Here is a 261,453-nt window from a genome sequence, read left to right as displayed (position 1 = left end):
AACCGGAAAAGCATGACATGTCACCTTTAATATAAATACCTTGTGTGTGTGTGTGTGTGTGTGTGTGTGTGTGTGTGTGTGTGTGTGTGTGTGTGTGTGTGTGTGTGTGTGTGTGTGTGTGTGTGTGTGTGTGTGTGTGTGTGTGTGTGTGTGTGTGTGTGTGTGTGTGTGTGTGTGTGTGTGTGTGTGTGTGTGTGTGTGTGTGTGTGTGTGTGTGTGTGTGTGTGTGTGTGTGTGTGTGTGTGTGTGTGTGTGTGTGTGTGTGTGTGTGTGTGTGTGTGTGTGTGTGTGTGTGTGTGTGTATAGCTATTGCTTTATCTGATTAATGTTATTTTCATATGAAAGTCCATGATTATAAGTATGCAGTATGAGTATCATAACTACATCTTTGATGTTTATAAAAAACCAAACCGTTTGAAAATTGGTTGAAAATTGAGCAAGCTATGGTTATTTAAATAGTAAACCATAATGTTATGAATGAGAGAACTGCCTGTGGCAAGATGGCGGCCAAGTGGCAACGTCGGTCTCCATTGGCCAGCAGCGCGGGTGAGTCATCTAGTGTTTATATATATCTATGGTTCAACCGATCTGAATCGCTTCGTGAAGCAGTCACGTGGTATCGACAGGCAGCGAGGCTTCGTTTGTCATCGATGACGTCACTGGCCCAAAACGATACAAGCCTCGATACATGCTTCACAAAAAGCTTCGGGGATTACTCGACACACGCTTCGAAGCCTTGGCGCAATACGTAACATCCTTATACAGTCTATGGTAACATCACTACTTTACCTCTGTCTCCTGGGTCGTGCAATTGGGTCCTATACCTTGAGTTTCTGAGTTCGTAACAGGTACTTGTCAATGTCTCTAGGTATGTAAATGTAGCCCTGTAAATACTTTGTCCTTTTGTGTTATCTGTTTTATGTTCATGTTGTAACCTGCTGCCATGTTGGACAGGTTTCCCTTGAAAAAGAGATCGATGATCTTAATGGGATCACCTGGTTAAATAAAGGTTTAAAAGAAAAAATGTTGTCAGTCTCACGACGGTATCGAGACATTTATTTATCGCGATATTCGATATATCGTTACATCCCTAGTAAATGTGGTACAATATACTGTAGACCAATAGTCTGCTGCTGTTTATTACAGTCTCTGAGATAAGAAATACTAAGTTATAGGAGTAATTGTCACTGAAAATAACATTTATTCACACAGGGAGTAATAATACATCCAGCACTGAGAACTTCTATGTATCTTACCCAATGAAGTATTCATTTGTGTATATATTAATATTTTATTTAATTGAACAGGCCAAAATAATAACAAATCTGCAGTCAGTCGACAAAGGCAAGTTGTATGAGGAAAATGGCAGGCAACTTTCACTAGATTGATGGCTTTAAAACTTTTCTCAAGTTTAAGAGCTAACAGTCACACACTCTATGTCTGAGTAATTCTGAGGCAATATCTTAATATTTTTCTTCAGGGATAAGTATCGGCTGCTCCCTAGCTCCCTACTTCTGTTCATTACGTGATACAGTAGAGATAGTGTATTGTGAACTTGATTCACTGTGGGACCTGAACATACACTTAGAATATACTTTCTTAAGACAAAAATAGCATCTAAATAAAAGTTAAGTTGTTTAACCTGACACACATATGCTGCAAATTAGATTTGGTGATGAGGAAACATTTATACTGTGACATCTAAAAAGATTATAACAAAAAAAGTTTGAGACCATATCATTAACCATATCACATGCTGGTTTTTATTATCTTTATTTTTCAGTGGCCTTCAAAGTCATATAGATACAAAAAAGTTGTACAAGCAATAATTTACTGTACGTTTTCTACACTATCAATAGCCAATAGTCTGATATGTTGACGTGTAAAAACAAAAATAAAGGGCAAGTGTCATTTTTAACATTAATGATACCTGCATGTGGGGGCTGTGGATCAGTGGAGTGTGTTAATCTTTGGATAAGGGGAGCTCTGGTTCCAACCCAATTGCATTCAGCACGTCGTTGTGTCCCTGGGCAAGACACTTCACCCCAAATTGCTCCTGTGGGGACTGCCCACACAGGGCCGCCTTAATGCACGGGCTGACCTGGGCTGAAGCCCAGGGGCCTACGGAGATCGGGGGCCTATCATGAGCCAATAAAAAAAGAAAAAGAAAAAAAAAAGTTTTATTTCAGATGTTTTTTTTTTTTTTTTTAAATAAACAAAGTCTTGGCTTTCAGAATATGAAACTTTTATTTCCAAAATCCATCCATCCATCTTCTCCCGCTTATCCGTGGTCGGGTCGCGGGGGTAGCAGTTCCAGCAGAGAGCCCCAAACTTTCTTTTCCCTGGCGACATCAACCAGCTCTGACTGGGGGATCCCAAGGCGCTCCCAGGCCAGCGAAGAGATATAATCCCTCCACCTGGTCCTAGGTCTACCCCTTGGTCTCTTCCCAGCTGGACGTGCCTGGAACACCTCCCTAGGGAGGCGCCCAGGTGGCATCCTAACTAGGTGCCCGAACCACCTCAACTGGCTTCTTTCGACGCGAAGGAGGAGCGGCTCAACTCCGAGTCCCTCCCTGATGACCGAACTTCTCACCTTATCTCTAAGGGAGACACCAGCCACCCGGCGGAGGAAACCCATCTCGGCCGCTTGTATCCGCGATCTCGTTCTTTCGGTCATGACCCATCCTTCATGACCATAGGTGAGGGTAGGAACGAAAATGGCCCGGTAGACAGAGAGCTTTGCCTTCCGGCTCAGCTCCCTTTTCGTCACAACGGTGCGGTAAAGCGACTGCAATACCGCTCCCGCTGCTCCGATTCTCCGGCCCATCTCACGCTCCATTGATCCCTCACTCGAGAACAGGACCCCGAGATACTTGAACTCCTTCACTTGGGGTAAGGACTCATTCCCTACTTGGAGTGGACAGTCCATCGGTTTCCTGCTGAGAACCATGGCCTCAGATTTGGAGGTGCTGATCCTCATCCCAGCCGCTTCACACTCGGTTGCGAACCGATCCAGTGAGTGCTGAAGGTCGCAGACCGATGAAGCCATCAGAACCACATCATCTGCAAAAAGCAGTGGTGCAATCCTTAGTCCACCGAACTGCAGACCCCCCCCCCCCACGACTACGCCTCGAAATCCGATCCATGTATATTACAAACAGGATTGGTGACAAAGCGCAGCCCTGGCGGAGGCCAACCCTCACCGGAAATGGGTCCGACTTACTGCCGAGGACCCGGACACAGCTCTCGCTTTGGGAGTACAGAGATTGGATGGACCTGAGTAGAGACCCCCTCACCCCATACTCCCGCAGCACCTCCCACAGTAACTCCCTGGGAACCCGGTCATACGCCTTCTCCAAGTCTACAAAACACATGTAGACCGGATAAGCGTACTCCCAGGCCCCCTCCAGGATCCTTGCGAGAGTAAAAAGCTGATCCGTCGTTCCACGACCAGGACGGAATCCGCATTGTTCCTCCTCAATCTGAGGTTCGACAATCGGCCTGACCCTCCTTTCGAGTACCTTGGAGTAAACTTTCCCGGGGAGGCTGAGTAGTGTGATGCCTCTGTAATTGGCACACACCCTCTGATCCCCCTTTTTGAAAAGGGGAACCACCACCCCGGTCTGCCACTCCTTCGGTACTGTTTCCGACTTCCACGCAACGTTGATGAGACGTGTCAACCATGACAGTCCCTCAACACCCAGAGCCTTCAGCATTTCCGGGCGGATCTCATCCACCCCCGGGGCTTTGCCACTGTGGAGTTGTTTGACGACCTCAGTGACCTCCCCCCGGGAGATTGGCGTTGATCCCCCATCATACTCCAGCTCTGCCTCTAACATAGAGGGCGGAGTTGTCGGGTTCAGGAGTTCCTCAAAGTGTTCCTTCCAACGTCCCAACACTCCATCAGTTGAGGTCAACAACGTCCCATCCTTACTGTACACAGCTTGGATGGTTCCCTGCTTCCCCCTCCTGAGGTGTCGGACAGTTTTCCAGAACAACTTTGGTGCCGCCCGAAAGTCCTTCTCCATGTCTTCTCCGAACTTCTCCCACACCCGCTGCTTTGCCTCGGCCACGGATGAGGCTGCTGCCCTTCGGGCCTGTCGGTACCTTGCAACTGCCTCGGGAGTCCCCCGGGATAACAAATCCCTGAAGGCCTCCTTCTTCAGTCGGACGGCTTCCCTGACCACCGGTGTCCACCAGGAGGTTCGAGGGTTACCGCCCCTTGAGGCACCTAGGACCTTGAGACCACAGCTCCCCGCCGCGGCTTTGGCAATAGAGGCTTTGAACACCGACCACTCTGGTTCAATGTCCCCAACCTCCACAGGAATGCCCGAAAAGCTCCGCCGGAGGTGTGAGTTGAAGGCCTCCTGAACTTGGGCCTCCTCCAGACGTTCCCAGTTCACCCGAACTACACGTTTGGGCTTACCAGGTCTATCCAGAGGCTTCCCCCGCCACTCGACCCAACTCACCACCAGATGGTGATCAGTTGACAACTCCGCCCCTCTCTTTACCCGAGTGTCCAAAACATACGGCCTCAGGTCCGATGATACGATAACGAAATCGATCATGGACCTTCTGCCTAGGGTGCTCTGGTACCACGTACACTTATGAGCATCCTTATGTTCGAACATGGTGTTTGTTATGGCCAATCCATGACTAGCACAGAAGTCCAGTAACAAACCACCACTCCGGTTCAGATCAGGGGGGCCGTTCCTCCCAATCACGCCCCTCCAAGTGTCTCCATCATTGCCCACATGTGCGTTGAAGTCTCCCAGCAAGACTAAGGAGTCCCCTTCAGGAGCCCCATACAGGACTCTTTCCAGGGTCTCCAAGAAGGCCGAATACTCTGAACTGCTGTTGGGTGCATAAGCACACACAACAGTCAGAGTTTTCCCCCCCATAACCCGCAGGCGTAGGGAGGCGACCCTCTCGTCCACTGGGGTAAACTCCAACAACTATTTCCAAAATCACACGATAAATACATTTTTGAAGCTTGTAAAGGGAAGAAGACAGCTCTCCCTCGCCACTCTCCTATTCTGCTGTGCCCCTCCCTCCGCTGAAATTATGAATGTAAGGCGTATAGTAATCATAGATAACACGGCAGGGTCCGTTACTGTTTCTTTTCATCTGATTTCAAATAAACAAAGTCTTGGCTTTCAGAATATTAACCTTGTTTTCGGCAAATTCAGATGATAATACAACTTTGAAGCTTGTATTAGCTTGTATAATTACAAGCGGAGAACGGAGTAACTTGACGTCACAGCAGGCATAACAACAGCCGGTGTTTCTCGTGAGTGTTTTCCCCGGGAAACAAACACAATACACACAAACGCAAAAATACACAAAGACACACACGTATACACACACACTCGTGAGCTTCCCCCAGACCAGTGATCCAAACAAAAATATCTTCCCTATTTTGATCATTTGCTCCGCTAATCAATCAGATCGATGGATTCCAGAGATTTTTCTCAAAAATGATCACTCCGAAACAGTCAGTGGGCACCACTTCACAGCCAATCAGAATGAGAATATGTTTCACATGTGACTTATTCAAATTGCAAGTGATTGAGTGACAGATGAAGGTTGTTTAGGAGAAAAAGTTTGAGAGTGGCGCTCGGAAAAGGAAATTGTTGAGGGAAAAGTAGTTTCGAGACAAGCAGCTATTACAAAAAATGCCAAAGCTTACAGGTTATTTTAAACCTGTAGGCCAGGATGAGGAGGAAGGACGGATGAGGAGGAAGGATGAGTTCTGTACCGAGCGGCAGCGGTGCCGGCCACAGGGCCTCGGAGCCAAGTAGGCCGCCTGGTTCTGATAGCGATGTAGTAGCGGGAGAGGAAAAACAGACAGGAGGGACATTATCTGTTGGAGGAGATGGAGAGGACGACGAGGACTTGCTACGTGGAGGGGAGCCAACGGCAACCGGACAAATACATGAGGGAGGCCCGATACGTCACTCATATGGAGGAGAGGACCAGGCGTGCGTAGAGCAGAGTGGAGAAGTGCGATCACAGAGCCTGCCGAGGCTATACATGACTTTGATTTGTTGTTTAAATAGGGGGCCTACAAAATCTATCAGCCCCAGGGCCTGATGGCAGGTTAAGGCGGGCTTGCCCACACTCCACAGTACCAAATGTATGTAAGTCGGATAAAAGCGTCTAACAAGTGACATGTAGTGTAATGTTATATTGTCAGTCACAGAATCTTGATATGATAAATGCTGGTTTACCTAAATGGTTCCAGGGACACATAAGCTTATCCGTCAGAAAGGAGTGTGTTTCATGCTAATCTCTCTGCGGTGAAAAACATCCATGGTGTTGTTAGTATAGTTTTGCAGCTGCCTGTCACCAAATTATTTTGGGAGTTTGCATGACTGACAAGGGTGCCGTTTTTATTATTTTGTTCACAATTAAATCTGTGCAACGAGTATATGTTAAACTGCTTTAAAATCAATTCCCCATTATTTGATTTACTTAAGCATTATAAATAGCTTTTTTGAACTTGCCTTTTCAGTTAAAAGTTGTTTTATTCACAGATGTAGATTTTTGTCTCATGTGTAATATTCCTAATTCTCGTTTTCAATAATATTTTGTCATACTTTTCTGCATTCATGTTGCCTGCAGGAAAACACATGTTAAATGCATTTAAATCTTTGTGTACCTGTATCTAAATCTTTGTTTACCTGTATCTAAATCTTTGTGTACCTGTATCTAAAGGTAACATTTTTATTCTGTGCAGTTTATTTTGTTATTTTCAAAAGAGAGATGTTTTTGTGCCGCTTTATCCACGTGTGTCATTTGTTTGCACTGAACGCACTTCCTTAGCAACGTGTATCTGAACCAGGAAGTACTTTCTAATGCTCTAGCTAACTAGCTGCGGTTAGCTACAGCACAGAGGAGTTAAAGTTTGTTTTACTTAGATGTATGAGTCCATTTACCGTTAATGTGTATTAAACACATGCTTGGTACCATCGTGGTTAGCATGCAGTTCTGTCCCTGGTAGGAAAGAAGTGAAAACTGTAAGTTAAGCTTGTTTTGTTGGAGTGTTAGCGAGCTGTTAGCTAATAAGCTAAAGAAAACGCAGGACTTGAGATAACTCATCTTTTAATTCAGTGTCGTTTGTTTAATAAGTAAAATGCACGTAGCACAAACGAAATAACATGTGTTTTAATGCGCAAACTTTAAGCCGATATTCGTAACGATACAATAACAGGAACTGTTAGGAAAGTTGATAGCGTCAATTTAGTGTAACGAGATGAGGTGACAGCGTCTAATAATATGCAAACGTTTGATTTGTAGCCTTGTCGATCTCTAATATGAATAGCATATGTTTAGATAACGCTAGCTACAAGTTACATGTATTATATAATATTTGTGGTCGTGTTTGTACATTGGACACACAATCCATTCACTGTCGGTATAATCAGATTCTGCTGTAGTGTTGGTCCAAGTTATAACCTGTCTCATGCCCTCATGTGTCAATGTGTTTGTGGTCCAGAGCTGGGGACAACCATACTGCTTAGCAAGATTGTCCTAACATCTGTACATCTGCATCAAAAACACGAAATAATCGTATCCTTTATTACTCCTCAATGTTTCATTTTCTTTTGTTATTCATTTTTCACAGGTGTACAATGGGAATGGATTTCTTACCACTCTGTGATAGGCCACGATAGGCTTGTCAAGTAATGCAGGCGTTATGGAAAGTCTAATGAATTCTGCTGAAGAGCAGCAGCATTCCTCTCCACCGGGCAACTCATGGTCCAAACAAGAAGAAATAAACAAGAATGAAACGCCAAAATGTGTTGGTGGATTTGTTCTAGTGCATGCAGGTGAGTTTGCAACCCATAACTAACAAGAAGAAATAAGAGCCTATTAGAAATACATAAAAGCAGCATTACGTCTCCAAATATAGTTTCCTGCTTATTGGAAGTCACTATCACCTTTTATCAATGATGAAATGCTTTTTCCCATTGTGTAATTTTAGGAGCAGGATACCATTCTGAATCTAAGGCCAAAGAGTACAAGCATGTGTGCAAAAGAGCCTGCCAGCGGGTACGTTTATTTTATTGATATCACTATATTAAACGTTGTGTGTGTGCTAACAAACACCATAACATTGTACTGTTTTACACACAATCTGCATTATTCTTGATGAAAAAAAGTTATTATATGTATTACTTCAATCAAGGTTTAGGAAGTTCACAGTATGTGATCTGTTAAATACTTACTGTGTGCAACAGCATATATCAAACATTGCATAGCTTTCCTTTAAATAAAATGAAAGAATGCTGCTGTTACACTATTATATTTAATTTAGCTGAAATTATTCCAGATATGTTGTTGTTGATAACATCTTAGTAAAAAATAATTATACTGTCACTCCGTTATCTTCCAGGTTCGCATATACAAACCTACCACATTTCTTGATGTGATATATAAATATAAACAGAGATATTTGTTCATGCTTTGATGAGGCCAACTTTTTTATCTAATAGTCAACAGTTGCTCTGATGAGAAATTATATATATATATATATATATATATATATATAATTATGCTATAACAGCACATTAGTCAACTAAAAGTTGCAAAAATACTAAGGTATGTGTAAACTTCCCTCTACTACAGTTTGGTACACACTTGTTTTTTCTTTTTCTATCATTTGATCTGATGTTTTCAGTAAATATGTAAGTAACCTTGTTTTATCAGTTCAATCAACAAGATATTGGCATCTGTGAACAGCTGTCATTACATATATTTTCAGTCTGTGTTTTGGCAGTGGCACTCAAGCACTTTCCTGATCTTGTTTTGAAGTCATTCCCGTTTTCATTTGGCTGTATTAAGATCATTTTGCTGTTGGAAGGAAATTCTTTGTTCTTTGGCACTCTGAACCAGGTTCTTCTTATGGTTATTAAACAACCTTATGGGCCTTCAATCACCCTATATGTACAATAGGAATGTTCTTGATGGGTGATGAGCTGTGCCCAGTTTCCACTGGATTAACTACTTTGAATTATGGCCAAATAGTTACATTTTACAAGGGGTCTTATCCTTTCATGCTGCCCGTGTCCCTTTTTACATATACACATACAAGGTAAACCTAATTAAATCCAGGATCCTTATAGGTTTTACGCGTGTCTTTACCTTAGTTTTATCTCCAAGTTGGAGTTTTTAATGAGGCTTAAAATCCCAGTTTGCTCTGTCAAGGAGTTTATATTGTGAGTTACATTTGTGTTATGTTTGTTAGTTGGCAGGATATTAGTATTTACAGTAAATGCAAAGCAGTTTGATTATGTAGGGGCTAGAAAACAAATCAGGCGCTTTGAAGAAATTATTTATTTCTGTCCATATCCCATCCTTATGTAACTGACTTTGATGAAATTAGGTAATGAAAGTACAAAAGGCTGAAATGAGCAATGGGTGCATTCGGTTTTTACTGGAAAGCTGTTGCACATTCAACAAGGCTGTCTCTCTTTTCCAGGCTGTGGACAGACTCAAAGCCGGGGCCCTCGCAGCGGAAGCAGTGGCCGCAGCACTGGTTGAACTTGAGGTTAGTTATTATGGTTCCAGGTTTTATTATAAAAAGTTAACTGTTATGAACTCAGTATTTAGTAACAACATGATTTGCATAGATTGAATTACCTAAATTGGACATAACAACCGACCAACTTTTCAGTGAAAGTAAGAAACCTAATTTGACATGTGTATGTGTTTATCCAAAACAGCTTTATTCAGCTCCAGCCTCCAATGCATGTACGCATATCCTGTTGGATGATGTAAGAGATGATTTTACTCAAGGCAGGCTTGGAATAAAGAACAATGACCTCAATGAACTCTCTGCAGCTGTAAAGCTGTGCAGAAAAATGTAGTGCAGCTAGCACTCGTGTTTTTTAAGATTACAATAGAAAGTTTCAGATATATTTGCATCAACGTTTTAAAAGCAAAGCTATTTTTAATACTGCCTTAAGCCCACAACTTTATCAGCCAAAGTTCTAAGGTGATTTAGCACAAAAACCCAGATTGCGGCTTGAAAGAAAATGTTGTTTTGTTATTAAATTAAAGAGCAAATGATTGCATTGTTTGGCACGTTTCACAGAGAGTAGATCACCATCGGTAATTTGTGACGATTTTGTAAAATGTTTTAAATCATCTTGATTTAAATCTCTTCCAGTATTTTATTTGTAGTTGGTGATAAGCTGTTTCAAAGTATTGTTTTGAAATAATCTACCAAATGTAGTACATTCAGCAGAGCCGTTATATAAGCTGCTGATTTCAAAGGTCAAATATTTCCATTACACTACGAATTTGGCAAACAAACTATGGGAAGAAAATGACTTTACTTCAACATATTAAGATTGACAATATGGTTTATTGCAGATATAGTTTTATTCTAGGCTCTCCTGGTCCTTAATTGTTCTCAGGACTCTCCTTTTACAAATGCCGGCATGGGTTCCAACCTTAATTTGTCCGGGGAAATTGAATGTGATGCAAGTATCATGGATGGGAAGTCGCTGCATTACGGGGCGGTTGGAGCTATAAGTGGTGAGTTGTTACACATGCACTGATCTGTATGTAATATTGCTGTGTTGCTGTGGCAAGTTCAGTCAGCTGGAAGTAATGTTCACTCATTTAATTTTTTGCATGTCAGATTTTCTGTAGAGGTTTATAAACAATGGGGGACCACCCACTTTTTACTTGGAGAACAACCAGAAATGCTGTTAATATGTACGCACACACATACTCAGAACGTTTTTAATAAAGAAAGTGTTCAATAAAAGCATGTTTCCCTACACAACAACAGCCCAGGGGTGAAAGCTGCACTTTACATTTCGTCCATTTGTCTTCATCTAGTAACATTTAACATATTGTTTGGGCATGATGAGTGAAACTTTGTTAGCTTAGATATAAAAATATCTGCCAACCAGTGTTTTTCATAAGATTGAAATAGATTAAAAGCAATCCTGCATTCATTGGCGTTCTTGTGTTACTGAGAAATAAGGAAAATGTGCAACTACTAAGTAAACTTAACAAATATGTACAAAACAAATCCAGTTGACCTATACTACCAGACTTAATGATATGACTAAAGGATTACTGTGTGTGTTTACCAAGTATCTTGCTAGAAGAAACTGTTAGCCCTCTGATGATTCTGACTTTCCCTTCAGGTATTAAGAACCCGGTCTTAGTTGCAAACCGTCTTCTGAGTGAAGCACAGAAAGGGAAACTATCAGCTGGCAGAATACCACCCTGGTGATTATAATGGTTTTTAATTAAAGGTGGGGTATGTCATTTATTTCAGAAACACTTTTTGTTATATTCCATGGAATGCTCTTAACATCCCGATAGCAATGAATATATGAAATGCTTTGATAATAAATACATAAAATAAATTCATCTGTGGAAGCCGTAGTTCTGTAAAAAGCACGACCAATCATTTTAGCCGGCCCGGCTAAAGTAACTGGATGGCCTACCTGCCTGTCAGCCTTCCATCTGTGCACAAACTTATCTCGTCGTGCCCTCATTGGTCATGTGCACGTTCATGTGTGTTGGAGGAGGGGCTCTGTAAGGAAGTGGCAGATTTTATCCGGTTGTGTATTTTCAAATTCTAGCGCACTCGAGCTGGTTTCTCCAAAATTACCTACCCCACCTTTAATGTTGTTTTAAAGTGATTATATCCATTTGTTAATTTGCTTTGCTTTGTCAGCTTTTTAGTTGGGCGAGGAGCACATGATTGGGCCGTCGGACATGGAATACCACCGTGCCCTTCAGAGAAAATGGCCACCAGTGAGTTTGGTTGCACTGATTCAGTAATATGCTCCTTTTGCAAAACTGAAACAAAACACAGTGCTCTCTTAACCTTTGGCAGAGGTGCTTTTATTGATGTGGATGTGTTTAATAAATTATATAATTTTGTTTAAATCACAGAGTTCAGTTTATCTGCGTATAAGAGGAACAAGCGAAAGATGGCGCTGGCAGAAAAAATGGACACTGGTCATAATCATGCAAAGAAAAGACGACAATCAAGTGAAACTGTGAGTACCATGTTATTATTATCAGTTAAGATACAAATATTTGTAATATTACTTATCAATTGTATTCTTTCTCTACTGCATTTCTTGAGTGAGAAAGCACCAACCCCTAGTGGACAGCAAATAGCATGACTGTACCACCTAATAATCAATACCTCCTTGTGGGGATTGAAGTGATATAATGCCTGTATGCGAAACTGAAATCACACATTTTATTTGCTAGAAGTATTAAAAAAATAAAATGTTTTAAAACCCCTCATAGCCTTAGGTGTTGTCAAATAAGCTAATAGAGACAGTATCTAGCCACTGTTTACACCTACATGAAAGAACTATACAGAATGCAGTAAAACACCTCACTAATAAATAAATATAACAAATCACATCAGCATCAGACCCAGGATCCCTAACCAGCAGTTAAGCATGGGGACATATGGCATCAAACTGCATTTAAAAAAAGGCAGGAAACATCAAGTAGAATATGTTCTTTTATACAGGAAAGGAATTTAATGACTCTCCACAACTAAGACTTCTAGATATATTCTGCCTTTTATGATCTCACATTGACAAAGGGTCATTAAAGGAAGTGGCATTACAAGGGTGCACACAGAGGATTCCAAGAAATGATTCAAGTTTTGACAAGAGTTACGGCCCTACACACGGCGGCGTGCGTTAACGCTTCTGCCCATTAACTTTGAATGGGGTGACGTCACGCCTCACCGAACTGTAGGGCTGTCCCGAATACCATTTTTCGGGCTCCGGATATTCGGTAGTAATCAGCAGCGAATATTCGAATATTCGGTGCGGAGAGATTTGTATTTTTTCTTTAATACATTTTTTTTTCCCCAAAAGGTTTCATAACACGCTCCGAATCCGAGACACCTGACAACACGCTGTTAAGCAGAAGCGCAGATAGAGCATACTATTACGATTTATATGTATTTATTGTATCAGTACTCGCAAACATTAAAACTAAATGTGTCCTCTGCATTTAACCCAGCGCAGCACCCGGGGACCAAATCTGGTTCCACATTCCGTCTATAACATTTTACAACCTGAACAGTCAAACAAAGATACAAAACACATATTTCAGCTGCCAGCTTCATGTTGCTGGCATTGTCGTGGACAACGGCTACTCGCTTATAATTCGGAATGGCAAAGGCGTCCGCCACTTCTCCAAGCTGTTCTGCAATATTTACTCCCGTATGGTTTACTTCCATTACTTTGGTTTCCAAAACAAAGTTACAGAGTTTCCACTCGCGAGTTATGAAATGACAGGTGACAGCCATATACGCCTCCATACGCACCGAGGTGGTCCAAATGTCCGTTGTAAAATTTACGGCAGTTGAGTTTTCAATCTGAGTTACAATTTGGTCTCGGTGATCGCTGTACTTCAGAGACATGGCATCTAAAATACTGGAGCGTTTGGGGACAGTGTAGCCGGGCTCCATCTTCTTCATTAATTTTCTGAAGCCTTCGCCTTCGACTATGTAAATGGGTCTCATATCCATAGCGATGAAATGTACTATGGCATCTGTTATCTCTATCTTTCTTTTCTCCGTTATCGTTTTTTTTAACTGTAGGGTCTGCTGTATTGTTGAGGATGTTGATGCGTGGGGATGCACCTATGGCCACAATGTATTATTAGGCTGAGCTACTCAACTTTATGCCAATAATTGCCTTAGCCCCAGATGTTCCCACATTACTCCTATTATTTTCACTATGCTGATAAAATTAAAAAACTAATATAAAAAAATAATTCGGTTGCTTGCTTGCAACTATTTTCCAAGCAAAGTAAGTGCACGTTTTTATCATGTTTAACGTTACTGTTTAAACGGCGGATAAAGCAGCTTCATCATGGCAACTTCACAACAGCTAAGCTAAGCTAGGTTACAGCATCCAGGTGACTTTTCAGAGTTGTTGTGCCACCGTGGTAGGCCAGTTTCTTATCACATATTTGGCACACTGCCTTCTTTTTACCGTCGTCCAATTTAAAATGGTCCCACACAGCTGAAGTCTTCGGCATTTTATGGGTGAAACGAGGTGAAGCGAGGTGAAGCGTGCCATTTGCGTTCGTGACTGTGAACAGTGAACGCAATGTCAGGAGCACAGGCTGAGATTGTATATATTTCCGCATTTTAACAGTGCAATTCAAAAGTATAAATATAGTATAAGAATATGGCAATTCGCCTTTATTAATAGCATACATTTAGAAAAATATATTAATTTGTTTGAAAAATATTTTATTTTTAAAAATATTTTTTTGTTTGAAAAAAAAAAAAAAAACGAATATCCGAATAATGAAATTGAAACCCGAATAGTTGGCCAACGAACGAATAGTCGAATATTCGGGTACAGCCCTACCGAACTGCATTGTGGGAGAAAAGCATAGCTTTTCTCGCGGTGCTCGCTGCAAAAGTAGAGCAATGTTCTACTTTTGACGCTTCGACGGAGGCGTCAGCCAATCGAATCATATGCCAGTACAAGCTCTAGCCAATCAAACTGCGTGCTTGTGTGTCTGGGGCGGGAGATTCATGTGATTGGTTGTTGGTCGAGTGTCAGCCCCCCCCGCCGGCAAGCGACAACACACGCCGCCGTGTGTAGGGGCCGTTACGGCCCGTCTACACAGCAGCGTTAAAAAAATCTTCCAACGCTTCTCTGCCCATTCACTTTGAATGGGGTGACATGACTTTGCCTCGCTTTTTGCCGAACTGCATGGTGGGGAAGCAAAGCGAAGATTTCCAGGATTTTCAGGATTCAAAAGTTGAGCAATGTTCAACTTTTGAAGCTGAGGTGGAAGCGTCAGCCAATCAAATCCCGTTTATGCAAATCTGACAGTACAAGCGCTAGCCAATCAAACCACATGTATGCTGGAAGAGACATACCGCAGTTAATTTCCTCATATTCCAAACGAGAAATTACAGTAGCAAATCACCCGGTTCTTTAAGACCAGTAACTATTTACCGGGATACAAACCGGAGGAACCAGGCATGGAGGGAGGTGGCAGAGACAGTGGGTGAAACTGTAGGTTTTCGCCTGTTTGGGAGTTTATATATATATATATTAGTGCTGTCAAAATTATCGCGTTAACGGCGGTAATACATTTTTTGAATTAATTGCGTTAAAATATTTAACGCATTTAACGCATGTGCAGAATGGCCCGCCCCATACATGCCACCAGTGGCAGCGCCAGGGTATGGCTGGGGTAGGCTACACCCATACCAAGAAATGGCTTAGCCCCACCATGAACAATGATGTTAAAGTAAGCAAAATAAAGTCTGCCAACTCGCGCGGAGTAAATTGCACAGACAGCAGTTAGTAAGACTGATTTCAGTAGCCACGGTTTTGAAAACTTTTGTCACGTAGTGATCGTCTTCTCAATAGAACATCTTTGATAACGGCGTGGTGTTGTTGCAGGAAGTCCCGACGCAGAATACTTTTGCTGGAGTACAGGGCAGAGCCATATAATAGTAATAATATGGCTCTGGTACAGGGGTGCACATAACTGGTACGCAGGTTATGTGCGTAATCTGAAATGCGTACCGTCACTTGTGTCACAAAGCGTATTTGCGTACCGACGTACTTGTGAAGCTTTTCCAGAAGGCGGTTAGATCACCGGACGACAGAGTCGGTCTCCGTGTGCACAGACAGGGCTGCTGTTAACGTCGGTCTGTACAACGGAACTGTGTGGTCACGTCACTCTGTGGTCACGTCACTCTGTGGTCACGAAGTACTCCACTATCGCGCCCCCCCCCCCCTCTGTCGACTTTCCTGAAGTACTCCCCCGTTGATAGAAATCCACACGTAATGAATTAAGACCCCACGGTTTGATGATTGATAGGTGTGTGGGTTGTCTTTCATTTTGACATGCAGAAAAATGTTATAATAAACATAGATACTGTATGTTAAATTGATATATCCGCCTTCTTTCATTTATCTTTCCATTCCCACAACAATATACATAAATAAATGGCATATTTTGGACATAGTTCGAATGGTGATTAATCATGATTAATTAATTTTTAAGCTGTGATTAATCTGATTAAATTTTTTAATCGTTTGACAGCACGATATTGGGTTTTTGATACCGATACCGATAACTTTCTGCTTCTCAAGACCGATACCAATAACCGATAATAAAAAAAAAATTACGCCACTAATTATTTTAACGCATGTGTATTTTTTTTCCTTGGCCGCCCCGTAGCTTCAGAGCGCATCGAGTTTAAAATACCATCTACAAGCTGATGCTGACAGCCCCGCTCCTGCCGCCCGCTTGTGGCAGACCACACTTCCACGCTCACCGGCAGGCACCGACTGGCCATCTGGAGGGCCGGGAGGGTGTGTGTATGTGTGGCCCGAGCGAGCGAGAGAGAACTTACGTGCGTTGTTGTTGTTAGCATCTGGTGCTAGCTAGCTGCGCTAACGGATATAAGGAGCTGTTTAAATGAAAACAGAGGAGCGACATTTCGCCACAACTGCGCCGAGCACTTGACTTTATGCAGGAAGCAGACAGCGGGACATTGTACGAAAAGTCAGCACACTCAGCACGGATACATGAACATGATTGCAGCTTCCAGGCAGCTCCGGTTCGAGCATATGCCTTGAGTTGCACATAGCTCCAACGCGCGCGCACACGCACACACACACACACACACACACACACTTTGTATTGTATTATTGTCTTCGTACGCTTTTAACACACCATCGTAGCGATGGCGATGTTTCAGGTGACTGATCAGGTTCGAAGTAACGGCCCCTACACACGGCCAACAACCAACCACATGAATGTCCCGCCCCGGACATACAAAGCAAAGCATTCATGCTACATCCATGCTCACTAAATATACTGTCTATGCTTGCTAGCTGTCCATTCAAACGAAATACACTGGATATAAATTCCCCAAACAAGCGAAAACCTACCAGTTTCCCCCACTGTCTTTGCCACCTCCCCCCATGCCTGGCTCTTCCGGTTTGTGTCCCTGTATGTTCCCTGCCGCCACGATCATGTTCTCCTCCTTTTGTTGACATATGGGAAATAACTGCGGTCTAGCTCTCCCAACATACACCCGGTTTGATTGGCTACTGCTTGTACTGTCAGATTTACATACGAGGGATTTGATTGGCTGACGCCTCCGTCGAGGCGGCAAAAGTAGAACATTGCTCTACTTTTGCAGCGAGCACCTCGAGAGAAGCTACGCTTTGCTCCCACAATGCAGTTCGGCGAATCGTGACGTCACCCCATTCAAAGTGAATGGGCAGAAGCGTTGAAGTGGCGGCGTGCGTTGCCGCTTGGCGGTGGGCGTGTCTTGAGCTTGGGGAGTCAACGCGAGCAGCCCGACCAACAACCAACCACATGAATGTCCCGCCCCGGACATACAAAGCAAAGCATTCATGCTACATCCATGCTGGCTAAATATACTGTCTATGCTTGCTAGCTGTCCATTCAAACAAAATACACTGGATATAAACTCCCCAAACAAGATAAAAAAAAACAGTTTCCCCCACTGTCTTTGCCACCACCCCCCATGGCTAGGCTAGCTCCTCCGGTTTGTATCCCTGTATGTTCCCTACCGCCACGATCATTTTCTCCTCCTTTTGTTGACATATGGGAAATAACTGCGGTCTGGCTCTCCCAAGATACACCCGGTTTGATTGGCTACTGCTTGGACTGTCAGATTTACATACGAGGGATTTGATTGGCTGACGCCTCCGTCGAGGCGGCAAAAGTAGAACATTGCTCTACTTTTGCAGCGAGCACCTCGAGAGAAGCTACGCTTTGCTCCCACAATGCAGTTCGGCGAATCATGACGTCACCCCATTCAAAGTGAATGGGCAGAAGCGTTGAAGCGGCGGCGTGCGTTGCCGCTTGGCGGTGGGCGTGTCTTGAGCTTGGGGAGTCAACGCGAGCAGCCCGACCAACAACCAACCACATGAATGTCCCGCCCCGGACATACAAAGCAAAGCATTCATGCTACATCCATGCTGGCTAAATATACTGTCTATGCTTGCTAGCTGTCCATTCAAACAAAATACACTGGATATAAACTCCCCAAACAAGATAAAAAAAAACAGTTTCCCCCACTGTCTTTGCCACCACCCCCCATGGCTAGGCTAGCTCCTCCGGTTTGTATCCCTGTATGTTCCCTACCGCCACGATCATTTTCTCCTCCTTTTGTTGACATATGGGAAATAACTGCGGTCTGGCTCTCCCAAGATACACCCGGTTTGATTGGCTACTGCTTGGACTGTCAGATTTACATACGAGGGATTTGATTGGCTGACGCCTCCGTCGAGGCGGCAAAAGTAGAACATTGCTCTACTTTTGCAGCGAGCACCTCGAGAGAAGCTACGCTTTGCTCCCACAATGCAGTTCGGCGAATCGTGACGTCACCCCATTCAAAGTGAATGGGCAGAAGCGTTGAAGCGGCAACGCACGCCGCCGTGTGTAGGGGCCGTTAGGGAGTGCTGGATTTGTGAAGAACTCCCCTCTTCCTAAACCACTAATACCACAGTACTGGCAAAACGGGAGGAGCCGAGTGAAAAACAAGCGCCCCTCATCCCAATCCACCCACACCGCAGTATTATTTTCTTTTTTTTTACCCAAAAAATATATTGTATATTATCGGGGCTATTAATACTGGTATCGGGTTTATCGGGATGACGTCATAATTCCTAATATCGGACCGATAATTATCGGGCCGATAATTATCGGGCATCAAACGATTACAATTTTTAATCAGATTAATCACAGCTTAAAAATTAATTAATCATGATTAATCACCATTCGAACTATGTCCAAAATATGCCATTTATTTATGTATATTGTTGTGGGAATGGAAAGATAAATGAAAGCAGGCGGATATATCCATTTAACATACAGTATGTATGTTTATTATAAAAAAATTCTGCGTGTCAAAATGAAAGACAACCCACACACCTATCAATCATCAAACCGTGGGGTCTTAATTCATTACGTGTTGATTTCTATCAACGGGGGAGTACTTCAGGAAAGTCGACAGAGGGGGGGGGGGCTAGTGGAGTACTTGACCACAGAGTGTGAACGTTGTGATCAGCTGTTTTAGCGCAGTTCTCCAGTGATGGGGGGAGTCTCCCTCCGCAGCCGGTTGGCGTAGTTTTGGCACAGTTCCGTTGTACAGACCGACGTTAACAGCAGCCCTGTCTGTGCACACGGAGACCGACTCTGTCGTCCGGTGATCTAACCGCCTTCTGGAAAAGCTTCACAAGTACGTCGGTACGCAAATGCGCTTTGTGACACAAGTGACGGTACGCATTTCAGATTACGCACATAACCTGCGTACCAGTTATGTGCACCCCTGTACCAGAGCCATATTATTACTATTATATGGCTCTGCCCTGTACTACAGCAAGAGTATTCTCCGTCGGGACTTCCTGCAACAACACCACGCCGTTATCAAAGATGTTCTATTGAGAAGACGATCACTACGTGACAAAAGTTTTCAAAACCGTGGCTACTAGGGATGTGCATCTCCATCACTGAGGCCGATGCGATGCGCATCTCGATACGTTGCCACGATACGATACATTTGAAACACCAGGCGATGCGATACGATACGATTCACCCCTGTTGCGATACAGTTCGATACGATTTGATTCAACATTATGCGATTCGGTGCGATACGATGCGATTCAACACGATGCAAAAATAATGATACTTCAATATGGTACGACAGAGGATTTTTGTTTTATTCCTTATATGCAGCAAATCATACATTAACAAAAAAGTGCTTTACATATTTGGTACTGCACATCCCATCATGCCGTTTATCTTTTTACCTTTAAAAGCTCTCCAGAGTAGGCTACAGTACAATTGTATAACACCTCACAGTTAAACAATGTAAGGATGCATTGCCCATGATTAACAATGTGCAAATAACAGCTACCAGCCTGATGTGCTTAACACTCATAGGCTGACTCACCAGTGAGCAGAAAGCAGTGGTTTCTATATGAACAATAAAGAATACAAATAACCTCTTTCACAAACAGGTATTTCATAACTGCTTACAGTAAGGAAGACATTTAAATTATTATTGGCCGTCACAGGCTGCTGTAAACTAAACACCTCTCTCTGATAGAACATCTCACTGAGTGATTGAACTTGTCTAACTTTCAGGTTTCTCTTTTCAGCCGCAGACCCCACGTCGCCGCTTTATGTGCGTCGCTAAGTTCCTCGTACTACTTGTGTACTTTAAAGTGGCTCGGCATCGTTAACAATTTGCGAGCGATTGTTCAAGTTGACCGTCTGTAGTATATAGTGCCGTGCACATATACCATCAGGACGTTACTGATGGGGTGCAGGCCGGCTGCGGAGTGATACTGTGTGTATGCAAGCCCGCATCTGGACGGATCTATGTATCATGGCTGTAGACCTGTTGAGTAATAAAGATACCTCATACAAAGGTCTACGGATACCTTATCACTCTCCATGACCTGCGGTCAACTATATAGCATAAAGGACTATGACACCATCTTCCTTGAACAATCCAAAATGTTGCCAAACGTTTAATTTGTAGGTATTTTTCGGTGCGCTGTGTTTCTCTTTCTCCTCAACTTCTGTGTGTGTTAATAACTGAGACTCTCGGCCTCCGTAGTGGCGAAGCAAATATCAAAGATCGTCTCTGCTGAGTGTTGACAAGATGAGGGGATTTTATATGAATGAATCGGTTTTTTACCGATTCAAAGACGCTACGCAATCGATGCATCGCGAGTTCAACCCGGTTCAACCCAAACTGTAGCCGATGTGCACTCTTTCAACCGGTGCACACGCATCTTGAACGTTTATGCCGGTGCACCGATGCGAATCGGTGAATCTTAACATCTCTAGTGGCTACTGAAATCAATCTTACTAACTGCTGTCTGTGCAATTTACTCCGCGAGTTGGCAGACTTTATTTTGCTTGCTTTAACATCATTTTTCATGGTGGGGCTAAGCCATTTCTTGGTATGGGTGTAGCCTACCCCAGCCATACCCTGGCGCTGCCACTGGTGGCACGTATGGGGCGGGCCATTCTGCACATGCGTTAAATGCGTTAAATATTTTAACACAATTAATTCAAAAAATTAATTACCGCCGTTAACGCGATAATTTTGACAGCACTAATATATATATATATATGTAGCTCGCATAAAATCCCCGTTTTTTTTTTTGCTTTGTATGTCCGGGGCGGGGGAGATTCATGTGATTGGTTGTTCGTCGCGTTGCTCGCAAAAAAACCCGAAGCTTTCAGACACACCCACCACCAAGATTTTCAAGATTTTTTTCAAAGCTGCTGTGTGGACAAAGTTGCAGTTAGTGCAAAGTTGCAGTACTCTGAGCAGCACAGCTGGAGTTGATGATCAACTGAGTAGAAATTAGCTGAAAAAACACTCATTCTGCTTTAAAGTCACTGGTGGCAGCAGCACAGAACAGGGTGGGAGAGTTTCTCTTGGGTCGAACATGCTTTGTGTTAAATTAATTAAGCTACACCCCCAGGCTATTTGTACATCCAGAAGCCCCACTCCCTGGGTCGTGGCGGTGGATTGGCTGTTATCCACCGAGCTGGCATCCTGGTTAAAGAACTCCCAGTACCTACTACCACCTCATTTGAGTGTGTTGTCTTCAAACTGGCTGGGTCTGCTCCGCTCCAGGTTGCCCTCATTTACCGCCCACCTAAAGCTTCCCCTACCTTCCTGTCTGAGCTGTCTGAGTTACTCACCTCTTTCTGCTCCATGTCTCCATCAACTCTCCTGCTCGGTGATTTTAACATCCACGTGGACTCCAGTAACTGCACATTTGCTGCTGAATTCCTCTCACTTTTGGACTGCTTCAGCATCAAGCAACATGTCCAGGGCCCCACCCACATCAAAGGCCACACGCTGGATCTGGTGTGCTCTACCGGTTCTCCGCCCCCCGACCTACAGCGCCTCGACCTGGCTGTATCTGACCATCACGCCATCCTCTTCACTGTTCCGGTCTCCCTGCCCAGGCAGCATCCTAAACGCACCATTATGTTTAGGAACATTAAGACTGTGAGTGCACCGGCCCTATCCGACCTGATAGCTACCCACATGGCCTCGGGTCCCTCCGACACCACCGTGGACGGCCTGGTAGCCCACTACAACACTGCCTTATCCCTCAGTCTCAACTCTCTCGCCCCCATTAAAACCCGGACTGTTTCCTTCACCCGCCCTGCCCCCTGGTTCACCACCGAACTCTGCCGTTTGAAGGCCTCTGGTCGCCAGCTGGAGAGGTTCTCCAAAAAAATTGGCCTCACAGTCCACCTCCTGGCCTTTCGTGACCATATCAAAACGTATAAGGAAGCTCTCTCCCATGCCAAGACTCACTACTACTCCCGTCTGATTGGTGCTCAGCAAAGCAACCCCAGAAGACTGTTCTCCACCATCAACCGCCTACTACGGCCCCCTGACGCCCCCCAGTCCTCAGGGGCTCCCGATCTGTGCTCCAAATTCCTCGACTTCTTCCAGGCGAAAGTCGAGGCCATCCATCAGCAGCTCCTGGTGACTGGCCCTTCCCCCCTACCTGCACCTCAGCCACCTGGTAACGCACCCCAAGCGCCGCGCCTCTCCCACTCCAACCTCTCCTCCTTCTCCCCTGTGGATGCTCTCCAAGTGGCCAAACTGGTCAGCTCGGCCAAGACCTCCACCTGCTCCCTGGACCCCATGCCCACAGCCCTGGTCAAGGACTGCCTACCCACCCTCTGTCCCTACATGGTGGTCATCATCAACGCTTCTCTGGCTCCTGGTATAGTCCCCACCAGCTTCAAAATGGCCTCAGTCACCCCCATACTCAAAAAACCTGGCCTGGACCCCGACGACCTCCAGAACCACCGGCCGATCTCCAACCTTCCCTTCCTCAGCAAAACTCTGGAAAGAGTGGTCGCTGGCCAACTCCATCTGTACATGTCCAACCATGAGCTCTATGAGCCCTTCCAATCCGGCTTCAGACAACAACACAGCACTGAGACCGCCCTCATCAAGATCACCAACGATCTCCTCATTGCTGCTGACTCTGGCCGCCTCAGCATCCTCATCCTCCTGGACCTCTCTGCAGCATTTGACACCATCTCTCACAACATCCTCCTCACCCGCCTCTCAGACCTCCTAGGTGTCACTGGTTTGTCACCATCCGCTTGGACTACTGCAATGGTGTCCTGTTCGGGGTTCCCAACAAAACCCTGGACAGGCTCCAGTATGTCCAAAACTGTGTTGTTAGGGTACTCACGCACACAAAGCCGTGGCAGCACATCACTCCCACCCTCATCCACCTACACTGGTTGCCGGTCAAGTCCCGCATATCCTACAAAGTCCTCCTCCTGACCTACAAGTCCCTCCATGCCCTTGCCCCCCAGTACCTATCGGACATCCTTCACCCACATGCCCCACCCTGGAACCTGCGGTCCTCAGACTCTGGCCTGCTTACCACCCCCCGCACCAAACTGCGAACCTTCGGGGACAGAGCCTTCAGTGTGGCAGCCCCCACCCTCTGGAACGCTCTCCCTGCGGAGATTCGCAACATCCCCACACTTGACGCCTTCAAAAGAGCCCTCATGTCCCATCTGTTTGCCAAGGCTTTCGGCCCCTAAATCGATCTGTTGTTTTGTCTGTCTGACCTTTGTTTTGTTATGTTTGTTTTTGCCCTATTACTTGTAAAGCGACCTTGGGTCCCTTGAAAGGCGCTATATAAATCCAAGCTATTATTATTATTAAAAGCCAGAGAGACAGTGTTGATTTAGGAGAGCTTAAGACAGATGGGGACCGCTGTAGCGTTTAAGTCCAAGGTTCAATAGAGATGTTCAGTTTCTTCTTGGAGTGGAGCTCTGATCGTGTATCCTGCTTTCTACCCTCTAGGACTATTTATCACGGAGTCGTGATGGTTCACAAACAAGTTCCTTCCAAGGCAAACTGCAATCAGGGAAGGCGAACAGCTGATTAAAATCACAACAGCACATGTTTGATGAAAAGTGAAGGGCAAGGATTAGGGATAAAAAAAAATGCATGCATAACATCGTTCACTTTGGAAAAGTCTTATTTAAAGATGATGCCTCTGTTTTTAGAATGTGAACATTTCCGATTTTATCTCCTTTTAAGTTGCCTGAAATGTATTTGAATTAGTGTATTTTGGGTTGTTTCACTGTGATGTGATTCCTCTCTTTACTGTGATGTAGGAAAATGGTTCAGGGTGCCTGGACACGGTGGGAGCTGTGGTGGTCGACTCGGAGGGGAACGTAGCTGCGGCGGTGTCCAGTGGGGGTCTGGCCATGAAACATCCGGGCAGGGTGGGCCAGGTACGCTCCATCTCCTCCTTTTCTTTCATGTCTTTACACAGAACAAATAATATAATATAATTTACAAGCCTAAAACAAGCCTTTATTGGAGAGGCATGTCATTATTTCAATGTGTCTTATTTAAGATGAATATTATAGTACAATATTGTAGAAATACTTTTTAATAAATATACCATTATGAAGAGTGTGGCAAATTATAATGATATGCTGCATGCAATAATAGGTTTTTCCCTGCTTTCATTACGTCACGTCATTAATCAATATTTAACTTAACTGATATATGTGATAAGGTTAACCAGAAACCCAGTGGGAAAAATTACTCTTTCTACAGGTATTTTAACCTTTTAGCTCATTAAATACCCAGACAATGTATTAAAGATGCAGTCTTACTGTTCTTAAAACCTGTTTTGTGCAAGCAGTCATTTTTACACAAACAGCCTGCCTGCCTGTCTGTCTGTCTGTCTGTCTGTCTGTCTGTCTGTCTGTCTGTCTGTCTCTCTGTCTGTCTGTCTCTCTGTCTCTCTGTCTGTCTGTCTCTCTGTCTGTCTTTAAATCTTCTTCTACACCATTTAATCAAATGCATCAATCTGTTCCATGAGGCGAAAGAGTGACACAAGTCAAGAATGCTTTCAAGTGTTCAAAAGCACATGCCAATGAAAAGATGGTTCCTGCCAGATGTGTGAACGGGGAATAACAACTCCATTAAACAACAATGAGCCAGGACTGTGTGTTTTTGCCTTTTTAATACAGATAGTGAAAATTAGGATTTGACCCACATCAGAGAAATGTCACTCTGATTGTCCTCATCAACATGTCTTAATTCAAACTCAACAATTACCATTAAATATATTTCTGTGTTGCGACTCATTTACTTTGAGGCAGCTACAGCAAGGTTTGAGTTAGCATGAACAACAACTTAACAATGGAGACACAAGTGTGAATGAATCATATGTACTGCCTTCACCTCATTGACACTATTACTGTTGAAAAAACCTGAAGCTCAGAGCAATAGAGTCATGAGTATGGCATGTTGGAAATGATGTGGAAATGTAAATTAGGCTGAATTAACCACCCCAGCCTGTATTTTACAAGGTTTACATTTATACATTCGGCTATGAGCTTGCCTTACTCATAGTTCTAATTTGAGAATAAATAATTTTTCAGCACTTCAAAGAGAAAGACAATTGTTATAACTTTTACAACTCCCCTTCATCTAAAATGTATTTATTTCCTCTCTTTTCTCTCTCAGGCCGCTCATTATGGATGTGGCTGCTGGGCTGAAAATGCCTTTAATAACCCTTACTCTACAGCAGTGAGTACCTCAGGTATACCACAGCACATTCTCTACAACCTACTTTGCAGTCGTGTGTGTAACTTTTCCTCTCACCGTTATTGTTTACCACATGCCTGCCTTTTGTTTTGGAGATAATATGAATCAGAAACACATATTTATTGGACGTGAGCCCCGTATTTAGCCTCGGTGAGTCAAACTTCAAAAAGCCTTATAATACTTTCCGATGACCTCCAGCCATTCCTGCTGAGTGACTCTCATCAGTCACTTCCTCAGCTGATTGAGTCATCATTCTCCACTCTCCATTCGTCAGCTGCGTGCCAGGTGCATTGCACAGCTCTTGGGATTTGCAATGACATTTGACATGGGACACCTGCTGTAGATATGATAGGCAGAACCTCTGGGAGTGCAGCAGAAACACGATACGTTTGCAAACTTCAAGCGTAATTATCTAGCCTTGGATCATAACTTGGCTGGTCTAAATGAGTGGTATCATCCTTGGAAATTAAATCAGTTACAAGTTGCTTATGAGAAGCATATGCAGTATGTGCTGTGTCTCAAGTCAATCTTTTAATGTGTTTGTTCTTAACCTTTGCAAAAAAAGCCCCCCAAAGTAAATATTGCCATGTGTTTAATATTTAGGACAAAAAGGGCTTTTTATTTTGTTTCTATTTGTGTTATGGTATCTTTATAACATCACATGCAAAAGGGATTCATCCTTAATTCTACCAATCTATGGAGCTTTAACTAGGAGATCAGAATCTAATTTAAACACCACCATTTTTAAAACTCCTGCAAGAGGAGAAAAAGGAAGATGAAGGTGGTTGTTTTTGTTAACAGAGTTAAAATCCGAATGATATGGTTCCGAAAGCAGTAATCCAAGTTTAACCGATAAGAATTATGTAAGAAAAGTTATGTTAACGTTTCAAAATAACTATCTGTTGAGAGAGCTATGACTATATAGCACTCGGGACTAAGTGAGAAAATGTGTTTCTGTGGGATTCCACTTGACAACCTCTCTAGTGAAAATGTGTTTTGCTACTGTTGGCAGCAAGGGCCTAGTGAATTTTGGAATTTAAAAGGATTCAGCCTTTACAAGTCAGCATGTTAAACTTATAAAGAAACGTTTCATTTCTAGACCAATATTCCATTTCAAAACAAGTTGCAATATTTTTGAACCTATTAACAACCGTGCCTTAGTGTTTCTCAAAAATGAGAGTGCATGCATTCGCTAAAAAGCAACATTTCTGGTTGTAAGCTCTATGGTTTTGAAGGTGAGGTACAGAAGCCATAATAGCCCGCTTCCTGAAGATGTGTAGACGTCTGTGACATACTGTAGCTTCTGGGGAACATTTAGACCTTTTTGATGTGGATATGTAGCCTAATGCATTTCAGTGCAGACGAGCTGATTTGATCAGACAGGCTGAAGCTTGACTCATATGCACTTGGAGCGCTGAGATGCCCAGCGTTTTGCACCGCTAAAGCTTGTCTGAATATATTATAACCGGCAATCAGCGAGAAATGTGGGATAGAGTAACAACAATAGTGAGCCACAAAAACAAATATTTGCACTCTATTCTGTAATCATAGCTACAGCCCTGAGACCAAACGTATTATCTGCTATCTTGGCCCAGAAAACATTCTCTCTGTTAGTTCTGAAAATGTCTGGCACATTAAATAGGGCCCTATAATGCTAACTTTCAGGTTTCATAATTGTATTCTGTGGCTCTACTGCGACATGTTTAAATGCTTTAATGTTCAGAAAGGTCTGCTGCAGCACCTCTTTTCACCCTCTGTCTGAAACCAGTCTGCTCTGTTAGCTGGGCAGCTGTGTTGTAGTTGGTCAAACATCCGCCCCTTTACCAATTGCATACAATGCGTTGGAGTACTAGCAAATGGAAGCGCAAGTGATGTCACTATGTCGCGTTAGTAAACATAGGACTACAATCCTGGCGTTTTAGGCAGGGGGGGAATGTGAGTGAGATAAACTTGTGTGATGTGATTCTAGCCTTTGCAGACCTTTTACATGCACAAAAACCTATATAAAACACTACAGGAAAGAGAATACCCCAAAAAGCATAATAGGGCCTCTTTAACTGAGACCTAACATTAAAACAAAACACACTTTATAAATGCATTAGAATCCCGATCATTTTTTACTATCTTAATAGTGATTTTCAATATTTTCTGTGCATTTACAATGATGACAGTTTTGTACCAAAGGTCTCTCAATTGTAATCTTCTACTTAATTTGAGAAATCCCATTAATCCTGTAATCACATTGAACAAGCCGTTAAAGCCGGCCACTAATAGTCTACTGTACATCAATTATCCCAGCAGATGAAGTGTAGATGTTTGCTCTCTGTGTGTAATTCTACCTCCATCCTGTCCTCCTATATTGTGGCTTTCCTTTGATGTTACTTACACACAAAAAAGCTTCCCTTATGGGTATGGAGAACATAATGTGTGTTCCAGTACAACACCTGTTTTTAATTTCCTAACATGAAAGGCATTTCCATCAAAAGAAACAGAAAAACAATCCTTTTTCATTCTGACTGGAGGAGCCCGGTCCTCACCCTGTACTGTATGTCAGTCTCTCTTTCCTTCACCTCAACACCACTTCGCCTTGCCACCTCCTCCATTTTAGTGTGTTCTGTAGTATGCGCCTCATGTGGGTCATTGTTTTATATGTGTTGACTGCTTGGCCCGGGCTTAGCTTTGCTGCGGGCCATGAGAGAACCGCTCAAGCACTTCACTATTTACTCTTGCTGCTGTTGGCTGTCACACAGTGTGTCTCCGACTGTTGGCCTCTTTTCTTTTGACATTTCTCTTCAGTTGAGGTGCTGCTTCAGTCTTGGCATTTTGCTGCATTTCCATAATGTCCTGTTCTCCTGGGACAGAGCAGTTTATGGTAAACACAGCACAGAAAAACAGTACCTGGCCAATCCGACGTTCTGCTCTCGTATAAACTGAACTTCAAATTGCTCCAGGCATCTGGTCTCCACAGTTACCAACCTGCATTGAGTTTTGTTGTAGTTACCTGATATTTATGAGGCCTTCATTTGTCTTTACAGAAACAACAATATTATATTCCTCCGTCTTTATGGGTTTTTGCGGGAGCTTTTGCCAGATGTGTTTTGTTTGCACTTTTAGATTTCTGAAGTGCGGGCAGACAGACAAGATTATATTGTAGGTATAGAACGTTTATCTGTTTTTGTCTAAACAAAGTATTAAGTAGCAAATATCCAACATGTAAAAAAGAACACCTGCCATGTTTTAATGTAAGGTAAGGAGGGGGATTCATTTGTACAGGCTGACCATGTTTTGATATTTCCAAGTTTGCTTTAATACTCAAACAAAGCTTTCTTAGTTTCCCTGGACTATTTGTATACCGCATGCAGCATAACTACAGAGCATACAGATTCATGTCCTAGTACATCCTCCTGTCACCTCTTTTTTTTATTATGCAGCTTTGTCTGCTTGGACTGTAAGAAAAAATGTGTTGCAACCTTAAGAGATAGAATTCTTACTTTTGTATTTTGCATGCAGGCAGTCCCTTATATCTACCTACACATGGTTAATGTCTTAGTCTCTCGGGGCTCTAATACAAGTCTTGTCTAGCCTCAACCTTTAAAAAATATATATTTTTCAAGTTTGGCCATTTAAGCCTTAGTAATCATCTTACAAAGTTACATTTAATGGTAAGATGTACATTTAAAAAACAAAAAATATAAAATTGATGACTACATATAGAAAGGTTATGTATGTTTCATGTGTGCCTTGACGTACTGCAGTTATACAGTGAGTTTACAGAAGTGGAATTAATACTGGGTGGCTGCTGTTTCAAATTCCCACACCAGCTGGGAATCCTGGAAGAGAAACTTGATGGGAAACACAAACCCTCCTTCAGCAATTACTGTCAGTCTGCCCTTGAGCAAGGCAGTTTTACTTGGCAGCCCCTGTGTGCTGTCATCTTTACCTGAAATATGAAAGCCAATAAAGATGTCATGCTGCTGAGAAGATAATAAATGGACTGCAGTAGTACTACATTATTTGGGAATCTTTTTAAATGTGTAGTATCTTCCATTATATGTTGGAAACATTTTCCATATCTCTGAAAGTAAACGTGTGCATTTCTTATTGAAGGCATGCATGCTAGCAACAAAGAAATTAGTTAATGATAAGGGATTTAACTGTGTCTGTGTCTTTTGCCAGGCTGTGGAGAGCATCTGATTCGCACCATGCTGGCACGGGAATGCTCTGCTGCCTTGCAGTCTGAAGATGCCCACAAAGCACTGCTGGAGACTATGCAAAACAAATTCATCAGTGAGTCACACATATGTATACACTACTTTCCATACACATATTTGTAAGCTAAGAATGTGTTTGCAAAAAAACATAATTATGCACAGAGGGAGATCTGCATCTAACAGATATTTCACAACACCAAGAATGGAAATAATGACATTAGACGAGACGGTTTTTGATTTATGGATATTTTACACTGTCTAAACAGGGCCACGAAGGACAGATGACATCCAAAGATGGTTTGGAAAACATAAATTGTTTTGTTGAAAGTTCATGTGAAGTTTTCTCAGAAGTGGTCAGTTTTAAGAAATTCTTGTTAACTGTGTTAGGCTCGCCTGTGAATGACCACCGTTAGAGCTCAGAGAAAACAGAGCAGAGGAAGAAAGAACATGTGGAAACATGTGGTGGTTTCTGCCTTGTTTTGGCCCCCTTTAGAAGTCCGTCTCTGTTTGGCTTTGTCATGGACATCTGTAACACCCAGACGTTTGGACGGGCTGGATCAAGTCAATTTGAAGTTAATTCTCCTGCTGTTTCCTTTCAAGATGCACATTAAGTCAAACAAAGCTCCATAATTCCTGCCTGCACTGATGGCAGTGTCTGTGGTGTGGAGGCCTCTCACTCAACTTCCAGGATAAATTTGTCTTCATTTCAAAATAGAATATCTTCAACGGCAACACTTTCAGTTTTTTTTAGATATTTTTGTCTTTACAATACCTCTCATTCTGTACATACACAAGCTAACAAGTATCCACACTCAAGAATAGCTAAATCAAGCTGGGTTCTTTTCTTTTTGTAAAATAATTCAAATGCTCTCATGTTTACAGCATGCAAAGATGTCCGAGTTATGTGTAACAAAACTCATTTAAGAGCCTTTTTGTGAATGTCGTCCAAGCTACACTCAAAAGTTTTATAGAGTGAAAGAAACATTACGACATGGAACCAAAATTAGCGTGAAATGCAAAAAAGAAACAACAGGCAGGCACAACATTTTTTCCATCCAATGCACACATTGTTCCTTTTACTGTGTGGAGACGATTCAATTCATGCTGTAGCTGCTTTCTCTTTGTTCTTTTATAAAACTAAGCACTTTTTGTTTTATATTACCCCTCAATTATCAGCTAATCCAAGTTTTTTTTATATATACAAAACACCTCATTCAAGTTTTCCTCTTCTTAAATGTAATTGGGAAGAAAGAGAGGTTCTTATTCTACATTCATACATTTGTCTTTTCTCCAAGGTCTTCATGTAGCTGGGTGATTTCTTTAAATGAATTATGGTACAGTGTATGCAGTGTGGGAAAACATACACTACTTGTCATTATCTGCTTAAACAAATGGAGTGGCATATTTGATATTGTTAAATAAAATAAATACAGCCGAATAATTGCTTTCAGTTGTTTAACTTGGCCAGTAAGACAAACAACACTAAAATGGAAGGAATTTGTTCTCATAGATCACCTTAATTGGATTAAAATGGCTGTGTTTTGTCTAGTTTTTTTCACGTGTTATCCTTGCTTGGTTGTGTTAGGGTGGAGAGTTAAAGTATACAAGAGAAACTGTTGATTGAGGAGTAAGTTGTCATTTTTAACATTAATGTTTATGTGGTTTCTTTGTGTCCAGGCTCACCCTTCCTGGCCGGTGAGGATCGTGTGTTGGGTGGAGTAATTGTCCTGCGCTGCTGCAGATGTGTGGAATCTCCGCCATCTCAAAATATTCAGGGTATATTGGGTGAGACATAACTCATTTCAACAATGATCGAGCTCAAACCTCCACCCTGCAGCTTGTGGTATGCAGATATTTGGCTGTTAATATTTAAAAATCCATCATCAGATTTGACGTGAGGAGGGGGGGGGGGATTAGGCACTGTGGCTTTCCTGGCGGGTGGTCTGTGTTTTAACTCACACAATCAGGCTCTGGTTTCACACCCTTCATCTCAGATTCAAACAGACCTCCCACTATGGAATCAACAGCTAATCTTCTTCAAGTGAAGGCCTTTTGAACGCTGCCCAGTTTGGCTGATTGTATTTCAGGATCTAATTTCTCTACCTGGAGCTTCTGAACCTTTCAACAATCATTGAATCTGACTTAATCAGAAGGTCGTCCAGAGTTACGGCCACATCATTAACTACTGGGTTGTAATGTTGCCCTTTTTGTGGTCATTTCAACATGTGTAGCAAACCGTCAGCTCCAAAGAAACCAGTGGATGAGTTCAAGTTCACCGACAAAAGTAAAGCAGATGTTTCTCCAATGTAGAAAGGGAAATCTTAATGACAAATCAATCATGATGGTAAATAACTAGAGAAGCGCTATACTGATTAAACTTGATGTCGGACAGAATAATAAAATGCTCCAAAGTACAACTTACTTAGTGTGGATACCCTCAGATTACTGTGGAAAGTGAAGGGCTCCGTGTTGATTTACAAGCATAAACAGTATGTCAACCACATCGTTGGGTGCTGTAATTTCTTCTCACAACTCAGAAGTTTTACCTTCCTCTGCAGTTATGTCACAACTGCAAGTCATATATTTTCACGATGATGAACCGACTTTATCGCAGTTTCGCACACAGTCTCCTTCCAAACCTTTTACTGGCAGAAGAAAATGCTCTTGATTTTAGTATATTTTGTGAAATTGAACTTGTGTTTTGTAAGAGTTTGTCCTCTCCCCTAGCCTCACTCTTTCCCTTGCTTTTCTTATTTATATATTTGTTCATTTTTAAAATGTTTGTTTTCCTGTTCTAATCATCCTTTGCTTTGTGTTTTCACAGTGGAGTTCCTATGGAGTCACACCACAGAGAGCATGTGTGTTGGCTACATGTCTGCCCAAGATAGCAAGGCGAAGGTGAGCGTCACAATTAGCTTGACAAGCTAAATTAATTGGAATGTTTGAGTTCATGGGGACAGCTTGGTTGGAAACAAGTATGTTATAAACTTGGTTCCTGACACAAAGTAGGGTGTTGCAGCTTATATGATGGGCCTGGTATTCTTTTGACTTACAACTAAGCTGTCTCTGTTCCTTCAATTCACCTGCATGAGCCAGTCGTCCTACTTTTTGCTAACACAAATCTGCATTTTTCCTCACCATTTATATCAAAGTCTTGAGAAACTGCAGGTTTTGAACATGTTGACATCACTGTTGACTTGGGGGAGAGTCAAAGTGAGAAGATACACGATAGACAGGTTAATGCTTTCTTCACCAGACACCACTGCCCATTCCTAAGCAGTAGCTAGTATAGCAACAGGTACATACTCCCTCATCAGCTTCCCTTCATACACTGAAGCTTTTTAGTCACTGGATGGCACAACCAATCCAAGGCCACCCCAAGTCACTGTGGCGTGGGTAGGGACTTTGCCTCTGCTCCACCTGTGCCTACTGTCATGTTGGTATGCTGTAGGTTTTGGATTATGGTACTAAATATTTGCAGAACTCTTTCAATTATACGTAACATTTATAGTCTTGTAGAAAAAAGATAAATAGTTCTAGAATATATTAGGCTACCTATGTGTTGGCTGGTCCCTTACTTTCTAAAAATAATTAGCATAGCCACTTGGCACATAGAAGTGTTATTTGAATCAGTCAATGTGGCTTCTTTAGCAACACGGCTTGATGCTCTGGCCCTTTGGCTGTAAATGGAGCCTCGGCCCTGACTGATTTGTTTGGCAGTATCTCTGTCACTCTGCATAAAGAGAGGGCACTGTTGTTCCTGCTGGGTTCAGATTTCAAAGTGTTTGCCCTCTGTGCCGCCTCCCCCGCCCCCTCACCAGCCCTTTCCTCCGTCCCCCTCTCTGCCCCTACCTGGTCCTAAAGTACTTTAATGTTTACTGAAAGTCATGCACCACGGGGAATATCAGTATCAATCTGCATATTTGTCAGATGTGCCCTGTGTATTGGGATTTGAGGTGGAATGTGAGCAAGCTCCCCTTTCACGCCTGTGCCAACATCAAGAGGTGAGCAGAACAGTTTACTGTGCACTGTGCAGGGGCGCTTCAACCACCAAACCAATTTTATTTACGTTGCTAGAAAATTAGTATTTCATTGGAAGTTAAGCAGGCATGAGCAGGGGTGTGGTATTTCTGGTGGCACTACTGTCATGAGACATGCAACAAATCAATGATTGACAGTGAAATGTGCAGAAGTGCAGTTGTATCTATGTGCTGTTTATAAAAATGAATTCCAATTGAATGTGCAAGGGATTACATTTACTGTCCTTGGACTCGTGATATAGTGAAATTAACTAGGTGATAGGAGAAGTTGGTCACCTATATACTAGAAATTGTGGACTTTAAATAGTCAAGTAAAGAAAGAATACATTATTTATTCTCCCAATGTTCCACGAAACTTTCTTTTTACTACAGTGGTTCAAGCTGCACCTCCATATATTAGAAAACAGTGTGAAGAACTACAGAGGAGCAGAAAAGCACACTTAAGCACTTGCATTCAAACTGCAGAAACATCCTCAGTCTGGCACCCCACATGCATTAATGTAAGCACTTTCTGCATGAAAAACTGTGTTCAGTGGATGAAGATCCAGGAGTATCCTCTTGTCAGCAGTGGTTTCTGGATCTCCTGGAACAAGGTATCCACTTCCTCTCAGCGGGGCACTGGTGACACGGTGATATTGGAGAGTGAAGTCGAGATACACAGCTGCTCCACCAAACCTCACACTGCTCTACCAAGCTCCCATGAGCCTCCGTGGCTCTCGTCATCAGCATACCAGAGAAGCTGGCTGTTCTGTCCTTCACGCCTCCTCACTGGGTGCAAACAAGCTTTTTACCCGTTTGTCCCCCAGCTGAGCCCAGAGTTGGCCCCCGCTCCCTGCCAAAATATCTTCCATTGAGGGGATTCAATAAGAGAGCATCTGTTTTCTCTCCAATCTGGTGAGCCAGAGATGGAAACCCATAATGCGACTAGGCTCCAGTCATGATATCTGTTGTTTGTTAACTCACTCTAGGAATTGATCTGAATACTATGGAGGAGGCCCAGGAGGTGGCACCTGCATGTCCATGGCATTGATGACAGATTCATAGACAGTCTTCCTCAGTGTATAAGGGATGCCAAACCAGCAGTGTAAAACTAATTCTTCCAACAGGGACTTCCTTGACTGTGTTTGGCCAAAAATATGTGCCGATGAAAACGATCCAAAGAGGACAGTTCCCCTTGAACTCTTAATGCGTTGCTTGACAATTATTCTTGGTTATACACATGACATTTTCTGTGCTCAGTGTTGCAGAGATTGAATTTAGAGCTGGAGCCATCCACTGCCTCATTTGCTATTCCTCAGACATTCCTCCCATTCCTGTGAGCATCCCACTGGGCGTTTCTAACCAGCCAGAGTCCATCTTCCACTGCCTCACCGTGATAAGAACATGAAAGGGCTGATGCACAGTAGCAGGACAGAAGTCAGGCTGGTTTAATATTGTACATCCACCTTTGCTTGACAGCGTTTCAATTCTCAGATTTGTACATGTATAATTCTTTGGACAAAAAAACGTTCCATAAACCCAGGAAACAGTAAACTTGAGTCCAAAATGTGTTGGATGTCAGACCAGTTCTTTCAGACACTTTACTGGCAGTTCTTCTGAGCCTTTTATTACTTCTCAATCAGATACCGTTTAGGGAAAGTTGAGTATGTATTATAATCTTTTTGACGTTACATTGTAAAATCGCCATGAAGCACAAGTGCTGCAGAGAGCGAGAGAGAGAGAGCATCTGGTTTCATTCAAACGCTCACCTGTGTTTGCACTGGACGGCACATCAGAACACCGAGCCACGTTTTATAAAACTACACAAAGCTGCGCGAGTGGGCTAGTGGCGGTGCTTCTGAAACAGTTAGACTTTTGTTTTATTGTTTTTCATGATTGGACAGATGAAAGAGAAGTGTAGGATCCACAGCCCCGCCGCCATGGCTCAGATCCCTCGACCAGGACATTATTACCACTATAAAGATAGCTGAAACTGAAAGGCCAAAGAAAATCAAAGGGCATGCGACGCAGCCTCCTGGTTATTGTCTGCTTTGTGTAATACGTGACAAATGTGTTTTACTATGGTGCATTTTCTTTTTACTATCATTCGCGTTGAGAATAAATAGAATATGATTGTTTTTTTCTTTTAAAAAGAGAAGAATGTGAAAACCACAACACTAGAATAGCGGCATAGTGAAAGAGACACATTTATCCTCTGCTGTGGTGTTAATGTGTGGCTCCGCCAGCTCCTAAACACATATCACCAAAGAATGTTGTTTTTCCTCTAACGGATACAATGGAGCTGTGTTTTCCACGTTATATTTTGACTCAGTCGTCGGCCTGTCATGTGGTAACATCAGTCAATGAGTTTGCAGTTGACATCTGACTCACTAGGTTTGCGTGTCTTCATATGGAGGTCATCTATCATATTATACATTTATTTTCTATTATTTTCTCCTGGCTTTCTTTTTACATTACAATATTTCAGTTCAATAGTAAATTGGAGTTAAGATTCGGTAAATTGCAGTGGCGAACCGTGTCTATCACAACTGGACCTTCTGTAGACACACACACACCCCCCCCTCCGCGGCATTATAATGGCCGTCTCTTCACTGAATTGTCGTCTTGAAAAGGGTACTCACAACAATTCCGCAACAACTTCATCTTCACCTGTGGCACTTGTCATTTCAACGTTAAAAACAATAAAACGGCATGAATTGCTTCGTCGCATTCAACTAGATCCTCTGTCTCGAGCCAGTTAACTAGCGGGCCTTCTAGAATACCCTGGAACCGAGGGGAACTCTGAAAGAATACGCCCATTGGCTACAAATCAATATATGATTGGTTGATCAAACTGTCAGTCCAAACATACGCTCTCATTCAGTGCAACGGCCAGGGCATTCGATCAAGGATGTAGAACACCTTGGTTGAAGGATATTCTACCCAGAGACCCAGAACAAGATCTGATTGGTTGCTTTCTTTTCTAACACAAAACCACTGAAATGCGTAGAGCATGGTCCGAGAAGGACAAACAAATCAACGTAACACTGTAATATTACAGACCAACAACACTTGTTGTGTTATTCTCATTTATTCCTTTTTATATACATTTTATTTATATAATTAATTTGTTTGTTTTATCTGAGTGTTCCAGGGTATTCTCTGAATACCTTGAAGGCCCTGACGGTTCGCCACTGGTAAATTGTAAAGGAGATGTTTAGATGTTAATCCGACCCACCAACAGACGACGTTAAAATCTGTAAAAATCTGAATTTTATAAGTTCGATTGAATTTGAGATTTCTTTTTTAATTTTGTATTGGTCAATTTATTGAACATGTCAGAAATAAAACAAACAACAATAATAATAATTATTATTATTATAACAAAGAGAAGCAAAAAAAACTAAAACTTTCAAGGTACAAAAAAACAATATCTCTTTGGCTACCATCACTCATTGAAATAAGCAAAAACATGTCTTTCAGGTAATGACCAGCCAAAGTTCTAATTAGTAGTCTTCTGTGTTGTTTTGCAAATGGTTAAAGAATCACCAAGAATATAATGAAAAGTGTTACTATTGCGTGTCCCCTGCAGACTAATGAACAAGTATAAAGAGTAAAGGTGCAAGATTATTACTCCTATGTGTTTACACGTAAGGCCTCAGCATTATTTGTGTGATGTTGGCCCACTTGATGTCACAGAAGTGTTGGGACATCTGTTGTGTGTTGCCGGAGCACTGCTCATCCTCACCTCTGTGTGTCTCGCAACCTGTAAACTTCTGAAATAGCGTGGCGGCTTGTGAATGGCACGCGATGCTCTTAGCACTGCGGTGGTGTAATTACTCTCTTGTTTGGTTTAGTAAGCCGTCTTTCTCTTACTGCTAGTCACTCAAGTTGAACGGTTTTTCCCAGACGGAAATAAAAAATGAAGGTCTTAACATATGCTGCAGGGTTACGCGCAGGGGTGAGGGTTAGGGCACATTTGGTGTCAAGTTTTCCTGCAAAATAAATGAAGTCATACAGCTAAGCGCTAATTGTGCCCAGTAGTGTATTTTCAGCTGTGTATTCAATGTGGTTGGAATTTAAAAGAACGTTGCAAAGCTCCGTCCCTCTGACATGCAAACATCGTAAGGAAAACATTTGACATGTCACCATCAGTTGATGAAGTCTCAGCTATGGACCTTCAGTCAAGACCGTTTAAACAAGGCCTCCTTTAACCTCATTTTTAGAAGATGAAGGGGAGAGGATGAACCCAGAAATGGGTTCTGGAGGCGTAATAGCCCCTGAGAGTGGTGCCATGTGTGCTTGGCCTTGTCTGGCTGATGTCCCATTGTAGTGACAGTTGCCCTCGGGGTGCCAGGGGGCCATAGTCCAAGCCTACACAAAAAGAAGCCCTGTGGAGATGAAGGCTCCTGCCACTGGAAGAGTAATGTCAGGCCAATTCAGAGGCCTGGTAAATGAGTGGCTGGACTCTTCTTCTCCCAAAGCTGGAGCCAGCGTTGCCCTCTGTGGAGAGAGGAAGGAGGATGATGGCCATTATTGGCTCAAAGAGAGTTGGCCACCTTTGATCCCCCTGTTGAAGCATCACTCCCGTCTTCACAGCTGTGTTTGCCCCTTTCCTACTCCTCTCTGCTCGAGCAAAGAAACACTAGCAGTCTGTTCCATTCATCCACTTGCTCTGTCTCTCTATAAATACTCACTCGGCATCTTCAGACTTTAGGGGTATATGCCCATTATGCAAGAGTACTAGTCCTATGTGTGTTCAATACACCAAATATATTAGCTGTGTTGAATGTATCACCCTTTTAAATGGAACGGGGCTGAAACAGAGGGGTTTATGGGATGCTACAATGCATGAACTGTTTGGTATTTAGAGCCAAACACTTCAGAGACATGTTTTGTATATCTGAGACATATAATATATTGATGACAAAGAGTATAGTAGGGGACCTTTCAGTTGCTATTATTGTCCTATTTACTGGAATCCAAGAGTTCAACAGCCTGTTAGCGTTTCCTTACCCTATGAAGTCTTTCCCTGTATGTAAATCTTTCCTTTGGTAATCTTCTCATTGTGTTTGTTTTTGATGCCTGCAGACACACATATCCAGACTGCCACCTGGGACCGTTCCTGGACAGTGCTTGGCCATCGAAGGTGGTGTGTGTCGACTGAGCGTGGCGGAGTGAGACGCATTTGCCCTCCTTCTGGGCTTTGTGAGCAATACTCCAACACAAAACCCTTCCACCCAACACACACACACACACACACACACACACACACACACACACACACACACACACACACACACACACACACACACACACACACACACACACACACACACACACACCGCCCTCACCTCCCCACCACCTTTGTGATGCCAGAAGTAATATGCTTTAGTGTTTTAACAGGTGCCGAGGGAGGAGGGAGGGTGTTAGCTTCTACTTAGTGCACTTACAGGACTTCCTTTTGCCACTGTCTGCCTCCAGCATGTTCTCTATACAACTTCCCCACACACTCCACAGTGTCTCCTGGATTAGACTTGATGCACCATTGCCTTGATGCATTTTTTCTTACTGTTACTCTTACCTACTCCTTTTTTCCTTTTGTACATAAGTTATGGTTTAGGAAAACAGGGTGGATGTTCATGTTGTTTTGTAACGCTGAACAGATGTGACTTTTTCAAGCATTTAGGAATTTAAAAAGCAAGACCTTATTTTATTCCAATGCCCCTTGTGGAATATCTTCCACTCGAGGTTATTGTTGAGTGAAGCGTTTATAGCTGTGAGTTTAAAGCAATTTACAATGTTAACACATACACATGTACTTCCATGTACACATATCATTATTAATCCTCCAACATACTGTCAAATGTAGCATAATGTGCATCTTAGTCAATGATGAATTGTATAACTATTTCAGCCATAGAATACTTTTATTGTTTTACAATGTGAATACTTAGCTAATGCATGATGCAAAATGTACAGAAGGCCTCTCTGACATGTGTAAAGTTAGAAAGAAGGGGGAAGCTATGCACTTCCAGAATGATGTTGACACATACAAAGTGCTCAGGTAGCTGCATTTGATCCCACCTCGAAACATGACTGTTAGACATCATTTAAAAAAAATGGCAATTTGTAGTCACATCGACAGAGACGTATTTTCTTGCTAAAAAATATCCTTAAAAAGTCATTTATGTATAAAAACCCATGAGTTGAGAATAGTACTTGACAGAAGTAAGGGTCTAGATTTCTGATAACCAGTGCCTCTGGTTTTGCTCAACAAAAAACATAATCAAGCTTGTTTATTCTTTACTTGAAAATGCAACTAATATAAAATGGTATAAGCTATGCTAACATGTGCACAGCTCTCTACAGTGCTCAACAAGTAAATAAAATCTATGTTGCTACAATTTCTGTGTCTATCTTTGTCTTTGAAAATCCACAATACGAGACAGAGTCCGTCAACCTTTCCAGAAAAAGAAAGCAGTTTGCGTAAACAGACAGAATAAACGTCATGATCAGATTTGTGGACTGCTAAAACATTTATAGTCTGGGATTAAATTACATGTTTGACAGGAACTGGAGTGGGAAAGAATTCTGCAGAAGGACGTGTGAGCATGCAGGAACATTTCAACATGAGTCTGTATTTGTTAAATATGTGTGTTGTGATTCCCTCCCACACAGACAAACTACATGTTCCGTTTCTGAGCCTCAGTTTTTTTCTGGATTACATAAACAACATTTCCATCCTCCACTGTTTCTCTCAAAAATACTTTTTTTCTTCTGATTTGATTGATTCCTCAAAGAGGCTCTTATTGGAAAGGGCAGTTATTTATATCAATTGTATCAGTCTTTCTAGAGCAAGAGTATATCCAGCTGCCGGCTCTGGACCGTGGCCACTAGTGTCTGCGAGGAATGTGCAATAGAGATGTTCAAGAAGATAAATATATGCACCGTTTGAAGAGGGAGAGATGCCTCCCTGTCAGTGCTCCATGCCTGGTTTTGGGAAAGGACCACGTGATGATGCCGCTTTGCCTCTCAGGTGTAAGATGTCACAGTCGGTTGACATCACTGACCTGCAAAATGTATCTGACCGGTCAGGAGCAGCAGCAGAGGGATGATAGGGTTGCTGCTGCACATGTTTGTTTTTGTTCCACAGCCCCCTGACCCCTGGGTTGCTCCTGATCTAAAAAAAAAAAAAAAAGGGTAGGTTACCTTGCCCCTCACCCACACTCACGCCATCCTCCATTAGCTTGATCATGTGTTATTACAGAGCCCTCTCTTTTCATCAGGGCTAATCTGCGTTGCTGGGAGACCCTCTGCCCCATTCAGTGCAGAACCTTCTCCTTCAAACATCATCCCTCTCTGTCCCCGATCCCCTCAGCTTTGAAAAAGGATCCTGGGTCTTTGAAAAAGGGACGGGGTCCTGAACCATTCAAGGTGTATCCAATGCCTCGCGCTCAGCAAGGCTCTTAAATGCAAAACAGACGGTGGAGCTAATAAAGATCAAAGGCAGCAGCCTCGCCCGCCAGGCCTGCTGTCGCACTGAATCACGACTATGCAGCTTCCATGTTGTTCTGATCCCCTCTACCCCCCTCCCTCACCACAGAAGCGCAAACAATCCCTCTCTACACGTTACAGTGTCAGTGTCAACAACACACTAAGGGTAAATAAGCAAAACAGTGTATGGGTGGGGCTGACTTTGCCAAACCGAGCAAGAAGATTCAGAACTCAGAAATCTCTCACCTTGAGACAATGCATTTGAGTGAAACTGATTTACTTCTGGGGACACATGAGCATATACAATGTGGTGGTACATATTAGTCATAGCTCAATTTAAATCATGACTGAATATAATAACTCTTTTATGAGGGGGCCAAGCAGATTTGAATTCCCCCCCTCCGTTTGTCCTCATTTGTTTGTCCACACCACAGCTTTGCGTGTGGATATATTAGCGGATGTGTGTTATTTTAGCTTTTATTTCAACTGGTGTAGAAGAAACGAGCCATGGACAGGTGATAATTAAGGGGAAGTTAATTGCATGGTCAAAGTGGATTAGAGTTATGCGCTTTGTGAGAGTATCTCAGCGATTTAAGACACCCTGCCTTCTCAGATGCTTCACAGCTACTTGACCCGTTTGTTCAGCTGTGCACCCCTCTGCTGCAAAAATCCACTCCTCCCCTGTCTCAATGTGCAAAGGTGCGTGCCTATGGCAGGCAGATCGCCAGCAGCCCCATCCCAGTTTTACCAATATGACGTTGGGGGTGAACGTGGAGAGGGAGCATAGATGTATAATAAGAACTGAAAATAAGAGGGAGGGACAGAGTGGTTAGATAAGCAACCTCCAGGTCCAGGTCAGCTATTCCAGATTAGAAGAGCAAAGAAAAACCTTTTAATTAGGTTTGCCGTGCAGTAAGAGCCCTGCGGTATTGCGGCCCAGACACTTCCTGCATTGTGCTACACCACCCAAAAAGGAGTCAGCACGAGGGAGCGGGTGAAAGAAAGTGAGAGAGAGAGAGAGGCTAAAAATGGCACCGCCACATCTGCACCACACCACAAAACAAAAGTCAAGACATGCCTGATTGCCACCATGCACCGCGGTTTCTTACCTAGAAGCCCTACAGTGAGCTCCAGTGTGGACAATAATACCACCTGGACTTGTTTTATTTGAATGTTTTCAGCTGAGCTTTCCTTTCATTCATTCCCACTTTAACACCTCCACTGCTTTTTTTTTAACTTCCTGCAGCCAGGCCCGTCAAACTCTATCTCAAACTGCGCAAGTACATTGGACATCATTTCCTTCTCATAACAAAAATAGAGGCAAAATACCAACAATCATATCTTGGTGATGCTTAATGAGCCCTTTGGGATCCTTGACAAAATACCACTAATATGGTGCTTTGCATCCTTTGAAACATGCCAGAGTAGAGTCCCGGAAATAGTAACACAAAAGCGAGGCCTCACTGACGCACCACAACCAACAAGTTTTCTCTGCACTCGCTTGTCTGACTCTACAGTCTCTCATACACGTTCCCACCAAATTACACTGTAATGAATCTATATCCCTACCTTCGCAATGGCACAGTAGGGAGATGACAAGTGAGGACGGTGTATGAGTAATTGCCTGCTCTCGAGACACGTGGAACCTGTCTGGAGAAGAGATACCATGGGCGGAGGGAAAGGGGGGGGGAGTGGTGGAGGTATGTCATCAATTTTAGCTTGGCCCTAATGCTTTAGAATATAGACGAACACCTCGCTTTGATCTTCATGGCCTGTGCTGCAGACGGTCCGCAAAGATAACCATCCACGTCAGTTACTGTAATCTTAGCCTTGAACTATGCTTTTACTGGAGAGAGGGACTTAAAAAGAGAGCTTTACACACTGAGTGATATCACAGAGTTTATCTACGTTTTAAAAGAACATATCTGTGTGATTTACAGTGAGGGTTTGAGTGCAGGTTGTTGCTAAAAGGCTGATTTTTAGATAAATGGAACGAAAGACGCGCATGGAGGAGTTTTGTATGAATAGGGAAGCGACTAGGCGGTTGCAAGCAGTGCTTCTGGGGTGTGGAACGTGCTGGGGCCTGCTGCGTTATAAAGACAAGCCCTGCACCCGGCCAGCTGTGCCGTACACAAGACTGCAGGAATGAGGGCACCATGAATGGCTTTCTCTGTGTGACAATGACTGCAGCACTCAGCGGAGAGGGAATGGTCAGAGGTCCTTGCTACCGACAGGCAGCAGTGTGTGTGTGTGTGTGTGTGTGTGTGTGTGTGTGTGTGTGTGTGTGTGTGTGTGTGTGTGTGTGTGTGTGTGTGTGTGTGTGTGTGTGTGTGTGTGTGTGTGTGTGTGTGTGTGTGTGTGTGTGTGTGTGTGTGTGTGTGTGTGTGTGTGTGTGTGTGGATACACTGAAAAAAATTACCCAGGAATGTGAGGATACATGCCAAAGACAAAGAATTTGAGTCGCATTCAAGGGAACATTACCCTCCTCACCCTCTTAAGAAATATCACAATCCCATCAAAAGACCTGGCCTCAGAGCCACACTGGATGGAACTAATGGAAGTCTTGTGCACTGGCTTAAGCCCGTGGAGGAGTTTGATCGATGAGATTTTTCATGCAGATGAATTTTCCTTCGACAGTAGGAGAGAAACCCAATAGCAGCTGATTAAACCTTGAATCGTGTTAATGTACAAGCTACAAGTGATATTTTCCATGAAGATCATACACGCAGAGATTTGTTTTTCTAGCAACACATTCATTGGGTTTTTCAAATTTATTTAAAGATTTATATCTCAAAAAATCCTTCCATACAGTTGAATTTACACATTCTTTACGCTCAATTACGGTTTAATCCTTACTTGAGGCATGAATACTCACATTGATGCCACAGTTTGAGCAAGAGAGGAGTCTCAAGTAAGCATTCAGACATATGTGAATCGGAAACCACAGTCATATACACCCAACTCAGACACAGCTACAACTTAATAAATACTTTACAAAAATAATGCAGGCTTTTTACAATAAGGATCTGCCTCAGAGACACAAGGGACATGGTGGTAAATGTATGGTTTGAAAAGAATGTGCATGCTAAATAGACTCACAAGTTTACAATGGGAACCTGGATATTGTGGTTGCCAAACCGGGAGAAAATTAGATAACCCTGTTCTCTGCTACCCCCCCCCCCCCCCCCCAACACATTCCTGAAGGATCTCATTATTCTATTACCACAGGCCTCTCTCAGATTCACCAAACATAAACAATCTATGGAGACGAAGATGGACACAATCTAAGCGAACATTCCTGGAATAATAATTTTCCCTTTTTAAGAATACAAGCTTGGTTCTCCCTTTATTAACCAGATCTGTGAGAGTTATTATTGGTGACGCAAATACTTTTTTTCAGAGGCATATTTTGTATAAAAAAAACTAAAACTAGCAACGTCGTCTGACTGGTTTTGATGGAGTCAAGAAAAGTTCTTTGTGAGCGAATAAGTGTTCTGACTGTATGATTTTCCTTCCTCTTTGTTCAAAAAAGTCTTGTTCCTCAGAGCCTAAAAGTTCTTGTGTTATTGGATCTAAAATGGTACCATTGTTGAGGTTTAGTTGAACATTTTCGCAGCCGGCTAGAATTCCGTTGCTTCTTCAAACTGTTTGTAGTAGTCGTCATCTTGAGGGTTGTCGGGACAGTTATGCCCATTGTTTGGCGGCCTGGCTTGGTTGTAGCGGCTCCAGTCTCCTTTGCAGATGATCCAGGGCAGGATGTCCACCTTGTAGTGCAGGTCAGCTGAGAACTCTGTGCTGATGAGGTTGGGACTGCCGGCTCCTTTGCCGCGAGTGATGAGCTTCATGTTGTCGTCGTAGCAACAGTGCTGAGCGGCCAGCGTGGTGGACTCCAGTGTTAGCATGGAGCGGATGCAGTAACGGGCCGTGGGCTTGTAGATCTCCAGCTTCTCTTTTGGCCCGCTGGCATCTTTCCAGCGGAAATCTCGCTGCGTGGGAACATCGTGTACGGCGGCGGTGCTGTACGCCACCTCAGTGGGGTAAGAGCAAGGGCAGCTGGGAAGGTCGTTTGCCACCTTGGTCATGTATTTCTTCAAGAAGTCGCTCTTGCAGTTCATCCATCGGTCGCAACTGTCTGTGTCTGCAAGAAATGAAGACACTATAAATACTCCTTCATAGCCTAAGAAAATGAAACTGTGAGAAGGTGATATATTTAAAGGTGTGTTTTCACTGGGTTGGTTACGAGAAAGAAGAAAAAGAGGGCATGGGCATACTTTGCTCTTCCTGCCCTACTGCTCATTAGGCGCTTTCACACCGCAGTACTTTTCCCACAAAGGTTCATCAGAACTTAGTTCATGAGAACTCTTTAGTTTACTAATGGCACATTTCCACTGCAGCGGGGTAGCCCCGTTTAAGCGTCTCTAAGCATCCTCGCTCAGGCCTCGGGCTGCCTCGCTGGCCGCCCGAGGCCGTGGCGCATTTCCATTACAGTTTAGGACCTGGGGTAGCAACGCAGTGTAGGTGACATTGGCGGGCTTTTTGGGCGGAGCGACGCTGGGTAAAACTGCAGTGGCGTCATCTTCAATGCGACACAACTCACAAAACACACACAACAATGGAGGATGTGGAAGCGATCATTAAAAATGCTGCAAGCTTGCTTCTAGATATATATGCAACGCTAGGGATGATCTCGCATGCGATCTTGTGACGATTCTCTCTGACCAATCAGCAATCAAGAGTGTTGACGTCACTAGTTCAGCCCTGGCCCTGGCCTGATAGAACCACGATTTTATGGGGCCGGAAAAAGAGGGAAAAAGTACCCGCTAGCCGGTGCTACGCTATATGGAAAGGCCACCAAAAACTGGCCTGGCCGCTTGAGGACGATTAAGGACGCTTAAACGGGGCTACCCGCTGCAGTGGAAATACGCCATAAGTACAGATCGCGTTCACACCGGAATAAGTCCCTGGGGGAGGATTAGGCAAATGAAGCCGCTGACGTCACTTCTTCTTCTTCTGCTTTGGGTTTACTGGCAGGCCGCAAACAAATTCACGGCGTATACTGCCACCCGAAGTCCCCGGCCGGAAGTCCCCGGAGTTGGGGACTGGCTTCAGTAGAAGCTGCTGGGACTCCCAGCAGCTTCTACTAAAGCCTTTAGAGCATACTTGCCAACCTTGAGACCTCAGAAATCGGGAGCATTTCAAAACCAGAAAAGGAGTGAGCAGAGGGTAGAGTTGTCGCTTCTTGTTCTGTTTTCTGTGACTAAAGAGAGGCGCTACCATGGAAACCAAACAATGGTGTAGCTGTATTAAAGTCCGAGTGGAAACAGTCCTGAGTAAATCTGATTTTGTCAGAAATCGGGAGAAATATGACCCCGGGAGGAAACCGGGAGAGGGCTATGAAATCGGGAGGGTTGGCAAGTATGCTTCAGAGACACCTCCTCATCTCCACCGCTCCCATGTTTTCTTTTGTGTTGCCATAAGTTAGTCTCTCTGCGTTTGTGCACTGGGCTAATGCTAATGCTAATAATGCTAATGCGAGGATAATAAAATGGCGGCTTCACAACACTTTTTTGGGAGTTTTACGGGGCGTGGTTTGTATTTCGCCCAGCCAATCAGACATAGGAACCTTTTTCTCCCACGAAAGTACCTGCTCTCTAGCAGGGACGGAAAAGAGGGTAAAAAGGTTCTCATGAACTAATTTTAGTTCCGGCTCTTTTTGGAGTGAACGTGATATTTTCGGAACTATATCGGAACTAAAGTGGGAAAAGTACTGCGGTGTGAACGCGCCTATTTTCATCTCCGCCCAGTAAGTGTGTGCAGGAGCGCTGCTGCCAGATGGATGAATCAACTTTGATAATGTAAGAACATTTAAGTTACGGAAAGTCTGCTAGGACAAGAGTAGGCAGAATCTTACCAACGCCAAAGAGCTCCGTGGCATTGAACTCATCGGTTCCAGCTAACAGGCTCACTTCAGTAGCTGCTGTCTTGAAGGCATCTTCAATACCTTTTAGAGAGATGAAAACACCATCAAAATGGATCCATAGAAGAAATCAACTTGAGCACTTACAAAATATACTCCAATATCCAATAATGTGTTCTTTACCTGGCAACCCTGTCTCCTAAAAATTACGTTCCCACAGAACTAAACTGCATTCTCAATTACGTTTAGCTAGAAACGTATTTTCTCCCACGTTACGTTAGTTATGAACGTATCTCAAATACGTTTATTTTCTACATATCTTCTAGAAACGTATTTTCTCCCACGTTACGTTTGTTATGAACGTATTTCAAATACGTTTATTTTCTACATATCTTCTAGAAGCATATTTTCTTCCACGTTACGTTAGTTATGAATGTAACTTAAATACGTTTATTTTCTACATATCTTTGCCATTTATTGTCTTGCTTATAATAATGATAATTCGTTATTTATAAATATCATTTTAGAGCACACCTTTGAAATCGACAATCGGGCTCGATATATAGTTAAATTAAAAATCAGTAGGCGAGGCTGTCATTTCGCTAGCTGTTACTCTCATGAGCGAGGCAGAACATAATAGTTTTAACATGCCAAAAAGCTGCTGTGTCGTTTATTGCACCTCAAACATTAAAACAAATCCAGAGTTACGTGTTTCTGTACTTCCTCTAAGAAGAAAGGACAGTATCAGAACAGAAGAGCTCTGTGACTTCAGGCTTGATCGCCGTTCAAATGACAGCGCTGGTTTCCCCAAAAGTGGGCGGGGCTGTAAAGTGAAGTAGATTTACTCTCATCTATTATTCAAAACCATTCTATTTATTCTAACGTAAATTACATGCCAGTGTTTTATCTTTTATTTATTTGTTTTTATTTTAAATCGTATAATGTCTGACTTTTTTTCCGTCTGTGAGGAAAAGAAATGGGGCTCAGAGCCTCAAAATACTGAAATCTGTATTTTTTCAAATCTTTTCCTTCTAATTTATTATTCTTTTCTAAATAACACACTGTTATTTACTCAACAATAACACACAATTATCCTTGTTTTTATTTATTCATTTAATTCTATAATCTTGGGCTTTTTAGCCGTAAATAAAGTCACCGGAAACAGACGGGACATTTTGAGCGATACACACCACAAACCCACTAAACTGATTACCCAAGATCCTCAGCTTGAAGCTTGTTGATTGGATGTTTTAGCCGCAATGCACGCTGGGATATGGTGTTGATATTATATGGAGATATGATATCCGACAACGAAAAATAAAATAATACCTAATTCAGAGTGTGCTTGCTTTTCTCTTTGGAAGTCATCACATAACGGCATTGTAATACACGGTTCGGCTGCATTAAATATTACACATCTGCCGTAATTCTTTATTTATAGAGAGAGACAAACAGGAGAACTGGTGCCAAAACTGAATACTTGACGTGGATCATAAATATATCAACAATTAAACAACATCTTCAATTTCTTTTCACAAAATACGTCTCCTTGCAGTATCAATAGTAATTCGGCTGACTTTTATATTTGATCCAATTGGTATATTGGTTATATTTACACCATAACGGTGCACAGCTGATAAAAAAGGACTTGTAGTTTTTAAAGATATTACTGATTTTCTTTGAATATAAGAATCTAAATACTGAGTTGAGAGAATAGTCAGGGGATTTGGGTGATGGGAGACACATCTATGGAATCACAATTTCAATAGCTTACTATTAAATGAAGGATAGCCTATGCCTTTCTGTCTGTGATGTTTTACAAATCAGATATTAATGTGAAGAAGTAAAACAAGAGAAATAGTATAGCAATATCCTGTAAAATTATGTAAAAACATGAATAAAATTACACATCTTCAGATGTTATACATAAGTGTCTACACTAATAATACAAAGTTATTATTAGTATGCTGTGTGTACCTTGTGTGCACCGCCTAGTGGTTAAAGCATGTTATTGAATTATTTTTGTTGAATAATCTTATTTGATCAAAACAATATTAAGAGTACATACTTTCATAGGGGGAAAGTAGAAGGTCAATGATAGAAATATAGAATATAAAAAGTCAAGAAGATACTAAGTGATCTCTACAATAAAACAGTTTAGTGCTGGATGTTCAAAGATATTAATAGGAGGATGTGCAAAACAGAAAAACGAATTAACCTTTATTAACACATTAAAAAATACTTTAGGTTAAGGTCTTCTTTTAAACAAGAAAAAAGCTCTGGGGGTATCTATCTACAGATGAATATTAAGCCTGACAAAGTACTTAACGTCTAAAATATTGCTTTCCTGCAATGTTAACTATGTTGAAACACTTATTTTAAATGATATTATACACATTAATTATACTCTTATGTGTGTAGATAGAATAAGAAATGTGCAGAATATGACAGTTTAATGGTGGAGGTATACAGTACACACATATTGATAGATGTCTGTTGAGGAACCTGCGACCCAAGTTGTGTATAAGATCAATACACCTTAGAAAACCTTGAAATCTTGAAAGGGATATGCAAAATAGCCATTATACAGTTTTTAATTAACTATTAGTAGAGAATAACGAGTAATGAATATACTTTATAAAGATCTGCAGATAAATGTTTAGTCTTCTCAAGCACCAACTATCAAATATCTCTCCTGATTGTTGGCACTTGACAATCACCTTACCTGAATTGTACTCAGGTGTAACTAAAGTCTGCTTTAAGGGTTGTTTATATTCCACATCATTAATCAGAATCTGCAAAGTAACTAAACTAAATGTAGTGGAGTAAAAATACCAGGTTAACCTCTGAATTGTAGTGGAGTAGAATAACAAAGTAACAATGAGCTGTCGTGTGGGTATATATTAATGCTGCCCATTATGGATACAAGCGATTTTCACCCATTTAGTAATTACATGTTTAAATGTGTACACACCAATGTGTTTCCTATCGCCTAAACCTCCAGGGCTGTACACAGTTTAATACTGTCAACTTCTACATTTGGGAAAAAACGTCTTTTAAAACTACAATTCCCAGTAGAGACGTGCCATAGAGAACATGTTGCGAAACACAATAGCCAGCATGTGTAGTTCTGGTGGGGCGTTCGAGTCCAGTTTTGAATAGGTTTCGTTCCATTTCAAAGAGCTTGACGCTCGGCGTAACCTTGGCGCAACATCACGGGGTTTGTCAACGGGACTGTAGTCCCAAACGATAGCTGGGGATTATGGGTAGTGTAGTGTCTTGGGCCATCCTAAATCTAGAAATGTCCCGTCTGTTTCTGGTGACTTTATTTACGGCTAAAAAGCATGCTAAAATGCCCAAGATTATAGAATTAAACGAATAAATAAAAACAAGGATAATTGTGTGCTATTGTTGAGTAAATAACAGTGTGTTATTTAGAAAAGAATAACAAATTAGAAGGAAGAGATTTTAAAAAATACAGATTTCAGTATTTTGAATCTCTAAACCCCATTTCTTTTCCTCAAAGACGACAAAAAAAGTCCGACATTATACGATTTAAAATAAAAACAAATAAATAAAAAGATAAAACACTGGCATGTAATACGTTAGAATAAATAGAATGGTTTTGAATAATAGATGACAGTAAAATCTACTTCACTTTACAGCCCCGCCCACTTTTGGGGAAACCAACGCTGTCATTTGAACGGCGATCAAGCCTGAAGCCACAGAGATCTTCTGTTACTGTCCTTTCTTCTTAGAGGAAGTACAGAAACACGTAACTCTGGATTTGTTTTAATGTTTGAGGTGCAATAAACGACACAGCAGCTTTTTGTCATGTTAAAACTATTATGTTCTGCCTCGCACATGAGAGTAACAGCTGGCGAAATTACAGCCTCGCCTACTGATTTTAATTTAACCATATATCGAGCCCGATTGTCGATTTCAAAGGTGTGCTCTAAAATGATATTTATAAATGACTATTATCATTATTATAAGCAAGACAATAAATGGCAAAGATATGTAGAAAATAAACGTATTTCAGATACGTTCATAAGGAACGTAACCTGGGAGAAAACATGTTTCTAGAAGATATGTAGAAAATAAACGTATTTGAGATACGTTCATAACAAACGTAACGTGGGAGTAAATACGTTTCTAGCTAAACGTAATTGAGAATGCAGTTTAGTTCTGTGGGAACGTAATTTTTAGGAGACAGGGTTGTACCTGGGCAGTTGGGCATATCACAAGTTCTTGACTCAGTGGCTGTGCAGGCATAACCACATGACCTGGTTCTCTTCTGGTTGCCGTTCCCACAGGTGACGCTGCAGGCAGTCCAGTCACTCCAGTCCCCCTCTCCGTCCATATAGTCTGGATTCAAGAGAAAGAAAGAGAGAGATATTTAGCTCTGATGCAGGCCACATGCTGAACTTACTCAGGCCTGTTAGCATGCCTCACTAATAATAAGTGGGGGGAGGACATGAAAGGGGAAGTGGGGGAGCTCAAAGTTCTCTTTGACTTCAGCCCTCAAAGCAGATACTACGCAAGCCTACACACACACAGCAGCACACATGCGCTATGCTGTACATGGCATAGGGCACACTATGTGTCTTCAGTCAGTGAAGTAACAGTCAGGAATTCCAACAAAGCTACAGGGGATCCAGCAGGGAGTCCACAAATAGACTTTTTCTAAGTATCCTTGACACATTGGCAGCATCATACACCATTCAGTTGCTCTGTGATTCATTGGTTGGAAAATGGGAAGTGAAATGGCAAGAAATCCTCTTTAACTCCAATTATCATTGAGCAGATCACTGTAATGGGTATACATGGAAACAGTTACACGAGACTCTACGGTCACTACCACACGCAAACACACACAACACACACATCTTGAAAGCAGCACTTTATCAATGAGGAGAATTAATGTGGGCATGCTGGGATGGAAGTATTTCTGGCCGGGGTCCAAACCTTCCTATACACCCCCCGCTGCCATCTGCCCCTCATTATGAGCATTTTGTATGAATAAAGGCCAGATAGTCATCTAGCGCTGAGCCCCTCCCACTTACATAGTCTATCCGTCCAATGAGCATGAGGCAGCTAGGACAAAAGTCACAATTTAGAAAAGGCAAGGCAAGGCAAGGCAAGTTTATTTATATAGCACCTTTCAGCACCAGGCAATTCAAGGTGCTTTACAAAAATGAAAGACATTCAGATAAAGGCATTTAAAAACAGTAAAAGATAATAAAAGAAACATTAAAACAAAAACAAAAAATGAAAAACATTAAGAAAATGGCATTTAAAATCAGTCATTAAAAAGAAAAGCTAATAAAATAAACATTAAAAGATAAAAGTTACAGTGCAGTCTAAGATATGAATAGTTCAATTAATTCGGTTCTTGATTTTTTATTTATTCACAGAACCTCCCTTTGGAAATCCGAACATTTCCGTCCCGCAATTAAAAGCAGCGACAAAAAGAAAAGTCTTCAGCCTGGATTTAAAAGTAGTCAGAGTTGCAGCGGACCTGCAGGTTTCTGGGAGTTTGTTCCAGATATTTGGAGCATAATAACTGAACGCTGCTTTACCATGTTTAGTTCTGACTCTGGGGACAGAAAGCTGACCAGTCCCTGAAGACCTGAGAGATCTGGATGGTTCATAATTTAGGTAAATAAAAAGGTAATAATAATAGTCCCCCAGCCTGGAGATAGGACTGAATTGAATACCAATGGCTTGTGATGGATGACCCTTGCTTGCAGAGTAATGATTATTAGGGTTAAAACCAGGACCAACATCATGATAAAAATGTCCTGTCCATTGTGTGGTATGATATAAATGATGAATGAGATCTTACCACAGCAATAAGACAGAAACATTAAACATGGGCTATGGTTAGAAAGGAAAAGATTATAAAATCGCCTCCCTAACCGCTGTAGTGCAAGTGCAAGTTGATAAAATGACATTTTCCAAAGCATACGCATTCCTGTTCGACCATGTTGGTTTGGGCATGCTTCGACACGGGCCTGACGCATACAGTACGACGGTGAGTGTAAATTCTTCCCCAGCATATTTATCAGTGGGGTTACTTTTGGAGAGTGTTGTGAGGATGGTGTGGCAGCCCTAACGGATCTTCTGGCCCCATTCCTCCTGCTGAACTTTGATGTAGCAAAGGCGTTTAAACTGTGTCATGTAGCTAACTCTGCACCACATCTCATAAAAAAGTGTTAAAGGCTTCAATCAGGGGCTCCCAAAGGCTCGTCTGGGATGACTGCACTTATTATGGGGACAGCATAAATCAGCTAATCTGCAAATTACAGATTCCACATCAGACCAGGGCCATCTGCTCAAATAAGAGCCTATGGACCCGCTAAATATTCTGCCACGTGCATTGCGCACTCATTTCCTTGCACCTTCAAATCATTCTCACCATATTCAGTTTGAGCTTTGCTTCCACCCCCGGCTCCTCCTCTCCTGTCCCAGTCTGCAGGTGGCCTGAGGAAGTTGCTGTCCTCACGGTCGCTCCCGTAGGTGAGATCTTTCTCCTCCGTCTGATGGGTGGTGGAAGAGGAGGAGGGTGAAGAAGAGCGAGGCCACCAGTTTCTCCAGTTTGGAGAAGCCCAGTTTGGTTTGCTCTCCTTACGGAGGCCTTTCTCTGGCTCATGGCCCTCCAGTGCATCCACCACTTCAATGGTCACCTGTGTTAAAGAACAGAAGTAGATTTCAAGTGGATATTAAACACAAAGTCATCAAATAAGTTACTTGTTTTGTTAAAAAAATAAATCAGGAAAAGACCTTTGAATTATTGTGAATTGTGTCCAAAGAGTACCTCAAACTAAATATTTTTGAGAAGAAAATGTTGATACATTTTGGGTCGATCCATTGCCGTGGGGGGACACTTTCAGATACCCCCATGCACAATATTACCCCCTCCCCCTTTCTGTCCTCACACATGTGCCTCCCAGATGAGGGGGGACCACCACCCCTGCCCCACAGTCACCCTCCCACCTCATGGGCTCTCTCCACCTAAACACAAAGTTCAAAGGGCTACTCAGCCTCCTCCAGACCATGAAAGCCAGATGAATCCCAGGATCAAAGACACCCACCTCCTCCTCCCCCCCATCTCCAACAGCCTCACGCCCTTGCTCAATTGGTTGCTGCGCTCTCTTCCCACATCTTGAGATGTTAATACACTTTGTTCGTGCTCGGATTTAGCAGTGATGCTCTCAGAAATGGAAAGACCCCTCGCTGGATTAGACAGGAGAATGATTTAAACATGGCAGCGGTTAATCGGCCATCTGCACCTCTGAGGGACTTTATGGGTAAGGGGGCTTGCCACATATTAACATAAGCTGCCGTCTGTCTTCCTGCACATGGGTTAGTAGTAGTGAGGCATTGCTGGTTAGTGTCTGCTTTTCAGCTGTCATTATGATGGACGTGAGACCTCAGTGTAAGCTTCACTACGAGCCAGGAAGTGTGAAAGGGGGAGAAGGAAGGGAGAGAAAAAGGGGGTAGTGATGTGCACCAACTGATCCCCCTCCTTCCTGTTTGCTCTTCCTGTCCTGTGTGGTTGAGTAGCCATGTCTTACGATTAAGTGAAAGCATCAAAGCAGGTGCACAGACACACATGGTCACCTGTATGTTGGGATTCTGGCCATTGATATCTGCTTTGGAGAGGTCGGGGAAGTTGTGCAGGTCTAGGAGGAAGGCTCCAGGGCTGTCCCGGTGCACGTTGGTGCCCTGTGCCCAGGGGAGGGTGGCAGGCCGGTGGGCCAACCGGTGTTCTGTTCCAGACTTCCGGTCTTCAGGAGCCAGTTTGGCCGAAGAGCTGCTTTTTGCATTTATATTGTTCTGCTAAGGAGAGAAAGGGAGACTGTATTAATACATTAAAGGTCACCTATTATGCAAAATCCACTTTTTCATGTCTTTTATACATCAACATGTTTAAAGAGATTCTGAAAGTTTCAGGAAAAAAGATTAGCTCTTATGTTGTCCTGATCCATTCATATAAAAACCTGTATGAAAAAGAGCTGATCAGGTTTTGGCCACTTTATGATGTCATAACGATGTTTTGGCTTGTGTAACCATTAGCCAATCACCAACCAAGGTAACACCCCCCCCCCCCCACCTTATCACCTGCATCTCCTCCTTGAGCAGCATTGTGTTTTTTTAACCAAATATCTCGCAGAGGGGCAGACAGAGAATCAGCACTTATGAAACAGGGCTGAAACAGAAGGGTATATGGGATGTACAATGCATGATCTGTTTAGTATTTCGAGGCCAAGCACTTCAGAGACAAGTTTTGTATATATCTGAGACCTATAATAAAGTAATGAAAAACATTATAATAGGGGACCTTTAATGTTTGTGCAATCAAAATATATAAGTATTTATAGAAAATGCTTGTGTGGGAATGTTTAGAGTAGGGAACCTGTCACTTGGCATCTCCAGAGGCATCACCCTCAGCTACTTTAGAGGGATGTTGACAGAGGTTCATGTAGCCATGACCTCTGTCATATATCCTGTGGGCAGTGGACTCTGGAGCCCAGAAATAAGGAGCCACTGAAACAGTGGAACAAGCATCACTGAGTCTGTCTGCTTCCATCAAAATACAAAGTGTCTAGAGCCTGCATTCAGAGCCAACGTCACAATTAGACTGTATATTTTTCCTTTTTTAACTGAGAGAGATTTCTCCAGCTTTACGGTAGTTATATGATGTGGACATTTATATCATGTCCTGGTGCTGCCTGGGAGAAACAAGCATGAAAGACTGATGGGTTTCCTGCACTGTGGCCAAACAGGGAAACCTAAGCAAACATTACAAAATAATTACATCTGCCAGAAAAACATTTGGTCTTGTGACAAGGGGGTTGTAAATTCATCCCCAAAGGACAGTTGAGGACATATGGCCCCTGTCAGGTATGCACAGAAGGAACAATTATTCCTCAATTGGACAGACGGCCATAAGTAGTCGGCAATCACCCGTTCTCGGGTGGCAGAAAAAAAGATCAAAGAAAGCCATCAATCATGTTTCCTTGTTTTCTTTTTTTTCACACTTTTTTCTTAGTGTTTTTGTGGCTGGGCTGAGGCCTAAGAATACGGCAGCAGTGCTGTAGTGTTGCGGTGGCCAGTCACAGACAAAGTGTCAGCTCAGCCACATTGTGGTGGGCATAAAAGCCCCCAGTGGAGCTGTTTTGTGTCCAGCCAAGGTGCACTCTGGGACAATATAGATGCTGTAAATGGAGCCACACAGCAAGGGAGGAAGGATTATAAATGTACAACTAACTTTTATTCAACCGCCGAGGGATCAGCGTCTGTACAGAAAGTCTTGTGGCATTGTGACTTTTTAGTGATTCTAGACTCACAGATGCTTTTCTACAAATGTAAAGACGTTCACATCATATATCTTAATGTGCGCTACTGTCATAATTACAATGATTATACCATTGCTCATAACTCTCAGGAAGATATGCACTTTGTATGTAGCCACCAAATAGACCAGAGAGAGTTTTAGATAAGATGATGAGTTTTTATGAGAACTTAGGTTTTAAATCATAACATTTAAAGATAATGATTCTGAAATGGCATATCCCAATACAAACCACAAGTGTCTTTTCCATAACCAAACGATTATGGCTGAATGCTCGGTATAGAAAGACATTCGTACTAAATCGTTTTTGCATCTGATATTGACCATTTATGTGAACATCACAGGACCCTCTCTGGTTCTATCACAAGTACTCAGGCTTTGAGATGCCCACGTGATAACCCCGTCTTTTAAGTTCCCAGCCTTCAGAAGTCACTCAGTCACTGTAACAGAGCTCCACTGAGATCAGACTGTGAGTGTCAGACAACACTCACAGGTTCAATCACAATGTAAATACATCCGCACAATTGAAAAGACACCAAACAGGTGTGGTTGATTTCCTTTTGGTGGATCATATTTTGGATATCAGCTGCAGACCACACAAGTTGCTCTTCATGTTTAATGATGCTGATAATAGAACAGGGATTTCACAGCCACTGACGAAGGACAATTTCCTTTGTTTTCCCAAAAGTTGTTGTTGAGTGAAGATTTGCTACGTTCTGCACGAGTTGGTTTATGAAAAGAAAGCAGATGCCACCACAAATGTGTCAGAATACACAAAGTGTTGTGACTTGAAACCCAGTCGCAGTGTTTGCAGGTATATTAATCCCTCATAATCCGGTTGAATCCTGTCTGGATTTTCTGTTGTCATATTATGCTGTTTTACACATTAGGCGGATTTTAAATCCTGACACAAATTTGGTTTGTTTAAAGTCATATTTGTAAGCATTCTGATAAATCCCAGAGCAACACTTAAGGTGATGCTTCGCTGAGTGCTTGTAAACACATTGTTTATCAGTTTATTGGCAAATATTAGTAGTTTAACACTAATACGGTTTTATTTCTGATTCTTCTTGCAGAAGGGAGTGTAAGAATTGTTAATATGAGAGGATTGCTATTGTTTTATACAAAAATAGGGAATAAGAAGTGCTACAAGTTCTAAATATAGTCCTTAAGTAAAATCCTGTTGATAAAAGCCTTGAGTGAAATTCCTAATAGGAACATTGGTAGATTGAATAGCTGAAAACGGTGATAATTAAGACAGAAAGGGGGAAAATCGAAGCACAAAAATGACATTTTTATTGTCCTAATAACTGATTTTTGTTCTGTCTCAATCAGTTTTTCAGAAATAAGATTCAGGAGAATTAGCATATTTGGAAATGATGGAAAGACTGAACAACATAGGAATTAGTCATCGGACAGAAATGGCCGTTGTGTATCAGTTGTGTAAATTCCTGATAATCTTTTCCAAGTGAATCTCAGCAGAGCCTTTTAACACAACGTAATGATACGGCCCGGACTCAAACAGTGCACAGGAGTTACCCATATGAATGTGAAAAAATTAGTTGCCCTTTGATGGCGGGCTGCTCTGCAGTCCCTATCACTCAACTGAGATCTCCCTCAACGAGGAACGTGCTTTAATTTGGAGATCAAAAGTGACACACCATTCCTCAGTTCATCTGGGGCCTCCCAGGATGTCACCCCCCACTCTCAAAAGCCATGAATGAACACTTGCACACACAAGCCACCCCCTCTCCCTTCCTCACAGTATCTCCTCTTCTTTTCCCGCTTCCCCTTTTTTCACTTTGTGAGGGCTGCTTAAAGAGGCATGACTCCATTTTCAATTGGGAGCAACTCAGGGGTCCTTCCCCCTGGGAGGCTGGCAGGAAATGAAGGCAGTGCACATTGTGCCAGATGCTTTTCAACACTACACTCATCTAGGTGGAAGAGAAAACTATCCTTCCTCTGTCACACGACTCACTCTGGGATTACGTTCGTGTTTATGTACTGAATCAAACTGAGATGGTACATGCCAGAGAGGAGCTCAGATTTAAACTGTTTCAATACGTATACAAAAGAAGAAAATATGCTCAAAAGCAGATACAAAAATACTGTTTTGTTAAATATATAATGATACCCCCACTGTGGATGAAACTGCCTTCTTGGGTCAGTGATGATGATGATGTGCCGTGGACCAAATCATTTCCTGTCCCCACTACAGGTGCATGGAGCCGCATCCTGTCATTTGTGTTTTTGTGAATGGCATTTTAAATATGACACCTTGGAATGACAATACACCCCCTGGCCCGTGACAAGCCCGGCTGAAAGATGACATCATCGTCTTCAGTGGCAGACCAGTGAAGCATATCTGCACAAAGTGGGAGCATTAATTTGCAAAATAAAATAAAAACACATTCAGCTTTCCTCAACATGGGGCATGTGTTGCAGTGTTGGGCCCTTTTATCACAAGCCAGAATGTCTTTGTAAATGTAAACGAGTGACAAATGGGAAAGTATTTGTTGCACCAATTCCCCAGGAGAAACTTTCCTCATCCTGTGACAAATATTCCACAAATTCCTGGGACATTTCTTCAGCTTTGCATGCCCTAATATCCAACAGAACACAGGCTTGCTCTTGCATATAGGCAGGCAGGTCTACAGTGATAGTGAAGATAAGAGAAATTACCCTCATCATCCTCTGTTAAAGTCAAAATTCTTTCCATTCATTTCCACCAGCCCTAAAATATAGAATGTATGAAGGGCATAAATACCCATTTATCACCGGGACTTGACGAAAGTATTTCAGTAGCATGCTAAATATACATCAAAGGCAGCTGAGGGATGCTAAACACTCTCTAAAAAATCCTGTTGATCCCAGACCTGACTTAACCCTCGAGTCAGGATTTGAGGCTCTGCTGGAGTCTGTGCTTTAAGCTGATGTTTAAAATGGCAGTTAAACTGTTAAACCTGTCTTAAGTGGTGTCATGCTGACAAATGTGTCCCTTGTGAAATGTTGTTGTGGCACGTTCTAAACTGGACCACAACTAAATCAAGTAAAAAATATGTTACTTTATTTATATATATCATTCTATTTCATAGCTTTTCCTTTACATTGGGCATTAATATCTGATCTGCATATTTGGCTGTGTCAATATATGTTAGTATTGCAGGCTCAAAGGAAACAAACAGGACTCAAGGCTTGATCTGGATCAGGGCAGAAGTCAGTCTGATGGCAGACTCTCCTCCAGTGGGGCATATTGGATGGGCACCCTGAGGGGTTCAGCTCTGACCTCATCAACTGAAAGCGTGGATGACAGTGATGAGCCCATGATGACAGAGAAGGGCCTGCAGCTAGCATTTAACCCACAACTAAAGGGAGGTGCGTCTGGAGCAGGGGGCTGATCTCTGACCCTGCCTCATCTCCCATCCCTCTGCTGGCTCCCTGCCATTCCCGGGGGACACCCCAGGGAGACCACAATCGTATGTAGGCTATGTCAACAAGAGACTCACGTATAGTTCCCGGGGAATGGAGGCTATAGTTTACCTGGGCTCCAATGCGCCTTTATCAAACCCATCTGTGACCCAATGAGCCCCCTTGGATATCCTCTTTTTTTATCAAAATCCCCTAAAGAAATCTTCCATCTAAGCACTAGGCCTACACTATCAGTTTTCCTCACCTCTGTAAGTGCTGTGTCCTGATCCAGGCTCAGAGTCTCGTTTCCCTGTGGCAGCGGGCTGCTCCGCAGTACCGTGATGTGCAAGGTGAGGAGAAGTAGTCCCAGGAGGAGCAGCAGTTCCGCCGCCAGACGCACCATCCTTTTGACGCGGCCGCTCTTAGGAGCCTGCGGTGTGGCCGGAGCTCCCACTCCGCCTCCTCCCGGTGCAGAGACCCCAATCTCCGGATCCGCCGGGGACGAGGAGCCGCAACACCACTTCGGAGCCACTTCGGGAATCAGAATTGCAAAATTGAAGGGAAAAGGTTCGGAGGAGGGGGCAGTCGAATACTTCTGGAAGTAGTATATTGAAGACTAATTTTGATCCAGTTGGATTTTAAACTTGTCTTGAATCAAGATTGATCTGCTTTTACTGATTGTTCCTATACTTTCATCTAAATATAGTATAAGGTATTGCACTTATATGCCAGGAGTAGGCTACTGCAGGGCTGGTCCTGCGCGCAGCACTAACACGTTCCCCTCTTGTTGCTCCCTCGTCAGATCTCCAAAGCTCAGGAAACTTGCAGCCCAGTTGCCCCGTGGTGTCCCCGCCACATTCTCAGCCTCACACTTCACTTTTCCTCACTTCCTCTCCAGCCACTTTGCGCATTTCTTGATGTGTCCTCATTGTGCGCTTTCCTATGTTATTCGACGACACTACCTTTAGAGAAAACAGTGCAGGTAGTTAAATATATCTTCCCAGTTAGGTGGAGTTCTGTCCTCTTCAGAAACAGCATTCATTCATTATGCTGCGGATGGAGCCAACCTAAATGAAGACACGGGCTGGCGTGCGTCTCTAACGAGTCCTGTTGGAGGAAAAAAGTCAAACCATAGCAAACTACGGCTTACTAAAACACACGCTGTTGTTGATGTGCGCTCTTGAGGTGGTTTTATACTATACGCCCCTGTACAGGCGCCCTCCCCCTGGTTAACTCTTTCGCCCCTCTCCTCCCCAAACGGTTGTCCGGCCTGGTTTAACACCATATTCTTGTTTGGAAACAACCAAAAATCACATAAAGCTTATTTTCCAGCATACAGATGTGATTACTATAAATCATTCATAGTCATAGGACCAAGCTGATATGTTTAACATCTACAAAATATATTGGCAGAGTGTACAGAATAAGAACTAGAATTATAATTAGTCCCACAATGGGGAAATGAACATTGTTACCGCAAAAGTGCAGAGCAAAGAGGAAACATTAATAAATAGGCATGCATGACATATTCATGATAGCAATTACACAAATTACAATTTACAAAAAGTACATATCCAGATGGACAAAACGTCCTCGTGTTATTGGGGGACATTTCAATACGCATTCAATCACGTATATTTATAGTGATTACGTTATCCAAACACCCTTTTTTTCATAACAAAAAAGCCTCTACACAGGCACATGAAACATCCTAAAGTATCCTTGGTGGTCCCCGGAGGCGCACTGGACACACAGGCGCGTCACAGCGCGGGGAAAGAGACCCGGAGGTGCGTGACAGGAGGTCTGCCTCTCCTGTGGACATGTGTGCTGCAGCAGCCTCGTCCCAGGCTTTGATTAAAACGCTCATACGGAAGGTGCTGAAACACTTCGCTTAAGCGAGACAAATGGTGCGTAATGTGATTAGCCCTTGTGATACTTTTTATTGTCCGCTTCAAAGGACAGGTCGCTGTGTCAAATTATGCACCAAGCGGGGATGCTGCTGCTCCAGCATGGGTGACAGTTCACTGAGCCCCGGAGGCACAGGGGAGACCGCGGTGCATCTATGTCGTTTGTCACCTTTGAAGTCGACACATTCAGTTTGGGCACAAGTGGAACAATAATGTTACTGACGATGACGAACACGATCTCATTACTGTTGTGGATTGTTTGACAGTGTGGTAACAGCTTTCATAAAACCATTTAAACGTATATTGTTTTGTTTCCTTTCTATGCAGACATTATCCTTGATGGTGGTGCCAAATGGCGCGTAACGCATGCACAGCTCAAGGCAGTGGAACAGCAGAGCCAAAACGTCCCCCAAATTACACTACTGTTACATATTAACATGAAAAAAACAAGTACACTTAAACATGATTGAACTTATTCTTAAATAATACTGTTTTAAATGTATTGAATACAAGCATAAATCTTGACAAAGGGTCATATATTTGTTTTACAGCTCTGGTTGTCATGAGTCTTAAGGGGTGATTCTGAGACTTTTGGTAAACTCATGCCCAGAACTGACTTCAGTTTGTTATACCTCCAATGTACATCTGATGCCCATGTGTGCACAGTGAGTACATCTGGTCTGAGTGGCAGATAACTTATTATCCTTAAGAATGCCAGCGGAGTAACTGGCAGCAGATAATGATGTGCAGAAATGAGCAACGCAACATCTTTGATCACTGATATCACCCAAATATCATATTTCATCAGTACCATATTCCCATACATCACAAATAAACTGAACTATGTCACAAATATCTGATAATTGAAACATCTGAATAAATCTAAAGAAAATGCACTTAATTGTCATCTGCATTAATGAAACACACCACCCCGGCCCACTTCATTATGCTCAAGTGGTTCCCAGTATACAGCTTTCCTGCAGTCTTACTCATAGTCCAGCATAGCTGTCTAAACTATGTAAATCTGCTCTTTGTCTGCTTCACTTAAAAAATCCCTTTCCAGAATAGAAAAATCTCTTGTCGAAATGGAAAACAGAGAGCTGAGAGAATGGCTTGCCTGCTTTGGACACAGTGGTGGACATCAAAGGCATAGCAGAGGATCCCCCTTCAGAATAGCAGCTACATGCCATTCCAATAAGTGCAGTGTATTTGGATCTGCAGTTCAAAAGGGGCTGGTGCAGGCAGGTCTCTGGGGCCCTGCCTTCAGTAGTCAGGCTGCACAGATGTTTCGAATGCCAGCGCAGACCATTTGCCACTTCTGTTGAAGCTGAGGGCAGTTAGAAGTGACTGGAGGGAAGTTTGGCAACACACGAGCTTCCCACCTTTCCTGAAAGTCAAACTGAGTTACCATACTCTGTCACTTTGCTTCAAAGGCTAGATTGACACCTGTGGAGTTTGTCCATTCAAGGTGTCATTAGTATCTTTAATCATGCAGCAGATAATTGTAATGAGAGGAACATTTTAAATTGTGTTTGCCAGTCTTTCTAATAAATTCTTATTTCTAATATATAGAACTTGTTGTCTCTGTAACTTCTATATTTTTCTATTGTTTTTTTGTCAAGTCGTTTTAAAAATAATAAGTCAAAAATATAAATACAAATGAAACAGTTTAACTGAGAGCGTGTAATGGATGAAGAGTCTGTTACAGATATATATGACCAAATATGTCAGTTCTGTCTGCTTTTCTCTCGAAAGGTAACAATGATACACACATGTTAAGAGTTATTACATTATTCTTATTTATATAAGATTATATAAAGCTTTCATTAGCTGAATCATACAAAAGTACTAAAAAACATGTTAAATACTGACTGAAGCAAATACTATATACTATATATATTTTTTTTAAAGCGACCCATATGATAATTTCCTCTGGCATAATTTCATTCTAAAATATTGCAATTCCAGAACAAGCATACTTTCTGCTCTGCGTTTGAACAAAAATGTTGCTGCTAAATCTCAACAAGTTAAAGTTTGCCTTCCTGCATAATCCCAGTGTAGCTTAGTATTTGAGCACTGCATGTCTGTGACGCACTGACTTTTGTCCGAGTATGAATTCAAGCTTTTAAGTTTCTCTTTACACACATCTGTCTTCTGCTGTAAACCCGCAATGAATTTCAGAATGTCCGCATTTAGACTAAAGGTGAAAGTAAACACAAATTAATACCAGACATCCCGAGGACTTCAATGCAACATTGGAGGCCACCTTTTCCCATCTCCTCCAGATCTTTATGGAACGTACGGGATGACATCACAGATTAGAGGATTAATAAAACTGTTTTCTATTGTTTCTGGCTATCGAAGCCAGATGTGAATATTCACTTACAGCACGGAGTGGTCTAGCGTGGAACGTCACGGTTGTATCCTTTAAAAGGAAACTATCTGTTCTATGTCCATGTTTGTCATCGAGTTTGTTTTCCCCCAAGGATTGCATATTGCATTATAATTCCACATTGTGTCATCACTATGTTGTTTATGGGAAAAAAATAAAATCACAAACATGGTAATGTCCCGAGGGCAAACAAGTGTCGACTAGACCCAATCCGACACATTGTGAAAACACATTTATCATGCATCTATAAGCCTTCCTGTGATAATCAAATTATTACCCCATACCACGAGAATTTAGAGTTCAGGGCTAATTGCTAGGTTAGGTTTATGTTGGCTCAGGTGCGGCATACTCTGCATGCTTACCTTCACAACTGTTACTCAGTCTGTATGAAAGAGCACAGCGGTCTTTAAAACAACAATTAGGCTGTTAAGACTCTGTGAATATGTGCAGTAACATAACACCTTTGTTTTTAAGATTTAACTCAGTAGTTAAGTAATTACTGCATGATCTATTATTTACAGGAAGGTTATCATTTACTGTGGAGATGAAAGTGGTGTAAAAGTTTTTATATTCCTCATATTTTTCTAAATCAGTTCAGCCTTGTTTAGTGTAAACACAAACAGTCATATGTCTGGCATTTAAAACAGTATAAAGGGGAAGGTTCCGGAATGTACGTAGCCTGTCATCCGCATAATGAATCAACCTTTCCGTTTCCAAAACACATTCAGGAAGTTTTTATGTGCAGTATTTGTGTTTTATTAGGACAAATAGAAATCAGCAGAAGTAGACCACATGGGAAATTTCATGTCACAAATGGCTTTTCCAATTTCAATACCTACTACTTCATGTTAGGTAAGAAAATGACTCCTTATATCATCTTTTAAATAATAACCACCATGATGTTCAGTTATGAGAAGCAAAAAATGCTTCCATAAAAAGTTTAACGTCTTAATATAAACGGGAGAAAATGTTGAAATATATTGAACTTACCATATGTTTTTTGTCTCAGTATAAAAAGCTAATAACTCTAAATATTTTACACCATACCTGAGACCAATCCAGCAATGGATGTGCAAACATTTGTTTTCAAATATACATATATTAGTAAATAAGGTATTTCAATAGTTCATATAGGGTACCATGTTAAGAAGCACAAATAAATGTTCTGTTAGATCACAATGTTTAACCAACATAAGCAGATGCTTAACATTTGGCCCTTGTTCTGCCGTGAGACATGGGTGTTACTCTGCTGTTGCGTGGTCACTTAGACTTCGTCTTGACACTGTGAAATGAAGGTGTCAAAGGTCATATCAGCTGCTCAGCTCCAGCCCTGTTTCGTCATGGAGGTCAGGACGGGACGAATGCTTCCGTCGTGAGAACTTCAGGCAGAAGAGGTCTCCCACCTCGTTCATGTGGTGCAGCACCTGAGGACAGAGGAAGAGTCTCAGAACATGTGTGTATGTTTGATTCAGGTAAAACAACGCCTAAGCCTCAGACATGTTAGTGCACCTGGTTCAGCATTTCTCTGGTGTGCGCTGCAGACAGACAGAAGCGAGCTCGGGCCTCTGTGATCGGCGTGGCTGGAAATCCAACGACAACTACACCAATTTTCCTCTCCAGCATTTCTCGAGCAAAAGCCCTGGTCAAAAAGCAAACAAAAAAAACATACATTTTAATATATTTTTATACAAAGGTGAGTTCGCAAAATGATTGTTGATGACAAGGTTTTGACTAAGTATTTATCTAACTTAGGTAAACGCTGTTAACTGTTTTGATTAAAATGACTGAATTATACTTTTCTTAATTTCCCATTACACATATAGCATGATGATTGTTTCTTTTGTGATTTATATACTGCTTTGCTTATAGAGAGCATTTGACCAAAGAATGGAGTCAGGTCAAAATGGACATTTATCATCTACCAAATACTTACTAACTTATCACATTCCTAACATTTTAAAGGTTTGAAGTCCTCAAAATATGCCGTCGGCCAACAAGCCACCTCAGAATGAATGAGTAATTGCCGCTTTGACTTATGATATTGAAAACTATGAGGAATGTCGCTTCTTCTAGCCGCTCATAGTCCTCAGTTATGCAGTTGGGATGTGTGGTATCTATCATTTTAAAGGAACACATAAATAACAAAGTTTAAGGGCCAGGATCAGCATATTTCTGATGACTTTTATTTTAATGAGTCCAAGAAGCAATACCACTTCATTTTGTGGCAGTGGACAGTTTGGAGAATTCAAACCGTGAAATGTGCTCTAAAAAGGATGAACTGAAACTGACACCGCACACATGTGAATGCAGTGCTTTGTACAGATGCTTGTGCAGAACCTCATCTCACATCAGCATATTTATATCTACTACATATCAATAAGACAATCTAAATGACAGGAAGTAGATTCCCTTATATAGTAGAGTAGCTAGAGCAGGGGAGTCAAACTCAAGGCCCGGGGGCCAAATCCGGCCCGCGACTTCATTTTATGTGGCCCCATAAGAGCTTGCAAAGAATATAATATGTTTATTATAAGGTTACATGCTACTTTATAGAAGCACATTGCTCATAAACTACATGTCCCACAATGCATCTCAAATTTGATTTTTTTTTTCTCAGAATTTGACTTTTTTTATTCAAAATATGCCGTTTTTCTTAGAATTTGTCTTTTTCTCAGAAGTAGATTTTCTTTTAAATGTTATTTTTTTTCAAAATGTTATTTTTTTCCTCCAAAATTTTACTTTTTGTTTTTCCAGAATTTGGCTTTTCTTTTTAAATCATTTTGTGACATTCTCACTGAAGAGACGTGCAATTATTTGCCCTAGACTTCTGCTTTCAGACGTAGTTAATTATGAAGTTATTACCCTATTCGATAATAATCCAATGCAGAGGCAATCATGTAATATAAAACATTATTTTATATTAAATATTTGTATATGTATTTTTATATAGTCTTAAAGTTACAACCGGCCCTTTGAGTGCAACCATAATGCTGATGTGGCCCGTGATGAGGTTGAGTTTGACACCCCTGAGCTAGAGACTGAAATGTCTCATAAACCCATGTCAGTGCTTTTACAATACGAAAGTTGTTGATGTTTTATACAATTCTAAAATCCCCCAAATCAACAGTGTAATTGTTTAAGAAATGTCTGTTTCCCAAAATAATATTTAAGGGTAATACTGGTGAAAATAAACTATTTTTTCCCAATCAACATTAATGCCAATAAAAACGTTGCAATTTAAATCCAGAAGCTACTCATTATAGCAATTATTGGCCTTCTCGTGATTATTAAATGGTGACTGGCATTGAAAGACACTTTATACCCAATTTATTATACCTGAGTGGCTCAAACCACCCTGCGTTTTATACCTAATCAATACCCGATGTGGCCTCTTAAGTGGTTACAGAACCCTACACTGATTCATGGAAACTCTGCAGTGTACGGCTGCCATCCACATCCCTCAGAGATGATACACGGTGAGCTAATGTTTACTGGTTCAAATTAGCTCCTGCAAAATGGAACGGACATCCCGATAATCTTACTCTCTAAGTGTTTTTGGTGAATGCACTTACACCACTTTGCCGGGCATGTAGAGCAGGATTGGGACCACAGGTGAGTCTTCATGGCCGTAGATGATGAAGCCCATCTCCTTCAGCCTGGCCCTGAAGTATTTGGTGTTCTCTGCCAGTTGGCGGATCCTTCTAATGCCTGATTAAAACAAAGAAACCACCAGATGTATGTGAATATGTGATTTTCTTCCACTTTCCCCTGCAGTAAGGGACATCACCTGTCAGTAGGAGCTAACGTAGTCTCCACGGTGCCTTCTCATCCTGAGTCATGCACCTCCGTCTGGGCCATTCCAGCCTCCACTATGAACTCATAATTAGAACTCAGTCGCGGCAGCAGATGGTTCAGTTTTGTCTATCTGACGGCATGGTATGCGGCAAAATGAGGGTTTGCAAATTGGATACGATGAATTTCACACAAAACGAGTCACTGTGGACTGCCACTGGAATATAGCCATGATTGAAAGAAAATACAAATGATCCTGAGGTATCACATGTATTTCAGGTCAATGTATTGTAAAACACATCAAAGGCAGGCGAGGCGAGCTGCGCTGATAACCCCCTGTGTTTCCAAATGATGTGAAGCACGGGGGGGACTGAAGCATAGTTTAGCATGGCTCAGACTTGGAACACAGCTCTGTTTCCCGCTGATTACCTGGGAACAGATTGGCAGTATTTTATGGGGTTGTAAGAGAGCACTTTAAATCCCCTTATCTCAGCAGAGAGAGCGAGAGGAAGGGAAAAAACACAACATTCAGGCATCTGCCAAGAAAGCATGGGCCCCATTTTGTAAATTGTTCCTCTCTGCTTGAATAGAGGGCATGGAGGTCAAAAACCTACTGCCAGACTCAGAAATGGTATGAGTAGGTGAGAATGTGTGGATGTTGCTGTCAGTCAGGGTTTTTTCTTGTTTCAGAGCTGTTTGCTTCAAAGTGTGAAATTCAACATCAGCGAGAAAGACGAGGGGGGGGCAGACAGGACGGAGAGAAAGAGGAATAAAAACGTCTCAAGCGTAGTGATGTGACGGATGTTTGAGTTGCACTGTTTGCTGTGTTCCCTGTCCTCTAGAAGACAGGTCAAGACTTCTTTTTCAACAACAGCTTTTTTGCTGGGCTACGTCAGAGGTAAAGCATGTCTGGTTCAGAGCCAGATGAGAAAGTTACTCACCTCTGCATGAAGCTGCCATGCACCTCAACTGTAGAACAACAGGCTATATATAGTCTTATAGTGATTAACCCATTACAGCAGCATAAAACAGACATGTTGTATCATTTCTAATCATGGTTCTTCGCTACTTTAATATAAAAAGTTATACAAAGAGAGAGGTACTGCCTCAGAAACTTGCCAATCTAAAAAGTGTAATTGTAAAAGAAAATAACTCTATAACTGGTGTTTTTTGCGGTTTAAAAAAAAATTTGATTGACACAACTGACTGAGTTTTAACGATTACTGGCCATTAGCAGCAATATCTATATTTAAAAAAAGGTTTTTGGATGGACATGATACGCGATTTTCTCTTTGCTTAGCCCAAAACTGAGCTCAGACCCTTGAAGTAAAACAGCTAGTTATAATTGTTTCTATGGTTGCCTCCAATGCTAGCTTGCGCTGCTACATACAGCTGTGATCTGATTGGTTGCCCGTCAAAAGGTCAGTAGTAGTGAGGTCAAAGTTGAAATAATTTAAACTTTGTGCGCAGCACTCGGCGAAGATTTCTCGCTAGAAACACAAGGGGAACGTAAAGCAATTTTTCCGCTATTCATGTGAATGCAGCATTAGAAGAGAAGACTCTCGATTCCTACATGAACTACAATAACTTCAGAAGAGTTGCTGTGGCAGTAATGTGACTGCTCTGGTAATAACTTCCCTGCCCAGTGTCAGATACCATTACAGCAGAAACTTCTCAGAGGTACAGTGTTTCTCACAACACACAGATGAAAATGATTTCCTCCACGGTAGGGTCACGTGCGCTCAGTGACTGCACGTCCCCCCCTCTTCCTACCACAGCAGACCCCTGTAATTGCTTCCACGTTTTTTGACCAAGCAGCTGTTTGTATTTTCCTGCAGGTCTGGCCCTATTCGTAATGTGTCCATTGGTACCGTCCTCTGGATTTGGTTTGCTTTTGTTTCCATAAAAAAAAAGATATTAAGGTGTAAAGAATGTTATAAGCCAGACATAATATTTGTCTGTGTGAAGAACATTAGTTTTGACGAGCATGTGGATAATGAGGGAATGAGAAATTGAGGGTGACGTTCACAGGAGAGAGCCGCAATGAACTCAGACACTCACCCTCTGTGCTCCCGTTATTTCCCATGATGCACTTCATGGCACGTATGATTTGCTCTGTGACAGGAGGGGACAAGGAAGTGGCGTATACTGCACTGTGGGACTGACAGCGCAGGTAGTCCACCAGCTCCTGCAACATAGGACACACAATATAGAAAACATTAGAAAAAAACATTTATATGTCTTTACAGAAATACACTGCTCATTTCAGATGCTATATAAGTGTGGCCCTGCACTTAGCACTACTAGAGCGAGCTCATGTATAGTCAACACCTGAAAATCAATTAAAATACTTCGAGTCAGTTCTCTGTGTTTATGACTGTCTTGGCGTTGGCTGTAAAGAAGCTCTGGAGCCTTTCCCGCTCTCCCCTCTGTGGTAGTCAGAACACTCATTTGAGAAAGAACCGATGCTGAGATGAGCCAGAATGAGGACTGCCGTGCTCATTATTCCTAAATGTCAGCAGGAGATTAATTCTGCTAGTGGTTGTCAAGAGAGGAGCAGGATTCAGGAAGCTGATTGGGCCTTGGGTCTCCAGAGCACGTGTGTGTAAGTGGTCTGAGGCTGGGAGGGGAGCCTGAGCTGTGATCGGCTGCTGCTCAGTGGCTGTCGATGGCCAGCGGGTGCGGGGTGATGACACGTAGCCGGAGATGCTGTCTGGCCACCATTTCCACTCACAGCCATCTGTCCCCACTGGGCGGCGGCTGCGGCTTCCTCACACACATGAGGGGAGGGGATTTTAGGGGAAATGCTCAAATGTAGGATAAGAACCCCGACACAACCTGACATCTGTTTTTGTTTAAGGCAGAGGATTTTCGCTGCTTTAGGGCCCCCGCAGGATTTTGGTGCGACCAAGATAAACCAGTTAAGAGAACATGTCCGAAATCCATCTCACGTCTGCGGCGTGGAGTGACAGCTCAAAGTGTTTCCGAAGCCACAAGGTGGCCGCAGTACTGATGTGGTGGTATGTGTCCACAGAGTAGAAGACGTAGTAGTGCCAGAACATCGCACACACTTACATGATTCCTAAACGGATGTATTTAATAACCTAATTTCTAGTGATGGGAATTCCGGCTCTTTTTAGTGAGCCGGATCATTTGGCTCGGCTCACCAAGAAGAGCCAGCTCTTTCAGCTCCCAAACGGCTCTTCATTTGACCATATACCTTTTATAATTCAATCAAATGTAGCCCTGTTTTGACTAATGATTTATATGTGTACACATATATCACTTAAATGATTCAATACATCCTTTGTACTGAAGTATTCAAAAATGACATTAATATAAATGATTTGCTGTGGCCAATTGTTTTCATTGCATTTACAGACCCTTAACTCTCTGATACCACCCAATGAATGCACTGACTTGCTTGTAGAACCACGCTACACAAAGCAGATAGCAACACCTATAAAAACTTAAGCATAGACATTTAAAAAAAGGGGCTACTGTATCGATATTATAAATTGTATAAAACAGCAGGGCTCTATTTGAGTATTAACTACAGAAAAAAAAGACAGCAACAGCTGACATCAAATCTTTCCTAAGCCTAAAGATAATCATAAATAAATAACATAGTGAAAATAAATATATTGCAATGCTCAAAACAGCAGCATCCAACAGTCTCTAATCCTTTGATATTACATGTCACTGCATGCATGCAGTGACATGTAATATCAGGGTAATGCAGGGTCGTTCGCGGACGCGAGCCGGCTCCCGGCGTTCTCTTCCGGCTCGTTCGCGACCGACACATCACTACTAATGACTCATAACTCAATAATGCCATCCAGGTTTTGAGTAAAGGGTTAATGAATATCCTCCTTCACGCAAGGTTGAAGTGAATTAGAAGGAGCTTAAAGTGTATTTATTTTTGGTTCTCTCATAAAATAGCTCTAACATGACTGTTTTCCAGAAAACATCTGCGGAGTCTTTTGTCGGTCAACCCGAATCCACTTAATGTAGGATTCGGGTGATTTCACCGCAACAACAAATACGTCAAATCTAAAGGCTCTCTTTTCCTGCCTGCCTCTTTCAGGAGTTTACTACTGCCAGCTGTCAAAGCAGGCAGTGTGTTCTTACTTCAAACATTATCATGCTTGTTAAAAGTCATCCTGTTAAATCTGGAGCGCAGTTCCGACGCTTGCCACAAGAAGGGGCTGGCCCTCTGCCAGCTTTACCTTCTTATTATGGCAGAGCAGGGCTGAGCCAACATAAGGCAGGAAGGGTCCCTCTCTGAATACCTAATTCAAGCAACATGGCCGTTTCCTCTGTTGCTTTCTAATCAACTGCCACAAAACTAGTGCGGTTATGTACTAAAGTGTAGTTTTTAATGGAGTCAAAAGGAATTAAAAAGGCCTGGAGTCACAGCCTGGGGAACATTTGTTGGACACATGAGAGCTACGAGAGAGGTGGGGTGTGATGGAGTCCCACACATCCTTAAAATCAGACCTGGGTAAAATATTATTTCACAACACATAGCAATAAATGATGTGTTTGAAACTGATTCCGAACCAAATGTTGTTCATTTACACAGACAGAGGTTGAAACAATGTAATCAGAACAGTTATTTAACTTTCTAAGATAAGCATTTTATTAAAAGCCGTTGGAATCATTTCAGTGCGATTAATCCCACCTACACACTGTATTTTTTTTTTAATGTATCTTACCAAGGAGGAATGTTTTTGCAAAGCAACCAGGCTCTTTTCTGCCTGAGTGGAGAGCCAACAGGTGCATGAATATGGATGTCACTGAAAACTGTGATGATGAATATTTATTTTATGTATCTCAATCTAAATGAGTCTTTTGAAATGTTGCCTTGTGTTTCTGTTTTTATCTTGTTTTATGTAAAGCACAAACATGCCTTTCCCTTCCCTTGCTTCCCTCTCCTCATGTTTTGATTCAGCCAGCATTCTGTGGGAAAACTAAAAAGAACATTTGGTGACAAATGTACCTTTATAATAAGATAAGATAACACTTTTCATCGCAGTTGGGAAATTCAGCAATAAAGGAAAAGACAGTATAGAAGAAAAATTGGTGAACAAAAAAAAGACAAGAAAAAAAATCCATAGCAACCTTCTTCCCTGCGATGTAGCCTCCAGCCGCCCCAAAGCTCTTGGTGAAGGTGCCCATCATCACGTCCACATCGGCTGGGTTCACATTGAACAGCTCGGTCACGCCCCTCCCTGTTGGCCCCACCGCCCCGATACTGTGGGCCTCGTCCACGAACAGATATGCTTTATACTTCTTCTTCAGAGCGATGATCTCAGGAAGTCGCACCAATGAGCCCTCCATGCTGATAACACGAGAATCACACAAGGAACACACTAACACACACATTTCATCAATTATAAACATCACTCTTAAAGTGATTGGATTTGAAAGGGGAGAGAATCTGACCCGACCCCTTTTTATCTGTAAATGCATGTTACATAACTTGACATGTTCCAATCTTTTAAGAATCTTTCGGCTGGCCTCTTTCACTTTACTCCCACCTCTCTTCCTCCCCTCTGATGCAATCCTTTTAAGGCTACAAACAGAGAGCATGAGCGAGTGTACGGCAGGAGAAAATAGAGCAATCCCAGACCTGCTATCCTCGCCATGGCTCAGGACGTCTGCGGCCCAAATGACACAAGACAGGGTTTCACCGGGGCCCATGTGGACATCAAAGGCAGGGCTAGGATATAGCTAAGCATGCTTAGCTTTTGATGTTAAAGGGAGGCGATAGATGGAGCATTAGTTCTTTCAGGCACCATTTCTTTAAGCCTGACAAAAGACATTATTGCCAGATAAAGCCGGTCTGATTACATTATTCAGCGTCTCTCAAATGACCAGGTGTGTTGTGAAACTAATAGTTATATTAGCGCAGACTGGTGGCCATGTTCAAGAATAAAAGCACAAATAATAGGTTGTGTTTTTAGGTAATGGGGCTGAAATGTGGAACCTGATTCAGAGTTAAAAGAGGGGGGGAGAAGAAGAAGAAAATAAAAATGGCAGTGATAAACAGTCGGAGCTGGGGGTGTAGCCAAGTCAATCTCTCTGGCTCCTTTTGGACTTGATTGTGAGCTAATGAGCAGATGGAGAGGGTCACCATGACTCAGGGTAGCGCACTGCCGGGAGAGACACAGGATACCTTTCTCTTCTCTCTAGTAATGAAACGGTACCCAACCATAGACACACACACATACACAAACACACTCTCTATTATTCAAGGGTAGAGAGGGAAGCAATTTGAAAAAGAGAACATTACAAGGACTGCTAAACACAATACAACTTAAGATTTCTACCTGTGCAAAACTCTGCATAAGACCACCTGGAAATCAATACTAAAGAAGATGGATACAACAGTTCTACTGATGTAAGATATGCGTCTGTTAGAGAGCGATTACACTAATGTGCGTGTGTGTGGTTTAGATGACCGACCTATAGATGCCCTCCACCATGATGAGGATCTTTTTCCAGGGCCTGTGCGTCCGAGGCTGCCCCGAACAAACCGCCTCTCTGAGCAGCTTCTCCAGACTCTGCATGTCTGACACACACACACACACACACACACACACACACACACACACACACACACACACACACACACACACACACACACACACACACACACACACACACACACACACACACACACACACACACACACACACACACACACACACACACACACACACACACACACACACACACACACACACACACACACACACACACACACACACACACACACACACACACACAGAGACAGAGAGAGAGAGAGAGAAACAGAGTGAGAATGCCGGCACGACCCAGCATCTAAATTCAAACCTCATTAAGGGAAAAAACATATTTTCTGTGTAGTATGGCTTGTATAATACAATTACATATATGTACAAGAAATATACATCATAGAGTGTAACAATTTGCAAGTCATAGTTTGCAAGGAACTCGAAATAAAAGCAAACAATGGCAAGGCAGTTCACACAGAGCAGGAAAGGCCATACTTTATCAGTGAGAAACACCTTCCACAAACTACTCAAAGCAAATATACCTCTGCAGTGTGATGTAAATAAACACCTGCATTATATGCGACAGGGAGGATACTAACTGAGTTGAGTATGGGTGTGTTAAGGGCAGTCTGCACGGCTGATTAAAATAAGGATTGGCTTAAGCAAAATAACTTCCCAGTGGCCTTACGACTAGGGTTGGGTATCGTTTGAATTTCCACGATTCCGATTCTACTTTTCGATTCCGGTTCTTAACGGTTCTCAATTCCGATTCTTTGAGGGGCAGGGTAAAAAAAAAGGATTAAGTTCTTGTTGAGAAAAACAAGCATATCTGCCTTCTCAGGCATACCAGGAAGAAATGTTTGAACATTTTAAAGCAAAATGCTTCAATCTGGTGTACTTTAAGCAGAATTACTAGAGACTAGATCTAGGGGGTACATAAACACCCATATGAAAAAGATCGGTTTATATTTGAATAATTAAATAAGTATGTGAGCATTACAATAACCTACCATAGCCAATAACAAATACATGTAACGTATTTTATGTTTGTTGTTCATTCATATCTTATTTTACTATTTTATTTATGCATATTTTTTATCTCCAGTTTAAAACGATATGTCTGGTTTACTGTCCTATAGTTTACATTGGAATGATTTCAAACCTGTTTTATCCCAATAATTATAAAGGAGTGCCTTGGAAATATGTGTTTACATAAATTGTGATCAAAACGTTTGAGACCCACTGAGATAACTTAGACTAAAGTGAACTATCTAAACACTCAGAGTCCTTTACCTCACTGAGCTGTAGTTATCAGCCTCAGTCTGACTGGAGAGGACTCTCCTCCACATCATTGTAGAAACATCTTCTTCTTCCGTTAGAGCAGCTAGGATCATATGCTAATAACAACAGCGCCGGTTCCAGTGCACCCTCCCTTTCTCCCTCGTTCACTCGCATTTTGGCTGTGAGCTGCGTTTGCCAGATAAGCCAACATCCCCCATTTTCATCACTTGCAGCGCCCATCGTACATGGCGAATTAACCGTGTAACCGGGGTGAAAAGGGTGTTACATTTACTTAATTATGAATGTTGTTACATCAAGGCCGAAAATTAGGATGAGCCCCAACGGTCAAAACATTTGTTTTCCCTCCCAGAGCTGTCAGCGCAGCGCCTCCACAGATCTGGCGCCCTAGCCGAACATCTATAATGCCAGTGCAACGGGCCGGCCCTGGTCTCAGGTTACACCGTAGAAAGTGTAGGTACAACGCTACATTTCCCGCCCCGCCGCAGTCATACAGTAGGCTACGGAGAGCGGCGAGAAACATTTCCTCAGGCATCGAAAAGTGGAACCGAAATTCACATTTCTAAATGATGCCGTAGGAATCGAAATGTTGGAACCGGTTCCGACCGGAACCGGTTCTCGGTACCCAACCCTACTTATGACAGGTCATTGTTACATTATTAATGATGTTTTGATGCAAACCAGCAGATGGCAGTATTGAATAGCTGTGGTTTACAAAGCAGCATTATTCAAAGCATGACCACAATCCAACATTTCCAGTTTAGCAGCATGTTAACCGGTCATGATTAATTATCTGTCATGGATGATCGATAAATCTCCCGTCAGCACAAAAAAAGGTTTGCTGGAGAGGCGACAGATGCTCCTTCTGATAAAAAAATCACTTCAACATAGCAGAGGGCATCTAATATTACCAATATCAACATTCAGCCCACCAGACAGTAAAATAGTCATCCACATAGCAGCTCGTGTGCACAGACAGAAATGAGGAAAATATGATTTCACAGTTAAGCGCTGATTTGAGATAAGCAACAGCCTGATACCAGCTACTGTGATGTGATGAGGGGGATGGTAAATATTTGCCTACACATGGAACGGGCATACAGTTGTGGATATATCTATGATGTGTTAATATCTTATTCCTTATGGACCCTCGAGTGCACACATTTTACAAGCTTGATAGACAAACTCATCCATGTTTTGAAGACTAACAATTCAAACCTTTACAATGTATGTCCCTCAACTTTATCTTGAATTATGCGTAGCATTTACAACACACAAGCCTCTCAATGCTAGACTGAACAAACCGGTTTATCTACTCTCTGGAATACTATCCTTTTAAATGTGAAACATACACCACTGGTACTTACATACAGCACTGGCACATTTCAAAAGCTTGAGCAAGGGGTGTCAGACATTTTAGACAGGAACTGCATCAATACATGTATATTTTTAAAGTTATCTGTTGCTGGGTTTAACCCTCTAGGTAAATAGTGGCCTTGTACTAATAAAAGAGTGCTGCTGGAGCTATAAAGGCAGGGAGGGTTAGCTGCTCAGGTGCCTGAGGGCTCTCTGCCTCCGGGATTTACTTGGGAGAACCATAACTGGCTCTGCTTGTACCTGTCAGGACACATTTGCCGTCAGAGGACTGGCTCATTTGTCCTGTCTCCTGGAGAAGCAGGTGATGTTCCCAATGAAATCACAATGGATGTAATATATCATCCATTGACAATATGTCATTTGACAATATAATAGAGAGCATTTAGTTTAAAGTTAGATGACATTCATACAAGCTAAACTTTGGGATTGCTGCTCTGCTGCTCATGGATGAAATGCAGTCGTGACTGTAAACTGAAGCCATTTCATTAAAGCTTTTACATTTGCTGCTATAAACACAGAATGTTAAGTAGGTCTTTCCTAAGGCAAATCCTGTACCGCACAAAAAGTAATGTGTTTCTCACAGCAGCAACAGTTTAGGATGAATAGAGGAACAAATAGATAATATGAGCAGTGGTGGCTGCACGAACAGAGAATCAAACTGAAATTAACAGATAATATAGGGCTGGCAAAATTCATAGTGCTATCAACAATGTTTGTTTGGCAGGAGATTTATCAAGCTTGTTGGCAAACTGAAAAAACATGGATCTCATTTTCTATAGCTTAAATAATGCTGTGTATGATGTTGTTGTAAGGCAGAAGCTCTATGACCTATGTGTTACTGGACTTACTGTTGTGTTTGAACACCCGGATCGTAGCTCCAGATAGTCTGGCCCCCAAGATGAGAGAAGTATGATTGACCTCATCGCTCAGTATCAAGCAACCCTAGAAATCAGCATAAAAAAAGGTTTTCAATTATATAAATAAATTAGCAAAATCACAGGTTCTTGTATTATTGAAATCAAAAAATGTCTTACTAACTTCACAACCTTCCTGTATTCACATTACCCTAACAATTTACTAGTAATCCTTGATTATTTATAAGAGGATGAAATTAGCATGGAGTGTATCCAATACAATTCTCTCTTGGGTACAGAAGACATTAAATATCTTGTAAACACACAATCGTTAGTATAACCATATCAGGATGAAAATCATTGCAGTATGAGCGACCCATCTTACAATTGTTTTTCGTGTAATTCTACATTTGTTGTACTGTTTCCTTGCAAAACGTGCCGGACAATGGTTATTGGTCTTCAAGGATGCATCTAGCCAATTACCTTTCAGCCTTGTCCTCACTTCCCATCCGTGCCTCAATCATAATCCTCCATATCTATGTCCTCTGTGTGAGATAATACTTGTATGTCCTGCACATGTGGGAAATGTAATTCATGTCTGACAAAGTTTCGACCCGAAGACACATCACAATATTCATAATTGAGAGTGTAGAACTTCATATCACACAGAAATCAGCATGCAAATGAATTCAGCTGTTCTACGAAACTCTCTCCAGAACATTAGCATATCTAAGACTGAAGCTCTAAGCATTTGACCACATTAGTTTGAATGAACTCTTGTAGAGGGTGTGTTGACACCGGCTCAGTGACAGATACCCTCGGTTTGGCCCGGGGTCCAGCTGGCCCGGTCCCCGGTCTGCCAGCAGCTGTCACTCTAATGTAGCTCTGCCCGTATAGCGCGCCCTGGCCTGTCCCTGCAGGACAGACTTGGCCGTGTGGGTTGACCCCCAGCTCCCGCCGGGTTACAGTGGGGGGGCGGCAGCCTTGGGCGCTGCTACACTTATTGAGCTGCTTAAAGGCCCCGGTCTCATCACTAAAACAGTCAACATCCCCTTCACTCCTGTCCAGTCCAATCACAGATATCCATGCTGTGTGTTGCCCCTGGTTACCCGTGGCTGTCTGTGTGAGCCAGGCTGGTGTGCTTGCAGGCCAGAGAACGGGTGATAATCATACCCTCGAGTTGTGCTCTTAACAAACGCTTCCCTTTCCATGTCTATGTGACTGAAAGCAGTTATGTATGCCCAGAGCCTCGTCCTCCTAGCTACTGTAATGTAATTTAATTATGATTTTAATTCATGGGGGTGGGTCAGGAGTTGTTAGCAGCACAGTTTAGTTGACTGTTATTCATTAATTTAGCCTGGATGGGCGAAAGGAACAAAGCTAGGCTAATTCGATTAATTTCTGCTGCGCTCTACAAATGACACACATACAATAGGATTTCCTGCATGTGGCGTTTAGTGTGTACAATCACAAACCTTGCCAACAAGTGCTGGGATGTTCATTGAGTTGGTGGCGAAACCCATCCCAAAAGTCATGGAGGACTCCACTCCGAGGAAAGTGGCCACAAGTTGCTCCAGCTCTTCATGAATGTCCAGGTTACCTACAAGACAAAATAACAAAAGGATAACTCCCACTGGAAAATGAACCTGTTTGTTTATCTGGGAGTAAAATTCAAATTCCAGTATCGGAATGTTCTGCTTTATGGCATCCAATCATAAGCTTTGACAGAGATAAAGGCCTCCTGTTATAAAATAAAAATAACCATATCCAATACTACCAGAACACACTCAGCCAGCACCTCTCCAGACATGTCAAGAGATTTATAATGAGTCAAGATGTGGTAAATTTGTAATTTAGTTCAAGAACTCTCTTTTTTTACTCTTGCAAAGTCTATAATGGTTCTTCAGCCCATTTTGGAATGTGGCAGTTGGTTATTACCCACTTTGACAGGTAGGGACCAGAATACATATAGAAAATGTATCATGTTGTAAACTGTCACCTGACGTGGTGTTTTTCTATTTTGTGCAATACAAGTCGGTGTCTCTCTGAGGGACTTTCATTACTGCCCTTGTGGTCAGCGTATAAAAAAAAGAATTACTGTTATAATTGTGAGCTACAGGGAGAGAGGAAGGCAGTGAAAGGTTCATATACCACATTTTATTCCTGCTGACTCTGGTTAATGTTATTTATATGGTAGGTACTATATCACAAAGATTCACTTATTGTGACACACACAATACTTACTATTGTAGTTACACGTTCTTATAGTATAGAGCTAAAGTTATAAATCCAAGCTATTATTATTATTATTAAAGTCTCCCTTGAATTACTTCCAACCTTTAATGAATGAGTTTTATTGATGTAGCGTATAACTACTATAAAGATAAGATTGCCAACATAACAAAAACACACTTAAAAAGCTGAGGGTTAGGCTAGGTTTCTTCTACAAGTCCTGTTTCTCATTTGAAGCCAGGAAAAGGCTAGTCACTGTGACCTGTTTACCTGTGCTGGACTATGGTGATCTGGTCTATATGAATGCACCTGCCCACTGCCTGGAAAAGTTAGATGCTGCGTATCACAGTGCTGAGATTTGTTACTAACTGTAAAGCACTTACTCATCACTGTACCCTGTATGCCAAGGCAGGTCTGCCATCACTAACTGTACGGAGGCTCAGTCATTGGTACATGTTCATTTATAAAGCCATGTTGGGTAAACTACCTTTTTATATCTGCTCTCTGATCTCTCGACGAATTGAAAGTACGTATTGCCTGAGATCTCATGATGTTGTTTTATTAAATGTGCCAAGTGCTAGGACTGTCTTAGGGAAGAAAGCTTTTAGATGTGCAGCTCCACTAACTTGGAACAGTCTGCAAACCTGTTTAAAATTGAGCACTTTGGTTCCCCTGCATCATTTTAAAACTCGGCTGGGTGACATGCTGCTTGATACTCATGGTACCTGTCACTGTAAATAGAGTTTGTAAACTGTACCCTGTACATTATGTTGTATGTCATCCTTATTGTTGTTCTGTTGTTTTTATGTTACATGTGTAACTAATGTCCTGCAGGTCACCCTTGAAAAAGAGATCTTTTGATCTCAAGGGGCTTTCACCTGGTTACATAAAGGCTACAAACAAACAAACAAACAAACAAACAAACAGTAAAACTGTCAGTAAAGGATCTCCATAAAACAATTATATCTGCTTCTATGAAAAAGACAACATGAAAACAATTGCCAACAACACAAATAAAGCCTGTCTTTGAGATATCGTGATGACATTGAGGTAAAGAACATTTTATTTTGGGATACTTATCCTTGTAGTCATAATCAATTACAATCAGTAACTACAGTGAAGCAGCTCTGTTTTTATCCAAGTCAAATCGATTCGTACATTTCCTCAACCACTCAGGCTCACAGCCCCTGCTGGCATGTGCAGCACATTTGATCAGACTGTATCGGCATTTGCTCTCAATATAGAACATTTTACTCTGGGTCTGGAACTAATGGCGCATTTCCACTGCAGCAGGTAGCCCCATTTAAGAGTCCTCAAGCGGCCAGGCCAGTTTTTGGTGGCCTTTCCATATAGAGAGCAGAGTCCCTGTTAGATCTCACTCACTTTGCAGACTTGAGTTAGCTCTTCTTAAGTCAAATGCATGTACATAAGCTTGAACCTCTGTATTACCAAGGTCACCTTTCTGCCATCAACGTCTTCAAATGTGTGCTGAGAAAAAAAAAAGCTGTATAATAATTGCCGAGGTTAGAAAGCCTTATTGTGGAGAGACAATAAAGATTGTGCCGACAAATCTTCAAACTCAATCCGTCTTTATTTAATTGTTAACCTGTTACTGAGCTTTTTCTTCAAAGGCTTGACACAAGGCCAGGGAAAAAAACAAGTCTTGAAGAGTTAATCATTTCTACCTCCAACATAGACTTGAGTCTCAGCAGACAAGAAAACCATAGCTTAGTGGAAACATACTATGACATCATTATATTAGCGTACAAACTAAGGTGAAATACTTACTACTATGTGCTCAGAAGCTATAAGTCTTGGTAATTTGTCCTTCATTATCTAATCATGTACTTTGTGTTAATGATTGCAGGCAAAATGGGAGCAGTGAGCTATCCATTAAAACAGATCCATGAATGTTTTACATGTTAGTTTAATCAAAGGGTGTGCTTTCAGTGCACTTTTGATCTGATTTCACATGCCTTTTCAATACAAACATACTGTATTTCTGTGCACTTACAGTCACTTTTGAACTGACTATGTCATTGTTTTCAAATAATTTATATCAGTTGACCAATACACCTTAACAATAATTTATTATAAGATAATGTAGAAGATATGAGATTAAACTTGAAAAAATAACCTAGTGTCAAAAACATTTAGACTTTTAAGATGTGAGAGGCACAGTCACAGTGAGTCCATCCATCTTCTCCCGCTTATCCGTGGTCGGGTCGCGGGGGTAGCAGTTCCAGCAGAGAGCCCCAAACTTTCTTTTCCCTGGCGACATCAACCAGCTCTGACTGGGGGATCCCAAGGCGCTCCCAGGCCAGCGAAGAGATATAATCCCTCCACCTGGTCCTAGGTCTACCCCTTGGTCTCTTCCCAGCTGGACGTGCCTGGAACACCTCCCTAGGGAGGTGCCCAGGTGGCATCCTTACTAGGTGCCCAAACCACCTCAACTGGCTCCTTTCGACGTGAAGGAGGAGCGGCTCAACTCCGAGTCCCTCCCTGATGACCGAACTTCTCACCTTATCCCTAAGGGAGACACCAGCCACCCTGCGGAGAAAAACCCATCTCGGCCGCTTGTATCCGCAATCTCGTTCTTTCGGTCATGACCCATCCTTCATGACCATAGGTGAGGGTAGGAACGAAAATGGCCCGGGAGACAGAGAGCTTTGCCTTCTGGCTCAGCTCCCTTTTCGTCACAACGGTGCGGTAAAGCGACTGCAGTACCGCTCCCGCTGCTCCGATTCTCCGGCCCATCTCACGCTCCATTGTTCCCTCACTCGAGAACAAGACCCTGAGATACTTGAACTCCTTCACTTGGGGTAAGGACTCATTCCCTACTTGGAGTGGACAGTCCATCGGTTTCCTGCTGAGAACCATGGCCTCAGATTTGGAGGTGTTGATCCTCATCCCAGCCGCTTCACACTCGGCTGCGAACCGATCCAGTGAGTGCTGAAGGTCGCAGACCGATGAAGCCATTTGAACCACATCATCTGCAAAAACCAGTGGTGCAATCCTTAGTCCACCGAACTGCAGACCCCCTCCCCCACGACTCGAAATCCGATCCATGTATATTACAAACAGGATTGGTGACAAAGCGCAGCCCTGGCGGAGGCCAACCCTCACCGGAAATGGGTCCGACTTACTGCCGAGGACCCGGACACAGCTCTCGCTTTGGGAGTACAGAGATTGGATGGCCCCGAGTAGAGCCCCCTCACCCCATACTCCCGCAGCACCTCCCACAGTAACTCCCTGGGAACTCGGTCATACGCCTACTCCAAGTCTACAAAACACATGTAGACCGGATAAGCGTACTCCCAGGCCCCCTCCAGGATCCTTGCGAGAGTAAAAAGCTGATCCGTCGTTCCACGACCAGGACGGAATCCGCATTGTTCCTCCTCAATCTGAGGTTCGACAATCGGCCTGACCCTCCTTTCGAGTACCTTAGATTAAACTTTCCCGGGGAGGCTGAGTAGTGTGATGCCTCTGTAATTGTCACACACCCTCTGATCCCCCTTTTTGAAAAGGGGAACCACCACCCCGGTCTGCCACTCCTTCGATACTCTTACAGTGAGTAAAGTGTTAAATATTCCCATCATTTTTATTTTGCAGGTAAATTCAATAGAAAAACCAATACAAATCGCTCCATGTGAACTAAAACACTGGTGATGGCGTCACTACTACAACAGAGATCCTCAGGTCTTTAATAATTGATGCCTGATAAGGCCTCATGGGAGAAATGCTTTTTATTCCTTAACTCTTTCAGTGAGCCATCTGAAACATGGATTACAAATTCAGGGGAAAACAGTCCCATTTAAAAAAAGAAATAAACATATAAAAAAATCACATAAATGAATAATGGATGGTGCGACTGCGAAGGAATGTGTGCGAGTGTGTGCATGTATATGTGGGCATGTGTGTGTAGGGGTGTTTCTGCACTCTGACAAACAGTCGTATAACTAACAATCACATGCCCTTTTAATTCTTCAGCTTTTCTCTGTTCTTGTCAAACTGCTGATATCATAAAACACTGCACAGCCACTCAGCTCTGAGCGTGCATGTCAGCTCACTGCTAGCCTGCTCTCAGTAGATATAAAGCATGCAGGTGTCAGAAGTGCCACAATTAATCATTGATACAGAGAAAAGGAACTACTTTCCTCAAGTAAACTTTGCTAAGAGTGGCCTTTTCAGGGAGCTTCATAATGTTTACCCAGTGGCAGGTTTTGACCAATAAAAACATAGCTGATCACATGATTTCAACACCAAAACATTATTATGGGCAACACAAGAGATCCTGTCGCACACAGGCACTTAAACACCATCAGAGCCCGGGTAAAAGGTCTGATGATAAAACAACATTCAAAATTCCTCTGAAGCCAGAGATCCCACTTTCTGTTCTAACACTTCAATCACATATTTTTTTTTATTTAACCTTTATTTAACCAGATAAAAGCATTGAGATAGAATCTCATTTGCAATGCTGACCTGGTCAAGAAGGCAGCAACGTTACACATAACACATAACACAAACGTATAAAATACAGAGAACATAACTAAGAAAACAAAAGACAAAAAAGCAGTCACTACATTGTGCACATTAGGACAGTAAGAAAGGTGCACTACTTATTACTGCAAGAGCAGCTGGTGGTAAGGACTTCAGACAACTTCAATCTAAAACATGCTATTGAGACAAGTGCCCTCAGTTTGAGGCGTGATTGAAGGTCATTCCAAGACCAAGGACCATAATAAAAAAGACTCCTTTTCCCAGCCTCAGTCCGCACAGCAGGTACCTGGAACCGTATCCAGGCACTGGATCTGAGGTTGTAAGAGTCACAAACTGGAGCAAATCTGGCACATATGTACAGTGGAAGCTTTCCTAAAATGGCTTTATACATTAATAAAAACCAATGCTGCATCCTACGCATAGTAAGTGAGGACCATCCAGTTAGGCTATACAGTTTGCAATGATGAGTCCTATAGGGTGCATTTGATATATAACGCATAATAATGCTCCAATGCCCAGGGGTTTCATAATGTTCCATAGCAATATGATATAATTTCCCCCACTCCTCAGTGTCGACCAGTATGTAATGATCTCAGCTAATGCCCAAACGGTACATAATTCAACAAAGGTTGAATAATTCATATTACATTGCTTCCACTGAAAGATAATTAAACACGCGGGCAGTATAACTCACAAGCAAGATAATAAATGATGGCATATGCGATGAGCAGTTTAATACTCAGCCCATTCAGTGTCAACAGGCTCTGCCAGAGACTTTAAAAAAAGATGCACATGTAAAACATGTGAAGCACTGTCATATGTAGTAAAAAAAAGACACCTTATAATCCTGACTTGAATTATAGAAGGACATTTTTGCTCAAGATAAAATGAATCCCCATGTTTAAGAGGACAAGCCCTTTTTTCTAGCACAAGCTCACGTAGACCAAACTCACCTATTTCCTGTCTTGTGCTGCAAACCCCAACCCCGTACTGGCTAGTTTTTTCTGCCACAGTTTTCATGAAATCAGTGTTGTTCTCAGCGAAACCGAGGTAGTTGTAGGAGCCCATGTTGATGACATTGTGTAGCGTCTTCCCAGTAAACCTGCAAGTATGGAAACACATGGAATGAGATAGCCTTCTCCTTTTTTTCTTAACATATACACCCCACATCATTATTTATTTCATCTTATAAAAAGGTAATCAAAATGGAATTCAATATAATTGCCAATCATAAAATGTGTTCTGTCATTGGAGAAAAGTTAATGAACAATTACACTCTAACACTGTTTATATAAAGTAAAAAGCAAGTGACAGTCTGTGTAAGCAGCATTTGTTATTCTCATTTCCTTAAAGGTGGGGTAGGTAAGTTTCAGAAACTGGCTCGAGTGCACTAAAATTTGAAAGTACACAGCCGAAAAGAATCCGCCCCTTACTTCAGACTTCCTTACAGAGCACCTCTTCCAACACACATGAACGCACACATGACGTCAGCAGACTGGTAAAAGTGGCCGCTTGTTGCTGGCGAGTCATTGAAATACTGCTGCAATGCATGCCCAATGACGGCACGCCCAATGACGGCACGCCCAATGACGGCACGCCCAATGAGTGCACGAGATACATTTGTGCGTGATCGAGATGGAAGGCTGACCGACAGGGCGGCAATCCAATACAACCAATACCAATACTTTTTACAGTACTACGGCTTGACATTTTTTTATGGACTTTTTGTCAAAGCACTTAAGATTTTCATTGCCATCTGGATGTTAAGAGCATTCCATGGAATATAACAAAAAGTTTATCTCGAGCCGGTTACTGAAACTTACCTACCCTACCTTTAACATAATATAATCAAATATTCACAACACATTATACTACCCTATAACTCTAGAGTTCAATCATGGATATACGGCCTCCCTGTTCTTTAGGGACATTTAGGGATCATCATAGTTTTGAAAGTATTTTAGGTGAACTCAACTGACCTACTTCTTCTCACTGTGCATGGAAACTGGCACACGGCTATTAAACCCTTCCTCACATATCTCTTACCTTTCAACAACCTTTACCAGAAGACAAGCTGACTGGTCAATTTTTTCGTATTTCCAGTCACATTAAACCTCTTAAAACATGTTATCCACGCCTTCTTTCCCAATTCATAATGTCATATCCCCTCCCCGTGGCTCTGTTCATATCCCTATTCATAATATATCCCCTGTACCCGCTGTGCACCACAGAAGCATATCAACTGAATCCAAAAATGTAAGGCTGATTATTCTTGCTCATGACATTTGGCCATTGTCTTTAGTTTCTCTCCTCATTAGCTCTTGGAGCAGAAGTTTGACAATTAAATCTACGTTGTATAGTTTCTATCCCCGGAAGAGAGATGCTTGTGTTAAAAAATACTAACTTTCCTGTCATAAGATGTGAAAACATTTGTAAATTCTTAATATGAGCAACATGTGTGATTATAGCACTACAGTATGTCTAATCTGCAGTATGTGTACAATATAAACCTGAATGTCCAGTTATAGTCATCAGACACCCTCTCCATCACGTCAAAGACTGGTCCTGGCAGGCTGCATATGGGACGGTTCCAGTTGTCACGCACCCTCATGTACAGGTTTCGAGTGTAGAAGTTCTCGAAATCTTGATAAAGCGGCACGAAGTCCTGAAGGCAAAGAGAAGAGAAAAAAGTACGAGTTCAGAGTGGAGGAACAATAAGAGCAGGAACTTCAAACACTGAACACACTCTAGAACTTATCCAAGCTCTTTAACAAACAATCCATATCAAAACTAACATTACATAACACAAATAATCCTTAATGATAGGATTCTGCACATTCAATTATAGTAAGACGTGGCTTTTTTCGCTCAGTGGTTTCGGCTAAGAGGAAATCAGATGTACTGCCATGTTGAACTTGAAGTTATAGAAATGTAATTAAAATGCCGCCATTACGACAGAGCCAACATTCAGTAAAGCTCATCTTCATTTAAACTGTAAATGATTGTTATCAAACACCAATGTCATTCCTCACAGACAATGCTTTTGTGTTTCTGCCTGTGGATGATATGTGTTATCTTATAATAGCAAATTATGGTCACAGCTTTTGTTTTTATAAGGTTATAGCTTTTTTACAATGAGCCAAAATGAACAAATCAGAAACAACTACCAAAATGATCTTACAACTGCAAATGTTTGGGTAAAAAATAAATAAAATGGTAACATACTGTAGTGGCTTTTATGTGGCAGTTCTCAAGCCCTATCTTGGTTCGAAAGCACTGTTACAAAGAAATAACTGAAATCCTCTGAGAATTAATTATGTCTTCAGCATATATTCTCTGTGGTGTCCTCTCTCACCCATGGCAACATCATGGTGCAGATGAACATGAAAGAAGGAGGCAGAGAGAGTGAGAGAGCTTAAGAGCAACAATTGAAATAATTAGGGGTGAACAAAATGTGTTGACACCCAAGGCATGATCCTCTATTCCAACTGCCTGGGTGTTTACAGTGTGTATGCCTGAAAAAACAAAAGTTTGTGCTGATTGCATGTTGCACCTACCTTCTGTTCCTCTCTTTCCTGGGCAAGGTGGCACTTCTCTATGCCCACAGCTCGGAGGAAATCCCTAAAGTAGCCAAACAGCGTGACAATGCCAAAGCCCAAGTATGTCATGACAGCCACGTACATCGGGGCCTGTTCAAAGGACTCCTGCTTGTGCTGCCTGGAGGCAACACAAGTCCCTGGGCCATTTTTCTATACAAATAGAGAAACACACATAAGCTGTTTTACATTGCAGGCAGGACCAGAGAAAACAATACTGTTTGAATAAATGTTGCTGAATTTCAAACGAAGGGTTGTAATTATCACACACATTTACCTAAATAAAAGAAGAGACGCGATTACAGAAGTCACAAACACATATTATCCAAAACTGAATGAAAACAACTGGAACACTATCTGTCGGGATATTATAACATACATCGTCACATAACATTCTCGCTCTGAGTTGTTGACATTTTTACTAGGGGTAATTTTGTAGATGCTGATTTTTTGCTTTCAGACCTTATAGATCTAAAATAGCGTAAGCAAAATGTTTAAGTGGGAAAAAGTGTAGGTCTATACGAGTTTACAAAATGTGTAATTGTTGAAAGGATGTAAATGTGATTTTTTTTCCTAAAGCCTAACTTTTGTTTGTTTTCAAGACAGTTTTCACAGGCATTTACAAGAAAATCCACTCCTCATGTTCTCTATAAAGACATCTTTCGAGAAGGCTACATACTGTATAAAAGTGAACACATAATAAAGAAAGTGAAAGTAAATACACATGATGCTACATTGGCCATTAACTATGAAGGGACATGCATTGATATTTTTGTAAAACGTTGTTTGACACGAACACGTGATATATCACTTCCGGTTGGCATTTATGTTTGGTTAAGCAGTGTGTCTTGAATATTGAATACAAAAAAATATGTGCAACGAACAGAATATTTTTAAATAAATCATTTTTTCACATAATTTCCTTTGAGGATTGTGGATATATCTTCAAGCAGTGGTAAGTGTGTTTTTAAACGTAACGTTAACGGCAATGGGTTTTCACTAGAGCTAGCTTACATGAAACTAATGCTATCATGCGTTAGCTTACTTTCTCTTGTCTAACCCATTACTTGAGTATCATATCAAGTAGTAGTTAAAAACGTATGAATGTAAACTACACTTGTTGGACAAATGGAGCATTTGCTTATACTTTTGTACTACATATTTGAATAATTGCTAGTTTGTAATACTGACATTTTAAGATACAACATTAACTACACAATGGCTAAGTAGTCTCAATAAATAATAAAATAAATAAAAGTGGTTTAATTAGCAAAAGAAACCACCTACATATCACTCATCACTTATTGTCATCAAATTAACGCAAAGGTTGCAATGCAGGTTTCAGATACACAGTGCGCCTTACCCTCCAGGGCAGTCCAGGCGGGCAAGCTGCACTGTGTATTTGAAACCTGAAAAAAACCTGCTTTTGCACAAGCACTATTTCAGGGCGGGGTCGTCTGTTCATTTCAAACTGTTCACTTTCTTTTTGTAAGAACTAGCATTCTCATATTTAACCAACATATTTGAACAGCAGGCAAATCATATTCTTAATTATATTTCTTTAGCTACTTGAATATAACTGTATGTTACCAAAATATCACGAGCCAACTAATGGTAATGTTTTCGTAAGCACCGGAGATGAACAAACTCAATGACATACCGTTGCTACTTTCACAGAGCATCATTGTATTGATAACGGTTTGTTGGGTTTTCTTTTATAAATGGGGAGCAGTCTCTATGGGTTACACATTTTGCCTACGTCACAGAGGTCGATTCAGGTAAAGAGCCCCTACGAAAATAATATTTGCTCAGATTCAAAGAATATCTCTCAAAGCAAATGGTAAAACACCTGGCTCCATGCATTAAAGCAGGGGCAATACATCATTTGGAGCCCAAGTATGTTTGTAGATAAATCCAGCCGCTGACAGACATACCTCTCTCTTGTTGTGATAGCCATTTCTCTTTATGTCTTCGCGTTTCAGTCCATTCTGGTTTAAATGTGGTTTTAAGTGGCCGTTCGCAGCAGTTCTTGCCATATTCCTCTTAGCCGACTAGCGACTGCCTCCGCTGTTTGACTGTCAGGTAATATAACCGGTGTGCTTTACTGAATGTACACAGGTGACTTCCTCCTTTTGTTGCTTCGGTTCAGCCTCGTCTGCATTGTTGCTGTGTTTGACCAGCAATAAGACATACTTCTGTTATTGAACTGTTTCGATATCACGTAAAAGTGACCTTTTTTCTTCTCCTTTTATCCGGAAACGTTTGGGTTTTAAAATGTTGTTTTTATTTGAATAAAATGTTTTATTTTGGTCCAAATGTATTCTCACCATTCTGTTATGTGGAAGAAATAAAGTACATTTACTCACTTAGTGTAGGGTTGTAGAGCATCAACCATATTGGAGTATTTCCATATAATATAATGCTACTTTTCACTTTAATACATTCTTTCATTTAAAACAAAAGGCTCTATACATTATATTTATTCGACATTCTTAACTACTCGTTAATTATGGTTTCTTGGTGGGATTATTACTTGTTAATTTTCTCATTCTGATATTTGGACAAACAGATCATGATCATGAATTTATAAACTGTTATTTTTTAAACTATTAAACCATTTATAATGTAGTTCAAATTATCACCTCCAGCATATGCATTATTTTAACCTTTACACAAAATATTATATAATATATAATATTTTTTGAAACTTGAATGGTGCCTTTTCCTGCATAACTTGTTGTTTTTGGTTGTGATACTAAGTACAAATAACACAAGTACCGTACTTATTCCAGTAGGATTGTCGATTTAAAAAAAAAAAATAACATTACACTAAGATATTCGTATTTTGATTTTACTTAAAATTTGCATTGCATATGTTTAAACTAATTTGATGGCAACACAATTATACATGGTTGAGAGTGTAGAAAACGTATTGCTTTCATGAAGTGTTTGCAGATTTAATTTATTGTAACCTTATCTTATCTTTGAGAATGGTCAGCCGAGTGGTGATACAGTAGCAGTACACACCAACATTAATCTTCAGCAATGTGCACGGTTTGGTGCTCCCAGTCATGTGATGGCCAATAATAAGACTTAAAAACATTACAGATTTGTTAAACATGTTGCTTTCAAGTTTACATAGTTTAGAAATGATTTATTTGCTTAAAATGTAGCTTAAAATAATGATATAATGTAGCATTTTATACAGAACTTGCTTTTATGCTTTCACAGGTCAGATGGGAGGTTGAGCTACATCTGGGGAGCTTCTCAGGAAAAGCAGATGCTGGACTGATGTCCTCAGTTTACAGTAAGTAATACAAACATTCTATTAATAACTTCCATCCAAATAGATTATTTTAAAGTTTCAGCTTTAAGCAGACGTGTGAAATCACAGGACAGCCTAATGATGTACTTTACACCCCCTGCTGTGGCATTGTTTTTGCAGAGCATAAAGGTGATAAGAAACAGGAGAGGTGCCACCATTTTCCGCCTTTGTAGTTTGTTTTTCTGGTTGATTATTTACTGAAGTGTCATACATCCGACATACTGCCATAGTTCAAATCAAAATAGCCTTGTAAAGTCACTTCTGTATGCATGCTGTTGTTGACAATTTATTGTCCACTTGCCTTGTTGAGATTGTTCCCTCCTGGGCAAACACGAGAGAGATTGTTTGTAAAAGGTCAACGCCTACTCAGTGGTCTAGCAGTGCACTTAGTTTGTGGGTGCACCATTTTGTGACAGTCAGTGTAATGAGGGTTTGTTTTTACTCATTGACATTGACCTGTTGCTGTTTCGAATAGCTGGTCTCTCTGCCGAGTATGAAATGCAGACAGTGCAAGTGATGATGTTAAGGGGAACATGGAGTTTGGAACTAGGGAAAGACTAGGACTTTAGGCGACACTATTTGTTACACACTCTCTACTTTTTATGATCACAGTATCTTAGACTAATCCTGATGATCCAGCCAATACTGACAGGCGGAGGGGGCGGCCTTGCAGTCATACATATACATTATTTATGCTTCTCCCCAGTCTCACTTGGTTGATCCTCCATCCAACAATAAACTGGTCATTTTATGTGTCTTAATTTTATTAATATGTTTTTAAAATCAGAGTTATTTTTTCTTAGAGATTTTAATATACATGGTGTTTCCCCTTTTTACTCCTTGTTTACCTCTGATTTTATTAACCTTTTATATTCCCTTCTTTTAAAACACATATGGAGCTGGCAGCCATGACAAAGGGCACACACTTGACCTTGCTCTCTCCATCCTGAACCCAAACCCCCCACATTGACATTTCCCCCCCCCCCCCTTTAAATCCACTCTCTGTTCCTCCCTCATGTCAACCATTTACTGCCAACAGGTTTTTGCAGTTTTTGAATGAATAATAGAGCCTCACTGTATAGGAGCTTGTGTTTTTAGCTCATAGATTGTAGAGGCTATACTGTAGCTCCAGTCAGATGTACAAGTTGAATGTATCTTCTCTGCCATGGTTGGATGAAAAGATACATGTAAGGAATTCAAAGACAATGCAGGAAGGCAGAGTGGGAATGCAAAAAAGGCAGATGGTGTCGATCCTCTTAAAGAAGGCGATTCCAATTTTTAAGTCATTTTGAACCTCTATGCTTTTGTTTTAGATTTATTACAAATTGTCTCAACTGTTCTCAGCACAACACTGATACTGCAACTGTCTCAAATGGCTTACAGTACAGATCCCATCGATACTGGTCTGTACTCCACATTTAAATGTGCCCTCTTGCCCTCAGTTTAGCCTTTAACACAGTGGATCTAAATCAGCAGCCTGAAAAACCATGTCGGTATCAGGGATCTTGCGATGGATTAGTTGACCTCTATTTGTCAAACAGGTTCTTGGGAGCAGGCAGAGAAACTGAGTCACTCTTCTTGGCTGGCTTTAATCATTTGTCTTTTTCTTAAACGAGGGTTATTTGTTGCAGCTTCTTCATTTTATTTTTCCACTTTTAAGCCTTTACTATTTATTTTAAGTGCTACATTAATTATGTAGTATAATTTATATATACTATTACTTACTAACTCATGTACATACTTTCTTACCTTCGTACTAACTTTTAGGCTTTTTTCTCCTGACGTGTGTTTGGACCGGAATCACATTTGATTGAAGAACTGTCAAATGCTTCATATTGTACAGCCTGTCTAATATCTTCCATGTCATTTTAACACTTTATCACTATAGGTAGGACAACTCAATCCTTCACAACCATTCACCGTTAGACAGACGTCATCCTCCTCACCAAACCCACCCCCGATAGGAAATTGTGCAGTCCCTTTGACGTGTGTGTCTACAGTTCTTAAGTCTTCATTTGAATTGCAAAGCATGAATCAGGCCTTCTTTGAATGTATTGTGATGTTTTGGCTGAAAACACATCCGCACTTCAGAGCTGCCCTCACTTCACACTAACGGATGAGGGCTGGTGTTGTCTAATAACTCAAGACCCCTGTGAGGGAGGGAGTGGGGAGTGCAGGCTGACACTGACATCAGGGTAAACCAGGAAGGCTGACAGAAGAGTTCTGGGAGATTGTGGGTATTGCAGAGAGTGAAGCAGAGAAAAGGACACGGTGAATTCAGTACAGAGTAGTCCGCTTGCAACCAACTGTTACAGAGAAAGTGATTGAATGCAGGGTAGCATACCGCAGTCCTAGTAAATTAAAGGTATCCACTGCCCTCACCTCCTCTCAGGTCAGCTTGAAGACTTGAATTGAGTTTTCAAGCGTCTGGTGCCTCGGTGCCTTCACTACAGGATTACTACAGGAGGGACCACATGTAACCTACATCTGCCAGCCTTCATTAGCTGTGTCAATCTGGATGGCACTGTTAATTTTGACTTCACAAAGGATTTTTTTTGGGCACATTTTTCGACTCGGTTGGCACATCTAGGCAATTCTGACTTGCAATCCAACGTTTCCAGCATTCAACTTTTAGTCATACTTTATCATGCTGTTGAACATGCTGTCTTTGTTAGTCAAAAAATGTGTTCAGTATTAAAAGAGGATCAAGATGTTAGGCTCATCTCTGTTGGGAAATTCTCAATTTTACATTCCGGCGAACATCTTTCATCTCTCGCGTGACTGAAGATTTCTTTGCTTCCTGTTTGATATTGATTGATGTTTTAATTTCATAACAGTTATTGATCCTTGTAGGTTTCACACTGACTTATCTCCTTGCCATTTAACATTCTTAGATGCAGTTTCCCTTTTTAAGATGTGATGGGGAAAATTATTTTGAAGCCTCCATGAAAGAGATTTCCCACCTTGAATACAGATGAATGGTGAAACAGTGTATATAAGGGTATAAGCCCACAGCGCACTGGGACGTCTCCATCTACAGCGCTCTCATGTGAATCTCATGTAAAAGGGCCTTTCCTTAAATACATGGTGAATACTAATCCATATTTGATCTGCTTGCAGTTTTTTAATAGACTTGTTTTCAATAATTTTGCAAGCTTGGCAAAGTGAATATGTTTCATTATGAATTATTGTGCCTCCTGCATTCATATCTGTGTTTGGATGTTTATGTGTGTTCATGAAAACACTTTCCAGAGTGCTCAAAATAAAAGGGTTTTAATGAGCATCCTATAAGAGATGTGGGATGTCCATAGACTGTATATATAAAGGGGATGTCCCTCCACCTTGTGGCAGTGCAGGGGACAGCACCCCAGGCTACCACACACACACACACACACACACACACACACACACACACACACACACACACACACACACCACACACACACACACACACACACACACACACACACACACACACACACACACACACACACACACACACACACACACACACACACACACACACACACACACACACACACACACACACACACACACACACACACACATACACGCACACGCACACACTACTGCTACTTCCTATACCCCGCCCATGTTTTCCCAATAGTGTAATATTTGATTATGAGCAAATGTGTTTACCTAACGGGTTGACATTTCTTTACTGACATAGTATTTGCTCACTGTAATACTTCTGTAATGCCATCCAGGATTTAAATGTTTATGGATGAACTCATGTCATGCTGTGCTGTTGAAGGCCAGTTGTAATGCAGAGCTATATTTAAACTTCCCCTGGGGTGCCATTAAATCATGTAATTTCTCCATCAGGCCTGGCTGACCTCGTTTTAATATCCACAGCAGACGGCATTAGGAAAAGAAACATTAAAAAAGAGGAATATGGAACTGTGTATCTAATGTGCTATCTCACATTTACATTTTATATTTAAGCCTTTTTGCAGACATTCATATCATGTTAGCTAAAAGCAGAATAAGCTGAAATGCCTTGCATTTGGATGTTGGAGCGGCTGGGGCGTGATATTATGTTCTGTGATACGGTTGTGTGTTTGTGTCTGTTGCCAGGAGGGAGAGTTAAAAGCGTCTCTATGTTTAGTTTTGCAAAGCGCACAATCCATTTGGACCACCGAGAGAAATGAGAAAAAGTCATAAAAGGCTGATGCATATAATGCCTGTATTGTTGTTGTTTTTTTCCCGGGGATGGATAAGAATACACAATGTGTTTTTTACTCGGCTAAATCGGATATAAAACTTTAACTGCGTTTCACTTTATGATTTTCGGGGAAGAGGGGACAGACTGAAACATTGCATTGTGTTCAAACCTTATAGAATGTAAAATTCTATTTGGCTTTAGTTTTTTTTGCAGATAAGTGAGTTTGTGTTTGACAGCATGGGCTATTAATGCTGTGGACTATAAAATGTCTTCAATTAGTCCTGTATGACAGTAGAAACGCGTCTGTTGGCTCCTACATCTGCAGCACTGCTAACCTTGAGTGGGTGTTCCCATCCACACGGGATGCAAGATTCCCCTGTTCCCTTCAAAAGCAAGCGAGAGGGGGGGGGTGAAGACAGACTCGGAAACATATATTTATAGAGAGAGTGGGAGAAAGTGAAATTAAGGCTTGATAGTTTAAAGGAAGAGGGAGCAGCAGAATGACAGAGTGCCTAGGTAAAACAGAAAGATGGTGAAAACTAAAGATGAACCAAGAAGACTTGGATGATGCTGCAGACACACCAGAGGCTGTGTGGACACTCCTGTAAATGTCTGTGTCTCTGTAGGTCACGTTGGCACCTACTGTCTGAATTGATCCTAATTAAGTCCCGCAGATATTATGAATTAGTCACTGAAGGGCTTAAGGAAATATCTTCTTAGGGTGTGTCCTGCATTTACTGTATACAGTATGTCTATTGTGATATTGTGTCATCCACTCCTCTGTCCTCCTATTAACTTTAATTACTGTGCTAATCCTTAAAGGTGGGGTAGGTACGTTTGAGAAACCGGCTCGAGATACACTTTTTGTTATATTCCATGGAATGCTCTTAACATCCCGATAGCAATGAATATCTGAAGTGCTTTGACAAAAAATCCATAACAAAATCTGTGGAAGCCGTAGTACTGTAAAAAGCACGACCAATCATTTTAGCCGGCCCAGCTAAAGTAACTGGATGGCCTACCTGCCTGTCAGCCTTCCATCTGTGCACAAAGTTATCTCGTGCCCTCATTGGACATGTGCGCGTTCGCGTGTAGGAGGAGGGGCTCTGTAAGGAAGTAGCAGATTTTTCCCGGTTGTGTATTTTCAAATTCCAGCGCACTCAAGCTGGTTTCTCCAAAATGACATACCCCACCTTTAAAGCAGATTTTAATACGATAAGAGAATTTAAAATATGTCCATGCTGCGCACATAATATAGGTACCTGAGTTTATTAGCATAGTCAATTGACAGGAAATGGGCTTTCTAGTGCTATTAATGTTAAATAGTATTAATGATGCCATCTGGGTAGAGTTATGTCACTAGGTAGATGGCTGAAATAGTAAATCTTCCCTCTGTAGTCAAATTGGCTCAAATCTGTCGTCCTTTTCTTCTGCTCTGACAACTGAAGCAACCATTTGTGCCAGGCACCCAGGAATCTATTGGCCTTTTGATATCGAATCTCTGCAAGGCTCCAGACTCCCACCGAGCTGTAATTACAGTTTCCTATCTACCGGGATTGTCCCACTGAGGCTGTGCACTAAATCTCCTTGATGTCGTCACTCAGACATCCAGATATGGACGGCCAGGAGAAGGCTGCGCCGCCTGGAAACGGGCTCCTCTCCTGGGTGGTTGATGTATGGACCCTCATGGGCTAGATTTAACGGATGGTCTCTGTTCCCGCATTGGGCCCTTCTGAAGTTGTTGTCACACCGGGCAAATATGTCCGGGAGGATAGATGGGAGTTTGCCGTGTTCAGGAGAAAATGTTGTCTTGTGGACGCACGGCTGATGAGATGGTGCAGACAGAAAGAGCTTTGAAGGAGCCTGGCTGTCAAGAAGGCAATAAATGAAGATATGTGGAGTAAGGTGTTGAAGGTGTTCAGCATTGTATGCGGCATGGGTTTTTTCAGAGCAGGTACTGTAGATATATTACTGTTAGTTTGGTTAATGATTCTTTCGGAATGACGACATTGTTTATACAGCAACAGCAAATGTCGTTTCGGATTAAATAATTCATAGTCGATGCATAAAAGAGTAAGAAAAAGAAACAAAGGACTATAAAACTTTAATAATGATATCCATGATCAATGGGTATGCACGCAGTCACTTTCCATTTGTGTCCAGCTATTTAAAATAACAAGTGTTCAATCTGTAGAAGGCTGATTGATTGAGTGTGCTTAGGAATGTAAGTGCCATATATTTGTATTCATGGGGCTTTGTTCTTCCTGAAAAGTATTTTTTTAAGGACATGAATTAGACAGAGATGTAAAACATGTCATGGAGCTTTGTTGCAGGCTGAAGAGGCTGATGATGAAAGGTGCCGATTGTCTCAGTGCTTCAGTTTGAAACATTGATTTGTTTTTATGTTGATGTCCCAACTAGATTAAACACTTTTCAAATCAATGCATGCTGTTTGAAACTAAGATAACATAATGAGACTTGGCTATTCATTGTCAACACACCACTTTTGTGTGTTCAACAAAAATGTGATAAAAACATGGAAACAAAGTGGAATCTTTCACAAGATGCCAACATTATGAAGCAATTAAGCATTTACGCATTTAAGCATTTACAGCAAAACTCATTACGTATAGTCATTCACAGCCATGCATATCAGCACGTCAGTCCACAGGAAGAGTGGAACTGGTTGTGCTTTGAGCTGGTCTGCCGTGCAATCACATTTGCATTAGTTCGCAAAATGAAAGAGAAATAAAAATAGCAAGACAGATAGCTGGAAGGGTTTCCTTTCCTTTTTTTAAGCCTGCTAAGTCGAGCGTGGTTATTATGAGAGTATCAATCCACATTACGACACACGGCTGTTCCACTCATTTACAACACTCTGCTAGTCCTCAAATGGGAATATCACAGTTACTGTATTTAAAAGTTGCATTCATTATTTGTTATTCTTCCAGCTTTGTAGAGGAATGTTAATAAGCCCTATAAGCCATGCAGAGCTTCGACTCCTTGTTACTGAACTGCAGGGTTTATTATTACATTATTATGTCCTGGCGTGTGCGAGGAAACACATGGTGGGAGCTTGACACTTCCCTTTTTTCCTAAAACTTGGTGCAATAGTAATGGCTTGGCATACTGAGTGTGCAAGCTTGCGAACATTTCATTAAAGTATTTTTTTTATTTGGAGAGGTGGCTGGATAAATGTATAAGGAGCCTTAATATTGGCCAATCAGCTCCTTTCATTTCCCTTTAAAGCTGCTGGTAGTCTAATTGGACTAAAAGTGGTTTCATATAGTCATGAAAGGTCTCTGTGTTCCGTGAGGAGTCTGCTCATCTATGGACTTTCAGTGTCTACAGTTCAATCTCTGTACTCAGATACCCAGAGGAGAGGTCAATACAAGACACTCCCAAAGCCAAGAAGGAAGTCAATGGTTCACTTTTGCCCTATGAAAGACAGATCAATAACACAATGTATGCATTTAACACAAAATTCCTCAAATGTCTAGTATTGTCCTCGTTGCTATTAATGTATAAAGCATGCCTCTCAGTTTGAATCTTTCAGAGAGGTTTTTCTGTGAAGCTTTGAATTTCAACTAACAGCATGAGGAAAACCCACATCCTTTAGCTCTCTCTGATCACACCACTTCTCAGTGGTTTACAACGATTCATGTCACAGTTGCAGGAAAACAAAACCACACCATTAAGTGATATTTTTCAAAATCTTGCCCCTTGATTTGATGCTAAAAGCTGAAGTGCTAAAACCTCACGATTGTATTGAGTTACGCCCCGCTTGTGCACAGACCTGTTCATGTTACCATCTCCATGGACTACACACACACCTTTTTGAGTCTGAAGCTATGAAGTATAATGTACTGATATTTCTTGCCACCAGCATGAGGGTGGTGGCTCACTCCTTAGTTATTTTCTTGTTGGGGGATCAGAAAACCATGGAAATGAATTGGCAATTCAGAACGTCCCCTTGAATATCAGTGGAAACGAACAATGTAATCATCATGCAAAACATCTAGAAACTGCCTGATGAATAAAAGTATGTCTTAGTATTGAAAATTACAGGTTGGACTTACCGTGCTGACCCAAGCTGCAGTTTAAAAGGGGAAAAGGGACATAAAGCATAATGGCGTCTGGCTGTGATACTGGTGGCAACAGGCCTGTGAGTCTGGAGGCAAGGGGGGAGGGGAAAGGAGAGGTGAGTGACTGATGGGCATGTGTCAACCCCCCTCCTATAGTAAATGTTGAGAGGGAACAAGGGTGGCTCACTAATTGGGGCGAGATGTAAAAGTCACTGTCACTCATGATCATCTTCACTAATATGTTTGGAGGCGAATGCCAGCTGAAGCATTAGTCACGGGAGATGAAGGCTGCATTTCCACTCAAATCATCTTGTTTGGACATATAGCGTTGGTAATAATACGCTATTATACGCTATACGAACAGATAGCTTCTGCTTTAATTATTGAACATCTGTACTTTTAATTTGCAAGGCAACCTCAGAGAACAGCCCTGTGAGGCCAAGCCTTTTACTTATATTTGTTTTTCTCTAACACAACCTGTACATCAATCCAGCAGTAATAGCAATGTCAAGGATAGTCATGAGGGTCATAATGGAGTATATTTCGTAACCTCCTTCTGTAGCATCTATAATTTTTCTCTGACCTTCATTTGTCCCCTTCTTTCAGAACCCTTCATGCAATATCCCGAGGGAAATAATGGCAAAGAGAAGGAGTGCGGGACGCAGCCTCTGGGATTGACTGTTAAATTAACGGGAGACACGCTATTCCATTGCGCTGCTTAACCATTGTGGAAAATAGATAGTGACAGCGATAACGAAGCAGGTAATGAAATAGTAAGTGCTCTTCTAACTGTTGTGTATGTTTATCACTTTATTTGCTTTGTTGTAGTCTTCACAGGCTATAACAGAGGAATAACAATCCAGCTGTTCCCATTGATGAGAGTAGTCACATAACAAGTCTAAAGTTGATCATTTCATTTCACATAATGAGCTTTTTCTCCTCATTCAAATGACAAAGTAAGCATTGCTTTAGATACTGTAGCTCAAAACCATGTTGCAACGGGTATAATTACAACCAGATGACCCTATTAGATAAATATGCCACCACATTTATTTTCTCTGTTTTTAATGGCTGTTTAGTACTACTGTAGTTGGCAGTGACTCTTCTCATTAGATAGCTAGATTCCTGCTCGTGAATTTAACGATCCGAACAAAGGCGACCAGTTGTAGGATGTTATTTGAGTGGCTTTTAAAACCTGCTAAGATCTCGTTTCCATAACTCTCTAACTGGGGAAAACAGCAGCAATTATGGGAGTGGTATTAGCATCAAGTGACACCCCTGAGCTGCAGTCATGCAGCAGGTGGGTAATTGGCCCTGAGCTGTACAGTGGGCACTCTGTGGGTCTGTCCTTGTCTCGCGATGGGGACACCGGCTGCTCCAGAGTGTGGACCTATCGGCTGGCTGCCCTCTGAGCCAGCTGCAGCATTTCATAATTAACCAAGTGAGACGAGCACAGTCAGAGAGAAAGACACAGCTCTACTGTTACGAGCTCTCCTCAAACCTCCATCATGCACATGCATTACATGTGGTACTCCTCTCTAGTCTGTGCTCTCTTGCTCTCAGTTCTTCAGATGTACAGTACTGAGACTACGTGTGTGCAGACGGTGTGTTAGTGAGAGAGACGCAGAGTTGTATTGCCGAGACAGAAACAGGACTCCAGAGGCCTCCCTGGTGTTAATTGAGGTTTAATGAGATTTGTTTTGCTGGCCCTTCAAGCAGCCCTTCCCAGTTCATTGAATAGGATCCCCTGTGATCACTCTCTATGACCTGAGTTACATCTGTGTGCTTTACACAGCCTACATCTGCAGAAGATACAATGATAAGGTTAATGCCGCAATGACACAGAGCAAAGTGAATAACCATTCAAACAGTTGTTGAAGCACCACTGCAGTCTACTTGAGAGAACTGTGCTTAAACACAAAGCCTGTTTGACAGTAGATGTAAGGCCAAAGGGCTGATGCTGGCAGGATACCAGGTGTATCTAGTGCACATCCATGTTTGTGCTTCCATCATGATATAACCCACTGAGTCTCGCAGGTGTGGTTCAGTGCTGTGAGCAGAGGAGCTTTCAACAGAGAGCTGTAGAACATGCAGAGGTCTTTCCTTGTAGGTCATACATTATAAAAGTCCTCTTTCTGTTCATTAAATGCCTGAAGCAATCATTCTCCAGCATACACTGAGCATAATTACAACACTACAGCAATGAGACTTGGAGGAGTCTGGTGATATCTGTAGAACTTCATCCCAATGTTCCCTTTTCAGCCGTCAAAGCTCCAAAGAATTAAATGAGAAAAAAACGTGTCATTCATGTGTCTTTTCAGATACAAAGACATGGTTAATCATAGTGATCAATAGACCTCATTGTGATCTTCTTTTATGTAACCCCTCAAACCAAATCACCTCTATTCACAACAAGGTTGGCGACTCATTTCTGCTGATTGTGTATTTAATATGACATTTACAAAAGCTTTTTTTAAGCTTTGATTACCACGAACCTGAGTGAGCTGTGGACAATATTTGAAAACCTCAGAAGGTGAAAAATCGGGCAGATCCCACTAGGCCTAAGAGAAAACATTGTTTCTGATGAATTGTGCATGAACTGCCTCTTAAATGGTATAATCAGTGACCTCATCATTGGTAGACGCAGGTGTTGAAGGGGAGGTAGGCGCTCATCTGTATATTGCCGTGCCACATCATTTCATTCAATGCCATATTCAGTAGGGACCACAATGCATGGGCACCAATGGGATTTTCTTTTTCTATTATAAAAATGTACGGGCTACCAGGTGCAGGTCTGTGGGGAATGTATTTATTTATTATAGACGGGCGTGTCGATGCACAGAGCTATGCCAGACTAAACCGATCATTCTTGAGTGACCTTTCTGCATTGGTGCCACTGCACTGCAGTCCATGAATGTTTAATGGAAAAGGCTGGCTGTTTGGGGCCTGCCATGCTGGGTTTGCTACATGATGGAAGCATACTAACTCAAAGGCAGAATGGAGGTTAAAAACAGTGGGTGATGCAAACAGAAAATAACCCCTCGGACCCACTCTGTTGTGTACATTATATTAAATAATGCTATCAGATATCACTCAAGAACACTAGATATATAGCTATAATGACAAATAAGAAGCACAGGCAGAGGGAAAAGCATGGGTGAAGACTAAGTAAATACAGAGAGAGGATCTATGAGAGAACGGGAACAACAGGATGCTCTGCCGGTTAGGTGTCATCGCCACAATGTTGTCTTTACTTTCTGGCCCGACACCTTTTCTGTCTCCTTGTAATTCTTACCTACAGTACCACCATATTTTCTCTACACAGGAAGCACCTTGAGATGAGTACACAAGAAGGTAATAACAAGGAGCATTTGCAGGAAACTATAATATTAAAAGAAGATGGGGAAGATAATTAGGTTTGAGTAGAACTGAGAGTGCACACAAATGGTGAGAACATGTTTGGAGGAGAGCTGCTGGCGGTTTGCAGGCGGACAGAAACGCAGATCACAATTACCTAATTTATAAAAAGAACCCACATCATTTCCCTGAAAAAAAACACTCAGCCGGTTTGTTGATGCCATGTTTGACTATAAAGGCGCAAACAAGAGCACAAACAACATCAAATCTAATCAAAGTCTCGCACTCTTTGTTTGCAAGATAAACACAATCAGCTTCTCACATCTGTCTGACAGCATCCTCCCACTCGTCCAGCTGTATGGAGGAGACAGCACAAAGGGAACACTAGTCAACAGTGTCATGAAGTGTGAGTGAGTGCGTGTAAGAGAGACACTAAGGCTGCCTTCACACCATCAAAGAGCAGGGAAACTTTCACTCCACTGAAGTCGTACATTTGACTTCCAGGGTGGCATGACGAGATAAAACCTTCAGCTCTGAGCAGAAATCGGGGCGAGAGACAAGCAGAGGATTCAGCTACACTAACACAGTGGACTGAATAAGAATGTGATTTTAATAAAAACTCTCTACTTTAGAACTCCTACATATTCAGTGAGTCCAACCGTGGTCGCTCAGTTCTAGCGTAATATATTCATAAAGAAGAGGGAACAATAAAAAAAGAGAACGAGATTGGAAAAGTACAACTTTTATCAATCGTACTTTCATGTCATACATTATACAAATGATAAGAATCAGCAAGACATGCTCAAATTATTATTTTCAGCTTTCAAATGGCAAAACATACAAAAGCCTTTGCCACTTTAATGATGCCTCCCTGCTACTTGAGGCGCCTCTTCACATTTCCATTGGTTCTCAGCTGAGGAGCACTGAAGAGGGAAATACATGATGGAGCCCTTTCTGTCGCCGCTGTGGTGCAGAGAGCAGGTCTCATTGATAATGCATCAGCGGAAGGAATCCATCAGGACCACATACATTTCATGCATGAAGCGTATATTTATGCATAAAGGTGCGCATGGCTTATTGCCCCCGAACCTGTGGCTAGGCTAAATGGGGCCGAGCCCACCCCTCTAAATTGTCCCCGAGTACAGTAGCTCAGCGGCTCCACTAGACAACTCTCCTGCCCAGTCCCAGACAAAAGGATGACACATTCATGAGGTGTCTTAGCAACAATGGCAGATGCAACATTGTTTGGCTATGGTGGACTCACAGACTCACTCCACTCCACCCCCCCCCTTCCTCACACATCTTTTGGCCCACTTCATAGAGCTTTGAGGTGAAAACATAAACCCAGTGTGGAGTTATTACTGAATGAGCTCCTGCAGAGAATGGACTGACATTTCTCTCCCTTTGTTGTGCCTCTGACCTTTTGAAAATATCACAGATTAAATCTTTAATTATTTATGAAGGCTAGTTGTGGTGATGGGAGAAGAGAGGGGGATGTGATGGGGGCATCTTACTATCCGAAAAACATATTTTAACCTACCTCAAATCCAAGCTCTGAGACGCCCAGTTTGCTATCTGAAATCCTCAGATGTTTTTTGTGTGATTTGTGTGTGTATTGTCCTCTCAGATATTCAACTGTTTTAAATCGACCTCCTTGGAAGTAGGTACCTCTTCCCAACATGTGTATAATACTGTTTTAGTGAACTTCAAAACAGCCGCCCTCAGATCCTGCTAACTCCTCGCATCAACCACATCAAATGTAAATAATCCTGACACATTTATTAAGAATAATCAAATAATCATGATGGGAGAAATAATAAACAAACAACAGAGAAAATAACTATGCTACATGGGGAAAAAAGTATTTCCCGAGAGAATGGTTTAACCGGTGTTTGATATGCAAATTGTCTTTTTCATCGGAACCCCCAGCAAATGTCAGGAGGGGACACTGGGGAGGGGCTGAACATCTCAATTACAGAGCGCTAGCATGCATCATTCCAAGCAACCCATGAAATGAAAGGCATCATTTAGATTGATCTGCAGCATCAGTGGGAATACATCATAGCAGCAGCATAATAATGTAATACTCCAGGGTGCATCTGGAAATTGCAGATAGAAATTGACAACAATGATATTTCAGCTGATTAAGTTGGCAATTACTATTTGGAAAATGCACACGTAAAATGATGTAATAACCTGTTCCTTTGAGAGTAAATGATCATACAACTGCACCTCTAATGGCTGTTTCCTGCTTGCAGTTTAATGTCCTTGAACCAAACTTTGGTTAAAGTAATACAAGGATTTGTCTTTACTCCCAATTAACCTTTTCCAGGTTTAACAGAGTTAGGAAATAAGCTCCTTGATATTTGGAGCCTGTACTTTAAAGTGACGAGTCATTTGAAGTAGGCTTTTCCTGGCTATTTCTAGTTTTTGATATGCTCTGTTTGTTGTCTCAGAATAACCAAACTGGTTATGCTTAAAGCCATCTACAGTATTTACCTAAGTTCTGATTATTTTTGAACTTTTAACAAACTGCCCCACAGATTTTGTGGGAGAACTGTGACTTTAGATATCAGATACAAATGATTAGAAACAAAGAGAAGTTACTCTTATTTGCTTTCCTTATTTAAAACATTTTGTGGGTAAAAATAAAGCACAATATTTCTCAGCTAACTCTAAAATGAATGTATGTTGTATTCGTGGTCCTCTCACACAATTTGATGGGTGAAGGCAAATCCTATTAGCGCAGGTTTTATAAATGGTTTCTAGTTTGATCTGGTGCATTCCAGAATAATGTGCCTTGCTACTCTAAAGGACAGATCTTCACTCTCATTACTCTTATGTCTAAAAATTGCTCACTTGCAATAAAGCATTCTTTAAAAATGACTCAAGTGAACATCGAAGTACAGACTTTCATTAATATGAATTTGTATTTATTTGCCCAGGATGAGAAGCATACTTTAATTTATCTTGGTGCGCCCAGGGCAGGAACATGGCAATACTTCAGAAGTTAGTCATACAAAATATGTATTTTTATCTTGATGCAACAACAGTACCACCTTTATATCCCATATATGAATATATGTATCCAGTTTATTCAGAAAGGCATTACAATATGATACTCTATATAATCATGGGACAGTATGCCTCACATTTAAATTAGCAGGTAAACAATGTATGGTGCTTTTAATAATCATTAGGCCTGCAGTATATGACATTATCAAGGGTTGTTTTAACAACCCCCACTGAGAATGACCTAATTAGCTGACCATGGAGGAGTGAGATATTTTTTGTACCACTGATGTCACTTCTGATTGCTCTGCTTGCCCATCTGGAAAGATCCGTTGTAGGTGTTAAGGAGTGGTAAGACATAAAAAAAGTAGCATAAAGAAGCATATCAAAAGATTTCAGTAATTGTAGGATTATATTACTCACTGGATGTATTGTACGTTTTGATCACTGGCTGCACCCTTTACTGGTAACGTTTTGATCACTGGCTGCACCCTTTACTGGTAACATTTTGATCAGATTTTCTCACGATCAAAATGTTTTCTCACATAGTATGACACCTTTGGGGGCAGTTCTGCTCAGACTGTAATAGGGGAGAGTTTGTTTTGCTTGTTACACTGCTCAACATATTCTCTAGCATCTAATGCAAATACGAATGCAAATGTGAGATGTTGAAGATTAAAAGAATTACTTGGAATTTGAAAAAAAAGACTGCATTTAAGTCTTTAGATGACCCAGTTTCCAGGCATCCATCCAGTGGCTTAGTTGCTCTGGAGGCTTCTGATTGTAGTATTTGTTGATTCAGTGTGCGTATGTATGTTTCTGTTTGTGCATGTATATGTGTTGTCTGCGCACGCACACAAACATGCAAATGCTTTTTTTGTGTTGATGTTCTTCCTTATATGCAGCTTTTTTCCCCCCTGCTTGTGTCGGTTAGTATACATCCTTAGATCTCATCAAAAACAGTGACCTAGATATAATTAACCCCCTCAAACCAGCAGCAACATGTTATTTAAAAGTGGCACACAACCCATCAAGCTGCTCTGCATGTCAGCACAGAGCTGCTCCCCATGCTAAAGCCTGGGTTCCTAATAGAGCGAGATATCGTGGACTCGCTGCAGCATGTCAAGCTGGTGGCCATATCTCCGGCTAGGAAGGTCGTATCAACGTACTCCCGTCTCTAGCACCCCCGCAGTCCGAGCTACGAGTGAAAAAACTAAACTTACATGAAACTTCCGTTGGGTTGCTTTAAAGTCAGGCTTCAGTTTAAGATTCACCCTGCAATAGAAACATGTGATGGAGCATTACTGACCTGACTCAGATGGTTTGTTTCACCAAACCATCTAGGAGAGCTCCATTGGAAGCCATTTGGAAAGGGCAGGCACTTTCAAAAGCACTTGGCAGGTGATTGGATCAATCTGTCTATCACCTTCTATCATGGGCCACTTCTGATTGGTTAACAATGGCTGGTACATGTGGAGCACTGCACTTCTGATTGGTGTGGATGGCTGACACACAATAAAAAAAAAAAGGCAAAAAAAAAAAAAAATGTTAAACAAAATCGCAGGCTTTGCGATTTGATAATCGCATTATTTCAAATTGCGATTTCGATTTAAAATCGATTAATCGTTCAGCCCTAACGCACATTCTAGAAAATAAGAGCTTCTGTTGAAATGAGAATGGGTTATTGAATAGTAGGAAAACAATGAATGCCCTGAAACAGAGATTGAAATATATTCTTGCTCAGATAGCTGCCTGTAAGACATTATGGTGTCATTTTTCTGATGGCTAAACGTCTCCTCTCATCTCCTTTTGAGGTGAATGAGCATGCTCATCATGCACCAACTGTAAGAATCCTCACTAACGCGCAAGATCCTGATTACACTTTCCCTTTAATCTAATAATCTGATTTAATTTGACTTTTTAATTTGATCGTGCATATACAGTAAATGTGGGAATACAGTACACATTCAACTCCAATAGTAGAGTAACCTATGGACGCTGTAGTTATTAAATAGAAAAGACAACCCCATGTGTATTCTATCTGATAAGATCAGTCGTTTTTAGTGTTTTTTCACATCCTCATGAGATTGATTTTCTCTGAAGACCCCTTAGAATATCAAGCATCTGTAGCTCATGCATGTATCTGATTGCATTAATTATGAGTTACATCAACTGTTGCTCACATGCTCACAGTATGTCATGAAGTGGCTGCTTAGTCAGAAAAGGGGGAAATGAATTCAAGGATCTAAATGAGGATTGATATAATTACAGGCAGATCATTAATGCTACTTTGAAAAGGAAATAATCAACTGTACAAATGAGTAATCATCCTGGTTGGATTCACTCGACTTCATGCAGCACTCTCAGTTGCTAAAAGACGTTTCTAATTCTCAATTAGTTTTAGACAACAATGTTAAGATGAAGTGGCGTTTGGGGGCTGATTAGCTCATTTAAAAAAAAAATTCTCAAATTAGTAGTTGGTGAAAAAGTCTTCAAGCATGTTTCATTTTTAACTACTGAAATTCATTTTAGATTTATTTTGGAAATGTACAGAATAGCCTACATTTGCAATGATTTAAAAGTCAAAATTGCAACTATTATTTGTGATACAGGCATCCACCTTCCTAATGCTGATAAGACCAAGTTTATCAAAGGCACTAAGTAACAGATTGGTCTTCTCTTTTTTTCTCTGATTGTGAACAAAATAATGACTCTCTCTAGCAGGCTTATGTATTACAAAAGAGCATTATTTTCCGTCTGCTTTTTTCCTTCACAATGCGGCAGTGCTGATGTGTGGTTTCCTCACCCTCCCACCGGGAGGTGTGAACCAAGGGAAGGAAGGGTAGGAGGCGCAGAAAACAGAACAGTAGACTCCAATAAGCACAATGTCCTCATCTTCCTGTTGTGGAGATCAGAGCTTCCAGTTTCTGTTGAGCAGACGAGGAATTTGTAATCTAATACCCCTGATATTTTGAATAGTATGCCTAATAAGATAATTAGATGATGGGGTTGTTGTCATGCAGAGCTGCACACTGGTTAGAGCAGGATCTTCACGCACACTCACTAAATCTGCTGATTGTGTTTGATGAATCAAAGAAAAGCCATTCATAGGTTGAGATGCAAGCAGACAAACTGCGCCTTCAGGGGTATTTTATGATAAAGCTGAAAGATAAACATCAGAACCCTGAGTCTTTTTGACTTTGCAGAGAGCAAGAAGAAGTCTTGTGCATCCTTGAATTAATTAATGGATATATTTTATCATAGAAAATCTTTTCTCGGTCTTCGTCAGAATGGCATCACTGCTGAGAATCCCACTGGCACACAGTCCTACTCTGGGGCTCGGGGATTACATGTGCTGCGTACACGTTAAAGCCTCTAAACCCTCGCCTCTGCAGAGCTGATCTGACTGCACAATCATCCCCCCTCACTCTCAGCTCCACTCCGTCGGCCACGAGGCCTCCGTCGTCCCAGGATGCCGGTTGCTTACTTCCAGATCAGCAGAGCTCTGCAGTGGCCGCGAAGGTCGGACCATGACTACATTTGTCAGCTTGCCTCTCTGCTCACTGAATCACCTGGGAGTCGACCCTCCAGCTCAGCATCAGTAAATGGGGTCAGACATTCTGACAGGAGGCCGGATCTTTCTAAATAAATGCATCTTTTTTTTTTTAATCCGTTTTTTCAAGAAAAACGTGTCAAAAGAACAATTGACTCACTTAGACGGGCACATGTGCTAACACATACACTTATATTTTGTACTTTCTCACCTGACTGCACTCCTCATACACACTTAAAATATCACACCCACACGCATCTACACAAACACACAACACATCTGCAATTTGAAGGGGAGAATTGAGAACCGAGAGGCAAGTGAGGCCGTGCAGGGCAGAACATATTCAATTAGCCCCAGGCACTTCTTCACCCTTACCTATCGTCATTGCATCACATTTCAATATTGCACAGAGGTGTGCCGCCAACGCACTGCTGACACATCAAAGGGCTGCGGCAAATCCACACTCCTCCTCGGAGCCTCACAGCTATGTCACAGCTGTTCTGGGGTAGGTCAGGCAGGCTCAGGGAGAGGCCAGGCTTGACTAAAGACCTGTTGGAGTTTTCAGGCCAGCCTGTGGGTAAGGCTTGATGGTTTCCTGGTCCAGCATGGCATGGTCAGGGCTGAGGGTTAAGGAGAGGGATAATCTGGATCATGAAATGTGTATAACAGATTAGAGGTGCTGCATGAATTTCAAGTGCAGCACTCGGACTACTTTTTCTTTTTGCCTAAAGTTAGTTTTCTGATAATCCTAGCTTCACCATGTTCTCTGTCTATGCAGTCGGTCTCTATGCACACGAGGACAGGACTGGGGAAGCAAATAATCAATCCATTCAGCAGGGTAGTGACAGATATCCTCAGTTGCATTAATGAATGGGTGGGCATGGGCATATATCCATGAACAGGAAATAAATAATGACATCCCTTCAGTCTGTCTTTCATCCCTTTTCTGGCTGGTGGATGGAGGATGTCGCTCTCTGAGATCTTCATGGAGATATATATTTGCAGAAGCAGCATTAACACAGCGAGTTCAATTTAAAACATTGCGCTCATTTGTTACCGCCGGGTTTGCCTCCTTACCTCCGCACTGTCTCTTCCCCTCTCTTTTCTTCTTTACTGTTGGCCAAGTGAGTTAGGGCCTTAAATTGAATTACATCTTGTATTTCTTCCAGAGGGCTCGCTAATTAAGAATTTAATTATGGCTTCGAGCAAAACACAGGCAACAAAACCCCCTCATGTTTAAAACATGAACACCATCTCTCGCTCTCTTTCTGCCTCCCCCTTTCTGTCCTACTCTCTCCACTTCCTTTTGCAAGTGTGTGTTTCTAAAAGTTTTGAGGTGAACTGAAGGTAAGACATACACTAAGATGGTAATCAGAAAGGACTATACTAGGAATTCTCAAGAGGGAGCATGAGATGCATGCATGATGATCAAACAGAGTCAGGAGGATGGACCGTAGAAAAGAGAAGCCCACTGGATGATGATATTAAAGTTATACTCTAAGCCTGTCAGCTCAGAGTAAAAACTTTCAGTGCCTTAATCCCCTAAATTACAATGAATATTTCATGATAACAGTAATTTAAAATAAGCACAACTTCATTAGTGTCCTGTCTGATACTTTTTTACTAAAACTTTCTGCGAGTGCTGCTACAATTATTTATTAATTATGACAATGTCTCCTCTCTTGTGGCCTGTTGCAGAGGGGTTGCTCCCGGCTCTGTAGGCCTGTCCTGCTCACCTACTCTACCTTTTCTCCCTCTCACCAGCAGACTCTCTCATCTCGTCTCAGTGGGCCATCCCTCCTGCAGCTATTTGTCACAAGCAGATGTTTGAGAGAACTATGACCTCCAAGTGTGGCTGCTGGGGAATGGGAGCTTGGCGCCATTTCTGATTGGAAACCTGCAGAGCAGAGGGGGCATGGTCAAGGTGAGTAATACCAGCTCCTCTCAGGTTCTGAGGTCAGCTAATCTCCAATGGCAATCAGGAAGGCAATAGAAGGAGTGTGGGGTCCCTGAGTGGGGCTGCCCAGGCCCTGACACCGCCGTGATGGGGCCAGACTGGGACTGATTTTCTTGAACAGTTTTTAATGTTTACCCTCAAACTAGCCCACACACACTTGTTATGGGATAAATTGTTAGGTCGACAGGATAGCATAATCCAGAAATGATCTAATGTGGCAATGATAAGCACGTCATGATGCCTGTAGCATGTAGGGCTACATTTGAACCTAAACTATTTAGACCTCATCTTAAAATATTTGTTAACAAATCTCTGAAAGGAAACAACACTCTGGCATGAAGAGTGTGCTGGTTTCTGTTTCCAGGCTGAGGCCCATAAAGCACTAATGAGCAACATTTGAGGCCGGATTTAACTGCATGTAAACTGTTCTTGTGAAGCGGGAACAAACGACATTGGCAGAAATATGTTTTGGACCTTTTTAAGGTACCCAAATGGGAAACGGTGGACTTTTGGTTGGCAACTGATACTGATTGTGAAAAAAAAAAGATTAATCTAAGGTGCCAAAATGGCTCCAAAGCTCCCTGGCATCGATTAATTAGTCAAAACGAATGTTCCTTATTTGTTCCTGTGCGTTTTATATTTTAGAAGGAAGTGCATTTCTCTCTAATTCTCACCTATCCCACAGTAAACACATATTCTGCTTTGGTTTGGTTGCAGGATTTTTGTGCCTTTTTCTTCTTTTTAGATCGACAATTTGGTGTCACTGAGCCTGCGCTTGGTTACGATCTGTTTCTGCTCTCCATCTCTGAGAGAACAGAAATATTCTGCCATTTCATCATTTATTTTTTATTAGAATGCATTCGAATCTACCTGGGCTAATAGTTTTTTACATTGTGTTATAATTTGTTTGACCCTGAAGTGTTGTTGTGAGAGCGGTCAGTTTGTATCCGGGAGGGGGTTGTTCACCTCAGAATAAACTGACGTTGTGAACTCTTTTCTTGGCTCAGGCTTTGGAGCTCATTAGAGTGGAGAGTGTCTCAGTGGCTGGATTTAAGGTGGTTATCAAATATGAATGCTCTCTTTAAAATGTTAACTGTTGGGTTTGGTGGTGTTTTTCTGTGTATGGGTTAGATGTGGCTGTACAATTCTGACTGTTGCTGACTGACGGGACCCCACACTTCATTATCATACAGAGCAATGGTTGGATTGCACTACCGAATATCAAACTATTTTAAATGCATTTACTGCCACGTCAACACTCTGATGTTGGTATAGTTATAACTAATACTATGTTCAATGAATGGGTTCACACACACACACACACACACACACACACACACACACACACACACACACACACACACACACACACACACACACACACACACACACACACACACACACACACACACACACACACACACACACACACACACACACACACACACACACACACAAAGGAGCTGATTGTGGATTACAGGAAGCAGCATCAATGGGACTACGGTGGAGAGTCAGCAGCTTCAGGTTCCTCGGGGTCCACATCACTGAGGACCTGACATGGACTCTTCACACCACCACCATCACCAAGAAAGCTCGACAGCGGCTCTTCTTCCTCCGCAGGCTGAGGAGGTTCAACATGGACTCCAGGATACTCTGCAACTTCTACAGGTGCACCATAGAGAGGATCCTGACTGGCTGCATCACGGCCTGGTACGGCAGCTGCACCGCCCTCAATCTTAAGGCTTTACAGAGGGTGGTGAAAACTGCACAGAACATCACCAGGACGGAGCTGCCATCCATGGAGGACCTTTACTCCCAGCGGCTCAGGAAGAAATCCCTCAGGATTATAAAAGACCCCAATCACCCCAGCCACAAACTGTTCAGTCTGCTGCCATCTGGCAGGTGTCACCGCAGCATCCGGACAAAAACAACCAGATTCAGAGACAGCTTCATCCCGCAGGCAATAAGACTGTTAAACAACTGAATTGCTGAAATAATTTCATAACATTCATCTGCTACTTAGTAGTTATTTACCTATTATTTAATATATCATTCCAATAACTTGTATATAGACTCATATTGCACTATTCCACTTTTTTCTCTCTCACTTTTTTCTAACTATTTTTCTTTTTGTATTACTTTTAATATAGTATATTTTAATATTGTTTTAATATTGTCTGCTTATCTGTATTATTGTGTTGCATTGTTGGAGAAGCCTGTGACCTAAGATTTTCAACGACATAATTACTCTGTAGCTATGTTAGTTTGACAATAAAGAACCTTGAACACAGACACACACACACACACACACATTATTTCCCAGTGGCCAATTGCATATCGTTTTGCTGAAATCGGACAGAGGTAAAAACAGACAGGAAAAACAAGAGGACATGTTGTGGGCCAAGTAACTGTTGTTCAGTACATAATGAGCTACATTCCTCGGTATACATTGTGATGTTGGATTTTAAAATGCGCTCTGTGAAACAACTTGTCAAAAAAGTTGCTTGTATACAGGGAAAATGGTGTTGGCGTCTAATTAAAACTACACAGTGTAGTTTAAATGAGCAAGCGGTCAGTGAGGAAAATAATAGAGCTAAAATACAAGCATTCACTGCAGGCCCGGTTCTACGGGGGTGCATAAAGGTGCATTGCACCCTCAGTTGAGTCGTTATGCACCCTCATTTGAAAAATGAAAAGTAAAAAAAAAAAAGTGAAAAAAATGAAAAGTGAAAAATATTACATTTTGCCTACTATTACTAACAATAGTAGTAATAATAATAAGAATAAGAATAAGAATATAGTTGAAATAAAATAAATTGTAATTGTGGTTGAATAGCATTGTCTGCTGCATTTATTTGATCAATTTAAACGGTAAGTAATGTTATTATGTCAGGTGCGCGTGACCTGTGCCGCTGCACATTCATCATCTGCAAGGTGCTTACACAGCAGTCAATGATGGATCAGAAAATGGTTAAAACAACCAGCCCTTATCGCCAGCATACACTGCATCTGCTGCAGGTATTAACAGTTCAGATCATGGGGACATTACGTTACTGTCGTGGACACTAACGTCCTCCTGCCCGACTCGCTGGCTTTGCCCGCCTCGCCCACAGAGGCGGAGCAGCCACAGCCGTCTTCGTTGCCCGAAACACCGCCACCCCTCGGCGGCCCGCAAGTGCCAGAGGACCTCTGCAAAACAGAGCCTGCCCAGGTATATTTAAAAAAGTACCCAACTCGCCTATACAGTGGGGTGAGGCGCTCATTTTGCAGCTCATGGTTTCAAAACAGAGATTGGCTGGAATATTCATGTAAAAAATATGCCATGCATGTAGATATTTCGGTTCAAGTAAGTCAGATGCCTTCACCACAACTGGCTACAACAACTGGCGCCATGCTCTTATAGGCTATGTGATAAGGGACTGGGAAGGCATAATCAAGCAAAGAGCACATAGATCCATAGATCTCTTAATGTTGCTCTCAAAGTGCACCAGATTGATGGTTTTAACTTCAATATTTAAAAAAAAAATCTTCCCGGGGGAGCATGTCCCCGGACCCCCCCGGAGGAGGTGAGGACCCCCATAAACGGTGTTAGGTACTAGTGTTGTCACGATACCAACATTTTGGTTTCGATACCGATACCAAGTCAAGAATTGCGATTCCGATTCTTTTTCGATACTTTTCTTAAAAAAATGGAAATATGGAATATCGGTTTTAAAATTAGGAATAACAGATGATTTTAGCAGTCAGAACAACTAAAGCAGCAGTGTTACTAAGAACAGAAACGCCAAAGAGTCACATCTAATATAAATATATATAAAAGCATTTATTTTAATTGTGTAGCAGTGAGTTTAACATTTTGGCAGCACTGTTGAGCATTTTGAAAATGTATTTTCATGCCTCTGTGCAAGGCTTAGTCTTTCTATCTTTATAGCCACTGGTGTAAAGTAACTAAGTTCATAAGCTCAAGTACTACTTGGGTACAATTTCGAGATACTTGTACTTTATTTAAGTATTTCAATGTTTCTTTTGCTACTTTGTACTTCTAATCCACTACAGTTCAGAGGTACATGGTGTACTTTTACTCCACTACAGTTCAGAGGTACATGGTGTACTTTTACTCCACTACAGTTCAGAGGTACATGGTGTACTTCTAATCCACTACAGTTCAGAGGTACATGGTGTACTTCAACTCCACTACATGTATTGAATCCCTTTAGTTACTTCACAGATCTGGATGAATGATGTGAAATCTAACCAAGTGTTGAATCAGACTTTAGTTCCACCTGGAGTAAATCCACCAGCTACCCTGCAGTCTACAAAGTACTTCAAACTAGCTGCACCTTTACCAGCTTTGAGAACACTTTCATGATCAATCATTATAAAACATATCATATATATTATTCTGAAATGGACCAATCTGCACCATGACTACTTTTACTGTCGCTACTTTAATACTTTTACTTGAGGAACATTTTGAATGCAGTACTTTTACTGTAACAGAGTATTCCTACACTCTGGTGCTTCTAGTACAAGACCTGAGTACTTCTACTTTTACTGTCGCTACTTTAACTATATTTTGATGAGAATACTTTTGTACTTTTATTTGAGGAACATTTTGATTTCAGGATTATTCCTACATTCTGGTACTTCTACTTTAACTCAAGTACAAGACCTGGGTACTTCTACTTTTACTCAAGTACAAGATATATACTTATACCACCTCCGTTTATAGCCTATGAAAAAAAAACTAATAGAAAACGAAGGCTAAAGCTAACGTTAGCAGATAGTGATGCTAGTTTGCTAGTTAAGTTTGCTCAACGATAATATTGCGACAGAAAAACTTTTCAGTGCACATCACGCTCTGCCGCTCCGACAGGGAGCTCTGCTCTGAACGGCCCGTTCACAGACTTCTGGCGTCTTTTTTGTTAACAAGCCGAGGCGCAGCGGCAGTTGCACTCCCACTTGCAGCCATGCTTCTCGTTTTCTCACATGCTCTGGCAGCTCGCACGTGGTCACGTGCACGAGAGAGGGGAGGGACTTAGAGCGTGCTTGAGAGGAGCGGGACTGCAGGCACGGCTGCAGTGCAGGGAGTGGAAGCAGAGCGCTGAACACACACGGCTCTTATTAAAAACGGCGCTTCTTCTTTCGTATAACGTTAGATGTCCAACTCGGTGTCGTGTAGCCATTCCCGCATCTCTGGTCCTAGGTCGAAGAGGCTGGCTTCCGAGGGTGGTCTATATAAGGGGCAGATGGTGATTATTATTATTATTATATGGAAAAATTGCGCTTTTTCACGGGAGTACTTTTCCCCGTCATTCTTAAAGTACCGATACTAATGAAACTGAGGAATCGTACCGTTTTTAACGGCAGGGTATCGCGGTACCTTTCAAGTATCGGTACACCGTGCAACACTATTAGGTACACTCCCCACTTAGAAAAATAGCACTTTACCACTGCACCCTCTCTAATCTCAGATGCACCCTTAGTCATTTTGTTCTGGAACCGGGCCTGATTCACTGTAACGCCGTAAACAACATTTCAATAATATCACATATACAAAACATACATAAATCTCACCAGGTGGCTCAGATTCTAATAAATTACAATACACAAATAGGGTCAGCAAAGGAGACATCTAGTTTAGTTTTTATGGCAAAGGATAACATATTAGAGAAAAAGAGTGTAGCTCCAAATGTGTTTTGATGTAGGAAGGGGAATTTTCAGTATGTATCAAACAGATATTCTGTTATGCAGTGTAAATGTAATACAGAATACACATGCTCGTTAATGGCTGAGTAAAAGGACTGAGTGCGAAATATATTCCAAACATATCCAGTCACTTCATCATGTTCAAGATCATTGATATGTGTAGCGGACCACATGCAATGAAAAAGTGATTTAAAATCACAGTGCAATTCTTTGCCAAAATGCAGTTAAAGAACTTCAACCCTGCAGAGTAATTGTATTACGTTTAACTATCCATGTCTTATGAGTTGCATTTACAAACTGTGGCAACACCTTTATAGTTACAGATCTGTTTTGCATCTCGTTATATATTTAACAGAACTTGCCTTCATTACATAACTTTTGCATCACCGTTGTTTTAATAATAATCCATGTGAGCAGCTTGGAGATTGCAGATCAACTTCTGTGATTATAAAGACACATGTAGAGAAATCATTTGATATGGTATTACAAATAGAGCTCAAAAGTAATAAGGTGATTACTCAGATCACAAACAGTGAAGATGCTCAGAGTACATTCATATTATTAAAACAAAGCTCTCTTACTCTCTCTGTCTTCATAAGCAGATTCCGGCCATCTCCGTGGCTAAAGTATCATCTTTTGCATTCTTAAAGAGGCATGAGGAAATGTGGTGTGACAAATTCCCTTAATGATATCACATAAGGTAAATAATTAACGGATGCATTTGCTGAATAGTATTCTAACTTCCATAATAAAGATGATGAAGTATTGCTGTGCACACGCATAGACAATGATTGTATAATTAATATGTTCTGAAATCAGTCATTAATTAATAGAAAGGTTGCCATGCACATAATTCTCTGATTTAATCTATTAAGCCTTGGATTTCAGAGTCAAATCATCCTTGCGTGAAACCACTTTGAATTTGAATGTGTCCTTTCACGAGCTGTTGTTAGCATTTACGCCTACACTTGTCCTTCATTTTGTGGATCTCACTTTGGTTAGGGGGTTTAATGAAGATTATTAGGCAGGAGCTGATGACGAGTTTATTTCCCTGGTCTTGATTCAGCTGTTTCTCCATCTGGTGTTGGAGCACCTGGGGTAAGCCTTCATCTATAAACAGCTTTCCGCGCCTTTCCAAGGCTCCCTCTGTTAGCTGAATTTCCATTTTTTGTACGCATTGTTTTCTTCCCTCTACTTCTGCTGCTATGGTATCTCCCAAACCTTTCTGTTTGGATCTCTGAACTATTTCTAAAGGTTCAGCACAAATCTTGCATCCAGGAAAAACTAAAATCTTAAATACTTACGCAATCTACATAACAATTGCTGTTCCAAAACTACTCTGAAGATCTATTTAAGTAAATGTTTTGATTTTCCTAACATCAATATGTGCACTGAGCACTGATCTGGCGACCGCAATTGGAACTTGCCTCGTGAACAGCCTGAGAGGCCAGATTTGAGCACAGAGCTCCTCAGCTTTAATGAACACTACAGATGTGTCGAGCAGGGGATGAGGGAGAAGCCAACGGCAATGTAAACAGCAGCCAATTACCTGCCTGGATGACGATTATTTACTCCTGCTTAGTACATACACGTGAAGAGGCCAGAGCATCTGCTGCGAGGCCTAGCCCCAGTGTACTACACACCAATATTAACACCATGCTGCATCTCAAGCATGTATTTAATTCATTGTCACTTCTTTCAGGTTGTATACCTCAGTGGTTTTCACACAAACGTTTATTATGATCCTTGTTTATATTGTTTAGAATTTTGATTATTTAGTGATGGTGGTCTTTGGTGCTTTTGTATCACATTGGACATGCATTGGAATACAGATGCAGATACAAACACATACAAATAAATTACAGTGACTCGGCCCGTCCACACAGCAGCGTTAAAAAATCTTCCAACGCTTCTGCCCATTCACTTTGAATGGGGTGACGTCACGTTGCCTCGCTTTTCGCCGAACTACATTGTGGGGAAGCAAAGCGAAGATTTCTCCTAAATTCTAACCCTATCTCCTATTTCCTGACCTCTGAGTGAAACGTCACGGGGTTAAGGGATAGTGGATAGGAGAATTCAAAAGGACTTAGGAGAAGAGACTGCGGTACTTTAGAGAATCCGAATGCACTTTCACTATCCGACGTGTTTATGATGCGCCAGCGGACGTCATTTTGTGCGTCTGCTGCTGTGGGGAAACTATGGAAACTACAGTTTTCTATAGCGGACTACAACATGGATGTTTAATAAGAACGAGGGACTACTGTAAACTCATCTAGAGACTCTGCACCGTGCTCTGATGCTGTTGTTTTATTTTCATTTCATTTCAAACCTTTATTTATACAGATAAAATCCCATTGAGATCATTGATCTCTTTTCCAAGGGAGACCTGCTCAAGTAGTTCCACATGAAACATAAAAACATAAACAGACCAACAAAAGGACATCATACAGCATCATTTACATAATTATCCACATAAACAGGTACCAATAGCTTCCGATTGAGTAGCATCCAACCGAGCTTTAAAAACATTTAGTGGAACCAGATTGTTCAGTTTCCATTTAATTTGCAGACTATTCCAAGACAGAGGAGCTGCGCATCTAAAAGCTGTCTTCCCTAAGACAGTCCTAGCAGTTGGCACATTTAATAAAACCACAGCATTCGATCTCAGGCAGTAGCCACTTACAATTCTCCGTGAGATCAGGGAGCAGATATAAGATGGAAGTTTCCATAACATGGCTTTGTATATAAAAATGTACCAGTGACTGAGCCTCCGTACAGTTAGTGAAAGCAAACCAGCCCTTGCATACAGGGTACAGTGATGAGTTAATGCTTTACAGTTTGTCACAAATCTCAGTGCACTGTGATACGCAGCATCTAACTTGACCAGGCAATTGGCAGGTGCATTCATATAGACCAGATCCCCATAGTCCAGCACAGGTAAACAGGTCACAGTCACTAGCCTTTTCCTGGCCTCAAGCGAGAAACAGGACTTGTTTCTGAAAAAGAACCCTAGCCTAACCCTTTTTTTAGCAGGTTATTGACATGAAGTTTAAAAGAGAGACAATCATCAAGCCAGATACCAAGGTATTTGTAACAGGCAACAACTTCAAGTTTTGTTCCTTGCGTAGTTACAATATCAAAAACAGGCTCTGGTGTCTTTTTTGCTTTTGAAAAGAGCATTACCTTGGTTTTATCCACATTTAAAAGAAGCTTTAATTCAGAGAACTGAGTCTGAATATTGTTAAAAACAGCCTGTAAAGTTGTGTATATTTACAGACCGTTGCAAAAATTAAGAAGCTTATAAACATCAGGTTCAAAACTAAAAGAGCTTTGAAACACAATGAAAGATGTTTGGAGTTTTATTTGAGTTATTAATTTAAACTTTTTTTCTAAGAGATGCTGATTTGAAACTGTTGTTACATACAGTTACGGCATTTCCTGTTTCTGCCGGAGAGAGGGGAGGCCGTCCCAAAGCTTGCTGCTGTATTTACTCTCTCCATCTGACAGGAGGGAGCCTCGTTGAGTTGCGAGTGTCGCTACATTGGGCCGGAGTTCACTCACCTCCAAGATTTTCAAGATTTTTTTAACGCTGCTGTGTGGACGGGCTGTGACTGAAAAATAAAAATAAATGTAGCGATTATTTTTATTATAATGGATATGTTTCAGTTTTGACCCTTGTCCCACATGTTTACTACTCTGTTTCTGTTCTCATTATAATTGTTCTTAGGCATTATTAAGCAAGACCGACACAATACGATTAAACAGTCATGAGTCAAACAGGGAGAAGTAGTGAGAAAGAAAGAGAGAAAGACTTGCCATCTGGATGTCTCCTGATCTTACCCTCAGGCGAGATACCGATGTGAAGGGCTGCCCTGCTGTCATTTAGATGCTGTATAGTTTGGTTTCCATCTTTATGTAGCAGTTATATAACAGATAAACTAGGGATACTTATTGAATACACCTTTTTCTAGGCCACATTTCAATCAATCAATCAATGTTTATTTATATAGCCCAATATCACAAATGTTACATTTGTCTCAGTGGTCTTCACAGTTTGTACAGAATATCAGTATGACAATACGACACCCTCTGTCCTTAGACCCTCACATCGTACAAGAAAAAACTTCCGGAGAAAACCCACAGTTTAAAGGGAAAAATGGGAGAAACCTCAGGGAGAGCAACAGAGGAGGGATCCCTCTCCCAGGACGGACAGACGTGCAATAGATGCTGTGTGTAAATTGAAAAGATAATACATTTGCAACATAGGTAGACCAAATGTTTGGAAATGCATGTGTGTATAATAGGAAGATGAATCCACGAGGATATCCATCCAGGACCTATGATCCAGCACCACAGCCACGACTCGCGATCCAGGGCTCGCGATGCAGGACACAGGACCGCAGGATCATCCATGACTCCGGATCCCTGCGTATATAGACACCAAAAAGAAAGACATTTGGGGAAGCTGGGTTAACATTTATGTCGTCCTCTAGCAATTTTATGACTCAAGTCTTTGATGAAGTGCTTTGATAAACAAGGAAATAAGAATGATGCCCTGTAAGCAGAAACAAGCTAATATTGGAAAAGGGAATGTGGAAACCAGATGAAAACTCATTTAAAAAAGCAATTAAATCCACATTCTACATTTGAATGCCCCTGCAGTTCAATACAACATGTTCAAAGGGAAAGACTGAAATTGTGATATAATGTTGGAAGGGGGCATCCATACACACCGTTTATCTCCGTTTCCTTCTCAAAATAGCTCCCTATGCATGAACGTATGGCACAAATAAAACAGAATAAACATTAGATGTTAATCATATCAGATAAAGCAGCACAGATGAACCAATGCAAGCCGTTTGCAGTGTGCCAGTTTTCCAGCCTGTCTGCATAAAGTCATCTAGCCCATGCATTTACATGTGCCTGAAAGGCAGCATAGCTTTCATTTAGTGTGGTCCGACAGTAATGCGTGGTGACAGATCTTGACTGAAAGTAGCTCATTATACTGCACTATAAAAGAAAATAAATCAATATTAGTGATGCCTGGCTGCCCAACAAAAGGGATACTGCAGAGCTGTAGCAGTCAGCTCGCTTCACCTCCACAGTGCAATACGTTTAGAAATAGAGAATATGACTGCTTTTATTACAAATATATTGCCAATGCACGCTCCTGAATTGAGTAAATAAGAACATCCTTATCAGAGTGGGCAGGGTTATTTGCAGGGATTCATCTCTTTGAATTCAGCGAGCCATAAAAGTGGCGCTCCATCCTGCGTGGGGAACAAGTAAGCACACTGTTGAGGGATATACTGTGAGAAGGCTACAATATCACTGACAGAAGGAACATGCCTCTCTCGAGTCCATAATCATACTAACTGTGGACTATGCCAATGTTATCTTTATGATGTAAGTCTGTTTTGCGCTCCCAGGCAGAACATCGAGACCATTGTTTCATGGGTTTCTCAAGGCGGTCACACTTTATAGTGCAGAAAACATACATCATAATACCTTTAAGTGCTGCAATGCTGACACGCAAGTTGTCGGTGGCTTTGCTGTGTGTGAAGCACAACGCACCCAGAACTTAAGTGGCCTGACTTTATTCTGCCGGGACAAAAGCCGGCGCCCTCCCAGTGGTTTAAATTAGTTACACAAGTCTCTCTGTGGCCTCTGAAGCCCCCTCACTTCTACTGCATAGGGTTACACCATCTCTAGTGACAGGGCTTACTTAAAGCCCAACCCACATACTGTACCAAGCTATCTTTGAAAATAACCTTGAGAAAGTAGGGTTGGAGGGGAGGGTTTTGGTACACTTGATTTGTCCCCTCTATAATGAGAGTACATGATTCGGCCTCTCCTGAGAGCCTGTCACAGAGCAGCCTATGCTGAATGCTGCCCTCTAAAACTATTGGAAGAGCAACAATGCATTTAATGGCTTGGCTTAATGTGGTGCAGTTATGTAAGCTCTGTGTTAAAACAAAAATGAAGGTGAGTGGGTGACAGTGAAATAGTACATAACCAAGCACCTTATTAACCAGATAAAAATGGCCTAGCTTTATGTTTCACAGTGTTTAAACTATACTGTTACTCTGCCTTCAAGAGGAGACATGTTTTCAAGAGAGGCTCCTTAATAGGCCTACGGGGAAATGTTTGTATATGGGCTAATCACAGCTCGACATCCCAGCTGCCTTATAAAGCCAGGAAATATACTATTCTCCGAGAATGTGTCTACTATGTTAGATAGTTTACGTTATCTATTTCACATCATATGTGTGCCCATATACGATTCTTACCTCTACATCTTTATGAATAATAAAGTCCTCCATGCATACTTTCTTCTGTCTATCAGAGCTGCCCTGTGGCAAAACCTACTGTCAGCTTTGACACGCCATGAAATATTCACTATACCATGAGTCATGTTCAGACTGCAGGGAGAGCTGTGCTTCACTATTCTGTTCCCAGATCAGATCAGACCTGGCTAAGAGGTGTCGCCGTTCACTTTGATCCACTGCTTGGCCTCCTCACTAAAAGCTGTCTCTCTACAAATACCAAGCTGGTTCCAAACAGGCTAAACTTATTTTGCCCTTTCTATCTTCTATCAACATTTACTAATTCTTACCTTGCAATCACATTTTTTTAAACAATTGCCGGCTACACAGCCAATACCAATTGGTTTTGTTGTTTAAAAAACTATTTAGGCAAAAACAACATATACTGACAATGTAATTTACCTTTGCTCAATAATAATTTGTAATTAATATAACTTGACGGCATCGTAATGCATCGTCCTCCATTGACGTAGCAAATAGCTCAGTTATTTCCCAAAATACTGTGCTGCCTACCAGCTATTGGCTTGTTTCGCCTGACCAACTGCATGTGCTGCTTCTGGCCAATGAGCGATGCAAGAGACTGGACTAAACTACACATGATTGTTGCTCTAAGCCAGGGGATCCCAAACTTTTCAGCCCACGACCCCCAAAATAGCAGTGCCAGAGACTGGCGACCCCCCACCACGTGAATTGTCAACGGGGAGAGGGGTGCTAGTGAATTGTCAATGGGGGGAGCCTCGCTGCGGGGACATTCTACAGACGGGCAGTCCGCCCCTGAAAAATCTAAACAATTTTAATTTGTAATCATTTCGCGACCCCCACTTTGGGAACCGCAGCTCTAAGCCACGTGGAAGATGGTGTTTAACCACATGTGTGTATTTGTTACCCCCTTTGGGTAAAATCAGAGACTAGAAAGTATACAGATCTCTTGATAGCATATTACTACTGAATATCGGCCAATTACAATCAGTATGTTGAAAAACAAAGTAGACGATAGATAATAATTGCTTCAATCGTCTTTACCTCTCACTGAGACAACATTGTATTAGCCTTGTGATCTTGTTTATGTACAACTCATCTTGTTGTTTCTGTGAATATTTGCTAAAGAGGTGCCTAAGGAGCTGTCGATGATTAGTGGCGTATAGTTTGTGAGAGGCGTAATGTTGGTTCAGGGTCTTTGTTGTAAAGAGACCATAAATTACCATAAATAAAGAATATCACCCCCCTCAGCAGCAGTGATTAATCTTACTTCGGGCTTTTAACTCTGGAGCCGGGCAGCAGCATGTTCCTAAGTCAGGCGGCATTTGCCTGGCCATTTATTCATTAGTGAGCCCAAAAGAACATCCGCGAACACCTCAATCGCTGCTGAAGAAAATGGTCTCATGTTGTGATACTCATTAAATCCAGTACCAAATTGCCTTTGCGTTGTATTACATATTTATCTTTCACAGTGGAACCATTGTATAGACAAACACAAGCTGTTTTTGATTGGCAATGCAGATTGATTTTCTTTTTAGTAGAAGACAACATGTGCCTTCGCTTCCCATGAGTCCTTAATACTTACTGCACACCCTTAAGGCACACACCAGAGCGACAGTTCATTTGCTTTTAAAAGGCATCTTTAAAAAAAAGAAAAATAATCATCATTGCTCTCCTTGCAGAGGAAACAAAGTGCACTCTCTTCTCTACTAGAACTGGGTAATTGGGCTTTACACATATGCTCTTTTACTTATTATGTCTAAAGCATGTCCTACTTTTTCAAACACAAATGTTTTTCAAGGTGTAGACCCAGGAGGATCCTTAAAAAACAAAATGTCTAAAAACAAGTCAGGGTGACATTGTTCTTTTAAAACAATGTCTGGAGAAAGTCCTCCAAGGACAAACAGGACAGCCTGAAGGCGTCACATTTGTTGTCTAAGATGGTAGACAATTTAGATACCTCAGGGTTAGAGTAAAGTGTCTTTCTGTGTCCGAAGAGAGAACATGATTTCTGCCTTTTCATCATCTATAGGTGAACTAAAGCTGATTACTAAAGATACAGAGTCTGTCTGAGGATAAGCAGCAATGTGAGAAACACTTTCTGTTACTGTTGTTGTTTCTGCACTTGTCAAGCTCCATGAAACTGATGTTTCTGTTGTAGAAAGAAGCAGTATTTTCTAGTTTTCCCCCTAGTTTGCCAGGGAAGAGAAATAGGCCATAAGGTGAACCCTGTTATCGTTTCAACCCGCTCCACAGAAGTGGAACTACATAATCTTCAGTTCATAAAAAAGAACGAGTCATGCTTATCCACCAAAAAAAAGTTCGTCGCTAAAATTCCTGCCAATTCTTCTAGGCACGTAATTATTGGCTGAACTAGTCCCTTCAAAGCGTAATAATATCTTGGTCCAAAGTAGTGCCACGGTTCGTCACGTGATCGTGCTACACCAATTGGGTAGCTGCATATTGTCAACAGAAGTGAAAGATGGCCGCCTACATGGTTGCGCTAAACCAGACCAAATGGATTCTAAACAGTGCTGTATGCTTGTTTTATGTCATGTTTTGTCATATGTCTTAATACATCACTAAGTCCGAGGTATTTGCGTTATATACGCAGTATTTGTGAGAGGTTTTACTATCTGGGAACAGAGTTGACCATCAAATCAACATTGTGCGTTTATCAGCCAACTCCAGCTACAAACAATTTCCCCACGGGAATTAATAAAGTATATCAAACTCAAATTTATCAAACTATCATTCCTGGACTACCATGTTCGCATCGCTAGGTTCATTGGCTGAGCTCGTGGATTATTCCATTAGACTGAGGACTTTGTGTCTGTCTGTTGTTACCCTGTACACGTTAAATGCACTCTTAAAATGACTTGATTTCATACATAGCTGCGTCCAAGAAGAAGGTTAACTTGTTACGTTAAGTAATTTAGATCAATAAAAAGCAGTCCTTCCAGGCTGAAGACTTTTCTTTTTGTCGCTGCTTTTAATTGAACTATTCATATCTTAGACTGCACTGTAACTTGTATCCATGTATTTTTTCTTTTAATGTTTATTTTATTAGCTTTTCTTTTTAATGACTGATTTTAAATGCCATTTTCTTAATGTCTTTCATTTTTTTAAAAGCACTTTGAATTGCCTTGTGTTGAAAAGTGCTATATAAATAAACTTGCCTTGCCTTACTTATACCAATGTCCATTGATTCATTTATTTACTCATTCATCCCTCCACAAATGAAAACAACACTGATGAACCATAAAAACGAGATTTATTACAAATATAAAAAGGAATGACAGAAAACAGTACAAAACAGAATAAGGACATGTAATGGAGTATAATTGATTGGTGTCAGGTGATCGTGATCCGCAGCCACGGCTGGGCAGAGCGGCTGATTGGTGCTGTGATGGCTTCAGCTGGTTAAAAGAGTCCTGCTGATTATACTCTGTGTTCTAGTTTGGTTGTGAAGCCACACGGTTTTTTGACCGCTGCATTGCACTGCAGAGAAGAGAAGAGACTATTTGTTTATTTAAAGGACGAACACTGTTTCAACCTCGTCTGGTAAGATACGATAACTTGGAAATAAATGTACCAAAAACAAACGTATCTCTGAGTGATGTGTGAGCGCGTCGGCCAGGCGCTAAAACCAAAATAACAGAAAAGAGCTTAAGAAAGGTGGAAAGAAGGCTCCAGACGCACCAGAAAGTCTCAAAAAGTCAAAATTATCAACACACAAACATTGTTACATGCATATTACGTCTGAAGCACAAAAAGGTTGATTATTTTGCCAATACAAGATGGAATACGTACAGGACAAGCTTACAACGGTGGCTCGGCTTGAAGGGAGACTCTCGGAACGTGGTGGCTGATAACCACAAGTTTAACAACCACTGTTGATGTTGTTGAAGACCTGCAGTGTGATCATGAGGAATGTGACACACGGGTGTTTTTACATGCCCAACATGCTGCACAGCCTTGATTGGAATTCACACGTTCTCTGGGTGTGACTCCACAAGCGCTTTCTATGGAAAAGGTAAAAGAAAGTCATTTGCTGTTGCATGTGAGAAATATGACTACTTTAAGGCTTTTAGAAGTTTAGGTACTAACTTTGACTTGGAGCAATCAACATTTGCACTTCTTTGCCGGTATGTATGTCACCTATATGATCAGCCAGCAGCAGAAGATGTAAATGATGCTAGGTACAAGGCTTTCTGTATGGCATCATCGGCCTTGCCAGAATTAAGCATTCCCCCTACTCCTGATGCCCTCCATCAGCACTGCAAAAGGGCAAATTACCAGGCAGCAATAATGAGGTCCTGTCTCAAAAGAGAAATTAATGCTCCATCACCTGCTGGATATGGTTGGGAAATAGAGGATGGGAACTTACACGTCACCTGGATGACAATAAATCCTGCCCCTGACAGCGTGTTGCATGTGATACACTGCAGCGGCAAAGACTCTGCCTGTGAGAAAGGCAGGTGTTCATGCTTCTCTGCAGGACTCTGTTGCACAGACTTATGTCGTTGCTCAAATTGTGCAAATAAAAAAGAAACAGAGGAAGAGAACGATGACTGCCCTGACACTGACAGTGAGGAATAGGAATAAAAGAGCCTTCTTTCCACCTTTCTTAAGCTCTTTTCTGTTCTTTTGGTTTTAGCGCCTGGCCGACGCGCTCACACATCACTCAGAGATACGTTTGTTTTTGGTACATTTATTTCCAAGTTATCGTATCTTACCAGACGAGGTTGAAACAGTGTTCGTCCTTTAAATAAACAAATAGTCTCTTCTCTGCAGTGCAATGCAGCGGTCAAAAAACCGTGTGGCTTCACAACCAAACTAGAACACAGAGTATAATCAGCAGGACTCTTTTAACCAGCTGAGGCCATCACAGCACCAATCAGCCGCTCTGCCCAGCCGTGGCTGCGGATCACGATCACCTGACACCAATCAATTATACTCCATTACATGTCCTTATTCTGTTTTGTACTGTTTTCTGTCATTCCTTTTTATATTTGTAATAAATCTCGTTTTTATGGTTCATCAGTGTTGTTTTCATTTGTGGAGGGATGAATGAGTAAATAAATGAATCAATGGACATTGGTATAAGTAAGGCAAGGCAAGTTTATTTATATAGCACTTTTCAACACAAGGCAATTCAAAGTGCTTTTAAAAAAATGAAAGACATTAAGAAAATGGCATTTAAAATCAGTCATTAAAAAGAAAAGCTAATAAAATAAACATTAAAAGAAAAAATACATAAAAAGTTACAGTGCAGTCTAAGATATGAATAGTTCAATTAAAAGCAGCGACAAAAAGAAAAGTCTTCAGCCTGGAAGGACTGCTTTTTATTGATCTAAATTACTTAACGTAACAAGTTAACCTTCTTCTTGGACGCAGCTATGTATGAAATCAAGTCATTTTAAGAGTGCATTTAACGTGTACAGGGTAACAACAGACAGACACAAAGTCCTCAGTCTAATGGAATGATCCACGAGCTCAGCCAATGAACCTAGCGATGCGAACATGGTAGTCCAGGAATGATAGTTTGATACATTTGAGTTTGATATACTTTATTAATCCCCGTGGGGAAATTGTTTGTAGCTGGAGTTGGCTGATAAACGCTGCTAGTCAATGTTGATTCGATGGTCAACCTTGTTCCCAGATAGTAAAACCTCTCACAAATACCGCGTATATAACGCAAATACCTCGGACTTAGTGATGTATTAAGACATATGACAAAACATGACATAAAACAAGCATACAGCACTGTTTAGAATCCATTTGGTCTGGTTTAGCGCAACCATGTAGGCGGCCATCTTTCACTTCTGTTGACAATATGCAGCTACCCAATTGGTGGAGCACGATCACGTGACGAACCGTGGCACTACTTTGGACCAAGATAATAGCCGCTTTCACACCGCAGGATTTGCGGTACTTTAGTGCCGGCACTAAAGTACCACTAAAGTACCACGGCACTAAATCCGCCAGGGGGCTAGTGCCAATCGCATTCACACCGCAGTACTTTCCCTGAGGCACGATTACGCTGACGTCACTTCGTCTTCTTCTTCTCTGGGTTTACTGGCAGGCCGCAAAACCACTTCACGGCGAGTACAACAAAAAAACAAGAGAAGAAGAACTACACGGGGGAGGGGGTATAAAGCCCACCCGCTGTATGAGGCGTTTGTTTACTTTCAGACCTCAGACATGATGGAGTTCAATGAGCTTGTTGTCTTTGTGCTCATGTTATACAGCTTTGTAACTGGGTTATTGCAGCCAACTAGGGATTTGACCCACTCGTCGGATGCTGTAAGTGCAATGCTGGTTCGGAATCGAAGGCGTACCATAACGAGTATTTCAACCGCAAAGGCTGGCACTCGCTCGTCCTGCAGGGTGTTGTGGATGCTAGGGGCCTCTTTTGGAGTGTTTTTGTTGGCTTACCAGGTAGCATGCATGATAGCAGAGTGTTCAGCATGTCCTCACTGGTTAGTTTTGTGGATAGGGGTGGTCTACTTCCTCATGTAACAAGGAATATTGGGGGACATGATGTGGGTTACTATATTCTTGGTGACTCAGCCTACCCCCTGCAAAGATGGCTGATGAAACCTTTCCAGGACAATGGAAGGCTTTGTACAGTTCATTTGGTTCTCTCTTTTATTTACCACATTCAAGACAGGCACAATTACAATAGTGCAGACACACCTTTGTGCAAAGAAAATATGTCAGTATCAAAACAGTGTGGCAATATAATAACAAACTGCCAGGTGTCGTATGCACATTAAATAGGCTCAGCAGTAAACACACCTTTATTATATATCCTCCTAAGATTAAAATATTGAACTCACAACACTGGTAATTACAAACTTAACCATTTCTCTTTCAATAAATAAATAGTGCTTGTGTTGATGGACGCCGTTTTGAAATACAATGAAATTATCTATTTCAAAGCCACATTGTGGGTGGGACACAACTAAAGCTTCGCCAGTTTATAACCGATGAAACATGATGGTATCAGAATAATCACTTAAATGTGATTTATAGGATGCTACACAGGTCACTGTAAATATAGTGTCAGAGGAGAAATAAGCAAGATACATTATCTGTTAAATCGCCATGGAGGTTATCTTTTATTTATCAGCAGCAGATCAAGAAGTGTCAGTATCAAAACATAACACTGGCAAATACAATAGGTAGGCTCAGCAGACAGACCGTAGTGCAAAGTTAAAGTGTCACATGATTATCTACTAAATAGTGAATTCAGCATCAACATCACCAAGATGAAGTTCAAAACAATGTAACAGACACACCTTAGTGCAAGTTAGGTGTCAGTATTAAAAAACAGTGGCAATATATATATAATAACAATAGAAAATCAACTTCAATCAAATGTACCCAAAAAAAATACACTTATAACAAATATATAAAAATAGCACTGTAAGAGTTTAACTGTGGGCTAAGCCCTGAATGTTTCCATGTCCAGGAAACACCGCTGTGTGTCAATATTTAAAACAATACTACAGGGAGGAAGGCCTGTTGGACTTCACTAGCTCTGAAAGCACTCCCAGAAACCCCTGCTGAAAAGCCTTTTGTTGCTCCATTTGCTGTGCCAAGACTGCGTCCCGTTCATCCTGGCGCTCCATCATCGCAATCACCCTGTCCTCTGTATATTAGTTGTGTCCCACCCACAATGTGGGTTTGAAATAGATAATTTCATTGTATTTCAAAACGGCGTCCATCAACACAAGCACTATTTATTTATTGAAAGAGAAATGGTTAAGTTTGTAATTACCAGTGTTGTGAGTTCAATATTTTAATTAATTATAGTAAGGGAACATCTTAGGAGGATATATAATAAAGGTGTGTTTACTGCTGAGCCTATTTAATGTGCATACGACACCTGGCAGTTTGTTATTATATTGCCACACTGTTTTGATACTGACATATTTTCTTTGCACAAAGGTGTGTCTGCACTATTGTAATTGTGCCTGTCTTGAATGTGGTAAATAAAAGAGAGAACCAAATGAACTGTACAAAGTAGGGGTGTAACGGTACACGTACCCGTACCGAAATTATTCGGTACGGGCCCTTCGGTTCGGAACACGTGTGTACCGAAGTGTACCGAATGAATATAACGTTAAACGTAAACAATTGAGAACGTGAACAACTTCTTGGAAGTAATCTCAGGTGCTGCGTTGTAACGCGTTACTTTGTAACGCGTTAGTTCCAACACTGCTTGAGACTGAGTAAATAAGTGGCTAATATTGACTTTGGAAGAGAAATGTCAATGAAGACTGAAAGACTAGGCTTTGCATACTTGTGACAAGCTCAAGAACACTCTGGCTATGAGAGCAGAGGGTGGGTATTGAACTTGGCACTCATGTCACCAGAGAATTGAGATGTTAGTGCATGCTGTTAACAGACCTCCTGATCAATGATTGACAAACACCAAGAATTCCCAGTGGGGACTTGGCTCTGCTTCAACGAAAGGACCAAGCAAGGACATCCTGTGGTCTCTCTGAACAGAAACAAAAGATAGCGCAGACATTTTAAAGCTCATTGATGATTAAAAAAGCAGAATGTCCCTTTTCAATCAATCAATCAATCAATCAATCAATCAATCAATCAATCAATCAATCAATCAATCAATCAATCAATCAATGTTTATTTATATAGCCCAATATCACAAATGTTACATTTGTCTCAGTGGACTTCACAGTGTGTACAGAATATCAGTATGACAATACGACACCCTCTGTCCTTAGACCCTCACATCGTACAAGGAAAAACTTCCAAAGAAAACCCAGTTTAAAGGGAAAAATGGGAGAAACCTCAGGGAGAGCAACAGAGGAGGGATCCCTCTCCCAGGACGGACAGACGTGCAATAGATGCCGTGTGTAAATTGAAAAGATAATACATTTGCAACATTCAAGGGACAAGTACAAAGTTGGGAGTACAATTAAAACTCTATAGTGGCATTTTAAAATATATCTTAAACTTGTTATTTTTTAGCACATAATTATGTTAAGAGTCCTTATTTTTGAATTGCCTTAATGAGTGTAATTTGGATGCGGGGCTCCTAGCATCAAGGGGCTGCAGTGTTGTTTTTTCGACACCTGCTGCCCTTATGAGCAACTGGAGACCCTTTCATGGAAAGTCTACCAAAAGAATCAATTAACCAGTCTGACAAGTTCCCGTATAATCACCACTGAAAGGAGATTGTGTAGCACTTAAGGCCAATCAAAGAAGCAGGCAATCAGAAATGAAAAGACCATTACGTTTTTGTCTTTACTTGGACTCATGGCCATTGCTGTAAATAGAAGGGATTTACCGTGTCTGCAATGGAAGTACAGTTTGTTTTTGTGATTCAGGCTGCCTGCTCAACAGCCAAATTGCTCTTTAATTTAATTTCCCTATTTTGCCACTTTTTAAATATAAGGTAGATCGTGCAATGGAAGACTGAACTGGATTTTAAGCTTTGCAGGAAGCATAAGCAGAGATGTACAGTAGCAGGATAAAGCAGAACTTATAATTCCTCATCCAGTGAGTAGCATGAGAAAACATTTGCAGCATATTTGCTGACATACTAGTATTGATTGGTTTTTTAAACGTGCAAATAAAGCAGTAGTGAAAGCACAGAGACATACACTGAACAAACATATAAACGCAACACTTTTGTTTTTGCTCCCATTTTTCATGAGATGAACTCAAAGATCTAAAACGTGCATTTTTGCTTTATTGGGGGGGTCTGGGGGGGTCCGAAAACCAGTCAGTATCTGGTGTGAGGGGTAGGGTTAGGGTAATGTTGTGAATCGAGTGGCCTGTGTTCGTCGTCCATACCATACGCCCTCCCATACCATAACCCCACCACCACCATGGGCCACTCGATTCACAACATTACCCTAACCCTACCCCTCACACCAGATACTGACTGGTTTTCGGACCCCCCCAATAAAGCAAAAATGCACGTTTCAGAGTGGCCTTTTATTGTGGCCAGCCTAAGGCACACCTGTGCAATAATCAGGCTGTCTAATCAGCATCTTGATATGCCACACCTGTGAGGTGGGATGGATTATCTCGGCAAAGGAGAAGTGCTCACTATCACAGATTTTTTCAGATTTGTGAACAATATTTGAGAGAAATGGTTATTTTGTGTATATAGAAAATGTTTTAGATCTTTGAGTTCATCTCATGAAAAATGGGAGCAAAAACAAAAGTGTTGCGTTTATATTTTTGTTCAGTGTATATTGTGTAGAGATGTGTATTGAAGAAAGATCTATGCTGTAAAGAAGTCATGTCTACTTATTTCCTCAAATATGTTTTTTTATATGAAGCATTAAACATTTTTTAAAAAGGTAAAGAGCTAAAACATGGTGGCACATCTTTCTTATGACTAGCTTGAATTATCAGCTTAGTATCACAGTTGCTGTGATCAAGCTCAGCTCTCATCCTCCAGACCTTATTTTCCTTGTCGGTATTCCAAGCACCTCAGAAAACGTTGGCAGCAGTTTTTGCTTGGCAGATTCCTCTCCAACCCGATGGGGCACAAGGAAGACACGCACTCTGAATAGTCGATTCTTCAAACCTGCGGTCAGCATTCCACATGCGTCCCTTGGAGCTAAACGCTCTTCCTCTGCTCTCCTTTTAAGCTCTCTGACAGGAAGGATGCGATATTGCACCTGGCCTCTTTCATGGCTCCCTCCCCCTTGGCCTCTGCCTCGTCGTGGAACTGTTCCACCACTCCACACTAATTGTTCATTCCTTCTCTCCCTTTTATTCCGCTCCGACACCTCCTCCCTGCAGAGCTCCAGTGCTCACGCCTTGAGAAAAGAGGACAACTCGTTATTCAAACTGTTAAACAGATGAGTTCATAAGAACAGCTCTGCACCCCGGGATACAGAAATAGTCAGACCTGCTATAAATCCCTTTTGATCTGGGCAGAGTTTCAGCACAGCAGACCTTTCTGATGCCAGGATAACAAACTTGCTCCAGCGTGTTGTTTAATGAAGCCCAATCAGGCGGAAAAACCTGGCAGAAGATCTCAATCAAACATCTTCCTATGTAATGACTCCCTGGGATATCCGGCTCCTGGCCTTATACACCTTGCAGTCCAGCCCCATGTCCGGTTTCATTACCAGGCATACACTCAATCCAGGGAACACACAAGTAAGAAGTATTTTTAGTTCTATATTTCTTTTACGTTTCATACTTTTAAGGACAATTTCAGATGTTGTCCTCAGGCTGCAGGCTTTGATAACCTGAGTTTCTCTTCAAAAGTAAAGGTTAATGATGCTTTTGCAGTGCACTTTTACATTTACAACATTTACATTTACAGCATTTACAAATGTGTATACTTTTTCCGTAGATATAGAATATGAACTAGTTATGATTAATTAGTCTTTTCACGGACTGCAGGATCCAAGGATACTATAGTAAAGGCTTGCTATTACCTCCAGATGGGGGGTATGTTCTTGGATTGGACAGTGAATCTGAATCACAGGGCAGATATGTATGCATTTTGTTTTTATTAATTCATGGAGCGGGCCTTGGTCGATGTTTGTACTATTAGTGCCCTCTTACTCAAGAAGTGAGGGTCTCCAGCTTCTTAGCACAATATGCTAATTTTGTGATGACAGGTGGAAGCTCTTAGATGTAATTTTCAACTGATTATCAAGATGTGGGTCTAGTGCTTTTCTACAGCAGATGTCTAATTAAATAAGGGTTTAGTTCACAATATGTATTATACCTGTTGCACAAACCAGAACCAGATGTGAGCATAGAATTTGCAGAACAATATTTGGAAAGGCGAATACTAACAATGCAGTTTGCGGTCTATTTTTTGAAGTATTTGTCTTCATTGTCCGTGATCATGTCACATATGACAGTGGTTAGGGATTCATTATAACATGGCCTGTCAGTGCTCAGCCTTTGTTACATGTGTGCAACGGATCAATGGTGATCCTCCAGCATGAGGCCTGGCCTTGTCGTGTGGCGAGGGGTTGTGCATGGAAGGAGCAGGCAGATTAAAGCAGCTTTGTCTGTGTTTAAGTGGAATATCAGCAGGTAGAGTGCTCCCTGTGTTCCTGTAGCGATTGTGTTAGTGCACTTCCTGCCTGGCCACAGAGAGGACCATCTGCCATTTAGCTCTGATGGATGGGTCCAAGCAGACGTCAGTGTCTTCTACGCAGAACACCAGCTGAATGCTGATCAGACTGTTGGCTCATGTTAAGAAAGACCATAACTTTGACACAACAGCATCCGTGTCTTGCAGCTGAGGTTCAAACAGTTAACACATACACAGATGCACATTTACACACGCTTACACACAGAACTGTTAAACAAAGTGAACAGATTTTGGGCGCTTATCCATTGTGGCATTGATCCAATACATACCATACCAGGTAGACATATAAACAACCCTCATTATGTGGATTGCTCATTATATCAGTGAACAGATTGTTATATTTTGACTGGCATCAAATGGACGTAGCTGTGCCAAATCCTAACAGGATTGTGTGTCTTGAAGCATAAGCTCACCCAGTGACAACGTACAGTATGTCTACTTTCAGCACACAAGAGATAAAAGAGAAACAGAGGGACAGACCAAAAAAAGAAAACCAGAAGGAGGAAGACGAAAATAATATAAGAGAGAAACATCACTATAAAGAGGAAATATCCGATTGATCAAAGTCACACTTCAACCCATATGGACCAAACCAGTGGATCATTCAGACAGACACAATAGAAACTTTATAGTGAAAGACACAACGGCCTTTCATGTGACAAGTAGTTCATGTGACATAAATCAAAAGGCAGAATTCAACCATACACAATAAGAGAGAAGAAAAAAATCTGTGTGTGAAGAAAGCTGAGGTCTTCAATAACAAACAAATCTTTAGCTTCTTTAGCAAATCACTGTCAACACATGCACAATGTTCAAAGAGAGAGAGATCATTTACAAATGGAAATTGTATGTATTAAACTACTTGTAGACATTTGAATATTAAAAGGCAGTATGTGGAAGTTGCTACCACACAACAACTTTTTAAATAATATACATTTAAACAAAACACATTTTGCTTTTGTAAGCTTACATGGAATTGTATGAATCTATACATTTAACCAGTCGCAGTGCAGATATGATATGAAAAATAATAAACACAAAGCTTTTCTATCTTTATGCATTGAGTTGAAGAGCCTGTCATACTGTACAGCTTCGTGTGTCGATAACAAGGATCATTGTAATCTCTTTGGCTGCATCTGAGTCAATGTCACCAAGGCTCACATCTTTTAGGATGACCTATTCCACCATTCCTTTGATAACGATCTCCTAGTTTACCTGATATATATAATGCTTTTCTGATTCAGGTTGCTCTTTTTGTATTTCATTTTTCTATTATCGCCAGAAGTCAAAAGCTTTATCCCCATTAAGACATAACAACTAATAGCACCTATATGTGTGGTGAATCAGTGTCAGTCACAGAATAATACGGTTTTGTTGCATTGTGAGGGCTATTGACCCTCGCCGTGTGGCAGACATAATCTCGCTAGATCAGAAGCCCTGATAGTGGCCAAAAGGCAGCCAGAAGAAAGACCCTGTCTCCTCCTGACGGCCATCTCCTCCCTCTCGTCACTTTATCTCATCAAGTCTGTCAAGAAATAAATTAGAATACAGCAAACACAGCGAAAACAGAAGACGCGTTCTCTCCGACATTGTCCGACAATCTTGTTTTGCCACAAATGCCGCCATAATTTCATGCATGTGCCTTTTTCAGATTGATTATAGTTCATGCTCAGCTCCGTTTTTTTATTTCAATGTTGTTGGCTTTTGAATGATGAAAAATGGAATTCCATCATGTCGGTGTGATCCACATTACATATTTAATTGCCACTTAAATCGTAATTTGACAGCAGTAGTTCTTGAATGAAATGGAAAAACAGATTTTGGATGATGGTAAATGGACTTGTATAAAACCTTTTTTAGTCTTCCGACCCCTCAAACCGCTTTACACTACATGTCAACATTCACAGACATTCTTACACTGATGGCAGAGCTGCCATTCAAGGTGCCAAACTGCTCATCATATAATCAAATGCTCATTCACACACTCGCACACCAATTCCACATAGGTGTTCAGTATCTTGCCCAAGCACACTTCCACATAGGGTCTGTCAGAGACACGGATCAAAATGCTGATTGCCGCCCAATGATGATGGAGATTTTTCTTTTTAAATAATGTTTAAAATGTTCATGATTTTAGTGAGTGAAGTTGCTGACTAACTATTTTAAAAGAGACCATATTAAAACTATTTTTAAACGTGAATGTTATGATATTCTGGATTTAAGAACAATTATGGGGTGGGACCTTTACTTGGATCCCAGATGCCAGTTTGCTGAACATTTTGTTCATTAGTAAATAAATTAGTAAATAAATATGTTTATAAACGACAGGACAATGTCTCTAATATGAACAAACAGTTTTTTTCCAAGATGTATCATGGCTGAGGCTTCTAGCTGTTTCTGCAGCTCTGTAAACCTGGGGCACCAAACTGTAGAACTCATAAGCTAACAATGATAAAGTCTTTATCTTTCTCCCTCTGCATTTCCAAATCCTGTTTATTAAGTTATGAGAGGGATGTATTTACTTTCATCCAAAGAAACGCAAGTGAGTGTGAACAGTAAACTGGACATCAAAGTAACCAATTAAGACAGGCTATGTCATTCAGAACAGAAGGCACTTCAACATAATCATCAAAAACCCACCTGCATGTGTGCCTATATCTACTCTATTACATACATGTTTGTAATATTGCAATATATTTTCAATCATTACTATCTCATCATACTTATATGGTTCAGAAAGGAAGAGTAAACATATTTTTTTATATTCTATTGCAAATTCTATGTGTTGCTGCTTTAATTTAGGGTAGGTCATATTTCTTACCGTGATTTTATGCTGTCTGTTTAATGCTACTCTATATAATCAGTCCTGGAGGCAGGGGGCTGCTATCTCACCAATCTGAAACAGATATCAAGCCCATGCTTGTGTGTATCTTGGAGTGCTACACCATGCCTGCCTCTCAATAATAACGCTAAATCTTTCACCGCCTCAGGCCACTTATATCTTATCAAAACACCCAGCATGGACATCTCGGTCACCACCTGTAGTGCGTTTTACTGCCCTTCCCATGAGCACCGGGGCGCTAATGTTACTAAAACACACCTACCTACTGTAATTGCCAACAGGTGAAATAGTTTTGCCTTAAGCGCTGTCGAGTGGCAAACAGAAATACATGGTTTCACTTTGGTGCCTCAGGATTTTCTAAATCATCACAGAGAATCAATGCAATGTCTTGAGTCAGTATTTCATCTTTAAATGCTTACTTAACCCCAAGAGTTCTCACTGAATGGCAGCAGTCACACCCAGCTGGCATCCGAAAACCAAAGTGATCCGGTTGTCTGTCAAATAAAGCCCCCGCCCACCCATCCCTTTTTGACCCAGTGGTGCTTTCATCTTCATCCTTCACGTACAAAGTGAATGGCTGTGCTGCTGCTGGGACTCAGCCAGCCAAGGAAAGACTCTACCACTCTGACTGCAAACTATAAAATCATCCCGACTCTCCCCCACTGTCTCTTCTTTCTTTCTCTGCCTCTCTCTCTCTTTCCTAACTCATAAACTCAGGCTTCCATTTTGCAGAACAGACATTTTTCCGTAACTGCTGCGCTTTTCGTTTCCTGGGCTGCAGGATTACAGGTTATTTTCAGACCTCCAGATATACTCTGGCAGACCAATGTCCCACTGACCCTCCAAAGCCTGCAATTTAGCAGGGTTATTTATGAGGCGAGGAGAACACATCCTCCCCGCCCGCTCCCCTGCTTTCATGAAGCTGGATAGCCGCATAGGGGCTCCACACTCATGCCTAGCCCTCCCCTGCTTGGTGAGCATGGCACTTTCTCTGTGAGTCACAATCCTATTACCCCTCTACGGCATCGTGTTGGGGCGATAAGAGCAGCCTGGCATCCTGCAAGAGGGGTAGCGCTGAGCCTCTTTTATCTGCGGTAGGTGGCTTAACCATGGGAAGAATGCTCCACAGAGTTTCTACTCTCTACTTTCACTGGGAATTAGCTTTTGCAAAGAGGTGTGTTTGTTTGCTAAAGATGAAATTGTCTCGAGAAAAATAAAGCAGAATATGTCCGTCAAAACATTTGTATAATAATAGACTTTGAAACAGACATGATGAAAAAAATAGGGCAGGAAATAGACTTCTGTTACCTGTAGAGAAAAAATAGAACTTTTGAAAGAACAAAAAACAATGCATAACATGAGAGAAAGACTTTGGATCGAAGCTTATATCTCTCTGTCAGAGGTCATCTATAATACAATATACATTTTCGGGAACCCTGCATACCTAATAGGAATATGGTCTTTAAAGGCCAAAATAAATTCTTCCCTTGGTTTCCCATCTGAATGATGTAACAAGGAAACGCAAAGTATACAAATCATAATATAATAACACCAGTAATGTATGAATATGCGCCAAATGATATGCAGATATGGGTCATTTATGCCCACAATTCAATTTGGTAACTCTATTTTTAATCACAATCCATAGTAAAATTGCTTCTTCTCAAACTCGCTGAAATGTAGAAACACTCATCATATGTTGTCTCATTAGGCAAAATAAATGTAAACCCTGAATTAAACATTAACTCAAAAATGCACTTTTTCCTCACTGAGACAAGCACACAAACAGCATAACACACTTATAGAGACACAATCACCTCACTGGCAATGTGATATTTATCCACATCATACTGTATCTTTATGCAAATAGCAACCATTTATGTGAAGTAATTCAATGCTGTGTGCTACCCGGGACTCTGACAATGTGAGGTATATTAAAAAGCACACATCTCATCCTGCTCTCCCAACCTGAAAGGAAATGAATGTCTCATCATTGAGATTGCCCCACTTTCATTGCAAGTAATATTATTTCAGATGTTGTTATGCTATTTAGGGCTGTCTCCTTTCCCAGTTTAAAAAGAACTGACCTTTGAATATCTAGAGGACTCTTTATGAAAATGTATTAGATATTTTAGTCCATATTCTGCACGTCCTGCACATTTGTGTACACATTTCTTGCTACTGTGTCCAAGTTTGAAGTAAGGCAGCTTGCGTGTCTTCTGACAGGGTGTTTCATTGTTACATGTGTAGAAGTGAGTCTGCTGACAGTGCTCTTAACCCCCTCATCAAAGCCTAAGCTTTTCCTCTGAACCCCCTCCTCGCTCAGGCCTTTATGTGAGCTTCAATCCCTGTGCAGCCCTGTACACTGCACCTAATTATGCCGAGGCCAGCATGAGATGTAGACGCAGCCTCCAATGTACGACTCTCACCCTGTCAAGAAAAAGAAATAGGGCGGAAAAAGTGGGTAATTAGGAATCTTGTCCGTTTTCCTTTTCCACTTTTCACTCCTCTCCTGCTTCATCTGCATGTTTCAGAAGGTTTCTCCAATTACTGAGCCAGCACCCCCAACCGTTTCTCCATCCGCCACCAGGGGGAAAGCAGGAGGGCGAGTGAAGAGAAGATAAAATGGAAGGATCCTGAGAACAGTGTGAGTTTGAATGTATGTTTTAAATGAGCAGTTCTACAGGGTAGAGTTACATTGGAGGAGAGGGATTTCAGCTGTATGCACATATCAGTGTCTGTTAGAGAGCTTGACTTTATTTATCTTTGTGCTTGCTGCTGGCTTGATGCACATCGACGAGCAGCTACAGTATTTACCCAAAGGAACCCCCCCACATGCACTGTGCCCCTTCAACAATGGCTGTGTGACATCAACTAAGGCAGGATTTGGTGTGAATCAGTATCTTTCAGGGAGTAGATTTATATACAATCTTCTTCGTGTGAGTCATTGCATCTTGTCCTCGTAGATGATCAGTCATCAGGTTGGACAGTGGCCTTTAAATAGCAAAGCAGCAACATCAATCTCATTCAAATATCGACTGATTAGAGACATCTGAGTTTGTAGCATCTACCGCAAAATACACACATTGTTGATTACTACCACATGCAAAGGTGGACACACACACACACACACACACACACACACACACACACACACACACACACACACACACACACACACACACACACACACACACACACACACACACACACACACACACACACACACACACACACACACACACACACACACACACACACGCAGTAAAGCCACCCTCACACTCCATCTCATTTCTCAGTTTTGCAGAATCAGCTGCAGCAGAGGTGACAACATGTTGGTGCTGAGGGGAGGATGGTGAAGGTGAAAGGGACTGAAAACTGGCAGGGAGAGGGGACTAGTGCTTTGGATTTACTGGCACCTCTTCACACTGATTTGAGTGGAGGTTAATGTTGTTTTTGGAGGTGGGTGATCACATAATGAATAGTAGCTCTGATAGTAAGCAGTACTGTCCATTCTGTACAAAGTAAGCCACTCAAACTTGTGAATTCAAAACAGCGGCTTTTAAGTATCTGATATAATAGATGTTCTATCATGTGCAATTTCTTCATTATTTTCCATCATGTATGGCCAGCTAAGAAGCCTAAGATGACACTGCAAAGCTTTCACGTGAAACACTTTCACTGTGCAGGACAGAGAAAAGCGATTTAAAACACTTTCACTCTAAAAGTCCCCACTGCTTAAAATATCAGCTTTGATGGAAAAGGGCTCTGTGATGGAAAAGTGACGTGTGCTTGGCTTGATGGCGATAATGCATCTGGAGCAAGAATGATAGAGAAGAGCATTTGTAACTACAAGCATTATCTTCCATTTTCACCTGGAGAGGCATTGACTGAAGGTTGTTCTTCCTCATCTCCGCTCCAGCTACTTTTACTGGGACTGGAGTCATTGTTTCCCTGTTCAGTTAGTTTCTCCTTCAATAGCAGACGGCAGCAAAAAACTTCTATACTGTAGCTAATCTCCTCCTTCCTAGTTGGTCAGTATCAGCCTCGCTCTGCCGCTTACTTTCAGCACAGATTAGGATGTATGAATGAATTGGGCTGGCTGTGCTGTAGTGGTAGGAAAATGGACACATTGAGCCTTAACATGCCACGTGTCCTACCCATCCACGGATACACTATCACTTTATATTTCTGTTGACCCCTTAACTCTCCGTTGCCCTTGTTTCACAAATTGCTACAGAATCCCCTCCACCACTCTGCATTCATACGAAGGAACCAATGAGAGGCATGTCATCGCTTCTTATGAATGAAAATGGATAACATTATGGGGGGGGGGGTTTCATTTCAGCCATGTAATGTTGCTGTCATTTCTACTTGTGGGAATCCAATGTATACCACACCAGAGAAATATCCCCCAGATCCCATGAGAGACATTTCATTCTCACACGGTCATAAATCCTGCAACATCCTCAGGTTGTGCAATCAGCCTGCGGGGATGGACGGAAACAAAATTGCTACTGGGTATAATAGGCACACCCACAGTATTAAAAACATACTGCGGTCATGGGAGAAGGCAGTGTGGTTACAAGGTCACAGCAGGGACTAACCTGATTTACTCGAGCCAGTAATGTTGCCTTGAAATGATATAGAGTACTTATTGAACAGGGGTTGTGATAGAAGCCTCTCCTAATGCATTAATATCAAGGCAATACTAATGACTAAACGACCTGTAGGAAACCCGTATGGAAAGCCCCCTGCTTGTGATTTGACCCTTTTAGCGAAACAGCGTACGCGGTGGGGGGGAAAAACTAACGGGTAAAGACAGACAGTTAGTTTTAGACAACACACAACAGATTAGCAAAGCACCATATTAACCTTCAGGTGCATCTAATTGTTGGGAAATTGAATGCAGCTCTCAGTGAGGGGGCGATCAATATATTGAGCCGGCCTGGCTTACAAGCTCTAATCCTGCACATCTTCTTGAGGTCCTGAAGTGCTGTATTGAATATCTGAATGACTCGGAGAGCACTGCTTAAGCATAATTAATGTAATGCGTCTGCCTGTGTCCACATTCATTCCCACTGCGGCCCGGTGATTCCCCCAGAACCTTTCTCCCATCAAGGTATACTTGGCTGCAATGTCCATTGAGTATAAGGTTAGATTTCCACTATGTATCAAATATTACAAAATAAATTGGAAACGCTGAAAGGAAGTGTAAACTATGATTTTAAAACTGTGTAATTTTGATTTTGATCTATTCTTTCAGCTTTGCCTTCTGGGATTTCTCACAGTGTTTCAATAGAGGAAATGATTCAAAACTGAAAAATAAAACAGTGCAAACAGACTAGACCAGTCTGAGCGAGAGTTTATGGTTTCTTAACCAATCATGTGGCTTCTAATAAAAGACTGTCTGAAATCCAGGCATGCAAAACTGAGAAAAGCAGACTTGATTGTCTGAAAAGAGACTTTTGTAATACCCAGAAGACACAGATTTGTACAATTGAAAAAACCCTGCCAATAAAGTAAGATGAAAGCAACTACGTCCAAACTTTCAAATTTCAAAGTTGAAATTTGGTCTGTGACATAAATCTAACTTCATAATTTAGGCCTTGGTTCAAAAACGTTTAAACGGTGTAGCTTCATCTGCTGCTTACACAGACTTTTGTAATGTTACACAGCTCGTGTAAATAGTAATGATACACAGCTTAATAGACAAGCATCTGAAGCTATTGATCACAGTTGGATCAGCTGTCGACAAATCCATTATGTCACAGAGAAAATGAAATATCTATGTTATCAGGAGCTGAGTGAAGCCTAGCCATATCCTCTAGCTCTCATCTCTAATGTTGACCATAAAAACAAACAGCCTCTTCTTTGTTTCGAAGCTGTGACACTGCATGAGCTGATATCAGAGGGGAATAACAAATGTCCAATGTCTTACTCACTACATTTCCCAAGTGCAGATATGTTACTGTTAATCAAATCATATCTGTACTTGTAAATATCCATCCATATCTTAGGTCTCCTTAATTTAGTCTTGTCATTGTGCGGGGTGAGCAGCTTCAGCTTCCTGTCTGTCCCCTCAATCACAGCTCACTGTTCCACTTGTCATCTGCAGTCAGGCTGTTATTGAGAGGCTTCCCTCAGGCCGCCTCTTTGTCTTTAGTGGCTCGATTCAATTAGACTGACACCTGGCATGGCTCCTCGGCTGTATTGGCACTTCTTTCCATCCCATCTCTTTTATCAGCATAATCGACCTCTGATGAAATATTACAAACATACGGCTCCTTCGTTGTGCTTCACTGAACTGTGTAGGGTCCAAAGAAAAGGGCCATTGTTTCATGAGGCTTGAATGATTTTGCAAATTAAAAGAATGATTCAAATCGTTGAATAACATCAGTGAATACCACACTCTCTGCAATCCTCACATTGTCCTCATTGGGTTAATTCGATTTGAATTGACATGAGCACATTAAACGTGTGGTTAGTGACTCGTGCACTCTTGTCATGTTAGGAGGGTGTTGGGTGGGGATACATTTAACTCCTCAAATGCAACGGCGGATATTGTTCACAACCGTTTGCTTCTATTTCTGGAAATGGAGGACTGCGTTGCAAAGGCAGCCTTCTTGTGGCGGTTCACAGTTACACTTTACCATATATAATGCATTTGATGCACCTTTGTTATGCAAAAGAGGCACGATGAAAAGAATTCCATCATTGAGAAATGGAATTCCAGCTGCCCCGCCTCTTCCCCATGGTCATGAGAGCTGCTGGAGGTGCAGCTCTGCACACTGGAGGAATATCCCCTCCACTCCACTCCAGTCTTGTTCAGCTGACACACATGGCCTTTTGATATTTCATGTGTCTCTTCTATGCCACAGAGGGATGGACAAGGAGAGGCTGAGGGGGCATGTCCAGAGCACTTAGACCTTTCTCAAAACTCATTCAGTGTCCTTGTATTCCGTGACTTTTTAGAGTAAAATCCACAGATTTGGCCTTTTCAGTGAACCCAGTTGTATTTGATCAAAGATATTAATTATTCACATAGTATCTCACTTCCAGTATCAATGCATACTTCCTGACCTTGCCCATTTGGAGCATATTTAACTACTTTCTGTTGTTCATCCAGGAATGCTATGTTCTGCATGAATTTTAAGCAGTTATATGTCAATCCAATATGTCAATCCAATATTTTATGTTTTAGTTCAAACATGATTATACATTCTGTTGTTATCCTACCTTTTATCTCACTACTACCATCCACTAGATAAACACGACAGCATCACAGGTTCCGTGGAAATCTGCCCACACGTTCTCTATCATAAATAGTCCTCGTCTTTTTTTACAACCATGTGAGAAAAAACACATGCCACATATATTCCAACTCCCCTGAATGAATATATAATGTTCATCCCACGCCCGAGTACATGTATGATTGCCTGCCAGTACAAACACACATTACTCACAGCCATGCTGACAGTGGGTCCTGTTTGAGATGAGCGCTTCAAGTAAAGGTCTGATGCCCTTTTTATGTGTCGCTCATACATCATTTTATTATTTTCGTAGGACCTACAGACTCAGAATAAGTAGCTTTATTTATCGGAGTTGTCACCAGGCTTTCTTCTTCACGTAAAATACGTCAAGTTAAAGCTTGACCGCCTGCACAAGAATACAAAACAAACCAAGGCCAACTCGGAAAACTTCCTCAAAACACAACCCTTTTATTCATCTTATGTCCTGTGATTATTTCCAGCAGCTCAACACGAAGAAAAAGAAGCTTGGTATCTCAAAGGGAAGCGAAAATAGGGGGAAGGTAAGGCACGGTGAAGAATAAATTGAGGCCATTATTGAGGGCAGTGAGGGAATAGTTTGGGGCTGGACTAATAAAAGCATGGGCAGAAAGACTTTTAGTTAGGTCAGATGAACACAGATGGCAGCTCCTATAAACCTCTCATATGATACAAATGTAGAGAACATTGACCTGTCACTTAAATTAGATATATTTCACTGGTAATCATTTGATTTTATCGTGCATTTAAACCTCAACATATATTGTTCTGTATCCGATTCAACATACAGATATAACTTCTGACACTTGAGAGCAACTTTGAAACCAGCTTTCTCTGAAAGTTCCGGCAGCTGCAGCTCATTATCTCACACAATGGTAAAATGAGAAAAGATTCTTTGCTTCACCAACATCAGATTCATCATCAGCATGGAAATTAGGCTGCCATCGTGCAGCTGTGGTAATGTGTATGTTGACAGATTATGGAAATATGGGGGCTTCTATAAATGCAGGTGCTTTATTCTCAATCCCTCTTTGATTGAACATAGAATCTCCGCTCCAAAATTATAATGACTTTTCAACAATAGCTTTACGGTATGCTTTAGGACAGAATCGCAGAATTCATGTGTTTTGAAGACGACGCTGCGGGCATGGACTATTAGATTCTGTAACTGTTCTCCCTGGTAAGCAGGACATTACAAGGGCAGAGGTACAATACAGGTGATAATGCTCCACTTGCTAAATTAGGACACAAAAGATGTCTGGAATAGGGTGCAATAACACAACATTTTAGATGTTATTATTTTCATTGCCATAATTGAGACAGATTGCCCGTGATGCAGAATGTTCGGTCGTTTTCAGGTTGAAAAGACGGACAATAGTCTTTCAGCAAATACAAATGCACCCTTGTAAAGTAGATGTGTATTCAGGGACAGCAAATGCATTTCTTTCTTTGGCACAGTAACATTCTGCTGACTCCAAGGCGATATTTCTGATTTGTTTGACAAAAGAAATACCTAGTTGCCAATATAATGTCTCTGTTGATTTCCAGTCTCCCCCGCTTCCAAGGTAAGATCCTGAAGCAGATAAAGACCGAATATGAGAAATGGCACAGTTGAAGCATTATTCTGGCAATAACTATACAGTACATTTCTATTCACACTTACAAATGCAAATCACGAATACAATCATTTAAAAATCTGTCACTTCACATTTTCTTTGTGCTTCCAGGAAATAATTAAACTGGAAAGCCAGATTTCCTTCTCTCCAGTTCTGAATGGATGCTCACAAAGCTACACTCCCTTGCCTCTCTGTGCTCTTCCTCCACCTCTGTATCACTCCCTATGACACATTAAAACACATTAGCCCTCCCTAATACAGCTCGCAGAGAGAGGGAGAGAGGCAGTGCATGTGTACAAATGAATCAATGCTGTTTGTTGTACTGTTTCGGGCTGGAGCCGTTTCAAGTATCTTCTCTGAGAGAGCCGCAGATCATGTTTAGTAAGCTCGCTCTCATTATATCAGACCCTGGGGAGAGAAGGGCCCTCTCCCTCCATACTATCAAAGCCATGGAGCTGCCTTCGAGGACATGCTTCAGTATGAATAGAGGCTACAGAGTACATACAAAAAGTTGCATGCTCAGCCCTCATCACCTCTCTCAGTGGGAAGCTGCCAACATTCAAGGTTTTGATCAAGCCTTGCCGTAATGGCTGTGGGTGACAGGTATACGAGACCATGGTTGTGGGAATAAATAACTAGATTAGCATAATGCATCACCAACAAATTCAGCCTTCAGTGCGTATAAGAAAGATCTACTTTTTGCCTGAGTGCTGCATTCATACACCGTCTGGGATCGTATTTCATAGGACAAACTCACAATTATGTAAACAGGATATTTACCTGTGCACCCTTGGAAGGTAATGTAATTTACTTCCAGCGTGTGCTCGATACTCCGTCATGTAGTCTGTATTTCTGGCTGCTTTGAAAAGGCTTTGCAGCTCCTATTGTCCACGGAAAGCATATATTCTTTTCAGCAATCATAATTCACCTGATACATGGAGAGCTTACCTCCAGAAATCCCAGCCATATTGATCCATCTGGAACTGAGCGACATTGCTATAAACAGGCTAATCTAACATAAAAGCTGGCCTTTCAATGCGCCAGCCTGTTGAAACGATTTGGCTGTGCCGGATAGCAATGAATAAATAAATAGATAAATGAGACACACAATCGGAGGCTCGGCCTGCATTGCATCCATATAACTGGAGGCAACAGCTCTGGAATGGGGGATTATTTGGAATAATATCCCTTACAGGCAGGTGTTTAGCACCGCTGGGACTTGGGAATGGGGATGACAAAGACGTGAAGGTGGCTCTCATCAGTCAAACTCCTGTCTTCTGTGTTCTTCCTATAGCTTGCATCTGAACTTTGTGACCTTCTGCCATTCTCACGTGTGATTAATTGCCATTTAAGACTGTCCAACTTTAATTTATGGGATAATTACCAAGGGAATGTGCGCTTTACCTGAATAGTTGCCAGACCAGACTTATCTCTGTCGCTCCCTTCTATTCTCCTCTAACCCCCTGCCTTGTTGCTGCCTGACTTGCTGCCAGTAGGCTGAGGTTAGCGCAATAATGGTAGTGGGGGGGTGGGGGGGTTCAGAAACCCTTACATCTGCCAGGATTACAGCAATTCATTATAACCCTCAGCAGCCCTTGCCAAATGCTCTCATAACACTTACTGGGCAGTGTTGCACTCCGGAAGGCACCAGTAGGCAATGTTGTACAGGGGGTTGTATACCTTTGGAGAAAACACATGGTTTAAAGGGAGCTAGGGGAAAAGGGCTTTGAGATTTCCGTGGAGATTGTTGAATTAAAAATACAGATTTTTTAATAATTTTCTTTGATGAATTATTTAAACCCACAGCTGTGTTTCGCTCCTCTCTTTGGACATTATTCATTCATTGACATTTTGCTAGGATGGAAATGATCAGGATGTTGAAGAGGGGATTTGTGCCTACAGTGAACAAAATGATGCTCGATTTAGTAAAATGTGGTTTGTTCCTCTCCCAATTTCTCTTCCTTTGTGAGGATTTATCTAAGTTAGGTGGATTTAGGAGACATTTTTATCCTGCTTAACCCCGCTCCACATTAATATGCACAATAGGCAGTGATAATATTGTGATAGCATGTTAACCACGGAGAAAGGAAACAACACCATCCCTGCTCAGATACCGAGGGACCTTTTGGTTCTGTTCTGACTTATCTCTACTTGGAACAATCATTCTTAATGAGCATTAAGAATGTTGATTAGTGGTAATCCACAGGCCTCCCTAAAGTCACGCTGAATCTTTTCAGCCTTAATACATACTGAACAGTAATCAAACCCCAAATTAAACTTTCCTGTGGAGTATGTGCACTGTCAGTTCTCTCGTCAGTATCCAACAACCCTTTTTTCCCATGACCCTTCACAAGGTAAACCATATTTGTATTCCAAAGGTTTGCCTACGTCACATTTATATTTAAGGAATACTACATGTCATCTTCCTCGATAATCTAACAAGTTCATGTAAGACTATAAACTCTTTTAATTATATACAGTATTAAATATTCAGTTGTAAAATAAAATGTATTTGAAGGAGCAATCCTGAAAAATGGTGGAGATGTTTATCATTTACTTTTATTTGTAGACATATATTGTATCACCACATTGACTTCATCGTCAGTAATACATTGTCTCGCCTATTTAATTAGATGACTAAACATGCATTTGATTCCTAGCCTCTTAGAATTTAATTGCATTTCTTTCATAGAATAAAAATGGTTTCCCGCAATAGCTGTCATCGCATAAAAATGCTTTGTTTTGACTAAATATTGCCTAGCACATAATGAGTTTATTAAATGTATATCTGTTGAAAGAATAATATCTGCTATGCTGTAGCAAGAGATTAGAGCTGCCAACATAACAGGTGATGATTTTGCTATGGATCCACCAGTTGTTGTTGTGCTCCGTGAAGAACAGAGCTGTTTCCAGCAGTTCTGGCAGAGAGCTGCTGGCCTCTGGCAGCTACTCTGCCTTCTGAGCTGAATGTGACCAACAGCAACACATGTCAAGTGTGTAGGCTGGACTCTGAGTAGCAGTTGTTCCGTGAAACAAAATGAGTAAAGGTTTTTTGTTCTGCTTCAGAAGTGACACACATGTGTATTACACAGTTACCCCTGTGGTATTTCAGTGTATCTCGATTAATAGTAATTTGGCTTCAATACATCAGTAAGAATAGCAAAATGACACTGTGTCTCTCTGTGTGTTGAAAGCAGGCCCGATTCTGACTCCTGGCTCCTTCGAGGGTCCCGCAGCCTCCAGTGCAATTAATGATCTTGCTTACAACATTAGCGCCACAATCATGAAGAATCGCACGAAAGCACAGAGTCCCCCAACATATTGAGCTCAATTCATCACAGGCTTCATGCTCATTGGCTCATTGGCGATGTCAAACTTGGTCTCAGCGTTATTGAGTGCCATGGTAATCAAGTACCTGCCATAAGCTCCCAGGAGTGATTATCTTTTTGTTCATACAGTTCACGTAGAGTTATGATTTGTCTGGACATTCAGCTAATGAATAAATCTTATTTCTGAGTGTTACAGCATACTGTCTCGGGTACTCAGAGAAAGTAAAACTCACAAATCCATAAAGTGTCTTTGTTAATCCATTGTTTTGACGTTGCTTGAGCATTCGGAGCATTATAATTTATCTAGAAAACAAGTGCACCACTCCTCAATACTATTTCAAAGTGAGAAATACAAACATGATTAGAATGTTTCCTTTCAGACTTTCTGTCCTTTGTTTTTATAAGCAGAGAGACACATGAAGGCAGACCATGGGTCCAACATCCAGTGTGGTATGCTGGGAAATACATCTTTTTTGAGGTTTTAGACCTTCAGGATTGTCAAATCATAGTCTATCTTTTGATACTTAAAAAATGTAATCCATGTCAAGGAGCCATTCTTTTCACTGCAATCTGTAACAAAATCAAGATTGTAGAGATTGCTTGTTATGCCGTCAATGTCTTCGCACCTTTGCAGAAGTGATGGCACATCACAAAGCCGTACTCTAGAGTTGCAGGCTATCAGAATTTATATTAAGGAGGGGGATGGGAATCATATTGTGTAGTTCAGGGGATGCAGAATAGAGTTGGAGTTTGACAGACACAACGCAGGGTGTATCAGTGGCATGAAGACAGGGACCATCAATCAACAGACAGCTTTCTTTAGCATTATAAATCACCTCATTGCCTAAAGGGCATAATCTGACCCCATCTCTTAACTTCAGACGGAACGTGTGTAGTGTAGTTCCTCTTACAGATGGGATGAACAAGCAATATGAACCGCTTGTTCTGTTTATTTGCATCTTCAACAATCATACACATCCGTATGTCTCCCAGCACTGTAGCACGTACACACAGGACATCAACACCGCTTTGCCCATCCATTGTCACAGCAGACAAGCGCATGGATGTGTATCCTACACCAGAAAGAAATACTCAGTAGCACAGTAAATCAAAAATAGTCTGCCTAATTTAAAACATCATGTAAAACTAAATAACAAAATATGTTACAAACCAAAATCAGTGCATTATGTAGCATATACAGTAAGCAAATACTGTGTGTATGGTCACATTGGGAGGGAGTGCTCAGCAGATCAGAGTTCTTAACAAAGAGAAGTAGAAGTTCATACAGTAAGATAAACAGTTTGTAACACTGAATCAGTCATTGATCTTTTCGCTGTAAACAAAACCAAGGCGCCAGAACAATTAGTAGTACGGGTTAGCGGAAATGAAACAGTTCAGCCCATGCTGTAAGCTCTGCAATGCTGACAGATTGAACCCAATATGTTTTTCATTGTATCAGGTGTAAGTGATTTGATCACATTGATGCATCTGTAGGTGCCATGTTACTAGATTCAAAGTATCAAAAGCTGCAGATTAAATTCAAACCACTACATACAAACGCCGAATGACATTTTATGTTGGTATTGAGTATCATACAGCCTTTTTAGATTCTTTATAATGCTGATGGTCCAGACTGAGTCATGATATGAAATGCTCATTGGAGAATATAGAATGTGAAGTATTGCTGCTATATATGTGCATTCTATGCAAGCATAGCAATAATAAACAAACTGTAGCATATTCATCATATACAATATCTGTGTGCCCTGCATTGGCCACCATTGTGGCATTATACACTTCAGAACTAACATGTATGCATTTATACATGCACGTCTAGTGCAAGATATTTTTATTTTTTAGAACTTTTGTTTATCCAATTATTTGGACAATTCCTCATCTGCAGACATCTATCTGGTCCTACTCAAGTGGACCGATTACTGAAATGAAAACCACACAAGACCCTATCACAGGTCTGAAATGAACGTTTGTAGCTAGTGACAAAACAGTGACAAAAATAAATACCAGAAAGTGACACTATGCACAAAGTGATACTTTTCTTTTGTCCATAAGTGCACTGAACATCAGTCATTTATAGGCATGGGGTTATCAAGCGTAGAAGATGAGCTCAGGAATCTGCCCCCCCTGCACCCCAGTGCCATTAGTGCTGTCCGAGGAGCACTGGTACTGAAATGTCACTTTCCCACACTGCACCTCTGTCATCCCTTCCTGTCCAAAGTAGCTGAGCTCATTCCCATCCAGAACCACACTAGCAGTGTAGAAGGTGTCGGGCTCGATCTGCACTGGATACTCAAACCACACTGGGAAGGTGTTGCTGGAACCATCAGAGAAGTATTTGCTGAGGTTTTGTCCCAGCATTACTCCTTGACGTTTCAACTCAATCTTGGCACTGTACTCTGCTGATCCACAGCTAGATCCATACAGTCCAAACCCAGCGATAAAGACTCTTTTATCCACTGCAAATTGTATGCTGTCGCAGCGGCCCCGATAGCGCCACTGATTGCTTCGGTAGGCACATGACTGGAATCTGTGGCAGCGCTGGGGTGTCAGACCTTTTCTAGGCATGCTGACAAACTCCAGCTCAGGCTTCTTGGCCGCTGTGTACCACAGGAATATGTCATTGGTCTCATTAAGTGTCAACACTCCCGACTGGGCTGCTCCATTGGCAAAGTCATCCAGAGCCATTGTAGGGATACGTATCAGGTACATGGCCTTGCCCAACACCTTACGCCTGTTATCAGTCGACAAGGTGAGGTCCCGTCTCTGGCACTCAGCCTCAGCCCAGCTGAGTGCCGCTTCAAACACCACTATCTCTTTAGCATTGAGTGTCTCGCGCTGTAGGATACTCTCGAGGGTCTGGGAGTCGATGTCGCAGAAGCCCTCCGAGCATAACGCCAGCTCGGCCTGGGCATCAATCACTTCCCAGCAGCGCTGCGTCAGCTCCGGCTCCTCGAACAGGCAGCTCTGGGAGAGTAACACGCAGGCATTCTTGGCGCTCAGGCTGGTTTCCAAGAAGTTGACGCAGGCACGTGCCAGGTGAGGGACAATGTACTTCTTGGCAGCGTAAAGAGTGGCCAACACTGTGTCAGCACTCAGGTCAATTTCATCACAGTAAATGTACCTGTTGAAATACAAACGAGTCTTTCTCAGCTTTATAGACAACATGGTGTAAGCATGTTTATTAAGCAGATAATGTTATTATAAAAACAGACCTGAAGGAGTTATAAATAGTAATGTTGTATATACTATATTTATATATACAGTACTTTATGCTTAAAACAAGTACTGTTGAAGAGTTAAGACAAAGGAGAATCCTTACTTCAGCATTGCCAGAAATGCTGCTGGTTCCACATCTGGAATATGGATTTCATCATCGTTCTCAGCAAGTTCACCATAAAACATGGCATGGAACACTGAGCTGCCCACAGCCAACACATACTGTTGGGAGAAAAGGAAAGAAAGTCAAAGAGTGAAAAGAGGAATACAAACATGCTGTATAGTCTGTGATTTCACTGGAAACAACATAACGTGTAGTAACATTCAGTAATGGAGAAAGATTATCTGTCCTTTATAATTGTCCTAAATCCAATTAGTTCACATGTAGCTCCTACTCTTTACATACAAAAAAAAATCAATCTGTGGGTGTTGAACAATGCCTCAATTCTAATCACTGGAGAGACTGAACCTGTTGAGCGTCTCACATAATGAGCCGAGCTCAGCCAGTTACCATTTCCCCTGAGGACGAGGAGGCACATTTCTATTGAACAAGATTGCCTCTGATTTATACAAAAAACTAAACAGGAAATCCTAATAACACAACTATAGAGAGTGCGACAAAAGTTCAATTAGCTGAAATTAATGACTTGTCTGAACCTATGATGAAATCAGATGCAACACAATGCTACTAATTCCAGTGATAAGCACTGTGTTCAAGGCATGCATTTTGTTATTGTACTCAAGTACATCCATGTGTGTGTGTGTGTGTGTGTGTGTGTGTGTGTGTGTGTGTGTGTGTGTGTGTGTGTGTGTGTGTGTGTGTGCCGCATAAGTATGCGTTGGCGGGTATGTGGGTGGTGTACATTTTCACAAAAATAAAAAGGCACATACCCAATTTGCCTTGCAAAAAGCTTTTTAGAAAACAATGCATATTTTTGTACACACTGAAATTCATTAAACCATGAGTATATAAATGCTACATATTAGAATATGATTAGTTCCACCTTCTGACCCATTGTATTTTTACAAATGTTCACTCTGCTTTTAGCTGCATAAGGCATCCCGTATTTTGTAAGAAATATAACTTTAGAAATGAAATCATAATGCACATCTGAGTTCCTGCCAAATGGACACAATAAAGATTGCGGTATTGAGCGTCATTATATTCCACTGGCATAATGTCTCGGCATAATGTGCAGTCAAGTCATCTTCAATGTCCTTCTTTCCATAACGGCTTTCTTTAAACGCATGGAAGAAGTGCACTGCAGCTACCAATCATAGATTATACTTTGGGTCCCATATAAAGAACAACAAAGATGACCCATGCAGGGCTCATCTGTCTGGGTAGATGTGGAATGGCCAGCCGAGGGAAATTCATGGCTGCAAAATCACTTACTAGATTTAATGTGAATGTTTTAATCATATTCCAAATGAGTACACGTAATGATGTTCTTTTAGATGAGCCACATGGTGTAGGCAGCTACACTTTAATCATTGATGTGAACATCTTGGAAAAGGCAATGAGGTCAGAGGGAGAACTAAACAAAGAAGCATGTCGACCTGCATGTTGCAAAGATGAATTCGGGTCTAATTATAATACTAATGGCTATAAAGTAGATTCACTATAACTATACATCCAGAATTCAAAAGCTAATCAAGTGAAGGGGTAGACAAAGTATTTCTAGGATGTGAGACGCAGAGTTGAATGCATCTTTCTCTATTCCTTATCATTGTGGCTGTGTGCTGTTAGACGTGTTTGATTAAAAGTTGGGTAATTGCAGAGCTGTCTCTGAAAAGCTGAGCTAAAGCAGAGACAAAGGCGATCCATTCTGCGAGATGACTGCTGAAGAGGATATCCCTTCCTCCTTCCCTCAGCCTCATTTACATAAATAATTGAGGACTGTCTAGAAAAGACACATGGTGCGGAAGTGAGACCTGAGCACAAAGGATGGCAATTCTATTGCTGCTGGCATGGGGAGGATTATGTTTATGCTGATATGATATGAATAACTCTGCTGGCTGATTACTTGTTTGCTAATTTCCTCGCTGCAACCGTGACTTTAATCGTTGATGAAATTCTTACTCTGTGTCCCGGCAGCCGCTGGGTCCTTCCAGGCTGACCCACCACAAAGTGAACATCTGCCATCAGCTCATTGTTGAACATTACTGAATTTCTAAGAAGGGAAAGAAATAAATTAAAACAGGAGAAATCAATCATACACATTACATACACATACACATTTGTTTTAGAAGAGAGGAAGGGGATAAAATCCACAACTAAAAGTTATAAGTGACATTAAAGGAGGATCAATGCACGTAAACGCATAAATATATATATATTATGCGATTAATATATTTGCCAAAGACTAATACAAATTAGTCTTTGGCAAAAATCCAAGCAAAAATAGTAAACTACATATATTTTCTCCTTCTCTTCAAACAAGAGTTGTGGTTATATAAAGTGTCCCAATTGCTTCAGGCAAGACAGTGCATGGATTGAAAGAAAGTCTTACATACCACACTTACACAAACTTAAACACTTTGTGCCTACATAGAGAAAAACTGGCAAACAATCCAATTAACTAAATGGAAAATCCCCACTGTGAAAGAATGGGACAAACAATGAAGCTGCGTTCATATATTATTGAGTACTGGAACATGTGACAAGGGTGGGTAAACAGCCCCATGGATTTCTGGAGAGACAACAAAGCCAGGTCGGAGAGCACACATTTAGCTCTGCACAGCTGGGTTCTCTTACTGATAGGCCAAGGTAAATATTTAGCTTTTAGTACAGAGCAGCATCTGCCTGTAGTGCATATCAAACGCACCCGGTGCCTAACCACCCTCTGTTATGTCAAAGTGGTAAAGTCTGCAGGAGCATGGGAGGGTATAAACAGAGATACCCCCAGCAGATTAAGGGCAGGGCAGAGGGAACACCCACACACACACACACACACACACACACACACACACACACACACACACACACACACACACACACACACACACACACACACACACACACACACACACACACACACACACACACACACACACACACACACACACACACACACACACACACACACACACACACACACACACACACACACACACACACACACACACACACACACACACACACACACACCTCAGTATAACAGACTAACTACCTTACATAAGTGTGTTGGGATACGTTATAATCTGAAAACTGGTAATAAAATGCAGTGGAACATGCAGCTCTTATCTATAAAACGTCATGTGATCTTTTTAATGATGAAGATTCATCTACCATGACTAACTGTTGGAAAAGCTGTGATGGTCCCTGATTCAGAAAGACAGTTACTGCTGGCACCTACCTTTCTCTTATAGTGGAGTAAAGTCCTTGCCAGTTACAGTTCTGTATGGTGGTGTTGTTGTTGTTGAGGTTCTGCTGCTGGTACTGTTGCACTGTGGTGGTGGAAGCCAGCTTGTTGGTGGGAAAAATATCCGCTGCCATCTTCTTCTTCTTCTTGCTCCTCAGAGTGATTATCTCATAACAGACAGGGGGCAGCTTGGAGCTGCTACTGGCATTCCCTTTCTTGGAGCTTTTACTTGATTTGCTTTTCACTGACTCGGGGAGCATTAAGAAGAAAGTCAGACATTTCATGTTCCTTCCCTTGGCATCGACCATGAGTGTGTTCAACTGCCGAGCAGTGGGACAGCATGCAGAGAAGACATTCACCAGGACCAGGCAGGTGTAGGGGGAAACAGAGAGGGACCTGAGCTGTACTCAGCAGCGTAGTTATCAGAGTTCCTGTGCAAGCTTTCACCTTTCAGGAACTATAAGACAACTCTCTTGTTTGCCTCTTTTCTTCACTCCTCTGAAGAGGCTGGTGATCCGAGGGCGCTTCTCCTGTGTGAAGTTTGATCTGCTGACGGAAAAGCTCTTGGGGTTCCCATCCCTGCCTGTCCAGAGTGATGAGATCTGCTCTTTAAATCACTTCTTTTTCTCCTCTGCTCCCGTGCCTCTCTCACTCACTGAGGGTTGGCCTGACAGCCCCAGATTTAGTACAGCTGCAGTGGTCCTCAGGCAGGCAGCGGTGTTTACTCAATTCCTTTCATTTCCCACTCTTACTCCTTGTGTGCTTCTCTTTTTCTTTCAGTCTGTCTTCAGCTGTGGATCCACCTTTTTTCTATCAGACACTCTCTTTCTCCTCTCTGTCCTCCACGGAGCCTTCTGCAGGATGCTGTGGCGGTGGATGCTGTGCAGCTCTGCTCAGCCACTCGTTCTGCTGACTACAGAGGTTGAATGGGAGAGCGCAGAGGAGATGGAGAGCCCCCTCCCCGCCCCTCACAGCACAGCGCACAGCTCTCTCCATAGCTCAGCCAATGGGAGCACATAGCATTCATGATTGGCTAATGCAGCCTAGTGCAGCACAGACTTGAATATGTAATAGTCAAAGTCTCAATTAAAGTGACAGCCATGCACCATAAGAATGATATATTTATCTCCAGGTTTGCTTCCTGTGTTTGTTTTACCGGGAGCCACAGCAGTCACTTTGCACTACAGTACTCAAAAGGGCAATGCAAATGGACGCGCTCTTTTTAAGGGCAGCATTTGCTTAATTCATGCATCCTTTGACAATCGATCTTCTTTAATGAGCTTTTTCAATTTTGTTTACAGAAATAGTTTTGCATTACATTGGTCTTTGATGCTTTGATTAGATGTATGACTTCTACAACATATTCATTTCTTAAACAAGCTTTTCTTGTACTACCAGAATATGATAATGTAGCATGTAGCATATTGCAGTGAGCTCGTTATCCTGTAACTCTAAATATTTATATTTGAATAAATGTCACGTATTTGCATTTTAAATATGTGCAATAGCTGTGAAAGACTGTAGCGTAGACTTTCTCTTGAAAAGCTAACTGCTTATCTTTCCCAACTAGGAATATGTGCTTGTGCTTTAGTTTTCTTGTTAAGTCATCTCTTCAAGAGAGTACATGGGGATATAAATGTAATGCACTCTTTGCCAATGTATAATGCATACAGTTCCTTTGCTCGTCTTGTCGAGTTGGGCCTGTGCAGGTATTCTATTTAAAGTGCACGGATGATTTAGCTTTTTAGTGATGGTGGTTTAAAAGGTTATGCAATCCTGTCATACTTGATATAATAAGACCCAATATATATATATTTTTTTTCTTAGAGCACTTTGTTAATTCCACTGCAATGGTTTCCTTGTTAATACTATTGTGTAAAGTAGCACTAATACTACTTTTAATACTAGTTAGTTTGCACATTATATCTCATAATATATTGAGGGTGAAATTAGACCGACAAAAAGAGCCGAATGAGGTGAATATATTTAATAGGGAATGTCCTCCTTGAACCACTGTCACAGTATAGATTTGTCCATAAACCTTAATTAACTGTATACGTGTGTGCTGGCTGAGGAGCATAGCCCACTGAGCTTCTTTATACAGTACAGTGTGTGCTGGCTGAGGAGCATAGCCCACTGAGCTTCTTTATACAGTACAGTGTGTGCTGGAGAACAGAGACATTTGCTATGGTAACATGCAGCCAACATTACAGGGCACCATACTCTCAAATTGCAGGCCACTAGAGATGTTACCTAGGTAACCACCTCCACACGCAACAGCAGGACAGAAATGTAGTATAAAAACAATCATGACAGTAAAGCAAAAGTATAATACAATATTGTACTATGAATCTATTGGTTTTCGAAGAAACATTATAAATAAATGTGTGCTGTGATTTTATTCTACAACAATCCATTATCATTAATAACAACTACATTATAATGTATCTCACATATGTGTCTAGCAGCATATATGATAAACAGGATGTCATTCTATATCACCCTGAATGGCTTCCTGCTTTCTTTAATTGCATTTGCTCTCCATTCATCAGCAGAAAATGTAATCATGTTATTTACACATTCATAGTGAGAGGGGGGGGGGAAGTAATGACGGTGTAATCACCTTTGTCTCACACTTTGTCATCACATAATCACACGTTTTTACATAAAAAGGAAAACATAAGCATGACTGTAGTAGCACTGTGATCAGCATTATGGTCGATAAAGGCTGTTATTCTTAGTTAAGCCTTCATCTATTATATTGTTTCTGTTAAAAAACAACATAAATGCGCACACAAGTTAAACACATATATTTTAACCATTTGGATATAATGCTGACCTCTCATTATGGTATGCTTATTAGAAGAAAACAAATGTGTACATGCAAAATGAAGATACATTTCTTTTCTGATGCAAGGTTAAATATTTCCTTGGAATCTCAGTGCCTGGCAGAACTCCAGCCTCTGTGTATTACCTTCAAAAGGTGCAGCTAAAAAGCAGCAGGAGTGCCTTTGTTGATTAGTCCTTGATGACAGTACTCTGTGCAAACCTTCATCTTCAAAGTAGTTCCACCAATACACCTTCATCTTTGAGGGAGCAACTGCAGCCGGTGTGAAACGTACATGCAAGTAAAGGTAGAAAAAGTCAGGGGCATCAAATGTAAGGAGAATACTTGAGTAAATCAAATGAGTCTCAGTTTCGGCTTTACACCGGCACATGCTTGTTTTTATCATTCTTTACAAGCTAGTATATCCCAGAACGTCTTGTGTCCAAACGTATTACTATGTCAAGGTTAAAGCATAATGGCTAATGCATAAATAATTAGCTGTATTACATCATAATTATGTTAAGTATGTCTCATAAGCATTAGTAGCTTTCAGGCAGTGGATTACTGTATAATGATGTCCGTGCTCACAGTACTGTAACTCATCAATTTGTAATTCAAATAAAAAATGGAAGCGCTGAGTAGCAAAGCCCAGACGGTGATCACAAGAGGTGCAATCTCGTTGGAATTTACTATGCAGAATCTCAGGAGATGTTCTCTAAAGCAGTCTGAGACTTGGAAGTGACTGCTTGCTATTCTGAGTTTGAGCGCAGAGATGCGGCAGTGTGTTTTAGTGACAGAACTCTTCTGCAGAGAGACACCTGCCGCGAGGCTTGGCTGAGCACAGCGGAGGAGAGGGGAGGCTGGGAAATGAACTGTGATTCAGGCCTGGCACACGAAGGCAGAGACAGGATCCAGCAGCTCGTCCAGTGCCCCTCCCCCCCTCGCATCTCTCTGTTGCCACCATAAAAGCAGGCGAGGGCACCTGACAGGTGGAAGGGGCGGAAGAGGTGGCGTCTGCCCAGAGAGGCGCTCAGAACTCCTGAAAAAGAGACCGGTTGGTCAGCGGGGTCTGGGAGAGAGCTGATAGTCATGCACAAGAACAGTGTGACGCTTGTCTGTATGTGCATGAGAGTGTGTGTGTGTGTGTGTGTGTGTGTGTGTGTGTGTGTGTGTGTGTGTGTGTGTGTGTGTGTGTGTGTGTGTGTGTGTGTGTGTGTGTGTGTGTGTGTGTGTGTGTGTGTGTGTGTGTGTGTGTGTGTGTGTGTGTGTGTGTGTGTGTGTGAGCTTCAATATGAAAGTTGACGTGTGTGGATAAAATGGAAACTTTTCCAAACTCTCCTTCTGACATTGGCCTCTTTCTATTTAGATGTTCTGCTTGTTAACAGACCCTCAAACTTCAGCCAATCGCTTCAGAATTTGAGTAACAAGGACAAATGACAACAGGATGAAAATGTAATTAGAAACCCAACAGGAATTTTTAACCATGTCTTGTCAAAGAAATGATACAACACACTTCACTGACCAGCAGAACACCATAGATGAGATGATAGCCTCTCTTTCGCCTCGCAATCGATATGTCACAGTCACAAGATGTATGGGGTAATTTTGTATTCGCCTCGAGAGCGCAGAGAGACTTTAGGAGGGCTGCAGGAGCCACAACAGCACCCAGTTTAACATCTCCATACATGCAGTATCAACCTATATCTGATATATCTAATCTTGCCATTGTGCCTGTGTGTGTGCTGCAGAGTGTGTGGACACAGTAATGTCAGTTTAGAGCAGACCTGATAACCCCGACCCACAAGGTGCTCACAGGCTCACTCCCACACACGTTCTGCTATTGCTCACTCTCCACCCTCTGTTTCTGCTGTCAAGTCAAACTTGATGGACATCATTTTCAGTGTGATTTAATGTTTTGGGTGGAGAATAATTATTTGTAAATGTATATCATATTCTGTTCTGGGGTACATTTATTAGTTTGAGCGTTGTTCAGCGTCCCCCTAAAGGTTTCCCAGTAATTGTATATTTTATTTGGTGCTTTACCAATGAAGTGCACAGTTACTGAAACGTAACATCCTGGAAAGGGTCTGACTGAGGACTGTTGTGTAGATATGACATGATACATGCCATGGTAACGTAGCCTCTTCAAAGTGAAAAACACAATAGCGAAAGTGTGTTCCCCAAATCCAATAATCAGGTTTTTATCTTACTACACTATTTTTGTAGGGTTATAAGTTGTTCTTATTTATTAGTTCATTATTTGTCTGGGTGAATCTGATTTGCAACCCAATTCCCTGGTTTATGATGTTTCATCTTGATTAAAACATTAAATCAAATGAAGTGGTAAAACAAAGCAGGTTGTGTTGTACATGACTGTGAGGAGTGATAGTGTGTGTATTATTAGGTATGAATACAGCATATAAGCATCCATTTGAAGAGCGTATCCAATGACCTGATCAATAGGTGTTCGGTGTTCACGTCTTTGTAGCAGATTGTGATTTTGGATCAGTAGTTCAGTGTTCCATGATTGTGAGACTTTTATACTGCGAAAGCCTTCTCTAAATGGCATTTACTGCTACTAAAAATCAGTGTTTTTTCAGTGAGTTCAGGTCCTTTGAAGATCAAGATTATTTGTGATTATTAGATAATGGTGTCCAGTACGGAACATATACGGTTAGTTGGGTTTCTCTTATCCTGTTTAATTCCACTACCATCCAGATCAATATCTGATTCATACATTTCCGAACACTTTTGGCAGCAGACTTACTCTAGAGTCCGACTGGAAGGATATGCCTCTTCACTAATTTATGAGAGTGATAAAGTACTACTTTATGAGTCCATAACGTTCATTCAAATCACTGACTTGGAATGCACTAAATAACATAAGAACAATGTATCGTCCTGAAACACAAATCCAATGTGGACCCAGTTTATAACCTTTGCATAGATCGCTGAGGCAGTACCAAAGCCCTGCAGTGAAAATGCTAGATGTTCTGCGATCTCCATGAGGAGATGAATATATTGAATATATTCCACTTTAAGTAAAACCTATTCAAATGTGCTGCCAGTTCCAGGAAATCATTTTCACAGACAGAATTCAAGGTGCTGCCAAGGTTTGTGGAGTGTCCATTTTAGCCATGTTTGACTTTCACTGCTAATGTACATAACAGCGTTTTCCACTCGAGAGGCAAGGGATCAGCCACATCAAGTGGAAGTTGACAGGTTGAGGATTTCAGGTTATTTATGGTTCTTATAAGCTGCCACTTATCTGTTGTTTTCTCTTGAGATGCGCTTAAAAGAATGTTAAACTAGACAAGTGCACTTAGTAGATTGCAGATCTCTGTCTGGCTTGTCTCTCTCTCCTCAAAAACAAAAACAGTTTCACAAAATTGTCCTCCATCATGTGATGCACTTTAACTTACTTGATGCACCACTCAATTGTTGCTTTAAAAATGGTAGATATTTCGTACAGGTCTTTCTTTCCAACCAAACTCCAAAAGCAGATGATATTACATCCAAACATCACCTATACAGAAGGAGCTTTCAATATGAAATCAGCTACTTAGCGATCTTGATGAGCTAAATCCTGCATGTTCTCGAAACTACTGTACATAGCATGCACAGCAAAAAGCTCTGCTGTAACTAAAATATGGGAAGCAAGGTGTTGACGAAGCTGTTTCAGTGCTGGCACGAGGCCCACCACCGATGCTGGAAAAGCTGACCATATGGTTCGTCCTCCGATGTGATTTACAATAACATGTCTGCAGTGCAGCCCAAGATGCAGGAGCTGGTGTACTTACACTTATAATGTATTCTGAGGCATCTTCAGTTTATGCATTTTTGAACTGCGAATTACCATAGGACTGTCCGGCTTGTGATACATATGTATATGAGCATCTAAACAGACTCCTTATGTGTTCAAGCTGTGCCGAAGGAGCCCCAAAGGAATAAAGCAGAGAGAGAGAGAAGGAGACAGATGGAGAGAGATAGTTTGTAATGAGGGGACGGCTCCTTAGTGTCTTAATACAGCAGGAGGAGAATGGCAGTGGGATAACAGTAATGATGTGCTCAGCTGTCTGGATCACTGATGGCACTTGGAAATATAAGGTAGAGAGAGAGTGACAGAACAGGAACACATACATATATGATAAACAAGAGAGGGCATATGTATACATGTCATTTCACTAGATTAACATATGGGATATGAAATGCATGTTGGTCCTGGATTTACATCACCATGAGAAGCTGTTTTTAAGATGCTGGAGCATTGTGGTCAGATGCTGTACTGTATGTTGCTGCAGTGTGGATGCTCTCAAGGGACCCCAATGTTTCATACTGCAACATGCAATTGTGTGTGTGTGTGTGTGTGTGTGTGTGTGTGTGTGTGTGTGTGTGTGTGTGTGTGTGTGTGTGTGTGTGTGTGTGTGTGTGTGTGTGTGTGTGTGTGTGTGTGTGTGTGTGTGTGTGTGTGTGTGTTTGTGTGTGTGTGTGTGTGTTAATCAACAGAAACCCGAGAAGGTCAGAGAGGAGATTGGGTTTGGTGAACTGAGTGAAAACAGTCCCTATAGAAAGCTATGGTAAAGCAAAAAGTGCGATATGGTCGTGAGGAGCACATGGGAAAAGCCCTTCAAAGCTGATTCTTAATCCTTTTCCAGCCCAGACCCTCCTCCCTTCGCCTTCCCTCAGTTTAATCTCTGACACCGCATTAACATTGAAATGTTCACAGCAATTTGATTCTAATGTATGCCATGACCACCTAGATGTATTCATTTACACTAATTACATACTGCAGGGATTGGAGTGGATGGTTTAACCTTCTCACAGCTAATTTCTGGTGATTTCTCTAGGCCACACCCAGCCCCACGGGGCGAACTATGACCTTTTCCTATTTTATTATCAGCAACACAAAGAAAATGACTCTAATCAGGGTAATGCGGTGGCACCTTTACAAAGCATTTCCATGCCTTTCAATGTGTAGCTATAAATGACAATAATAGAAGCTGACCCTATGCAAAGTGGTTTATTTTATTTAGCTTTTATAACCATGTTTCTATTTATTTTGTGGGGATCAAATGTATTCCCTGGCAGCTGGCCAGTGTGTTATATTCACTGGGTTTTGAACAGCTGAAGCGCTAAACCTGATGGATAGATTGCTGTGGAGTAAAGTGTTGCTGATTTGTCTGTCCATCCAACCTACCACAGTATATCATCTTTAATACAGACTTTGGTTGTTGCTCCTGGCCAAGACAAAATAATGGCTCTTGGGAACCCTTGACAACCACACAATATGTGAACATTTCAGGGCAAGCGACAGGAAGAGAAGCGGTATCATGAATTCTGTTATCGACCAAAACAAATACTATGTAAACTGTCTGTCATAATGGCAGTTTATGGACAAATAAAAAGGGGATTTAATATAAGCAAAACAGTCGGTAGAGGACTGCGAGAAGGAATTAAAAATTGAGGTTATTAAAGCCACTTAAACAGTCCTGTGGGCCAGTTTCCCAGATGGATAGCGTCTTCCAACAAGTCCTCCAGACTTTTTGCTCAAATAGGTCATTTTTCATAGCCTCCAAAATGACCCATGTGAGTGTCTTGTCCCTATTGGCAAGATGACATGTTTTGTCAGGGTCTTACAAAACCCGTCGTTGCTAAAATAAAAGTTGTTTCTACTGCTGACTATGGTCACGCTTGGGTTAGGTTTAGGAAAACGTAACATCATTCTAGTTAACGCTAGTTTTATCTTTGCTTCTGAGGATACCACTCATATTTTACTCAGCTACCAGAGGCTCTTCAGCTAAATGTAAACATAAGATGTTCTAGGCATTGGACAAAGCCAATGTATTTGATTTTCTGTTGAGGTAAGCCTCGTATTTCTTTAAACCTTGTGCAAATCTGCATATTGTTTTCTGATTTTAAAATCCCTCAATAACATAGGTAATGATGTCGCTTTAGACAATCATTGACTAAACCTGACTTGCGTGCAAAGCAAACATATGCACAATACCAATTAGCTTGCCAACTGAAGAAGTGTATTCCTTTTACTTTTGCTCGCTGTCTGAAGCCCCTTGACACCCGGTAATTTCTCAGCACAATTAATTTGATTAAACTTTGTTAAAAGGTCAGCAGTGACTGACAGATTATTGCTGGTGCTAATTAGGATATTATTTTTCTGTCATGTGATTGAGGGATAGTAAATCTATAGAAATGTGAAGCATTTTTCACCATTTCCTTCACATGGCACAAATTGTTTGATTGTTTGAATCTATTTGCTCATGCTGCATCGCATTGAGCATTAATTTCTGTGGTTTAAGGAGACAAAGCCTTCTAATTATAATGATACTGCCTTTTGAGCTGCGCGCTACAGTTTGGCTTTCTAATTTCAGATTTGTCTGACAGTGGTGCAGCCCATGTGGGTGGTGTAAATGCCTGGGAGCTCACATTCAACAAGCCCAGAGAAAAGACTGCACTTCTAAAATTCAATACTACCAGAATATGCGCTTGTCTTCAGGAAAAGCCACATATATTTTTATAATTTAAAAGGATGAACGTTAACTAGAAAATAACATATTTGTGATTTATTCCATAACATAGACATACAAATTACAGGAGGGATTTAATTTAAGATTTATATTAACCTTTTGACAATGACAATTTCAAAAGTATGAAAAAAACGTATCAGAAAAGCATTTTCAAATTACTTTAATGTATTTCAACTGTCGAACTAGGACACTTCGAAGACTACCTGGAAGCAGTATCTCTCATCCATCTGCCATGAGTTAAATATACATTTGCTCATACGGTTTGCTGCAGGGCTTCTTGCTCTGTACAGTAGGTGTGGAGCAGCCTGCCGCTGCTGTATTCCACCCCCTGAGTGCTGTGAAGCTGATTTATAAGAGGGAGGGGCCGTTGAGCTGCAATCAGCCCATTTCCATCAGCGTTATGGCTGCCTGACAACATCCAGCTGTCCCTGATGTGCCACCAAGGGCCAACGCTGCGCTTGTCTGTTCTGCTGTTTTACTGCAGCACTCACCGAGACCAAATCATATACACACATGCATCCTCGCCCACACACTCACACATGGGGACACACATGAACCGACACACTAAATCCCCCAATGAATTGCATCATTGTCTTTCCCAGTTTATTAAATCTATTGCAAATATGATAAATACTCATTTATGTCAAGGACCGGAGTACTTTATAAGATACAACCTGCAACATGTGGCAATACTGGATAACTTATTTGACCAAAGCAGTGTCTGATTCAGATCAATATTCTAGGGCAAGACGACTATAGATATTCATTATTATTATTATCTTAGTATTATAGGAAACAGTTATAGCTTTACAGTACTTATTATTTTTATTTTTTTTAATGATTTAAAGGTCAGTATTTAATGGAAAGAACTGTGTAAAATGTCAAGGAGTGAACTCTGAGGCATGAACTCAAATGCACGACTCAGACTCAGATAGTGTTCAAAATAAAGACTTTACTGGAATTGACACAGTAACAAAACAGGGAAAACAAAAGCACTCTTTCGAGGAAAAGCAAGAACTAAGATCAGGAGCTTAAAGGTATGTGAGATGTCCGTGGAGTAGGCTGGTACGTTAGTCCTGAATGAGGAAACTAACTGGCAATGGACAGGAGGGAGCTAGCACAATATATACACAGGGTAAGGGGAACAGGTGGAAACTATCAGGGCGGGGAAAACAATCACGGACGCAGGAGACAGATAGGGGCGGGGAGCGTGGAGGCCTGAAATGAGAGAGAGAATTACTTAAACAAATAAACATAAAGCACAGGACAAAGGGACATGACAAAACTAACATAAAGAATAAACTTTCACAATCAGTTTCTTAGACATGACATAAAATAAAAACGTTAAACTCTAAAGTGCCCTTCATAGTAATTATCACACCCACTACTGACATTTTGTATAGCGCATACATTTAGAAGTCTGCATGGACTTCAATGTTACACCTTATAAACATTTAAAGGTGGGGTAGGTAAGTTTCAGAAACCGGCTTGAGATACACTTTTTGTTATATATTCCATGGAATGCTCTTAGCATCCCGATAGCAATGAATATCTTAAGTGCTTTGACAAAGAATCCATAAAAAAATGTCATCTGTGGAAGCCGTAGTACTGTAAAAAGCACGACCTGGATTGCCGCCCTGTCTGTCAGCCTTCCATCTCGTGCACGCACAAATGTATCTCGTGCCCTCATTGGGCGTGCCCTCATTGGGCGTGCATTGCAGCAGTACTTCAATGACTCGCCAGCAACAGGCGGCCACTTTCAACATGGCAGAGTTAGGTTCAACATCGTCTACTGGTCGCAAAAGAAAACATGTAACGGAGGAAATTAAGAACAAAAAGAAAGTGGAAACTAGGAGAAGTCAAACCAGAGTCAATATTGGAGTTGCTTTTCAATGATGGCGACTACAACTATATAGCCAACCAAGTCATGTGCGCGTTCATGTGTGTTGGAGGAGGTGCTCTGTAAGGAAGTCGGAAGGAAGGGGCGGATTCTTTTCGGCTGTGTACTTTCAAATTTTAATGCACTCGAGCCGGTTTCTGAAACGTATCTACCCCACCTTTAACATTTTTTTTTAGATAGGACTATTTCTTCATTAGAAATCTTACTGTTAATATTTTTCCAGTTCCACAAGGAACTTGAAGTGAATGAGTTTTACGGGAGATGACACTGTGTTCTGCTTTCGGACTGAGAGGACCCCTAATCAGAGCCCTGACTCAACAACGCCTCATCCATGCACTGTGTCTCTCTTTACTCTTTTCCTGATGTAGCTTCCGCAGCTGCTTCCACTAACTTATGATATAATGACATTCTACCATAACCCGATGAATTGTGAACCCAGCTGGCATAACCTGATTTTGCTTTTACAACAGCTGGGCTGCTCCGTGCACTGGGCACCCACCATGCTGCTGAGGCAATGCATGCAAACAAAACAACTACCGAACTATATCATTCTACTTTAATGAGTTAGACGCTCTAACAGACACTGCTATTTCTGACTGGTTCTTTGATACATGCTGCACTTTGTCAGTGCTGCGCAATAAATAGCTGCTATCTATCTTGTTGCTATATTCAAATTAGTATATACTTATTGGAGGACATTTTTGTTTAGAGAGCATGATACAGAATCCACTGTTGTTTGGCTGCCAGCCGATTTATCTACGTTGAAACACAGATCCTTTCACTGAGATTGCTCGAATACATATATATATATATATATATATATATATATATATGTTAAAGGTCCCATGACATGGCCATTTCTACAGATCATAATTCCATTGTTGAGGTCTATTAGAATAGATTTACATTGTTCAATGTTCCAAAATCACATTGATTTCTCATACAGCATCTCTGTATAGGATGTGTATTCACTCTCATCTAAACACCTTGTTGGAGCTCCTGCCCCCCCCCTCCCTATGAGCCCATTGTGCTCTGATTGGTCAGCTCGCCCACTCTGTTCTGATGAGTCCACCACCGTTACAGCGGAACATCATTGTGTATGTGTTACAATGGCATTTGTTAGCAACCAGAAAATGACACCAGTAATGACAAACAGATGAGCATGCTGCGTGGGGTCTGGGTGCCGTGTTGGCGGAACGTTGCGGGGCTCGCTGCTCCGCCCTTTGAGGATCGAGGAGCGGACAGTGTGAGCTGGATTACTGGTGTCGTTTCCTGGTTGCTGCGTGGGGTCTGTGAGACACCGAGACAGCGAGACATCGTGGAACTCAGCCAGGCTGTGTGTGTGTGTGTGTGCGGAGATCTGCGGAGCTGCTGTTGTGTTCTGATATACTCCTGCCAATAGGGGGCGCAGTGTAACCAGAGTAACATACAATGTTCAGAGAATAAGTGTATGCCTGGGAGTTGATGCTGTGGCGGGGAAAAAAAGCTTGAACAAGAGTAAAGAGCTTAGTACCCGTATCCTCTGTCCCTTGCTTCATTAATGTCTTTTTACTAATACACAACAGCCGCGGCTGAGAAAAGATAAGGCTGAGTGTGTGTGTGTGTGTGTGTGTGTGTGTGTGTGTGTGTGTGTGTGTGTGTGTGTGTGTGTGTGTGTGTGTGTGTGTGTGTGTGTGTGTGTGAGGAGCTCCGCGGATTGTTCCATTTGGACCTAGGTATCATTACGTCACTATACTCGGCGTTCTGGGGCAGCATATACAGGTCTTTCCTGTGTTTTACTCGCTTCAGGGTGTACTTTGAGGGTTTGTGACTTTGCAGATTGTTTACATGCATAAAAAGCAACATAACACACAAGGGGACGGGTAATAACCGGAAAAGCAAGACATGAGACCTTTAAATATTTGGAAGTCCAGAGCAATGGTAGGAACAATGTGACATTGTAATAATACAATATAGAAAAGTGTTGGGTGGAGGAAAACTGGACAGTGCCTTTCTATTTTTCAATTTTTTTCCAAATCCAGGGGAAATAAAATAATAAAATAAAGGTTGTTCATACTTATGTGTATTGTAGACCTAAGCTGGGCGCTGTGAACCGAGGATTGGGGGGAAGGGAGCATTGCCATGCAGAGAAATCTGCCATTTATAATGTCTTAACCGGGCTAAATTATGTTCTTTCTGCAATTTCATTTTTAGACAGAGCGTGAAATAAAAATGGGGTTTTTCCGGTCTGGCAGGCTGACAGTGCTGGCATTTATTGATTTTGCCCATTTAATGCATTCAAGATATAACACTATGGCTGCACTCAGCTGAGGAAGCTGTCCATCCATCTCTAATCAAGCATAACCAACAGCTTACATTTCATTTTGAGCATTTTTACCGTGGTACGATGATGGTGCTCTAAACAAGTGGCTATGCATTCTCTAAGTAAATATGCTGGAGAACCTGTTGAACTGTTAATATGCATATTCTGAATATATGTCAAATTTCACATTTAAAGCTTGCATGCATTTCATAATCTTCATCCTTTTATTTCCAGTTAGATGTACCAGCCGCGGCGTTATGAGTGCAGGGTTTCCCACACATAGACTATACTTGGGCGGGCCGCCCAGGTATATTAACGGCCGCCCAAGTATATTTCGCATCCCATAGTGAGACATCTCACTACATGTTACTCTGACTGACTACGTAAGTAACCTATAGTTCCTATGATCTTCCCCACGCTTCTGTTTTTCTAATTTCCTGTTATATCATCCCAGAGACAGTTATTGCTTAGCTGCCTCTCAGAAGAACCCTTGTTTAAAAGTGAAAACAATATTCCCTCATTCTAAAACAGAGTAGTTCACAGTCAGATTTAAATGGATGTAAAAAGATCAATCATATTCCTTTAGCTGAAATTATGCCTGAACTAATAGATATAATTGGATGTGCATGTTGCTTCTTGCCAATAGAAAATATTAGCAGAACCCCCTTTCTGATAAAGTGTCCATGACTTTCAAGATTTCAATAACCACTTGTATTTCACATTTAATTCAGATTCAAAGGATTCATGTTCTTTTTGTGATATATCTTTAGATTGTCAGTTTCAGGGTTCTTATTTGACAGAGCCTCCGTGGCTGACTCATATAATCACAGTTGAGAGGAATGGCACTGAATACGCAGACAAAGTGCTCCATCTCCATTTCTCCTCAATGATAGATAGGAGAGCTGAAATTATAGAGCATGCTGTGGGAGGGAAAAGGCCAGTTACAGCCCCTGGGCTCCCTTATGTCTCCTAGGAAGATAGCCAGTCTGATCAACACAACCACATATTTAATAATCTATGATCGTTTCCCAAAATCATTCGATAAGTGCCAATGTGTGGTCCTGGTGCTCACTAGGTAATTGGCAGGTTTGTCGGATGTACAAAGATATTTTACATTTCTGATAAAGCTTTTCCCTGATGGTGTCATCCACAGTGACTCACACTAGGATTGTGGCGCAATAATCCTTTTTTTCTTTTTAAATCAGCCACAGCAATAGACAAAGTCACAACAATAGACACACACAGTCTGCTTAAACTAATACCACACAAACAATTATATGTTTTCATGTTTTTATTGAACACACCATGTAAACATTCACAGTGCAGGGTGGAAACAGTATGTGAACCCCTCGGCTAAAGACTTCTTCAAGAGCTAATTGGAGTCAGGAGTCAGCCAACCTGGAGTCCAATCAATGAGACGAGATTGGAGGTGTTGGTTAAAGCTGCCCTGCCCTATAAAAAATACACACCAGTTTTGAATTTGCTATTCTTAAGAAGCCTTGCCAGATGTGAACCATGCCTCGCACAAAAGAGCTCTCAGAAGACCTACCATTAAGAATTGTTGACTTGCATAAAGCTGGAAAGGGTTACACAAGTATCTCTGAAAGCCTTGATGGTCATCAGTCCACGGTAAGACAAATTGTCTATAAATGGAGAAAGTTCAGCACTGTTGCTACTCTCCCTAGGAGTGGCCGTCCTGTAAAGATGACTGCAAGAGCACAGCGCAGAATGCTCAATGAGGTGAAGAAGAGTCCTAGAGTGTCAGCAAGAGACTTAAAGAAATCTCTGGCACATGCTAACATCTCTGTTGACGAATCTACGATACGTAAAACACTGAACAAGAATGGAGTTCATGGGAGGACACCACGGAGGAAGCCACTGCTGTTCAGAAAAAACATTGCTGCACGTTTGAAGTTTGCAAAAGAGCACCTGGATGTTCCACAGCACTACTGGCAAAACATTCTGTGGACAGATGAAACCAAAGTTGAGTTGTTTGGAAGGAACACACAACGCTATGTGTGGAGAATCCAAAGCTTTCACATTTTTTCTTGCAACTGTATTAGCAGGGGGTTTTCTAAATACCTCAGGCTTTTTGAAAAGCCACCCTGCACTCTTGCGTTTTGTTGTGTTTATGCTTAATTCATACTCTGCGTTTGCGGCAGATTGGCTCACAGGGGGTGGCTTGCAGACATTTGAATTAAAGCTGTGCAACTATTAAAAATGTATGGTCTATGAATGCATGACCTATATTTTCCATGCAAATAAATAAATAAACAGGGGTGTAGGGAGGATGATGCAAATCTTCAGAAGTGGGATGCAGGGTGCGCTAATGACATTATAACAATAAAGTGTGGATTTCACACTCAGAGTGTAATGGAGACCAATCGGGTCATTCTTTTACCCTGCTTTCCTGTTTGCCTATAATCAGTCTATCCCACTATCTGTCCCAACATGGCTCTGTTTGAAGTGGCCTCTAGCAGTTCAAGTGTATATTGTCACTCACCTGTCTACACACTTCAGGATTGCAGGGCCTTTGCTTTAATGTCGTGCTGTGTTATTCTGGAGCCGGGACATTGACACAAGGTGCTTTTGGAATCTTTGTTTTCCTGACGGTGATTTGGCCTTTCTCTTTTATTCTGTCTCAAGACCACGTCTGTCTATATTCCTTTTTTTGGCTCTTCTCCCCATCCTGTCTAAATCCCTCTGTTTTCTCAGTAGGCTATCCTTCACTCTGCCATTCAGTCGATGTCAGGGACCATTGCAGCGAGAATAAAAGGCCACTGGTTTCTCTCAATCCATGATGAACTGTCGATATCTCTCTGAAGCAGCCTCTGAAATTCACATAGAGAGACAGTGGCAAACAAACCCATCAACTATCAACAGCAGCTGATATTTTCTCAACTTTCACAGGCTGAGTTGTTGAGCCACGGCTGCAGGAGATCTTCTTGTTAGGAGGAGGTGAAAACCCTTGCTGTTGATAGGAAGAGTACTGTTGTTTTGAGTCAAGCCATTAACATCAATTTGTCATTTAGATCCTGTGCATGAAAAGGTTGCCTCGTTATCTCCCCACGTTGTCTCTCACGTGGCATTTTCAGCCTGAAATCTGTTGATAGACCACTGACCCTCACTCTTAACAGGAGAGTAACTTTTAACTTTTGTTTTCTGTAAAGGCCATCTTGTCTCTAAAGCATTCAGAAACCAGTGTTTCATTCTCTCTGTGTGCATGTGCATGTGTATCCACTTATGCGTGCATCTCCGTTGGTGTGTTTGACTAAGTTCAGGCGAGGCTGTTGGCTGTTTATATGAAGCAGAAGAGTGTATCCATGCTGAAATGACTAATTGGGAAATATAGTGTACAAGCTCATTTGATGCACTAAGCAAAGTATTCCCTTTGCATGAATAACTGCAGGTTTGTACCTAAATATAGTTCTTGTGTGTACCTTTTTCTTTCCTTTGTTGACTTTAAACGCGGTGATGTATACAGTGGGGCAAAAAAGTATTTAGTCAGCCACCAATTGTGCAAGTTCTCCAACTTAAAAAGATGAGAGAGGCATCCTAGGTACACTTCAACTATGAGAGACAGAATGGGGGGAAAGAATCCAGGAAATCACATTGTAGGATTTTTAATGAATTAATTGGTAAATTCCTCTGTAAAATAAGTATTTGGTCGCCTACAAACAAACAAGATTTCTGGCTCTCACAGACCTGTAACTTCTTCTTTAAGAGCCTCCTCTGTCCTCCACTTGTTAACTGTATTAATGGCACCTGTTTGAACTCGTTATCAGTATATAAGACACCTGTCCACAACCTCAAACAGTCACACTCCAAACTCCACTATGGCCAAGACCAAAGAGCTGTCAAAGGACACCAGAAACAAAATTGTAGACCTGCACCAGCTGGGAACACTGAATCTGCAATAGGTAAGCAGCTTGGTGTGAAGAAATCAACTGTGGGAGCAATTATTAGAAAATGGAAGACATACAAGACCACTGATAATCTCCCTCGATCTGGGGCTCCACGCGATCTCACCCCGTGGGGTCAAAATTATCACAAGAACGGTGAGCAAAAATCCCAGAAGCACACGGGGGGACCTAGTCAATGACCTGCAGAGAGCTGGGACCAAAGTAACAAAGGCTACCATCAGTAACACACTACGCCGCCAGGGACTCAAATCCTGCAGTGCCAGACGTGTCCCCCTGCTTAAGCCAGTACATGTCCAGGCCCATCTGAAGTTTGCTAGAGAGCATTTAGATGATCCAGAAGAGGATTGGGAGAATGTCATATGGTCAGATGAAACCAAAATAGAACTTTTTGGTAAAAACTCAACTAGACGTGTTTGGAGGAGAAAGAATGCTGAGTTGCATCCAAAGAACACCTACTGTGAAACATGGGGGTGGAAACATCATGCTTTGGGGCTGTTTTTCTGCAAAGGGACCAGGACGACTGATCCGTGTAAAGGAAAGAATGAATGGGGTCATGTATGGTGAGATTTTGAGTGACAACCTCCTTCCATCAGCAAGGGCATTGAAGATGAAACGTGGCTGGGTCTTTCAGCATGACAATGATCCCAAACACACCGCCCGGGCAACGAAGGAGTGGCTTCGTGAGAAGCATTTCAGCATGTGATTCTCTGGATTTTTTTGTTATCATTCTGTCTCTCATAGTTGAGGTATATCTAGGATGAAAATTACAGGCCTCTCTCATCTTTTTAAGTGGGAGAACTTGCACAATTGGTGGCTGACTAAATACTTTGCCCCACTGTAATAAGAATCTCGAAGCAGCATTATTCCCTAATTATGTGCATTCTGTTTTCTACCCTGAAAGACTTCTTCCCCCTCCTGCTGCACCTCAGCTCTGGCGACTGCCACAAGCTTTTCATCAAAGGCCCATTAAAAAGGCTGCTTCTAAATGAACTTGACAGCAAAGCCAAGGCGTGGCGATATGGGTGGACATGCAAATCAATATTTCACATCATCAGAGAGTGGTTGGTGGAGAAAGGGGACAGGGTGGCAAGGTGCGGCCTATACTGCCATTGATTTAGACCGCAGAATAAGTCAAGCAGGTCCAGACAGGGCTTAGCGGTTGCATGTTGTAGTGAAATATTGTCGAGGTTATTAAAAGACCGTGGCCATCAGGGAGTTTTCCAAACTGAATCCACATTTTATCATTCTGTTCTGCGGCAGATCAGCTCGCAATTTACAGCAAGGTGAGTCGGAGCGTGTTTATCACACTAAAAAAGACATCTGCTCTTTGTTTATCCACGTAAACATGCCATAACTGTCTGCAGAATCAATGTTGAAATAAAGGATCAGAGTAAGCACAGCAGATGGAAGGCATATGGAAGCAAAGACAATTCCTCCCCTCATTGAATTGTACCATTTAGTTCTACAGACCGGCTAAGCAATGTGTCACTGCAGCGGCACTGTTGATGCAGCTTGTCAGCGCCGTGAACAGCAAACATGTCATTCAGTTGTAAATGATGTTACACGCAAGGTCACCTTGTTGGGAAGGAGGAGGAAATGAGCTGAGGGTGTAATGCATCTCTTCATGTCAGAGATATATAACGCTGTTGAAATCGTAACACATGCAGTTAAACTCTCAAATAAACACAAACACAGAGCATATGTCTATATTTATGAGCCTGTCAAATCTTGCATCTAAAGACTGTCAATTCTATGTTTATTGCTATAAATCATATTGCAGTCATTTCACTTTTATCTGTAAAATATAATTTAGTATTGATTTGTAAAGGTGAAGCACAATCAACCATTATAAACATTCTAGCTAATGTGCAGATGTGGCGCCGTATGTCCCGGACTTGTAGCTGGTGCGTTCTGCAAAATCTGTGTCCTTGTTTGACTTTCAACTCCAAGCCATGCTCCCTGAAGGATACATGTCTTAGCATAATACAGACAGCTTAAGAGCCATTGAGATGGGGTCCCTCTACTCCGATAGGCAGGCACTGCCAGGCAAGGAACCCCCCCCCCCCCCCCAGAACCAGCCCGTTGCCTCTCCAGTTTTGGCACCCTTGACCGTTGACTGTATATCCTTCACACCTCCCCCTCGCACACTTTTAATTTCACAATGATGTCTAATAGCATTTCCTTTAATGTCAACACAAGCTCTGTGCGGAGGGACAGCTTACATTCTTGAGATGCTCAAATAATTCTCCCCAATAAATACTTTTTACCATCTAATATCCCCCTTCTGGTACCATGCCAGCTATGGGGAGACTGGCAAGGTCAAGTCCATCCCCACAGTCCCCAGCTGGCACTACCCCCAATGACAAGCGTGTCTGGGAGAGGGAGCTGTTTTCATGCTGGGTGCACAATTTGTCTCGTGTTTACTCTCCTGTCCATTTGCATCACTGACTGCCGACCTGAGTGACATCAACATGAAGGCGCGCTCACAGAATGCTGTTGCTTTTTTTTCTTTTCTTGGTTAGCCTGGAAATCTTCTGCCAGATTCCCCACATGATGCATGCTTGATTTCCCAGCATACACTGCCTCATGAAACCACACCGTATTTTATTATGCAGACTTTCTATTGATGGCATTGACTCTTTAACTTCAAATATCACCACTCGTACAACTTGGCCAACATAACTGAACTGAACCCAGTTTTAATCCTAAATGAATTGTTCAACAAAGGGAAATAGGCTTCATTTGTAAGAATTTCATAAAGACTAGCTAACAAAGCTGTTTAAAACCATAATGCAAATTGTTGTCGTTTTAAATCCACATAACTTGAACTATTTACACATTTCACGAATTACTAATGCTACACAACTTATTATAATTAACCTTAAAGGGTGCAGGAAAATAGATGTTTAAATACTTCCAGGATTTAAACTAAGATAAGCTGACCATCTTCGGGCTTCTGATTGAACAGATCAGCATCAGAGTAATATCAATTTTATTATCTTAATTTGCAAGACAAATCTAATAAATATATTTAGATGTTGGTTTGTTATTTTAACTCTAAAACCAAATCCCAACACTCAAAATACACAAACTTTTCAAACCTAATTCGCCCCTGAAAGTACGAGACACAAATTAGAAATTAGCGGTATGTATACATGTTGTATCTTTTCACTTGCCAAACACTTCAATATATCACAGCATATTAATACAGTGTTGCATGTCACTCCCCATTATTCTGTTCCACATAGTCATCTTTGAAATAAACCCAGTGAAATCAGCGAAGACTTTACTACAGTATGTCACCCATCTCAGCAGATTGTCTAGATACAAAACTGTGAAATAAGCTCCACGAAGATGCATTTCCTATAAAGAATCCTATAACACTTCGTTTACCCAGTTATAACCTTTCAACCTTTTCAAGACATTTGCATCTCATCAGAAAGTAGAAATGTCATTGCATAGCTGAATATGCTTATTTCATATTCAGGTAAGCTGCAGGGGAAGTATTGTCCTCCTTCATGTATTACATAAGCACAACAGGGTTCCTCAACCCTGTTCTCAAACATAGTCACACATTACATTACATTACATTGCATTTAGCTGACGCTTTTATCCAAAGCCACTTACAATAAGTGCGTTCGACCAACAAAATACAACCTTGAAGAAAACAGAATCATATAAGTACATCAGGCTTCATAGAGCAAAAACATTTCAAGTGCTACTCAACTGGCTTTAGATAAGACAGTCCTTTATTAGTATATAAGTGCTTTGTTATTAGTTCTATCGCTCGAAGTGGAGTCGAAAGAGATGAGTTTTCAGTCTGCGCCGGAAGATGTGTAAGCTTTCTGCTGTCCTGATGTCAATGGGGAGCTCATTCCACCATTTTGGAGCCAGGATAGCAAACCCACGTCTTTTTGCTGATGGGAACTTGGGTCCCCCTCGCAGCGAGGGTGCAGCGAGCCGTTTGGTTGATGCAGAGCGGAGTGCACGTGCTGGGGTGTACGGTTTAACCATGTCCTGGATGTAGGAAGGGCCAGATCCATTCGCAGCATGGTACGCAAGTACCATTGTCTTGAAGTGGATTCTAGCAGTTACCGGAAGCCAGTGAAGGCAGCGGAGGAGCGGCGTGGTGTGGGAGAATTTAGGAAGGTTGAAGACCAGGCGAGCAGCTGCATCACACCTGATGATGGACAGGATGACCTGATTTCCTGTATCTCCAGAGATATCTGTGCACTTGAAGGAGCCTCCATTTCCCTTCTTCTACAACCTGTCATGGAATCAATCCTACCTTTAGATGTGCTCTCTATAGGGAATGAATCAGTGAAGGGGCTGCGATTTAACCTTCTCTGTGTTTCCCTCTCTTTTTACTTCTATCTCTGAATAGATCCATCCATCCTTACATGTTGTCATCCTGACTCTTCTTCCTCCTCTGAGATTAGCTCTCTGTCTCTTTCCGCTCTCTCATGCTGACTTTCTTTCCGCCTCACTCCCTCTTTTTATCTCCTTCTTCTTCTCCTCCCACTCTCCCTCTCTTTCTCTCTCCCCCCCCCCCCCCCCCCCCCCCCCTTTCTTGGTAGCGCTGCAGCTCTTGGAGCCGAGGGACTATGATTAGGACAGAAGAGAACTGGCTGTAAGACAGAGACAAACTCATAACTGGGTCATCATTGTTTCTGTGTGAGGGCCCCGCTCTGCAGATGAAAAGCTTGAACACAAGTGGAGCAAACGACGCTCGATACAGCACCGGGAGCCCTAGACATTTCTGGGCTACCCAAAATACCCATGCAAAGGAGGAATCGGAACTGCAACACAGAATTTATGTAATAGGAGCTGAATAAAACATGCTGCTGGCCCGCTTTTCTATCTCTGAACCCTCCAAGTTAGTATCTGTCCATTGGTCAGCGATAGCTGCAGCACCATCTGAGAGAGGCCGGTGGTCATGAAGAACGAGACAGGGAAAACGCTGGTTGTCACAGGGTAATAGTATTTTGACATTGATCATCGTTTTTCTCCCTCTCTCTCATGCTTTATCTCTCGTTCGTGTCCTCTCTTCAGTCGTGTCCCCCTCTGTCTTCCACCCCTTTAGCAGGCAGTCTGACAGGGTCTGTCCCACTGACCAACCATTCAGCACTCATCATGCGCATCATTTCCTCTCATCATTCCCCCCGGTGTGCTTCTTCCATCTCCTCTGGCCTGTTCACTCGCCATCAAGCTCCCCATAAACCCTTTTATGTGTGCCCCAGCGTGAGTGTATAGGCATGGATGCACTATATGCATATATATAGGTATGCATGAATACTATTTCCTGCTTCTACATATTGTTTGTTCTTGTGTCTGCGTGACTGCACATACTATTATATCGCTAAAAGAATGTGCTCAACATGGGGTAAAACGGGTTGTGATATCAGTTTGAAACAACCAGAGCTGGGTCGTAACATTAAACTGTCATATTTCCATGTCAAAGCAGGAAACTATGGTTTAACTCATCGTTTTTTTTACATCGTGTTCAGAGCAACAAGTCTTTTTTCTTTCATGACAACCTAACGTCTACCGCTGTTAGGAAGAGCCACAGTCTTTGTGTGCAGCTGACTATTGAATCAGAAGGAAAAGAGAATGTACTTGACTCATTCCTGCTTTAATAACTGGCATAGATCTAAACCTAATGAATTAAGGAAGAAGATGTAGAGCCCTTATACTGCTTGTGATATAGTCATCTTTTTGATTCCCATGATCATTGCATCAAATAGAATATCTGTCAAATGGTTCCTATGTCGTTTCCTTCACGATGCATTAGATGTCTGTTGTCTGCATCAACCCTTCATTGCGAATCAGAATTAGTTGTGCCTTGGCCTACTTTCCAAACCATCGAGGAGCAAATAATCAGCCCGGGTTTAGGATTTGCCTGGCAGTTTCTCAAACGTGGATGCTTGTGAAACATCCTTTTTCTTTGCAAGTGTTGGGTTTCACTGAGGGACTTTCAAGAGTGTTTCTTTGACAGGGAGGATACTGAGAGTGCCATCTAGAGTGTGATCGCAGGTGGTTCATCGCAGAGAGCTGTGGGTTGGAGGTGATTTCTTATTTACATGCAGTATATTCAATTATATAGCCCTTCCTTTGTGTGCATGTCATAGGATAACATTTGGACGCCCACATCCATACTTTTTCATTTATGTACTCTGAAATCTGAAAATGCAGAGTCTGAAATATACTGATTATAGCATTTTACTCAAAAACTCAATAGGATTTTGGACTTATTTACTTTGTGGACTTTCTCGTTCGCTGCCTCTCGCCTTTTTCTAGTCAAGTGTATTCCTCACAGCACAGAAGTAATGCCAGCACTTTATCCAGTGCCATAAATTGCCTGGAGGTTTATAAATGAACTACTGATACAAATACCCCAACACCAGTTACCGAAAAAGAAAAGAAAGCCAGGAATCATCAGAGGCTCAAAACTCTTTTGATGTATTATCCACCTTCATTTGATTTCTTAACTCTTTTTATGCATTTTCTTCCTTTATACTGTAGTTGGCTCTACTGCACAAATATCCCTAACAGTCTTTGCTGATTGCGTTTCACAAAGATTTTTCCAATCACCATTTTCATCTTGTTTTAATTAAACCCTGTATTGGACAGAGACACGGGTTATTATGCGCTCTATATTTCAGAGAGAAAGGATTGGGAAATGACTAATACCTTATGCTGACCTTTCTCTATCGCTGCCTGCTGGCAAGACTATGCAAAGCAATTTCTCCAACATATTTATCTCATCCAAAGCACACCTTAGACTTAATCCTAATGGTCTTTTCATTAGCCTTATAATTGAGCAGCGTGGAGAGTGTTAAAATGTCTCTCAGCCGCTTTTGAAAAGTAGCCCCACGTTAGATCCAGCCTATACACATTCATTTGGGTAGTTAAACCCACGTTAACCTCCAAGTGAAGTCATCAATCACGCAAATTCTCCCTGCCTTATTTTTAATCTGACTGTGTGACAGTAACTAACCTGCTGGATGAATAGGAGTCTCGCTCACATTAGCATATTAACCGTGCGTGTCACAGCAGTTGGGGGAAATGTATGTGATTACATTATTAACCATAATCTCCTCACAAAATGCTGGCTCTTCTTTAGTACATCTACTTTACATCACATAAAATACATACATTTTATTTTAATTGCCGGATGATTGTTAGACATCTTGGATTGCATGGTGATGGTAAATGTGTGAACGTATTAGTATTTACTCATTCAACAGTGATAGATAAGTTTTTTTCTGAATGATAGGCAAAATGTAAATTTAAAACATAAATACATATCTGTATACATTTCAAATATAATTACAAAAAAGAAATCCACTTTACATACACGATAGAAACAAAACCATCTACTTAACCACAATAAATCAGAATCAATATGAATACTATGTACCAGATGAAGAGCCAATATCAAAACATTAAGTACCTTTAGAATAAAAGGATGATAAAGGATTTCAAATCTTTGGGCGGATAACAGTTACACTATTTGGACTAGAAAGCTGTTCGCATTAATCAGATACTTCTTCCACAGATTACATCACTGATTAGCGTTTGAAGCATGCAATTCTTTCCAACCTTGGGTATTCATCCAGACTAACAAAAATAATTGTAATACAGTGCCTGCTCTGTATGAATAATAGGCTCTAATCAGAATCTCTTCATAATCAGCCCAAAGAGGCTTTCTCATCCGCATTTCAAGACATTGGTGTGAAGTTTGTGCAACAGCCAGTAGATGGCAGTACTTCCTCAGCGTGTCTGGACAGGCAGTGGACGCAGGTAGATTATACCAGAGACAAAGGTCAGATAACACAGCCCTGTTGACTAGGAGCCGGTCAACACATACATATCTCCAGGGACTTTCTCAAGTGCCTAGCGCGGCAACTTAGTGTGAGATTTGCCAGAGGAAGAGGCAGAATTCCCATTTCCACCTCAGCAAAATGAAATAAGAATCCCCTGGGATTTGAGTCTGACCTTCCTGACTCTCACTGCTGCTGAGTGATTACTGAAATATAAGAAGCCAAAAGGTGTACTGTTATATTAACTATATAAGGGTTTTCAGGACATGGGAATGTGAGACGACACATATTAATAGTGATTATCTTCTAATTAGCATTTCACTAACTCCTTCATTAACTTTAATTTAGAGTCAAATGGAGCAGGCAGGCCCACACAAAGGGTTTAATATAAAAACAAGAAGATACAATAGTGTCTGCATTAACCAACAATCCTCAATACTGTACGGTCTAATATAAGGGCAATGCCAGTCTAGTTTGTTTAACGTTTAGTGGACAGGAATTCCTTTGGTCCGCTTCAGACCTGCATGCATTTTATTGGCTTGTGTGGGATTTGGGCAGGAAACCAGAGCTAATGCCCCCTCTCCCACTTCAAACGGATGCCAGGCACCCTTAAATGTCATGGGGTGGTTGGAGAGTTGAAGGAGGTGGGAGGGACGGACGGACGGGGCAATCGAGGAGTGAGAAACTGGGGCTCGCTGGGTCGAAGGGAGAAATCCAGCCACACCACGCTGGCCTCGCAGCTTATCAGTGTGTGCCGGGTATAGCTTTAGCAAGGCTGCTAAGGCAAACCAGATGCAGTGTAGCTTGCTCTGTGCCACTACGTGTCAGGTACAGCCTGGGTCAACCTGAGGCGCCTGGGTAGTATAGGAGGAGGCCGCTGTACCGTTCAAACTCACTGCAGATGTTCCTGAGCAGCGTACAGTAAGAGTGGCGGCTCCTGCAGTTCGTCCTCTTGACTCAACGGCATCTTTTTGAAGGTTTTCACGGTGTCACTTCAATTACTCAACCCGATGGATTTGCTCTGCATTTTAGATTGACAACTCGCAGTGGTTTATAGCTGGAGCATCAAAGCCTGTGAGTGTGTGTTCTGTTGGTCACTAGGAATCCCACGGTGTCTTTGTTCTCTTGCCAGCACCAGTGTTTATAGGATTTTGTCTCATTTTCTCCAGTGTTAATTTATTTCCATAAAGGCAGCCATGACACATTCTCTCCTCTGCCTTCTGTCTCTGTGTGGCTCTACTTTCTGATCTGTGAATGTTCCCCCCGTCTTTCTGTGCTGAATGAAAGAACAGACCTGTGTGACCTCAGTCCCGGCTGAATGGTTATTTTGACAACAAGTTTCATCATCATTGTCAATTTCCCCTGTCTTTATCTCACACCATCTCTCTCTTCCTCTCTGTGTGTCTGCTCCCTGCTATTGCATTGCTTTTTGATGTGAGATAACTTATCACTATAGTGTCACGCTTGCTGAGGTATGTCATTATGGTTCATTTGTGTCAGTGGGTAAATGAACATGTTGTGGAACCCTTGACTTCAATTTCCCATGTCTGCGACTAAATCTCTCCAATCTCCGGCTCACCGAACTCCTCCCTCCCTCTGGGTCTGTTTGGCAACCAGAAAATACCATCTCTCTCATCACCGGGATTACATCGAGCTCCTTTGCCTTTGATTACAAAACCATTAATGCACTAATGTGTTGGCGACTGACCCGTGACCTTTCTCATCAACTGAAAGCGGCCTCATCACTTCTCCTCTCAGGCTCTTTGGACCCCGGGGTCTGGGTCAGGGTTTGTGCTGTCTTTCTGTCAGACTCGCGTGATCCACTGCCACTTAACGAGGGAGAACAAGGCTGAGAAATGAGGCATTTCCGAGCCCAAGGGTTTATTTCTACAGCATAGGGGATTACATTGCAGAACAGAAAGGGGAGACGCAATTCATTTGTTTAAAGAAACTGTCTACACTGTCCCATGCTAGTGTTTAGACTTCAAAGAGAAAACAGGATGCAAAGATGTGTCTTTACACCATGTCACATATTTCCTGACGCTATCTTTATTTATCTGTTCATACTGTGTCCTCATCAGGCTTGCATTGTTCTGCCCTCAGGAATTACTCTGCTGGATGCTGAAGAAGAAATGCTTATCACATGGAGTGTAGGGTTCTTTATTTGACTCGGTTTGTGTTCTGCAGTTTTTTTAGTTTTTTTGGAAACATGCTTTTCATAGGGATTCCACAAACATTGGAACAATATAGAATATACATTATAATTTGCAGAGAGCCGAGTTATGTACATACTGTATGTTGATGCTTTAAAGTAGAACAAAAGTCACAAAAAACTAACATTTCATTACAATGTGACATTCCTAACTGTTTTGTTGGCAATCTACAGTGTTGACAACATTTTATCAAAACAATAAACACTACCATATATGGAGGTAAATAAGTAACTAACAAAAGATGACATTCAAATTCTGGGTCTTTCTACAGACACATCAACTCCCATTTTGCTCACTCTCATCAACACTGGCATTAATCTCGTCTCTCTCCGTCGTCTCATCAGATGGCCATCACCTTCCGGCGTGGAGGGGTTTCCATGGTGACCACTTCCCTTGCTGGGCAAATTGTTTGCATGGGATCAGGGTTGACGCTGCGCTGCAGGACCAGAGGGTGCTGCTGGGAGGTGGGTGGGGGTGGGGGCTGGCGAAGGACCACAATGTGAGCGCTGGGTCCCTGCAGCAGGATGTCAGACAGCTCTTCCTGTGTGGAGTTGACCACGGGCACACCATTCACCTCCACCAGCCTTACACACATACACATGCACAAACAAGTCAATGTAGAAAACTGTGATTGATATGATCAATAAAACCCCAAATGTTTTGTTGGTAACATAAAGAAGAAAGCTGACGGGGGAATTCTCTTTCAAGCTTTTGAAGTATCAAATGCTTATTTGGCAGGATTCTCTCTACAGGTAAAGGCAGAACCTCTGTTATGCTTATTTGACAAGAAACATCAAAGACTTCACAAATCACACTGCATGACATATTAAAACCAGCACCTTCACACAGAGCTAAGGTTAATTTCCCTTCATTGCTTTTTATTTATAGCCAATTGGATAAAAGTGACAGATGAATAGCAACCCCTTTGTGTTTTTTGATTAGCTCTGGAAAGAGCATTGACACAGTTGCCACAACAAGTAAACACGCACAGCAAGGCTCAAAGACCTCTCTGCACTGTCATGCCGACTCCTCTTTCTTCGGGCGCGATTGTCTCAAAGAGGGCTGTCAGCGTGTGTGTGTGGTACGTGTGAATACGCATAGTGCTGCGTTTGTAATGCATGGTCTTGTAATGCATTAATTACTTAATTATAATAGAGCCTTTTATCTTCTGCTTTTCACTCTTCTTCATCCAAGCATTACATTACAGTGTTGTGATTGCTTTGGGGCCAATATGCGATGGGTTTCCATAGCTACAAAACATTGAAAAGTAGTGTGATGAAAGAAATGGGTGTGATGTGTGACACACTTAATACTACTCTCACTGGCTAGGTGGCCTCTGTTAACACAGCCAAGATTGTTTAACTAAGCCTGGATAAATGACATGGTTTCTTTCGTGGTTGTTTGCGTGTTACCTGTCGTCCACACAGAGGGGGGAGTCGTCCACTCTAACCACCACCAGTCCGCTGCCTTCTCTGAGGCGGCACGTAAAGCCATAATGGCCGTCAGGGTTGTGGTTCTCCTGCACGACCAGCAGCATGGCGGGAGACTGCGGTGACACCAGCTGGCTCAGGCTACCAATGGCCAAACTCTTTTTCCGAGCTTTCTCCTGAATGTAGAAACAGCGATCACACATTCACATATGCAAAGGCACAGACCGCTTTAATGTAAATGATTCAGATTTTAAGGCACACCCAATTTGTGGTGGGTTGATGTACATTTCATGTAAAATGTGCTATGTGTGTGACACAAGAAGTAAGCCATATTCATCCCTTAATTATTTGACTTAAGTCGTATGCTCACGCTCTGATTAATATCTAATTTAAAGTACATTTGCAATAAGTAGTAGCTTTTTGCAAAGTTCTCCTATTCACTTTCTTGCAAAGATGTTGATGATCTAATAAACAGGTTTGAACTTGTTTCTTTATTCACTACAAAAGACTAAGTGTGAAACGACAAGTTGTGGATTTACTGGGAATTATGTTCTGGACTTTTACTTGGCCGGACTTCCTGGAGTCTTGTCACCACTGTGAGTTTGCCAAACACACTATTTAGTTGTTTTGTAGGGATTATAAAAATATTTTGTAACATGTTTTCTCGTGGACTTTAGAGGTGCTGGTAGTCAGATGTTTTGCTACAAGGCCAGGCTTGCTGATTCACTGTTGCCAACCTTTATCTTTCAACTTTTCTGCAAGAAAACAAATAAGATGTTTTTCAAAATGTCAAACTCATCCTTAGGGTATATTCAATGGCAGATGGTTAGAGAGATTTAAAAGAACCTAAGTGCAACCCTATCGACTCAGAGGATCTTTAAAACATTCAGAGGTGTGATTCTGTGTCCCTGAAATAATACATTATTATAGTTTATTATTATTCCTATAGTTATTCCTCAGAAAAGGATTATAGATGCCACTACATGGAGGTCTCGAACTGATAAGACTGAGGCTGCGTCAAAGCCAGAAGACCAGCAAGATGTAATGATTAGCGTTGGAAGAGATCGCACCACAAGTAGCTTGCAGGGATCCGAAATAACTTGTGAGTCGGACCACTGAATTCCAATGTTCCCTTATCCAGCCTCTTGGCAAACTCCCCCCTCCCCCTGAACGACATGTGAATGCCTCGCAGCAATAGATGCCGCCTTGCCAGGGTCAGGGGTCAAAGCTAAGGCTTCTCTTTCCTCAGACAAGTAGGCCAGACAGGATATATCCGCGGAAACGCAGGCGAAGCCCCTTGGGAAGCACACTCAAATACGCATCATTTTCCCTTTTAGTTTGCCTCAATGCGGGACACACGCCGAGAGGCCAAGGCATTTTCTCTTCATATTCTTCTTGTTTATCCAAATGATCTTTATTAAGTCCTAATCTACCTGGGCCAGGCACAGGGCACACATCCCACATACACACTGGATAGTTTAAAAAGAGACAATTACAACACAAGAATTCAAGATCTAAAAGGTCGCTTGGATGACAAACCTCTCTTTCTCTATTAGAAAAGGGACATGTTACCTTGCACATTCCCTAAACACAATCATGTGCCTACTTTACAGGAAGTGACAACATGATCTGTGAATAGACTTTGTTTCCACCAGTGTGAGAACCGATCATCGCAGCTTCGACAACATACTGGAAGGGATTGCATTTCATTTATTATGATGGGTGTTGTCATTTCTAAATTGGGTGCTGTCATATTGAATGTTGACGCCTTGGCTGCTCCATCAGCAGAGGTCTGCAACACAGTCAACATGTGTGTACTGTAGGACATGGGAGACAGATGAATGGAACATATTCTGACCACATTGATGAACTGGTATCAGGAGTGTTTCCACAGAACAAATACTTCAGGTATCTTGTCCATTTCTTAAACTCAGGGGCATGCCAGGGCAAAGACATGGCAGACTTTTCTCACAGCTCAATCCATACTAAACAAACATGTGAGACTAAAGAGTGGGAAAACAATATCCTTCCAATTTCCCCTCTTTAATAGTCTGTCTGAAGTCTTCGAGTTGTCCAAGCTAAACTGCTTATTTAAAATAATTTCCGCCGTTTGTTGTCCTTCCCCTCCTCCCCTCACTTTCTCCCTCTGTTTCTCTTTCTCCTCCCCTCCTCTCGGCTGCTTTATTGATGCTCTCCAGTTGCAATGAATCCTGGAGATTAGACGGCCGATGATGAAATATTTCCTTATTGTCTGTAATGCGGGGCAGCCTACAAGACCAAACGCGGGGCGGTCTGCTCCTTATTAGAGCTGCAGCTCCATCAGTTCCCAGGCTGCTCCTCGGCTCTGACCTGTGTGTTAACTCTGATTAGGTCATATGATAAACATTAGCGCTGCTGCTTTTCCCACAAACTCAGCACCTAAAGAAGCGTGGCCCCGGGGCGGCAACGTGACACGGAGCACCTTTCAAAGCCGAAGCTGCGTGTGTCCTTTCATGGCACCTCGTTAGGGCTCCTCCAACGGGATAAAAGAGCCACATTAAAAAAGAAGTAGACTCCTCCGGGGATAGATGCAGATAGTTTTACACATGCTGGCCCACTTCTCCATTGCACTCTCCCAGTGGCTTTTGTCACACACATTCCATTGTTGGTATGGTCACAGGCTCTCGGATGTCAGCACCAAACATTATGTTCTCAGTAAAAGTGCATGTTCAACCAAAAGACTTCACTCAGCCTTCTATACTCTCTTTTAAAACGGCCCAACTTAACACAACAGAGTGGACAGAAAGGAGCATTGAGCTGTCACTCAGGAGAACAATGGAGAGAAGATCAAAGATGATGGACATAATAGTGTCAAGTAATGACCTCCCGCATCAGGAAACTGTTTAGTTTAGCACCTGTGCTATTTCTACTGATGGTCAATTACATAGAATAATAAATTAACTTCACATGTTCTGTGAATTAATGCATCCTCCGTCCGTGGTTTGAACAATATGGATTTAATTAGTAAGGAAAAGGCCAGTTATGCTGTTTCAATTGCACAAGTGTTTCTGATATAGTTAAAGGCATAAGGGAAACAGCATCAGCCATGGCATCTTTCTCCAAAAACAGCACATTTGTCTCTGTTTATTTTAGGAAAGAATGATTTTAATGTCCCATACCACACATTCTTCCCTCAATAACTAGCATAGTTTGCTTCAAATCTCTGTTTTTCATTGTTTTATTTTTAGCAATCAAAACATTTTCGAACTCAGGCCGTACAGCTTTCCCACATATTGGTGTGACCGTGTTTCACATGCTACCAATTAAAGCCCACTGACAGAGCTGCAGGCTCCAGCTTGTTGGTCTTAGTGACGGTACTGTTTCCCAGTTACCTTATCATAGCTTTCCTGCAAGGCATTTTGGAGATAAGCCACCTGCCGGTTGAGATGTACCATGGAAATCTCCTCTTTAAACACTTGGCAGTTCAGTTTCATCTTTTCCAAGAGGCGGACATCCAACTGTCTGAGTGGCAAGAGACCACATTTCAGAAAAGGTCATATATATACATATAAACATGGTTGAGAAAACTTTAAAATGCAGCAATAAACAAAGCAGATGGTTTATTTTCCTTAATGCTTTAACACTTATGCACAAGCGTAGTAGCCGGTGGGTCTGTTCTGGTCATTAGATTTGGTAAAACAAAAAACAGTCTTAATGATTATTTGCTAATATTAGCTATTTATTTACTTATTCATTAACAGACAACTCCCTGACTACTTTGTGGTTTACTGGACCAAATAGAGTATACATGAGTGAATGCTAGTCTAAGACAAACAAGTAACACTGACAAAAATACATTAGACATTAGACACTGCCTTCTGTGTCTTTGCCAGTTGGAAGAAAAGTTGAATGCGTTGCTGAACAAGCTACTAATTAACAGGCAGTCCACCTACTTGTTCTTGTGAGCACTGGAGTTGTTAATGTTGTCTTTGAGGGTCTGCAGGCTCTGCCTCTTGTCGTTCACTCGGCTTATAACCAGCTCTAGCCTGGGCTTCAGATCAGCAGAGCCAAGCCCCTCTACATCGGCCTCTCTATCCATGCTCTTTATCTCTGAGCAAAATGCTACCAGGCCATGGTGGAGCTCCTGGACCTTTGGGGTCAAAAAAGAATGTTTCAGTGGAGATTCAAATCACCACGTATCTGCCTGTAACACATGTTCATAGATGTCGTCTAAATGTAGAGATAATGACCTGAAGAATGACATTTTGCAGCGAGTCCACCTGTTGTTTTAGCTCCTTGATCCTCTCTTCTTTAGCTGCCTGGATGACATTTTTGTTGACGTTCTCATTTGAGCTGTTTACTTCTGGATTATTTAGCAAAGCGCCATCCGATAACTTCTTCTAAGATGCAAAAGCATACAGAGAGGTATGTTGTTAGATGTTTTATGTCAGATAAGGCGGTACTTTAGGTATAAATGATCCGCGTTACCGTTTTACACAAGTGGAGCTCCAGTTGTCTGTGCCCTGGTGTGGATGTCAGCAGGCTCCCAATCTGCTGATCTGGCGGGAGCTCCTCTGATGAACCTAAAGCACATTGCAGTATATCAATACATGTGTCTGTTTCTTGAGCTCATAAAGACCAAATAATGTGCTGTTCACCTTGCGTTTCCTTCAGAATGAAGAGGCTCTTATCTTCTGTCATTCCCAACATTTTAAAACATGAATCCATGATTTTCCCCACTGTTGTATCCTTTGGGGTTCTGAGATGAACTATCCGCTCTGAGGCTGCAACAAAACAATCAGAATGGTATCAAGGCCTGATTTATTCTTATATAAGTTTACATTATGAATATCAAAGCAATAACCAACCCACAGGCGAGACACTGCATAAAGTGACCGTATGTGACCATTAGTGAATATTTATTATTCTACTACTCTTACTTACATAATGCCAATAAACGTAGCTTTATTTTTAAGTGTAGTTGCACTGCATATATACAGTATTTACACTTTTTTTTAACGAGTTACTCACCATTAATAGTAATCTCTATTAGTTGGGAATTCCTCTGTGTCATGAAGTTTGGGCTGCTCCTTTGGTGGAAGAGGAGATTCAAATAAGATTTACATAAGTAAATACATTTCAATAATTACAAATGATATCTACGAGAGGCTGTACCTGAGCTTCAGGGAACGCCGATTCCTGCTCAAGCAGCTCACGTGAGGAGAGGACTTAGATTTGCTCATTGATACTAGTGATGTAGTAAATGTCTCAACATTGTTAGGCCCTATAGATTCTGTGGAAAGACACATGTTCATGACATACTGAATTGAAAAGCTGTCCAGTTAAATGTTTATTTGTCAGGTTGTATTGATGGAAGTATACCAAGCAGCGAGTTGAGTCTCTGGGTGACGGTGCTGGGAGGGTGTAGCTCATTATAAATGGCAGACAGCAGCAGCTCCCTCTCCTCCAGTGTGTTGATATGCAGGATGTCCAGAGTGTTCACATCCACTGAAGCTACGTCTGCTCCACACAGTTTCACCTCTGAAAGAGAGACATGGTGTCGTCGTCCACCGACATACTTCAAGAATAATGTATTATTGCATAAAAACCCCTCCAGTTTTATTCAGTGACCTTGAATGATCCTGCTCTCCTTATTCCATTTATTAAAACGCTTTTGATTTGATGTGTGGCAAAGATAAATAAAATCAGCAATGTCTGCCTTTTACTGGGAGAGGAGACTGTCAGAAAAATGTTTTACCGCTGATGAAAGGAAGACATTTCTGCAGTCCAATGCTGGTAAACCACTGGCAGACTTCCTCTGTGTTCAGCTCAGCCAGACGTTTGGCTGCTTGCCTGTCCTCCTGCTGCGAAGAAGGAGAGGTTAGGTTCCCGCTGCTTGCTCCACATTCTACATCAGCCATGAGGGAAAAGCACACTACATTAAATCCTGTGTATAATTTTCATTCATTTCCTAAAACTTCATAGTAATCATCATTAATAAATGGTACAATGATATTTCATTTTTACTTTATTTTTTACAAACAATAAGATAGTTAGTAATAATGTTTACTAATTATTAGTAGTGCTATATTTTATTTTATTTGGACAGTTTACTGATGCCTAATAATTGGGTTCTATTAACAATAGTCAAGGATTTTACAAGGCCTCAACTGATTATTATAATATTGTGTTAAATGGTTAATACATATTTTACATTTACCCACAATACTAAAATAGGTCCATCCATCTATGTCACTTTTATGAAAGTTTTACAAATCATTTCTTAAAGTTTTACAAATGATTTGCTCATTAATAATAATGCTTAATATAGTAGATTGTTTTGATGTGTGAAGCAATAAGCGTTATATAGTTTATGTAATTGTTATTGTTACTTATATTAACTATAACAATTACAAAGTATCACTTATAAACGAATGATGTCATATAATACAAACTTAATGAAATAACATAATTTATAGCATTACTAATAATCAGTCATCCATTATTTCATTGTTTGTTTTGTTGACTGAATTATTGGATTAAGTTTAATGAACTGTTATTAACTGTCATGGATCAATTTAATAACACATTTTATAAACCGCAAATGGTGGGAAATGCAAAGAGAGCGGCACATGGCGCACGTGATGATTCACATTGAAACTGCTGCATGTGAAAACGTATATTGAGTAAGAGGCAAGACATCAAGACACAACAAGGTTAAACTCATGCTCTCTCTTTGTCATTGTCTCTTTTACTGATTCATCCAAATGAAGTATGACTTTGCAGGAGATCCATGTGTCCACATATCACAGCAAATAAACACATTTCTGTGTTTAACTGCAAACAAAAGTTTAAAAAGGACAAAGAGGCATTTACTTAGCTAAGTTTCCTAAACAGAGGTTTCTAAGAAATTGTTGCCTTAGTCACAGATTTTCTGTTTATGCTATTCCTGGGAACAAATCTACAAAGTGTCCTGCTACCAGTAGAGGCTTCACAAAGTGACTCTGGAGTTATTCAATCATTTAAGGTGAATGGTTGGCCTTGTCTTAATGATTTACATTTTTATTTTATAAAACAGAGAGACGTCCAGAAAAAAACCCTATTTAGATGATACTGTACCAATATTGCCCAAATAATAAACATTTTCAGTCATTTTGTCTAATTTGGTGTCCCAGTATGGGGCTTGGGTGTGAAGCCTGGCTGCTTAAGATACACATTGCACAAATAGATCTTATATGTAATTGACTGCTAGAGGAAAATAAAAATGTTGACACTAAGTGCAGGCCATGAGCAATTTTGCCTTTAAAAAAAAAAAGTTTTTTCATTTTTGTGTTTCACCCAACACGTGGCTCGCTAAGGATACGGGCAATCTTCCTTGGCAAATCCTGGACACAAAGATGTAAATCCTGGGACTATTTGCAGAGTCATTGCTTTGACAGATCAAGGGAGCTGGGAAATATAAACAGAGCATATTCTGTAATTGCGGCAGCTCTGGGCTGTGCGCTGATGCCACCCTGAAGGCGCCGCTTTGATGGTCTACGGTACCTTCTCAGGGAAGTTTCCATTCTGATCCTTAGTCTGAGGCATATATGATTCTGCATGAAGGGTGTACAGAAACAGAGACTTGTAAGTTTATTTTTGAATCAGTAATTTTACGGTACGTAGAACAACCTTGTTTGTCCATGATTTAATACAACTAAACTCACCAACGGTTATGCGTCGTTGTCGTGGCGACCCCTCCTCTTCCTGGTGGTCTGTGGACTCGGTTGAAGAGTTGAAAGTGGCGCTTCTGGTCATTGTGTCCACCAGACTGCAGGAGCGTGTTATCAGCCTCTGTTATATAATATTAGGTTTTAGTTAGCAATACACTGACAATCCAGCCAAGTCTAATCAATTCAAGTCAGTAAGTATTCTCAAGAACTACTACAAGGTAGTAATGTAAATCAGATTAAACACATTTCTTCCAGGAATTTGAAGTAAAATATAAAGGCCCACAGAGCATGTCATATAAACTATAAAGACATCATGAGAAAAGCTTTTGGTTAATTTCACAGTCTTCTTACCATCTGGTGAGTAAATGTGTCCATGTTGGCAGCTTGAGGAAGCAGACAGAGTTCAGCTCTCAGCAAATCAGAGCAGGTCACATCTGTATTGCTCAGGTCATCTGCAAACAGAAACAGGAACCTATTAAGTTAATAAATATTGATCTATTTTAGTCACTGACTGTATGAGAAACAAGTACTTTTGTTCACCCTTTGAAGCCACTGTATTCTTATGGTTTAAGCCCTTCTCTGCCTTTTTCTGACGTACAGGTCACCAGGTTTATTTACAGTGCATTAGCTGCTGCTGATACTGGACACAACTCGATTGGGTTGCTTGGCAACCTGTCATGCACTTTAATGTCCGTCTAGTTGATGACATACTTTTCTTTCAACCCAAGTTCTTTCCCACAGAAAGCCTGTATTCTTACATTTTCCGAATGTCACTTGGTCATCGAGCAGATATATTTTTTTCTGCTATCATAACAAGCAAGACAAATGAGGCTGTGAATATGGCATACAAGCTAGGCCCTGGCTTTCTCAGGCAACACACTGATGTGATAGATGTTGGAATGTTTACAGCTCCGAGTTGTAACTACTTAAAGTTTTATATCTTCACAGATTGAAGCATATCAAGCCCTTTTACAGTTTAAAACAGTAGTCTTTTCAAATAGTTTAGCCAGCAAAAAAATGAAGCCTAATTTCTTAAACACATGTTTTTCATTTCAGGGGCCTGTTTCTGAAAGGCTGGTTTGACATGGATGGGAGTTTAGATGGAGTCAGAATCAGATAACACGGTGTAATTGGTTTATGTGTGTCAGCAGTGGAATCATGTATGGGTCCTGGAGAGATAGTGGAGTACAGGGAGGGGGGCAGCGAGCTGACACTCTCTTCATCACTTGGCTGGCCAGTGAGTCAGTCTGCAGAGGATCAGAATAACTGCCCTACAGCTAAGTTCAGAACAATCTCCACGCAAAGCACAACTTTCTAGACTGAGAGAAGCAATGAGTCTTGGCTCAGAGTGATGACATGTAGGAGCAACCCTTCTTCAGCTGACCTCAGACACAACAGTGTTTGTATGAAATCCTGAGAAAAATAATTTCCAGTCTCGCTCAGTGACTTCTATTCACCATGCATGGCGCAATATAGAGAGCTGTCTGAGAATGCTAATGGAGGGTAGCAATAGCATTACACCCACCCCACCACAGCCATATTCAGACTTCATACAGCGTCCAGGGAAAGCACCGTCAAAACAAAGAAGGACAGGGAGGTTTAGGGACACAGCCTGATGTTGCCTTGGAGAGATGGACATCATTCCAAGTCTGAGTTGGCTTAGTCAGGACAAGTCAAAGCATGACTGAGTTCTCTCACCCTCCACTGGTTAGTAGAGACAAACCCATTGCATCCTTTGCACGCACACACTCAAACACACTGAGCAATCTACGGTTAGTGCGTGACAACATTTGTAAACCAGACACACATAGGGTTAATGATAAAGCGCCGTTTTAGAGTCCGAACTTTTCAGCACATTTATGTAATAGATACTGTAGGCAAATGCGATGCTTATCGGTTCCAGTATTATTGTCCTCCTCTGGTTGAAAAGAAATTAAGCTCTTTGAGAGACGGCAGAGGGAGGAGAGCATGCTGAGTCACAGGAACCTAAAACCTGGGAACCGCCTGCCCAGCCACGCACTGGGAATACACACACAATGGCTAAAAAGGGAATCCAACAAAGGGGAACTTCTGCAATTCCCAAAGGAAGCGTTCGAGGTACTGTAGCCATGTCACATAATGACTGCAATTTCATCTGAATGGGGAACTGAGATCAAAACGAAGAGGCAACACATGAGCTCAACAGCTGGATGGAGCGAACCATCATCTGGTGCCATTTACTTCTCACCTAGAGTTTTGCCTAAATGGAAACAGAAAGGTTGAAACACAAATACTTGCAAATGTACCTCAAGAAAACTCACCCGAGTTGTGCTCAGTAAATGACAAACGATTGATCCCAGTGTTGAAGCTCCCTGTGACAGAGAAAGAAACCAAGAACACCTTTGTGACTACAGTTTTCTTTGGAATACAAAGCATGTAAGAACATGGGGGCTTTTACCCTAACCCTAAAGACAAATATGTATTGTTTTAACTTGGGTCAGATGAGAAGAAAAGTTGTAACCATTGAGTAACTAAGGCAGCTCTGTAGTCGTTCTACTTTGACTACACATCACAGAGGTACTACGAACACCCATAAAGTAATTCGACATCAATTGTCTCATCTGTCTCCTATAATAAAGCAAACCACTGGGGTTGTCACTTTTAGACTCACTTTTCTGAGGGTACTCAGGAAGAGGCGCCACCTGGTAGGCGCTATGTAAGAACTTGGACTTTGCTTTTTCTTTATCCATCTCTTTGGTTGTCACATATTCTCTCTCTTTCCCTGACTCATCACCTGGGCTTTCTTTAGACTCATTTGTCTTATCTGCAAAGATCTCATTCTCAGCCAATGTGATGTCTTCCTCTGTCTCCACACTCTCCATCTTTTCCTCGTAGCTTTCCGGTTCCCCAGCAGCAAGGCTTCCATCACTGCAAGACGTATTCACCACACTTTCCTCCGAGTTGATATCAAAGAACTGATCGTCGTCAACGACATCAGAGGGAGAGGGGGGGATCAGATTAATGACAGGGGGTGTTAGCAAGCTAGCAGTGCTGCTGTCACACAGCAACAGATCTTCCTCCTCTTCTTCATTATCTTCTTCACTTGTGGAAGTGATGGCCTGGAACTCAATCGGGAGTGAAGAGAGAGGCTTCAGTTGTTTCTTTTCCAGAGTCCTCGGGCAGCCAGACACAGAGCTGGCTGAGCGGGCCACGCTGTTCCTGGAGGTCACGGGTTCCTCCTCCAACAGGCTGAAGCCGGCGTTAACTATACCCAGATCTTCTACTCTAATCTGGATAGCCTCCCTCTCAACTGATCCCAGTTGATCCAAGTGTGGATGCTGAGGGCCCCCATTAATCTTCTCTTCCTGCTCCTGCAGAGGATCCTTTTCCTCACCGCGCAAACACAAGCAGCAGAGCAGCCTGCGCGAAACACATGGAGCGCTCTTCCTCCACGAGCGCCTACGAGGCCGCTGTTTCTCTGCATTACCACCTGCCATAGCTGCTCGCCTGTCCATACACTGGCTATACTTCCTAACACACCGTTTGATCAGATACACCTCTGCAGACTGAAGAGCAGACAAACAACCTCTGAGATATAACACTGCTCCGTGATAGAAGCCACAGCGTCCGCACTCAACACAAAGACTCATCTGCAACATGTGTTGCTTAGGGAGAGGAGTGACATAAATAAACCAATTCATGCCACGGGTCAGGTGAACACTTGAAATGAATGCTGGGCTTAATAAGCAGGCTTTTAATATGTTAAGCAGCATCATTGTAGATACAGCTCTGGTTTCAAGGTCTCTAATAAGACAGCAACACCCTGCCAAAATAAAATCTTGGCAAATACTATATGAAAAGTATCTACAAGAAAGGCCATTTGTATGATTATACTGCGTGTATGTGTGTGTTAATGCAAGTGTTTGTGCATGTGTCAGGGCATGTGATTATATTATTAAAAGTCAGTGTTGAATTTATATGTGGGTTATTTGCCGGGGACCTACAGCGTGTATGCCGCCGGTGAGAATATGGGCTGGCGGATGCTTGGCTCAGTCAACCCCTATGGCATCAGATGTCATTTCCTTCATTCCACAGGCCCAGTCCTGTTCTCTGCTACATGATAAGTCATCCAGCATCAACTAAAAACCTTTTTGCCACACCACCCACATTGAGGGCTTGTGTAAAAAGATGATATCCGTGTGTTTTTCACACACCCATAACGTGACAGTAGAGTAATGGGAATAATTACTCGCAAGTAAAAGTATTCACCTCTCATCTTGCAGCCTGTCTTTGGAGTGAAGGCAACCTGCTACTGTTAGTTTATTTAACTCTTTCATTACTCACTTCATGTTCTACCATTTCTCTCCCCACCACCTTCCCCTTTAAGTAAGCTCAGGCGTTTACAACCCATTTCCAATAGGCAACATGTTTACCTGCTTACACTGAGTAAAAACGTATTAAGTAACTTCCTTCAGTTTTAAAGTTATTCTATATTTATTCCGTCATAAAACTAAGAGCCAATGCAATATATTGCCAGCATTCATATGGAAAACTCCACTCTATGTTTAAATTAAAATCTACCACAAAAGGTTGTCTTAATTGGGGCTTTAACAACACTGACTATTTCTTTCCCAAATAAAAGCTGACCTCAGACACAGTAACTATGCTTAAATTAGGCTAAACAATTTGTTGGCGTGCAGTAGTATAATTTCTGCACACTGGCAGCAGATAGAAGCAAAAGTAGTTCAACCTTTTTTTCCTGAACACCCTCTGCTTTTCAGTTAGTTGAGTTCCAATGAGACTTAGTTGCTAGGCACAAATTACAGCACCTCGAGGTGATCTCAGTGGGAGGCCAGCTGACTAGTGACAGACTTAATGCAGGGCTGAAGTCTCTTTGTAGGGGAATGAAAAGTGCTTTTATACTCATGTCACTTCCATTGGGAGTAAAGGTGATATGAAGTGAACAATGTGGCCTCACAATTAGTGACAGATGAGAAACTATTGGTGATCGGTTTCCATTGGTTTTGAGCATGACACGGCAAAACTAAGAGGCCAAGACACATACAAGCTGATAGCTATTTGACATGCTTTAGAACAAAAAGAAAACCTGCCTTCCACAGCTGCAAACTATTTTTTGGAGTGAAGGATTCAAGAGAAAATATATAACATGTATGCAAATGATGCAGTGTTGAAAACAAGTGTGCATTGTTTACATTGTACAGTACTGTAAGTGATTATTAGAAAATAGGGATCTGTGATCCTTGTAAATACCGCATGCCCAACAAAGGGGGGCAGTAGAGAGCAGACGCACAACACTGACAGAACATAAAGCAGAGCCCACCACTTCTTAGAACGACCTCCTCTGGTATTCACAAGTCTGGATAAAGTTAAACCACACAAGTGCTTTTCATTCGCAGCCCAGTCAGACTGGCTTTCATGATATCTTGATCTGGTGTTTGCAAGAATATCAAGTTTTGTCGTAATCCTTTTTACATGTTGTTTGAATATACATAAGCAGTAGGGGAACAAAAAGATATATGTAGGATCAATGTCCCATCTCCTTTATACAGGATATGTTTAAAATTAGCCGGAAATCTGCAACCTTACTGGCAGATTTATGAAAAAATGAGTTCCTTATGATAAATGTTGAGGGACAATGTGACAGACAGACAAAAGAAGAAATGTTCCCAAGCTGCCATAGTTTGGGGCCATCTGTGGGATAGATGACTGGAATAGACATGGAAACCAACCTGTCTCCGCTTGCTCAGTGAAATGGGCATTTTAAGCTATTCTAATTATTTATCATGCCTCTTGGGCTTGTATACGATTTTTTGCTGTGCATTTGTGAAGTTACATCACAGTTCATCATTGCACTTGAGAAAGCCTGCATGTCCAGACATAGGTCCGTGAGTATCTGGAAATGCTCTGAGTGTTTTTTCTGCTCTCACTACCAGAGAGTGGTAGATTCTGGACAGCCCCCAGACCGCCGTGCAGCCAACATCAACACCACCTCACCTCTGGGAGGGCTCCTCTCTAAAAACACCCTCACCTCGTGCTCAGTTGCAGCACAGTGAAACATGTTGAACATTTCCTGTGACAGTCATGTTTCCATAGGCTTCAGGACTCTGGGTTCAAAGTCAGCGGTAGGTTTTGTGGTGAACATAACCCTGTTTGGCCATACTGAGAACTCACACAGTCAAACAAAAAAAGAAAGAAGTTGAGGCTCTTTCTCCACTCTAATTCACTGAAGAGGAGAATTCTCCAACCAGTCTGTAATTGCACTAAACAAGACAGCAGCATGAGTCACTTTCCAAAGGAAAGGCATGTCACCTCTTCCTGTGAAACCAGGAGGAATGGTGAGAGTCATTACTGCAGAATAACATCCACAACTTTTTTTATATTGTCATGGATGTTGAGCAACCGCAGAGGGCCAAACAACGCAGCGACATTCTTAGAACAGCTAGGGGGGTCTACAAAAATAAGCATGCTCAACCGAGGATGATGAGTTCCCAATTCAACAGATCACGAATCCCTTTCACCACCGAGTTTCTCTTAAACAGATTCATGCATTTTGCTTACACAGAATTTCCTGTTTGTGCACGCCACCACCAAACCTTTGGATGTCGTACCGAGTGTGCCAAATATTCGCAGTTTCCCCTCTGGCTGATACCTAATAGCATGAGAAAAATAGTTTGTCGGGGGGAGGGAGAGGGCAGTGACCTTGAGAACTTCTGGGTTGAACTTTCCCCTCCACCCCCCCCCCCCCTCACCCGCCAGTCCTGTGCTCCCTAATCAATTACTGTTGGCAGTCAGGAGACCACCAATGATTAGCAGCAGCAAGGCAAACGTGGTTAGGGGGTTGTAGTGTGGGATGTGGGAGGGTGGCGCGTGGGGGAAAGGAGAGGAAAGAGGTCCCTACAACGGCTTTGATCAAAACGCTGCCTTGAGAAAAGCGTAAGGCAACAGGACCCCCCTGGTTCAAATGACCCTTGAACAGTCTTATTTATCTATGGGAATGAAAGAAGGCATCCTTTTGTGTTTCGTCTCTCAGACTGTTGCACTTGAGCGGACAGCTGTGGATCCAAAATAGTGTTTACACTCTCACACATGCACAGTAGAAACCAGCCGAAACCAACATGCTCAGAGGCAACAACAAAGAAACACCGCACATAAACACAAACCTTTTTTGTTGTTCAGGTCTTTGAAGCAGCAGGGAAATAATTGACTGGCCCTTTTTTTATGAGAATCTGTGCTGTTCCCACGCCCAGTGTGGCAGGAAAGCTCACCAAAATCATTTGTCTTAGATTGGCTGATTGGCTTGCTGGAATCTGAGTATGTCTTTGACGGAGATGGAAGTTTAATTTGACGCGAGGAACTCTCCCACCACACCCACTCACAGCCAGCCTCCTCTCACTTTTATTCTTTACTTTTCTCTTCATCTCCAATTCTTCCGTCTCTCTGTCCTTTAAGTTTATCTTTTTATAGAGTGAGAGAGAGCAAAGGGGCCCAGACTCCTGCAGTTGTCAGAAATGTTTGTGCCATTAATTCTCTTCATCTTGTTTTATGGTAAGATGGAGAGAGACAGTTTATGTATGAGGGGGTAAAGAGTGAGTCAGATAAACAGGGAGCAAAAGATTAAATAAAGAAAGATAAAAGAGGAAGAAAGAATTAAAGACAGAAGATATGAACCAGAGAAGCCCTCACTCCATACAACACAGCGAGTGTTTGAACCTGCATTACATGACGTGGCTTCCTCCAGGCTCTCCATGGCCAGCCCTTTCTCCAACTCTTCCCTCACACAATTAATGGCATTATGAGCACCACTGGGAAGCTTCAGCTAAACATTCATGTCTACAACTTTCCCATGGGAACACCATTTTGTGTGGATGCCAAGCACTCTTAAGTGACAGGGTTATCTCTTGTTTGCTGATGTTCTCCTTCTGGGCTGGCACTGTTGAGATAGCTTTGAGGTAATAAAGTGAAATTAAATTAAGTTTTATTTGTTATTTCAGAGCCAACAAGGATGATCATGATACATCACCGAGCAATGCATGCTGGACTCGGGCAGTTTTGGAATCCAGTGCGTGGTATTGTTGCTGCCCTGGGTTTGTCTTTGTCATGAGATGTTTTTCACAGCCAGACAAGTATGGTCACTGCGTTGTCCGAGGCCAGAGCATCTGAGCCTCATCAGGCAGGCATTTCAAAGCTGCTGTCATGCGTATTTAGAAAGGGGCAGACCAAGGACAAAGGCCGACCATTGGCAACCTGTCCATTTTGTAGCCCCTTTGAGGTTTCCTAACGATGCCTGTGCTCTCATAGAAATCACTGCAAATTAATTTTAACACTCAGTGAAAAGACAGATTAGTGCCGAGAGGATGGCACAAAGGGTGTTAAATATGGCGAGCAGCATGCTGGACCACAGGCCAGGCCGGGGACACATAGCCCACAGCTGCCAACACTGACCTATTTTCACCAAACCAGCTTAAAGATTTGTAGCCTCCTCTATTGTGCAAAGGCCCTGCAAAGCACACCATTGAAGTCGTATCTTCATGAGCCCCTTTTGGGTACCGTGCACTTTGATGCCTCTCATAAAGGCAGTGATGGGGCTTTAATTAAGTGTGGCAGGTGATTAGATGGTCCATATTGATCTGGAGGGTTAGGGGCAGATGTTGCAAGAGACTACAAGGGGGGAATGGCTCTATAAAGAACACAAACAAGGGCCCAAACCATTGTGGTGGAGACTTCAGTGACAGTCACGACCCTCACTCTTAAAAGCAAAAGAGAAAAGTGATTTCAGATTCAATTATCTTCTTTGCTGGAGGAAATGGTGAGCAGATGGCAACAATAGTCACGGGCCTCACCGCGATCAGCACTGTTCACGGACATCTTTTCTTTGGGACAAATTTACCGTGGCCTCATGAGGTTTTCATTGAAGTGTTAGCACTAGGCGGTGAAGCTTGCCAACAGATCAATAGCATTAAAGACATGACAGAGGTCCAAAGCTTCAGAATATTTTATGCAAACTCCCTCTGACACCAAAGCAGATTTCCTTTGTCTGCTTGCATTTTGTCAGTTTGATCCTTGGGGGGAGAAGTGTTTTTTGTTTGTACAGGAAATACGATTAACATCCTTTTATTTCTTTTACTGCATACACGTTCTTGTTAACACGGTCGACCAAACGTTCATACATGTCAGCATGTAGGTCAGTCAGGAAAAAAAGACTCCTTGTCATGCTATGAATCACAAGCTGTGAATGTCTGCTAACCAAGTGACAAGTTGAAAGATTTTTGATGATGATTAATTGGTTCATGATATCAATAATTTGTAGTTTATACAGTTTTTGGGAGAAATGTGAAGACAAAGACTTGGAGGCAAGTCAGAGTATGTCTTCTGGCTACCACTTTGGGAGCAGAGTAAAAAACATTTTTGAATGACGACCACATTGTTTTGTAAACTCAAATAAATGAACTCCATCTTAGCTGCATACATCTGATCTTGTGGAAGGGCATTGACCCTTTTGACAGAGCACAGGCTTAACTTGTAATTATATTCATGCTATGGCTGCATGAGAAGCGAATGTATTTACTTTTTGGAAAAAGCCATGAATATAACAAATGGGACCTTGGAGAAATCTTAACACTTTTATTGAGGAAAAAGTAATGAAAGATTCAAAGGGTCCTAACATTTAAAGTCTTTATCTAAAATACTTTAAAGTGGGTTACTACTTGGCCTTGTTTATAAAGCACATAATATGCTTTGCTTAGTCCTTCCTATAACAATGTAGCTCTTTGTCTTTGGATTTAACATGAGGCCAACACTTTGAGCAATAAACAGAGGCTGAAATATAAACAGCGGCTCATGATCATCACTCATTATTGTCAACTTTTGGCAATTAATCATTACTGCCAGGTCAGTTTAGTGTTCAGGTGCTTGCAGGTGTCAGGAATGCGTAATGGGAAGGCTGAAGTATTTGCAGGGTCATGCTCTTTGCCAGCAGTTATTGGCATTGAGGAAAGCTTTGTATCTGTGTCAAAACCTTTTAATAATATCATTTATGTAAGCCGTGATAGGGGTGTAAAACACCATAGGCCCCATAATATGACATCATCATGACACTTGATTAATGCTACGATATTATTGCAAAACATTTGCGGTATGCTATTGTATGTGGTTACATATATTGCGAAATATTGCCAGAGATGTTTGTTTGTTTTAACGGGAATCACATTTGTAACTTAAATCTGGTAAAATCACAAAATAATTCTGTGGTTTGTTTTGTTTCTAAGCATATTGTGTGTGAATGAATGTTTGCATGCTAATCTACACAAATCTCGGGGTGCGGGAATTCCATCTTAATGCTGGAAATCAAACAAAGAAGAAAAAAGTATTTGATTAGGCACCCAATAGGAAAAGGACATACACGCTTCATTTCACCCCTCTCCCTCCATCTCTCATTGGATGCTTTTAATGAAGGCGGTGCGGATGCAGGGTGGCACAAAGGCCACCTTTGAGAGCATAATATCAGCAGCAATCAGGAACTTGAATGGCCTCAACAAAAACCTGGAGACACAATGGGATCAAATGTACTGTATGCTTATTAATCACCTGTGACAACCGCCAGGGTTTCGTGCAGATTGCCAACATTTGAGGAACCCGGGCAGTGAGCCTTTAATTTCACAGAATGAAGTGTTGACAGAAACCTGAACCTTCTCAGAAGCTAAATTAGAAAAAAAGCAACACAATAGTTGCTCATTTCCTGCACTGAATAGACTTTTGAAATGATCTCCACCTTAATCATCCTCTTGCCATTATCAGAATTAGCATGACACAAAGTGCTGTTCCTGGTGGGAACTTGTAATGATGCTATTTGTTGAAATGACTTTCTTGTCATTTCACACAGGAAATAGCTATCTGTGTAAATGCATTGTCTGATTATTCATTTAAAAATACTATCGACTCATCTTATCTAGGTTTATCTTTTGTGTCTGCAACAATGCACGTTGTACCATGAGATAACTTTACACCGTTTCCAATCATATTCCAATTTGTGGAAATTCGTTAGAAACATCAATATTTTGTATGTATATGCGCCCGCATATACATACAAAATATTGATGTTTCTAACGAATTTCCAGGATGAAATGAGCTGCAGAACATTTCCCTAACATCTTGGTGTAATCCTTTAAACCACACGCTTCCGATGTGCTGTCACAGACATATAATCCCCTCTGTCCTGTGTTCTGCTGGGTGTGAGAGGGGAGTATTTGTGTTCTTTTCCTCCTGTGCTGACGGTCCTCTCAGGAGGCCATTAATGCTGCATGTGTAGTCACGCTAGACAGCAGCGGGCTGTTTTAGTACTCAGGTTGCTGAAGGTTGCTCTTCCACCTTGACCCCTCTGAAACAGGAGAGCTTGAATACTGTCTTCCCCCATTTCTTCAAATAGCAACATCAGGTTTTTTTCCCCTTACACCAGTGGAGTGTGGTCAAAGCAACCGGATGCAACTTTCTCTGTGTATTCAATACTTATCATCACAATGCATGTATCATTTTCAATTATTTGTGTTCTTTCTTTTTTTACACTGTGCCTCTTTCCTCTGTTTTCCCTGGCTGTTACTGAGAGCAATACAGGGTTAAGCCTCTGTCCCAGCGCAGACGTCTTATATTCCACTGTTTGTTGTATCTGCAATATACTGTTAGGTCATTAGGAGCTACCAGTAGCATGTGACTATTGCCACCCATACATTTACCTACAAAGTCTAATTGTCCTAAAAAAACATCTTTTAGTGAACAATTAAAAAAAAAAGTACTTAGATATTAGTTTAAAAAAAACATATATTAATGCTATATACTTTACATTGCCTACATATCTTGCCAGTAAATTGCAATTCAATAGATGCCAGTGAGTTGTTCTAATGTTTTCCATGACCCATTTAGTCATTATATTCAATTTATTGATGATTATTTATCAAAAACAACAATAGTTAACACTTCAATATCATCAAATCAAAATACGGATTATTTTGGTTTAAAATAAAGTGAAATTTGACTAAAGTGCCCTGCTTTTATTCATTTCTACCCTCATCCCGACTGTTACTACCTTACAAGACTAGGTGCATAGCCTTTATAGAAACAGCTGATGTCAGCACTGTGAAACAGGGTGTTGACCATCTCTGAGCATCTGTTGAAATGGAGGAAACCAACACTACCACAGTTTCAACAAACCACAGCCTGTCCCAGCTACCTAAAAGACCCTTATCTCAAAATGAGGGTCAGCTCAAGGGTCAAAAGAAGGGAACAGGTCCGTATTGTCAGTTTGATTAGGACTTGTTCTCTTTCACAAAACCCTGTCCCCAGCAGCCCCCTCGCCTCATCCCGGGCCTGGGTGGAATGCAGGGGAATCTGATGGCAGACAGGAAGTCCTTATTGTATAGTGCAGAGATCCCGGAGCCAGACAGCAAACGGGAGCGATGTCATCCCTGGCCGGGCCATGCATATCTTTGTGCTTGTTCACCGCGTAACAAAGACGTAAATAAACACTGTTATCCCCACCGGTCTTCAACTGTCATTTCAATTAGGCAGAGTAGTGATCGAAAGCCACTGCCTGTGTTTTTCCCAGCCATGCCTTTACCTCTGACCCCTGCGGCTCGTGCCTGAGGTGATTTTCTTTATTAGTCCATGGGGTCAGTATTTAGCCCCATAGCCATCAGTAGCTGGCTTAAATCTGCAGAGTCAACACTCTGCCTTCCTGGCTGTTAGCTGCATTAGCACACTGAAGCCCAACATCCCTCCCACTCCCACTCCCCAAACATCCTCCCTAAGGCCAGATAACATCTCTGTCCTGTGCATTCATGAGCCTGCCAAAAGCCCCTGCTCTGAAGCTGGGGTTCTGCACATGTTGATGCATAGAGGCTTTCTAGGAAGTCTATTCAATCAAATATGCAACACTAGACACAATTTCTACCAACAGTAACTTGTTTAAAGTTGGGAAAGATAAGAAAATGCTATGGTTAGCTTGTAAAAAAGTGATTGACTGTTTGAAACTGGTCTGACTCTCTGGTTTTTCTGATTTTCTTATCTTGAATTGTTTATTTGATACTCACACTAAGAGGGCAAAGCTTGCCTAGATTCAATAATCTGTCTCATAGTAGTTGTTCCCCCTAAAATGGTCCATATAATATTGGAGGTCTTGACTTTATGAAACCCACAGTTCTAACTAGAACTGAGGCGAAGAAGTTAACAGAACTGTGGGACCAAATGATATTTTCCAGGAAACCAAGCCTTTGAAAATGAAACAGTAAATGTTTTTTACTGTCAATAAATCATGATATTGTTTAATTAGCAACATTCTCATTCATCGTGGTCTGCCTCTGAGATGTTTCCCTCGTTGGCTTTTACTCACATATTTCTCAAGATATTCCACCCATCAATTTTGCCACGGATTGAAAGATAGAGGCAAACGGTAATTACACAGGAGGGATATCTGGTAAGGAATAAAATGGGCCATTGTGAGAATCCTCTCGAAGGGATTTACTATCGCTATCAGATAGAGAAACAGCCATTTGCTTATCGGGCTTCTTCCTCATTATACACATTTTTCTTTTACAACAAGAACCTAATTACAACTCCTGTTGCAGATAAAACTCTAAATCTATCATTTAAACAAAACAACTCTCACCAAACCGTCTACTGCTTTACGACAACGTCCTAAAACACTGTTTAAATAGCGTTCCTCCCCCTCTCTTCTGATCCTGGGCTTCACCTGAACCTAATCTCACGGGGCATCTCCGCTATACAAAACCCTGTCAACCTGAGTAAGACGATGCCTTGTTGGTGGTGGTCTCTAAAGACCAGTGGGGACAATGGATCAAATACAAACCGAGAGGCTTTGAACCATTGTTGTAACTCTCTCTCCCTCCATTGCTCATGCCCACGATGATCCTCTGCTTCTGATATCTCGCTTACTATCTGCCTGAGTGAAAGTGCCTTATTCTAGAAGAGGAGGAAATTAATTGGCCTATCTCGACTACCTGTGACCTAGATAGCGGTTCATACTTAAGGTATATATGTTGATTTAAAAGCTCTCGTAGTGTTTTTAATCAGATACAAATCTACTTGGAATGTCCCTACATCCATCCATCTGCAGGGTCATAAAATAAACGCACTTCGGAAACCATGGGTGTGTAAGTAGATCACATTCGCTCCGAAGGAGAGAGCGGGATTTGGGAATAACAGATGACATGACACAGGATTACATGTAATCTAAATGATTATCAGTTACAATGTAGGAAAAAGCCTATACATTTCAAATTCTTGTCATGCATGTCTTTTGTAGGTCAATTGTCTTTTCCCTCCGCCTTTACTCGCCCATCAAAAGTGAGCAGTGAAACATAAGTCATCCACAAAGCGCTTAAACACAATTGTGCCGAGGAGGGAGGCTTGGCCACTATCATTGCAATATAACAGTAACAGCCTCATAACTGCATGGTTGCAAAAAAGTCATAACAATTTCATTTTTCATTTTCAGAAATAAGCCATGCACTGACAACGGTTGAAAAGAAAGGCGGGTGTCTGTCTGTGTGTGGATATCGCAGAGCGCTGCCAGCTTTCATGAATAACACAATAAAACAGTCAAACAGCGCTACAGAAATCGTTCAGGTTTCCAAATGTTTGAAAAATGGGACTTTCTTTCGCAAGAGGAATCCCGAGGAATTTGATCCTTGGAAATCAATCTCTGTCTGCGTGATAAAGACACTGATGACAGAGGAGTTGATCACTAGACTAGGGTGGGGTCCATGCATATTTGTCTGCAGTTCTACAGTAAATGCTGCTGTCTCCACCCAAACTCAAACCACTCCACAGACTTGTCTCTCTTCCCGAGCTGTCTGCAGACATCAAGTCTAATATATTGTACACTCCGCTTTCACCTTCATTCCATCAAGAATTTCCATAAGACAGAGCTAGAGGAGCCTTGGCTAATGAGGACACAACATGTATGTAATCAGTTTGAGAAAAAAAGGGGATTTCTGTAAAACTCGCTGGCAGAGACTGCTCATGATACAGGCTTGTCCGGTCCTGCCAGCTGGCACAGGCGCCCTGGCAAAACCATGCCTGTTGGTTAATGGATCATAAAGGTTTGCTGGGAGCCGCTTCACAGCTCGAGTTGATTTAGCAATGTAACACAACCCCATTAGTGCAGCTTTTCTGTGTAAGCAAGCATGGCATTCAGACTCCGTGCACCATGCAGGCTCATTGCAGCAAAACACAGACTTATAGCCCTAGTAAATCATCAGGTCCGAGCAACTTGCACAAAAATTACACCTTTCATCAAAAGGAATGATACAGCTTATCACATAATAACCGTAAAATTATTGGCATAGCCGAGGCAATTATTGTTAAATTATTGCAACATGTTAAATTGTAGGAGCAATTTCCTAACCATTCTGTCCACAAAAAACGATCTATTAAATGCAAATGCAATGCCAGTGTTTGAATCTTATTATAAGGAGAAGTCCTCTGCCTCCTTGTAAAAAAATGGCTGCATTGTTTTGATTCATATTGTAGCACTCTACACACATTTTTGATTTAAAGGTCAATAAGAAGGTTTACTCTTACCTTTTATACAAAAAGCCTCCAGAGCATCATGATTCCACTAGTGAGCAGTTAAACTGAAGACATTATTCCACGCTCACTTTCTCTGTTTGAAGATATGTGACACGCTGTAGACAGTGCTTTGGCATGAGGACAAGCCTGGCTGGCTGACAGAAAGGGATTAAACAGTATTAAGAGTGTCCAGATGCAGGGCCACACGCACACTCGTTCAATCTAATACTTCGACGTACTGGCACACTGCACTGGAGGATAAACAAGGATCAAAACCATTATCATTCTCTCATCACTCAGAACCAATAACAATCGTTCTACTGTTTCATATAAAAGTTTGAACATTGGATCTTTGCAAATCAAAGTCTGAATAGAGATAGTTAGATGCTAGCTACTGGAGCTAACAGTTGTCTGTTTTCACACATGCGCTTTGTTATGACTCACGGTCTGTAGATCTGTTGTTCAAAGCTGATTAGAGACTGGCAGATGGACCCTATGCTTATGTCACAAGCCCCCCCACCCCCAACCCCTCCACAGTAGGATACACATCTGGGTCATGGGATTTGGTGAGTACAGTATTTGTTTTTCAAATATCTGCATCATGCAATTATTAGTATCATTACAGGTTAATCAAAGCCTGACATAAGGACACCTATATGATTATTTTCTCCCCTCTATGGCCCATTACCATTTTCTTTCTACAGTTCCTCTGAGGTCATTGTAAGAAAGCAGAGTTTATGAACCTGTAGTGCAGTCATAAAGGCCATAAATTCCCCAGCCGCAGCCCTTGGGCCGGCTCTGCTCCCTGGACGGCTCCCCTGGAAGTCTCCTGTGACCCCTCAGTCTTTCCATAACTCTGCTGAGTGATTGCGGTGATCAATTAACACTTTATGAATTGCTCCCGGTAGAGAGAACGGTCACATCCGTAACAGCAAGAAACCAAAGCCGCGGGTTCACTCTGAGTTCTGCAATTATAGCACAGTGGACCTGGTACAATGAAAAAGGGGTTGAGGGCCCAAAACACTATAATAGCAGCTATTGTACTGGCGGTCACACAGCCACTCAAGTGCAATATTCAGGAAGGCCGTTTCATTACATCCAATATAGAGCCTCAATCATGTGTGAAAGGTGCAGTTTGAATGGGCACACTATCATATCAATCATCAGCGGCTGCATTGAAGGCTAATGGAGCTCCTTTCTTCCGGCTCACTCTTTTGGCTTCATTTAGTCGTTTTTAATCAAGACAGGCCTTTGAGTGATTATTGTTGTGCTGAACCAGTGTGCTTACACCAATATGTTTCCTGAAGATTAGAAGGGGAAAAAAGAGTTTGTTCAGCTGGAGGAAAGGAATCAGTCAAAATCAGGTTGTTGCAAATCATTTGTTTAATTTTCACATCCTGTGGTGGGCAACAAGGTTTGCCCTACCAAAGACTGTAACAACAGAAATTAGGATGGAAAACCATCTGCTCGCTTTGATTTTGGGGCTATCAACTCGACGCCATTTTAACAAGTTTAACTCCTTTATGGCTGATTATCAAAATAAAAAATATAACTTCCTATCAGTGTTGTACTTTATGTATAGTGCTAATCTAAGGGTCATACACTAGGATAACATATGCAACTATATGACAACAATGCAATTCAAAATTAACTTTTCTGTCTGTCGCACAAATGGAACAGTGAATGTTCCAAATGTGACAAGCCACTCAATAGCCGTAGTCAGTTTTTGGCTTGTGTCTGATGAAGACACAAGATTCATCTTATTATTTAAAACACTCTTTCTTTTAAGAAATGCTTACGCATGATTATATAACAATCTACACATTGAGTGTGCTTACAAATTATTTGATATGACGTATCCTCTGATCACTTCTAAATGGAAACATTCAAAGCCTTTCCCCTTTTCCTAGCTGTCCTCTCTGTAAAGTGGGACTGTTTTACGGATTGACAGTTTTGGAGAGTAACAATATTTTGAAAAACACTACCCCCAAGTTCTGACATTGGAAAGGTGTGAGCCAAAACAGATGCAGACCCTGATTGACAATCGGATAAGTACTTTTGAAGCCCTGAGGCATGTCTCATGCTCGCCTGTCCATCATGACCCATCACACGTAAACGGGTGACACTTTTATGAATGCATACATGGGGAAGTCTACAGAAGAAGTTTGAGGTTGACTCAGCAGCTGCAGGGAGCAGAGGAAGCCCCGAAAGGGAAGTGATGCAGTGGACATAACCACATTGATGATTCACAAATGCTATTAAACAAATACCCAAATATTTCATCATCCCTGAGAAATAGTTTTTATTCAACTGTGGACATTTTTCTCTAATGGTTTTTGCCACTCCTTGTGATGACTTTAGAACAAATAATGAACTCTTCCAAATAAGAAACATGCTTCTCCAAGTTTAATATTGACTGTACTTTGAAGTTGAATTAATGTTCTTTTGACTTAGCATATTTAGTTTATTATGCCAACAGTACATTTCTAAGGCAAGAAAACAATGAGCAACCTCCATCTTTAATTAAATGCACAGCTTTTCTTCCCTCAGCTCCAAATGCTCATTACTCTTAAATTCCATCATTTGTGGTCACACTTAGGGGTGTGTACTTTATTTACAGATGTTGTGACTTGGAGTGTGGAAAATAGGTGGTCAGTATACCCCCACAAACCCCTTAATTTGCACTTAGTCGGCCTTGTTTTTTATGACTCTGCGAACAATTATGTATACAAGGAACATCCCATAAAAGACATTTTTATAAATATTTTATGACTGCAGACAATCTTTTTCCCCAGAACAAAGAAGTTAAAAGATGTAAACACATGACTTCATCATCTATATTTGATCTGGAGTGTTAAGATATACACCATGCAAGGTGCTTGGCATGAAATCAAGAGCTAAGACTTGCGTTATTCTGACATTTAGTTCAGTGTTTTTCGGCCGGTCAAAGAGTTGTCCAGCTTTGCAGATCCCAGCTGTGGCTTTTGGTCCCTCGTAAAATGTTTTTATGTCTAGACATCACACCAAAATAGAAACAATGAATGGATTTAGCTGCGAATCAACGCTGTCCTTCCCACAGGATCAGTGTACTTTCTCATGAGAGGGAAAATCACTCCGTTATTTCTGTTATTTAACCTCACAGTTCAATAGACCTGTCAGCTGCAATAGTAATGTTGATACAGCAATGAGAACGGGTGAGATAGCAAGGATATCTGATCTAGATATGAAGGCATACATGGGACACTGAACTGAGGGTAATAGAGTCATTCTAAACATAACGTTAGGCAAAGTAAAAGCTGACAAACTGAAAATAAAATCGTCATATTATTAACTGAAAATATGCCTGTGACTTTTAAGCATTGTGGTATTTGGCATAAGCAAATCATCATGTTGAGTTGCCACTTTTCTTTTTTTTTACTTGTATGTAATTAGCAGACTTGGATATGCATTCTCTTTTGCCTTTAGATTAAAACCAAATGCATGCAATTGTGGAAAACATTTGTATTTGATCGGCCCTTCGATGATCTATTTATTTTAACTGCTGACACAATGTTTGCCCAAATGCCTTTGCCTTTTCAAAAAAGATTTTATATTAGTCTGCAAATTACATTTCCAGTGGGCTTTTTCTTGCTAAAATGTATATGAAAGGTGCTTGCCCAGGGAGCTTATGAGTCAGGGTTCAGGAATCCCCTCATTCACTAACTCTAATGCACAGTGACAAACAGCGAGGATGGATCGGGATCTCCAAACATTCTCCACAGGCTTCAGAGCACAATCAATTTATCACAGGCCTAGAGCAGTGCCAAGGCTTTTAACTGCAACACAAGACGCGGGCCGCGCTGCTAACAGGGGGAGAGCATAAAGATTGATGGCCAGATGAAGCTCTATTATGACTAACCCCACTTGGTGGTTTTCGGATGGTGCCGCCGGCGGGCTGCTTCAGGAGTGCCAGTGGTGCTGGTGGAGCAGCGTGGCCCTGCCAGTGAGAGTGACAGGGAAGAGTGGCACAGCTGCATACCATGGATGTTCTGTGGAGTCTGAATGCTTTGATGTGCATTGTGTTGATGTGCAGTCAACAGACAGTGGCGCGGATCTGGCAGTGTGCCACACTAACACACACCAGCTTGTACTGAGGAGAACAGATAGTCTCCACTCTTATTCTGAGTAATGTCTGCCTCTCATTCATTTGGGTGGCGCATGAAAAGTGTTCAGACACCAAGGCCATGCCAGAGGTGACATCACACCACATTTTCTGCTCATATGAGGCAGTCTTAAGCGGGATGTTAAGAAGGGTGACATGACAAAACCACCTCTGCTTACCAACGTGTACGTGTCAACGCCCTTTAAATGTGTGCGGTGGGAGAGCGTGTGTGCCAGCGTGTGCCTGCCATTACTTGTGCCAGATTGGACGTGTTTATGATCATGTGTGTTCGCCGTTTGATGATGGTGCGCGTCTGTAAAGTCGTTTCTCCTCTACAGCGAAGTTAAATGGGGTAGGGGAGAATTGCTTGAATAAAAAATAGATTTATTGGACCACTGAGACATTATTCTATTTTCTCTGAACATTTTTAAGGAGGTAGAATAACTCATTTCTGAAACCTACGTCCAAGAGGGAGCCGTTGATTACTAGCCTCATGCCTTATGTGCTGGCAAATTACATACATTCTACATTTGAGGATAAGATTTCCCCTATTGAGGATAATTTCCTGCCCACTTTTAAGTTGGAATTAGCTGGCTTGTGATTGCCTCACATTTAGCCTTAAAGTCTTGATTCAATTAAAAGACAAATGTGTACCTTGTTCAACTTCACATGCCTTGTGACTGGCTACCCAATTCATCTTGTTAGAAATGAAGAATGCTCTAGGCCATTAAGACATACTATTATATCCTTATCGTTTTTTAAGGCCCTTGTAGACCGTATGTTTTCTTAGCTCTCTATTGGCAGTGAATGTGATTATTCACTTTTATGTTCCATCCTATGTAAGTCCAATTTTGCTCAGGCAACTCCGCAGAGTAATTTATATTTCAGCGCTGACTGCAGATAAAGACAAGAGCCTTTGTGTCTGTGACAGATGGAATGTAACCAGGAATTAACCGAGCTTCAAATGGCCTAATACAGCTAAATAATTACCCACAATGATTGCAGTTTGTTTAAGCACAAGATAGAGAGTGCTTCAGAGGTCTCATGTTACAAAACACTGTTTTGCATCACGTGTCCTTGTTCAGATCATCACTTAGGCTAGACTTGTGGTAGCCTCTGCGGTGGATATATGGAAACATAAAACAGGCATCACACCTCCGACTTCGCCCCGTGCAATCAGGACTTGTCTCTGTGGTCTTCACGGTGGTTGACTTACAAGTTCATTGCTTTAAATGCCCCCCCTCACATCATTTAGTTATCAGACTGAGGAAGGAGAAAGTCATGTGGAAAGAGAGAGGAGTATGTTGGTACGTTTTTTTTTTTTCCCCCTCAACATAGCCTCTCTTCCTTGCCTTTCTGCAGCATTCCCTTTTCTTCACTCGGCAGTCTCTCACAGAAGAGGGCTTCAAGGAGAGGCTAGTTGCAGTCAGACAGGGATGGGCCTGAAAGAGGCGTATTGTGAGGTCACATTCTTCCCAAAGGCAGACAGGAGCCAAGTCAGTAGCAGGCGGAATTACCCCCATGAATCATGCCCATTGTGATGCCTACCCAGGATGAGAACATGGTATGGCAGGGCCTTATCAGCTTCCCATTCGGAACCGGTGGCTCGCTCGGTGCTAAGGCTGGACAGCCTTTCCCATCCCTGCTCATGTAGAGTGTCCGCGAATGTGGAATTCCTCCACTGCCATGTGTTGTTACTTAAGGGTGTGCTACAGCCAAGTTACTGCGCACTTTTCCATCCACGCCCGTCCTCCTGTCTGTGCACTTCCTTCCCTCCCATTTACCCAGAGATCTTTGTGGTAGGTCCTGGAGTTCAGGCAATATTAGGTTGCACCTCTTAAAACAGGTCAGGCTTTGTGGGGAAAATTAAAGAATGGAAAAATGATGAAATGTAACATTTTGCTAAGGGCTTTTTCACATTCAAGGGAGAAGATGAGACGGATGGAAACACATTTGAAAACTTTTATCATACTAGGTTTATTTTCCATGTACAGTCCCATTTGTTTCCTCTTAAACAGCTCTCTGCAGAGTCCATGCTGAGTGGTATGTCTTGGGTGGCATCTTTGGTTTTAAGTTGTCTCGCCAGTAAATTGAGAAAGACGTGAGAAACACAATGTTTTTACAGCACTATTTCAGGGGATTTAATATATAATTATTTCACATCAACTTTCCATTGGAAACCATTCATAAGTTGCTGTGTTCAAAGACCATAAATCCCCCTTGACTCTGCTGTTTGTGTCTTCTTCCATGATATGGCAAATTAAGTGAATTTCATGGTGAACAAAGAAATGGGTTTGTCATTTCTGTGTGAAAATGAAAGGGATTGAGTAACGTAATATAAAACACTCCAGAGCGAAGGCATGCATTCTCACTTAAAATAACCCTGATTTGAATAAAGAAAAAGCCAACGAAGGATTAATGAGTCTGCCGCATGATAAACTGTGCTCTGCAGCTATCGGGCCCAACATGACTTCAGCTGAAGGTTTTAGCCCTCCAGGACTTAGTGATGGATGGTAAACAATCGCAAACTGTACTGAGGCTCGTATGAATGAGGTACTAGCAGTGAGACAGGAAAATGGACTGTGGCAGGAAGTCTCAAGTCAAAAATGTTAAACTGTCTATGAGGACGAAAGAGAAAAAAATAAAAGAAATGTTCGAATCCAGCTATCCCATATCAGTTTATGTGGTTGTGTGTGTGAAATGTCCATCAACGCCAGGCAGGACAGGGTGTGTGCAAGAGTCACCCCCCCCCCCCCCCTCCTCCTCCTCAGGGCTCTCTGCCTGGGAAGGGCAAGGCGGGTGGGGCTGGCAAAGCTGTGAGGGCCCCCATACCTCATAAGGGCATGACACAAGCACTGACTGCATACATCCGGGGAGTGAAGTCTTTGTCATAACAAAGCTCACCACAAAATAAAATAAACACATGTGAGGGAGAAAGGAGAGGGTTAGGAGAGATAAGGACGGGAGGGAGCAGGTAGGAGGGGAAAAAGTGGAGAGAAAAGTTGTTCGAGACCAATAAAATGGGAATGCTGGAGAAAGGTGGCACATGAAACAAAACGACAAGCCCCCCCAAGTTGATTACTATTGAGTAAGCCCCGAGTCCATTAGCCCAAATAACATCCAGGTGCTGCTGTGGCTATGGTGGCTTTTTTTCACTGGGGTGTAAACGACCTGCTCCTTTTCATGCTCCAACACGGGAGGCCGGGAAACAGGCCAGACAAGCGCCATGTCTCCTTGGGCTATTCCTCTCTCCTCCATCACCTGAGTCCCATCAGGGGCCCCGCTGCTCCTCCAGCCTGTTTATCTGCTGCCTTTGACATCACCCGAGAAACATTGTAGCTCTCTGATCAGTGTGTGTGTTGAATGTGGGTGTCTTCTCTCCCTGGGCGAGACCTCCCTCCATTAACCGTTACAGTTCCCTTCCCACAACTGAGCCGGGGGGCCCCCCGATCTCACACTGAAACACGCTTTCTTTTTCACGACTTTAATGAGCAATAGGAGAATGAGAGGGAGAACAAAAAGGTGGAGGGTTTCAAAACAGCCACAGAGGATTTATTTGACAGAGGGAGAAAGGAGAGAGAGAGAGGGAGAGTCAAGAGGCATTCTGGATGTGGAGACAAATATGTGCACATGGAGCCACATTACACCCATGTTACCTCTCATTACCTCCAGAGAAGCAGCACTACACCACAGCTGGCTGCTGTCTCTCAGTAATGACCACTATAGTACAAATTAGTGGCTGTAGCCAAACCCAGGCTCTTTGGCTATTAGGCTGCACTCTGCATCCTCTGGGTCTGTGTTTCACAATGAGCAACAAGCCTAAGTGGTGGTCATTATATCCCACTTGAGGCTGCTAGTCACTCAGGTCATAAAGTCCCCTTTGTTCTTATTTTCAAATTGTCAAGTTAACAAAACTGGATTACAGTAATCTGGTTAGAAAATAGTGAAATCCATTAGAGGCAGAATCACTTTTAGTTACCAAATACACAATTACAAGCAATGTGACACACACACACACACACACACACACACACACACACACACACACACACACACACACACACACACACACACACACACACACACACACACACACACACACACACACACACACACATACATAAAGTATTACATAGCAGATTGACATGAGACTGGACAGGACACCATTAGTTTCAAGAGTGAGGTGCAGTTTATACAGTAATATGTAAAGTATTTTGATTTCAAAATTGTAATGTATAACCTGTTTGTGAGGAAGCATACAAAAGTATATTTACACTCTTTCATTTATTAAACATAATACATGTTGAGGTATTTACAGTTACAGTGTGTTACATACTGAGTAACAGTCAGTTCTCAATTATTTGTAAGAAAAATAAAAACATCATAATTCCCCATAACATGTTTGCATTTGAGCAGTCTTACAATATACAAATGATTTCTTAGTCTTTGTAGAAATCTCCGTCTTTCCATTTTATGGATCTGATGATTTCTAGTCAAATATTTGTTGTAGAATGCTGTGGTTTTATTAAATGTGCCAACTGCTAGGACTGTCTTAGGGAAGACAGCTTTTAGATGCGCAGCTCCTCTGTCTTGGAATAGTCTGCAAATTAAATGGAAACTGAACAATCTGGTGCCACTAAATGTTTTTAAAGCTCGGTTGGATGCTACTCAATCGGAAGCTGTTGGTACCTGTTTATGTGGATAATTATGTAAATGATGCTGGATGATGTCCTTTTGTTGTTCTGTTGATGCTTTTATGTTTCATGTGGAACTACTTGAGCAGGTCTCCCTTGGAAAAGAGATCAATGATCTCAATGGGATTTTATCTGTATAAATAAAGGTTTGAAATGAAATGAAATGTAGGTTGAATATCCTGCACAGTCAACATATCAGAATCAGAATACCTTTATTATACATGCAATACAATACATAACAATTTATATGTATGATGGGCCATAGATTATCCATCCATCCATCTTCTCCCGCTTATCCGTGGTCGGGTCGCGGGGGTAGCAGTTCCAGCAGAGAGCCCCAAACTTTCTTTTCCCTGGCGACATCAACCAGCTCTGACTGGGGGATCCCAAGGCGCTCCCAGGCCAGCGAAGAGATATAATCCCTCCACCTGGTCCTAGGTCTACCCCTTGGTCTCTTCCCAGCTGGACGTGCCTGGAACACCTCCCTAGGGAGGCGCCCAGGTGGCATCCTAACTAGGTGCCCGAACCACCTCAACTGGCTCCTTTCGACGCGAAGGAGGGGCGGCTCAACTCCGAGTCCCTCCCTGATGACCGAACTTCTCACCTTATCCCTAAGGGAGACACCAGCCACCCTGCGGAGAAAACCCATCTCTTGTATCCACAAGCGGCCATAGATTATCATATCATCATAATAGGTCATGTTTTAAGATAAAGGATTAACTGTCCTTGTCAAAACTGCTCTTCCAATATGTTCATATGATGTTCTTCAGCAGTTGGAGGGACTTAATTGCGATAAAATTGTTTCTTCTGAGCTCTTTAAAGAAAGTTGAGTTCAAAAGGTCATTTTGTTGCCCTTAAAAACAGCAGTTGAAAAAACAATATCTCCTCAAGCTCAACATAGTAACTGTTATATAGCTTTGTCTGTCTTTTCATGGTTCATAAACATAGTCAGAAGAACAACTTAAATCTGATCTCTCTTTGCGTGTTCTTGAACTTGTATGTCAGCACTAAGTAAAAGGCAGACAAAAGGCAGTAAATAGAAGGCTGCTGCGTGCTCTACACTCGTGCGTGTGGACTCAGGTGACTGTATATTGTATGGAGGTGCTCAATCACCCCAGCCTTCACCATTGCCCTCATGTCTCCAGTATTTTTTCCCGGGTATGTGTTTTACATGTCAAAACAAGAAGTTCAATACTTGCAGGTAATGGTCTATCCCTATTACTGAGTATTTGCACTGTGAGCTGTTGCTTTGTGTCCCCTATTTACTCCTGTTCCTCTCAGCAGCGCTTCACCTCCGGAAACAAGCGCTCTTGGTTGTAAAACAGTTTGGGTTGTGGTGTCATCCTGTGTCAACTCCCTATGAGGATGTCTGTAAAGCATTCACTCAGCGAGGATACAAGCAGTTACAGAAGGCTGCATTGGGGACAAACCAGGCAGAAAATCCCACTCACCTCTGGGGTTAGATGTGGTATGTTGACATGATATGGGAATGGGTGGTGCTTGAGGTGAGGAGGCCTTGTCGGAAGACACAGCCCACAGTCCCGAGGATCTCAGCCTTATCACACCATGACAAGGGAACAAAGCCAGAGCTCTGATCCTTAAGCTCCATAATGACTGGCTACATGTCATCCATAGGAACTGGTCTCATTCAAGTTTGCAGTGTTTGGGTCTGTGATCCTCATGCTCTCTATAGTACGGCTGAGTACAATATAAAGCATTGTGGAAGAGTGTCTGGAAACCATCCAGCTTCATTATTGCTACAATACAGATATGTGAAGGAGGGTGTGTCCACATTTGTGAGTGAAATACGCAAGCACAGTGTTATGTGGAGAGCACACAGGTGAATGGAAAGTTGTGTGTGTGTAAATAACATATTTGTTTGTTAATAACTGTGTTTGTACACACCACTGCTTCAAAGTTGTGTTTGTTTATGGTAATTATCTTCTACTGGAAGCCACCAGGTTTCATCACTGAATACATGTTAGTTATGGTCACTTTGACAGATGCTCACACAGGACCTGTGCACACAGAAGCCAAATGCAAGTACTTGGCATAAACATACCAAGAGGATAAATCCTAGTTCAAAAAGCTGCTTAACAGAGAGGGAATAAGAAACATGGCTTGGACTATTTTAAGGAACACTTAATATTTCGCTTTGTACAGACAGTTTGAGAATGAGCAGTGTGTTTAAAACATGCAGTAATGGGAAAAGCAGTCAGAAAGTTGAAAAATACAGTATGTGCGGTGGCAATCAAACACCCCGTAATTTTCAGGGTTTCAGTGCCCTGGTTAAATATAATGGCTTGAACATAAATGTTTCCATCATCAGGGCTTGTTCCGCCAACCTGCTGCCAATGATGCATTGATTCAGTGGAAAATCAAGCATGCAGTGACAGGTCAAAAATGATTGCTGATCAACTCCTGCCAAAACCAAGAGTCACGACTGGCATGGCAATATCACCCCAGGGATGGGACTGAGCAACAGATGATCATCTTATAGTGTGATTAATTTCCTTTAAAGTCCTTTTGAAGATTGAGTCATATTTGAGACGTCGGCATTTTTCGAGAAGGGCCATTTGCTTTCACAAGACAAGATTTCATCATAGATGCATCTTGGTGGGAATTTGTACATGCTCATGTTTAGGCAAAGTCACACCTACGCAAGTGGATTTTTGCTGTATGAGTTACCAATTAAATATGTGTGGCTCTTCTGGCCATTGTATGCCATGCTCTGATGCACTCTGGTCTACTTCAATGCTCTACTCTTGTATCAACCCATTTTATTATACTGTTTTATGTTTGATTTGCAGAGTAAACCACACAGTTACCATGGTAATGGTGAGGCTGTATAGTTAAAGCCTTATTTGTTTGCTGGATGGTTTCCTCGCCCAAACTGCTTCACTGCGTTGGGTTGGACTTACATGTTTGGTGGTTCACTGCGTTTTGGAAACATTTCATTTCTGACCCAAACTCTGCTCTAAAGTGTGAGCTAAATTGCGACATTAAAAACAACATACTGTAGCTTGTGTGGCAGTGTCATTAAAGAGGTTTTCGGCGTTCGAGTGGATTCCAATTACTTTCAAAAAGTTCTAAATTGCCTAGCCTTGAGCACATGGCAATAATAGCTACAGTACTGTAATGTACTACATTGATGCATGCTTTTTAGTACCAGGTCACCTATAATTAAATCCATGTGTGCCATCCTGCTCTGTGTTTTTTAAAGAAAATGTAGGACAAGGTATCAGATCATGTCACTGAAAGATATGCTGCATTGCATACTCAGCCATTAAGCATTTGAAATCCATGACAGAGCATGTTCACCGATGGATTTACACAGTGAAAGAAAATGCATTGTCCTGTTTAACTGCTCTGGAAGACTACAACATCATTAGCTTGAGGTTCCCAAACACACTACTGTACAGGGCATTTTTACAGCGGGACTTTCTGAATAAATCAGCTCTCACGGAGTTCTCAATCTAAGTAGGTTTTACTTGTCCTCTTTGATCTCTGCAGAGCACCTGCATCCGATGTCTCAGGGGAAATCCTTTAAAAGTCAGAGGCATGTTTATGTGGCTGCCACAGAGACCTGCTTTCTCATCACTTTATTATCAAGTCTTTTAACTCTGTAAGAAACCAGACTGTAGCTCCCGAGTGGCACAAAAGCATAAGGAAATACCTAAAGACATAATAATCATTAAATGATTAAAACAGGAAAGCGGGCATTGAGTCATCTCATGTGTATTCAGTGTAAGTGCTGCAACTCTCAGGAGGCACCTGTGTTCCATCAGGATTCCATTAGAGTCTAAAAAGATCACATCCAGGATCCTGCTAACATCCTGTTTCTATTGTGTGTGCGTGCGTGCGTGCGTGCGTGCGTGCGTGCGTGCGTGTGTGTGTGTGTGTGTGTGTGTGTGTGTGTCACAGTCCATGTGTACTGTAAATGTGTGGAAGGGTGGAGGGAGGTGAGGGGGGCTACCAGGCTAAGTTGTTTTGTTTTAATCAGTTTCGCCTGTAATCACACTACCCAGAGTTGGCAGGCGATGAGACTGGAGATGGGCCCGATGCGGGTAAAATGACTTCCTGTCTCTCGCTCTGCCTCCCACTCTCTCCGTCCGCTGACTCATAGCTGGGGAGCGGCCGTGCATGTGAGTGTGAAGACAAGGGGAAGTGAGCTCACTCGTGGGCCGACCTGGTCCTCTTGGGGCCAAATCACTGCCCACTAATTAACCGCAGGGCGACCCATCAGGGCCACTGAGCTTTTGGAGTGAGCGGTCACTATATGCAATGTTGCAGTGCTTTCTAACAGGAAGATAGGACTGTGCACGTGTTCATCCTGTCAATCATCTAACTCGTGCAGCAGGCTTCTCTGTTCCACACTTTGAGTGACATCAGTTGTTTTCTTTGAGCTTCGACCTCAATGATCTGGTGGCTTGGACCATGTTGCCCCATGTTGCCATGACAGTGTGTACCTTGTGTTGTGTAATGCATTCCAGATGGATAGGTAAAGCCAAACATACTACATTACACCAGCGTCTGGTAGAATAATCCCCCATCAGCCCCAAAATGCTTTCATTGGATTCAGAAAGGAAGTGATGATCACGATTTACAACAATCTGCTTTGATTTCTGGAAATCTCGTGTTGGCTGGCTGTGACTTTTAAACTGGCAGGATCAGCCTCTGGATTGGGGCTAATAGTCTGAAGGAAAGCCAAGCCCACCCACACCTGACAACCCAGTGTAATATCTAATAAAAAGGGAGGCACTGAGTGAACAGGGATTTGCTTTTCTGATTTTTACTCACTCTTGAATATCAGGATAACCTTTGTACTCACCGCGGAGCAAGAGAGCTATTTTTGCTCTAACAATAGTAAACAATGTATGGCGGTCTGGCGCAACAGGCTGACAGTTTCCTGGACATTCAATCCCACAAGGAGGCAGAGATTATTAATGAGGTCAAGTAAATAGAATAATCTTATTTCAGCATAGTTGTTGAAGAAGACCTTAAATAAACTCTCTTCAAGATTGCATTACAGATGTGTAGTTACTGTACACAAATGGAACTTGAATAGAGGGTTTTTCAGCTTGGTTTTAGGACTAGTGTATCGTTAAATGTAATAATTGCTGTGTCGCCAGGCATGATCTTTTCCTCATTTCAGTTTTATATTTAGTATATTTAGTCATAGACTATTACTCCTAATTCAGTTTGTGATGCAGCAACAGCTTTCTCCCTGTCTGAAATGATGAATGAAAAGTCTGCAGCAAAATAAAAACTCTCTCCAAAGGATCATGGGTGTCTGTTTAGATAAATGTAAAAACATTTTGGGTCTCTCGTTACTGATTTCTTTTTCATTTTGGACCACACATGAGGTGAATTGATATATTGACAGTGTCGTAGGAAAATTATTAATCTGACCTATTCATTTTAAGTCATGCTTTAATAAAGACATATCAAATGGACACGTAATCTATACTAATGTCTCCATAATCCCTTTGGACCGTCCTCTGAGCACTTGAAAATAGGCTCATTGTTTAACTGTCTGTTACAACACCGCTTGAGAAAAAACACGTATTGAGAGCCGTATGACAACTATTGACGGGAAGTGCATTAAGCCTTTGCATCATGGGATGTGTAATCAGTTGAGCAGTTGGCATGGCACTATGTTGATGTAATATGGCACTCATTATCTTGCACAGTCCCTGCCAAAGGAGGAATACCCTCTCGAATGTCAAGTCAGATCAGCCCTGTGGAAAGCAAGAGAAAGAGCCAATTTGTCACATTTGCTGCATGTGGCACCCCACCAGCTCCACTAACATACATTATTGCCCCGATTGTCCCTCATTAAGAGAGCAATAAAGTGAACCTACTCCCTACAATCCCACTAATCATACAGATATTGCATTTTATAATTCAATTGTTGGCCGGAGCATTGATTCCATGTTTGGCCTGCGCCACATTGACTACGACTTTCTGAATAAAGGAGACGCTTTAATTGCCAAGAAAAATAAATGTACAGGAATTTGCGTTGGCACTATTAGTGCAGAAGTATGGACAATAAACAAAGTTGAACATACTGACAGACATACAGTAGAATAAGGACCTCACAGACTGTGTGCAGGGATATGGAAGACATATTGTAGAAACCACACATATAAAACGTTTTATAAAATAATACTTTTCAGTATAAACTGTCTGCACTAGAGTTTGTTTTTAATTTGTAGGCTCCTTTGAATAGAGATGGCATGACCTTATTCCATGTGTGCCGGTTTCAAACCACTCTGCTCTACAAAACATTGTGTACATTGTTTTCTTTAACATGAAGAAGCTAACCCTTTGCCATATGGATACTTTTTCCATTGTAAACCATACCTCCTCTTATTTCAATTTCTCATCATTGTGTTCAAAACAACTTCATACTGCAATGTTCTGTTTTGTGTGTGTGTGTGTGTGTTTTTGTTCTGGCGCGGGGTGCTGCTGGTGATTATGCCGTCCCGTGTCGAACAATGCTATTATTGCATTGGCATGTGAGAATATAACTGGTCTTCTATACCCAGAGGGCAGGGATGGAATGACTCCTAAAAGCATCCGGAACATACCTTTCTGTTGTGATTGGGCTGAGATTAAACTACTGAGGCTACAAACTCAAATGTGGACCACATATGAATTAATGCAAACTGCAACCATATGAAGCTGATGGCAGACAAATGAAAGAAAGGGAAAATAGACAATGACTGCAAGGTCTATTGTAATTAGAAGCAGTGGGCTTGCTGGAAATACCCCACTAAAATGATGAGATAGATTTTGTCTCCGTCTGCACACACACATCTATAAGTACGCACTTAGGCATGTGCAAACGTACATGCCCGTGCTTGTATGTGCATGCAAAGAGCTCCGGAGGATTTACTTTTCCTGGCATGACTAACATACTAATACTTTTATACACTGAAGAGAAAAAATAGCTTGTAGTCAGGCTTGTTTGCCAATAGCTGTTGCAATACTTTCTCTCATGCAGAGTGAACATTTGGGGTTGGGAATATGAATCCACAGTCTTACACTAAGTAGGCAAGCCAGAAACTTTTTCTGCAAAACCACCTCTGCATTTCTGGTCCTATGCACTGAACAGCTTTAAGTGCTAATGCATGTTGTGTGGAAAAACAGTTGGAGGTTTTTTTGTTATATATGGCAAAACTACTTGGATTAATTGAAATCAAATTCAGTTATGTCTCTCCTGTGAATACTTCAAAAGCCTGTGCTCTGTTAGACTACATTTACCATCATTCCTCCCATAACATACATATTTAAATCATCTCAATTGCGGATAATTTTCACTACTAAGATAAGGAAAGGAAAGAGTATGGGAATGCAGAACATGGGTTGTAAGGAAAGCATGTTTTTGGGGGAGAGCCCAGCCTTGATTTGCCTTCAGAAAATAATAAACCAAGCCATTTTGGTGTTCTTGCTCAGGTTTGTACATACAGCTTAGCTTTCAGCCTGCTTTCAATATTGTTCCTCAGCTGCTGGCAAGCAACAACACACACCTGGGTAAACACACTATGCTGTAGCTCTTGTCCCGTTCGCTCTCTGTGTAACCGATGAAGATCATTGGCCGTTGCTGGGGCCTCGGTTTGTCTTCATGCTGCTCACTGTCAGGCCCGCGGGGCTCGGCTGCGACCGCAGATCAATCTCACCTCGCCAGCGCTGTCCATCCGTACACCAGGGGGACGCCTAGTTGAAAAAAGCCCACCCAAATCCTCCGGCTGCAGAGCAAGCAGGACTCGCAGCCGTGTGCATTACCTCAGGAGGCGGACATAGCCCAGCCCCTCCGCTCTGGACTGCCGCGCTCATTTACAACCAGAACTTTGATTGTATCAGCTCTGATGATGTCAGCCTACTAACAGCTTTCTGCCAGTCTCTCCAAACTCTCCCTCTCACTCTGTATGTCAGTCCTGCCAGCAGATTAATCCAAGGCTCCCCACCTCGCACTCATCACTCTGCCTACAGCTGGCACAACCTCATTCGGCCAAGCGCAGAATATAGGCTATTAACGTCACACCTGACTGACATTTACATTGTGCAAGCTGCCCTAACCCACTGCAACATTTCTATCTGGTTCAGCAATTTATTTCACAGTATTGAAAAAGCTTGCTCCTGAGCTGACCTTCCCTCAATTCCAGAATGGGCCTCCAGATGCTGGTGACTTAACCCCTTGCCTGTAAAACAAGAGTAAGAAAAACACCCTGGTTATGATGACTCTATTGGTGGCCCTGTTCTCCCAGGGAGCGGAGGCTTGGCTGAGGCTCCGTGTGACTAGAGAGGGCCACTGGGTATAGTGAGTATTAGTGGTTACTGTAAAGTCTTTTTGGGAGTGATTTAGTTTGGTATCAGACCAGAACGCCTCCGCTGACCCTTTACTCTGTCGTACCCCTTGCGGTCCCCCCCTCTCAGACTGGGGAACTCCATGTTAGGGGTTTGTAGATCTCACCGTTATTTATTTATGAGTGTTTAAATGCCACAGCACCCTGGCAAGGACTTTAATGGAGGTGAGACACTCCCATGTCGCACTACTCCCCTCAGTAAAGTTTTACAGCGTCCAACCACACTCTCCAGAGAGGCCAGGGGAAAGTGATGCCATAGCCTAGGAAAATACTCGGTACTCATGCCTGGCCTGACACTCTGGTCCAGTAGAGTCGGGGACTGTGACGTATACTGAAACTGTGAAAGTGTGGTTTTGGGCTTTTCTTTCAAATTGATCCAGAAGTTACTGTCGTCAAATATCACACTTTAAGAGCAGTAATAAGCCACTAAAGTCCAGTCAAAACAAAGGATTGCGCCACATTGTATAACAATGATCACAACATAATGTCCCTCATGTAGTGTTGCCCTCTCGAATGCTCTAATCAGCCCACGAGCCTGTTGTATCTGTCAGGCTTCAGCACCACTGCGGCTAATGGATCCGTACTTTATCACATTGATTCTCCCTGTAAAGCCAGCCCCTCTGTCAACTCACCCACCTTTCTCCCTTTCCTCATATGGCCTTGATGAGATCCAGACTCTGTGTGGAAGCATATTAAAGTGGCCCAACAGTGTCAGCAGGAGAGCTAAATGGAAGGTAGTGAAATCTTTTGAACCTCTGTTACATTATAACAGTTCTAAACACATCCAGCTGGGTCCAAAGTTCAGGGAAGACATAAAAGCAGCATTGCACGTTACCTTGGAGGATGATAATAGCCGAGCACGACTAAAACTACTGAGACAGTCCACAATCAAAGGGCTCAGAGGAAGGACTCCCCGCACTTCTTACTGGCTGCTAATGGCCTGTGTGTGTCAGAGACAACCTATCTGACAGTCGTTATATCTCCTATAACAAACACTCCATGCGTTTTAAAGACAGGGAACTTTTTTGGTGTTAGTGATTAAACTCCATTAACTTTGGGTTAATTAAAAATACAAAAGACTTAGAATAGCAGTAATTACCCGGTACCAGCCTGGTGGGTCACCCTTTAAGCAAGTTACAGCACACTGATCTTGATGGGAGGCGGCTCATATCGTGACTTCATGGCTGCCAGATTTGTTTTACAGGAGTTGAACTGCTGGCATCGACAATATTGCTGATTCTGTCTGTATTACAGAGGAGATGAGCTGGACAGACATCGCAGAGCGAGGCCAGACAGCATACAACATGTGTGTATGTGTGTGTGTGTGTTCCTTGAGCTATGTGTCGGCTGTGGGCTCCTCTGTGGCGTTTCAACCGCACACGATAAATATGAGCTTGTGGCGAGGCCGTGGTGCCCCAGGAATGCTCACATGTGGTGGAGCGGCTCTCACCACCATTGACAAGAGAGTTAGATGGCTTTTGGTCATCAAGATTCCTGGTGTGGGGAAAGCTACATAGGAGGCCATTCGACTTCAAGACATGAGGCCGTGGTTGCAGATGCCAGTTTCCTTTCTGGCTCAAGTCTCTTACTAAAGCGTGTTATTTGTTTACTCCAGACTCTGACGGAGCAACCAATCACACTATTGTTGAAAAATGTACTTAATCACTACTTAGCAGCGTCTGAAACAGATATGGAAGGGCATGGTCGACGGCAATATTTCCCAGATCAAGTGTAATTCTGTGAAGGTCTTTCTATATTTATTTTAACAACTTAGAAATGCTCTCACAGCCTCCGTGGGGCCAAAGCCAACTTCAGCACTGCTCGTTTGGCCTACAATCTTGGAATTGGCCAAAAACTGAAGAAGCAAGAGGTTTAGGAATCTGTGCAAGATGCCAAACAAAGTATGAGCCACGATAAGATCATTCTTATCTTTAAGGACATTCATCAATAAACGTTTACAAGAACAAGCCATTCTAACCACACCCATACACACATAATGCCCAGCAGCAATATGCGCACACTCCTCAGTACTTGGCTGTCTTGTGGTATTTTGATGTAGATGCACATGACATGACCTGTCCCTCCCAAGCCAGACAGACTTTAACATGTCCAAACGTATCTAATCCATCAACCTGAGTCAGAAGCAGAGAACAATACCAATGATTTGTAAATTGATGAACAGCAGAAACTGTTTTATAGCAGCCTCCCTAACTAAAAGAAAAACATTCATCCTGATAGATGTCGCAGTGATTGGGCTGTTATTATAATATCAATAGTCTAGAAAGATATAGCCAAAGTAATTTGTTACCCTAAGCAAGTGTGCCAAAATATTTCTGTGGATATATTATGCATACTGTAACATTCTCAAAATGAGGACTGTTCCTAAAATAGCTTTTTCAAACAGAGCTCATTAGACGCAGGCACAATTATACCCTACAAGGGATTTGAAAGTTGTTTCATGAGCAACAACAAGAAAACAATCCCTAAAATGATTTAATTTGGGTCAATTATACTGCGGTCAAGCTATTAAATTCATTGTCTACCAAACATCAGTGGAATTAAGTGGAAGTCAGTGTAAATCATGGGACTATGAAATGCTCTCCTTCCACACATCTGTCATCGGAGACCAATCTGTTGTCTCCCATAACTTTACGGCTGACAAGGGTCATTCGCCCTGAGGCCCTGACGGAGACTATATCCTCTCTCTGGACAGATGCAGTGGCATAAGGGGGGCCCGGATGCCCCCCTCTCCTCCTGCTGACCTCTCCCTCTCTTCCAGAGTCTGAGAAAGGGTCTCGAGGTTGAGAAGGTCCTGGGGACTGGACACATTGCGGCATTAATTACACACTCAGTTACCATTGAGCCTAATGTTTGCCCCCCTCCCCCCCTGGGGTTAACTCCTTCCTGACAAGCAGGGAAAGTAATGGGGCCTCTGTGGCTCGTTTGCCAGCAGTCAGCCAAGACAGCTCCTCCATGTCCTCTTCCGCTGCCCTGTTCTCGCTGACTGACAGCAGCTAAATGCTTCAGTCCCGCGACGCTTTGCACGGGGAGGCGGAGACGGAGATAATGGGAGGTGTGAGGCGGTGGGTGACAGGCGGGACACTTCATCCCATCAAAGGCTTTCTATGCTGATTGTCTTGTGCAAACAAAGAGGCATTTTTGGAGCGTCATCTGTCGGAGTCTTCTGCTTCCGACATCCTCGGTGCGCCCACGACTGCAATTGGCTGAGACGGCACCGAAAGAAGAAAGAGATTGTGCATGGACAGGATATCCCCCCTGGTTAACAGTAAAGTAAACACAGTAGAAAGGGACAGAAGGAAGTATACCTCTGTCACACAGACTCAAGGTGAGATGCTTGCCTTGTCCTTGGATGTATTAAAGATTAGTTCCTGATCATCTGCAGGGCTGGCGTTCTCCTCTGAAGCGCTGCTGTCTGTAACTTTAGTCACACGTGTCTCTGCCTATTTCTGAAGTAATCTGAATTCTGTTGACAGGGGCTGTAGTCTGTAATCTGATAGGAAAGTACTTACAATATCAAGGCTTGTGTTTCGTTTGATTAATTCATAGCCTACAGGGTCTGTGAGATAGAAGGAGAGCACAGCATGAGATCATGACCCTGGAATTCTAAACAATAACCATCTGTGGTGAACCGTGTGGAGCTCAATTCGTCTCTTGCTTTTCCTCTCTCACTTCCTTTTTCTTTTCCTCCCTTGCAAGATAACACGTTCAAACACACACTCACACACCTGCAACAACCCTTTTGCATACAACCAACCAACAAAGTACCAGAAATATGTCATGACATGCACACTGCTGCCCGAGGCACATATCACCATAACACCTGTGCTAAAATAGAGCGCCTGTGAAAACTCACAACTGCGTGCACAGCCCTCAGCCTGAGTCATCCTAAAAGAGAGTGGAGGACAAAAATGCTCCTGATTCACATTCCCTTTTAGAGTATCATGCAATTGAACAGTTACTTAAATATAATTAGCTTGGCACAGTTGCTTTACCTTACAAGCTGTAAGTGTTAACAGCAAAGGAAAAGAATCCCATGTTCCATGCTGGATTTAATGAATTAGTCCACGGAACTGCGCTGCATAAACAGTGCTGCAAAGTTCGACATGCTTCACTTTGACAGTTTAAAAGAGGGATTGTCCGAGTTAAAAGCTTTAAAGAAATGCTTTCCTTTACTCCACAAAAAAGAAAACAACGTCCCTGTAAATGTCAGAGCTCTTCCAGCATCTCTTTCATTGTTGAGAAAAAAAGCGACTTAGTTTGTTCTCTTTCAGCCGGTTGCCACAGGCCCGAGAAAAGATAGATGAAGTGTTACTTACTAACCCTATTTTTAACTTTTCCAAGCCAATGTGCAGACGTCCCATCTGGACAGGGTCAGGGGCAAGGCAGCGCAAGTTTCTTACCATTAGTTACAGTAACAGACACCGAGAGCTCTCCTCAGCGGTCAGAAAACAACACGTTACTTGTTTATGTGCTATGGCATGGCGGAGATGACGAGTGCAGCCTGTCCAACAGTCTGCCAGAGGTGATGCGTTTATTAAGAACAAGTGTTACATAAAGAGGATGGTTTCAACAATTCATACAGCCTTTTCTGAACACAAGAATGTACTATAGTTGAGCTATTAGAGAATACATCTAGCATGTTTCTCTGTTTAATAGTAACATATTTGAAAGGGAGTCATGGTCTTGTCAATGATACACGGTGTTGAGCTGTAGTGCACTTCAATATGTGTCTTGAGGGCACAGTTGAATGCCTGTGCTCTAAGTCAGGTACATTAAAAGGTATATTACTTTGTACAGGATCATGTTAGTCTGTGAGGAGGGGGCCGTTAAGCTGGGTTTGGGTTATTTGGAAATGCACGTCTATGTGAAACAGGAAGTCCCTCAAATAATTTCTTAAAGAAAACAAACATACAGTAGAGTTGGATGATGCATATTTTAAAGTGTGCCACTGTGTTTGAAAATGCCTTTGGAAAATATATTTGGAAAGATTGGTAACGCTTTAGGAACATGTTGTCTTTCTCTGTTTCCCTTGATAGTGAACATTTTTGTAAAGTTCTTACATATTTTACAAAAAAAAAAAGATTTCCGTTCATAGTTGTATAGTGATTTATTTGACTCTATAGTCATGGGAATCTAAATATGCAACCTAATAATTCAGATTCTTTTTTACAATTTCTTTTTTCTCTCCCAGCCAGATTTCTAAAATTACACAACCTGCAATCGGCGTCCTCAGGCTGTGCTTTAACCTTTGACTGAACAGGATGAATGACCTGTGACGGATGGCCTTTCCAGAGAAGGACCTTCTAGCTATCAGCCTGGAATCTCGTAATGTTTATGCTTTGAGAGGTGTGTCAGGATGAGAGTGTTCGGCTGAGATTCTTTGAGAGAAAGGGAGGTACACACTGCTTCACGGCTCGAGTTGAATCTCAAGTGTAGATACGCTGCAGAACAATGCAGCAACAACACCGTGTCAAATGAAAAATGTCCTCCTGTCTACATCTGGAGAACAAGCAGAGCTCTATTACACCATATTTCCACTTTTCCTAAGACTAACCACAAATGGCCCACAAATAACTATACATTGCCCATAATGTATTTTATCAGCAGAGGACTCACTTCATACCCCTATTTTTGACTTTATGGTGAGTAAGGGTGTTCCCTTGATTATGGTTATACAGCGAACAATAACTGGAGTTAAGTTTCCCTCTGTGCCCTGTGAGCCTCAAATAGCGTGTCCACCACAGAGAGGGCCCAAGGTTTTCAATTACACTCTCAAAGTGGTCCCTGATCGCTCCCCCTGTCACAGGTGGTGGGATGTAAGTGGAGGGGCGAAACCTGGTGTTCCATTTAAGAAATATGTGGGAAAAAGTGACTCTGAGCCCTATTTGTTTGGAATGTTTTATGGTTACAGATGTAAACCCTACTACTGCGCCAACGTCCCTCCAAACTAACACTGTCTCTGCTCGGCTTCTAACCACTAATTACAGCAACACAAGATGGACTAATTAACACATAGCATAAGCAAAGAATACACTTGGCTGTCATTATATTGCACTTCACACATCCCAATGTAAATATAGAACTGCAAAGACTGATGCTAATTTTCATGATGTTGACACATTCAAAGTTAATAGTAATCTCACATAAACTGGATTCTAAACACTTTCCCTGTCAGTTTCTCTCCCCCTGTGGTTGGCTTCTGCCCGGGTGGGCCCATATTGCTTTGGGGGGTCTTGAGGTACACAATATCATTAAGTCCCACCCACCTTCACTCATCTGTATTACATGTGTTATTTTCTGGCGGAAGGGCTCAGCAACCAAAGTAGAACACAAACGTTTGTCTCAAGAAGTGCGTTGTGTTCAAGTGAGAAAAATAGTAAGAGACAAAGAGAGACAGCATTGTGTCTGAACTCCTAAACCAGAGAACCACAGTGCTTCACCAGAGGAATCTTCAGGGGAAGCCCACACAGCAGGAACAACAGTACAGTACAGCATGATGGGAACACATCCACAGATTGATCTTCCTCAGATATAACCCAGAGAAAAAAGAAGCAAAACAGCTGACGTGCATATCATGCTCCAATCTGGCCGGCTCCCTTTAAGATAGGTCATGTGTTTAGCTTTATCCTGTGGTTCTGCCTGGTGGTCAGGCGGAGTGTCTCCCGGGGCCCCAAGTCCCTCACCAGGACTTTGAAGCAAACGGCAAGCTTTACCTTTGGACCAGCAAAGGTCAACGGAAAGAGACGAGATCGTCCATTTGGCTGAAAGATTGTTCCCATACTTAATCTCCAAGCCGTGATACTTTAAACAACATGAGGGGATGCGTGAAGACATCGTCGTGCCGTGTGGGGCCACAAACAGTGACCATCTACTCAATGAACATTCTTATTTGTGGGCAAGCCAGGCTAGTTGTTTCATCCAGTTTCTAGTCTTTACGATAAGCTAAGCTAATTTGTCAAAGAGTAAACACGTGATCGAATTAAGCATATTTTCCAAAATGTGGAATATTTCCATCAGGTAAGTAGACAAAGTAGATCGTGGGGTTATAGTCATCATAAAGTGTACCCCGTTTGGAGGTACAAGTGTGATCTTATACATTTGTGTTCAGGGATAACCCTACAAATCTCACTTCTTTGGCGTTGGTCAGATGAGCAGAGGAGAGCATTACATCGCAGAAAAATGTCTCTGAAACTGACCTCTTCAAAGGCAGCAGTACCCTTTGACCCCTTCCATCCTTCCTCACAGGAACACACTTCTAGACACACGGAGAAACACACACTTCTTACCCTCACAAGTAGTTAGAATTTATTAGAAATTGGAAATTAAATCAGCGGTTTCAGTTTGTCATCGTTTAGCATTTCCTCCATCAGAAGGCCAACCACACACAGAGTGGTGTGTAATGCCTTTTAGCAAGCAGTTTGAAATGGAAATACTGTTGTGGCCATCCTCCCCACCCTAGGCTACTATCATTTGTCTTTACCAAACCCGCCCAGAAATAAAATCACTACATGCAAGGGGATTTTCAATACTTTTTCCCCCTCCTCGCTCTCTGACACTTCTTTCTTGCAAGTGGAAAAGCAGCACGCCTTGCGGAATTCAGTCGCCCACGCACTCTGTCAGGACACTTGATTCCAATTAGATATTTTTCTTTGCTTTCTTGTTCTAGCCTGTCTGGGCCTCCTGCTTGTATCCCTCCCTCTGCCCTCCCCACTAACTCCCTCACTGTTGAACTCTCCCCTCCTCTCTCTCCCATTTCCTCGCTCGTGTCCTCATTCTCAATCTCTATCACAATATGTAGTTTTGTGAACCACAGTGCCCTGCTTGGCTTTCATGTATTCACTCATACACAGATTTCTCACAGTTCGACATCCTGTGACTGATTTTAAACTTTGACACAGTCACATACAACACTTCGGGGCTATAAAACACTGTGGCCGAACTATAACAGCAGACACAACCCAACATATCCATAATGATAAAGCAGGCAGTTAGAGGAAGCTTTAGAAGTTAGCAAACCACTTTTGTTGTCCCACCTTGGCAGTGAATATTTATTAACCTATGGATACATTTGATTACAGTGTGAGGTCAACTTCATGCTGTGAAGGTCCTCCCACACATTCACTGATGACAGCCTAGCCATGGAGTGCATACAATGCATTTCACCCAGAGCGCAGTAGCCACATGTAATTCCTCATCTAAATGACTGTAATTAACACATTCCACAACTCTTTATATGTTATTTCTTTCTTCATGTGCTGTTGTTTCTTGTTTCAGCTCTCTTTTAATCCCCAAAAATCAAATAAAGGCTATCAATCTCACGGTAGATGAGATTTGCATACTGTGTTGTGAAAACCTTGCGACATTTATAGTTATGCTGACTCGTGCAGACTACACAGAGCCCGGAAAGAAAGATCTCTCTGTGTTATTATTAGCTAACATATGTGCAAAGAGAAGAGGGTTAGCACACCGAAAGGCCGCCGTTGCTGACGTTGAGTCCATTTTTCTTTTGTTGTGGGCCACAGACAGAAGATAAAGAGTGCACCTCTTCACGTCTAATTGTATCCAAGCAGCGTCCAACCCTTCACCAAGGAGTTTCTGCTCCATGTTGAAGTTTCCAAGAGTCCATCTATTGTATTTGTCAGACACATTTATCATGTAGTTGTTCGAGTCTGGAAAAATCTGTGTTACGGTTTTCATGGCTAACCACAATAAAATAGAGTTATAAGAATATCTAGCAGATTTGATATTTGAGTTGTTTCATTAGAGTGTGGGGATGGAAAGCTTGCAATTGAATTTGTTATTGAGCTGGAAAGGTTGCGTTTCTTTTTATGCAATTGCTTGATGGTGGGCTAAATGAATTTCTATTGGAAAAGCTGAGCTTTAGAGTCACCTCTGGTCGCCCACCTTCAATTAGCCGTAATTCTGGATGGGATTATGTTACTGATGGGCCAGCTGAGGTAGGGAGCTCTAATTAGGCCTCATACTCGGGGGAGAGATTAGTTCTGAGATTGCGTGAGGGGGGAGGTATATGCCCGCTTGTTTATCCTTCACCTTCAGTTGAACATACAGACTGCAGAATAGCCTGCGTGGAGCAATAACAGCTACACTTGGCTGCAGGCATCATGCACTGCCTTCAGCAATGAAAAGGACTTACTGCTCACTTGGGGCCAAACCATTCATCACAGGGAGAAGAGGTACGGATGGAAACGTACCCCCTGGTCAAGGAGAGAATATATTCAGTAAGTCAAAAAATCATCAGATTGCCTCCAAACCCCAAACAGATCCACCTCATCCGGAAGATAATATCTAATGTTGTGCACGGGCTGGATGTAGATAGCAGATGGACCTGCAGATGCACCTCTATGTACTTTCCAGATGACAAGCTTTGCCCACAGATTTAACGTCCAATTTAACGTCCAATTACACTTTAAGCAACGTCTGCTCAGCAAAGTTAGTTAGAGAGATGGATAGAGATATCAAACCAATGAATTCCAACCAAAGATAGTACAAAACAATTCTGTGGACAGATTGATGCTGAAACCAGGCATGGCAGAAAATACAGTGGAAATAAAAGACAGTTGTGTAGATTTATCTTTTCTTTCAACTTGCTAATCAAATATGAAATTCATTACCAAATAAAACTAGGTATGGTCAAGTAATAATGTTCACTGTTAAATATAAATGTTGTCCTGCATCCCTTTATGCAAATATCTGAAGCTAGGGAGGAAATAAGAATGCTTCCAAGGCCCTCTGTAAAATCTTTCAGACTTTAGGAAGTGCCAGCAGGTTGGAGTTGAATCACTGAATATCATTTAATCTAGATTCGGAACATGTGCTCTTAGCAAACCGCTTATTTAAATGTACTTTAAAAGTCTGCCTTAACAATCCTGTCCCACTGCATTTCAAGGAAGCGGGACAATAGGTTGCACTGACAGACGTGTCATCAGAGAAAGTTTGGACCACACAGAATCTTCCTTCGTGACTCTTCAAGGACAGAGCCATGCAGGCATGAAAGATCTACAACTGGACGAGAAGCCTAGCCTTGCATCCTGCCTTTTAAAAGTACTCGCTCTCCTTGAGTGTCTCCAGAGTGGGACAGATGCAACAAGGCAAGGCGACCCCTTGGAGGGGTCAAGGAAAAAACACAGGGACGCTCGGAGGGGGAGTGTTGACCTTACTGGAGGTATCTATCATTCACTGAAGATGTTGGCACCTCAGCAGACATATGCACATGCCCGAACATGCACACAGGAATCACCCATACACACACTTGTCCATCCGCTTTTCATGACAGGAGGTCTCTAATGAATGTGGTACTCAGAAGACCCTTGAGAGGAAGCAAGGCCGCTCTCACTCCTACCTCTGACTCTGCAGGGCACAGAGAGGCCTCGCAAGTCTGCATTTCACAAGATAACCAGATTGAAAAGAGGTCTCCAGACAAGTGTGGTCTGTCAGGGGCTAAAGGGCCATTTTAATGTTTCCATGTTGCTGTCTGACGAAGAGGCGGAAGGTCGGCTCTGAAGGAGTGCTTGTTCACGGCCAGTACAGTCACTGTGATGGGGTCTTTCGACTCGACAATACCCACATTATTCCTCTCTCTCTTCATCTGCCTCTACTGATGTGCGCCAGGCACTCTATCTTGATACCCAACACACCCTGTCAGCGTGTTATGGTCCCACTCAAGTGACTGTATAAATTCAGATTATAGAAGAATTATTCTGGTCTGTCTGGCAATTAAATACGCTCATGTGTGGCTTGCCAGGGCAGCCGGCCAAGCTCTCATCGGCACCAGTCCCAGTCCGATCTAATTCTACCAAGCGCCTCCCTTTGTCTGTGGTAAAGCACTTTTATCAGAAGGGAATGTGTCTCATAGGACTAAAATATCTCTTTCCACTCACGCTTCCTGAAACCTTCAGTTCAACAGCAAAGGATTTGAGGATCTCTGGATGTGTGGCTGTGTTGGTAAATTCAAACAAGATGAGTCTGTGTCACAGTCATCTGAAGTTTGTTTGATATCCAATTCATTTAATTGTTATTTAATACTCATACTGGCTTATTCCCATGAGAGAGAAAACATTCCTCATCATGAGTCCTCCGTTGCAGAACTGGATAGTGTAATGAGCGGCTGGCGGTGGATAAAAAGCAGTACAAATCTATTAGACGGCCAAGTGGATATTTTGACATGGTGCAGGTTACCCATGGTTTCTGGGTGTGTAGGAGATACATGTTTATTTTGGAGCAGAGCGACAGTGAACACTAGTGCGATGGCCCAGACTTCAGGGACAGGAGACATCACGTCAGAGCTCTCTACACCACAGTGGAAGCCACAAACGAAGGCTCGCTCCACACAACATGCTCGTAACGCACACACACTCATACAACATCACCTTCAGAGGGGACCCACCACCCTGCAGCAGCCTGGCACCTCGCCAGCCGAGAGAGGAGAGAAGGTTTTAAATGCAGAGCCGTGGCTTCACCTCATCCAAAACGCAGAGACCACTTAAAACACATTCTTGCCGCTTTTTAACACAGCGACTCAACAATGCTCAACAGCTGAGGTCTTCAGTTGAACTGGTCGGGTTAGGGGTGCAGAAGGCTGATACAGTATGGGGGGTTGTGGGATTGAATTAATACTTTAACCACAGGAAGTAGATGAAACATAATACCTTCTAACTCCACCAAACCTCTCGTTGAGCTGGGTGTTCCTGAACAGGTCTTAACTTTTATCGTACTTCATGTTTTACCTGACACCATGATTTATCACAGTCATCTCATTACTAAGGCTTGCAAAGAATTATTAGATGAGAAAAAAATTGGCATGCAAGAATGCGACACAGAGAGCCACTTATAATAAGTAGTACACTTTTATTACAAAGATAGAAGCGGCCCCTTTAGCACAAAATGTCCTTTACCTTAGAATTGAAAAGGTAAGCAATTGAAAGGGTATAAAACATTGATGTCCATGACGAGTACAAGCTTGTCACAATAGGATCTGTCTGTACTCACCTTGCAGCCAAATACATTGACACACCTATACTGTAGATAAACATCATGATTCACACGCTTTAATAGGAGTGCTTCTTTTGCACTTGATATTTAGCGTTGCTTTGTAATAATGAACGGTTTAGAATGGCATCCATTTCACAATGAAAGAATAGAGGATCATAATCTGTAATACTGTACCACATATTAACAGTTACCTTGGGAACGCTATGTGGAGATGTAAGCAGATTGTTCTTGTTAAGAAGTGTTCACATGGTAACATTTTCTGGTTAATAATAAACAGCAGTCAATGTCAAGGTCTTAGTTTTGCTTGTTTTTGGTTATAAACCAAATTATTTCAGCGCTGGAGAAAAAAATCAAAATCTGAAAATGTGTCTCATGGACATCTGTACAACATTTTATAGCAATCTAAAGAGTAGTCAAAGTACAGTACCAATCAAACATTTGGACGGTTTGGACACACCTTCTCATTCAATGGTTTTTGTTTATTTTAATTTTGTTCTACTTTGTAGATTAATACTGAAGATATCAAAACTATGAAAGAACACATATGGAATTATCTAACATAAAAGTGCTAAAAAATACAGAATATGATTTATATTTGATATTCTTCAAAGTAGCCCTCTTTTGCCTTGATGACAGCTTTGCACACTCTTGGCTTCTCTCAGTCAGCTTCATGAGGTAGAAACCTGGAATGGTTTTCAATGAACACGTGTGCCTTGTCAAGAGTCAATGTGTGGAATGACTTGCCTTCTTAGTGTGCTTGAGACCATCAGTTGTGTCGTGCAGAGGTAGGGTTAGTGCACAGTGGAGAGCCCTATTTGACTACTGTTGTAATCCATATTATGGCAAGAACCACTCAACTCAGTAAAGGGAAACGTCCGTCCATCATTACTTTAAGAAATGATTATTATGAATTAAACAGTCGATCGATCTACAATGTAGAAAATAATTCAAATAAATAAAACCTTCGAATGAGAAGGTGTGTCCAAACTTTTGACTGGTAATGTAGTTCTGAAGATATGTGACTTTAAATTAAAAGTTTCAACTTTATGGTGGTGCTAGATTGTATCAAATATATGTTTTGCACTGTGGACGAATCTCTGGCAATCCATCCATTAGGTTTTATGATATATTTTAGTTGTGTTCAAGAGTTGGACGATGTACTAACACTGCCATCCATAGAACCATGCCCCTAGTTAAACACAAGACACAATAACTCTAAACAGCATCTTGTTTTGTTTCTTTTGCAGTGATTAAGATTTTAGTTTCAATCTAAAGAGCTATTCATTTTGTCCAAAAGACACATCAATGCAACATTTATCCCAGGAACACTTTGAATAAAACTGAATTATACACAGCTCGTCGAGCTTAAGAACTGTTTTTATTCCTCTGCCGATGCATGACGACTTCTAAATAAATGAGGTACACACAGTTAAACGAAGTTGAGACAACCAATGATTGTAATTATAGATGGAAGCGTGAATCATGAAGGACTTAAATAGGACATTCCAGTGAAAAACCTCGATGGGCACTTTTGTTTTACTTCCCTATAAAACATCTGGTCTCACTTTGCAGTTGATTATTATAAAGAATCACATTAGGTCGCATGAGGACACATCAGAGGACAGCACATAATCTCCATCCATCTCCAAACCAATATAATGATTTAAGGTGAACAATGGGATGAATTAGCCTCTGCTATTGCCCGCATTAACTCAAAGGGCATTAAGTTCATGAAAGAGAAAGCATAAGAACGATTCTACCTTGATGTTTGAATAAAATTATTAACTGAGGTCGCTATCTTGAATGAAAAGGAAGAGGGAGAAAGTCCCTCTGGTTAATCTGACAGAGGTGGTTATTATGAGGAGGACAGATAACACAGTGGAGCATGTGGTAAGAATCACAATCACAGACCTTAACACACGCAAGGCACACAAACTTCCTGTCACAAACACTTGTTCCACACATGCGCTATGAAATTCAACCCATCCAAACACGTCCATTGACACCAGCTCCACTATGTCCTGTTTTATCCCAGAACGCTCCTCTTGCATAAACAAACTCCCAACTCTTTCTGTAAAATCACTTGGAACATACTGTATGGTCATTTGCACACACACACACACACACACACACACACACACACACACACACACACACACACACACACACACACACACACACACACACACACACACACATCACTTCAGGGGACATTACATTACATTACATTGATGACTTACATGCATTTCCTGGAGACTTATCCTAACCTTAACCATAACCAACACATGCCTAGCCCTAACCCTAACCAAGTCTTCACCCTAAAATTAATGATCCCCCTTATGGGGACCTCCAATTTGTCCCCATAAGGGAAGCCAGTCCCCACACGTGACTATGTAAACAGATGTAGGTCCCCACAAGTATAGTAATGCTAGACCACACACACACACACACACACACACACACACACACACACACACACACACACACACACACACACACACACACACACACACACACACACACACACACACACACACACACACACACTGGCCTCCCTTCGTCCTGCACTAGAGCATGGTCAGGCCAAAGCTCACTTTTCAAGAGGGGATGCTTTGAGTTCCAGAGGGGTGCACATGAAAGAGCAGCAGAATATAAAGGAGTGCCCAAGGATACACTGCAGCGCTCAATGTGAGGACAATTTAGCCCTGATGGAAAACCCGGATCAAAGGCCTGGCCTCCATAATTGCACATTCCCCAACAAACACTGTGCCATTTGAAGAGTGGGCCAGACCTCCGGACTCCTGAGACCTGTTCCTGTGCACAGACACAAGCAGCCCCATTCCTTTCACCTTGCTATGTTCTCTATCTCAATGTCTCGCTCAAAGATTAGAGAAATGCTTTCATTCCAAAAGTGCTCACAATTTCTCTTTTGAATGGTAAGATACTGCCCGAGGCTAAGCCAAACAGCCCTCACATGTTCTTCTCTCTTAAATGTCGCCAAGTCATTGTTACCGGCATGATGAGTCATTGTTCATAATAACAGCTCCAGTACTTACACATTCATTAGATACTTTTTTTTGTAGTACTATCTCTTTGCTCTTTTGTGAGTGTACAACTTTAAGTTGTAGTGTGCTACTGTAGCGGTTATATAAGAAGCTCACAAATTAATGACTGCACCCCTCTACTGAGAATCTAAAATAAGTTCCTGCTTCACAGACTAATGATATTAGGATGATCTGTTTAAACTCGTGGGTTTATCTTATAAGAGAATCTGTTGTCTGGTGTATATGGCTCTCTGTGTACTTGCCTGTAAGAGATGTGGGACAGGAAATTGTTTTAAAACTAAATGTTACTAACTCCCCTGAGCCCTGCCCGCAGGTTTATTTTCTCCTGCATGCAGGTTCAGCCACCAGAATGCAGTTACAGAGCTTGTACATCTTGGATATCTTCATGTGCTGCAGGTGGGAGCACTGTGGATATTGTGGAATGTCTTGGCTCTGTTGGAGGAGTATCAGTTCAAAAAACAACAACTATATGTTAGAGTTGTAAGTATTACAAATGAACATGGGTAATCTTAAACAAAAAAGGACAGTCTTATGCTTCTGAGTCTGTATTCCGTCGACTTTGATTTCCACTTTATTTTGTATGTAAAATCCTTATCTGGTAAACCATTGGCTTTTTATGACCACAGCTCATAAACTGGTGGATAAGAGAATGACCAAGGTGTTGTTTGTGTTCTGGTTGTCCTACTACTGTATGCGGTTTTGTTCTGTCACCATCCATTGCACCTATGCACTGATGTTTTCACTAAATCTCTTCAAACTGCACAGACAGCGGCAGAAGGCCAACGTGGTTGAGCAGACACTGACGTTTCTGTCCACGAGAGCCTGTGAGTGCTTACTATAGGACTTCTGATGGTTTTATGTTGCGTCTAGACTTTAATAAGTGGTTGTGTTTTCCTGAATCTCCCCTGAAAGTCCTATGGCGATGCTTTAGTAATAAAATACTACATGCACGTGTTGTTGAGCCGGACTCAAATAAACATGCCCCTAGTGTGGCAAACCTACAGAAAGCGCCTAGTCATCGGAATTAATATCTGTGTGTGTGTGTGTGTGTGTGTGTGTGTGTGTGTGCGCGTGTGTGTGTGTGTGTGTGTGTGTGTGTGTGTGTGTGTGTGTGTGTGTGTGTGTGTGTGTGTGTGTGTGTGTGTGTGTGTGTGTGTGTGTGTGTGTGTGTGTGTACATTCTTTGAAGAGTTTTTTATGAAGTAGACGTAACATATGGAAAAAATACATCATAGCAAAAATTACTTAATTCTAATTCAAAACTTTGTATCTTTTTAGTTCATTTTTGGAGCATGGGGATTCATAAGAAAACCTTCTTATAATCTTGAGCAACTGAACTGCAACCTCTGATATATTGTTTTGAAACTGAACTGTACAGAAGAACTGATACATTCCTCCTCTTTCAGATGAGAAGCTTAATTATTAATAATAAATAAGCAGCTTTGGAAGCATATTCATATATTTCTATACAGTATACAGTGAAAAGTGGTAAAACATGTTTTTTTCTTAAAACAGGCACTGAAAAATTGAGATAAATACCTCAGAAATAGTTGCGTCATACTGTAGGCTCACAGTTAAAAAATAAATAACCCTACGGCCTACTGACAGTAGTTTATGAATCATTGGGGCCATTATGATCTCGACAGACATACATCTACCATCTGTGGCTCACCTGTGACCCGGTCCTATTATACCTTCGAACCAGATGCAACATCAGATAGCCCCTCTCCCGAGACTCTGTATAGATCCAAGTCCCCCTCTCAGGGCTGACCTATCATTAACCTGGGGGGATTTTATTGAGCTGTCAATGAAAAGTATTTGAGTGAGTCAGATTGAATTTCCCCTTTTCGGACATTAAAGCTCAAAGCAATCTTGTGGAGAAGGAAGGTAAAATAAAACAACTTGAAATCAAGAGCTGGTTTGAAAATGTTTCAAACAAACTTTGAGATAATGATGAAACATTATGGTCATTTCATGGCACTTTGAGAAGAAAGGAAAGAAAAGGCAACCGAGCCCGACCACGTTTTATTCCTTCTTGGCTTCGGTAAACCTGTTGAGGTGCTAATAACAAGATGCAGACTGTCCACAGACTCGGTTTTGACAAGTCCACAGTCTCCATTTCACTCAGAGGGTAAGTCACTGTGGAGATGAAAGTGTGGAGGGAAGAAGGAAGGCCTTTGGTGTTAATCAGGTGCTGATTGGCAGCTTGGGAGCCTTTAAGAGTTAGGAAAACCTGTAGAGAAAAGAGTTATTATCCCTTAACACCACCGCATTTCCTCCTCATTGTTTTCAGTGTCAGCACTGAGAACAGGTGAAAGACGTAATTATATCTTGGTTTCTTAGAAAGAAAATATGCTCCCGTTTCTTTAAATTCAAACTCATCTGGTGCTAAGAGATGTGTATATTTTTATTCTTGGTTTGTTGCAACTCATGTACTTCAGTCAAAAGTACATTGAGCCTCTTTTATTAGTGGAAATGTGCCTGATCTATTGATTATGACTTTGAACAGACATGGAAGTCGACAAAGATTGCAGTTGCTCAGCCCCTTCTGTGGTTTAACAGCACAATGGAATATGGAGACTGCTGAAGTTACAGGAAACTATGAAAACAAAAGAGAAGCTGTTAATGATTCAGAAGATATTGGAATAATACAAAGGATTATTAAGAAATAGTTGGCATTAGTGTGGACTCACTAGCTTCCTTTTTGCAAGTGGAATATTAATTTCAACTTAAAGGAATGTGCTAAAGTGACACTCATCTTAGATGGCGTATTGCTTAGATCAGCATTTGTAGGATATACATGCCATAAGGACAGGCGTTGACAGCGTGTTTCCTATGAGTGCCGGCCCCGACATGTCAGTCAACCATTGCCAAAAGAAATGCCCACTCAGAAGTTTGAAGCATATGCTATTTCAAAAAAATGTATTCTCAAAATCTTTTTTTTACTAGCCTAAACCTAAGGACTAAATCTAAACAAAACTTAACTCCAATTAATATGTTCGCGATATCTTTTAGGAAATGAGAAGCAAGTTGGCTAATTGGAGGGGTGGTTGGGGTTAAACACTTCCCTCAACGTTTCAATTTGTCACTCCACACCGCTGCATGCTGGGACTAAAGCCCGGACCCAAACGTGGGAGTCAGATGGACTCCCACGTTTGGGTCCCAGATGGGGCCTTACCAAGGACACTCATCTGTAGACACCCCCGAGAGGCTGCCGCTGCCCCCTCAGGAGAAACATACGAACCAGCTGTGTGCAACACACACCCAATCCATCACCTCCATCTTCACCCTGCTCACTGATGCCTTTGGAATTCATCATGCCATTACTATAGTAAAGTCTCAAGCAAAAATGTGACTTCTCAATCAAAAACCCCACTCTCTGCAACTAACACATTTTCTTAATAAAAGCTGTTCCATTTTCGTCTAAACTAATGTCATTCATGATGGACTGCCAGCAGAGAATTTCTTTATGCTGTTGGGGCCTCACACTGATTGAAGTCTCGCTCTTGTAGCTAAAGTCTGTCTGTTTAACCCCAGGCAGGATATGGCATGAATTACATGCACGCACCGCACTGCTTAGATTGTAATCTTTTGATAATATACAGCCAATTTCCACCCTGTTATACACAGCTGATTGGTGCAGAGTTGGTAAAGCAATCGAGCCTTCCCTCCGTATCATACTACTTTATGAAAGATATGTGACAAGTCCTAGTGGTACATATAAACAATTAATTCTCATTAAGATGCTCTACATATTTTTCTCCCTCCCATTCCTTTGTCTCACAGAGTAATCATTGCTTCTTTTTTGATTAGGCAACACAGTCTTTTGTATACACAATTATACATTTGTCAATTACAGTTTGATTAGTTTTCCATTTAGATGTTGTAAGAAAGCAATGAAGATGGCTGAGGAGGGAGGGGGCTGTTACATATTTGCTGCTGTCTTTCAACACTGAATGAGGGGTGTTTTCTGTCTTTGGCAGGTTGCTTAACCACTTAAATGATTGGATTGCTCATTAATTCACATTCTGTCACATCCCAGCGTTAAACATTTTTTAACCGAGCCTTTAAACTGCCATCCTCAACATCTGTCTGATAATTTAATGCTGACATATTACACAGTGAGTTGTTTTTCTGCCACTGATATATTCTGATGCTTTGATGCAATGAAGCGTTGTAATTCATTTTAAACCAAATTATTGCTCTGCGTCATATTAAACTTGATATGGCAAGACCCGGGTACATTCTGTTAGTGTCTGTCAGTCCACTAAAGTATGTATTGCCCATTGGAACAGATTGTGTTTTGAATTACCAAGACTGGCAAAATAATGTACCGAAGCAGCCATAGCAGAGTCCTCCATTTGTAGGAAACACAATGAAAAGCCAGACTGCAAAATACCCAAGATTCTTATCATTATTATCATTAGCTATCCCCTCCAACCGCAAAGCACAACTTATCTTGATAAACTGTCAACTTTGAATTAGCATTCAACATGAGTCTGAGGTAAAGAAATGTCAATCTTTGCTGTGTTTGTGCTTCCCACTGCATTCTGCCTTTGTTACTGTGCTATGATTTCCAAACTCTGTGGCCACAAGCCTCAATAGCCACAACCCAGCTGACTGCTGGTCACCACACCTATAGGAAACACACCCACAGGACATGCTTTATGCTCCAACATATTGAAAACATTATCCACATCCATGTTGGGTAAACAAATATTTTACTGGCCAAAAAAATGCATTGACTGATGTAAACTTTCAGAGGCTCTTGCAACACAACTCCCACTGACTTTGCTGGTGAAACAAGAGAGTGAAGGTCTCTGAAGAAATATTAGTTTTTACAAGTTTACCTTTTCTTTAATATGCAAACATTATTTCCACAAGCTCTTACCTATATAAAGGTGTCAGCAATAAATCAACAAACAAGTCTTTACTCAACTCATCCGATGTTTTGCAAGTTCACTCTTCTTTAATATGCAAACTTTTTCTCCTCACTCGGAGACTAGCAATTCCAGACATGTTTTCTAACACAAATTTTAAAAAGCTCATAAAACATGTGGAAAATCACTCCGTTTTATGGCCGACAGGGGTGTTGAAATGAACACACAGAGTCACCGAGGCACAGCACGTTAATGTCAACTTCTTCTCCTGAAAATTACATTAATAATCAACCTATTTGCTTGGCCATTTTGTAGGATATGCTGTGATAACATGTTTTATTGTCAATTCAAATTCTCTTAGGTTTAGGAATGTTACACTTCCCGCACTGGGAAAAACATAGCCAATGAACATCAATTAAATGGTGAATACATGTCTTCGCACAGATATTTGGCAATGGTTGATAATGGGTTGTAAAGGCTGTTCATTTGCGCTAAAACATGTGTTTTTAGACCAGGATGGTTTGACATAGTGGAAGGACGTAGGCCAGCTGTGGTTCTGATCCAGTCGTACACTTGTGTGGGTCCAGACAGATCAGTGTGAGGGAGGGTTTGCTGCTGTGAGGCTGCTCCACCTAATCCCAGGCTGCATTACTCAACCAGTCCAACAGCTCACAGACGCGGGGACTTCCCCTTCCCTCCAAAGACGTAGAGGAATACTGTATTGCCTCATGCACCACTGAGGTAATATCATTACTTCAGCGCAGTCTAACCTGAATATCGTCTGAAGTGTCCAAGAGTATATGCAAACACCAATTTATCCTCAGAAATGTAAAAGCAAGGAAATGTGCGCATTGCGCAACCCTTGGATTATTATTGCATCTAAATAGATCTCACGGTGCTCTGTAGCAAGGTTTTCCCTGCTTGTAACTTTAGTCGGCTGAGAGTTTTTCTACAAAGCATTACCTTGACTCACGGCAAGAGTATCGAGCAATGCTTTTAGTCATATTCATGTTTTACCGATAGATATCAATCAAACCTTCTTAAGGGGAAGTCCATCACATGGATGTACAGTACAGCTGCTCCATGAGGTATAGTCTCTTGACAACAAGTCCTCCAACTCATACGACCAAATGGGCCGATTGTTCAAGCGCTTAATACGTCCTATAATTACGTTTTAAAGTTTTCGCCCTCTAGTGCTCCCGTTGAATGCTAACGTTACAGATGGTCGTTTATTCACAAATAACCCTCTCTGTAAAATCCTAAATTGTAGGATAGTTTGGCCATTAAAACGCTTTTTGATTAGATTTCTTGCGAGAAGTGTATATTGTACTTTTAGAAGAAAAAGAAGAAAAAAACGTTGGGATTGTGTGTTTCGCAACATGTTCTATGGCATGTCTCTTTATAAGATGTTTTCGTATTTCCCACAATTAGAAGTTGCCAGTATTAAACTGTATACACCCTGGAGGTTTAGGGGATACGAAACACAGTGGTGTTATCAAATTTAAAACATATAATTAATAAATGGGTGAATTAATATACCCACATGACACCTAAGGTCAGAGGAGCTTTATTTAACAGCTGGTCTTATGTCTGTGACCCCTCCTGTTGTTCATTGATAAGCCTGAAACATGCACTTGTCAAGGTTCAGAGGCAAATTTTGCAAATATGGCAGTAGCCATCGATCATCTTAAGATAAGATAAGATATACTTTATTGATCCCAAGTTGGGAAATGTTTTTGTCACAGCAGCATACTACTTTGTTCTACTCCACTACAATTCAGAGGTTAACCTGGTATTTTTACTGCACTACATTTATTTTAGTTACTTTGCAGATTCTGATTAATGATGTGAAATATAAACAACCTTAAATCAGACTTTAGATACACCTGAGTCAAATTCAGGGAATGTGATTGTCAAGTGCCAAAATAAACTATGCAATATATTGGACGTTAAGTACTTTGTCAGACTTCATATTTACCTGTGGATAACCAATGTTTTTTTCTTATTCAAAAGAAGACCTTAACTTAAAGTATTCTTTAATGTTTAAATAAAGCCTTATTAGTTTGTCTGTTTTGCACATCCTCCTGTTAATATCTTTGGACGTCCTGCACTAAACTGTTTTATTGTAGAAATCACTACAGTATCTTCTTGATAATTTCTATCATGCCTTCTACTTTCCACCAATTTTGTATGTAGGCTACTTTTAATATTTAAATGTTTTCATCAAATAAAACGTATTGAACAACAACATTCAATAACGTGCTTTAACCTCTAGGCGGTGCGGGTTAAAAAACCAGTGGTGTAGTTAATAAAACATAATAATATCAAACATATGACTATTAACTTTATTGTGAAATTAAAACAGAACGGTAAAGGAAACACGAACGGTACCGTTTCAGTCTCTCGATTTGAAGCTTATGCATTGTACCATGAACCTGTATAGACCTTTAACAGTCAACTGCATGAGGAGTTGGAAAGGTAGTTCAGTAAATATCTTTAAAAACTACAAAAAAAATCCCTTTCTATCAGCTGTGCACCGTTATGGTGTAAATATAACCTATCTACCAATTGGATCAAATATAAAAGTCAGCCGAATTAGTGTTGATACTGCAAGGAGACGTATTGTGTGAAAATAAATGAAAGATGTTGTTTAATTGCTAATATATTTATGACCCATGTCACATATTCAGTTTTGGCGGCATCTCTTCCAGTTTGTCAAAAGGTCTTCTGATCAGGGCTCTATAAATAAATATCTACGGCAGATATGTAATATTTAATGCAGCCGAACCGTGTATTACAATGCCGTTATGTGATGACTTCCAAAGAGAAAAGCAAGAACACTCGGAATAAAGTATTATTTAATTTTTTTTAAATGTTTTTCCGATTTCATATCGCATAAACACCATATCCCTACATGCATTGTGGCTAAAACAATCGATGTTTTAGCCTATCAAAACCTCTGAAAGAAGAAAGGTGTCTCTCAGAATCGAAAGAGAAAAACCTATGGCTTTGACCGTTTAATCATTGTTGGCGATTTTAATATCCATATTGACAACCCTGAGGACAGAGGGGCTAAAGAACTGTTTTGTGTTATCGACCATTTTGGACTGACTCAGCATGTCAAGGGTCCGACGCACAATAAGGGGCACACCCATGACTTAATTGTATCAAAGGGTCTGAACATCTCTAAGCTTGTGGTGACTGATGTTGCTCCATTACCGTCCATACAATTGTTAAAAAAGAGGTAACCACTAGACGTCACTTAACTGAAAATGCACAAGAAATGTTTGCCCAGATTTGTACTCCCTCACTTGCCCATGCTAACTTCTTGGAAATATATAAAGAGAAACTCGGTTTCTATAATCTGGAAATAAATTCTCATAATGTCAATGGGACCACCAACGCAACAGGACAAGGAGTAGGCAGGGCCAACGGGACAGGACACAGGGTTGGCAGGACCCCCGGCAGGAGAGTAGTCGGCGGGGCCCCCAACGGGACAGGACACAGGGTTGGCAGGACCCCCGGCAGGAGAGTAGTCGGTGGGGCCCCCAACGGGACAGGACACAGGGTTGGCAGGACCCCTGGCAGGAGAGCAGCCGGCGGGACCCCCAAAGGCACAGGACATAGGGTTGGCAGGACCCCCGGCAGAAGAGTAGTCGGCGGGGCCCCCAACGGGACAGGACATAGGGTTGGCAGGACCCCCGGCAGAAGAGTAGTCGGCGGGGCCCCCAACGGGACAGGACATAGGGTTGGCAGGACCCCCGGCAGAAGAGTAGTCGGCGGGGCCCCCAACGGGACAGGACATAGGTTTGGCAGGACCCCCGGCAGAAGAGTTGTCGGCGGGGTCTCAAACGGCACAGGACATAGGGTTGGCAGGACCCCCGGCAGAAGAGTAGTCGGCGGGGCCTCCAACAGCACAGGACATAGGGTTGGCAGGACCCCCGGCAGAAGAGTAGTCAGCGGGACCCCCAACGACATGGAGTTGGCAGGACCCCCAGTGGAACCTCCAACGGCACTTGAGTAGGGACTTGAGTAGCGACTAGAGAAGGGACTTGAGTAGGGATTGGAGAGGGGACTTGAGATGGAACTCGAGAGGTGACTCGAGAGGGGACTCGAGAGGGAACTCGAGAGGACACTTGAGAGGGAACTCGAGAGGTGACTTGAGAAGACACTCGAGAGGAGACTTGAGAGGGAACTCGAGAGGAGACTTGAGAGGAGGCTTGAGAGGAAACTCGAGAGGTGACTTGAGAGGGACTCGAGAGGTGACTTAAAAGGAGGCTTGAGAGGGAACACAAGAGGTGACTTGAGCGGGGACTCGAGCGGTGACTTGAGAAGGAACTCGAGAGGGGACCTGAGAAGGAACTTGAGAGGGGACTCGAGAGGAGAGGCAACTCGAGAGGAGACTCGAGAGGGAACCTGAGAAGGAACTTGAGAGGGGACTCGAGTGGTGACTTGAGAGGGGACTCGAGCGGTGACTTGAGAAGGAACTTGAGAGGTGACTCGAAAGGAGACTTGAGAGGGAACTCGAGGGGTGACTCGAGAGGGAACTGGAGGGGTGACTCGAGAGGTAACTCGAGAGGTGACTCGAGAGGGAACTGGAGGGGTGACTCGAGAGGGGACTCTAGAGGGAACTCGAGAGGGGACTCAAGAGGAGACTCGAGAGGGAACTCGAGAGGTAACTCGAGAGGTGACTTGAGAGGGAACTGGAGAGGTGACTTGAGGCGGTCGGTATGCCGACAGGACACGGGGAGCTGGCGTCGGCCGGTACGCCGACAGGACACCGGGAGCTGGCGTCGGCCGGAGAGCCAACAGGAGACGAGGTGCTGGCGTCGGCCGGTACGCCGACAGGACTCGGGGAGCTGGCGTCGGCTGGAGAGCCAACAGGAGATGAGGTGCTGGAGTTGGCCGGTACACCGACAGGACACGGGGAGCTGGCGTTGGCCGAAGAGTCAACAGGTGATGAGGAGCCGGAGCCGGGTCCATGGCTGCTGGGCCCGGTACTTGAGCCGGAACCATGGCTGGAACTGGGGCCGGAACCATGGCTGTATGGGCCGGTTCTGGAGCAGGGACCATGGCTGCTGGGGCCAGGACTGAGACTGTAACCAAGGCTGCTGGGGCCAGAACTAGGGCTGGAACCATGGCTGCTGGGGCCAGAACTGGGGCTGAAACCATGGCTGCTGGGGCCACGGCTGGAATCTTGGCCTTGCGTCTCCTAGAGAACTTTTGGAGGCTCCATGGACCTCCTAAGGCAAGGCAGGATCCCAAGAAGGGGTTTGAGGCTTGAGGCTGGCACTCAGGGCTGCTAGTAGAAATGCTTAGCTTCTCAGGCAACAAGCTCCTAAGCCAGAGCCTGCTGTCAACCTCCCTACGTGCCTCGTTAAGGGCAGCCTCTTTGGCCTCTCTGGATAAGGCCCTCCTCCAGTCATTGAAAATACACTCCAGATTGTATTTAAGCTCATAAAGCTCTTGGCTAAATGAAAAAACTGCTGAGTCCATACTGGTCTGTTCGTACTGTCAGGTTTGGGGAAAATAGGACCCAAGTGCAGTTAAAAAATACAAAAAAGGTTCGTTAACAAAAAGCGAGCTTTATTATAAAAAGCCGAAGGCATGAAAAAACAAGAAACTAATTAACAGAAACAAAACCGGGGAGGACGACAGATAGGAACAAACTTACGGGAACAGGCAGGAGACACGGACAAGCATGGGTGACAGTGACATGAAATGACGACGAACAGACATGGAGCACAGGGGAAGACAAGACTAAATACACAGAAGGGTAATCACAGGACAAGACAGAGATGGGCAGGGGAGGAGAAACACAAGGGCAACAGGTGAACACACTCACACAATTAGACACACCAGGGAAACTAACGACAGGGAGGAAAAACACAGGGAGAGGGACCAGACATTATACAAAGAGGAAAACATTTCAAAACAAAGGTGGAAAACAGAAATCCAAAACCATGACAGCACCGCGGTTTTGGTCCGGCCTCCTCTGGCGTCATACCCTACCGGGCGCGTTTCAGAAGCATTTCAGAAGCGGAGCGTCTTGCCTGTCGGCTCGCAGTTTTTGTTGATTTGGGCATATTTCCTGCAAAGGCTACTTTGTACAGACAAAGTTAATAATAATTGTAATATTCCAGTTATAAACAACATGAATCAAAGATGTGTTGCTGTATTTTAGTGGCAAAAAAATGCATTCATCATCATAATTATTCTATAATTTACACAGTGCCTGTAAACCGGAGGAGAACGCTGGCATTTCTCCTCCTACTTGAAAGACTATGGAGGGATAGGGTCTGCAAAATTAGTTTGTGTGTGTGTATATACAGTGGGGCAAAAAGTATTTAGTCAGCCACCAATTGTGCAAGTTCTTCCACTTAAAAAGATGAGAGAGGCCTGTAATTTTCATTCTAGGTATACCTCAACTATGAGAGACAAAATGAGAAAAAAAATCACATTGTCTGATTTTTAAAGAATTTATTTGCAAATTATGGTGGAAAATAAGTATTTGGTCAATAACAAAAGTTCATCTCAATACTTTGTTATATACCCTTTGTTGGCAATGACAGAGGTCAAACGTTTTCTGTAAGTCTTCACAAGGTTTTCACACACTGTTGCTGGTATTTTGGCCCATTCCTCCATGCAGATCTCCTCTAGAGCAGTGATGTTTTGGGGCTGTCGCTGGGCAACACAGACTTTCAACTCCCTCCAAAGATTTTCTATGGGGTTGAGATCTGGAGACTGGCTAGGCCACTCCAGGACCTTGAAATGCTTCTTACGAAGCCACTCCTTCATTGCCCGGGCGGTGTGTTTGGGATCATTGTCATGCTGAAAGACCCAGCCACGTTTCATCTTCAATGCCCTTGCTGATGGAAGGAGGTTATCACTCAAAATCTCACGATACATGACCACATTCATTCTTTCCTTTACACGGATCAGTCGTCCTGGTCCCTTTGCAGAAAAACAGCCCCAAAGCATGATGTTTCCACCCCCATGTTTCACAGTAGGTATGGTGTTCTTTGGATGCAACTCAGCATTCTTTCTCCTCCAAACACGTCTAGTTGAGTTTTTACCAAAAAGTTCTATTTTGGTTTCATCTGACCATATGACATTCTCCCAATCCTTTTCTGGATCATCTAAATGCTCTCTAGCAAACTTCAGAGGGGCCTGGACATGTACTGTCTTAAGCAGGGGGACACGTCTGGCACTGCAGGAGTTGAGTCCCTGGCGGCGTAGTGTGTTACTGATGGTAGCCTTTGTTACTTTGGTCCCAGCTCTCTGCAGGTCATTGACTAGGTCCCCCCCCGTGTGGTTCTGGGATTTTTGCTCACCGTTCTTGTGATCATTTTGACCCCACGGGGTGAGATCTTGAGTGGAGCCCCAGATCGAGGGAGATTATCAGTGGTCTTGTATGTCTTCCATTTTCTAATAATTGCTCCCACAGTTGATTTCTTCACACCAAGCTGCTTACCTATTGCAGATGCTGTCTTCTCAGCCTGGTGCAGGTCTACAATTTTGTTTCTGGTGTCCTTTGACAGCTCTTTGGTCTTGGCCATAGTGGAGTTTGGAGTGTGACTGTTTGAGGTTGTAGACAGGTGTCTTTTATACTGATAACGAGTTCAAACAGGTGCCATTAATACAGTTAACAAGTGGAGGACAGAGGAGGCTCTTAAAGAAGAAGTTACAGGTCTATGAGAGCCAGAAATCTTGTTTGTTTGTAGGCGACCAAATACTTATTTTACAGAGGAATTTACCAATTAATTCATTAAAAATCCTACAATGTGATTTCCTGGATTCTTTCCCCCCATTCTGTCTCTCATAGTTGAAGTGTACCTAGGATGAAAATTACAGGCCTCTCATCTTTTTAAGTGGGAGAACTTGCACAATTGGTGGCTGACTAAATACTTTTTTGCCCCACTGTGTATATATATATATATGCTCTGAACGTTCCACTTCCTGCCTGCCCGACATTACCTTACGGCTGCGTCGCGTCAAAAATAGGATTCATCCTTATTTTAGAGGAGCCCTGCGCCGAGACGCTTCTGGGACACTTCTGGGACGCTTCTGAGCCGTAACGCGCCGTGTGTGGTGGAATAGCACCCATTGACTAGAGTGGCCGTGAGCGCCGTGGCCGTAACGCGCCGCAGACGGACCCGGTGGAATCTAGGGGAACCTCTACTGGTCGTGTAAGAAACAACATACACTTTAAAACGTGTCTCAGGGTCGTAATAAGGGCATAAACAATCGGCCTATATGGTCATTTTTTGTAGGAGGACAGGCTATCTCTTGAATGCAACTCTAAACTGCAAACCAAATTACTGCTATCCACTGTTACTGGCATCGTTTCAACACCTTCAGGCTGTGGAGGGGTGTTGGTTCTAAATGGCCCAGAACACAGTGGGTAACAATGTTCATATCTGTTGCAACACGGCTCATAAAACCCACCACCTCTCATCAAATGCAGTTCACAGGAGCATAATTGTGTGTAAGTGCGGTTCTATTTTAATCCTGTAAGATGTGAGATGTCTGAACAGTCGGATATATAATCCTTTCCATTAAGAAACTTTCAAATCGGATGTTACTGTGTGTAATAAGCACATCAGTAATTCCTCTTCAGTAGCATAATTAGGGGAAGAGACTGTGTAAGAGAGTACAGACTGGATCTGCACTGACATATTTCCCTCGATAGATAAATATGAACTTGAGGCAAAGCGTTGGGTCTATCTCTGAAAACAAACAGGGCCATATATTTCACTTGGAATAACAGAGATCAGCTGTATCAACACTGGTCCTCCTACTGCAGCCAGCCACCTCAAGTGAGAAACCATCGAGTCTGAGAACCGTCCTCTGAGTGCGTTTCAGAAGACATCAGGCAAAACCATTGCCATTCAGTTGAGTTGGATATTGAACTAATCAGGGTATAATACCAATGAGCATGTGGTTTAACAACTAACATCAACTCAATACTGTCAGCTCTCAAAAAATGTTTTGACATAACAAAAGAATCCACAAACAGACACAGCTGAAGAGCACTTAGGGCTATCACGATTCGATGGCAGCATTATGTTTTAGTGATAGCTGTCTAACTTTTCCCTCAAAAATAATCTGACTGCTGTTTGCACTGGCACAGCTGTTTGCATTGCCTTTGTTCAGCTGTTTGTGCACCCCCTCCCCTTTTCCCCAGTTTGATAACATAATACTCTGAGTATGTTTCTAAAGGGTAATAAAATGAGAGGGAGCTGCTATGTGCTCTTTGATTGAGCAACGGCAGATTTAAACACATCCCGTGAACCTGGAACGTTTTACCGTCCAGTGTTTTCCCTCTTTCATACATCCTGAAGAGCGTGCAGCAAGTTGAAAGGCTGAAATTATTTTTCTTTTTATGGCAGAATCCACCCTCAAAGAGACTCAGATTGGTTCTGCCTTTGATGTTGAACATTTGTCATTTAATAAACAGTAAATAATACACTGCAATCGTAAAAGCTACAATTGTCATCTGTGATGCCTTTAAGAAACACCAAAAAAACCTTCAAATACATTTTGTTGGGTCCGCAATGCCGCCAAGATAATAATTAGCAACATATGTGCACAACAGAAGCATTGATATAGTAAACATGTGTGCACACTGTTCACGTCCAACATATTTCACAATCTCGGTAGCTGTTATTGTGTCTTATTGCTACCTTAAATGCCCTAAAAGTGTACAAAAAACGGTGGCAGTAACATGCTTTTTTCTGTAGGCAACATTATGATTTTGCAACCCAACTTCACATAAAGAATATTCAACCCTTCAACTGAGTAAGCTAGATCCTTATCGTTACTATCATTACGTCTCCCCCTTCCGCCCCAACGCACCACTTATCTTGATGAGCTGTCAACTCGGAATCAGCAGCGACTGTGAGGCCGGGGGTAGAGGCATGCTAATCTTTGCTTCTAATTTTTTTCTTCGTACTGCTTTCTACATTTGTTATTGTCTTAACATTTCCAAACATTGTGGCCTCAAAAGCCACAACCCAGCTGTCTGCTGGTCGCCACACCTACAGTATAGGAAACCCACCCACAGCACATGCTTTATGCCTCAAAATATTGGAAATACTATCCACATCCGCGTGTTTGGTAAACAAATATTTCACTGGCCAAAATATGCATCAGCTATACTGTTTTGGAGTTACAGAAGAGCATTTCTAAACGTTCTCTAACTCTGGGAAATCGTGAAAATCTGTTGCTGTTTCCCACATGTCTATGTGACTTTTAATGAATTAAGTGCCACCCCCCTCCCCCCATATTTTCTGTTTTGTTTATCTCTTTTTGTATTTCTTTGTCATCTATTTTTTTTTTTTTTTCTCTTCTTAATTCTCTGTCAAAGCGTCTTTGAGTTTCATGAAAAGCGCTATAAAAGTCCCATGTATTATTATTATTATTATTATTATTATTATTATTATTATTATTAAGTGACACTGACAAATGATGTCATACTCCCATTAGGGGTTGTTGATTCTACATGACTTAAATGTATGCCTGCAGAATGTATTTCCTTTGTTTCACCTACAATACCTGGTCCTGGCTACTAAAGCATTATTCACTGTTTAATAATAATGTTTAGGCACTCATGGTCAAAATTAAATAAAGAAATGCCCAATGCTGATTTAAAGCATGAGTAACCTTGAACCTTGGTGTTTTCGGTGTCTAAAATAAACAACACATGGGTTAAAGGACCCGAAGATACAAGTGCCATTATTTGTACCACCCCCCTACACATTTTGTGCAATATGAAAACATCACTCCTCCTGCATTGGACAAACATATTGAATGTAGTACAAGTTCAGCAGAGTGAATTATAGTCTACTTTCTGAGACAGAGCTGCTTACTGATGTGCTGTCGGGTGTGAATGGAGGAGATGGAGCTGATAGAAAAAAATGGCTTTTTATTTCATAGAAGGTCAAAGTTTTGTGACCCAGCGATCCACCTTTGACCTCACCAAATCACTGCCATTGTCAAGACTGCGTGCCATCAGTGAAGCTGCTGCTACATGTGCTGATTGATGATAATGGATTATATATTAGGGACTTGTTTGTAGCTTTGGTGTTGAGTTATTATTATCCAAACATCTATAGTAACACATACAGTACACACATACAGAATAAAAAGGCACAACAGCGGGACATTTGGTAGCTGATAGTTGCAAGCATGACGGTGTGCATAGTCACAAACCTGCAGGCTATAGTCTGGGGGGACTGTGTTGTGTTTCAATCATCAAAGCTATTGGGTTTAGGGTCTCCTCTCTGTGCCTATCACTCAGCAACACTCATGGCCACTCAGCCCCTGAAATGTTACTCCGGGCTGCTGAGAGGCGCGGGCGGTGGGGCTGAAGAAACGTCTCCCTGGCCTTGCTCTGCACGGCCGGGGGTCAGTCTGCCATTCTTCTGTTACACAAAAGACTTCTTCAAGTGCCTGTGTGACAATGGCCTTTAGATCACTGGAGCGTAATGATTGCTGGTTAACGTGAATGCACTCCATATTAATTGAGCCAGAATTAATATGAAGTTTGGCAAGGAAACTTTGTACAAGTTGATCATGAGTAAATGTTCACGTTGTCCTTGGTTCATTAATTGTCTTTGCATAGCAGACATTATTGTGGTGGATGACGGGACATACTCGTTCTGAGCCTGTGAGCACAACATCTCAACAGAATGTCACTCGCTAGCTGCTCATAATGAAGTGCACGAACCACAAGTCCACAATAGTAGTGGAGCATGATTTCACAAGACAAGCCTTTAACTTAGCACAAAGGAATGTCAGATGTGCTGACACAAAAGATCTCCTTTTTCCCCTCCTTTGATTTACATAGAGCATAATGCACTGAGGGAGATGAGACTCACGAGCATTTGCGCACCACATGAAAACACTCTGGGATTCTGATTAGGTCAGAATGCAAAACATTATCAAATGAAAATAATTAAAACAAGGTTTGGAGTTTATGGTTTCCAGACTGTTTTTGTTTATCCATCATCATAAACAGAGTTAGCCGTGTCTGTCAGTGAATTAAGAAAACACTGAGCCCCTTCTGCTGTGCCGACCTCGATGCACAGATCCTGTGAGACGTGCCAGCGGTTCGCTCTCATTCAGCACAAGTGGACTCAGCCAGTGACAGACAGGCACCTTCATGTCAAAACACTGTCTGCTGCTGCCAGCCTATAGGCAGCCCCAGATAACACAGCAAGGCCCAGTAACACTCACCCTAAACATCACTAACATATTTGTGTATACAGCATGCTCTTCTGTATGACAACATATGCAACACATTAGAGGAGCAGTGTGTCTTATCATTGCAAGGCAGCAGCCAACAGTCATATATTACTTCTGTTACATGCTTTGGCTCCCTCTGATCTACAGCCTTTCTTTTTTAGCTCCTCTCTCCAAAAGTCATTCCATTCCCATGTGCCGCCTTATCACGTTTTTGCGTTTTCCCATCAATAATTAAATAGGATTTTTTTTCCTCTTGTGCTGCTAATTGTAACACTTTGCTTTTGTGTTTTGGACCATTTAGTATGGAGCACCCACAAGAGGAAAGAGCCAAGCAGAGATGCCAGTATGTTGCAAACCGACACCTCTTCAAAGGGCCGCGGGTCTGCCAAGCATGCAGAGGTATCCTCTTTCTGACCCGAGTTCAAAAGGCAAGACTCGCTCTCACACTTTAAGCTGATTGGATGTTTAGCTTGACAACGCTATTAAGGAATATATAGCAACATGTTTTAGAATTTTGAAACCATTTACGCGTCTGACCTAATTCAAGATATATTTATAGAGCACAACACTGGAGTACATTTCCAGTCTTCATTTATTGTGTTGTACTTGTCTACTCTGAAGGCAGCCAAATGAATGCACCACTTTTCCTGGGTGTGTATGTATTCCTACTTTAAGCACTAGCATGCTCTTAGGTACAGGAAGAAGGAAATTATGAGCGTACACATTGCAGTGCTGTTGTGCACAGTATTTCCCTGCCTTCACAGGAGTTTGGAAAAATGATGTGGCCAACATGTTCAGCTACGCTACCTTGTCATTTTTCATCTCAAACAGTGACAGTTGACCTCATTTTAAGGTCAGCAAAAAACGAATTCACAAAATATACATAGAATTTTTTTTTAAATAACTCAAACTAGAAGAACTTATGAATATGTATATGTCTTTACCCAGTTCTGTTCACATATAATTAGCTCTTTAACTCTATGACTTTGGAATTGTACTTGAATAAGTAACTTATAACCTTGGACTCAATGTAGGTTTAGCTCAGCCAATAACATTGCTAAGAATAAGCAACACCAAGAAATGGCAATAATGCAGTACTCCAGATAGTCTAATCAGATAGTTATTTGTTATTTTCCCACAGCAACAACATAAGCAGCCTGCAGACTACAACCCCATCAGACAAACTGATCATTTGGAAAAAAATATTACACATTAGTACAGTGTGTTGTCTGTATTACACCCACACAGGCATTGCCTACATGCTATTTATCATTGTGCTGTGTGGAAAATATTGCTACCACTGACAGCTTTATGACTACTTCACACAGCATTTTGAGAGTCATGGCCAAGAAAAACAAGAGATGGCAATAAAACCCTCCTGTTGCCTATTAAGCTTTAGTGAAATGTAACCATACTGAGGTTTACCGTTGATCGAGTGTCACAGCTCCTATTGCACAGGCTAAACAGAAGCATAACATTGCTTTGTCTTCACAAACTATCTGAAAAATATCTAATTTGTCTACAATACAGGATATTGTACTAAGATAAAAGGTCTGTCAGCTCAAGCAAAAAAAACAACAGTCAGATGTTAGTAGTGCAGTTTCATAACTTGGCAGAGGCTGCACATTACTCAATTGCAAGTTTGTTTAATGTTAAGTTTGTTGGCTGCGTGGAAATACTGTTTAAAATAAAGTGATAGTTTTATCAATACATTGGAAAAATAACACTTAGTGGGGAAACACCAAGGTACACACTGATCTTAAGATAGGATCCAACAAAGCATTAGTAAATCCAGTTTTGTGCATAATCAATATGTTTTTTATTAACAATGGATCCCATGTTTGTTAAAGGTGTTACTTGTAGTAACAAACCCACTCCATATCAAGATATAATTGTGTGTGAGGAATTCAGCTGTTACCT

General features: G+C 41.9%; 4 protein-coding genes and 1 long non-coding RNA gene across 11 annotated transcripts; 2 read left to right on the top strand and 3 right to left on the bottom strand.

The window, feature by feature from the left end:
• Positions 1-6,815: 6,815 nt before the first annotated feature.
• tasp1 (taspase, threonine aspartase, 1) lies at positions 6,816-40,318 on the top strand. Of its 2 annotated transcripts, XM_034101055.2 has the most exons (15): positions 6,816-7,019; positions 7,628-7,832; positions 7,988-8,055; positions 9,485-9,553; positions 9,729-9,779; positions 10,425-10,545; positions 11,169-11,253; positions 11,708-11,787; positions 11,929-12,035; positions 24,232-24,351; positions 25,601-25,676; positions 29,858-29,968; positions 31,570-31,677; positions 32,717-32,790; positions 39,003-40,318. In XM_034101055.2, the coding sequence occupies exons 2-15, from the start codon at positions 7,700-7,702 to the stop codon at positions 39,090-39,092; spliced, it is 1,293 nt and encodes a 430-aa protein (XP_033956946.1). In that variant the 5' UTR covers positions 6,816-7,019; positions 7,628-7,699; the 3' UTR covers positions 39,093-40,318. The 2 variants fall into 2 exon arrangements, with proteins under 2 accessions (XP_033956946.1, XP_033956947.1); XM_034101056.2 differs by lacking the exon at positions 9,729-9,779.
• A 4,292-nt stretch (positions 40,319-44,610) lies between these two features.
• ism1 (isthmin 1) lies at positions 44,611-61,234 on the bottom strand. 2 transcript variants are annotated; one of them, XM_034101053.2, is made up of 6 exons: positions 60,360-61,234; positions 54,952-55,170; positions 53,747-54,014; positions 51,550-51,693; positions 47,320-47,409; positions 44,611-45,546 (listed from the first exon to the last, which is right to left on the bottom strand). In XM_034101053.2, exons 1-6 carry the CDS (start codon positions 60,495-60,497, stop codon positions 45,029-45,031), a joined length of 1,377 nt encoding a protein of 458 aa, XP_033956944.1. In that variant the 5' UTR covers positions 60,498-61,234; the 3' UTR covers positions 44,611-45,028. The 2 variants fall into 2 exon arrangements, with proteins under 2 accessions (XP_033956944.1, XP_033956945.1); XM_034101054.2 differs by having other exon boundaries at positions 54,952-55,167.
• A 3,906-nt stretch (positions 61,235-65,140) lies between these two features.
• sptlc3 (serine palmitoyltransferase, long chain base subunit 3) lies at positions 65,141-90,847 on the bottom strand. The gene is made up of 12 exons (XM_034101041.2): positions 90,523-90,847; positions 88,550-88,741; positions 87,503-87,657; positions 85,946-86,094; positions 79,733-79,857; positions 78,252-78,345; positions 74,657-74,762; positions 73,310-73,529; positions 70,247-70,373; positions 67,966-68,101; positions 65,903-66,032; positions 65,141-65,817 (listed from the first exon to the last, which is right to left on the bottom strand). The coding sequence occupies exons 1-12, from the start codon at positions 90,622-90,624 to the stop codon at positions 65,704-65,706; spliced, it is 1,650 nt and encodes a 549-aa protein (XP_033956932.1). The 5' UTR covers positions 90,625-90,847; the 3' UTR covers positions 65,141-65,703.
• On the top strand, positions 89,417-261,247 carry LOC117459915 (uncharacterized). 5 transcript variants are annotated; one of them, XR_004553577.2, is made up of 6 exons: positions 90,592-90,670; positions 91,820-91,895; positions 100,791-100,946; positions 111,871-112,030; positions 141,575-141,687; positions 209,028-209,125. It is a non-coding gene; the product is annotated as an uncharacterized lncRNA (long non-coding RNA). The 5 variants fall into 5 exon arrangements; XR_011644505.1 differs by lacking the exons at positions 90,592-90,670; positions 141,575-141,687 and adding an exon at positions 89,417-89,543; XR_011644506.1 differs by lacking the exons at positions 141,575-141,687; positions 209,028-209,125 and adding an exon at positions 259,835-261,247.
• Positions 150,588-158,817, bottom strand: btbd3b (BTB (POZ) domain containing 3b). The gene is made up of 4 exons (XM_034101044.2): positions 157,868-158,817; positions 156,592-156,682; positions 154,612-154,730; positions 150,588-154,413 (listed from the first exon to the last, which is right to left on the bottom strand). The coding sequence occupies exons 1-4, from the start codon at positions 158,179-158,181 to the stop codon at positions 153,381-153,383; spliced, it is 1,557 nt and encodes a 518-aa protein (XP_033956935.1). The 5' UTR covers positions 158,182-158,817; the 3' UTR covers positions 150,588-153,380.
• Positions 261,248-261,453: the final 206 nt, after the last annotated feature.

Source organism: Pseudochaenichthys georgianus, chromosome 15, assembly GCF_902827115.2.
Source record: "Pseudochaenichthys georgianus chromosome 15, fPseGeo1.2, whole genome shotgun sequence".
NCBI lineage: Eukaryota > Metazoa > Chordata > Actinopteri > Perciformes > Channichthyidae > Pseudochaenichthys > Pseudochaenichthys georgianus.
Note: the sequence above shows the minus strand (reverse complement) of the source record. Positions and strands in the feature narration are given on the sequence as shown.

Excerpts from the sequence above, each read along its gene's own strand:
- tasp1 (XM_034101055.2), top strand. The coding sequence starts at position 7,700 with ATGGAAAGTCTAATGAATTCTGCTGAAGAGCAGCAGCATTCCTCTCCA. Across the intron at positions 7,833-7,987 it reads ATTTGTTCTAGTGCATGCAG|GAGCAGGATACCATTCTGAA; the intron begins GTGAGTTTGCAA and ends GTGTAATTTTAG. Across the intron at positions 24,352-25,600 it reads ATCCGGGCAGGGTGGGCCAG|GCCGCTCATTATGGATGTGG; the intron begins GTACGCTCCATC and ends TTTCTCTCTCAG.
- btbd3b (XM_034101044.2), bottom strand. The coding sequence starts at position 158,181 with ATGGTCGATGCCAAGGGAAGGAACATGAAATGTCTGACTTTCTTCTTA. Across the intron at positions 154,731-156,591 it reads AGCGGCTGCCGGGACACAGA|TATGTGTTGGCTGTGGGCAG; the intron begins GTAAGAATTTCA and ends TTCTCCCAACAG. Across the intron at positions 154,414-154,611 it reads GCATTTCTGGCAATGCTGAA|GTACATTTACTGTGATGAAA; the intron begins GTAAGGATTCTC and ends GTATTTCAACAG.
- ism1 (XM_034101053.2), bottom strand. The coding sequence starts at position 60,497 with ATGGTGCGTCTGGCGGCGGAACTGCTGCTCCTCCTGGGACTACTTCTC. Across the intron at positions 54,015-54,951 it reads GCCAGAATCCCAACATACAG|GTGACCATTGAAGTGGTGGA; the intron begins GTGACCATGTGT and ends TCTTTAACACAG. Across the intron at positions 45,547-47,319 it reads CACGGAGCTCTTTGGCGTTG|ACACAGACAGTTGCGACCGA; the intron begins GTAAGATTCTGC and ends CATTTCTTGCAG.
- sptlc3 (XM_034101041.2), bottom strand. The coding sequence starts at position 90,624 with ATGGCAAGAACTGCTGCGAACGGCCACTTAAAACCACATTTAAACCAG. Across the intron at positions 78,346-79,732 it reads TCCCAGCACTTGTTGGCAAG|GGTTGCTTGATACTGAGCGA; the intron begins GTTTGTGATTGT and ends GCTGATTTCTAG. Across the intron at positions 68,102-70,246 it reads AAATAACGGGAGCACAGAGG|GCATTAGAAGGATCCGCCAA; the intron begins GTGAGTGTCTGA and ends TGTTTTAATCAG.